Source organism: Martes martes (genome assembly GCF_963455335.1).
Source record: "Martes martes genome assembly, chromosome: 8".
Lineage (NCBI taxonomy): Eukaryota > Metazoa > Chordata > Mammalia > Carnivora > Mustelidae > Martes > Martes martes.
This window is the reverse complement of record NC_137895.1, coordinates 55,352,700-55,630,366: the sequence shown is the minus strand read 5'-3', so window position 1 is coordinate 55,630,366 and position 277,667 is coordinate 55,352,700. Positions and strand designations below refer to the sequence as shown.

The following is a 277,667-nucleotide window of genomic DNA, read 5'->3' as shown; positions in this document are numbered from 1 at the left end:
AAAGGACTTTCTCCTATGTTATACTTGCAGTCTGTCTTGCTGGGCACTGTCAGCATCTCCTGAGCCCCATTGTGCTACGATTTGTCCTCAAGCCTCCCTTGCCCCCCTGCTTCTGGCTCTCTCCACTCTGCTGGGTGCCAGGAAGAGCTCACAGTTCTGCTTTAAAGACACTGCACTCGTGCCTGCTGGGTAGGCTTCTTCCTCTGCCTCCTTAAAAGGCTCAAGGGCATGTGGGTTTTCCCTTTTTTGTCTGGAGTGTTTAAAACACGGGGCTCCTCTCACAAGGGAAGAGGCACTGCCGGATTTCATTTTGTATTTTGACACCTACGTGACGGCCTTTGGGGAGAAGGCTTGGCCATCTTTCTTTTTTTTTTTCCCCCCTCTCTTTCTTCCTTCCTTTTCCAATGCTCTTCTCCTTATGTGGCAGTTGCAGCCTAGGACTGCCCTGGCTTGACATTTGAGGGGAATTTTGTATATATATTTATTTATTTATTTTTCCATAAATCCTATACTTTCTTTCCTTGTAGTACTGGCAGGTATGGTCTTCATTCCATTGAGGTGGTGCGATCCAAAACTCTGTTTGGGCCTGGGATGGCCTTTTGGCCTGTTTGGTTCTGGACTATCCAAGTCTACCTGGTGTAGGCCAAGTTGTCATTTTAGCCTGCTAACTTGGTTCCCTGTTGGGTTTGGGGCTGTAAAGTGCTTAGCAGGCATTGCTTTCCTTCTCAGCATGGGGGCACTGAGGCATGGAATCAGTTCTGTTGAACCACAGGACATTTTTCCTGCTCAAATATGTGTTTTTCCTCAGAGTCAAAAATGGCCTGCAAGCCAAGTTCACTGTCCAACTCCAGCCCGACCCCCAGCCCAGGGGTATTTGGGGGACCTGTCCCAGCTCACTAGGGGAATAAGTCTGTCCACTTGGACCCCAGGGCTTGCTTTAAGAAGTCAACCGATTTGGGGTGCCTGGGTGGCTCAGTTGGTTAAGCGACTGCCTTCAGCTCAGGTCATGATCCTGGAGTCCCGGGATCAAGTCCCACATCGGGCTCCCTGCTCAGCAGGGAACCTGCTTCCCCCTCCCCCTCTGCCTGCCTCTCCGCCTACTCATGATCTCTTTCTCTCTCTGTGTCAAATAAATAAATAAAATCTTCAAAAAAAAAAAAAAAGTCAACTGATTTACCACTTAGTCACTTCTAGAGTTGGGCTGAGTATCTCTCTGCCGTCCTGAACAGTTTCTAAGTCACAACTATCAGTACAGCTGACCCTTGAACAATGCAAGGGGTAAGGGTGCCAACACCCCACAAAGTCAAAGATCCACATAGAACTTTTGACTCCCCCAGAACTTAACTACTAATAGCCTACAGTTGACTGGAAACCTTATCATTAACATAAACAGTCAACACATATTTTGTATGTCATATGTATTATTTTCTCTATTCTTGCAATATAGTAAGCTAGATAAAAGGAAATTGTTATTAAGAAAATTTTAAGAAAAATACAGGGTCGAGGCACCTGGGTGGCACAGTTGGTTGAGTACCTAACTCTTGGTTTTGGCTCAGGTCGTGACCTCAGGGTCATGGGATACAATCCTGCGTTGGGCTCTGAGCTCAGCATGGAGTCTGCTTGTAACTCTCTCTCCCTCTCCCTCAGCCCCTCCCCCGACACTCTAATATATTTTTAAAAAGTACTTTAAAAATACAGTGTTGTGCTGTATGTATTGGAGAAGCTATGTGTAAGTAGACTTTTGCACTTCAAACCTGTGTTGTCCAAGAGTCAACTGCAATCTCAATTTGATACGGACATCTCCAAGCTGCCTATAAACTTACCAAAAGAGCACTTCCAGCTCCATGGGTCTTCCAATCATACATTGTTGAGGCCTCTACTATGCATGCTCTGGTCAGGGCCATTCTAGCCTACACTAGGTCTTTTTCAGTGGTGTGCTGGAAATTAGGTCTGGCAGGGCATGGTCGGGGGAGGAATCCCTGATTTGTAGCATTTACTGATTTCTATGGTGTCAGTACTCCAAGCGTTGCCAATTAAAAGCGACCAACTGGATGTCACTCAATGTGGAGTTGAGAAGAGATGCACACAATTGGCTTTCCTCCAGGGAGCCAGTCATAAGCCAGCTGCAGCAAAACACTGTTTCATGTTTTTAAAAAGGCACCCTCTGGGTGGAGGAATTAAGAAAGGTACTCCTTTAGGGCAAATTTTAAAAAGGCACCTCTCTGGGCAGATCTGTGCCACAGGTGCCCTGGTGAGGAGACAGCAGGTGTCCTCTCCACCGCACATGGCCTATTGCAGGAAATGTGAGCCAGATTTTAGGTCCATTCACCTCCTCAACTGGGTGCCTTTGTGCAGTGCACAATTGGCACAACCTTACATGGCAGTCTTGGCTCTGATTCATGACTACTCTATAGTTAAGTAAAATGGATGGAATAAGGGAAAAGAGTACCAAGTTACCTAGCAGCCTGAAAACCCGCTTTATGCAGATTATAGGATTATTACCAGTTAGAACACTAATTATTCTTAAAATTAGCTTAATTAACAGAAGGCTATTATTGCTAAAAATGGCTTCCAACTATAACAGTCCAGGGATAGACATAATGATGAAGCTACAAAGACTTCAGAAATGTGATACCTACAACCCTCCATGTTTAAATTCCAGCTCATTAAATAAAATAATTATCTTCAGTGATTTAAATTCTAACAATAGACAAACCCAGGCATATGTGACTATTTTAAATTTAATATAGTTCTTTACTAATTAAGAAGCAGTTGCTCATAATTCCTATTTAGCCTGCCAATTACTCTGTGAAAGTTATCTTCCCCTTTTTTAAAGATGAGAAACAGGCTAAGAGGTAAATGATTTCAAGGTGACTCAGAAAATGACCCCAAGACCAGTTCTTCTGCTTAAATCTCACTCTTTTTACCACTCAGTGCTAACATGGACATTACTTCAATATTGTAAAACAGACCATTTGAGATGTCTCTGGTGAAGATATTTTATTTTTCATAAAAATATAATTGTACAATGCTCTTCAGAGAAAGAAAAATTCCCTCAACACCCCCAAATACCATGTGGATTAATAATCTTCCTCTCTTTTAAAACTAAATATGTAATTGATAATATGCAACTGATTTCTGGTGAAATATAGTATTTATGTTTTTAAATTTTCTTTGCCTTTATTTTAACTAAAGCTAGCTCCAGTTTAAACCTATGCTTTTTGCAATGAGCCAAATCAAGTCTATCATAATTCAAAGGTGATGAAGTAAAATGCTAAACGGTGATGCTGATAAATACTGTCAATTAGCTGGTACACGGTGATATGAATTTACTGCAGTAAGACAGATTCTGATTTAGATGCAACAGACAGCTTTTAGATAAAATAGGAAAAAAATTTTTAAGAATGTCAGCTATATTCTAAAACTTGACCTGGTCAAATTTATTCCCTATTATGTTCAGTTGTTCTACTATGTGGCAGGTCTATGCTAAGTTAATGACAGAATATGACTGGTCTGAATACACAAATATGTATTTTCCCCTTACCTTCCTTTCTTTGGAGGGCAAAAAAGAACGAAAAAGAACACATTACTCTCTTTACTCAGGGAGCACAGAGAATAGCACTGATGCCGGAGGCACAGAGCTTACCGATTCTCTCACCCTCTGTTCTCTCTCAGCCTGGGTGCTGTCATTACAGAGAGGGAGAGATGCTATGGTTTCAGTATGCTGCTTCTTAACTGGAATGGGAAAAGAAATGCTCCAGCTGTTTTAATCAGTGACATTTATTAACATGCTTCAAGTGGCCAAAGCGTGCAGCCAGCACAATACCCAAAGCAATCAAAACATTCCTTTTTAAGACCAAGAACTTTCTCTTGGTATGATCTACTTTAAAATACCAAAAAGATCGGTTTAGGAATAAACTCAGTAAGCTGTAATTTACTGTCATCCAAAATTACACATCCTCTACCTGAGGACAAAGTCACTGCTCTTATAAAGATACTGGGGGTGAGGGTGGAGGGTAGCTCAAGTGACCTTGTAATTTAACGTACAACCAGAGAAGAAATACTTCAAGCACAATGGAGACATTCCATTGAAGAGCCACATTCATTTTGGAATGTTTGCTTTGAAAACAACTCTTCTGGGGAATTCAAAAGGTACTGAACAAAGCAACACAGAGTAAATCTTGGGCTGTTTTGCTAAATAAAAATATACACTTGAGTAGACCAGATGGCAAAAACATACCCATTACAATCTGAACACTATATTTTAAACACTTAAATTCTGAAGGTCTGAATATTAACAATCTTTAATCTATCTATATTTGTGATCCTAAAAAGACATTAAATACTCTTAAACCCCCAGTCCTCCAAAACACAGAGAGACCCAACAGGCTGGGCTAGTGGTATATCAGTAGTCACACAGGACTAGACTAGATCTGAGTTTGCAATCTACACACCAGAGATCTTCAGGAACTCAGGCTAAAGGGAAGCACTTCATTCAAACGTGTGGCCTAAGAGAAGGGGGGAAAGTACCTTGTAATCTGACACTATGTGGTCCATCTCTTGTTCCACCCCACAGTCTAGACGATGATGCCTCCTCTTAGACTGCCATTTCATAACAAAACATACTGTTTAGAAGCCAGATATTTGCTTCATTAGAGCTAAGAACAATTATAATTTAGCAGCAACAGAGAACACAGTTCCTGATTTAACTATGGGAAAGAGGAGAGAGTGATAAAGTGTCTCAGTGGGGAAAATGAAAGATTCCTAGTCTACTTGCAAGTAGAATATGATGAGCTTGATTCCTCAACCATCACTCTGGTAGTCAGGAAGAAAGTAAATGGAGCTGTGACGGGAACTGGAAAGAACCATTCTGGCCTTGTGCCTCTCCCGCCTGGCCCACCAGCCGCCTGCTGTGCACAACTCCAGCTCAGGGCTTCACTCCAGAGCGGAGGCGCCGTCAGGGCCGAACCAGATGCACACCCACAGTGTGTTTCTTCCTGGCTCAGAACATTTTCCTATGGAAACTCATGTCAGGGAAGAAACTAAGTGTTCTGGTTATGCCTACAGCCATTAGATCTACTAACAATTTCTCCCTCGGTTTGTTCCAGATCTCTTGAGGCAGAAACTTGATCTCAGCAGCTAATTTCATCCCATTTTCTTTAGGAAAATTCTCCGAGTTAGTTGACTACACAAGGCAATGTGTGTGAACATTAACTCCTACCCTCCCCACATACATATACAGACATACGATAGAAACACATACATATATACGTACATACGTACATATTCTAGGTTGTCAAGAGGATGTCTGCTGCTGAAATGCCTAAAAGGTTACTTCTTGCTTAAAAATAAAATTTGACTAATTATTCTCCAAGTATGGACTAGGCCCTAGCAAACTTTTATAAATATAGTTTGAGAAGACAGCAACAAAAGTTTTAAACAGATGCTGTCTTGGGGGCTTTCCTGATCGATTTTGTTAACATGTACATTATCTAAAACAGGCATATCATTATGGATTATAAAAATAGAAATGTATATATTTGTTAATACATATTCACAGCTTATGCTGGAATGGCTCACAGGAGAAATCATGGTTCATGCAGAAAATAAACATTACTCAAGTAAATAGAAACAAATAAGATTAGGTCCATAAAGGCTGAGAACTTGGTAATCAGCCCATTTGGTTTCTCTTTGTAGGGCAATCAAAAACATAAAAGAAGGTGACACACCTACACATACATACATATACAATGACATGAAATACATGGAAAGAATATAAATTAACCAATAAAGCAATGTAGAGTTAAGGTGCAAAAATACAATCTTCACCCACTTCTCTCTACTCCTGTGTTTTCAAACATTGCAACATGTTCAATGCCATGGGTGGCAAGGGCAACCAGAACACGTCTGAATGTTTATAAATTTTCTAAGTGTTGAAAGTTAAAGCAAAATCCTTTGGGATCTATGATCACACATTTTGGTAGAAATTGCAGATTTAAGAGATGACTACTGAGCAGTAGGTAGTAAATGGAGCCAAGAAGTACAATCTTGTCCATTCATCCTCCATAGGATAAAGTATTGGCTTCAATCAGTGACTCGTCATTTTATAAAATCTTCACCCTGAAAGATAAAGTTACCAATGTAAGAATGCTTGCAAGTCAATGAAGCTTGGTTAATCTGTTTTAAAATACATTTTGTTTGTTTAGTATCTATGGAGAAAGGCTTTTTAAAAATATGTATTGAAAGGAAACTGAGCTGATCTGGTTTTTTTTTCCATTAATTCAATTTAGATTAAGGCAAATGTTACCTCATCTAAGAAAAGCTATCAAAAAGCAAACCCTTCAATTTTATAAAAATATTTTAAAAGAGGGGCATCTGGGTGGCTTAGTTGGTTGGGTGGCCGACTCTTAGTTTGGCTCAAGTGGTGATCTCAGGGTCCTGAGATTGAGCCCTGCATCAGGCTCTGCACTGAATGCAGGGTCTGCTTGTCCCTCTTCCTCCCTCCTATCCTTCTCCCCGTTCTCTCTCTCAGAAAAAAAAAAAATCTTTAAAAAATTTTTAAAAGATAAAAAGTTTATAACATACTCTTGTAACTGTTACAAGTGCTCCCAAAGCAGTCCAATGACAAAGAAACCAATCCATTACATCCTCATTACAAAATCTTCCTGGTCTCTTCAACAAATAGTGCTGGAACTACTGGATATTCGCATGCAAAAGATTTAAACTGGACCTCTACCTCACACCATATAGAAAATAAAATCAAAATGGATCAATGAGCTAAAATATAAAAGCTAAAACCATAAAACTCTTAGAAGAAAACATAGGGGTAAGTCTTCATGACCTTGGATTTAGCAATAGATTGTTACACATGACAAAGCATGAACAACAAAAGAAAAAAACAGATAAACTGGACTTCAACAAAATTTTGATGTTTTGTGCATTCTTTTTTTTTTTTTTAAAGAATTTTATTTATTTATTTTGTGAGAGAGACAGAGTGAGAGAGAGCATGAGAGGGGAGGTCAGAGGGAGAAGCAGACTCCCCATGGAGCTGGGAGCCCGATGTGGGACTCGATCCCAGGACTCTGGGACCATGACCTGAGCCGAAGGCAGTTGCTTAACCCACTGAGCCACCCAGGTGCCCGTTTTGTGCATTCTTAATAGGACACTATCAAGAATGTTAAAAGACAACCTACACAATGGGAGAAATATCTGCAAAATATTTCTGATAAAGGTCTAGAACCCAGAATATATAAAGAACTCTTACAACTCAACAACAATATGAAAAACAACTCAATCAAAATGTGGGCAAGGGACTTAAGACATTTCTTCAGAGAAGATATACAAATGGCCACGAAGCACACAAAGAGATGCTCAGCACCATTAGTCTTCAGGGAAATGCAAAGCAATACCACAATCAGATATTACTTCACATCTTAGGAAGGCTATAGTTTTTAAAAATGGAAAATAAAAGGCACAGGCAAGATGTAGAGAAATGGAAAGCTTCCTACCTTACTGGTGGGAATGCAGCATATTTCAGCTACTGTGGAAAAGTTAGTGGTTCCTCTAAAAGTTAAATGTGGAATTACCATATGACCCAGCAATTCTACTTCTAGGTGTATAACCCAAAGAATTGTAAACAAGTACTCAAACACATACTTGTATGCTCATGTTTCAAAGCATACTGTTCATAATAGCCAAAAGGGAGAATCAAATGTCAATAGATCAATGGATACATCAATTATTATATACATACACACTGGAATATTATATAGCCACAAAATGTAAAAAGTACGAGTAGAAGCTATAATGTGGATGAAGCTTGAAAACATCATGCTAGCTGAAAGAAGCCAGACACAGAAAATCACATGCTGTATGTTTCCATTTACATGAAATTTACCCAGAATAGGTAACTCCATAGAGACAGAAGGCAAATTCACAGTGCCAAAGGTGGGAGGAATGGAATAAGAACAAGTAACTGTTTAATGAATTCGGGATTTTCTTTGGGGGTGATAAAATGTTTTGTAACTACATAGAAGTGGTGGCAGTACAACACTGTGAATGTACCAAATGCCTCTGAATTATTATTTTTAAATGTTTTTTGTTATGTAAATTTCACCATAATTAAAAAAAAAAATCCTACAGTGATGGGCTACTGTACTAGATAGAGTTTGGACTAGGTGAAGACAGGTTTTCCCATTAGAGCTATGTGACCTTGGGTGCTTTATCCAACTCCTCTGCTTTTTTTTTTTTTTTTTTAAGATTTTATTTGAGAGAGAGAGAATGAGAGGGGGAAGGTCAGAGAAGAAGAAGACACCCTGCTGACCAGGGAGCCCAATGTGGGACTCGATCCTGGTACTCCAGGATCATAACCTGAGTTGAAGGCAGTAGCTCAACCAACTGAGCCACCCAGGCGCCCTCCTCTGCTATTTCTTCATCTCTAAAATAAAAAGTATAATTCCTTAACACAAACATTGGAGGAAAAACAAGATAAATATAAGTGAAAGTGTTTTGTAAGCTGTAAATCAAAATACAAATAAAAGGCATTATTATTAACAATAACTAGAATGGTATACTCCCATTTATGGGCTAAGTTTACTTTAAAATTCTTCCATACACTTAGCAGTTGCTCTTCATAGATCCCATGTAAAATTCACTTCAGTATTTAGAATCTAACACTATTTCACTTGCTTATTAGTGTATTACAAATGACATAAACATTTTATTTAATGACATACCAAGGAAAGAGGTCAATGGAAACCGTACCTTAAGATGCTCCTCTAAATATAAACTCTCCCCCTCATTGTACTCACAGGAATTGCTATTAGCGTCTGTCTTTCCAGCTTTTGTGTGCCTGCTTGAGTTCTGCTGAGATTTGCTTTGCTCTTCTCCAGTGAGTAGGGCCTTGATTTCAGAAGGGATTTTTCCTTGGTCCATTGCCATGCACCACTGCTTGTACTGAAATATGTAAAATATATTTAAGTAAAATTTTACTAGTCAGAGTTCAGGAACCACTGGTGGAAATCCTAGATGTAGTAACTTCCATAACTAGAGGTCAAACTGGCTGCTGGGAATCCTGCCCTCCACCGTATTTCCTATTTTCTACGGAGGTCATGTATAAGGCTTGCCATCTTTCAAAAGAGGGTAGGCAACCGCTGATGATTCTTGTTGTGATACACTGAAGTAATGTTCAGATTTGGAAGGCCCCTCTAGTGAAAAGAACATCTCCCCACATTGTGCCACTAATTAGGATCCTTCTCTTTTTGCTATCACATTATCATTTCCATTCCTAAAATAAATAATTCTGTAATTTCTGTTCTCTTTCATAAACATTCACTGAATGTCTACTTTCTACTGAAATGTATACTATGGACTTTGGGGGTATATAAAGATTAGTCAGTTCAAAGGCTATGCCTTCAAGTGGTTTACAGTGCAGAGCGTGAGAAATAATTTACAGCGTAAGTCAAATTCAATATACATATATCTTTTAAATCTACTGAATAGTATATATCTGGATTCTTTTCAGGCCCCAACCTTATGTCTTGCCTTTTAAAATGATGAGGTAGTAGCCTGTCCCAGTTTTGTAATGATCACAGTAGCATTCTCTCTTCTCCAACCTGTCACCTCCTCCCTTGAGGTCATAGTAACGAGATTTCCATTCTCTTTAACATTTCTACAGCCATCACCCAAAGTCTTAATGAATGAATGAAACATGATGAATAAATATGAAATACAAATGGTATACAATGCATATTGTTACATACTGCTATATTGCCTTTTCCACTTAGCAAAATATTGTGAATGCCTTTCTACAGCAGTAAATATATATGTGCATCGTGATTTTTTTTAATGGGTGCAATGTAGTCCAATATCTGAATGTTGGACTACTTTGCAGCCATTAAAAAATCTCCTATTGTTGTACATTTGGGTTATTTTCCATTTTTTTCTTTCATGAACAGTCCCTCAGCGAAATAGTCATGTACATTCTGATTCCTCCAGCACTGTGCGAAAATGCTTATTTGCCTACATCCTGGCTAACAGATTTCTTTCCCATATTTGTCAAATGGATACATGAAAATTGGTATCTTCATACTTTAATTTGCTAAGCTTAGGTTGATTTTTCATGTGTTTATTGGTAGACTTTCTCACCATTTCCAGTTCCTCTCTGAGGGCACATATGGCTCTTTCCCGACTGGATACCAACTCTTCCAAATACTGGTATCTTAGTTTTTTCCTAGCTCGGCATTCTCTTGCACTCTGCCGGCTCCTCTCAAGTTTTGCCTTCAAGTCGATTTTGGCTGGCTTCCGACCACGTTTGCCGGGCTTCTTTACTTTCCCTCCAACCACCTTCAGCAACAGAGAAAAGAAACCATTTTGTTCCTCTCAGTTCTGTTTCTAGGAAAGTGACTATGGCTGCATATTATTAGTAAGGAAAACATTTACAAGTAATTAATAAATGAAACCTATGAAACTTAGAAAGCATAATCCCATGAGATGCCTTAGGAGCCTTTGCTTCCTGTTTCTTTTTTTTTCCTCTGATACTCTTGGTAACATGAGTGTGAGAGAAGAAATACTCTAAGTTTTCATTATTTCTTCAATAACAAACTTTAAGTAGTTTAACAGTAAACTTTATGAACCATATATAGCTGGATACTAAATCCAAAAGACTGCCACTAAATACTTTGTTTCCATGGAATTTTTATTGACTTGAGAAAACAGTAAGTAAAAAAAAATCAATATTTAAAATTCTAAGTTCAATGTGATCTCGACATTAAAAAACAACACATAGAAGAGACGATATTTGTTAAAACACCAATGGGGGGGGCGCCTGTGTGGCTAAATTGTTAAGCATTTGCCCGTGGCTCAGGTCATGATCCTAGAGTCTTGGGATGGAGCCCCCACACTGTGCTCCCTGCTCGGTGGGAAGCCTGCTTCTCTGAGCAGAGAGTTAGATGTGGGATTTGACCCCTGGACCCTGAAATCATGACCTGAGCCTAAGGCAGACACTTAACCAACTGAACCACCCAAGTGCCCTATGTTTGTTTGTATATATATATATATATATATTCATTCACTTATTTACTTATAAATATGTATCCTAAGCAATTTGGCTATGACTTCCCTCTTCAAGTTTATCGAGTCCAAAGGAACACACGGGAAGTCCCTGACATCTTCAGGATAATTCTCTCCTGCCTTTAGAAGCCTATAATTATAACCCTAGACTGTCTCAGGAGATTTCTACCTGCTCCCACTTAGTCATATGACATCTTTTCAATATCTCTGTTACTCATTTTCCTGCATAGGCACAATTTTTTGGTGACAGACAAAGTAATTTAATCTTCCTTGTTTAGCTTTGGAACCTCCCCAAGTTCTTATACAACACATTAACTATGAGCTAAATGTGATGAATTTTTAAATACATCAACCTGAACTTGAACATCAAATAAATTTTCTTGAAAGCAATTACCTTGAAAGGGGTTACATTTATTACAATGAACAAGCTTTTCGGTAAAGTGCTTTTAGAACTAGTTTCTTAGAAGCTACAACACAGTCTGCCTCAGGTTATCTACTTTATCTGACGAGGTTCTGAATGACGCCTAGTTCTTTCTGAAAATTACCCTCAGGGAATAAAAATGTCACAACTTCAGTATTCTGAAAGGAATATTGCTGAGGCTTTAAAAGGCAATTGTTAAAGAGAAGATGCAAAACTCAAACACTGACAAATCATTGCAATAAAGTAGCAACTTTATCAGGTAATGAAACTCAAATTCAATATTCACGTGGCTATAAAAACTCTCCTTAGTTTGTTTGAAAATCACTATTACTATCAGACACCAACAACGTCCAGTTGTTGGTGTCTGATAGTAATGACCTATAAAGACCTATAAAGACCTATAAAGATCAGGTCATTACTAAGTATAATGGTTAGGTGGAAAACCAAACTGTACACATGAATCAGCCACATTTACCAGATGCTGGGTGGTAACATGACGGACGGTCAACCACGACAGCACGCGTTTTTACAGGGTGGCTCTGAAATGAGGCTGAATACTCCAGGGCTCTGGGGAAAAAACCTTCCTTTCCACTACTGTGGTAAAGCTAGCTGCTTCAGTACTACTCCCAAATTAGTTTCAACTTTTCAAAACCAGGTCTTTTAGGGGTGCCTGGGTGGCTCAGTCGATTTAGTGTTCAACTCTTGATTTCAGCTCAGGTCATGATCTCAGGGTCCTGGGATTGAGCTCTGCATGCGCTCTGCGCTCAGCAAGGAGTCTGCTTCTCTCTCTCTCTCCCTTTGCCACTCCCTCTCGCCCCCCACCCCCAAGCACTCTCTCTCTTAAAAAAAAAAAATACAGGTCTCTTAAAGCTTTTTATACTATGCATTATCATGTTTTTATTCCAATAATATAGGAATACAGGAAACTGTAGTTTTAATGAAATATTCTGAAATCATCTTACATTGAAATAAAGTATATTTGCTATTACTATAGTTTTTAAAAAGGAACATATTTACAGCATAAATTCAGGTCTATAGCAAAATAAATGGTAAACACATCTATTCTCTACATAGTGAACTCAATCATCAATAACACAACACTGAACTCAATCATCAATAACACAACACTGTAATCTAATACCTCATATATTTGTTTTTAATTAATTCAGGAGAGGCTGCCTTTGAGAAACCAGAAAGAGGACACAGTGTACTTTAGAGACTTGACTGATTTTGTAAACCTCACACAGTCATAAAAACCCAACCACAGTTATAACCCTTTGTTTAGTTTTCATGGTAGTAATATTATTTTATTCCTTTCTTTTTTAATTAGAAAGGCATAGTGAATAAATCCAGGGTTCCTGTATTTTATGTCCCCTCCTGTAAAATTACATTAAAACCACATAACCACCACTTCCCTAGTTTGATTTTCCTCAGTAGTAGACTGAATTTTTGGCTTTGGATGCCAGCTAAAATCTGATTAGTGAACCAGTTTTCAAGACTCAGGTACATTAAAGGATTACTAGGAATCTTTTTTTTTTTTTTCAAAGATTTTATTTATTCATTTGTCACAGAGAGATATTACAAGTAGGCAGAGAGACAGGCAGAGAGAAAGGGGGAAACAGGCTCCCCACTGAGCAGAGAGCCTGATGCAGGGCTTGATCCCAGGATCCTGAGATCATGACCTGAGCTGAAGGCAGAGGCTTAACCCACTGAGCCACCCAGGTGCCCTGGATTACTGGGAATCTTAAGCGTAAGAGCATTTTGTAAAGAAAAAGGTATTATACAGGGGCACATGGGTGGCTCAGTTGGTTAAGTGCCCAACTCTTGATCTGAGCTCAGGTCATGATCTCATAGTTGTGGGATCAAGCCCCACATTAGGCTCCATGCTCAGCACAGAGTCTGCTTGAGATTCTCTCTCTGCCCCTCCACCCACTCATATACTCTCTTACTCAAAATGCATAAAATCTTTTTTTAAAAAAGGAGGGGCGCCTGGGTGGCTCAGTGGGTTAAAGCCTCTGCCTTCGGCTCGGGTCATGATCCCAGAGTCCTGGGGTCGAGCCCTGCATCGGGCTCTCTGCTCTGCAGGGAGCCTGCTTCCTCCTCTCGCTCTGCCTGCCTCTCTACCTACTTGTGATCTCTGTCAAATAAATAAATAAAATCTTAAAAAAAAAAAAAGGAAAAGAAAAAGGTATTATACAAATGTGGATTGGTATACTAGTTGCCTTAACAACTTAATTTCATATATTTCATAAGCCATAATGATTAGGGGATGGTTAGGAGAAATTAATAGAAGGAACCAGAAACTAAAACTGAAATCAACCTCATGAATTCCTCCCAAATGTCTCTGGGCCAGAAATCATCCTTGTCAATGTTTCATAAAGTTTTCACAAACTCAGTGACTACCACAGTGTCCCCTTGCTCTATCGTATTTCTTTTGTAAGGAAGTGTATTAATGTGGCTAAGTAAATGTACTGATTTTTATGCTCCAACACAAATGCCAAAGAAAACTATGAAAGTAATATAAAATTTAGCTTTTTCTATTCTAGTTTTATTTCTATCCACATATTAGCCACATGAAATTTTAAATAGCTATCTTTAAAACAGTGGTATCTTTATCTACTACCCCTTTTACTTCTCCCCCACCCCCAAACACATTTGTGAGCCAGAAATAGAAAGCCCCAGGGGAAACACTTAGAAAGCTTGTATCCCTAGCCCTCACCATGAACAAACTTACTAGCCACTGATTTTTCTTACTCTCCACAGAAAATTTACACAAAGGAGGATAGCAGAGATGTTAAATTTCAGTAGGGCTTTTGCAATACCAAGTTTGTCTTCATTATATGTTAAAAAGGTTCAAGTCTATTTATTATAAGCAAGTAAGAGTGAAGATCCTACTTTTCTGTTAACTACTTGGTTTTTTGTTGTTGTTGTTGTTGTTGTTGTTGTTGTTGTTTTAATATTTTCTCCATTCAGACAAGCTAAAACTGGATGTTATTTTTAGAAAGTAAGCACTAGGGACTGTCATATAATTCTATCTCAGTATACAGCAATTATTACTTAATAAATACAGCAGATAAAAAACCAAAAGATGTTCCTAAATAATGACTGGCTCAAAGAAGAGATCACAAGGGGCACCTGGGTGGCTCAGTGGGTTAAAGCCTCTGCCTTCGGCTCAGGTCATGATCCCAGGGTCCTGGGATAGAGCCCCACATCAGGCTCTCTGCTCAGCAGGGAGCCTGCTTCCCCCTCTCTCTCTCTGCCTGCCACATCTGTCTACTTGTGATCTCTGTCAAATAAATAAATAAAAATCTTAAAAAAAAAAAAAAGAAGAGATCACAAGGGAAATGAGAAAACTACTTTGAAGTGAATGAAAAGGAAAACCCAACACACCAAAATGTGATGCAATCCAACTAACGCAGTGCTCAAAGGGAGCTCTAAATGCCTAAACTAAAAAAGAATTGAAATCCGTAACCTAACTTTCCACCTTAAGAAACTAGAAAAAGAGCAAGTTAACCCCAAAGCAAGCTGATGGAAGGAAATAACAAATATCGGAGCAGCCATAAACAAAATAGAGGATGGCAAAACAATAGAGAAAATCAATGAAACCAAAAGTTGGTTCTTCAAAAAGATCAGCAAAATCAACAAAACTTGGGCTAAACTGGTCAAGAGAAAACATTCAAAAATACTAAAATCAAGGGGTGCTTGGGTGGCTCAGGCAGTTAAGTGTCTGCCTTTGGCTTGGGTCATGGTCCCAGGGTCCTGGGATTAGGCCCTGAATCTGGGTCCCTGCTCAGCAGGGACCCTTCTGATCCCCCTGCTTGTGCTCTCTCTCTCGAATAAACAAATAAAAGTTAAAAAAAATACCAAAATACTAAAATCAGGACAGATTTTAGTAGACTTCATCCCTACCAACTTTACAGAAATAAAAATGGTTACATGGGATAGCATGAATAATTATAGGCCCAAATCCAGATAACCTAGAAGAAATGGACAAATTCCTAGAAAGATACAAAGTAGCAAAAACGACTTGAGAGGAAAAAATAGAAAATCTGAAAAGACCTATAACAAATAAAGAGATTCAATTAGTAATCGGAAAATCTCCCACAAGAAAAGACCAGGTCCAAGTGACTTCACTGGTGAATTCTACCAAACATTTAAAGAACTAACACTAATTCTTTATAAACTCTTCCAAAAAACCAGAAAAGAACATTTCCCATTATTATTAGCCTGATACCAAAAGTGAGACTTGTACACTGAAGACCACAAAACAGCATTATAAGAAACTAATGATCTAATAAAAAGAAAGACATCCCATGTTAATGGAGTGAAAGACTTTATATTGTTAAGATGACAATACTCCCCAAATTGACCTACAGATTCAACATGATCCCTATCAAAATCCCACCTGGGGGCACCTGGCTGGCTCATTTGGTACAGCATTTGACTCTCGATCTCGCAGTCCTGAGTTTGAGCCCCATGCTGGGTGTAGAGATTACTTTTAAAAAATCTCCAGCTGCCTTTTTGCAGAAATTGACAAGATAATTAAAAAAATTCATATGGAAATGCAGGGACCCAAAACAGCCAATCTTGAAAAACAACAAAAGTGGAATGGCTTATGCTTTCTGATTTCAAAATTTATTAGAAAGCTACAATAATTAAGATAGTGTGGCAATGGCACAGGGGTAAACATACATATCAATGAAAAAGAACTGAGAATCCAAAAATAACCCCTTATGTTTATGATCAATTGATTTTCAGTAAAGTGCCACAGCAATAGAGAAATGGGAAAAGAATAGTCTTTTCAATAAATGGTGCTGGAACAACTGGGATCTACAAGCAAAAGAATTAAGCTGGACTCCTACAACACGACATATATAAAAATTAACTCAAAATAAACCAAAGCCCTAAACTTGTAGAGGAAAACAGAAATAAATTTGTGCCCTTGGATTAGGCCATGAATTCTTAGATATGACATCACAAGTATATACAACAAAAGAAAAAATAAACTGGACTTCAAAATTAAAAATTTTATGCTTAAAAAAACACCATTGGGGCGACTGGGTGACTCAGTGGGACAGGCCTCTGCCTTTGGCTCAGGTCATGATCTCAGGGTCCTGGGATAGAGCCCCGCATCAGGCTCTCTGCTCAGCAGGGAGCCTGCTTCTCCCTCTCTCTCTCTGCCTGCCTCTCTGCCTACTTGTGATCTCTCTGTCAAATAAGTAAATAAAATCTTTAAAACAAACAAACAAAAAAACACCATTAAGGTCAACCCATAGAATGGGAGAAAATATTTGTAAATCAAACATATGATAAGGGACTTGTATCCAGAATATATAAAGAACTTTGACAATTCAACAGAAAAGACAAAAAATCCTATTAAAGTACGGGCAAAGTATATGAATAGACATTTCTCCAAAGAAAATACATAAATGACCAATAAACATATGAAAAAACATTCAACATCATTATTCATTTTGGAAATGTGAATCAAAACCAAGAAGTAACACTTTATACTCACTAGGATGGCTATATAATAAAAACAGCCAATAATGTGAAGATGTGGAGAAATGGAACTCTCATACATTGCTGGGCAGGGGATATAAAATTGTGGCCATTCCCCAAAATATTAAACACAGAATTACCATATGACCCAGCAATTCTACTCCTAGGTAATCGCAAAAAGAAATGAAAATATATGTCCACTTAAGAACTTGTACAATGGATGTTCACAGCACTGTATTTCATGATAGCTAAAAAGAGGGAACAACCCAAATGTCCATCAACTGATGAGTAGATAGCAAAATGTAGTGTGTTTATACAATGGAACATTATTCAGGCATTAAAAGGAATGAAGCACTGATACATGGTTCAACATAGATGAACACTGAAAACATTATACCAAGTAAAAGAAGCCAAACACAAATGGCCACACACTGTACGATTCCATTCATATAAAATGCCCAGAAGAGGCAAATTTATGGAGGTTAAAAAGTAGATTATTGATGTTAAAATTAATATACTTTTGTTTTGTTTTTTTTGACAGAGAGCACCAGTAGGCAGAGAGGCAGGCAGAGAGAGAGAGGGGGAAGCAGGCTCCCCGCCAAAGCAGAGAGCCCGATGCAAGACTCGATCCTACAACCCCAGGATCAGGACCTGAGCCAAAGGCAGCAGCTTAACCCACTGAGCCACCCAGGCGCCCTATACTTTGCTTTTTAGAGCTCTTTTAGGTTTACAAAAAATTAAGCAGAAAAGTACAGAGTTCCCATATATCCCCTTTTCCTCCACCCTTCCAGCGTCCTCTATTATTAACATCTTGCATTAGTGTAGTACATTCATTACAATTGATGAACCAATGTTATTAATAAATCCAAAGTCTACATTAGGGTTCACTCTTTGTGTTATACAGTTCTATGGGTTTGACAAATGCACATATCATGTATCCACCAGTACAGTATCCTACAGAATATTTTTGCTGCCCTAAAAATCCCATGTTCCACCTATTCCTCCCTCCCTCGCTCCCAAAATGTTGGCAACCACCGGCCTTTTTACCACCTCTATAGTTTTACTACTTTTATGGGACCCTGGCATCATGACCGGAGCCAAAGGCAGACACTAAACTGAGCCACTCAGGAGCCCCAACAAGTTCAACTTTCATAGAAAGAGGAGTTATGTGCTCTGTAGGGCCTTGTTAAAATGAGGAAGGCTCCAGTGTCCAGATTAAATACTATTCCAGAGACCCTTGGGTCATTTTACTTCTAGCTTTTCAGGAGCTAACAACAAAGCACTTAAATTCAAGGCTAATGGATACCTGGGTGGCTCAGTCTGCTGAGCATCTGCCTTTGGCTCAGGTCATGATCCCAGGGTTCTGGTATCGAGACCCACAAAGGGCTCCTTGCTCAATGGGGAGCCTGCTTCTCCCTCTGCCTATCACTCCCCCCAGCTTGTGCTTTCCCTCTGGCATATAAATAAAATCTTTAAAAACATATTTTAAAAAATTCAAGGCTAAATCAAGGTGTGTAGGGAGAGAGCACTCACTATGGGACAAGGTCTTGAGCTGGGCACTCTACATGTTATCTCATGTTATTTCACACCATTTCAGGTAAGGGAAACAGCACTATGCTCATCTTTTTCAGGTAAAGAGGGGAAAATTAATTCCTTTATTTGACAACCATTTATTAAACACCACCATACCCCAAACAGCATGAAACTCCAAGAATATTAATGTAAGAAGAAACTGTAAGGAATATGGACTGATGAAACACAGCAGACATGAAATAAACAATAACATCATAAGGGGCAGGATATTAGTGTATACTGGAGTGGAGGGAGGCATGTATATACACACCAGAGATGCATAGTAGTCTTTTTATTTTATAGATGACAAAATTTTAGTCCAGAGAATTTCAGTATCAGAGCGGGATCTAGAACCTAAGACCCTTGATTTGCATCTCACCATCAAGTACGACTGTTTCCCCCAAATTTCATGGTAGGACTCACTGCCTTGATCATATCATGCCCTGAAAAGGCTCTAAAACCGACAGGTGCTTTATATGCACTTCAGTATTAATGCTACCTAGTCATTCATTTACTCCAGCTCACTGTGACCTCAGGCACCTGATGGAGGATGGTGGTGAGGAGGTTAACTAATAAGATTTTTCATTTTATGCTTCCTTGAAATTTCCCTCTACTATTGTGGCTCTCCATGCCCACCAACTGAAGTCATGCCAATCTATTCCTTAAAATTCTGATTTACCTTTCCTCTCTACTCTTACTACCCGTATCAGTCTGAGCCCCACTCACAGGTTATTACAATAGTTTCTCAGTGGGTCTTCCTACCATCTCTCCTTTTCCATTCCCACTTTTCCAGCTAAACTCTCCTGCAAAGAGGGGCCAAGTTAACCTTTCTTTTCAGCTTATAAAAATAACTTTGCTGTATTTCCACTCATTGTAAAAAAGTGGTATCTAATCATTATACAAAGAATAAACTTTAATGGCCCTGTGGCCACGTTACCCTCCAGCACAAGAGAAGACCTCTGGCTCAGCACTGCTTCCTAGGTCACCGTCTCCCGCCTATCAGTTTGCTATTGGCTGCTGTGACAATTACCACAAACCTGGTGGTGATTAAAACAACACAAATGTATTCTTTCTGTTCTGGAGGCCGGAAGTTCGGCAGGGTTGCATTCCCTTCGGAAACTGTAGGGGAGAGAATCCATCCTTTGCCTCTTCCAGCGTCTAGTAGCTCTCAGCATGCCTTGATCTTTGGCCCTATCAGTCGAACCTCTACCTCTGTGGTCTCACTGCCTCCATACCTGCCTGCCAAATCTCCCTTGGCCTCAGTCTCATGAGGACACTTGTCATTGGATTGAGGGCCCACCCAGATAATCTAGGATAAATTCTTCCTCTCAAAATCATTAACTTAATCGCCCCCCCTTTTTTTTTTTTTGCCAAATAAGGTAAACTGTTAACATATAAGGTGATATTCACAGGTTCCAGGGATTAGGACATCAATGCATCTTTTTAGGGGCCACCATTCAGCCCACTGCATCCAGGCTCCTGCTCACCAAGCCAGTCTTCTCTTTCTTACTCCTAACAGGGGCATTGTATGAAGTCATACCTCCTCAGGACCTCACCCCATCCCCTGCATTCCCACCTAATCTTCACCATTTCTCTAAATGTTCCCTCCATCTCCCCAACATCTGCAATAGCAAATGTTATGCTTTCTTTGGTTAGGGTCAGCTCTAGCCCTCTTCCTCTGAAGCTCTCCCTGACAATTACCCTCTTCCCATATCATTTTTCTTCTCCTAATGCCTGGAACATACAGTGAACACACTGAATTTATACATTACATTGTTTTTTTCTAGTGGCCTCACAGATTTAAGTTGTATCTCCTCCAAGTAACGTGAGCTCCTCATGCACCAAAGCCGTGTTTTCTACTTCCATAACCTCAACCATAACCAGGCCGTATGTAGCCCGGAGCCAGGCATTTGGGAGGCATTTATTAAATGACTGATTGAATAAATAAATGCAAAGAAAAATTAAGAATATTCTGAAACAGACTTAAGTTGATATCACTACTATGACTGCCAACTTATAGAAGTTGTAAAAAAAAAAAAAAAAGCTCCCTCATAAGGGATACAAAATCTGAAAAACCAGTTAAGAACTCTTAACTATTTTACCACCTTTTTTGCACTTATTTACATCCTAATGCTCTAATTCCTAAGGCAACTCATAAAAGTTTCAAGCTGTTAAGTCTAACAGAATTATCGCATTTACACATTTACCCGCAGGGGTAGGGAGCAACAGCTCCAGCTAAAAACAAAATAGAGCAGGAGGGCTTGTTTTGCTCTTTTCAAAAACATGAAGTGAAAAGTTACCTCCAACTGTTTAAAGAAAAATAAGATAGATATGAATGTTCCCAGCTAGTGCTCTTTACTACTTTAAAGAAAAAACAAGTAGCTGCATTTTCATTTGGTGTTAAGACTCCCAAAACTTCCTTCACAGCTGTGGGTTAGGCCTTTTATTTACCAGATCTTCAGAAAGAAAGTCTAATCACATCTTCCTGCTGCTAACCTTTCTGCCAGTTCTTCTAGTCCACGGAAGGAGAAAGCAGATAAAGTAGGCCTCTCTGAACTGCGAGTTAACTCCTGCCTCTCCTCTTCCAACACCTATGCCCGCTCCAGCCCCCAGCTATGTCTGGGAAGCTATCCTACATATACCTGAGCGGTGCCTGAAACTGTTAAAAACCGACTAAGAGTGGTCTATAACTAACTGTCTTTGCTTCATTCCTGCCCACCTCTTTCTCAACCACCACATTCTGGCTTCTACCCTATCACTCCAGGGAAAATTCTCTTGTTAGGTTCATAAACAATCTCCTATTTTCCAAGTCCAGAAGATACTTTTTCACTGTTTACTTGACCCTTTTTTTTTGTAGCATCTCATATCGTAGACTAAGACCGTTCTTTAAAATTCTCTGCTCCCTTCGATAAATGGCATAATAGCCCTTTTTGTTCTCGTTCTCCTGTATCACTAACCTCTCCATTTCCGTTTATGTTGCTGAGTCCTGTTCTTCAGCCCCTTCGGATCATTTTATTGTTTTCTAGGGTTTTGTCTCTTTAGCTCTCTTTTCTGTCCACACTCTTCACCCCTAAAGGATTTTATGCATGCTCCATCAACTACAACCACTGTAATAATCTCAATATGGTCTTCAGCTCAGGCCTTTCTCATGAGCAATTAACCGAGCTGGTGCAGCGTCAGAAAGCACTAGCATTTATTGAGAACCCATGATGTACTAAGTTCTTTTGATATGGGTTCACATATTACAGCTAACTCTTGAACAACATGAGGGTAATGGGCGCCAACCCCCAAGCAGTCAAATATCCGTCTGTAACTTTTCACTCCCCCCAAAACTTGACTACTACTGGCCTACTGTTGAAGCTTTACCAATCACATAGTCAATTGTTGCATATTTTGTATACGTGTTATATATTGTAATCCTAGAGTCAAGATAGAGAAGAGAAAATGTTATTAAGAAAATCATAAGGATGAGAAAACATATTTACAGTGCTGTACTATATTTATTTTTTAAAAATTCATGTATAAGTGGGTTGGTGCAGTTCAAACCTGCATTGCTCAATGGTCAACTGATTTTTTTTTTTTTTTTTAAGTAAGTTCTATGCCCAACATGGGGCCTGAATTCATGACCTGAGATCAAGAGTCACATGCTCTACTGACTGAGCCAGCCAGATGCCCCAAGGGTCAACCGTTACTACCTTTAATTCTCACAATAACTCATTAGAGTTTTATTAACCCATCCAATGAAGAAATTTAGTTTGGAAGAGATGAAAGACAGCTTGAAAGTGGTAGAAAGGAGATCTGAACTTTGGTTATATGCCAAAATCCATGTTCTTTACTAACTGGACCACCTGCTTCTAGTCTTATCCACGTTCCTACATCTTTACCCTAATCCATTCTCCATATAGCCATTAGCATTTTTTCCTTCAAAGACGCACATCCGATATTGTCATGTCTGCTTTAAAATCCTTCAGTGGCTCTCCAACATGTATGGCCTTGGTTTTCAAACTTTGGTAAGCATATTCCCCACTCAGTTGGGGAGTCTAATTCAAATTCAAATTCAAATTCCCAAGCCCCATTCCCAAGATTCTGGGTCAGCAGGTGTTTCCTCTATTCCACACTTTGAAAAATACAGACCATGGGGCACCTGGGTGGCTCAGTGGGTTAAAGCCTCTGCCTTCGGCTCAGGTCATGATCCCAGGGTCCTGGGACCGAGCCCCACATCAAGCCCCACATCGGGCTCTCTGCTCAGCAGGGAGCCTGCTTCCCCCCGCCCCCCCGCCTACTTGTGATGTCTCTCTGTCAAATACATAAATAAAATTAAAAAAAAAAAAAAAGAAAAATACAGACCAAAATTTGGGAGCTTAACTTGCCAGGCATATCGTGATCTGGCCCCGGCTTACTTTTCCATCCTCATCTCTGCCATGCCTCTACTGGCACTTTAAGCTCTAGCTCAGGGGTCAGCAACCTACAGCCCTGCTGGCCAAGCCTGTTGCCAGTTTTGGTAAACAGAAGTTTTATTAGAACACAGCCACACCCAGTCATTAAGTCTTGCCTATGGTTACTTTGTGCTAAACTGGCAGGGTTGAGTAATAGCAACAGAGATCAAAATGGCCGGCAAATAATTATTATCTGGCCCTTTACTGAAAATTTGCCAATTCCTGATCTAACTTGTAGCATAATACTTATTAATCAGTGCAGTATGCTTTAGTGCAAGATCTTCCTTCTTTTCCACTTTCTGGAGAACTCCTATTCTTCCTCACAGATTCACTCCTACTGTGTGAACCAGTGTCTGACATGCTTAGAGAGGCACCCGTTCTTCCTGCTCCAAAAGCACTTTGCCTCCATTGCCCTTATTTTTTACCTCACTCTATTGTAATGACTATTCTATATGTCTGCCGAGCTCACTAAAATGTAAGCTCCCAAGAATAGTTATAAACTTTTCCACCTTTCTCTGTCTAGCATAATGCATGTACATATTAGGTGACCAACAAATATTTAAGGAATTAATGAATGATTACACTTTCCTGAAAACCTTAAAAGAACTAATCATTCTGAATAAGAATATGTAAACTTAGATTTCAACTGGTTTCTGTATTATTGAAATTACTCCTTAGCGGTAAACTATTTTGTGAGGTGCCCTATGTAAAATATGCATGTAACCTAGACAGGAAAGGAAGGCACATTAAATCTGTCACAGATTTGTTTAGTAGAGGAGCTGGCTCTTCTGTTTTGGTCTTGTGGATAGCACTGATGAAGAGGAGGACAGGAAAAACATAAAATGTCTGGGTTTTGTGGCACTGTTCAAGACAGGTAAGGGGCCAAAGGACAGATCTGGGAGTGTCAAAGACATTTTTGGGCCAAGTTAAAATTTTTGTGAGAACCAATGCTACTCAGAAAAACGGAATCGAACAGAAGATCCTATCTTCTTACGTAAGAGGTAAGGAAGGTGTGAGAAACCTTATTTTCAGATAATCGTGTGTAATACAGGTAGACAGGAAGTCTATGAAGAAAAACAGTGTCCACATTACCATACTGTGGCCAGCGTCTGGGCCAATCTCCTGTCAGTCACTCAACTGAAACTTGATGCCCTATAATGCCAGGCAATACAGTATGGCAGTCTTTTACCAGCTTAGTCTGTGGCAGGAACACGTCTGGTCAAGGATATTTCAATTTATATCAGTCATTGATTCAATAAACAAAAAAGTCAAATATAAAATAAAAAAATAAGAACCTTCTGCCTATGATCAAAGCCTCTGAAAATAACACACTTTCATTTTCTTTGTAACTGCATGCAACAGGTGAGGAAGAAGCAGCTTTCATAACAATAAGCACTTCTTCCTAGCGGTGAACATGCAGGTAGGCTCACGAGACTCCCTTTATCACACAATCGGACAGTTAAATACACAGCTTAAGTTAATTTCTTCTTTTTTTTTTAAAGATTTTATTTATTTATTTGACAGAGAGAGAGATCACAAGTAGGCAGAGAGGCAGGCAGAGAGAGAGAGAAGGAACCGGGCTCCCTGCCGAACAGAGAGCCCGATGCGGGGCTCAACCCCAAGACCCTGAGATCATGACCTGAGCCAAAGGCAGAGGCTTAACCCACTGAGCCACCCAGGCACCCTTAAGTTCATTTCATGCTTCATCCCATTGCCCCATCCCATCTGGGGACACAGGAGCAAAGGGAAGTGTAAGTATAAACATGGCTGCAAATGTTAGGAATAACACACAATTAATAATTACTAAAATGAGCATCTCAGGTACCTAAGGACCAAAGAAGTCACTCTTAGTAACAACAGTTACTAGTAATTATAGTAACTAGTAACAATAACATTTTTTGTGTGTGTTTACTATGTGTTAGACTCTGTACTCAATGCTTTATAGTAATGCATTATCCCTAATCCTCAACAAAGCCTGTGAAAACGATATTAACCATTTAGAAGATAAAATGGAAACTCAGAAAGGTTAATGAACTCAGCCAAGATTTTTCTTTCCCAATTAGTAGAGATCTACTCAGTCAGTGTTTGAGCTCTGCTGCTTAGCACTTTCCCAAGCCCCCACTTTTAGGTGCCCATCTACCTCTTGCTTTATTTTTGCCATTTGCCATTGACTGTATATATTCTGCCTGGGTGGCTCAATGGAGCACACTGATTCATAAAGCCCAGGCACATCAGGGCAATCTTCTCTCTCTTTTTTTTTTTTTAAAGATTTTATTTATTTATTTGACAGAGAGGGATCACAAGTAGGCAGAGAGGCAGGCAGAGATAGAGAGAGGAGGAAGCAGGCTCCCCACCAAGCAGAGAGCCTGATGGCAGGACTCCCTCCCAGGACCCCGAGATCATGACCCGTGCTGAAGACAGAGGCTTAACCCACTGAGCCACCCAGGGGCCCTCAGGGCAATCTTCTTAATGCCACTCTGTTCCAACCCAATCACTATTAGTGAGTATTCGATGCTGTATCAGGCACATTGCTAGATGGTAGAAAGGTAAAGTTGCACTCCCATTCAAATCTGTCCTACTCTGACTTCAGAAAGGTAGGTGACAGAATGTGGAGAGCTCCTGGCAAACTCATTCATTACCACTGCTGAAAAGAACTCAGAAGGGGCGCCCAGACAGTTAAGCATCTACCTTCAACTCAGGTCCTGATCTCCAGGCACTGGGATCAAGCCCCGCCCCTTGTGGGGCTCCCTACTTAGCAGGAAGTCTGCTCCTCTCTGCAACCCGCCCCTCTCTTATGCTCTCTCTGTCAAATAAACAATAAAATCTTTTTAAAAAATTATTTTAAAAAACCCAACTCAGAATACAGAATCTTTATATGGGGAAGTCCTCACATCATCATCACCTGTTTCCCTGACCTGTTGATTCAAATATTGTCTCTCTACAACTGCTACTCCTGCCCTTTTCATCCTCTTCCTATTCCCCTGGCTTTGCTGTCAGCCAGTTTGTCAGCCTTTATGCTCTCTGATCATACTTTATGCACAACCACCACAATTCCAAGCCCCAACTCTCACCTCCCCTTATACAGGACAAAATGGAACCTGAGACTCTATTGCCGATACATAATGTGAGGAGAAAATGTGTTTTGTGTGTATGTATGTCTATGCTAGGAGGACAATATAATTCTGTGGGACTGTAACAACTAGAGTACAGAGAAAGGCCAGGCTGGGAGCTGCCAAAAACTTCAGGGCTGCTTCATACTGCCTGACTGCTGGAAGAGCAGTCTGATCTTGCTGTACATGGCATTTAAATATTACTCATCCACAACTACGACGTGTATTCAAAGTGAAAGTAGTGTATTCACAGAGGCACTATCCATCCACAGACATGTGGAGTAGATTTTCTTTTCCATAATCATTAAAGATTTAAGAAACTGCTGGTTTCTAAAAACAATGAATTAAAAAGAATGAGAACTGAGTTCATTTTGCTTTCTACCCCCCAGATTTAACTTCACTCTTTTAGGGAAAACAATAAAATTTTATACCCTCCACTACAGTTTGCTAGTTTTAGAAATAGCTCCTATGTGATTTTATAGCTAAGTAAAATAACTCCAAATCCTACGTATTTTTCTTGGACTTGAGACTAGTGAAGACTTTGAGAAAGTTATTAAATGTTTCAAAAGTCTGAAAAGGAAACTAAAAATCTTATAGAGTATGCTGTGAGAGCCTCAAATTAAGGAAATTAAAAAACAATGTTATTTTAGCATCTTAAAGTGCCATAACATTATTCTGAAAAAGGTAAGGGATACCGTATTCAGATTTACTTTCAAAATTAATACTGAGCAATCAAGCTAGCAAGACTTTCATGGAAAAATTATTTTCTGATGTTTCTGGGAAACTTTCAGAACTCCCCCTTTCTGTCTTGGAAACACCACTTCCTGTTAGGGTTTGCTACTTCACAAGCAAACTGTTTCTCCAGGTGAGTCTCAATTCCAAAGTACTGTGATGGGCTTTCCCTTCTGTCTACCACTTTGCTCAGAGCCTTCTGTGAGAACAGGAACAGGAGATAATGTAGAATAACCCAAGAGGCATGGAGATTCTAGAAATTTTTTCACTCTAAGGATGAGTGAAACAAAAAAGTGACAGCAGCAGAGTATTACTGGTTTGGTGGAGGGTGAAAGGGCACCCAAACGAAGGAAAAAGCTAGCATGAGCAGTATGCCAGAAACTGTGGAAAATAAGACCTCTGAAAGGCATAGAGAAGGAATTTCTACTTCAAAACTGCCAAAGTCTATTAGTCTGACTCCTTAAAAAAAAAAAAAGTCAATTTCCTAAACATTCTAAAACATCAATAAGCTGACCATCCCTATCTTCATGAGCTAAAACTAGACAACATTAATGTGGATAGACATAAAGACAGAAATAGGTTATACATAAACTATATGAATTAGCCAATTATGAACAATGTCTGTTAGAATCATAGGGATAACTGATTTGGATGGCAAAAGTGGTAGGATATTAAGATAGATTAACAAGAAGGAATTCACTACTTCTCTTAGAGAAGGCTTTCTACAGGAGGTTAGATTCTGGACGAATAGCAACAGGAGCTTAGCAGAGTGTTCCAACCAACCACAGGAAAATATCTCAGAGGGGGAGTGAACTGATTATATGAATGGGGCATTGAGTGAGGGAGCCTGAGAGAAGAAAGGGGAACCTTCAAGGGGAATAGGGCTGGTTCAGGGTGCCCCAATTAAGGTCTTCAAACTGGAGAAAGTCTGGGAGGGGGGCAGGGGAAGGCAAAAACAAAAAGCACCGTGGTTTCTTCACTTATTTCGCTAGGCAAGTTAAGGACTAGGCTTTGCACTACCTGGAAAAGCTGACAAACAGGCTTGTCCTGGGAGTGAAAAATTTCCAGAGAGAGCCCTTTCCAGAAAGACGCAGCCCCCTGTTCCCTGAATTCCTGGCTGGGCACCATGGGGTAATAACTGGAGGCGCAGGGATGTCTATGGCAGGTGTTTGCTGGGTGTTGGCGTGGCTACCAGGCTGAGGTTCAGCGGCGGGTCTAGCACTTAGCGACAAGCAGGCGGCGGCGGCGGCAGCTGCGCGTGCAAACCACAGGACTTACCTTACTGTCATCCATCTCGGCGGACAGGCCGGCCTGGCCAGGCGCTCCCTCCCACTACCCTCCCCCGGCTCAGCCGGCCTGGCCCGGCCCGGCCCCCGCCCCGGGGGAAGAAGGGGATATGGTTCTGACTGTCTCCTCCTTTCGCCTAATAGTTCGATTCCCTGATGCCACAGTCACGGGGACGAGGGACCAGATCAGGAATGACAGAGCGGACCCTGGAGGCGGCCCCAAACGCCTCCTTTCGCCGCCGCCGCCTCCTCCTCCCCCTCCATGACAGTCTCGGGGTGTGTTTACAGACGCCCTGGAGAGCGGCCCGGACGGGAGGGTGGGCGGGAGCACTGCGCGCGGAATGGCCTTTTCGGTTGCCGTATTCGGGGAGCATTCTGGGGATTGTAGTTTTCCCTAACGCACTGTCTGCAGGGCTGACTAGAAAGAAAACTACAATGTCCACATACCCTCAGCAAGGCGTCTGTTTTCCTCCTGCCGGCGAGCGCTGCGGGGGAGGAGCCAGTCAGGAGGCCTGACTACGTTTCCAGCTGTGTGCCGTCTTGGACTTCCAGCGCTCTGGGCACTGGTGGGATGACTTTGGGGCCCCACAGAAGCCCGCCCCAAGGAGGAGCCCTGGGAGCAGCCCTCCTCCGGGAAACCGAGGAAACCCTGAAGATTCTTTATTACACACACAGACCAAAGGGAAAAAAAAAGTAAGAAAGAAAAGAAAACTAAGAATGTACAGTGCTGCAGCTGTTTTGAGAAACAATTGGGTAGTTCTCAGAATATTAGACGTAAAGTTACCTTATCGCCAACAATTCCAAAGCAATGAAAACACACTTCCGTGTGAAAACCTGTACAAGGATGTTCTATCCTAGAAGCATTATTCATAATAGTCAAAAAGTGGAAACAACCCAAATGTCCATCAGTGGATGAATGGATAGAATAAATGTGGTATGTATGTACAGAGGAATGTTACTGGGCCATAAAAAGGAATGAAGTACTGATGCTACAGAGTGGATGAGCCTTGACAACATACAAAATTAAGGGCCTCATTTTGTAGATTCCATTTATAATGGAAGGTCCAGAACAGGTAATTGAAAGAAAAAAGTTAACAAGTGGTTGACAGGGGCTACGGTTGGGAGCAATGGGGAAGTGAGACAGGAATGGGGAGGGATTGTTAATGGGCCCTGGTTTTCTTTTTTTGAGGTGCTGAAAATGTTAAAAAATTAAGGGTGCCTGGCTGGCTAAGTGGGTAGAACATGGGACTCTTGATCTGGAGTTAAGAGTTAAAGATATATTTGCAGCCAAATACGGTTAATACATTAACTGAGAATTTTAAAAGAAATAGTGAATCTCAGGGCACCTGGGTGGCTTGGTTGGTTAAGCATCTGCCTTCAGAGTGGGTCATGATCCCAGAGTCCTGGGATCAAGTCTCACCTCGGGCTCCCTACCTCAATAGGGAGTCTACTCTCTCTACCCTTCCCCACCTGCTCATGATCTCTCTTTCTCTCTACTTCTCTCTCTCGAAAATAAATTTTTAAAAATCTTTAAAAAATGAAAAAAAATAAGTGAATTTTATAGTATGTGACTTATATCAATAAAACCATTAAAAAAATAAGATGGTCTTTGCATACTGCTGGTTTTTTGTTGTTTTAGCCTAAATTAAACCATTGAGCATTTGCTAAAGGTTCATTAATATTCCTTAATGTTATTCTGGAGGACTCTTTGACCCAGTCCTTTTCAAAGACTATTAAAACCCTTCCGGAATTCAATGGAGGTAGAGTTGCCGGATTTAGCAGTAAATATACAGAACACTCACAGTTGGTTTTAGGATAAACAAATAACTTGTTAGTAAAAGTATGTCCCATACAATATTTAAGACACACTTTTTTTTTTTAAGATTTTATTTATTTATTTGACAGACAGATCACAAGTAGGCAGAGAGGCAGGCAGAGAGAGAAGGGAGGAAGCAGGCTCCCCGCCAAGCAGAGAGCCCAACTCGGGGCTCGATCCCCGGACGCTGGGATCATGACCTGAGCCGAAGGCAGCGGCTTCAACCCACTGAGCCACCCAGGTGCCCCTAAGACACACTTTTACTATAAAAAAAGTATATGTTGTTTAACTGAAAATCAAATTTAACTGGGTGCCTTCTATTTTATCTTTTAACTCCAAATTGAGGAAGGGTAATAGGGGCATACCTTGTTTTGCTGTACTTCACTTTATTGTGCTTTTTACAAATGGAAGGTTTGTGGCAACCCTGCCTTGAGCAGGTCTATTGATGCCATTTCCCAACAGCATTTTCTCTGTGTCTCTGTGTCACATTTTAGTAATTCTCACAATATATATACACATATATATTTATATTTTTTTGTTTTTTTTATATATATATTTATTTAAGATTTATTTATTTGAGAGAGAGAAAGGGAGCAGCAAGGAGGGGCAGAGAGAAAAGGGGAGGGAGAGAAGCAGACCCCCTCCACTGAGCACGGAGTCTGTGGTGGGGCTTGCTCTCATGACCCTTAGATCATGACTTGAGCTGAAATCAAGAGTCAGTCCCTTAACCAACTGAGCCACGCAGGTGCCCCAAGTCTCACCGTATTTCAAACTTTTTCATCATTATTATGTTTGGTACAGTGATCTGTGATTAGTGATTATGACTCGTTGAAAGCTCAGATGATTGTTAACATTTTTTAGGCATAAAGATTTTCTCATTAAGGATGTATACTTTTTTTTAAAGAAATAATGCTATTGCACACTTAATAGACTGTAATATGGTGTAAACATAACTTTTACATGCACTTGGAAACCAAAAAATTCATTTGACTTGTTTTATTGTAGTGGTCTGAGAACGGAACCCACAGTATCTCCGAGGTATGCCTGTAACAGGAAAGTTGAATCATCTCCGACTGATCTGTATAATGCTTTAGAGGAACTAAAGCAGGTCACTTCCTCCAAGTAAAAGCCACGTAGCCAGGTCTTGTGGCTGGTAATGGGTCTGGCATGCTGGGGTTTCAGCAGTTAGGCCCACCCAGGGGCACACCTGTAACCCCAAAACTGCATTCACAGAGGTCTCAGGGACACCTAGCCACATCCTTTCTGATGATCAGAGGAGCAAAAGTGTGTGCTCATGGGAGCTCTCTTCCTCTGCCTCCTCTAATACCCTTCTTGTTCTACACCTCCAGGGGCTGCTTTCCTCCCCCTTCTAGCTTCTTTCTACTGTGTCCAGCCTGGCGTCAGTTCTGCTTCCCTAGCTATGCCCTGGTCAGTAAGTCCTCTTCTCTGAGGTGGAACTGCTTTTCCCCTGGGTTAATCCTCTACCACTCTCCCTTTCTGCATCCCAGCTGACAAAAGCACATCTCTATAATGGCACTTATCCACTCCATCCTTCCACAGAGGCTGTGTGAGCGGTTTGCAGACTCAGTCACCAGCCCCCCAGGAAGGAGAACTGAGACCTTTTGAACCAAGTAGTAGAAATCTAAAAACATGCAAGAAAGAATGTTCACCAGTTTCAGGAGAGAGGTTTTCTTAAGGGAGGGAGGGAGGGGCTTGGGGTGAAGAGTGGTTAGGTGTATATTTAATTTTTATTTATTTATTTTTTTACATCTTTAAAATTTTATATTTAATTTTTAAAGAGATGAAGCAAATATGCTAACTTTGGAAATGGAGTTGTATTATTGTCTTTGTATTTCTGTACATTTGAAATATTATATAACTAAAACAGAAATTCATTTTTTAATTTAAAAAAAATTTATTTTTTTTTTTTTTGAGAGAGAGAGTGCAGAACAAGAGAGAGAGAGAGAGGATGAGCAGGGAGAGGGGCAGAGGGAGAAGCAGACTCCCCACTGGATCCCAGGGTGCCAGGATCCTGACCTGAGCCAAAACAGACTGAGCCACCCAGGTACCCCTTAAAATAGAAATTTAAATTTAAGAATTATAAATATGCTCCCTTTAAGAAGTGTGAAACTACTTTTAAGTATTTTTTAGATTTCATTTGTAAAAATAAACCTTAATCACATCATAAAATAAGACTTTGTTAAGGACAGAGGATCTTATGAAGAAGTATTGTGTAGTCGTATGTTAAACATTTGCTGAGAAGTACCCAGAACTGGTAAAGAGGTGAGGAAGAACAAGAGAGAGCATTAGTTTCTGTAAGTATAAATCCTTGAGGACTTTATAATCCAAGAAGAAGAAATTGACACATACAGGAGACTATGGACAATCACCAAACAAGGCATCTGGTGAAAATGATGCAGACCAAACTTAATACCCATGTGCTAGATTGTTCAGAGTGGGTAGGGAGTGCCAAGCATCACACTGATCCCTGGAAAGGTAAAGTGAACACAGCAAACATACTTTTTTATTTGTAAGGAGTAGGCGGAAGTTTAGAAAAAGAATATTTTCTCAGGGTGCTGAGCCCGCTTTATATTCATCATCTTCAATCTTTTCCTCCTTCTCAAAAGGAAACTCCCAGGCATGCAATTCCTTCTAAAAGTGCATATAATTTTCTCCTCCCTCCACTCCTTTATCCTCCCTCCCCAACACACACAAACACGTTTCATATTCTCCCAGACACCCCACGTAGAGACAGTGTTGCCCTATGATGCATCGAGCCTCTGCTGCTATCGTGGAGTTTCTTGTTATGAATTCCTAAGCAGCATGGCACACACCCACTCCCACTAGGTCTGCATGCCTTCCATGCCCTCATGTCTCTCTCCTGTTCCCCTTACCACTAGGGCTGAAAGAGCACAGGTGTCTAAACACAGCCAAGATGATCATGTTACTCCCCAGGCCACATGGGTCTGCTTGGCACATATCCCCTGGGGAACATCAGAGAGAAAGGAAGCTCATTAAAATAACTTGTTAGGCTCCAGCTGGCTTCCCACTAAGTTTGACACACGAGTCTAAGAATTTAAAAATTACCCAGCCCTTTCCAAACTTTCCTTGGAAATGAAAATCGTTTCCCTCAGTCCTGACCCAGAGATTTTGGTTAGACCCATCTCCCATCTCGAACTAGCAATAATGAAAAACAAAGCCTACCAAGAAAGAAAACAAACGTGACCATGAAATCTACCATGGTAACTTCTGACCCACCCTAACACACACCATACATTTGGGGAAGAATGTACCCCCAGGTCAGCCCAAAAGTGACCTATTGTGACTTCTCTGTGTCTGCCTTGAGTTTTCTGAGAGCTGATCATCTGTGGCCAAGTGAGTGATAAAGATTTTAAAACGCAGCGCGGTAGTACAGTGAGTTTGTGGGTAGCTCAAATTATGACACACAGGCTGAGAGAGGATGGGAGGATAGCTATTCGAAGGGAAAAACAAACCCCTGATTGAAGAGAGGTAGGGGGTGGCATGCGATTAAGTGAAGAAGGCAAGGGAACAAAAAATTAACCTTGTTACAGAAACCACAAACAAGGGGCACAGTACGATATTCTACATTCCGGAATGCCATGGCTACGTTGATATGTAAATCTGGCGCGGGAACAACAGAGTATTATTACGGCTGATATGGTAATCCGCAGAGGTACAGAGAGAAAGTGGGCGGGTCATGTGAAATTCATGAAATGCTTGAGGTGAACTCACTGCTCAAGTATTAGTCCTGTTTTGTGTGCGAATTTTTTTTTTCCTCCAACTTATTTTATAGATAAGTATTCCTCTGTACTGTTTGTTTCTGAAAAATTTAGCTTCTTTTCATGAGGCTATCAGATATTCCATTGCAGAAGTTTCTTTCTGTTCTTCGGGCGTTTTGCAGAATGCCTCCCCTCCTTTGGCCTACACGGACAAATATGCCTGTATTTGCATACAGCACAGTACCTCTTGACTCTGCATTGGCTACAGACCTTAGGGGCAAGAGCCTAAAGGAACATTTTAAGAGTGAGCACATAACATAATTCAGCCTCCAGCTTGTCAGCAGGAGCAAAATAAATAAATAAGGCCAGAGAAGGACTGAAACAAGTCTGTCAAAAAGGAAGGGAGGAAAAAAAGCCCTAATCAGCATAAAAATAAGGAAGAGAAAATGAACCTCAGGGAACCAAAACCTTCCGTGTTCAAACTTTCCCATACTCCTTCCCCTTCAGCAACATAGAGAACGTCTCTCCAACCCAACAACAGCTTTTCTTAATGTTGTCCTAACCTCCATTTCTACTTAAATGCTGTGGCTATTCCTAAGCCAAGTGTATACCTCATCCAGTAGGAAAGAACCAAGTGTACCCTTATTTGAGGAAATAATAGGATGAGTATTTGGCCCGTAAGCAACTGTTTAAAACTGAACCACTCTTCGTGAGAGGTGGCTTGCAAAGCATCACTCTTAGTTATTTACACTTTAGTATGAATGTGTTTCTTTCTTTTCTCTCTCCCATGTTACTTAAAGGTTAGTTTAACATGGGGTTGAGCAGTGGGAGAAAAGAGAAATACATGGTTTTGAAGGATAGGTGTTATAAGAGGGGGAGAGATCTGGGTAAAGTTTGAGCATTGAAAAAGCAACAAATGGCTAAGGAGGGTTGGGGTAGGAGGAGATAGGAGAGCCATAAACAACGAAGAACTGACCAGGTACCTTCTTTCACAGTTCTCCGGAGGGCTTACCAAACCGACATACATAAGACAGGCACGTTTTATTCTATTGACTCAGACCTGTAAAAGTTTAAATTTACTATGGCACATGTTACGGAGTAAGTAAAAAAAAAAACTCAGCCTGCATTTAAAGCTTAGAACCCATTTTTTTTAAAAAGCAACTTTCTGCCATCAAAGTTCACTTTTGAGGTTCTTGTTTTCAGTGTAAGCTTTGGTAAACCTAGAGTTGTTTGCTGAATGGACATTTGACAGGGCTGTCTTAGGGATCTTGCATTTTTAAGGAACAAAAGGTGATTCCTGGGTTATCCAGGAGGAAGTGTGGTTTTGATACTTGGATATGTAAAGAGAGGAACCGGCAGGAATTACCTCTTGTTTCCTGGGGTGTGTGTGTGTGTGTGTGTGTGTGTGTGTGTGTGTGTGTGTTTTAAGATTTTATTTATCTGAGAGAGAGGGAGAGCACGGACCAGGATGGGGAGAGGGGCAGAGTGAGAGAGAGAAGCAGACTCCCAGCTGAGCAGAGAGCCCCACATGGGGCGTGATCCCAGGACCACGAGATCATGACCTGAGCCAAAGCAAAGACGCTTAAGCAACTGAGCCACCCAGCCACCCCACCTCTGCTTTTATGAATAGCCTTAACTGCTCCAAATTTTGCTTTAATCTTCTCCATTTGTAAGGTAAAAAGCCCCACAACCTAAAATCTATTTTTGGGACCCTATCAGACCTACTGATGACCCTAAAGATATTTTCAAAAAAGCACAAACAGTATTTATGAGTATGTAAGTGTTAGCAATATTTTGGGCATCTACTTAGGTGCTATCTATTGGTAATGTAAATACCTTTGACTCTTTCTTTCTATTATCTTTTAATATTATAGATGTTCTGATTTTTGTTTAGTATCACATATCTTCATTTATCTTTTGATTCATTTACAGATTTAGGTTAAGTTTTGTAAAGCGTATTTTCCATCCCTTTGACTTGAAAGGCTTCTCTCATTTACATAAGAAGACTTCAATTCCAGGATATAGCTTTAAACCTTTTTGTTTATACATAGAATTGTTTTCAAAGACATTTAAGTCTGAAGGTGGTTAATGTCAGTCTTCTTGGGGGGTCATTATTCAATGTTACCTGATTTGGTATGGTACCTGATAGTTTGTGTGATAACATATAATACCAGTGGTAGTAATAGCACTTGACAGTTTCCAAAAATGTCTGTGTGAATATTGTCTCATAGGAGTGAAAATATTGCCACATGGAATCCAATCAGTCATGCCAACAGTATCTCTGTCATCAACAGCAGCCCTTTGGTGGAATGGCATGGTTGTTCTAGTAAGGTTATCCTGAAAAGTTAGATAGCATCGTTCTGCTAAGCAGCCATTTCTGTCCTTGTCATTCATAAATGCGTCCAGATCATTTAAAGATTCCTTTCTGTGCTGTGTGAAATAGTCCTTTTAAAACACGTATTCTAGGGCGCCTGGGTGGCTCAGAGGGTTAAGCCTCTGCCTTCAGCTCAGGTCACGGTCCTGGGGTCAAGTCCCACATCGAGCTCTGTGCTCGACGGGAGCCTGCTTCTTTCTCTCCCTCTGCCTGCCATTTCCTCTGTTTGTATTCTCTCTCTCTCTGTCAAATAAATAAATAAAATCTTTGAAAAAAAATAAAAATAAAATACATATTCTAGGGACACCTGGGTGGCTCAGTTGATTAAGTGTCTGCCTTTGGCTCAGGTCATGATCCCTGGAGTCTGCTTCTTGCTCTACTCCTCCTCCCACTCAGTTCTCTCAATCTCTCTCTCAAATAAAATAAATAAAAATCTTTAAAAAAATAAAATAAAATATGTATTCTAGGGGCATTGGGCTGGCTCAGTTAGAAGAGTGTGTGAATCTTGATCTCAGCGTCATGAGTTTGAGCCCCACATTGGACGTAGAGATGACTTAAACAAACAAACTAATTAATAAACAAACTTTAAAAGAGGTATTCTGGGGTGCCTGGGTGGCTCAGTGGTTTAAGCCTCTGCCTTCGGCTCAGGTCATGATCTCAGGGTCCTGGGATCGAGCCCCGCATCGGGCTCTCTGCTCAGCAGGAGCCTGCTTCCCCCTCTCTCTCTGTCTGCCTCTCTGTCTAGCTCTGATTTCTCTCTGTCAAATAAATGAAATCTTTAAAAAAAATAAAAAATAAAAAAACAAAAGAGGTATTCTAAGTTTATCTCAGCCAAGTTTCACAGGACACCTTTGATCCTCATATTGTAAACAAGTCTGTGTTGACACTACCCTCCCTGTAGATTCACACCATGCTTATTTCTCAGTCTTTACCTATCCAAGAGGAAAGTCTTTCCCCATGCCTGACTTCTGAGCAGCTTTGGATGCCATCACCTCTCCTTCCAGAGGCAAGACATCAGTAACATCCCATGTGTGAGGATGTATGTGTGTGGAGGAACCGTAGTTTTGCTTGTTTGTTTGTTCGTTCATGTTTTAATCTGAATGAAATCATTATTCTGTTTTCATTTCTGTTCTATACTTGGTGCTGCCTGACGTGTTCTGGGACTTTCTACTAGAAGTTTTGGGGCACAGAACCATATAACCGCAGGGATCTATGGGAACTTTGCATAGGCATATACATATTTTCTACACAAATACTAAGCTCTTTATTCCTTTTATTTTTTTCCCTTTACATTAGATTTTTTAAAAAAGATTTTATTTATTTATTTGACAGATAGAGAGAATCACAAGCAGGCAGAGAGGCAAGCAGAGAGAGAAGGAAGCAGACTCCCTCCTGAGCAGAGAGCCCGGTGTGGGGCTCCATCCCAGAACTCTGAGATCATGACCTGAGCCGAAGGCAGAGGCTTATCCCACTGAGCCACCCAGGTGCCCCTCCCTTTACATTAGACAAGGTAGTATTATCAGAACAGAGAGGTTATACAGTTAGCTATTCTCATTCCTCATTTTAGGAATGTAAACTTTTTTTTAAAGATTTTATTTATTTATTTGAGAGAGATACAGATAGTGAGAGGGAGCAGGAGCAGAGAGGAGAGAAAATCAGGCTTTCCCCGGCGTCAGGAGCCCGATACAGGGCTGGATCCCAAGACCTTGATATCATGACCTGAGCTAAAAGGCAGAGACGCCTAACGACTGAGCTACCCAGGCACCCTAGGAATATAAAAGTCTTAAGAGTTTGGTGCTCCAGCCTCTCCCGACACCCCTGGTGCCCTGTAATGAGACTCAGAACACGGAACACCCTCCTTCCACTTTTTACCAGGAGTATATCCATGTCTTTGCAAATTTTATAGATTTACTTTACATTTAAGCTGTGACCTCTACGTAGTTTCCTAAACTGGAATAGAGAGTCATTGTGCCTTAAGTGATGCTGCCTTCCCCAAATAAGCTTCTCGAGTTGCACTGCGGACAGTTCAAGATGGCCTTGCACTAGCTGAGGTTCTGGGTGGGGCAAGACAGCTAGTGCAAGGCCATCTTGATGCTGTAGTGCGTTTGGACCTTTGTTGTCAACCTGGACTCTTACCCTCTCCTTGGCACTTCGCCCTTTCCCTCCCCCGCCCCACATGGTTCTTGTGCTGTGTTGTTTTTGCCCTTCTATATTTGCAGACAGCAGGTCCTGGAAGGGGATTATCCTTTCCCTAATCCTGAAAGATTTTCTCCAGTTTGTTTTGCTGGAAAACTTCAGGCTTTCCGTTTTCCTTAGATAACCTCCTTTCCCACTCAGCATGGACTTTGTTGATCTGCTCAGTCCTGGCTGCTGCAGGTGAGGCCCAAATCCATGCTTGCTCCCTTCCTGCCGGCTCATACGCTTCCAGAGGGCAAGGTCTCACTTCCTGTGGGGTGGTAACCCCTATCTTCCTGACCCCTTCCCCCACCAACACTGTATGTAGGATGCCCCAGGGGAAGGTAGGAGTACTAGGTACCCTTGCCCAGTGTTCTGTCCTACAGTTGTGTTTCCTCCCCATTTCCAATGTCTTCTCTCATTCACACTTTGGTCCCTTGTTTCTACTCTAAATCAAGATGGACTTCTGTCCTGGCCACTGATGGATGCAGCACTTGACAGCTCCCCCAGCTTTGCCATCCCTCTGGCTCAGGAAGAGCTCCTCTGCCAGTTTCTCCAGGTCCCTGCAGGGCAGCTCAGTTCCCAGCCAACCCAAGTGCTAAGACACCCGACCAGGGCTCTTCTCTTGTTTCCACAGGTGCTACTCCTAAGCTTGGAGGAGGCAGTTTGTTGTGGAGGAGGCTGGTGATGGAATTAGACCCCCTGCGGCATTCTTCAAGAGGGCTGCCTCCCCAGAGTTCCCTCTTCAACGTTTCCAGCAAACAGGTGGTTGCTCCATTGGAGGTGAATTCCTGGATATTTTTACCCAACACCCCCTAAACAAAATGACAATGTTATTGGACATGTCATACAACCAGGCATATGAGTAATGCCCCCATTAATCAGTTTGCCAAAGAAAACAGGTTGCTATCTAAGCTTGTTTGGAGAGATGCTAGTTATGTGAAGGAAGAAAAACTCAGGCATCCGCTTAAAAGTACACTGTCAAGATTAAAATGATATATCCTCAGTGACTTGTATGTCTAAGCTAACCTTGCTCTCTGCAAGACTGCACCAACAGTATGGTTGACAAGCAATTGTTACAAGAATCTCACCATGATGGCTTGGGTGGTGCCTGCTCCAGCGGGACTGAGGTAGAGATAAGAGGGAATCCAAGAGAGATACAACTTTGCTAGATTGGTCACTATGCTATTAAGAAGCGTCAATTACAAACAAGTCCTTCAGCTGTAGCGTGATTAATTCATTTTTTAACCCATCTATTCATTTATAAATGTACTGGACAGCTCCTTCTCACCATATGCTAGGTCCACAAAGATTAACGAAACAGGGTTAATCTACCCTCCGGAAGCTTACATCCTAAAGGGGGATTCATTTGCATGCTTCTTTAAGTATGTAAATGGATAATTGCATGGCAGTGTGTTAAGTGTGATGATAAAGATACACCATAAAATACAGAGAGGATCCAGGGGAAGACTTTGCTGACGGTGACTTTCTGAGCCAGGTCTCAAAGGATGAGTACAAGTGGTTCAAGCAGGCAAGAAAAGAAACATTTGCAAAGCATACTAGTGTAAAATAACAATGGGAGACTGCAAACAATTTGGTTTCCGTCTAACGTAGGCAGTCTCAGGAGATGGGAAGAACAGCGTCCAGATCTAGGGCCAAAGAAGTAGGCAGGAGAGAGATGATGAAGCATGTTGAATGTTATGCTTAGGAGAGGGGACTCAATTTGAGGGCACATGGGAATCCCTGAGAGTTTAAGTAGAAGAGTAATAATTAAATCTTGGGGAACTTAGCTCTTTCACATGTGGCTGGCATTTTATGTTATTTTACATTTTATGTTATTTTAAAACGTTTTATTATACCATATCATGCCATACTTGTAGTCTATGCTATATGATGGCATGGTCTACGGCATATAGAATTTAATATTATAGTATAAGGGCCCGACTGTTACTAAGCTCTTACTGAATATGTCATGGCTAAATGAAGACTTGAACATCAGAAGTCTCTCCCCTTGGTCAGATGTTGGTGGTCCTGGCAGAGCCATAGGCCCAACCTTCTGACTTGAAAGGCTTTTTGTATCATGCACAAGCAACAGGTTGGGATGTCTCCATAGGTATAGTGTGGTAACCACATGACAATGCCTAATATATGTTCCAGAGATTATTTTAACCCCTCCATCACCCAGAATTTTAATTCAGTTTATTGTAATATCTCTGGGAAAAGGACAGTAAGTTTTAACATGTTAGTAAGTCACAGAATTCACTCCAGAGAAGCCTTCTATTTCCAATTTTGCTGAACTACATCCATCTTGCAAGGTGAGTGATACCTGTAATGGATGTTCAGAAGACAGACTAAAAATTCCCAGTGCCCTTCAGTTCCCCAGGCTGTGCCTATAACAAGTATGAACAAGAACTGATGGGTGGGCAGATAGATAGAGGGGACGATAGATAAGAGAGACTGAATTTAGAATCTTACATTTAATCAACAGAGTTGAAAATATATTAAGAAAGGTGACAAAATAAAGGAAAACTCAATGTTCTCCACAGCAATTTTCCTTGACCAGATGAAATTTCTCTTTTTCATTTGTGAAAGTAAAAAAAAAAAGATAGCCTATTATTTCAAAAGGAGTATGTGTCCCTGATAAAGCATTCAAGCAGTGAAGAAGGTTATAAGGTCAAAGGTGAAAACCTCTACTCCATCTCTCTGACTCACCCTCCAGAGTCAACCACTGTATATCCTTCCACAAAGTTTGCAAGTACTACAAAAAGGATAGGTATCTCCCTTTAATTCTTATACAAATGGAATTACATCAAATACGTTGTGCATATTTCAATGAACAATATGCATTGTGTTTCCTCCCCATTATTCTATACCACTATATAGGAGACACGATCCTCTTCCGTGTTTTCTTTCCCTTCAGAATTTATTTCCTGTGCCGGTTTCTATTTTCACTAGTTAGACCATGCAGAAATACCCAATCTGAGTATAGATCTTTCTGTTGCCTTGTGAATTCATCTGTAGGGCAGATTTCTAGAGGAAGAGCCTCTAGGTCAAGTATATGTGTACTTGATTTTGGCAGAAATTGCCAAGTTTTCTTCCAAAACGGCAATGAAATGGATTCTTCTACCAGTAGTGCCCATCTCCCCACTCGCCAGCATGTTTTGTTATCCAACACTTAAGCCTTTGCTAACTTGATATGTTAAAACATGCTATCTTAGCGCTATGTTAATTTGTTGTATTGAGTTGGCAGTGAGGTTGGGTCTTCTTCATATGTGTGTACTTTTGTATTCCTTTTATGGGGACTACCAGTTCACGTTTTTGCTCATTCTTTTTTTTTTTTTTAATATTTTATTTATTTGACAGAGAGAAATCACAACTAGGCAGAGAGGCAGGCAGAGAGAGAGGAGGAAGCAGGCTCCCTGCGGAGCAGAGAGCCAGATGTGGGGCTCGATCCCAGGACCCTGAGACCATGACCCGAGCCAAAGGCAGAGGCTTTAACCCACTGAGCCACCCAGGCGCCCCTTTGCTCATTCTTTTATGGGTGATGGCTCTTTTCCTTATAGATTTCTAAAAACTCTCTCTCTATTAAAGGAATTGGTACTGCTATTACGCACGTTAACCATTTTTCCATCCAGATTGTTGTTCGTCTTTGACTTTGTTGATTGTGATGTTTATATTCAGAAGATTCCATTTTTAAGTATCATATTTATTGACCTTTTCTTTATGACTTCTGGATTTTATGTCATACTTAGAAAAAGCCATCTCTGTGACAAGATTATTATAAAAGTTCATTGTTTTATTCTAGTACTTTTATGGTTTCATTTTTATATTTGAGTCTTTTGTCCACCTGAGATTTATTTTAGATGTTCAGAGAAAAGTACAGCTCTACTTATATTTTTCTTAAAAACTAACCACTTGAGGGCACCTGGGTGGCTCAGTCGTTAAGCATCTGCCTTAGGCTCAGGTCATGATCCCAGGGTCCTGGTCCTTGCTCAGCGGGGAGCCTGCTTCTCCTCTCCTTCTGCTGCTCCCCCCACTTGTTTCCTCTCTCTCTTTCTTTCTCTCAAACAAATAAATAAAATCTCTTTAAAAATTTTTAAAACTAAATAAGTAAAAAACTAACCACTTTTCCCAACACCATTTATGGAATATTTTCCCTATTGATTTGGAATGCTCCTTTTATCATAAACCTAATTTTGTTTGCACTTGGGTCCATTTCTAGACCATTTACCTCTTTCCATTGATCTGCCCATTATAGCCATTTATCAATGGTTTTAGTAATAGCTTTAGAATATGTTTAAAAAACCTAATGATTTTAAGGCAGTGCAAATACTCTGTATGATGTTATAATGACTGATACATGTCATTACACATTTGTTAAAGCTCATAGACTGTACAACACCAAGAGGGAACCCTGAGCTAAAGTATGGCAGTTAGGTGATTATGATGTGTCAAATATGTTCATTCTTGATGAAAAATGAACGTTTTGGTGAGTGACGGTAGTGGGAGAAGCAATAAATGTGTGAGGGGTGGGGATTTTTGGGAAATCTCTTCACCTTCCTCTCACTTTTGTTGTAAACCTAAAACTGCACTAGAAAAAAGGAAGTCATTTAAAAACTTAAGTTAAAATTTAAAAATTCTAACAGAATGAATTTCCTTTCATCCCTCTATTTTCATGTTTCTATTTCCAGATGATCTACACTCAAGTGCCAATAAGAAATGTAACTGTATGCTCTCTACTGAGTAATGATGTCTGGTAAGATAATCTAATGACTCTTAGTAGCCCGTATGATTTTTACTGTTGTTTTCATTTTGAATATTGCAGTATAAAAAACATTGATGCATATTTATTTTTCTTTCTTGATCGTAAATAATGTATTTTTTTCTTATATAAATAAACTTCTGGCTGAAACTACTTGACAATGTCCAGGTGTTTACTCAGCCACCATACTGAGCCCTCCAAAATCCATGACATCAGGCAGTACCTATTGAAAAGTGGGCCACACAAGGTCTGTGCTAGAATGTGGATAAAGAAAGCTCCTGTTCATCATTCTTCTCACCCCACAATCCCAATAACTGTAGGGTCCCCAAATCAGCCTCTGTTCCCTATCTTCTCCTCATCCATACCAGGATATCTCCCTTCTAAATACTTAGAGATGCAACTTTTCAGTCTTGGAAGAAGAGAGATTTACCAAAAAGCATCAAGGCAACATCGAAAAACTGAGCAACTGCAGTCACTATGGTCGAATTCTGTCCCTTATGTGGTTTACCATAGGCTACATCCTCCCTGTTGAAGGCCACAGACATTCTGAAGGTCTCTTGAAACACCTGTGAGTTACACATAGGGGGTTCAGAAAAATAAGCTAGAAAGTTCAGAAATTACAGCCAGAAGGAAATGACAAATAGCATGTTGGCAAGCTCTGTCTTTCCTCCTCATCATTTCCACCACCCCTCTGCCCGCCCCCCTCAAGGAGACCTGAAAATTCAAAGCTAGAGATCACCTCTACAAGACCTGCCAAGAGAATTTCTCAGGTTTCCAAATTCTAAGTCCCATTCACCTTGAAGCTTCAGGTGGGTACTATTTTATTTTATTTTGTTTTTTTTTTTTTAAGATTTTATTTACTATTTATTTGACAGAGAGAGAGGGAGAGATCACAAGTAGGCAGAGAGACAGGCAGAGAGAGAGGGGGAAGCAGGCTCCCCGCAGAGCAGAGAGCCCAATGCGGGGCTCGATCCCAGGACCCTGAGATCATGACCTGAGCCGAAGGCAGAGGCTTAACCCACTGAGCCACCCAGGCACCCCAAGGTGGGTTCTATTTTAACCACCATTCACACAAGAGCTAGGGAAGCACAGTAGACTGTTTTGATAGACTGCCTCATGAAACAAAATAAGAAGTGGCTTTGACAGGTTTATATGACCATGAGGACAGCCCAAAGCCAATTGCCTGTGAAGTCAGGAGCTCTCCCTCTGATGACCTTCTACCTGGATGCCTTAGATAGCATTCCTGAACAGGGCTGGAAATTGGACTAAATGATCTTTGAGTTGGGGTGTGTATGAGCCATGGAGAGCTTCCCCAAGGAGATGGCCTCTGAGTCAAATCTAGAATGGAATTCAAGTAGGCACAAAAGGGAGAAGAGAAGAAGAGAGAATGGCATCCCAGATAGAGGGAAGAGTATAAGCAAAGGCATGGATATGTGATACGGAATAGCAGAAGCTGCCCAAAATTCGGTATTTGGGGACATCTGGGTTGTTCTGTTGGTTAAGCATCTGCCTTCAGCTCAGGTCATGATCCCGGAGTCCTGGGATTGAGCCCCGAATTGCATCAGGCTTCCTGCTTATTAGGGAGTCGGCTTCTCCTTCTCTCTGCTCCTCCCCCCTCCCACCCGCCATGCTCGTGCTCTTTCTCTCTCTCTGTAACAAATAAATAACATCTTAAAAAAAAAACAATTCAGTACTTTTAAAAATTTTTTATTTTATTTTTTCAGTGTAATAATTCAGTACTTTACTTTTGGAGCATTGAATGCCAGGTAAGGAATGGCCAGAATGATTTTGGAGAAATAAGGACAGGTCCTGGGGGTCCTGGTATGCTATCATCAAAAACTTGGGTTTTATTTTAAAAACGTTTGAAGTGTTTAAACAGATGAATGATATATGGTAACTGGAATAGCCCCATATGTAAATATCACAACGATGACCTTACCTGAAAAATACAAGACAATTTTGAAATTAGCCTAATTAATGAAAGTTGATGGGATTCTTGTTGCTTATATGTTAGAGGATCATCATACCTACTCTAAGATTAACAAAAATAAGTTTTTTAAAAAATACATTTATTTATTTATTTATTTATTTGACAGAGAGAGAGAGAGAGAGAGAGAAAGACAGAGAGATCAGAAGTTGGCAGAGAGGCAGGCAAAGAGAGAGTGGGGGAAGCAGAGGCCCCCCACCCCCAGCCCTTCCCCTGAGCCCTCCCTCCTGCTGCTGAGCAGAGAGCCCAATGGAGGGCTCAATCCCAGGACCCTGAGATCATGACCTGAGCCAAAGGCAGAGGCTTAACCCATTGAGCCACCCAGGCACCCCCAAAAGAAGTTTTTATCTAGCTTCTTAAACTGGGTTTTGGCAGAGCTGGACTTACATAATGGATCACCCTGGTAGCCTTGCAGAAAAATGTTTTAAGGGTACTGAGACTGGAGGTAGGGAAATAATTTAAAGCAATTACTGGAGTTGTCTAGGTAAGCAATGACCGAGGCTGAACTAAGGAATTAGGTAGAGACATCTGTTGAAGACCCAATCAGCAGATTTGCTTGAAGAGATGGTGTCACATAATAAGGCAGCAATGAGAATGTACCCTCTGGGGCACCTGGGGTGCTCAGGCAGTTAAGCCTCCAGACTCTTGATTTTGGTTCAGGTCATGATCTCACGGTCATGATCTCGGACATGCGATTGAGCCCTGCTTTTGGCTCTGTGCTCAATGGGGAGTCTGCTTGAGATACTCTCTCCCCCTCCTCTGCCCCCCTAAAATAATAAAAAATAAATAAATATTAAAAAAAAAAAAAAGAAAACGCACCTCTCAGAAAGAATCAAAATTGACTGAGAAGCCCAGCTTCTGTGCTCTGAAGTTCGTCACTGATTCCTGCTGAGGTCATGCTTCTAGGCAGGCTGTTTATTACTATGGGAGGGATACTATGGCAGGCCCACTCCTGGGAAATGTGCAACTTTTCTGTAAGCCATTTTAGCTCCAGATGTTCCATCAACTTTGCTGAACTTTCTTAGAACTGAACTGCAGTCTAAGATTCTTCCACTTAACCAAACTTCCAACCTTCTTTCTCAAACCCCTTCCTCCTCCCCTGTCTCCTTCCTTCCTTCTTCCCCCCTCCTTCCTTTCCCTTTCCCTCCCTCCCTCCCTCTCTCCTTCCTCCTTCCTTCTTCCCTTCCTCCCTTCTTTCTTCCATGATTCATAAGGGTCAAACCTGCATTATATTTGATGGCTCTCCCAGAGAACCTGGACTAAACTTACAGTGAGTAAGCTTTGGGGCTCTGGAATTGCAATAACCTGGGAATGAATCTGGCCCTACCATTGCCAGATATGTGAGTTCAAGTGAGTGGTCTGTTAAATCATGATAACTGTTGCAGTGCCTGGGTGGCTCAGTCCATTAAGCATCTGCCTTCACCTCAGGTCATGGTCCCAGAGTCCTGGGATTAAGCCTCACTTTGGGCTCCCTGCTCAGCGGGGACCCTGCTTCTCCCTCTCCCTATGATGCTCTGCCTACTTGTGCTCTCTCTCTCTGTCAAATAAATAAATGAAATCTTAAAAAAATCATGATAACTTGTGAAGATTAAATTAGTCAGGCTTGAAAAGTACATAGCACAGTATCTGGCACATAGCAAAAACCTAATAATTCTTAGCCATTCTTATTATTAAAGATAGGGGAGGAAGGAGAGGAAGAATTCAGGGCTAATTCTTAGTTTTCTGGCTATTTATAATATATAAAGTGATCACAATATTTCACTCAAGATAATTCTCTTTTTGCATACAACAGACAATCCTTTTGAGGACAAAAGAAATTAGGAAATCTTTCCTTTCCTCCCTTCTCTTAAATTTCTTGCCTCCTCCGGCTTTCATGGTTAATGGAAGATAAATCATTAAATGATACATCAAAATGGACATAAAAAAGGCTCCTCTGCTCTAAAGTCGAGAGGGTGGCCTTTCATCACCTTCCCCTGGGCACACCAGTTCCCGATAAGATACGAGCTGTGAGAATATTCTTCTGCCCTGTGGAGGACAGGCCCGTTCTAGAGCTCTTTCATGTAGCAAGGGAGAAAAATTATCCACCTTTCTTGAGGATCTAAAAAAATGAGGTGGGAGAATTCCAAATTAAATGCTTCTTATAGAGTTTTATTTAGAACAATTTAGCTTTGGGGCACCTGGGTGGCTCAGTTGGTTAAGCATCTGCCTTCGGCTCGGGTCATGATCCCAGGATCCTGGAATATGGAGTTAAAACTAAAAAATAAGTAAATAAATAAAAATAAAAATAAATTTTAAAGAGGAATGGAAAAGGAAAATGTAAACTCCTGAACAAAATTTTAAGAAATTTCTGGTATAAACCTGGGGTGGGGAAAATCTAGCTGAGCAGTGTTTACGTGAAAAACACCATGGGTTTTATGTTAACCACTAGCTCCATGGAGCCAACTGCAGTTTTGGCTTATAAAGAAATGAGTGTAATCTTCGGCTGCAGAGTAGAAGTACAATATCCGAATGGCGGAAAACTTCAGTTTCCTCATCTGTAAAATTAGGAGCTGGTTTAGATGACTTCCACGTCCCACACAGCTCTATTCTTTTATGAATATAGGTAGGACTATAATTTTCAAGTTCCAAACTTGAGTTCCTCCATTTTCAGGAAATGGCCATAGACAAGACTTACAGGCTTGATGAAAATAGATAATCCATTTCTCTGGTTATCTTTATAGCTTGAATCATCTTGGGGTGGGGGGCGGGGAGAATCTTTTTGTGTGAAGTGACCCAGAAAGAGCTCCCAAAATGAGTGTGGCAGTGGAAACAACTTGCGTACGTAGGTTTCACATCACGTCAAGCCTTACACAGAACTATTTTTCTTGAGGTGGCAAGCTCGAGCAACCAGTTTTTCCTGAAGTTTGCCTGATAAATGTTTATGACGAGCTGTACTGTCATTCTTCTATCTTGCCATAGCCTTGGAGGGCCCCTCCCAGGCTGACCAGCTGCCAATTGACTTTGGTAATCAAGGATTTCAGAAGCAGAGATCAAGGTCAATATGGGGTAACGGCAGAAAGGATTAGAGAGCCCTCGCACACAGGGGCCACTTCCGAGGCTCCACAGTACGAGCGCTGAGCGAGGGCAGGGATCTGACTTTTGGCCACAACATAATAGGTAGTCTGAGATGGTTTTGTGGGTAACCACTGTGTTCCCCCACTCCACCCCTGCTGCTACCATTCTCTTCTGAAACCCTAATCTGGCATTTTCAAGCATTTCCATCATTTTTTGAGAAAAAGGCAGCAGAGCAGACCCATCATGGGGAAAGCAAAGCTTTAATAAAAATAGCATTCCAAATATTTCAGCTGGGATCTCTTTGTCTAGCTAAAAGAGATTTAGAGAGTGACTGAGGGAGCCTGTATCTCCTTCTTGTTCTGCAATTAACCAGGTGTATGCCCTTGGGCATGCCTCTCCATAACCTTGGGCCCTGTTTCCTTACTTGTAAATGGGGAGGAACCCTGTATAGCTACTTCCAAGAGCGTAGGCTTATGGATGACCCCTGAACTAGGACGAGGCTGTATCCTGAGCAGGAAAGGAATTGTGTGTAGGCTTGGAGGTGATGTCTGTGAAGCCAACTAAAAAGGACCTAGAACTTTAAAAGGAAGTATCCAAGAAGCAATAAGCAAGACCTGAAATCACAGGATTCCAGGTTCTAGTCTCATTTCAGTCCCTCCCAGGTACTGGCTGAGTTGCTCTATGTCTCACTTTCTTAATTCCGTCAGGCAGAAGAGGTCACAGAGGGTGGGGCTCTGGCCAATGCATCGTGCTCTCCATGTTCTGGAAAAAGGACAGAGGTAGCACAGAGGTCGGAAGAGGAGTTTCCACTGAAAACTGAACATAATTGACTCTCCCCTTCTCTTTCCAGATGGGAAGGGACAGGAGACCCACAGAGCTGTGACATCGCTGGCCTCAGTACCTTCATTCCCTCAGCAGTAGAGCCACCAACTTGGGCAAGGAAATTAAGATCTTGCACAAGAAAGGGTAAGTCCAAGAGCTGCTAAATTAAATGGGCTTTTGGAAATTGACAGGGGTGGGGGGTAGGGGTGGAGGGGAGGGAAGGGGTGCGGATCCACAGACATTTATGTTTCCAGGGGAGAGGTCTTCCTTTTTTTTATTGTGGTACAAGATACATAATCTAAATTTGACCATAGTGATTGACTTTAAGCATACCTTCCAGCAGAGATGAGTTATTTTGATGACTCCAGTTCTCTCCCTATAGTGAGGTCAATTGTATTACATTCCTTGTTGCAGAGTTCCCGATTATTCTGCAGGTCGGATTGCAGGCCCTCCTCAGTTAGGCTGGGTTGGCTCCTGCAAGAGGGAAACACCCCCAAATACCAGTAACAGGTCAGGAAATTATTCAGTGGTCATTTCTCCTTGATAGGCGTGAGATCTCATTTGTGGCTGTGTCCCTTTAATTCTTTTATCTCTCTGCCTTGGCCCTAATAACTTGTCCAGACCCGTGGCTTGCTTGCCCTTGGACCTGCTTTCTTTCGTTATGCTGCATTTTTGTTCTCTGCCAGCTCCTGGCTTATTCTATGAAAAACCAATTTTGCGACCTGACTTGTCTGCCCCCCTGCAGACAAGTGGTCCTGCATAGCTCATTTGTCAGGTGTGATGGACAACTTCTGCTCTCTACCTGAGCTCCAGTCCCACATCTCTGACTGTCTGCTGGTCATTTCCTCTGGAATGTGCCAGTTGTTTGTTTTGCCAACCAGACTGCAATGTGTTCAAAACCAATCTCCTTTTTTGCCACAAATCAGCTGTTTTATAACCTCTCATTCCAAGAATCCATTGAGTCATTGAGACCAGAAGTAAAGTCCTCTTTGACTTAACCTTCTTTCATGGCCTCAGCCATTCCTTCCCTAAGAACCATCAGATTTTCCTTCAAACATTGGTCATTGTTTCTGTCCTTCCCCTCCTTCCCCCCAACGCCCATTTTTAGGTCTTTGCCACCTCTGCTATTGTCTGGTGCTTAAACCCACTCTTTCCCCAGTTCAATCTCTTGTGCCAAGCCTACAGCTATCTTTATTCAACAATAAATGTCTGTTTAAAACTCTGAAGTTCTTCACTTGTGCTATCGTATAACCTTCTTGCCCTTTTCAGGATATTAGAGTTTACCCTAATTTGATCCCATTCTAGACAAACTTTCTGCCAGGCAGCTATATTGTAATGGAAAGTTTAAAGGACTTGGAATTAGTGGGCCTGTTTTCAAATGCCAGCTCTGTACTCAGCAGGACCCCCTTGGGCAATAACTCACTGACTCTTGGAACCTTGGATCCCCATTTGCAAAATGGGGATAATAATGCTTATGTCATAGGGAACTTTATGGGGATTTAATGAGATAATATCGTGGAAGTGAGTTAGTATTGTGCTTAGAGCCCACATTTGAGCTGACTCCCTTGGTTTGAATCCAGGCCTTTCCACTCAAGAACTATGTGACCTGGAGCAAGTTCCTTAACCTCTCTGGGCTTCATCTTCTTTGTTTGTAAAATGGAGATATTAACACTGTGTATGTTATAGGTCTGTAGTGATGGTTAAGTTGAGATAATACACGTATATTGCGTAACACAGTGCCTGGCCCATTATAAACTCTAGTAGGTATAAGCTATTATTATTATGTGCAAGAGATCTAGTACAGTGCTGGACACCTAATCAGCACTTAATAAATGTTTGCGAACTTTGTTGATGAGTTCATCATAGCCATCTGATCTCATTTCCCACGAAATTTTGCTATGCGCATTCTTGCCATCCTTCCTCTGGACAAACTGACCACCTTGGCTTTCCATGAATACATCTTCCACTTTTCTTGCCTTTGGTTAGAGTATTTCTCTTTTCTAGAATTTCTTTTTTCTAGAATTTCTCTTCCCTGACTATCCAAATTCTTCCCATTCTTTAAGGTCAATCCTATAACTTGCCTCTATAAAACTTTCCCTTATTACTTCTGTATCCATCATTCCTCACGTTTCTGAACCAGTTACCCCTGATTTAGCATATGGTATGCTTAGATACTATTTTCTGTATATTTGTTTTGTGTCTTCAGCTAGTTTGGAAAATATCCCTCAGTCTAGCATTGTTTTGGGACACCCAGTAAATATAGTGAATATTTAATCTATTAGAATACTGTATCAACTCAGCCCATCCTTTGAGATCACATTCCTTGATTATATTTAGGGTAGAATTTGGAGAAAGGGACACACACTTTGTTGTCCGAAGGTGAGGAAAGATCCAGGGTTTTGAACCAATTTTTCAGACCTAGAGTCTCTTATCAGTAGAGTGCAAATGAGAGTGGGTAGAATGGAGGTGGCTATTACAGAGATAAGAAGTTCCTACTACATGAGAAAGGGCTGTGGTCTCTGGGCCAAAGTGTTGAAGAAATGCTTAAGCATGGGGTCTCTGCAGGTGAGGGGCCAGAGGCAGATGAAGAGGTGACTAAGACAAGAAAGTGTCTCCATTCAAATCTGGTTCTTGCTGTGATAGGCTTTGCCTTTAACTAGTTTCTCAAGCTTCTTACACCTTACACAACATTTGCCCTATTGAGAAACTGGTTTTACATGAAACTTCCCATGGCTTGAAGCAAGTATCCATGACGGTGTTTGCATACCATTGGGGTTTTACCCCTCCCAAATGTGCCAATAAAGATGAAGTGACATTCAGATGACATGGTATGGAGGACATCACTGGAGCCTCCAAAACTAAGAATGTTTGAACTATGCAAAAGGTTCATACCAGGATTTCACAATTACAGAGAAGGCCAAGGAAGACTAGTGCAGAATGCGAGGTAAAGAATGCTGTCTTTGCCCTAGTTCTCACGGAGACTTCTCTGAGGACTGCAGCCTGTGTTGCTCTCCTGGTTGCTGGACCCCTATAGTATATATTGTCTTGACCATGCAGTCCAGTCTTGTATTATACATTGTCTTCTGAAAATTGCTTTATGAGTTGTGTCCCCCCAGCTAGTTTTAAGTTTCCTTTTTTTTTTTCTTTTTTAGTTGTAAGTTTCTTGAGAATACAGACTATCTCTACATGTCCTTGCTGACACCCAAAACTCAGTTTTGGGCACAGTAAGATTCTCAACAATAAGTGTTGATGGATTTGCTTTTGAAAATGTAAACTCGGGGCGCCTGGGTGGCTCAGTGGGTTAAAAGCCTCTGCCTTCAGCTCAGGTCATGATCCCAGGGTCCTGGGATCGAGCCCCACATCGGGCTCTCTGCTCAGCAGGGAGCCTGCTTCCCCCCCTCTCTCTGCCTGCCTCTCTGCCTACTTGTGATCTCTGTCTGTCAAATAAATAAATAAATAAAATCTTAAAAAAAAAAAAAGAAAATGTAAACTCATAAAAAAGCAGCTCCACTAAGAAGAACTTGTTTCTTTTTTTAAGTGGTGGGTCTTGGGAGTCCCCTTATCATTTGTAGTGTGGTCCTCAGTGGCAGCCTCCTTTCAGAAGTCAGGGAATCAAGACGTATAGGAGGACACAGAGTCCCATGGCTTTCCCACATAATAGAAAGACATTCTGCCTGGTGCCGGAGATCCCTTTCTGATTCTCCATTCCCCTCCGAAGCACGGACGCCCTACAGTAAGAATATGAGGGACCTTGGGAGATTATCTGACTCAGCTCCCGCATTTTGCAGATGAGGAAACTGGGACTCAGGGAAGTGCAGCTGAGGGCAGTGGGAAGAGAATGAATGGGTGTTGACTCAGGTAGAATGGGACTGTAATCCCAGTTCTGCCACTTTCTAGCCTGCATTGTGGAAGAGTCTCTTCACATCTTGAAGCCTCAATTCCTTTATCTTTGAAGTGTGAATAACAATGCCTACCTACTGGGATTGTGAGAATTAATTGAGACAATACATGTAAATGCAGCATTGGGCAATAAGAGATGTTTAATACTTGTTGGCTCTCTCTCCTTGCTTTCTCTTGAGTGTCCTGCCCAAAGCTAAAGTGCTAACCTCAAGCTTTTTTCAAGCTAAATATTTTTCCGATTCCATACTAAGGCTAGCCTCCTATCTGCTGGAAAATTAGGACCAATGATTAAAAATTTAAAAAAAATTATCTTCACTGAGCATTTGGACCAACTTATTTGGAACACATTTATATGTGTTGGAGGTGAAAGAGTTTAAAAGACAGGAATACTGAATTTCAGAGAGAAACTCAAAAGTATTGAGGTTTTACCCATTTTTCAGCTATAAGCGTCTTGAGTTCCTGGTACTCTTAAAATAGTACTGATGGCCTTTTACCCTCCCCACCCCCCCAAAATTCCATTCTCTGATATATTTACATGCTTTGCCTTGCAACCTGATATTTTTCACCTGTTTTTCTTGAGACATACTCTGCTGTCCATTAATCATCAATTGGAGCTAAAATGAAAACACGGCTGTTGAGGTTCTGGTAAAGAAAAAAGAAATGTAGGGAGTGCCTGGGTGGCTCAGTCAGTTGAACACCCAACTCTTGGTTTTGGCTTACGTTGTGATCTCAGGATCCTGAAATCGAGCCTCATGTTGGGCTCTGCAGTCAGTGGGGAGTCTGCTTGAAGATTTTCTCTCTCTGCCCCTCCCCCTGCACGTATTCTTTCTCTCTCTCTCAAATAAATAAATAAATCTTAAAAAAAAAAAAAAGAAAGAAGAAATGTATTGGTAAGAATCATGGTGGACTTGTGAGGTGGTTTGGTCCCAGAAATGGAATGGATACTCATCTCATGTATAAAATTTAATACTTGATGGTAAACCTTTCTTTCCCATGCTGGAGAAGGTTTATGAGGATCACCATTTCTTTTAAAAATTTTAGTTAATATTCACTGTATTTGGCTGCAAATATATCTTTAAGCATTGAGCAGATTCAGGATTAGACCAGAAGAAAAACTGCAGCATGAATTGCCTCCTAATTGTGACTATTACAATTATTAATTTTTTAAAAATTTTATTTATTTATTTGAGAGAGAGAGACAGAGACAGACAGAGAATGTGCAAGGGGGTGAAGGAAGAAGGAGAAGCAGACCCCCATCGAGCAGGGAGCCCGACACAGGGCTCCATCCCAGGACCCTGACACCATAACATGAGCCAAAGGTAGATGCCTTACTGACTGAGCCACCCAGGCGCCCCACAATTATCAAATTGTGATGGATGTTTCATCAGTTAGTGAATCAATTGGGTCCTACAAGGCAGAGGGACAAAGCAGAAGAGAAGTCCTTGAAGTTTTCTTTGTGGAAGGTGTGATAAGCAGAATAATGATCCCTCAAAGTCCCATCCTGAGAACCCATGAATGTTAGGCTACATAGCAAGGAGACGGCAGGCAGGAATTAAAGTTGTAAAGGAAATTAAAGTTGTTAATTAGTGGATCTTAATTCTGGATCATCCAGGTGGGCCCACTGTAATTCTTAAAAGGGGAGAGAGAGGACAGAGGAGAACCAGAAAGAGGGTTGGTGATGTAAGAAGAACCCAACCCACCATTGGTGGCTTTGAAGATGGAAGAAGGGGCTATAAGCCAAGGAATGCAGGCAGCCTGTAGAAGCTGGAAAGGATGAGGACATGGATTTTCCCCTAGAGCCTCCAGAGGGGAACACAGCCCTGCTTATACGTTGACTTTAGCCCAGTGAGATCTATTTTAGTTGTCTAAGTTCCAGAAGTATAAGATGATACATTTGTGTGGTTTTCAGCTATTAAGCATGTGGCAATTTGTTTAGAGCAACCATAGAAAACTAATACAGTGTGTTTCCCCAGAAGTGGACAGCCTGTCTTGCCCCAAAGATGCTGCTGGACATTCAATGATTTCACATGATCATAGGTAACAAAGTTTCCAAAGAAACTGAGACAGGGAGAGGCAGAAGACCAATTTAAGGGAGCAAAGTGACCAGCAGTTAAAAGAGAGTGCTTCTTGTGTTTGGCACCATAAGGGATGGATAAGAAATATAAATATAACTCATAACCTCCAGGAGAGACAGAATTAATAGCCATTCTTATTATGTATATCACATCTTATAAATCTTTTATAAATGGCTACACTTACAGAGTCTTGTGTAATTCTCCTATCAATCCTATGAGATGGAAATTGGCATTATTCTGTTTTGTAAATAGAAGAACTGAAGTTTAGAGTCCTAGTTTTCTTGAAATCAGACAGTAGTAAGTGGCGGAGGTGGAAAGCACACAGATCCGGCCCCAGAGTCTCCGCCCTTCACTACTTTCATATCTATCTTGCCTGGAGAGCTGCTCAGCCAGGAAGTCAACCCATGTAGGGGCTGTGTACTGGGTAGGGTAATTCCTACTAATAAATAGAGGTTGTGGGGACAGGTGCCGATAATACTTGGTGGTGGGCATCTATCCTCCAGATGTCTGCTTTTCATGCATCTTCCTAGAATGTATACCTATTGTTGAAAACATCACTGGCCAGTGGTTGTTTCTTGTCAACATTTTTAATTCACTGTCCATCATAAACCTAAACATGACATGTCTAAAATGTAGCTCAACCCACTTCGCCCAATCCAATCAGAACTCCAACCTTGACTTTGCTATTTTAAAAAAAATTTTTTTCTTAAGATTTTATTTATTTGAGAGAGAGAGAGACAGTGAGAGAGAGCATGAGTGAGGAGAAGGTCAAAGGGAGAAGGAGACTCCCCGTGGAGCTGGGAGCACAATGTGGGACTCAATCCCAGGACTCCGGGATCATGACTTGAGCTGAAGGCAGTCACCCAACCAACTGAGCCACCCAGGCGCCCCGACTTTGCTATTTCTTTTAAGAATGTCAATATTGGAGCACCTGGGTGGCTCAGTGAGTTAAAGCCTCTGCTTTGGCGCAGGTCGTGATCCCAGGGTCCTGGGATCGAGCCCCACATCAGGCTCTCTGCTCAGCAGGGAGCCTGCTTCCTCCTCCTCCTCTCTCTCTCTCTCTGCCTCCCTCTCTGCCTGCTTGTGATCTCTATGAAATTAAAAAAAAAAAAAAAAAAGAATGTCATTATTGGGGCGCCTGGGTGGCTCAGTCAGTTAAGCATCTGACTCTTGATTTCGGCTCAGGTCTTGATCTCAGGTTCGGGAGTTCAAGCCCCACATTGGGTTCCATGCTGGGTGTGGAGCCTGTTTAAATAAAAAGAACGTCATTATTAACCCAGTCATCTATGCGCAACAGCTATATAAACAGTAATAGCTAACACTTCCTGAGAACACATTCCAGTTATTGTGCTAAGCATCTTAGACGTCATCCATTTAATCCTCTCAACAACCCTATGAGGAAGGTACACTTATTAACCCCACTTTATAGATGTGGAAATGGAAGCTTATGTAAATTGCCGAAGGTGACAGCTCAGCGTCATCTTTCTCGTTACTCATCTCCACCCTCCATAGCTCATGAATCACCAAATCCTCTCAATTCTCTCTCTGTACTGTTTGTTGCATTTATTGATTTTGTTCCATGTCTGTTGCCACTGCACCAGTCTTAGCCCTTTTTGACTTAGGTCTGACTTGTTGCCAGTGTCCAATATGGTCTCTTTTGTTCCATGATTCCCTTCCTTAGATCTTTCTTTGGTCAGACTAAGCCACTTAACGTCCACTTTTATCTCATCCATTTTCAAGCTCAAACCTTCAAACTGGAGGATAGATATCCAAATACCCCCAGAGGCCATCCTTAGTGTGACAGTAGCAATCATTTCTTGAAAAATTAAATAACTTCATTAGATTATAATTAAAAGGAAAAAATGTTACAGCCTTCCGTTGGAATTTTAGGATAAGACCCATCATAAAGATAAGCAAACATTGTACCCAATAAATGTGTTGCTCAAACTTCATTTGTTCCAGCATTAGGGAGCTCTTATGGGCCATCTGACCATCCTAAATATATAATTACTTTTTTTAGAGGCAAGCCTTTGTATAAAAAAAGCAGTTTTGTAAATGTGCTTACTGTTTTCTAATATGTGCATGCGTATTTATACATGTCATTATTAGTATTTAAATAACAAATGTACACGGTGATAGAAAAACTAAATCTGGGGCACCTGGGTGGCTCAGTCGTTAAGCGTCTGCCTTGGGCTCAGGTCATGATCCCAGGGTCCTGGGATTGAGCCCCACATTGGCCTCTCTGCTCAGCAGGGAGCCTGCCTCTCTCTCTTCAACTCCCCCTGCTTGTGTCTCTCTCCCTGTCAAATAAATCAATTAAAAAAAAAAAAAAGAAAAACTGGATCAAAATACCACCAAAGGATATAACAATAAAAAAACTTCTCTCTCTCCCAAGATTGAGTAAGGTGATTCATACTTTCTTATTTACCCATTTCTGTAGTTTACAGACTTTTAGCAATGCACAGGTATGGCTTTAGAACAGAAAATAAATCTAATAAAGCATAATTTTAAAAAGGAACCACATTTTCCATCCTTCCCTGCTACTTATAATATAAAAGCTAAATTCTCTAGCTGAGGCCCTATGTAATCTGGCCCCAAACTGCTTTCCAGGCTTATTATATACTATTCAATACAAATGTTCTGCTTCAGTTAAACTACTTTAAACACATTTTCCCTGCTGTGTCTCCTACTGTGTGTTTTCTCTTCCTGGAATGAGCTTCCCCATTCTCTTTTAATATCCCAATTCAATCTATTGTTCAAGATCTAAGTGAGTTCTGCATACAGTCTTTCCTAAGGGGGAAGGAATCAGTGTGTAGTCTGCAGTCACCATGTGGGCTGCACACATATTTGGTGCTTTCTGTGGTATCCATTTGAACCTCACAACAGCTCTTGACAGTTGGCATTAATTACCTTCTTTTTACAGATGAGGAAACTGAGTTTCCTTCAAGTCATATGGCCAGTATACGCAGAGCTGAAATTTGTAGCTGGCTAACTGTTCCCCAGCTCAGAGAACTCTGATTTGTTCCAACTTTCATACCTCATATCTGTGTAAGTTTGACCAATAATCACAGAAGTACATTTTAAGACAGTGGCATTGCTTATACTATTATTTTGAACTACTTATATTTTGCATTTTTGTCTTCTCAACAAAACCTCCTGTGAGAAAACTTGGGTGTGAGTTCTCACTTGCCATTTGCTAGGTATGTGTGTTTGAGTCAACTTCTTAACCTTTCTCAGACTCAAGTCTGAGAAGTCTGTTTTTGTTTGTTTGTTTGTTTGTTTTTAAGATTTTATGTATTCATTTGAGACAGAGAGAACATGAGCAGAGGAAGAAGCAGGCTCCCGGCTGAGCCAGAAGCCTGATGCAGGGCTCGATCCCAGGACCCTGGGATCATGACCTGAGCCGGAGGCAGACACTGAACCATCCGAGCTATGCAGGCACCCCAATACCTAACTGTTATGGTCATGAGAGTTAAAATCCCAATATATATATATCTTGTAGAGAAGAGCTGATTTTTGTACATTTGACAACATGGTGATATTAATTTTCAAATTCCATTTAATTTCTAGTTTCTTCATAGTAGTGGTTTGAGATATTCCTAAGATGTGGTGTCCTAAGGAGGACTAGAACTTTTTCTTCAATACAAAGACTGGCTTTACACAAATAAATAAATCAACTTACACATGAATGGGTTGGGGGGGGGGGCACAAGGAGAGGGAGAGAGAATCTCAAGCAGGCCCACACCCAGGGCAGGAGCCTGAAATCATGCCATGAGCTGAAATCAAAAGAGTCTGACGCTTAAATGACTGAGCCACCCAGGCGCCCCTATACAAATTTTAAAAGCATTTTTCAATTAAAACAGCATTTTGCTATTTGGTCAGAATATCCTGTCCTGCTGTTTAGCTTAGCTAACACTGAATAAGAGGTTCAGTTACTGGTTAAAGATTGTTCCTAAATGTAAATGTTTACATTTATAAACATGAATATTGTCATTGAATGTTGTCTTTTTTAGTCCAGAAAGTCACTGTGAATTTTAAAACAGAACATATTGAGTCCTGTATTTACTCAGAAAATGGGAACGCCATTAAAAATCGCTGGCCTTCAAAAACAAACATCATTTTTAAAATTATTATTCTTTATATCAGAGAAAAAGGACATCACTATATTTATTCCAATTATTTTTCTTTAGGACCAGATGAAAAGAAGCAAAATTTACAAATACTTTCTAGCCTTTTATTTATTTACTTACTCCCCACTACCACCATTATCTTTTCCTGGTTATAAAAGCATTATTCAGCCTTTGAAAATAAGTACATCTGATGTTAGAAATGATAATTCCTTTATTCGTAAAATCGTACTTCACAGTTATTAAAAAGATTTGTCAAAACAGCCCTGACAAAACCCCCGAATGTGTGCTCTACATAATTTGAAAATAAAGTTTGGCCTGTAAGTAGCAGAAGTCCATCTGCAACTTTCCCAAGCTTGCAACAGAGAAATTCTCACTTCTCAGGGCACTCCTCTAATACCTGCTTATGATAAATTGTTTGATTAAACAAAATGAACAGTCTGGTTATGAAATCATTAGGATCTTTTAGGGTGTAAGTGTCTTACATCTGTCTGTAGTGAGGTATGATCCTTTTTTCCTTAACAGTCAAGCTTCTTGAAAGAGTAGTTTCTATTCCACTGTTTCTATTTTGTTCCTTCTCGTTTCCTCTTCTACTCACTGCCATCTCGCCTTTGCAAGACTGTCTTCAGGAAAACTGCCGTGTCCATTGGTCACATTGTTGCTAAATCAGAGAAAAACTTTTTAGACCTTACTACCAGGGCTTCTCTGAACATGAACTCAGTGGCGTTCTTTCCGGGCTTGACAGTCTTATTGTTGTTGTTGTTGTTGAAGATTTTATTTATTTATTTGACAGAGAGAGATCACAAGTAGGCAGAGAGGTAGGCAGAGAGAGAGAGGAGGAAGCAGGCTCCCTGCCAAGCAGAGAGCCCGATGTGGGACTTGATCTCAGGACCCTAAGATTATGACCTGAGCCGAAGGCAGAGGCTTAACCCACTAAGTCACCCAGGCGCCCTTGACAGTCTTTTCTTGACTTTTTGTAAAGGCTAATATGTCCACTGCTTTTCTAGTTTATCCTTCTTAGCCTCCCTAAGAGCTTCTTAAAACATCAGTAATTCCCTTGATTCCCAAATTTTTTTCTCTTGCTCTTGCTCTCCCTGCATGACCTCATCCATTGGCCATGACTAAACTAAAATGTGGCTAATGAATTCCAAATCTTTCTCTCTTGCCCAGTCATGGCCTCTAAGCTTCAGACTCCTGAATACAACAGTCTATTCCTCTTGAGGTTCCATAGGCACCTTGAACTCAACATTCTTAAAATTCAGTCTGTCTTTCCCCTGGTGATGTAAATAAGTAGCACTATTATCCACCCATTTGCTAGAGTCAGAAACCTAAGAGTCATCCTTAATACTGCCTTTCCCCTTAACAGTTCAGATCTAACTGGTGACGGGTTCTTTTGATTCTAGTTTTATAACATCTCTTGGATGTGCCTTCTCTCCATTTATATTTAATTCTCTAACTTGCATAAGTGTCTCTCATCTTGCCTTATGTCTTCCCTACCCAACCGTTCTTTACACAGCAAAGGCCCACCTGATCTTGTCATTTCTCCTGCTTAAAATCTTCCAGTGGCTTCCTCCCCGCTTGCCTTGAAAGAAGTCCAAGCCCTTTGGCATAGCTTATACAGCCCCTCTGATCTTGTTTCTGCTTAGATGTGGAGGCCATGTTATTCAGATCGTAGCTCTCCCACTTACTGTGTGATTGAACAAATTCACTGTAAAATGGAGGTAATAGTAATTGTGAGGATGGAATGAGATCATTTGCAAGAAGTGCCAGCTATTAAGTTACAATTAACATCCTTATTTGTAGCTTTGGAAAATAGTACTATCATTTCCTAAGACAAATTCTTAAAGGAGGGTTATGGGGTATGCCTTTTTAGACTCTGGAAAGCATATTGTCAAACTGCTCTGCGGAATAGTTACATTAATTTATACTCTCACCAGCCGCATTCAGTAGGCTTATTTCACCACACTCTTGACCTAATCTTGGGATTACCCACTTAAAAAACCTTTGGCGAACTGATAATGAAAAGTCACCTAGCTTTTATAACTCATTATGTCTATTTACATATTTCTTACAGAAAGATTGGATACACACTGATAACACAGTGTTACTACTATTTACTCTTTCTTGGTTTTATGTCTTCATTTGACATTGAGGTTTTTTCCTTTCACTTTCAGAACTGGGATTTTATGTTTTTGAACTCCTTTACTTCTTTCCTTCCATTTCCTTAGTAATGAGCATGTGTTGGCTTAATTTAATTGAATGAAATTGAGCACTTAATTCCTATTAAGACTTTTAAGTATACTATATTTGGTCCAGTGTTTTTGTCTTTTTAAAATGAAGAGCACAGAGATTTGTCCTGAGAGTTGGAAGACCTGTTTCTAATCCCAGTTTAGTCCCTGAATAGCTGTGCATCCTTGGGCAAGCCACTTCACCTCTCTGGACCTTCGCTTTCTTTTATGTAACTTGAGTGGGATGGTACTATCTTAGGTATCTTCTAGTTCTCAGATCACATAGATAAAATATTTCTTTCACGAGGTTTCTTTGAAGGCAAATTCTTGGAATATTCCCTTCTACTCTACCACAAATAGTACTCTTTTCCAATACAGTGCCATCTCTTTGAGGCAAAACTTGCTGCTTTACAGAACTGTGATTCATTTCTATAGTGCCATGAGCACCAGGAACAATAGCAGCCACTACCATCCAAAAGTCACAGCCAAGACTTAAATGTGAAGTAGGTCTTATTTGTTGTGTGTGTGTGAGAGCGCGCGAAAGAGAGAGAGAGAGACAGTCCTTTGAAAATCTGTTGAAAGCTAGGGACCTATTCACAGGAAAACCCACATAAGGATATATGCACAAAATTTTGGGGGCCTCCTAGATCCTTGGAAGTCCATCCATATACTTCCTAGGAATACATGAATCCTAGGGCAAGAACATTTGATTGGGGACATTAAAGGGATCCCTGGAGATGAATTAAATGATCAAAAATGCTTCCTTCCTATTGGAGAAGGGAGCTGCCAGATTAAATAAATATTTATAGAATACTATTCAAACTCTCCTTTTAAAACTGAACTATTATGATTACTTACAAATACCCTCTTCATAAATCCAATCATGTACTAACTGGCTTACATCTTTTAGGCTAGAATGCGAACTGCTTGCCATGCATTTCAAGGTCCTACATAGTCTGGCTCTTCCCTGACCTCCTTTTACACTTTTGAGCCCCACAGGCCTTTCTTTTGCTCTGGAAACACACCAACTCCCTCCAAGTCACTCTGCTTCTACTGAAGTTTCAGAATGACTGCTTTCTTCTACCCAGACCACTTCTCTGTTTGCCATCCTTAAGGATGAGTTCAAATGTCCTTTCCTTATGAATGCCTTCCTCAGCCACCTTGGCCCCTACCCTCGATGATTTGGTATCACATCGTCCAACTTTCTCCCCACATAGTCAGTTTTCTCACAGTCCTGAATTTTGTTTTTATTTGCTTATTGCCTTCTCTCCCCACTAGAATGTTCCATGAGGGAAGGGTCCTTGCTTTTCTTGTTTATAACTGAACTCCCAGAGCCAGGCACAGTGCCTGGCACATGCTGATAGTAGGCACTCAATAACTAATAGCTGAATGAATAAGCTTTAGCCACAGGTGGATTAAAAACTTACCAGGGTTTAAATGTGAAAGATTAAGGCACTCCTCTCCCATATTGAACTCTGACTGAAAACAAGACTGAACTGCACACTTAACATGTACTGAAATGAAAATAGCTCCTTTCTACATTGTCTGATTATAAGCCACGGAGCCCCTGCTTTGCTGGTGTCCTAAGTATATGAGCTTTTTATCTGCCTTTGGGGAATCTAGCACTCACTCACCCCTTTAAACACGCCAGAAGCAATTTTAGGTTCAACTGGTCTCTGCCTGTAAAAAACCATGCTAGGATTTTTGATAGGGGTTGTGTTCTAAATCTGTAGATCAATAGGAGAAGGGAGGAAAAAACACAATGGGAATTAATCAGAGAGGGAGACAAATGATGAGATTCTTAACTATGGGAAAGATACTGAGGGCTGCTGGAGGGGAGGTGGGTAGGGGGATGGGGTAACTGGGTGATGGGCATTAGGGAGGACCCATGATGTGATGAGCACTGAGTGTTACATGCAACTGATGAATCACTGAACTCTACATCTGAAACTAATGATGTTCTATATGTTGGCTAATTGAATTTAAATAAAAAAGTAAATCTATAGATCAATGTGGGAAGAACAATACTTATTTTACTGGTTCTTCCAGTCCATGAATATAGTGAGTGGCTCCAATTAATTAGGCCTTCTTTAACTTCACCAGCATTTTATATTTTTCAGCATACAGATCCTAGTCATGGTTTGTTAGAGTTATACTCAGAGATTTCATCTTCTTTGGAGCAATTTTAAGTGACATTTAGTTTTTGTTTCCACATGTTTGTTGTTAGCATATATAGAAGCTTTTTTAGTAGAACAGAATTGTGCTCTTTAATGAAGTAAACTTGTTCAACATTAACCTGTTGGACTAATAACCAGCTATTTATCCTAACATTCAAGAACCTTATAATGTGCCTCTAAATCTCTTAAATTTAGCCTAGTTCTTAACTGCTACACACCAATCTCTACTGCTGTTGAAGGGTCTTCTCCTCCCTCACCTGAATACACCTCATTCATTCTACCTTTGTTCATGCCATTTCCCCTCTAGAATAGACTTCCCACTGAGCCCTTTTAACCCAAACTAATCTTAATTCTTCTTCAAGGATGAGGTCAAAGTTCCTCCGAAGATGCCTGCCCTGACAATCCCAGCCTATATTGCTCCTTTTTTCTGCTGGACTCTTTTAACCAATACTATGTGCCCCTCAATTACTAATTTAGTTTTTAGTTAGTTTTAATCTACATCCCATTTCCCTTACTGGATGCTATATACCGGGGAGGCTCCTATTACTAGCTATCATTGTACCACATGAAAAACACATTAAGAAAGTGAGAGAAGTTTCAGGATGTGCAGTACGTAAAGGGTATTCCATACATTCTTGCTGAGTCTTTCATCCAGGCAAGATCTGTACTCTTCACCTGTAGGACAAGGATTCTCTTTTCTTTCCTTCCCCCACATTCCAACTCCTTCAACTAAGCAGACTTGAGATGCAGATCATTTTGAACTATCCCTTTCAAAATGTTCTAAAAACAGCACGTCTATGATTAGTAGATTTTTGGAGGTTTACTTGAAGAGCACAGGTAGTCCCATTAAAGCTGCAGTAACATCTCCTGGCCACCAGAGGACGGGGAGCCCTGGGAGAGATTGCTTCCTCCCAGCCCAAGTCTTAGAGGTCAAAGGCAGAAGCAGAAGGTGGACTCTGCATCTGTGGCCTTCAGGCTTAATTTACTGCCCCACTTGGGCTCATCAGTCTCTCATCTCCAGATGGGCTCCTTTTCCTCCTCTGAAAGATGAGATTCCCAGAGGCTTACCCCAATACTAACCTTAAGTGATTATCAGTAGGAACCAATGCACTATATTTGCAGGATTTAAAGGCAGAAAAGGAATACAGAGATGTTTTATCTTTCTAACCCACCCCAAACCTGACTCTCAGTTCTTTGGCCAGTTTAAAAAAAAAAAAAAAAAAAGTCCCCCAGGCAGTGTCCAAATGGACGTTCCACAACAAAGATGCCTTTAGGGACTGATGTCCCAACTAGGGCATTGCAAATGGAGTATTTTAGGAGCTAGATTATTCCTACACATAAATTCTGGCCCATGAAGCAGTTCACTCGCAGTGTGCTTTTCCGTCGTTAATCACATCTTTGTTATGCGATATTCACGTGAGTACTTCTCAGTAGAAGCAGCTTCATGCTCAAATGCTCAAAGAACACTAGAATAAAGCTCCGATTGTCCTATTCACGGATTCCAAGTCCTGGTTTGTCACCACCTCAGGTCTCTCATTTTCCAAAGAGTGTAATGCAATCTTCAAAACAGCTATTTTGATTAATCCACATAGAAAATGCACGAAATGCGTAGAATTCAAGCAATAGGGGTTTGCACCTCTCAAGAGGCAGAGAATCTCTGGTCTGATTTAAAAACGATTCTGTGCTGCCCGGTGTAGAAATCATTTTAGAAGGGAATTTCATGCCGCTCGTACTCATTGAATTCGTGAACGTAAATAAGTAAACATCGACAAAGTAAAATAATGAAAGTTAGGAACAGTCGTGTGGGGTCTTTCAACGACAAACACGTGTAGATCGCTGAGTGCCTGACAACACTAGTGATTTTTCTTGAAGTACCTGCAACGTCCCTTTCACAAGGACGGCAGTGCCCTCCCTTTGGGATTCATCAGACTTTTTGAGGGAGTGCTTGCAATTCTCTCAAATCATTGTTTGCATTTATTCACGCGGTGAGGCAGCTGGAAAGAGCGCAGCCAGGGGTAAAGGGCTCCCCGTCTCGGTCCGGGGTGGGCCGCACCCTGAAATACCTGTTGGGACGCAGACTCGGGCCCGGGGTCGGGGCTGGCGGGCGAGCGGGCGCGGAAGGAGGAGGCCGCGGGGCCGCCTCCTCGGGCTGCCCCGGCTCCTCCCAGCGGCGCCTGCGGAACCTGCCTGCGAGTCGCCGAACTCCGGAACGGAACGTGACCCGACCCCTCCCCGCGCGGCCGAAGCCAAGGCGCGGAGTCGCGCTGCGGACCCGGGCGGCCGCGGGATGGGCGGGCGGGCGCGCGGCCCCGCCCGGCGCCCACCGCCCTGCCCTCGCCTGTCTCCTCCTTTCCCCCGGGCTCCGCTGAGTTCATTCACTGGGATTGGTTTCAAGTGACGCCATCTCTTTATTTTTAAACCAATGACCTCATCCGCGCTTGAAGTTTCCTGACCAGCGACTCTTTCTCTTTCCCCCCAACCCCCCACCCCACCCCCCCGCCTTTCCCCCTCTGTCTGTGTATCACTGTTTGGGGGGCTTTAATCAGTTTTTAAACGATTATTATCACTTCTCCCTCCCCCCCTCCGCTTTCCCCACGCGGCCCCCCACCTTCACCTCCCCAAGTTCTTCACCCCTTTCAACATTGTTTTTTCAAGGCTGACGGGGGGGGGGTGGAAGAGAAAGAGTGAAGAAAAGTTGCAAACGTCTCCTCTCTTTCTAAGCTTCCCGCCCCCACCCACCCCTCAGAGAAGGAGAAGATAATATAGTGAAAAGAAGAGGAGGAGGAGAGCGCGACGGGACGGACGCGAGCAGGAGCGCAGCCGCCCTCCCGGCTCCGCGGCGGCGCCTCGAAAGCCGGGCAGGCGAGGGGGGCCGGAGGGGAGACGCCGTGACAACTTTCATTTCCCCCGGAGGGAGTCGGGAGGTCGGCGGCCCCAAAAGTAAGTGGCCTCCGGCCGGCCGCGCGGACCGTGCGGACGGGAGGGTGCGGGGCTCAGGACGCCCGCCCGCGCCGGCAGCATGGACGCTCCGCCGCGCGCTTGGACTCCCGCTGCCCGGCACTGCGCTCTCGCCCCGCGGGCTCTGCCTTCCCGGGCGTCCGGGCCACCTTTCCGGGAGGCGGGGTGGGGGCGACCGCGGCTCGGGGCCGCACGGGCGTTTTTTTGGGGGGGGGGGAGTGTAGGCCTTGCAGGGGGCCGGGCCGAGCGGGAAGGGGGCGGGCGGCCGGACGCGGGGTCTCGGTCGGTGCGCCCCCGGCCGTGCCGCGGCGAGCGGGCTGGGCCGGCGGATCCCGCTGCAAGGAGCCACCGCCGTGGGACGCGGTACCTTCGCGGGCGAAGCTGCTCACTTCCAGGCGCGACTGTTACACAACACGCCTGCCAAGTGGGGCCCCGGCCTGACTGTTCCCATTATCCCAAATTCGCCTTTGGTGTAAGCAGCGAGGCCACCTGGGTGGTGACGGTGCTGCGTTCTTAAACCCTAGCGACCAACCAAAAACTCAGTTTTCATGCTGGGGCCCGAGTCACGGTGTTGGGGGGCCCAGCGCTCCCGTGACTTCTTTATTTACACTAGCGTTAAAACGTGAGAAATAAAAAAGCCCAAAGGGGCAGCTGAGGATCTGTTTATCATGTGTGGTTTCGTGTAATAAAACACCAGAGAGGAAAATATTTATGCAGAATTGAAGCTTTCAGATAATGGGTTAATTTCCCAAAACAAACAAACAAAACTCCGGTGATTAACTCGAGAAAATATGAGTAGATCTGAAAATGAATGGATACTGCAAAATCCTAAAGGAGTTTGTTAAACGCCAGCTGCAAAGATTCTAGGGTCCTGGTGTTTCAAATTGTTTGGAGAAAGCACACCTCTAACCAGCCCGTGGTGAATTAAGTAGAGGGGGAAAAACCTGTTGCATAATCTCATTTGCCAGTGGGGTTTGCTGTACCGTCCCCTTGAAACAAGGGGAAGTGAGTTAAGATGCAGGGTTTTAAAACTCTCTGAAGTTTTTATTTACCCACTGCTCTGGCTGCCACTTTTGCTTTAAAAGATTATAAGTAAATACTCCGCTCTTACAAGTCAACCAAACCTATCAAACCTGTTTAGAAAATGACCAGGTATGTTTCTTTTCTTTCTTCCGGGGTGTGTATGTGTGTGTGTTTGAGAAATGTACCATCCATGAAAGACCTAACTGGGGAACTTAGGCTGCCTCTTTATGCCACTCATTTTGTGGGGCTCATTGAGAGTGCACATAGATGACAACTCTTTCCTCAAAGGTTGTATACTATTTCAAACTCCATGAAGAAGAGAGATTTTAAGTTAAAGTGAATTTAAAAAAAAAAAAGAATTCTTACCAGTTTAGTTACTTTTAGTTATTTACTTTTCCTTGAGAATCGTGTATATTGGTGGACACACAGCTTGGGAGGCCATAATTAATTCATACTTGTGGAGCTCTCTTATTTAGTAAAGGCAGAAAGCTGGAGAAGTCAATTGAAAAACTACGAATTTGTGGCTTTGTGTAGGTATTTTCATCAGAATGTGACTGTGCACCATGAAAAGTTTTTGGTTTTTATGTAAAAGTTGTAGGATTTACTGGGTCTGAGGACTGCATAGAAGGTTGCTGTTAAAAAAAAAAAAGGGGGGGGGCAGTTAACATTGAACGTCTCATATAAAAACATGGGCCAAATTCACCAGCCCGAAAGTTCGTTTTTGGGTAAAATAATGCATAGTTACCAAAGTTCCACATGGGGGAAAATTAAAAATGGTTTATTAATTCTGCTGGTAATATGGTGAATAGTGTATGAAGGAAAGTGAGTTCAATTGCTATAGCCCTACATTCATATGTAAAATAATTGAATCACTATAAAGTAAAAATAATTGTGTAAAATTGAGGATTAGGGGTCTCTCTGGCCAAAAACTTAATGGCAGTAACTGAAAAGAGGGCAAAAGAGAAGATCCTGTTAACCCAGTTCTTTTCCTTTTTCTTACGCATTTTAAAACTTACTTGTAGAAGTGAGGCTGAGATCAGGTCTGAGATGGGCGCGGAGTTTAGTCTGGGGACCAGGAGAGGGGCCAGGGTTAATGCTATTTTCTGTAATGCTTGTATCTGGAATTTGATTCTGTAGAGGTTTTGGTCTATGAGATTATATACTGATGAAACTGACTTACAAAGCTGTCCAATATTAATGTTTTCATATTTTCAAGCAATCACAGTACCCTACTAAATGTATTTTGCTAGAATTACCAGTGCAGTTTTCCCCAGAAACCTAACTTTTCCTGGATTATCTAAAAAAGTGAGATTTCCTACCCTGTGTTATTTGGACTAAAATTTTCACTGAACGTTTAATTGTTTTTAAAATGCTTTGCATTCTCAAGCAAATGCTATTTTAAGTTGAAGTAAATTAATATAGAGTAAGTTGATTTGGATCAGAATTCCAAGAAAAGGGAGGAAAGAAATCAGGGCAAACAGAAACCAGATTTTATGACAGACTTCAACAGATTGAAAAAAAAAAAACTAGTTAAAAGACTCCCTAGGAAAAACCACAGTTGATGCTTGATTGGCTTTTTAAAAATTGCATCAAAATCAAAACCAAGACAGATATCCACCATCATGAAAGAAAATATTACTAATGTTGGCTTAAGCAAAAACATAATTAAGAAAGTAAGTGTTGCCCAAAGCCACGTGATATATTTCAAAGCCGATGTCAATTTTTTTTTTTTTAAATTTTCTTGTGTTGTGGATAATCTCGTATTTTTGTATTAGCTCAGATGATCAAGGGTTGGCTATGTGAAGGGATGAGGTTCATAAAGATTGGCTGTATTTAAAGAAGCAAGCTCAGGCTTTAAGAATAGGCCATTCTCATACACTGAGAGAGTTTGAAATTTAATCAAATGAATACAGAAGTGGCTCAAAAGGAAGGCTCTAAGGCAGATTACTATGGACAGGTATAAAGAAAAGCTTGCCAGGGGTATGATCAATAAAGAAGGAAATGGGATACATCTTGGCATGAAAGAAAAAAGGGATAAAGGGAAAAAAAGTACTCTTCAGTACTTCAGCAACAAGAAGTTGCTGTACTTCACCCAACAAGTACTTCACCCAACAAGAAGGGGGTAATGAAACGTCTCCTCCTTGACTGGGATTAGATACCACATTATAGGTATTATCAAAAAGTCATGAGATTTTTCATGACAAAAGTTTAATCTTGGGAGAAGGGATGGTTAAAGTAAATTATGAGCATAAGTTATATGAGAATGTAGAACTTGAAATTGCCAAATATAAAATAGAGACCCACTGTAATTTCAACTGAGTTATTAGAAAGAGAGGGATAGGTTATATAAAATTGGAACTATTGACTAAAATTGACTATTGACTGATATAAATCAGTCAAGTGAAACATTTATTAATGATATGCTATTTATATATACCAAAGTGGATAGCAAAAACTGGAGACATGAACTCATGACTTTAATAAGGAGAGAAGGATTTTAAGAATTTTAAGCAAAGTCTATACATTTGTAAAGATAAAAATTATTAGACAGCTGGGAATGGCCAAATTCATGGTATAATAGAGATAAAGATTGGTGCATTGGGGGAGGTAATGGGGAGTTAATCTTCATAGAGATAACAGAATTTGACCTTGGCCATAAAGGATGGTTAATGTGTATGGAGGAAAGGAAGCAGGGGGGAAGGTCATTTATCCATCTCTTCATTCAGCAAATTTATTTGGAGCCTTTACTGTATGTAGGCGCTGTTCTAGGAACTGGGCATATAGTGGAAAATAAAGTTTTTGTCCTTATGGGCCTTACATTCTAGTGAGAGAAGATGGAGGGATAGTAAACAAGTAAACTACATGAAAAATCTGATGACAAATGAGATGTCTAATGAAGATAATGGGCAGGGTCAAGGAAATTATATAGAGCTAGTTAGGGTCCCACTTACTCTGTTTTGTGTGTAATATTCTAATGAATGTAAATGATACAAATATTTATTTATTTATTTATTTATTTATTTATTTATTTATTTTATTAGAGCACAGAGGGAGAGTGAGAGGGAGAAGCAGACTCCTCACCAAGCAGAGATCTGGATCTGGGGCTTGATTCTCCTGGGGTCATGATCTGAGCCCAAGACAGACACTTAACTAACTGAGCCACCCAGATGCCCCTATACTGTTTTTCTACAAATAGTAGAAATTTGAAGCAAAATATCAGTTCCGAAATGGGGAAGTCTGGACTCACTGTAGTTATCTGACCACTAGGTTTTGTTACTGTTGAGAAGATGTTCTTCATTGTGTCAACCAAATTTTTTTAGTGACTATTACATGTTTTTAGACACATTTATGAAGTACTTCTCAAACATTCTGTAAGAAATACGTTTTAAATGAAAAGATATATAGGTGAAATTGAAGTAAAGGATTCTAAAAAGGATTTATATTACTTGTATATTAGATATGCTCTACGATTCATTCTGACGTACTTGGGATAATCATATGGAAAAGAAAACAGTTTTCAGAGGAGGTGGGAAATTCTTTAGCATTCCCTTGGTCTCCTTCTAAACTAAATATTCAGAGAAGAATTGTAGATATAGACGCTAGGGGTCTGGTGTGTGAGAGGGACAATAGAACTCAGATTTGTTTTAGTGACTGCATGAGGGGTGGGTCAGACTGCAGGTTACAGAGAAAAGATGCACTATAAATTGTAATGGTAAACGACAAGGTCATTAATATTAAGTAATTTCCATTCTTCCCCTTAAAATCAATGGGGAAAGACATGTGTAGAGAGCTATATGCTGCTTATTGTTTGCATTGTATAAATTTAAAAAATATACCACTCGTATCCTGGGTGGTGCCTAGTAGAGTCATCTTTTGATAAATGTTTGCTGAACAAATTGAATAAATTCTCAAAACTGTCACTTTTGACCATGGTTCCATTACATCTCTAGCTTAGAGCATTGTTTTTTAAGCTTGAGTTGAAACCTGCAAGGGATTGCCTTATAGTCTTGGCCTTCTGACTTGTTTGAGCAGTGTTGCTCACTCTAGAACCTGGAACCTGACCTCTGCTTCAGCTTGTCCTGATGCTGTGGCAGACCTGACCTCATCTTTTCCGAAGTGGTGGGTGATTGTCTCCTATCAGCTCTCTCTTCCTGAGTAACTGAGCTGTGCCTTCTTCTGGTCACCTCTCAGAACACTGAAGTGTTGCTAGTCTGGCTTATTTTATAGTGGGTTTCTTTTGTTATTTTTGTTTGTTGTTTGGTTGGGAGAGAAGCACATTTCCTCAGGAAGATAGTTGTTGACTTTGTTTTGTAGATTGTACATGGTATATAAAGCATGATATTATTTCCTTTTCCTTCCTAGCTTTAGCTTAAAATCTTGTGTTCACTTGAAAATGAACCGGTAAATGATTTTTTTTGATGATACGAACCAACTAAAAACTAGTTTTTAAAACTAGTTTTAAAACTAGTTTAAAACTAGTTTAAAAACTAGACTTTTTTTCTGGAGACGCTCAGGAAACATGAAGTGTGTATTGGATGATATATAAGAATGATATATATGATGATATATAAAATATATATATATGTATACATATACATACACATACATATATATATATAAAAGAATTATAACCATTAAGTTTTTATTCATGTTAATGGTATTGTGGTTATGTTAAAAAATTCTCATCTGTTAAACATATGGAAGTATTTATAGGCAGTATTTATAGGCAAAATGAAATGCTCTCTAATATATGTATTTCAGGATAGGCACAAACATACACACAAATGGGAAGCAAATAAAATCTTTTAAAAAAGATTTTATTTATTTATTTGACAGAGAAATAGCACAAGTAGACAGAGTGGCAGGCAGAGGGAGAGGGAGAAACAGGCTCTCTGCTGAGCAGGGAGCCTAATGTGGGGCTCCATCCCAGGAGCCCTGTGATCATGACTTGAGCAGCCGCTTAACCAACTGAACCACCCAGGTGCCCCATTATTGGCAGATTTTTGATAATTGTTGGAGCTAGGTGATGGGTACATTGGGGTTTGTTATTATTGTCTGTATTTTTATCTATATTTGGAAATACCCATAATTGGAATATATATTGCCAATTATAACTGTAGAGGAAGACATTTAATACAATAAACTTTTGTGGTTGGACATTTGAGCTAATTGACTAATCAAAAATCTCCCCTTCACATTTTCTATAAGTTTTGCTTTTAGTAATGGATTTTTAAAAATAAGGAGAAATTTGGTCATTAGATGTATTTAAAACTCAACTTTGAGACTTGTAATAATAACATACTTGTAGTGTATAAATTGCTTTGACATATTTTTTCTTTTATCCTCAGAACAAGATATGAGTTATCCATTTTACAGATGAGGAAACTAAGAACTTAGAGAGACTAAGTAATTTATCCAGATCCCAAAGCAAGTAAGAAGTGGTGCTAGACCTGGAGCCAAGATCTTCTGATTCATTTTCAGGTGCTTATTTTATTATATATACATTCTTACAAGTGCTCTTTTTTGTGGTATTATAAACCACTGGTTTTGAAACATTTTGGTGTCAGGACACCTTGTACTCCTAAAATGTTATCAGAGACCCCAAAGATCTTTTGTTTATGTGGACTGTATCAACATTCAACATATTAGAAATGAACACTGAGAAATATTTAAAATGTTTATTTATTTAAAAATAGCAAACTCGGGACGCCTGGGTGGCTCACTCGGTTAAACCGCGGCCTTCGGCTCCTGTCATGATCCCAGGGTCCTGGGATTGAGTCCCGCATCGGCTCCTTGCTCAGCAGGGAGCCTGCTTCTCTCTTCGCCTCTGCCTGTTTGTGTGCTCTCTCTCTTCTCTCCGACAAATAAATAAATAAAAAAAAAACAAAAACAAACTCATTAAAGGTTAATATAGGTAACATAGTTTCATGAAAAAGATAGCCCAAAGCAAAAAATAGAGTGATAAGTGTGACATTTGCATTTTGCCACTTTCTTTACTGTATTGCTTAATAGAAAACAGTTGGATTTCCATAACTGTTTTTGTATTCCAATCTTTTGTGATAGTTTGGTTTGAATTATATGGGGAAAGCCATCTGTACACAGATACATAGTAGAAAAAGGGTAGACTGTTTTAATAGCTTTCATAATTGAGTATCCTTTGTCACATCAAAACTCATCAAGTGGTAGATCCTTAAAAGTTAGTTGCAGTGTTGAATCTGAAACCATACCAGTCATTTTTTAAATATTCTGTAACATTAAAATTCTATTGGTCCATCTTGAACTTTGAATGGATCTTTGACCTGTGTGTGATTTTGTAACATCATATGTTGGTTATTTGAAAAATAATGGTTGACTGAGTTACACAGATCTTTCAAATGTTGACACATTTGATTACACAATATTTAACAAATCACATTCATTAATGTGACTGTTATTCTCCTCAAAATGCTTTTGAGAATTGGGAAGTGGTCAAGATTTTGCTGTTGAGTTCAAGTTTTCCAAAATTCTAATCTTTTCTTGAAAGCTCAGATTTTATCATCGGCAACAGATATTGTCAATTTTTTCCTTGAAGTGTTAGGCTCACTTTATTCGTTTTAGAGAAAATGCGTGCCAGATACCTCAGTCTGAATAGTGTTGTCTGCCAGTCATTCTTTTAAGCAAAAATGGTATTCTATGAAAAAAGTATACAGTTTAGTTTTTAACTCCAACTATTGTATAAATTATTTTCCTTAAGACTGCTATTAAATATGCAGCACAGGTGTTTTTTGTGTACCTCCCATTTCCTTACACAGAATATGAAAAAGACCAAGTTCTCAAGAGAGAGGTGAAATAAAATTAATAACTCTTAATGTTTTATCAAGGACATTGTAAAGTGAAACTGGCTTTTTTTTTTTTTAAATGACTGATGCAGTGAAGAATATGCTTATTACAAGTACAGTTTCATACTTCTGCCTTGATTCACGCTAAAGCATCAGCACTTTTGCTCATCTTTGCTTTTGTACCATCAGAGCAGATATCAACATAGTTCTTTCAGGATAAATCATGACACTCAAAAAAGTTACTTAACACTTTGAGTAATTCAACAGCATTCTTATTTGTTGCAACCATTCACATAAAAGAAGACCTACTTTGATTAGTTGGCATGGATACTGGAATAGTGAAAACAAAACAGTAAGTCTACCCATGTCTATGGATTTTTGTACTTATAAAGCCAAAGTACAGTCCTTAAGGTGAGATACTAACTTCTAACTCATGTAACTACTCGTAACTATTAATTTGATGAGATACTGCATCATTTCTAAGTGGCACTGCTGTGATTTCTTTTACGGACTTTCCATCCAGCAGACATTCAGCAGTGTTAACCATACCAAGCTTCATCAGTTTCTCAGCTGTTGTGTGCACTGTTCCAACCAGTGCAGTGTGGTTATTTACCCTGGATAATGCCTCAGTGGCTTATTTATAATATGTAAAGTCTTTTGCTTTTAAAGAGGTCGTCTCCTCGGTGTTTAAAACATTTGATTTCTTTTCCTTTAAATACTAAGTGAATTCATTGGATGATAATGAAGTTGTGGAAATTATAGCAGATATTAGCAAAGATTGCTTTTGCTAGGAACTTGGAAGTACTGAGAACACAACTTATTTCTGAAAATGTATATATTTATGCCTTAAACTTACTGCCTTAGAAAATTCTGAAAAACACTAGTTTTTTTCTAAAATAAACTAGTTTCACTAGTTGTCAGCATGATACATTATCACACACCATGTATCCTCTAGATTTGCTGTTGTACATTCATGAGAGAATGAGAGCAAAAAAGGCAGATAACATCTTCGTATTACTAAACATAGTTTTGCCAGTGGATCCCCTGAAAGGCTTTCAGGGACCTCCCATCTGGGGTCTCTGGGTCACACTTCTGTAATGCTGACATAGACTAGCACCATGTCCTAACATATTTTTAGAGAAATCTGACATAGACATCTATATAAATTAAGTAATGTTCCCATCTTAACTGACTAATTTATCAGGAAGAAGGAAATATCCTAGTGTGTGCGATGAGCCATGTGACCCAGAGACCATAATGGGTGGAAGGTCATGTAATATCAGAAAGTGGTTGGATAAAGGATAGACAGAAGGCAGGAGCTGGTAAAAAGCACTCTGCAACTGAACAAAAAAATGAGCATTTGTTCTCCCCGTTTTTCTTTTTTTAAACTAGAAAAGCAAAGAGCCCACATGTATGCACATACATAGATATCTGTTCATACTCATTTAGATCTGTGCTCAAAATTAGGAGGACTTGCTCATTTTCTTCTCGAATGGCGATAGAAGAGATATTTTTTATAATTGAGAGGAGAATGGGTGCTCATGGCACTTGTTTGTTCCTTCCAACCAGGGAGGCTGTTGACCTTTTTTTCCCCCCTAACGAAGCTGAGGAATGACAGAAGACAAATAAGGTTAGAAAGAAGAAGTTATGAAACGAGAGTGAGTGGTGTAGACATTGGTGATCATGGGAACAGCAGCAGGCAGGACTGGGCTGTGGACAGAGTGGAGAGATAAGCCCTGGAGGGCAGAGAGGACCGGGGTGTGGGTGGGGATGAAGTGAGTTCTCCCGTGTGCTGGGTGCAGGGAGAATGGGGCCTGGGGAAGTACAGAGCTGGGTGTAGCAGGAGTCATGGAGATGACCGTATATTTGAAAGATTTCCATCAGAATGTGGTTAAAGTAACTATTTAAATCACTGCACTGGGTAGTCTGACTCTTAGTGTCTTACCAACATTTAAATTTTATTATTATAACCTATTGTAGTCCATTGTAGTAGGAGAAAATAGCAACGCCATGAGTTTAGTGTAGTGCCCGTAAGTACCTCAGGTTTGGCTGTGAGCATCAGTATATGAAAATATTGAGAGGGCCAGATTCAAGAGTGAAATTGTAATACTTTAGTTTCTACTAACAGGAGACAGAAGAATTTAGTTCCAATAGATATCATTTATCAGTTTGTTGTATATGTGGTACTTGTCACAAAAAGGATTTGAGATGGTGGGAGGAAGGATCAAATTCAGTGATGAAGAACAAATATGATTTAAAAAAATTTTTTTTTGGAGATTTTTATTTATTTATTTGACAGAGATCACAAGTAGGCAGAGAGGCAAGCAGAGAGAGAGGGGGAAGCAGGCTCCCCACTGAGCAGAGAGCCCGATATGGGGCTCGATCCCAGGACCCTGGGATCATGACCTGAGCTGAAGGCAGAGGCTTTAACTCCTGAGCCACCCAGGCGCTTCACAAATATGATTCTAAATCATGTTTTTTTCCCTTATGTTTTTCCTATTGATGACATTTTAATAGTTATATAGTTGAGGTACTGTACAATAATTAAATTGGTCTCTGTTACCTATTCAGGAGAAATATAATCGTGTCACCTCTTAGTTACATGTAGTGTAAGAGTATTTAACAAGAAAGTGGACAAGATTAAAGAGAAGATAGGAAAATGTTTCCTAGTCACATTGCTAGCTGAGTAGTATCTTTTTTTTTTTTTCCTAAGATTTTATTTATTTATTTGACAGAGAGAAATCACAAGTAGAGAGGCAGGCAGAGAAAGAGGAGGAAGCAGGCTTCTTGCTGAGAAGAGAGCCCGATGCGGGGCTTGATCCCAGGACCCTGAGATCATGACCTGAGCCGAAGGCAGAGGCTTAACCCACTGAGCCACCCAGGTGCCCCTAGCTGAGTAGTATCTTTAATAAAGATCTTGATGACATAGAAGGTTAAAGCTAAAATGAGGTTTTTATTTTTGGGCAGTTACTTATATTCTGCCCCAAATTTCCACTGAAAGTGGAAAATGAAATACATTTTTATTTTTATAGAGGAACATGTATATACATGTGTGTAGTCTATAATCAGAACACTCTCGTACAGTGTCCCAAGAAAATGCAAGTTATCCTACTAGGAGGCTTAATTTTAAATGCTATGGTTAGAAACCTGGTAGAACATCCCCTTTTGCTTGTTGGGTGTTTGTTCTTGTTTGTTAATATTATTGCACCACATATTTGTCTTGGGTAAAATTAAAGGACAACTAAAGGAAAGTGATTCCCTTCATGCTTTGTGACAACTAAATTCTACTTGAAGGAGGCAGAACCTTTGAGTTTTCAAGTGCCTTTAAATGGGATTCTACTTGTGTTTCAGCGAGAGCAGTGGTCTGCTTCCTCATATAAAACTCTGTCAAGATTATATGAATTTGGACATACAGTGAGTTGAAAATCCTATTCCCAACTCTAGCAAATTGCAGAGCAATTACACTGCTTATAAAAGAGGCTGTTAAAATGTTAACCTAAAAAGTTTTCATCTTCTATCCAACAAAAATCTTACAGAACGATCCCACTGCATTTTATTTGTGGTTTATCAGTGTTGGGAGACCAGGGAGATTAACATTGTTAACTGTGGCATTTAAGGGACCAAAGGCACCTACGCTTTGGGGTGTATTTTTAAGAACAAAATGCATGTATGTATACAAATTTAACAGTTGCTTTAAACAGCTTAAGGGTAGCTTAGAGGCATCTGATTTCATTACCATAGAATATCCAAATATCAGAAACTTTTTCCTCTCCTGAAACCCTCTTAAGTATGTAATTAAAGCAATTGTTTTCATTTTTCCTTATGTGAGTGACTAAGAGCCTTGTTAATGTAAATATTCAGGAAGTTTGATTTTATAACCAACAATAAAAATCATGTACAATGGAAAACCCCTTCTTCTCTTGTCTACAGTCCAACTGAAAGACAAACTCAAGCGTTTTTTTCCCTGGCAGATGAATGACCTGCGTTGAAGGATCTTAGATGCTGTCATTGGCTGTCTCATTATAGAATGTAATTAATGATGTTAGTTTAAAGAGATACGGTATTTTTTGGGAGGGTGGGGGAATTTCCAAGTACAAATGTTAGCCAGTGTGGTATTCACTTGCCAGGAAAAAGTAGTTTTATACAAGTTTTTAGTAAAAGTTATGAAATCATTGGAGATTTTTTACTATGGAAGTGACCTTTCATTCATTCATTAAAAATAAGCACTTTGGCTTCTGAGTCTGGTAGGCTTTTTTTTTTTTTTTTTGGACAGAAGATCCATTCTTTTTGCCAGTGGTCATCAATATGTCATTGTTATCAGTGTGAACGAGTATTTACTGAGTGATTTGTAAGAGTGAGGTATTAGAAGGAATGCAAGGAAATATAGCATGCACTTAGTCAACAAGGAGTTTGCATTTGGCACCATCTCTTTATTTTCCATTCTTTGTAATTTAGACAAATCACCATAAAAGACTCCTTATTTTTCTCCCTGGGCGTTCTTCAACTGGGGGTCCAATATACCAGTCTCCACTTTCCTAGGCTGGGGAATAAAGTCACAGAAGTGGAGGCCAGTCTGCTTGAGGTCCTCTCCTGGCCATTTCTTCCCTTCTGTGATCACAGACACAGGGGATCTGGGGAGAGAAAGACTGTGTCCTGGGACACTTCTTGGCTTCCTTAGAATGTGAAAGGTAGGGAGGGACACAGTAAGAAAAAGTGAGAGATCTATTGTCTTTTTTTTTTTTTTTCTTTTTTCCTATTGTGGTCAAAACAACATAAAATGCCATTTTAACTAGTAGTGTTAAGTATGTTCTCTTTGTTGTAAAACCTATCTTTAGAATTTTTTCATCTTGCAGATCTGAAACTCTTTGCTCATTAACCAGCAAATCCCCGTTTCTCCCTGCCCCCAGCCCCTGGTAACCATTCTATAGTCTGTTTCTATGATTTTGATTATTTTAGATACTTCATGTAAGAGGAATCCTATAGTGTTTGTCTTTTTGTGACTTACTTTGCTTAGCATAATGTCTTCAGGTTTCATCCATGTTCTGGCCTGTGACAAGATTTCCTTCCTTTTGAAAGCTGATTAATATTGTATTATCATTTTATGTATAGCCACGCTTTGTTTATTCATTTGTTGATGGACATTTGAGTTGCTTTTAGTCATTATGAATAATGCTGCTATGAACATGGGCATACAATTCTTAGAGACCCTGCTTTCAGTTCCATTAGATATATATCCACAAGTTGATTGTTGTATCATTTAGTACTGTTTTTTTTTTTGTTTTTGTTTTTGTTTTTTTGAGGAGCTACTGTGCTGTTTTGCATAATGGTTGGCATCATTTTATAATCCCACCAAGAGTGCATAAGGTTCTGAGCATCTTTTATATACTTGTTGGCCATTTGTATATGCTCTCTGGAGAAATGTTTAAGTCCTTCGCCCGTTTTTAATTGTGTTATTTGATTTTTTTTTTTTAAATAAAATGCCATTTTGTTTTTAAGATACGGATTGGCAACTTAAAACTTCTCACAGATCAGGTGTGATCACACAGGGATACAAAAATGGAAGGAGTGGAGTATAGGAACTGCAAGTAGCCTCTCCCATCTCTAGCTCTTAACAGTACAGCTTGCTTAGTTGAGGGCTTTGTATTTCAAAGAGAATCTGAGGCCTCAGACTCATTCTCCAGCTCTTCTTCCTCATTACCTATTAAACCATGGGAATAGACAAGATGATAACTGAGGTGTTAAATTTCTTAATTTTGAGAGTATTGCCTTTTACCACCTGACCTCAAGCAGCTAACATTTCTTTCCATCCTCAGTAATACCTTAGAGTGAGAAGTCTTTGTTGATGACTAGTAAGAAGCACTCCACAAAAGCTTTGTCAGATCTTTGGTTTATTAACTTTTACAAACTTTACTCCTTTTGCTCTTCATACTGGTGGTATGACCCTCAAACCCTGAGCCTAAAGATTAGTTCTTTAACTACTGTTCTACACAGTCCTTCAGTGGGTATGTTGTACTTTGCCCTGGAGATATACGGCACTTGTTGTTTTTTAAAAACCTACTCACATGAGGAAATAGAAGCCAAAGTTCACTGGACAGCGTATTTGTTGTTTTAAATTCACAGAGCAAACAGAACACCCAGTCCAAGTTCAGTGAATTTTTTATTTCTGTAAAACCAGCTTTTTTTGGGTTAAATGCCAGCTTTAGAGAATTACCAACTGATTTGTTTATTCTTTGTGACTTTCATAATGATAGTATGGTAGTAGTTAAAATAAGTAATAGGATTATGGTGGTTGAGGTTGAAGGATACTGTGGGCTGTGCTATAATATGCTTAGAATTACTTGTAGATTTCAGTGCTTGATATTTTCAATTTTTTGCATCTTGTGGATGCTACTTGGCAGGTGACCAGTCTTCTGGGAGCTCATCTTAGTTATATGGAGTTACATGTTATCACCATATGGTGCTGGGACTTAGAATGCTCTAATGCTAATAGCACTCTATGAGGTAGTAAGAGCAAGAAGTAAAATCCAGTAAACCAAATACAAATGGGTGAGGAATGTGCATGGTGACCCAGAAAGAGGGAGGAGTTCATAGTGCTTGCAATAGAACTCAAGATCTCCAGTCCGGCATTGCCTTTGTGCTTGGCTATCCATGGCATCTGCGTTGCTTTCTGGTATGTTGTCAGGTCTTTTTTTTTTTTTTTTTTTTTTAAGATTTTATTTATTTTTTTGACAGAGATCACAAGTAGGCAGAGAGCAGACAGAGGGGGCAGGGGAGAGCAGGCTCCCTGCAGAGCAGGGAGACTGATGCGGGCTTGATCCCAGGACCCTAGGATCATGACCTGAGCCGAAGGCAGAGGCTTTAACCCACTGAGCCACCCAGGTGCCCCTGTTGTCAGGTCTTGATGGAACATTACCCATCTCTTCTTTTGCCAAGATACCGAATAGAGCTGAGTTTGTGAATAGGGGAGGTAATGCAGAAGACTAAGGTAACTTCAGAGAGCGGCAGTGTGGACAGTATGGGAAGCTGCCAAAATGTGCAGAGCCACCCTAGGTCATTCTTAACCTAGACTCTACAGAACTCAAGAATTGAAAGTGCATTTGATAACATTATGACAGTTTCATTGCAAAAGATTATCTAGGCCCTGTGGGGCTTCTCATCACCCAGCTCTGATTATGGTTGATCATTTAGTTGTGAAAAAACACAACCCCCAGAGAACAGGTAAAGTGAAAAGATAAAACTAACTTATTGTTGGTAATTAGTAGGCCAGAATTCGTTAATGTCATCGTTATCAAAAGGATATAAGATTTCCGCTCCAAATGATAACATTTCATAAATTTATAATATATATACAGCTATCAGATGTTTTCATTATTTATCCATTTATTTATGTTACATGGGAAAAATAACATTTTCATACTATAATTTATCATTTGTTATAGGAGTTCTCTTCCCTTTTAGATGCTTCAGAATCCACATTTTTTTTTTTAAAGATTTTATTTATTCATTTGACAGAGTTCACAAGTAGGTAGAGAGGCAGGCAGAGAGAGAGGGAGAAGCAGGCTTCCTGCCGAGCAGAGAGCCCGACGTGGGGCTCCATTTCAGGACCTTGAGATCATGACCTGAGCTGAAAGCAGAGGCTTAACCCACTGAGCCACCCAGGCACCCCCAGAATCCACATTTTAAACATTAGAGTGGTACATATTGCTCTAAGACTGATTTGGTCACCATTTCTCTTATCTGTTTTGTATATGGTGGGGAAAGATTTGCAAGGAAATGTGACTGAAGCGATCCTTCAATTTTGGCTAGGTAGTAACTTTTAGAATAGCATTAGACTTCATTGTCCATATACCTTTTTATCAGAGTAACTTAAAATTCGATCATGATTTGTGTGATGATATGCGAGCTTCTTCTAATTAAATAGGAAATATATACATAAGTATTTTGATAGTATTAAAAATCAATATAATTCACCACATTACCTGTAAAAATAGGAAAATCATATGACTCTCAGTGTATTCAGGTGAAACATTTGTTAAAATCCAATATCTGTTCATGATACAAAGCTCTTTACAAACAAAAATGGGGACTTCCTAAATATGATACCAAGTTCTGGTGAGGATGGAAAGCAAATGGAATTTTCATGTGTTGCTGGTGGGAGTGCAAAACGGTACAATTGCTTTGGAAAATAGTTTGGCATTGTCTTATAAAGATAAGTGTGCACTTCTCATATGACTCACCAGCCTTACTCTTAGGTATTTACTTAAAAACGCAAACTTATGTCCTTGCATAGACTTGTATTCAAATGGTTATGCAGCTTTATGTGTAATCACCAATAACTAGAAAGAACCCAAATTTCCTACAACTGGTGAATGAATATACAAAGTGTGGTACATCCCTACAAACTATTGATGTATGTCACAACACAGAAAAATTTTGAAGGCATTATACTGAGTGAAAGAAGCCATTCTCAAAAAGTTATACACCCTGTGATTCAATTTAAGTCCTGTTCTAGAAGGGCAAAACTGTAGGTATGGAGAACAAGTGAGTGGTTGCCAGGCTTTGAGGGTGGGGGAAGGAGTTGATTACAAAGGAGTGGCATGAGGGAATTTTTGGGGGGTGATGGAACTGTTCTGTATCATGGTTGTAGGATGGTTACATTTGGTCAAGACTCCTAGAACTGTACACCAGAAAATATGAATTTTAATTCATGTAAATTAAAAATAATACTTCGTTAAAGGTAAGTTCAGTAATATTCCTAGATACCACATCTATATACAAAATATATATTCCTGTATAATGGTAATAACCAGAAGATGAAGCTCTGAAAAGATGACATTTATAGTATCATCAAAAAACTCAAATACTTGGAACTAAATAAATCCAGTGAAAGATGTCTAAAATCATTACACAAGCTGGTTCTAAAATTTATATGGAAATACAAACAGCAAGAATAGTCGAGGTAATAATATCAAAGAGAAACAAAATTGTAGGATTTACGCTATTGGATATGCAGTGTGGAATTAACAGGTCAGTGGATAGAGACCAGAACAGACCCATAAAAGTATATGTGTGTGTATGCAATAAATATATATAAGTATGTATATTTATGTGTGCATACACACATGCGCGCACGCACACACATACACACACTTAATTTATAATTAAGGTGGCATTAAACAGCAGTGTGGAAAGAAAAATCTTTTGAGTAAATGATCCTGGGTCAATTGCATAGCCTATCCAGATCAGAAAAAAATAGTTTTGACACCTACTTCACATCATACATAAAAATAGATTTCAGGTCAATTGTAGATATAAATGTGAAAGTTCTTGAAGATGGTCAACATATTAGTCGTCAAAAGAATGCTGGATTAAAACCACGGCAAATTACCGCTAGACACTGACCTGGATAACTAAAATTTAAAAGCAAACAACAAGAAAAACTTGCAAATATCAAGTATGAACAAAGATGTAGAGCAACTAGTATTCTCGAACACTGATGGTAGAATTGTTAATTGGTATAACTACTTTGGAAGTTTGGTAGTATTTTTTTTTTTTAAAGATTTTTATTTATTTATTTGACAGATCACAAGTAGGTAGAGAGGCAGGCAGAGAGAGAAGGGAGGAAGCAGGCTCCCTGCTAAGCAGAGAGCCCGATGTGGGGCTCGATCCCAGGATCCTGGGATCATGACCTGAGCCGAAGGCAGCGCCTTTAACCCACTGAGCCACCCAGGCGCCCCTGGAAGTTTGGTAGTATTATAGTAAAGCTGTTCATACCTCTGATCCAGTGAATCCACTCCTAAGTGCATAGAAATGTGTCCTTCTGTTCACCAGAAGTCACCTACAAGAATGTTTATAGTGCCATTTGTAACAGCTCCAAACTGGAAACAGCCTAGGTGTCAGTAGAATGGATAGGTATACTGTATAGCAGTGACCAGGAAAAACTATTGCTATTTACAGCATGGACTCAAATATAGTGTTGAGCAGAAGAGTTTAGACAGGCAAAAAGAGGCAAAACGAATCTGTGGTTTAAGAAGGAGGGATAGCAGTGATCTTTATAGGGAAGGAGATTAATTGATGGGACAGTAGATGAGGCCAACTTCTGGAGTCTTCTATTCCTTGATCAGGTAGCTAGTTAACATGAATATGCTAACTTTGTTAAGAGTTCTTTTGGGGCACCTGGGAGGCTCAGTGGGTTAAAGGCTCTGCCTTCGGCTCAGGTCATGATCCCAGGGTCCTGGGATCGAGCCCCACATCAGGCTCTCTGCTAGGCAGGGAGCCTGCTTCCCTTTCTCTTTGCCTCTCTCTGCCTACTTGTGATCTCTCTCTCTGTCAAATAAATAAAATCTTTAAAAAACAAAAAACAAAAGAATTCTTTGGTTGTACATTCATATTTGTATGCTTTTTAGTATTCATGTTGTACTTGAATTTTAAAAAGTTTATTAAGAGATTTTTTTCTTTTTTATTATTATAGTTTACTAAAGCCCACAGTTGACACTAGGGTTCACTTCTTGTGCTGTACATCCTGTGGGTTTTCACAAATGTATAAGTGACGTTTACCTACCGTTATAGTACCCTACAAAACCGTTTCATTGGCCTAGAAATCATCTGTGTGCCACTGATTCTTCCTACTCTCCCTCCCCACGAGCCCCTGCAGCCTGACCTTTTTACTGCCCTCACAGTTTAGCCTTCTCCAGAATGCCATAGACCTGGGATCGTACAGTGCATAGACATCACATTGCCTTCTTTTGCCTAGTAATATGCATCTAAGTTTCCCCCATGGCTTTCTGTAGCATGATAACTCACTTCTTTTTACCACTAGTATTCCATTTTATGTATGTACCAGAGTTGGTTTATCCATTCACCTACTGAAGGCTTCTTGGTTGCTTTAAAGCTAAATAAAACTGCTATAAACGTCCATGGGCAGGTTTTTGTGTGGACATATTCTCCTCTATTTTTGGAAAATACCAAGGAATGTGATTGCTGGATCAAAGAGTATGTTCAATTTTAGAAGAAACTGCCAAACTCTCTTCCAAAGTGGCTGTACCATTTTGCATTCCTAGCAGCAATGAATGAGAGTTCCATTGTTCCACATCCTTGCCAGCATTTGGTGCTGTCAGTGTTCCAGATTTTGGCTATTCTAAGAGGTGTGTAGAGGTATCTCATTTTTGTTTTAATTTGCATTTTCCTGATATGGCATTGAGCATCTTTTCATATGCTTATTTGAATAAGCATTTGTATACCTTCTTTGCTTATGTATATACATAAGCATGTGTATACCTTACTTGATGAGGTATCTTTTCAGCTATTAAGAGAGATTTTGAGGTAACTAGGAGAGAATGGCATCCAGATTGCATTATTTTTTCACTAGGAAACTTTATATGATCAGTGTTGGAGGAGAGAAAATTATTCCAATCTACAAATAAATAAATAGTTTTATAAATACATACAGAGAACAGTTTTAAATTCTTTCCTAACTAAATCAACACATGCCTGAGCTGCTAAGGCTTTAATTGCTTTTGTTACTAGGGAGAACCCCATTCTTGATATGTCCCTGTTGTTTTGTTGGTTTTTGTTTCACAAAATATGTTTTTGAAATAAGTCACAAGGATGAAAAGTACAGCATAGGGAATAGAGTCAATAATATTTTAATAATAATGTATGGTGAAAGATGGTGACTGCACTTATTGTGGTAAATACTGAGTAATATACAGAATTGTCAAATCATGTACACTTGAACCTAATGTAACCTTGTATGTTGACTATACTTCAATTAAAAAAAACTTTAAAAAAATATATTTGTGGAAACCATTCTACATCCATCCATGCGGACAGACATCTTTCTTTTCTTTCTTTTTTTTTTTTTTTAAAGATTTTATTTATTTTTTTGACAGAGATCACAAGTAGGCAGAGAGGCAGGCAGAGAAAGAGAGAGGAGGAAGCAGGCTCCCTGCTGAGCAGAGAGCCCGATGTGGGGCTCAATCCCAGGACCCTGAGATCATGACCTGAGCCAGAGGCAGAGGCTTAACCCACTGAGCCACCCAGGTGCCCCAGACATCTTTCTTTTTAGAAAACAGTCATAAGGAATAATACTACATTGACATAATAATATTTTTAGCCCATTTATTCCCTGGCATTAAGATTATTTCTGTTTCTGACTTTTTACAGTTATAAAAATGTTTTTCATTGAACAGTATTTCACATAGAATATACTTGGGCAAATATTACATGGGACAAATTATTGGAAGTAGAATTTTTGTACCTTAGGGCATGTATTTTTAAACTTTTTTGGAAATAATTTTAAACATGCAGAAAAGAAAAAATCAACATTTACTATTAACAGTTTGCTCCCTTTGCTTTATCATCTGCTCTCTTCATGTATATACATGATATATTTTTTGCACTTGAGAATAAGTTGACACATCATGGCCGTTTATCCCCAACCACTTCAGTGGGTCTCCAAAGAGCCAGCAGAGCTGTCAACTCCAGTAAACCTAACGTTGATGTAATACCCCTGTCCTTTCTATCATTTGTATTCTAGTCTTCTCAGTTGATTCAGTAAGATTCTTCACAGCATTTTTTTCCTTCTAGTACAGGATCCAGTTGAAGATCAGATACTGCATTTACTTGTCATGTATCTTTTTAATTTCCTTTTATTTGGTATAATTCCTTGGCCTTTCTTTTTCTTTTTTTTAATAACAACTTTATTGAGATATCCATTCACATTCCATACATTTACCCTTTAAAAAAATTGAGGTCTAATTCACAACTATAAAATTCATTTTTTTAAAGTAAAAAATCAGTGTTTTTTAGTATACCCATGGAACTATGCAAGCATCACAACTATCTAACTCCAGAACATCTTCATCCCCCCAAATGCTGGACACATTAACTGTCATTCCCCTATCGTTGTCCACCCCCCACCCCCCACCCCCCACATCAGCCCAGGCAGCCTCTGGCAACCACTGATCTTTCTGTCTCTCTAAACTTGCCTGTTTTGGGCATTTCATGTATACGGATTCATATAATACATAGCCTTTTATGTCTGGCTTCTTTGACTTAGGATAATGTTTTCAGAATTTGTCCATGTCATAGCAGGTATTAATATTCATTTTTTTATGGCTGAATAATGCTCCATCGTGTGGATATATACCATGTTTTGCATAGCCATTAATCATATAAATGCTGTTGGGAACATTCTTGTACAGGTTTTTTGTGCCTGTTTTCAATACTGCCTTATCTAAATTCTGATCTAGGCTTCATATGTTATAGCAGTCAGCAGAACTTTCTTGGTCATTGTTTCCTGTCAGGGTTTGTAATGGGTCATGAGTAATCAGACACAGTTGTTGGGAAGACATGGCAGTTTTGTTGTTCTGAAGTGGTCTGTTGACTAAAAATTATGAGGATCATAACGTCGAGGCAGCTAACTTCTGTCTACAACTATTCCAGGTTGTCTAGCTATTGAGCACTTAGAGCTTTGCCTACCTTACTGGACCTTCCAGTAAGAGGGACTAATTTTACTAAGACTTCCTCTTTTACTTTTCCTGCTTGCGCTTTGTAGGAGATGCTGATGGGCAGAAATGTCAGTGTAATCTTGTCAGAAAACTGTCAGAGTTGTAAAGCGGTCCTTTCCTTTCATGCTTCTCTTTATGTTTGTATTTGTGATGGGGCAGGGGGCTGCGTGTACCTGGGACCTGAAGGAAGAGGATCTGTCTGCCCTCTCCCCTACCCTTTCCCTCTGCTAAGTCAGTGCTGCAAACTGTCTGCCTCTTGAAAGCAGCCAGCCTTGGGGTCCAGATGAAAAGAAGTTGCTTCCAGAGTTTGTAAGCATGTGCTGGCTAGTCATGTCCCCACTCCCTCCAAATTTCTCTTGGCCAGAAGTGATTTGTGAATACATAGAGATTGTAGAGCACCTGGGGAGTTGGGGTAGGGGAGCTCCCAGAGTAAATATAGGTTGGTGAGATTTATCATCTCCTTATAGACTTTCAGACATCACCACTAGAAAACCTTTCTCTTCTCCCACTCTTGGAGCACCCTGTATATAGAACTTTATAGGTATCTGGTGTGCAAACTTTTTTTTTCTAGGGTATTGTGTCATCCAAAGATGCCTGGACAAAAAGGTTTGCATAAACCAGGTGTTCAGAACTGTTATATAAGTGAATGAGCCACACGTTAGACCCAGTACTCAAGGGAGAGAGTCGAATGAGCGCTTTCAAGTATGGTGTTTCTTCTGTTGTGTGTTAATAAGGGATATTATGAATAAAAACTTTTGAATCTGGTTGAATGCTACCATTTCTTTTTCCTTTCCATTTTTTTTTTTTTTAAAGTAACTGCTGGCACACCCCTGAAGAGGGTGGGGATGTCCTTTATTTCATGTAATAGGGATGTTTGGCTGGAGGCCCAAATCTTGGTTTCCATCATCAGTTTATCAAATGAAGTTTTACAGGATTGGATCAGAGGGAGGGATTACAAAAGATTGTATGCCCTGTGATTTGCCCTTAGTAATGGGAAATTCCTGGGTGGAGATAATTATTTAACTCGTATTCATTCACAGGTGAACATTGAACTCTGTCTTGTCTCATTTCAACCTTGAAAAATCTTTTCTTGATACATCTAAAAAACAGTGAAGGAAGATTGAAAACTAGATTGCTTCGACCATAAACTGTTTTATTAAGCCAGAACAGAGTTCTGTGCCCCAGCATATCCTTGTGGACTTTTGTTGGGTGTCATAAGTGAGTTGTGGTCTGTCATTATTTTTGGAATTATAGAAGCTATGACATTGAGAACTTGATCTGTGACCTGATATGTTCAGAATCCCAGACTTTGAGCAGATATTAGAACACATATACTTCAAGATGTAAGTGAGATGGATTTCAGTATAATGTGTGTCACCCAGTTTCTCCTTTTCTCCTTAAACTCTGCCTTCCAAATGACCTGTCTTTTGTGACCCTTCCTTGGGAGGCAGTAAAGAATCCACCTCTGTCTACTTGTGTAAAAAAATACTGATGCCTGGGTCCCACTCCCCAGAGATTCTGACTTATTGGTCTGAGATACCTGAGGCTATTTAAGAGTTCCCCAGGTGATTTTAATGTGCAGCCAAGGTTCAGAACTACTGTGTTAGCCAGAATGCTCCTCCATTAATCCTGTATTGAGTTATTCCCTTTTTAGCAAGTGTTACAATTTATAAAATACGATTCTTCTGCATAATCACTGTGTTTTTATGGTGACCCAGTGAAGCAGACAAGCTTCTGCTTTCAGAGTTCCTTATTCTTCATGAATGTTCAATGGAGCTTGTTGTCTCATCATTTTGTTTGCTACTTCTTACATGGCTATTTCTTCTTTTTTCAAAATATTTCATTTTTAAATCTCTAAACCCAGTGGGGGGTTCAGACCCACAACCTTGAGATCAAGAGTCACAGGTGCCCGTCACGTGTTATTTCTCTGCAAATTGTGGTGAGGCCATCTCTACTCAAAGCCACACATCCTAGGTGTTTAAAAGGGTATGTTTTTTCCCTCATCTTTCGAAATCTGTTGCTTTCTGTGCCTTTCAGGAGCCTATTAAAATTTGCAAAATGTTCCAAAACCCTGTAGAGTTGTGGAAAGCACTACTCTGTAGGAGCTCTGGTTTCTTTTCCAACATAACGAATTGTGTGACTTTGGGCAAGTACTTAACATTTTATAAAAGGAATATTATTGACCCATCAGAAGGCATGCACTGGGAGTGAATGGAATGCCCGCTGCAGCTTTGAGAGTTGAATTCTCTCAGGCTGATAGCCTGTTCCTCCCATTATTGGCAGTTCCCATTGCCATTTTCAGTTCAAACACAGCCTTCATACCTTTTGTCCTCTAGTTGAGAGAGAGGCGGAGAATCAGTAGGTCTTGACAACTGATAGAGTGTGAACATTGAGAGAACCATGTGTATTGTTAGGGCCATGTTTTTCAAACTTGCCTGATCTGAAGAATCTTCTGGGACATTTATTAAATGTCACAGTATCCACTTGAGAACTTGAGTATCCATCTCCAGGGATGGAGCCTGGGTGATCATTTCTATCATATTTTAAATCAAATTCCTTGAGTGATCCTTGGAGTTAGATGAAACTGAGAGGTTGCTCTATAGGAAATTAAATGTAGTAGGTGGTCAGTAAATGAACACATCTATTCCACTAAACTATTTTTCTTCCTTGAGTTTTACATTTAGCTGTGTTCCACAACCCCAGAATTCAGAAGGACAAACACTATTTGCAAGAGGAAAAACTGAACATTTGCATTTTGCATAGAGGGGCTTTTAGTCTTTGATTGTTAGTGTTCTGTGATGCTTAACTATATTGATAACAAATGGTGGTAGGTTTCTTTTATACCTAGTTGAGAATCTGTGCAGTGAGATAAAACACTGGAGCCTTGTAAGCATTATTGTTGGGGTTTGTGCAATGGACTACCTTCTATATGATAGTGAAACTAGGTATTTTGGTATTTAAGTCATTGAGTTCTTAATGGACAATACTGTGGTCTGCTTTATACTAAACTTCACTTGTGGCAAACTTATTTTATTTATAATGATTGTGCTTTCAGTTTTAATTTTGACTATATGGTCTTTGATACTGCAGGTTATTTTTGGAAAAGGGACATTGCCCTGTACTAAATTGTATATATTTATATTGCTTTGTATGGAATACAAATGAATGCTTCACACCTTGAAGCAGGACTGTCATAGTGATATGTAATTCATTCTTTTTATTTTTAATTTTTTTAAAAAGATTTTATTTATTAACTTGACAGAGACACAGTGAGAGAGGGAACACAAACAAGGGGAGTAAGAGGGGGAGAAGCAGGCTCCCTGCTGAGCAGGGAGCCCGATTTGGGACTTGATCCCAAGACCCTGGGATCATGACTTGAGCCGAAGGGGCATCCAATCCCCTAAATTTTTAAAAATCTGTAATTTTTTTTTCCACACTGCTAAGTCACTGTTGGATGAATCCCATGATTCTGTGTTAAAACTTACTTTGGGAATGCCTGGGTGTCTCAGGTTGTTAAGCCTCTGCCTTCAGCCCTCTCCCACTCCCTCTGCTTGTGTTCCCTCTCTTGCTGTCTCTCTCTCTCTCTCTGTCAAATAAATAAAATTAAAAAAAAAACTTTGATTAATGATTCATACAAAATAATTACTTTCTTCCTTTGAACAACATGAGCATGACATGAGTTACCAGTGATTAAAATATATATGCCTTAGATTTTTTTGTTGCAAAATATAATACATCTTTTATATGTGCATATATGTGTGTGTATAAAATGGAAATGTTAGAAATTACTGAAAGGGGCGCCTGGGTGGCTCAGTGGGTTAAAGCCTCTGCCTTTGGCTCAGGTCGCGATCTCGGGGTCCTGGGATCGAGGCCCGCATCGGGCTCTCCGCTCAGCGGGGAGGCTGCTTCCCTTCCTCTCTCTCTGCCTGCCTGTCTACTGGTGATCTCTGTCAAATAAATAAAATCTTAAAAAAAAAAAAAAAAGAAATTACTGAAAAATATGTAGGAGGAAGTCACCCATAATGGCAACATTCAGCATCTACCTCTGTTTGCATTCTGCTTTACTTATTTTGGCCTTTTAACAGGACTAATCTTCTGTTTTATGAACAGTGATCTAACTAGTAAAACTTGAACGTGTACATACTGCTCCTTTTGCTTGATATTGGTTCATTGGAAGCAGGGACAGAACAGGGTATTGAGAGATTTCTGGATGTTTATATTGTAGAATAACTTGGTAATGTAGTCTAAACACCCATTTTCATGGGCAGCTTCAGGCAGGAAGTCAGTTATTTAATAAGAGTATATCTTGTGCCAGGTATACTGCCTTGGATTCAGACCATCACCAATTCCTTGGCTCTTTCCTTTCCTGTCAGATTTTATAGTCCCCACTCTAGCAAAGCCTGACCTTAGACAATGAAAACTGTATAGGTTGTAACTAGTCAGTCTCCTTGCTTTCATTTTCTCCTTATTTCAATCATAGACAATTACCGGTGGAATTCTTCCAGCAGTGTTCTCATGTTCTGTTCATAAAGCTCACAGTGGCTTAGGTGGCTTTAGACTTTCAGGAACCCATACTGGCTGGCCCCTTCGCTTCACCAACTAGTTCTGTTACTTGCTGTTACTGTCTGTGCTCTAGCCGGGGAAATCTGCACACAGTTTATTCCTCTACTTTTTTTTTTTTTTTTAAGATTTTATTAATTTATTTGACAGAGAGAGAGAAAGACCACAAGTAGGCAGAGAGGCAGGCAGAGAGAGAGTGGGGGAAGCAGGCTCCCTACCGAACAGAGAGCCCGATGTGGGGCTCAATCCCAGGACCCCGAGATCATGACCTGAGCTGAAGGCAGAGGCTTAACCCACTGAGCCACCCAGGCGCCCCATCCCTCTACTTTTGCTCATGCGTATTCTTCATTTAGAATTTTCTTCCCTCTTCTCTCTGGCAGTTCATGTTCCTGTTTTCCTTCAAAATCCTTCTTCTTTGACTTGCCATACACCTGCTAGCACGTTGTCCTTTTATATTTGGGCAGATGTCATTTTTCAGCTAAGTATTATCAGGGGCTTTCCGTCCATTCTGTTTTCTTTCCTCCACGGTACTCCATATTGTTTTAGAAACCTGGGTTAATTCAACTTAAACCAATACAGACACAGGTATTTTTCAGAGCGGGAAATTGAGATGTCAATAAGAAAGTGTCCCCTGCTTACCTGTTGTACATGGCACGCCTGAACCTGGCTGACATCAAACCAGAATGTAGTACGACCCAAAAGGCGACAGAAAAACCTTAAGAAAAAAAAAAAGACCCAGAGAGCCAATAGGAACACCATTCTCTTTCATTCTTGAGCAATTGTTTTTAGGAAATCTTTTTTTTTTTTTTTTTTTGACTCATGGGTATTTATTTAACTCTACGGATTATAATCTATTACTATTTATTTTGCTATTCAGATTGTTTGGGAAATCCTTTTTAAAATATGAGCTAATAGAACTGGGAGCTGAGATAGGGACCTGTAGTTACTTAGTTTTCCACTCTACCTTTTCTTCTCTTTGAAGGTCCTCGGGATGGGCTTGGGCTCAGCCGAGAAGAGAATTAGTGGCCCCTGAGGACAGTGGTACAGAGAGAACGGCAGCATGGGGACTCTGTGGGCACAGGCAGCAGTCCGACTCGGGGCGAAGACCGCTTTGTCCACGTGTGCAGAGCTTACCTTCTCCTGTAAAAATCTGAGCACTAGATGACAGTTCAGATCTTGTTCATTTTCTGAGCAATCTGGTGTGGAAAAATTGAGAATTTGTGTCTTCCTCTGAGGTTTAGAGAGGGTTTTACGTGTAGCATCTAGATCAGCAGGTGGGCACTTGAGAGCTGGTGAGAGTGGAGGATCCTAGGTTAGTCATCTCAGTATAGCCATGTGTGAAATACTCAACTGGAGAATGCTTCTCTCTCGCCTCTGAAATAAAACTATTTATTTTATGGTGACAGATACAAGATATTCAGGGTTGATTGCACACCAGAGTCCGTGGAGCAGTCTGGAGCAGTGGCCATGCCCCTTATAATAGCAGCCCTTACTGAGGGCCCTGGCACTTCTCCCCCCCAAAACAGAGAGCGGATTCATGATAAGGGCTTAGCTGGAGAAGAGTCTTGGTTATCATCATGAAAGGAGAGATGAAATGAAGGGGAGAGGGAGAGATAGGGAACAGCAGAGCCTCTAAGAACAAATGGGGGAGGAACTGCAGTTAGAGGATGGGATGGAGCCAAATTACAGGGAGAAGGTAGAGAAAAAGGCAGAGTGGGAAAAGTAACTCTAGGATGAAGACAGGGAGGATTGTGATTCTTATCGTGGCTGCTCGGTCCCCTGGCTGTCCTGTGGCACTGCAATTCTTCGCCTAGGTCCTGGCCTTGCCACCTGCTTTGCCCCATGGTGCGGCTTCCTGACATCATTAGCTCCCTGGGCCCTGAAGGGGAAGTGTGAGGACAGATGCAGTGACTTAAGTGAGCACAGCCTAGGAGCCCGGTGGGAACAGGGCTGCTGCCCCATCTTTCTTCGCCCTTGGCCTCCCTCCCTTTTTATTTTACCTGGTGGAGTCACAAGCCCCAGAGGGGGCTCCTTCGTGCCATGGGGCTGGCTGAGAAGTGGAAGTCATTGTCTTGGAGCAAACCTTGGAAATCCCTCACCGCAGAAGAAATTATCTGGAACAGTTGCCCTACCGCTTGCCCAGGAGGTACCTGTTTGGATTTGTGTTGTGGGACATAAGCTGTAACTCCTTAACATGATGGCTGTCCTGTGGGGGCACCTCACTGAGGCCCGTTGACCGTGGTACAATCACATCCTTAGCGAAGTGGTCCTTAGGTGTTATGCAATGACAGGAGTCCTTCCTTCGCAGGTGGGGAAACCACAGGTGTGAGGATGTCACGTGACTCTTGGGGTGCCCTGTTAGTGTCTTTTTAGAGGAGCTGAAATTAGGAACAAGGTCTCCTAAATCCTCTCCTGAGTCTTCTGGTCCACGGTTGTTGTTTTTAAAAACAATACATCATAAAACCTTACTTGTTTCTAAATTCCCAGATTTGTTTTTGGCGTGAAGGGGCAAAGAAAATGAGCAGGCCTCGGATGGAGGTGATTGGCACAGAGGGAAAGAAGCCTGTCGTGGAGGTTTTTGTGGTTGTAGAGTTACGCAGCCCCTGCTTTTGCTGGTAGTGGAGCTGAGCAAGGGGCCTGCAGCTACCCCCAGGCCTGGCTGCTGGCCCAAGTGGGAGGCCCCAGAGTTATTTTTAGCCTCAGGGCCTTGGGAGCAGGTGTGGTCCAGGCTTGAAGGCCACGCCTGGAATGTGTTTGAGTCTTGTTGTGCGTGTCTGATTAGGAGCTCAGAATAGTGACCAGGCTGCCGTATATACTTGGTTAAAAGAATCTGTGCTTTTCCAGGGAGAGGAATGAGAGTCGTTCTGGGTTTCATTTGTGAGGCATCAAGCGGGTTTATTTTGGAAACTATAAATTGAAATACATTTTTAAGAGTGTCAAGGAAATATTAATTTTAAAAAGAAAACTAGCTATAAATTCTTTGTGTACAGAAGAAACCTCTTGTGTTAAGAGTCCTACCCCAGCTGCCCTACTGAAAGTCCAGGTTTATAGTCCTAAGTGTGTGATTTAAAATTTAATTTTTCCTGCCTCCCTCCCCCCAACATTGTTATTGAAAATAATTCTTTGTAAGTTCTTTTGTGAAGCAGATGCAGCTTTTACAACTTGAGGGTAAACATCAGTTTTCCTGTATTGTGTTTGCTCATCTTTTTACCTTGTTCCAACCCACGCTTTTCTTAAACAGTCTTAATAAGGAGCAACATACAGGACTGCTGTGTGGCTACGAGTCTGTGTCTCATCCTTTTTCTGAGACTTTTTTTACTTCCCAAGACTGTGGAAAAGAATATAGTAAGTATTACCTTTAAATACCCAGCGAAACTATTGTGACATTTTGAATGTACCCATCCTATGTGCGTGAATGTGTGTAGCTATTGGAGGTTCTACTTTACCTCCTGTTTTGTGACTTGATTTTATTCTCTTCATGTATCATGACCATCTTTCATTGTCAAGAGGTACGCTTTTACGCCGTGATTTACAAATGCTGCATGGTACTGTGTTGCAGGATTTATTACGATCTGTAAGTTACTTACTTCCCTTCTGTTGCACAGGTAGGCTTTTCCCAGTATTTCTCATGTGTCTTTTAACTGAAAGGTGAAGCAGTTTCTCGGAAGTCACTTTGAAAACATCCGTATAAGCCGTTTTGAAATTATCTTTGGGAGAATATAGTTTGGCATTCTGGTTTTATTTATTTTAGTATGAAGAGATTTAAAGTAGGTAACATTCCAGAATATTTTACAAACGGGCTTGAGTGGGAGTGATGGAAGGTTTGGTATTGATGGTTTCTGATTGTTCTCTGTTGCTTGTTCCTACAGCCTTCTGATCTTCTTTGGAAAAATTAAATTATATCCTCTCTTCCACTGGACTGTGTTCCAAATTGTCCGTATGTCTTCCCTGGTCATAATATCATTAGTAATTTCACGCTTTGTGAGCAAAGTACACCTTTCTTTCATGTAGTGGAATTTTGTTGTATTGGGGGTAGAGTGGGTAAAAGTGGCACATGGATAAAGGTTATAAGCTTACCTTAGTGTTACCAGCCCCTGGAGTACAGTAATCTAATTTACAGAGTCCTTGTGATTAAGTATTTGATACACTGTCTGACAGGGAGAACTCCTTGGACGTATTTAACATTTTTAAATTTAAAGATCCCTTAAACTGCTCCCTTCTTGTTCAGATGTGTTCAAGCACACATCTTGTTTAACCTGTCTTTGACATTTGACTATGTTCTATGCTACATTTGCTACCTTCTGCATTCTGTGCTATAAAACCAAGATTCCATTATTAGGTACAACACATTTGTAGAGTTTGAAGAATTATATTAAATTGATATTAATAGTACTCTTTCTTATTACGGTCTTTTCATACAGAACCTTCTTTTTATTCATTTGCCAAGGAATGCACTAATACAGGAACCTCAGCTTCTCCCTCTGTAGTTTTAAGAACAAACTATACTGAATTTGTGTGTGTGCATTTCACACTGAAGTTAAATGTTTGAGTGTCTGGAAATGCTTCATTTTGGAAAGAGAGAACTGTCATTCTGAAAAAGGGTGGAGCACCTGCCATGTCCTCCATTAGCACTCGCCCGGTTCCGCATTACCTTGGCCAGCGCTGTCTTCCCTGGGATCAGTCCTCTGATGTAGAGAGCTGCAGTCTTGCCGGTGTCCACATGGCTCTCTCCCCTCCTCCTGAATTGTACTTACCCGTCATCTCTGACTACTCGGTTTAAAACTGCAGCTACCCACCGCAGCTCTCCATGTTCCTTCCCTGCTTTGCTTTTGCTCCATAGCACTTGCCACCATCTGTCTCTATAGCCTGTTGTGTTGTTGCTGTTTGTTGTGTTGCCCGTTGCTGAATTAGAAGCCCTGGAGAAAAGGAGTCCTCACCTAGCGCGTTTTTGCTGCATTTCTCCGGCAGTGTCACTTACTGGGGGCCCAATAACTCTTTGTTAGTTGAGTGAATGCATTACAATAGGCCTGACAGGTGCCCAAGGAGACCAAGATGTATATGTTAGTCCCCATCTGACCTCTGTTTGGTTTGGTCTGAATCTTTCCTCTCCTGCCTCCAGCCCACCTTTATTGCAAATACCTTTCTAGAATATTGTCTCTTGACTCTCAGTTTACACCAGCCACTGGCCACTTTTTCTCTTACCCACAGACTCCAAGGATCCTTCCATTCCCGTTCCCTTAAGACCACCTCCTATCCAGGCTCCTCCCCTAGGTAGTGGAGTCCTTAGTTGAACTAAGGTGCCTGGAGAAAGCATTGCATGTTAGAGGGGTAAGTCAGGGAGCTCTGGGTGCAAGGAGTAGGTCTGGAATAGGCAGGTGGGGTGGTGGAAGGAGGGGAGGAGGAGGGGAACTCTGGTGGATCAGGGGAGGCCAAGCTAGTGAGACAGACATGTGAGCATAAACAGGAAGCAGTGCTGTGAAGGCTCCGGGTGAGCCAGCACCAAGAGTGCAGCACTCCTCCTGAGCAGAAAGTTGGTGAGGCCGTCTCTCTGACCCGGACTGTACCTGGGCCAGCCTGTGTCTGAAGCAAAGACAGTATATTTAGTCCCTGAAGCACGGCTGCTTCTCCAGCCTTCATCCATGGGTCCCTGAGGAAGCCTCCGATAGGATAGGACTGGGTTCTCTCAGCAGTGCTCTCAGTTGGGGGGAGAGGGCTGGGTTTTATGGTGCTAACAAGTGCTGTCTGCATGTCCAGTGCTGTCTGGACACTTGTGCGTCAAGTTGTCTATCCCATTATTGCCACCACTTGCCAAAATGTGTCCTCTGTGTTGGGGTAAGAAAATACGGTCAAGACGTTAATAGGCAACTGAAAATACATTAAGTTCATATAGTCTTCTTGGCTTTGGGAGGGTGATTTTGTTTTTTGTTTTTTGGGGTTTTTTTTGTTTTTTGGTTTGGTTTTTTATTGAATGTGTTTTACCAAATACCAGACTTCAGAATTTTTGTTAGGGTTTACCCACAGTGTATGAGGCAAAATTGCTTTAATCAGTGTAGACGGTCAGAGTCAAAGATTTCTTGCTTGTTTCCAGACATGATAGCCTGCTTTTTTCCCTTTTGATTTGGTCAGTTTTCTCTTATTGAAAATCTATGTTTAAGGCTCTGCCGAAAGGCTGTTTAGTGTATCTTGTTGTCTAGTTCTTTAGTTTTATGGGAGGAAAAAAAATTTTAAGACTGGGTTGTAGTTTAATAAAAGCAAACTTCTTACCCGATTATATCCTATCCATAAATTCTCTGAGAATTTGAACTTGAGCTCACGCCCAACCAAATAAAGCTCAGTCACTCTCCTTGCTGAGCAGGCAGTTTAAGCACCCCATAGCCATAGGATCCTTTTCCTTCTGAGAATTTCTTTGTGAAGGAAGTGTTTAAAATGGCAGTGTGCCTGTCTGAGAGGCAGCCGCTGCATCGCCATGGGTCCCACCTATCAGGCCAGCAGGCACCCCTTACCCGCCCACTGCAGCCCTGGCCGCAGGGCCTGGTGACAGATGAGCTGTTGCCATTGGCAGAAAATAACCCATGGGTAGGTAGAAGGGGGATCTTATGTGTGGGAGAGGTTCTCACCTTTTTTCTGGCGGGATATACGAAGTGTCAGTGTGACTGACCTGGAAGCCAGGATCTTGCCTGGGCAGTTGAAAAAAGTAACACCTCCTCTGAGAATAGGAGGGAGATGCTCAATGGAATCGTTTAAAAACAACCATTAAGAAATTTTCTATTTGGGCACTAGCTTTAAGGCTATGTTATGAGTAGGAAAGAAAATCAAAAGAAAAAGATTTTTCCTTATAGCTAATTGCTTTAGAGGCCAATAGTAGTTTTTGTATAGTCAGACTGTACTTTTTTTTTTAAAAAAGATTTTATTTATTTATTTATTTGTCGGGGGGGGGTGGTGGAGAGAGAGAGCGAGCGCACAAATAGGCATAGAGGCAGGCAGAGGGAGAGGGAGAAGCAGGCTCCCCGCTGAGCAGAGAGCCTGATGTGGGACTTGATTCCAGGACCCTGGGATCATGACCTGAGCCAAAGGCAGTGGATTAACCCACTGAGCCACCCATGTGTCCCCGTATGTTGTTCTTTTAATGAAAACAAATTCCACTTGCTCATCTTATCATTAGAATAGTGTTCAGCTTAAGGTCCTCTGACATAACGAATTCAGTGGTATATTTCATTTCATTGATACCCTGCAGAGTAGAGTGAATTTCAGTAAATAAAACTCCACTGATTTCCATGATAAAATCATAGAAAAATTTCCATAGGTAACCAAATGAAATCTAAAACATGAAATAAATTATGCATAAACTTAAAAATTGTATATTAAAGGGAAAGATTCCCATATAATTTATGTTAATATTAAACATTAAAATCTAAAATTGTTTGGTAAATACAAAATATACCAAAATTAGCATTTCTTAAGGGGATTTGCCCATTTTGTTCACTGGCCTGTATAGTCATTTTGTTATACTAAAATGTTTCCACAGCTTATCTCTTTCCCTTCATAAATAAAGTTATTTATTTATTTATTTTCGAAAGATTTTATTTATTTGAGAGAGAGAGCATGAGAGGGGAGAAGGTCAGAGGGAGAAGCAGACTCCCCATGGAGCTGGGAGCCTGATGGAGGACTCTATCCTGGGACTCTGGGATCATGACATGAGCCAAAGGCAGATGCTCAACCAACTGAGCTACCTAGGCGCCCTGGTTTTTTAAAACGTTTATTTCTGAAAGTCGGAAACTTTGCAAATACTTGTTTAGTGGCCCTGGTTAAGGTTACTAGTCTTTGGTCTGAAAAATACTGATTTCTTGACTTCTTTTTAGAGAAATAGAAAACTTCACTATATGCATAGAAAAGGGTTCTTTAGTTGTCTTTTTTCTTTTCTTTTCTTTTATTTATTTTTAGTGTTCAAGAATTCTTTGTGCACCACACCCAGTGCTCCATGCAATACGTGCCCTCCATAATACCTACCATCAGGCTCACCCCCCTCCCAAAACCCTCAGTTTGTTTCTCAGAGTTCACAGTCTCTCATGGTTTGTCTCCCCCTCCAATTTCCCCCAACTCACTTCTCCTCTCTATCTCCCAATGTCTTCCGTGTTATTCCTTATACTGCACAAATAAGCGAAACCATATGATAATTGACCCTCTCTGCTTGACTTATTTCACTCAGCATAATCTCTTCCAGTCCCGTCCATGTTGATACAAAAGTTGGGTATTCATTCTTTCTAATGGTGGTGTAATATTCCATTGTATATATGGACCATATCTTCTTTATCCATTCGTCCTTTGAAGGGCATCTTGGTTCTTTCCACAGTTTGACGACTGTGGCCATTGCTGCTATGAACATTGGGGTACAAATGGCCCTTCTTTTCACTCCATCTGTATCTTTGGGGTAAAGACCCAGTAGTGCAATTGCAGGGTAATAGGGTAGCTCTATTTTTAATTTCTTGAGGAATCTCCACACTGTTTTCCAAAGTGGCTGCACCAGCTTGCATTCCCACCAACAGTGTTAAGAGAGTTCCCCTTTCTCCACATCCTCTCCAACACTTGTTGCTTACTGTCTTTTGATTTTGGCCAGTCTGACTGGTGTCAGTGTGGTTTTGATTAGAATCTCCCTGATGGCTAATGATGATGAACATTTTTTCATGTATCTGTTAGCCTTTTGTATGTCTTTTTTGGAGAAGTGTCTGCTTATGTCTTCTGCCCATTTTTTTACGTGATTATCTGTTTTGTGTGTGTTGAGTTTGAGGAGTTCTTTATAGATCTTGGATATCAGCCCTTTGTCTGTAGTGTGATTTGCGAATATCTTCTTCCATTCCGTGGGTTGCCTCTTTGTTTTGTTGGCTGTTTCCTTTGCTGTGCAGAAACTTTTGATCTTGATGAAGTCCCAAAAGTTCATTTTTGCTTTTGTTTCCTTTGCCTTTGGAGACATGTCTTGAAAGAAGTTGCTGTGGCCGATGTCGAAGAAGTTACTTCTTAATTTCTCCTCTAGGATTTTGATAGATTCCTGCCTCACATTGAGGTCTTTTGTCCATTTCGAGTTTATCTTTGTTGTCTTCTGAAGGGCCTACTGCCACCCAGATTTCCTTGATGGTAGATTGGGGGATCCCGTCAATCTCCTCAGAAAAGTCTTCCAGCTGCTCCGGCCACCTCTCCCATCTCCTGGGTGTCCTGTGGTGGGGGGTGGGGCGGGGCATGCAGGGCTCCTCACCGTGGTCCCCAGATAGCCAAGAGGGCAATGAGAAAAAATCACACTATAGTGTTTTAAGTGAAAGAAGAAAGCAGGATGCACAACAAGTGTATATACTGTGTAACCAGTTGAACAAAGGGGAAAAGGAGAAAGACTACATATTTGTATCTTGTTCTGTATTCATTAAACAAAAATCTTTGGATGAAATCAGAAGAAATTATTCACCGTGGTTTCCACTGCAGGGCAGGGGGAGGACCTGGGTAGATGGGACCAGGGTAGAAGAAGGATTTTCAGTGCTTTCCTCTTTTTCACTTAATGTATTTGTTGTTGTTTCAGTATCGTGGCAAATTTTAATAGCTTTGTTGATGTAACAAACATACAATAAACTGTACATATTCGTGGTATGTATACATTTTATACCTTTTTTTGCACCAGTGAATTTGTTATCTATTAAAAATGGATAGAAAAGGGGCTCCTGGCTGGCTCAGTCAGTGGAGTGTGTGATTCTTCTTCTTCTTTTTTTTTTTTTTTTAAGATTTTTATTTATTTATTTGACAGAGACACAGAGAGGGAACATGAGCAGGGGGAGTGGGAGAGGGAGAAGCAGGTGTCCTGCTGAGCAGAGAGCCCGATGCGGGGCTTGATCCCAGGACGCTGGCATCATGACCTGAGCCAAAGGCAGACGTTTAACAACCGAGTCACCCAGGCATCTCTGGAGAGTGTGATTCTTGATCTTGGGGTGATGAGTTTGAGCCCCACATTGGATGTGGAGATTCCTTTTGTCTTTTGAGATTTTATTTTTTTAAGTAAAGAAAACAGTTAAAACTTTAAAAATTGTTTAAGTAAATTGATAAATAGTAATGCTGGATGTGCTCTTACGGTTCAGTCTAAGAATGTTTATTCCTTTTGACTTCTTGTAGAAATTTTGGGTAAGATTAGCTTCGTGGTTTTGCCAACAATAGAAATGTTCTCTTATCATCTTTTAATCTTTTAATGATGCAAAAGTTTTCAAAAACAAAACTGTTACAGACATGTTTCCGATCTCAGGGTATTAACATTCTTCAGAATAAACAGTGAATGCCCAGAAATTTTAAAATTAGAGTTGTAGCCTAGGATGAGGACTTAACCAAAATTCTGTAGCTTTAAATAAATAAGGTTTAAGGCTATTGTTCTCCTACTCCCCTCACCCCCTTGGCAGGGCTCTGCCTCTCTCATAATTGATTTGGGACTACGGAACATCAGAGTTTGGGCATAAAGGTATAACAGGAGGCCTCCAGCTGGCCTCAGTATGACATGAAGGGCTGTAACTTTATCCTCATTTCACATCCAGTGCTTTGCTTCAATTGCATCCTTGCATTACGGTCACCTTGCCCAGATCTTTTCTTGGTCAGGGCAAGGGACTTTTTGTATCTGGAAGTCCTGACTCTGGTTCTCTGGGTAAGGATGTCCGTTTTCTGCCCAGTAGAACTTTGCTGTAGCCTATCTTTGGTTTCGGTGATTTGGGCTTAGGAGATTTGGCTGAAGGGAAGCAAAGATGAGAACTTTCTAATTCAACTTTGCATGTTTGCTGTCTTCTCCCTCCCTTTGTCCCTTGATCTGCTAACCCAGATAACTGCTTTGTCCCATCCGGATTTTATCATGGAGAGGAGCCAATCAGACTCGGATACCCAGGGCCATTGTTGGAATCAACTTGCTCCTATTCTCAGATTTCCACTTTCTGTGCCACCAGGGCACCCTCATGGACAAGTTGAGCCATTCTTTCTCAGTCCAGTTTCATTATGGGAATGGGTACTTAGGGAAAACAGGGTAACTCAGTAGTGGGAGCCCTGGTTTGGGGATCAGACAATCTGAGTACAGGACCTCACTCTGCTGTGAACTGTCCCTGAGCCGTGGGGACTCGGTTCGAAGCTGCATCCTTGGAGGCGCTCTGCCAGAGTATCTTCGTTGGGTCACTGTACAGATTCTTTGTTTTAGTTTCTTCAGTTGAAGATAGAGATGATTTTTGTACCTCGTTGCCAGTCAGCTATACTAAAAATACATTAATATAATGAAGACAAGAAATGGCCAAGCGCTGTATTCTGTGGTGCTGACTTGTAAGGTGCGGGGGCGGGAGAGAGGATTTCTCAGGGGCCTTCTAACTCCGTGTTTGTCTGGCTCTGATAGAGAGGGAGGGCATGGTTTGGGTGAGGCTGGATTATACAGGAGGGCGGAATTGCCTCTGTGTTTATCTGCTGAATGAGGTCTTGTAGATTCCGGATGCAAGGCAGCTCTGGCCACCATCGGGATCTTTAGAGCGGTTTCCCTCCTTTTTCTACATAAGTAGTTGCGTTTTTACTGCCTTTAGATAACTTTGATAATTTAGTCCTCCCAACAGACTTTGTGAGGAGACAAGGCCTGTATTATAGCTACATTTTATAGATGAGGAGCACGTGGGCTGGAGATGTTACATGATTTTCCAGAGTTAAGTAACAAGTGGCAGGCCACTCCTCTTAGTATCCTCCCTGTATTTCTCCCTGCTTCAGCTCCTCATCTGTAAGTCTGACATTAGGGGGACAGGATCCAGTGATGTTTGAGGGCTTTACTATCCTGATCGGAAATCCGTTAACTAGATATTTATTCAGTATCTTAAATCATTTGTGGAGGCTTTTCCTTACAACAGCGAGAATTGAGTATCTTCTCTGCAAAGCACTATGGAGATAGGAGATAAAACCTCTGCCATTGCATAGTTTCCCTTGTAGAAGGCGAATGCCAGCAGTGGGCTTCTAGTGAGATGTAGGAGAGGGTGGCTTGTGAGCGGAGATGGCCAGGGAGCTAGGAATCTGACAATGCTGAAGGTCAGGGTGAGATCCGAGCTCTGGGCACAAAACTGCCACCAGTGTCCGTGAGGAGGTGGTCAGTTGTGGGAGTTTGGCAAGAAAAGGAAAGCACTGGGTCAGGTACTAAGGGTTCTGCGTGTTTGCTGTGTGGTTGTTGACCTGGTGCCCCAGGTTAAGATGTGAGAGTTTCTAAGGCCGAGAGTCAGTGATTGACTGAAGAATGAGGTGCAAGAAAATGAGGAATAAGCCTATGAAGGGTCAAGGAACTGGGGCGATGGACTGACCAGGGCCATAGCTGTGAGACTGCCTTGGTTGGAGCTGGGTACATCCCAGGCCCCCAGCAGTGAGCTCAGCAGTTGGTATTACAGGAATATCGGCCATTTTTGCTCCTTCTCTTCCTTAAAAGGCAGCTGAAATGGATGGAAAGTTTTCCTAAGGGCCATTTACAGGGGCTGCTGTGGTGCCTGGTGCATGTGTGTGTGAGAGTGTACGTGTGTTCACATGCCGTTCTCAGGCCATTAGAAAAGATTTTTTTTGTCTTAATAGTGTGGGCTTGCTTACCTGGTTGTATTGTAGACTGTTGTTCTGTGCTCTTTTCAAGAAATAAGCAAATAAAATGGAGGAACCCCATTTGGAAAAAAATGTTGCTTTTTATAGCCCTGTCAGTCTCATACTACAAGCATGTAGTTCTGGGCCCCAGGTCACTATAATTCATGACTATGTCTTCTCTTGTCTTCTTTGAGTTTTTATGTTTTGATGTAAAAGTGAATTATCATCAGTAGGTTTTTCGAAGCCATGCCCGTTTGTTCTTTTTGTTTGTTGAAGTGAAACAGTGCATCAAGTATGGAATTAGATTAATGGAGTAAATATTATGAATCATATGCTCTCGCTAATCTGATGCTCTTTCTTTTTTTTTGACCCTGCGTTTTGTTTTCTGTCTGTCTTTCTCTCTTCATGTAGGATTTTCAGCCCAGTGTAAAGCTGTTGGAGCGAGGAGCAAAGGTAAAGAATGATGTAATGCACTGGCCGCCCCAGAGCATCTTTTGTTGTGGATGGTTATTCCAGTCATCTCTTTATGAATCAAATGTGAGGGGCTGCTTTGTGGAGAGTGCTTTGCAAGAGCACATCAACGGGGAAAGAGAAAGGGACATTCACTTGGAGGGCTCTTGCTGAAAATGGGTTTAACTCTCCTTTTGCCAGTCACCACCAGCCTGACCTCATACATTTGTAGGACAATGGAGTGGCTGAGCCTTTGAGCACACCACCATTACATCATCGTGGCAAATTAAAGAAGGAGGTGGGAAGAGAAGACTTATTGTTGTCATGGCCCATGAGATGACTGGAACTCAAATTGTTACTGAGAGGTTGGTGGCTCTGCTGGAAAGTGGAACAGAGAAAGTGCTGCTAATTGATAGCCGGCCATTTGTGGAGTACAATACATCCCACATTTTGGAAGCCATTAATATCAACTGCTCCAAGCTTATGAAGCGAAGGTTGCAACAGGACAAAGTGTTAATTACAGAGCTCATCCAGCATTCGGCAAAACAGAAGGTAAGTGCTTTCTTTCTTTCTTTTTAAAACAGACACCCTGAATGAGGAAGAATTTTAAAACAAAGTCTCGCTTTTAAGGGGAAAAGTAATTTGAGGAAGTTTTGGCTGCTTTTTAAACTTTGGTACCTTAGGGATACCTCAAAGTAATTTACTAACCACACAGTCACATTTAAGAATATTTCTAAACTATACAGAAAAGATAATTTGTTTTAATTTGGTCAAGTGCTGTGTTTTCCTATTAATGGTTTGCTAAACTTAAAAAAAAATCTTAAACACTAGTAAGTAGTAACAGTTGATACCGTGATATTAATTATTAGTAACTTAATATATGATAATTTATAGTACATGTATCAATAATTACTAAATATATTATTCTGTGTTATCTACAAATTTACTGAAAGGAAATCATTCTTTTCAAGTGCCTTGGGAAGAAAATGGAAACTAGTTATATTAGAAGTGCTGTTTATTTGTGGGGAGGGAAGGTACCATTGTTCAGGATTAGGGATATAATTTATCTTCAAGGAAGGTTATTTTTGGGATTCCAAAATGTCATCCTTGTGATAGGTAAAGCTATTTCTTTTCTTCAGAAATAAAAATGAGTTCATGTTTTAATTTTACTAAACAGCTGATTTGTTATGTAGAAACCTTTAAAAATGTTTCTTTAATTGAAGGATTGGTGGTTTATTTTGCATATTATTTTGTTTTATGAGTTTTAGCCTTTTATAGCATTTAAGGATTTTAAACCAAGGAGATTCGAGCACACCTACACAGAAATAGCATCAGTTTTGCTCTTAAAAGTTGATCTGTACAAGTGTTTAAACCGTTTGTATGCTAGGCTTATCCAGTCCGTTGACAGTGTGTCCTTTTTACTAGGTTATCACCTGAAAGCGGTGGGTGGGGCTGCTACTGGCCTCCAGGATTACTTTTGCAGCTTCCTTCCTAACAGCCTCACATTTGCCCTCCAGGTTGATATTGACTGTGGTCAGAGGGTTGTAGTTTACGACCAGAGCTCCCAAGATGTTGCCTCTCTGTCTTCAGACTGCTTTCTCACTGTACTTCTGGGTAAACTGGAGAAGAGCTTCAGCTCCGTTCACCTGCTTGCTGGTAAGGCTTGTGGCAGACTTGAGTGGACTTTGTATCTTGCAGAGCGCTCCCGGTAAGCAGCGTTTCACAGGGAGCTCCGAGTACAGTAGGTCATCGCAGCTTCGAGTATCCTGGGAAGTGGACTTATTTATAGCTTCTGATGGACACACCTGTTCTGTTTCGTTTCAGGACTACCATTCTTCCACAGTAGTCTGTGTGTTTGTCACTTAGCTCACATGCCTCTTCATTTGGGATTTATTTGTTAGCTAGAAATGTCACATAGATCTGTGTGCTGCTTCTCGCGGGGATTTTTCCATTCATCTGGGATCTACAGACACGAAACACTCTACCTCTCAGCTCCTGCTCTTGGTTTCCCACCCCCTATGGCAAGAACCAGACCAATGTTATGGTGTCAAATTCTTATTAAACAGAGTTACGGGGACTCCAGCAGATCAGCTCACCATTCTCAGATGTATTATGAGCAGTGACGGGGAGAATGTGTATAAACTATTTCTTCTAGTGATTAGGGAGACAGTTTAAAAACTCACTTAATTGTGTATTATCATTTTGTTTTTACAACTGAAAAAGATCTCTGTTTGCAAAGACTAAGCAAATGATTTTATAAAGTACCTGGGAAGAACTATTTTAAGAGCAAGTTCCATTTCACTGAATTCCAAAGCAGTGTTCATCCTTTGCTCACAGGTGGGGAGTACAGTGTGACAATGCACAGTGACCTTTAACACAAAGCTGCTGTGTGCTGCAGATTCTGCTACCATGGAAGGCAAGAGGGCTTTTAAAAATGTGATCTAAGAAAACAAAATATAGTCGATACTATCATTTTCACACCTCAGCCTTTTGTTGCAAGGAGGGTACCGTGAACTTGATGTCATTGGCAGTTGATTTTAGAAGTGTAAACGTTTCAGTTTTCAGAGAATCGGATTAATCAGGTGTTGGTGTGTTAACACTTCATCTCTGTGAAGGTTCAGATAAGATTTCTGAGTCTCCAGTTCTAGCTAATCAACTTTTGCTTCAGGTCTCAGAAAGCAGGCTTGGTTTCCTGTCTCTTTCTGATCATCTGCTGCCACACCTTTTGTTCACGCTCTGATGCTTCCTGGTCTTTCTGTTAGCATCCTGGGGAAAGCCAACACACCTAGAAGTTTTTGGAGTTCTGTGACTGAGAATTAGAGTATCAGGCTTGGTTTCTTGTTGATAGGCGCGCTCTTTTCCTGGGATTGTGCTGTGGTGAACACAACTTTTACTGGAGTTCCACTAAACTGATCTGGTGAGTTTAAGAACTCCTTTCGTGCTTCTTGTAGGCACAGTGAGGACTTTACCTTGGCATGCTATTAATAGGACCAGGATTTTTCTTAAAGAGGATCCACCAAGATGTGCTTCACGGCAAAGTGATTGTCCCACCTCCCTCTTGTTTGAGACACTTTCCCTGTGGGGGACTCTGACTCGACATGGACAGCCTGGCCGAGCAGACACTCCCACAGGAGTGAGCTCCTGCTGAGTTTCTAGCACAGGGGGTTTAGTTCCTTGAATACTCTTTCCCCGCTTTAACGAAGAGCACTCCTTAGTTCCCTGGGAAGGTTCTTACCAGCCTTGCGTTAGTTTGGGAGGAGCACTCCTTGGACAAGGAGGAGAAAGCTTTCAGTCTGATCGGCTAGATTGGGCTGGCAGTGGATTGACACGTGGAGTGACACATGGAGTCAGAACACCCTGACATTCCCATGTCGTACAGGAAGTGCTGCCTGGGTTGCCTGGTTCTGAATGAGAGTCGATCTTGGCAGCACCAAGAACCACACTGAATGTACTGATGGCACCATATCCTGGTCCACACCCCAGAATCCTGTGTATCTTTTAGTTTAGGAGGTGGGTTCAGGCTAAACTGAATTGCCTTGTTTGGGAGTTTCTGAGCAGCCAGATCTCTTACGATACCTAAGTGAGGGTTCTGGGTGGTTGAAAGCCTCCCAGCCACCCAGAAGCCCCTGACCAACTGGAAATTCCCTGGGTTAGCGAGTCTGCTCCTCGGAGTAGACAGAAGAGTGGTAAGTGGAAGAGAATGCCAGGGAAGCTCCCCTGTCCTTTCTTGGCAGCCTGTTTTGTTGTCAAGGTCCAGCTGCTCGGGATGTTCAGGGTTGTGGACATAATGACGGATGCTTCTTCAGTATTTTGTGGGGGCAGGAAATAACTGGAAAAGCCCACAGGCTTCTCACGGTGCTACAGACAGTGTCAGGGTAACTGGAGACTGCTTCCCCTGCCAACTGCCCCTGTTGCTTTCAGCAGTTGGAGATGGTGGTCAGCCTCATAACAGAGAGATGCGGTGATTTCTTCGAGGTGCTTTCTCCATCGATTTAGAGCTGTCAGCTACTCTGAGATTATTTGGGAAGAAAGTATCAGATGTGAGATGGTTTTTATGGCCATTAGATATGGAAGTAAAGAATTGTGGTCCAAATTCCATTTCCATTCTCAGGGCCACCTTGCCTGGGAGAAAATGGCTTTAGAGAAGGGGAACAAAAAGGCATCCTCAGGGAACTGATAGAATAAGTGATTATTTATTTTATTTTTTAAAAAAAAGATTTATTTATTTATTTATTTATTTGACAGAGATCACAAGTAGGCAGAGAGGCAGGCAGAGAGAGAGGGGAAAGCAAGCTCCCTGCTGAGCAGAGAGCCCAGTGTGGGGCTCGATCCCAGGACCCTGGGAGCATGACCTGAGCCGAAGGCAGAGAGAGGCTTAACCCACTGAGCCACCCAGGTGCCCCAGGAGAAGTGTTTTAATGAGCTGTCTCCCTCCAACAAGTGGTGACCCACACCTACCCATAGGACCTAGTTATTGGGACATAAAGAAATGCAAGATTACTGAAGGAAGCTCTACTGGAATGGTCTTAATTCCTTAATATGGGACAGGTCCTGTTTGGGGATGGGGCTATCCTATTAAACTTGTTTTTTGTTTTGTTTTGTTTTGTTTTTTTAAAGATTGTATATATTTATTTATTTGACAGAGAGAGCACAAGCAGGGAGAGTGGTAGGCAGAAAGAGAGGGAGAAGCAGGCTCCCCACTGAGCAAGGAGCCCGATGCAGGGCTCAATCCCAGGACCCTGGGATCATGCCCCAAGCCAAAGGGAGACGCTTAACCGACTGAGCCACCCAGGCATCTCTTAAACTTGTTTCTACCAGGTGAAAGGGGTTCTCTTAAGTCACTTGGGCAGCTGATTATTGGGGAGACCATTTTACAAGGGTTCAAGTCCTGAAACTTGGACCCTGGTTCTGCAATGAACTCTGCCTGTACTGGCCTCATCTGCAGGCCTCCTCAGCCTGGCACCTTGACCCTTGCCTGACCATTTTTCCCCTCTTCTAAGCCAGTCAGTATTCCCAAGATTAATTTGGTAGCCATATACTATATTTCATTATTATCTTAAAATATTATTTAAATCTTATATTATCATTTTTCATTTATTAGCCTAACTCCCCTACTAGATTCTCTTTTTCCACCTGAGGTTTGTGTCGTTTTCATCTTTGTGTTCCCCCACAAGGCCCAGAACTTCTTAAGTTCTCAGTAAATATTTGATATATAAATTAGCTTACATGTAGGTTTGTCCCATTTATATTTCATGTGATTTATTCTATTAGTGTAGAATATAAGTGATTGTATTAAACAGTGATGGAACTAATCTGAAAGTGTAGTGAAAACTTGAGATTGTTTTGAAATAAATGATTTACAAAGTATATTCATTCAGAGCAAACATATAGCTGTTATGGGAAAAGTATCTAATATGAAAATGTTTCCATCTATTTAAGTAGATTTAAACATGATTTTAAAAGCTAATAAAAATACCATCATGAAATAGTGTGTATCTTTATTTGATCCTTAAATAATGAGTGTTGATAAAAAGCTAATAGCTCTAGAGATCCCGCTCTACTCATAGGAAGATATAAGTCTGTGAATCCATATAAACTGAGAATGGTTGTGATAATTTCTATAAATTCTTAAAGGTGAATATAAATTGACTGTTCTGTTTAGCCATTAGGAAGTCTCCTAATAATCAAGCTGAGCCAAAGCATAGCATTGTTCTACCCCCATGAGTAAAGGGTTTAATTACCAGTAGCAGCCTCATCTGAATAAGAAAGAATGAATTTCAATTCCTTTGGGACGTTCTCCATCATCATTGTTGTATAGGTGATGACAAAACCATCTTTTCCATTTTTTTTCAGTTGTGAAATCCGTTATTTAATAAGCAGTTTAAAAATGCGTGTATGCTCCCACAGCCATCTGTGAAAACAAGGCGAAGAATTTGAATGAATGGAGTGATGGAATGGGTGTCATAAACATTTGTTTCACAAAAATGACCGTCATGGAGGGTCCTGGTTGTGAGGATTAGCTTAGATGATGCCTGTGGAGTCTCTGTAGTGGCTGTCTTCCCTTAAAAGCTGTTATCCTTCTGAGTTAGAAAACAAATAGTTGCCACCATTGACTTACTGATCAACTTTTTTGGTCTTGGTAATGGTCAGAAAACTTGTTCTCTTTAAAAAATAATCTTGTTTCTTGGCCTCATTCACCGTATATCATTTTATTCTACTTGCCTTTGTCTATTGTGTTCCCCCCCCCTTTTTTTTAAGTTTTTTTAATTTATTTGACAGAGAGAGATCACTAGTAGGCAGGCAGAGGGGCGGGGTGGGGGGGAGGGAAGCAGGCTCCCTGCTGAGCAGAGATTCTGATGTGGGGCTCTATCCCAGGACCCTGAGATCATGACCTGAGCTGAAGGCAGAGGCTTAACCCACTGAGCCACCCAGGTGCCACGTCTGTTGTATTTCTCAGGGCACCAGCCTGATCATAAATCTAGAAGAGAAAAGGAAAAATACCGAACTTGGACTTTAATTTCTAGCAAACACAGAGAAAAGAGAATAGATGGGTTGTTCATAATAATAAAGATCAACCTAAAGATGAGAAATGCTGTTATTTCCTTCTCTTTCCTCACTGCTGTGATTCTGAGTAAAAGCAAAAGGGACCCACACAGTAATTAACTCTGCAGCACTCATTTCTGTCCTCTGATGAGACACAGGATAACCAACCCTACAGCAAAACAGCACATGTGAATCACAGACTCCAGTCCTTCCATTTACAGACAAGGAAAATAACCCAGCCCTGAGTGACTCTCCCAAGCTCACTCCGACCACGGGCCCAAGGCCCATATCAGCAGTAATTCCAGAGTCTTGTGGAATTTCATCAGGAGGCTGGACTGAAGGCTCTTTTCGTGGTAGCCCTTTCTCGGACTCTTTGTGGATTTCAGAGTCCTTTTCTTACTTCCACATTTTATGGAATGAAGCAGTGTATGAAAATATACTGTTTATAAAACTTCTTTAAATCATTACATTATTTTAGCCAGGGTGATCACCACATAAAAGTCTAACTCCGCTGTTCTATGCTGAAGGGTAGTTCTGAATAATGATAGAAGATACCATTTATTAAGCATTTACTGTTAGGTACAATGTCAGTAAAATGCTAAGGGCTTTTACAAACATTTTGTCTCGGAAGACAGCTAAGGTCTTAGGTTAATGTTTGCAGTGGCTAAAGGCCAAGTACACATTTCTTTGTTTTGTGTTAGATTCTCTAGTCTCATTAGAACCAGGAGGGAGTAAAAATATATTTGACTGTACACTTTTTCAGTGTAACAGAGACCTAGATTCAGTCAGTAGATCTGTATAATAAAGATATGGCTTTGGTTTAGTGGACTCACTAAAGGAAAGTAGGGTAGAGCCCTGTCTTGCTGGTGACAGGTTTTACGGTGCGTGCTATTGTTACCATTAGTTCTGTGACCCAGTTTGGCATTTCTTCTGTCTTTTTGTCTAGAGAAGGGGCTCTTCAGTCATCCCATTTTAAATCCTGCAGTAGTTGGTAAAGGAGATGGAAATGGATGGGTTTCAGTAAAAGTACTAAGTTGCCTCGGAGTTGCTGTTCTTGGGTTTAAAAAGCTGCAGAGACTGAAAGCCCCCGAAAGCAGACCAAACAACCGGTGCCGTCTTGCTCGCTGGCGGCTGTGCGCCCAAGCCCCAGCTAGCGTGAGGCCCCACTGCCTGGATCGTCTCTCTCTGGCCACTGCCTGCCAGTGTGGTGAGCCGGTTTATGTCACTGCCCCTGGCTCCCGGTGTGGAAGTCACAGCTGTGGCTGGGTCTTTTTTAAAGACGGCCCGCAGGCCAGATTGCAGATATTTCCTTGTTTCCTCATCCTGATCGTCTGCATGAGGCAGGTGACGGCAGCCTCGATGACCGCAGTGGCCTTAGCCTTGCCCCGGTCGTGTCACCTGTGGCTCTGGAGAAGCCCCAGGCCCAGGACTTCTTTCATCCAGTCCACCTCTCAGGACTTCGTGGGCACTTTTGTGGTTGGGCCCTGGGCTGAGCCACCAGAAAAGCAAAAGGCTGGGCCTTGCCCTCGAGAACCTAGCCACCAATTTGGGGAAACATGTCTGACGTGGACGTCACGGTGTGATGGGTTGTCATCTGCAGAGGTTGGGAGGATTCGGTTACGGCTCTGGGATTCTAACCGAACCTTGGAGGATGAGTACGATTTGGAGGGGATGGGCCTGGGCATTTAGACTGGGGGAGAAACACGATTCAGAATGTCAGGACTGAACTTTGATTTTAGGGGGCAGTGTGGGGAGTAGAGTGGATTTATTTGCAAAGGGGAAAAGTGGCCATTGAGAAGAAATGAAGTCAAATTATACAAGCCCTTTAAACCAGAAGGACAAATCTGTGAGCTGTCAAGGATTGGACTGCAGCCCCTGCCGCCTCCCAGTCCCCAGGTATGTCTGCTGAGTTCTCAGGGTGTCTGCTCTCCTCCTCTCCTGCCAGCAGCCGAGTCAAGCCAAGAGCATCTCCCCTACTCCGGGTGCCCCAGGAGCCTCTTCACTGCACTTCTCCTACCTTCTGCTTTGCCACCTACAATCCATTACTCACTCTGGAGCCAAAGTGGTATTTTTATTTTATATTTTAATGTAATCCAGATTCTATAACTCCCTGGCCTAATACGCGTCATTGCTTTTCGGATAAATTCCCGAATCCTTCAGACTCACAAGGCCCTATAATGGCTGGCTTCTGCCTACCTCTCCAGCCTCAGTTCATTTCACTTCCGTGGGCCTCCTCCTGGTTGCTACAGACCTGCGGCAGCAGTGTCCTGGGCCTTCACAGAGGCCCTCTCCTTGTGTCCTCCACTCACTCACCCTTTGTCTCCTACTGGATTCAGTGTCATCACCAGGCCTTCCATAGCTACCAGGCAAAGTCGGTTTTCTTTGTTACACACACTCCTTTGACCACCTACCTCTAATTAGTTAATTCATCTAATTATTTGGTTAACGTTTGTCCACTACACTGTCCATTCCAGAGAGGGCCTCTGTTTGGGTCACCACTCCATTACCTGTGTCCTGCTCACGGTAGGTGCTCATTAAGTGTCTCGTTGAACCTACAGATGATTCCAGTGGTCTCGAGTTGTTTGGTTACTAAACAGGTAGCCCTTTTTCCTGCCTGCTTTATGAGGTCTCCAGGGAGGCTGTGCAGTTGGCCAAAGAGGACTGCGGATAGAGAGGAATACACAGAAGTAGTCTATGGGAAAGCCTGCTACGGGCTTAGACCAGAAAGCTTTGAGCTTCACGTAGAAAGGCCCGAAAGAGGAGTTGTATGGTGATTCATGGACAGTGTACAAGTTAGTCAAATCTGATTTTTAGGAGTCATTCCCCAGCGACCAGACTAATAGCCCTTTTTCCTCTGACTCATAGTTCTCTCTTGATAAATAACCTCATTTCACTGATGATCACTCTAGACCTGTCCGGCAGCCCCTTCATCCTCATCTGCGTCCTAATTGTAATTGGTCTGATCAGCTTCCTGAGGAATGTGCCCAGATTCCCTGAGCCCTGGGGGTATTACTGGGCTCTCCAGGTCATATGGACTTCTGAGCCACTTAGGGACATCTGAAAACATTTTCTCTCTCCACCTTTCATGTGAAGTCCTCAGCACACTTAAGATTGGGTGTGGCAGGAGCTCAGTGAGGATTCAGTGCTGCTTTTCTATGACCAAAGTAGCACTCACAGATTCTACTTTTTTTCCTTTAGTAGCAGAAAAATGTTTTTCTTGTCTCGTGCTGCCTCTCTCACCCTGAGAGTCTTCTAGGGCATTGTGGTCTAGGAATAGGAAGCAGACTCTGGGCCCCCACCCATGCCAACCTAGTTTTGGACTTTGAATGGAATCAGGAAATCCTTTTGAATACCAAAAATATACAAGACTTGTGTCTGTCAACAGCTATTCATTGTAACAAGGAAGGATTCAGTAAACATTTATTGAATTTCAGTTATGTGCCAAGCACTGTGCTAAATGCTGAGGGGAGTACAAAGGAGTGTGAGACCCAATTCTTACCCACAAGCAGTTCACAATGTATTCTAGCTGGAGAAATAGAGGTCACAAAACACACACACAAAGATAATTCACAGTTACCAAGTCAGTGGCAAGTACTCAGTGCTGGATGGTTGCCATAAATTTTATGGAAGTTCTAAGTTGGCAAGATCATATATAGGTAGACTGGTCAGGAAAGTTTTTTTTTATTTTTATTATTTTTTTTAAGCTTATTTATTTATTTTAGAGAGAGAGAGTGTGCATGCAAGCAGGGGGCGGGGCAGAGGGAGAAGGGAGAGTGAGAATCCTCAAGCAGATTCCCCACAGGGCATGGAGCTGGATATGGGGCTCGATCCCGGGACGCTGAGATCGTGGCATGAGCCGAAATCAAGAGTCAGTTGCTTGAGCAACTGAGCCACACAGGTGCCCTGGAAAGACTTTTTTTTTTTTTTTTTTTTTTTTTTTAAATGCAACAGAAGAGTATTGAAACTGTCAGAGTAACTCAGTAAGGGAAGATAGTATTGTGAAATTTGTTTCTGGGACCTGGCCCCCAGCACTGACCTGTGACCCCTGGCCAGTTCTCCAGAGCTCTGGGTGTCTGTGGCTGCCACTGGTGTCATCTTGTGTTTAAAAGGTTTTGATGTAAAATGTATTTTATTGGTTATGGTAAAAAAAATCTTTGGAATATCCTTCTGTAGAAGAGGTATGACTTGTGCTTGCCTGTGGTTTGGGAGGAAATAATAAAATGGATTGGAGGAGAGATTAAATTGCCCAAGTCCCAAGATTGGAAAGCACAGTGTGTTAGGAAAACAGAAGACCAGTTTTCCTTTTCCATGGAAGGCGGTGGCATGGAAAATCAGGTTCGACTATGGATTGGAATTAGATTAGCAAGGGTCTTGAATGTCTGGCTCACAATTTTGTATTTTATTCTGTGGGTATTGAGAGCAGAGACCACATCAAAACTTTATTTTATGATGCTTAATCTGGCAGCAGAGGACATGAGTGGGGAGAAGGACAAGTGGATCAGAGAGAGGTGTTACTGAGTTTATCTAAGAGTGGGGGATAAAGGTCCTGGAGCAGAGGGCGGCAGAAGAATGGGAAGGCAGGGCAGATAGAAGGGACATAAAGGAAATCAGTGTGGGGCGCCTGGGTGGCTCAGTTGATTGAGCATCTGCCTTTGGTTTGCGTCATGATCCCACAGTCCAGGATTGAGCCCTACATTGGGCTCCCTGCTCAGCGGGGAGTCTGCTTCTCCCTCTGCCCCTCCCCCTGCTTGTGCTCTTTCTCTCTCAAATAAATAAATAAAATCTTTAAACAAGGGAAAAAGAAAAAAAGGAAAGTCAGTGTGTTTGGCACAGCAACTGAATGTTGCGAGGCTGAACTGAGAAGATGGGGTGGCCATGGGTGGGGATGTGGAAGGAAAGAGAGGGACATGTTGGCTTTGGCTTTATTTTAAATGTTAGTCTTTCAGGGAAGATGATCAAAGGGAGTTGAAAGTGTTAGGTTGGATTTTGGGACATCAAATGGGACAAGCTTGGAAATCTTTGATTTTCAGGTGAAATGAGCAAATGTGGTCTCTTTAATAACCTCTCCTTCCATGCTGAAGGCAGTAGGGTCCTCCTAAGTCTTTTCTTCTCAGGAAGTCCCTGGACACTGCTTGCTTGGCCCTGTTGTTAGATTTTAACGTCTCTGCAGGACCAGTAGGGGCTGCCCCTGTGAATCTGGCTCCCCTCTTACAGATCTCGTTGTGGATTCTGGCCATATTCCTTTCGTTTGGTTCTTCTGGTTGCACTGTTTAGAATAATCTTTGTTTGAGGGCTTTTATTAGGGGTCCTAGCTGTGTTCTCTGGGTGTTTTAAGAGGAGGAGTTTCTGGGTGTAGCTCTGTATTGCCAACTGCCAAGATCAGTAAAATAGCTATCACCCTACATCTTCTGAGAATTCTTTACTAAACAACACTTCTGGCTTTTGCTAACTGATGCGGATAAAGTTATCTTGAGGGATAACAAGATCTAGACATTCTGAATCACAAGAAATTGCATTATTATAATATGTGGTGGTTTTTTTTATGCTAGTACTTTGAAACTTTAAAAGCTGTTTTGTTGTCTAGGTGATAACTGTATTAATCCACAAACTAGATTAGATAGAATTTCTCATCCCCTGACTGCACCAGGCGAGAGAGTCGTTAGTACAGAGTGAGCTATTTTGGAGATGTCATTTACGGGGCATGTTTTATGAGACCGGGGCTACTTGTCTGGCTTCCTGCATAGTCTCTGCAGAAGTGCTGCCTGTCCACTGCCTCTCCACTGGTCGCTACAGAGCAGATTGAATAGGACCTTGCAGTTTATGCCTTCTGTTATTAGGGATTTTTTTCATCAGCACTGTTCAGTGGAGATTGGCTGAGAAAGACAAAGATGGAACGTTGCTAAAGTTGTTGAGAAAAATCTGCCATGCTCTCTACCTTCCCAGAGATGGTCTGTCAAACGTGTGGCCCAGCTTCGAGACCAGCCTGTCCTACTGTTACTTTTGTCCATTTGCTTCCACCCGGGGCGCGACATTATGGTGCCTTCATTTTTGCTTCATTTTCTTTAGCTAGTTTCAACTCTCCATGTGCAGTCCGCTGACCTGGAAGCATTATAACCACACTTGAGCTTTTTGTGAGCAGCTAGAGACAGAGTTGCCCGAATCAGTCACTTCATTGTGAGTGAAATGTCCATCTGTTGTGAAATAATGTCTCAACAATTGAAATACAGTGTCAGCAATTTAGTGTTTAATATTAGGATTGTCTCCTAATAGCACAGTAGCAGGTATTATTTTCAGGATGGAGAGAACTCTTCTCTGCAGGTGGGGTGTACTTAAATCCTTCACATGCACTCTGGGAGAGGTAAGTGAATGGCTTGTATTATGTCATGAAAAGGGAGTCTTTGTCTTACAAAGGTTAAACTACACCGAGAACTCTATTTAAAAAGTATGAAACCATATAAACTATGTGAAAATGATTTACTATGAAAAATTAATTTGCATTGACTCTTTAGAAGTACGTCTCTCATAAAATTGAGCTTGGTACAAATACTACCTCTGTATAGAGCTGTGGAATACCCCCACCGTGTGGGAGGGATGAGCCCTTAGCTCCTCTTCCCACTCTGCGCGGCTCTGGGGGGTGGAGGGAGCTCTGAGGACCAGCCACCTGTTGGAGAGGTCCTGTGTCTCTCCCTGCAGGGAGCTGTCTCTAAAGGAAAGGAAGATGGCATGTATCTCTAGTTTGACTAAAAGACTAGGGAACCCACTTTTAGAATTTGAGACTTGAGCCTTTATTTCACATCACTAAGCTGTAGTAAAATGCTACTTTTGTTTATTACAAATATTCCTTTCTAAGAAAAATCACCATGATTTGTAACTGGTTGCAAGGGTCAGAGAGAAAAGAGCGACTGATTGGGATTGTTTAGTAGAATTGTTACATGTATTTTACTTGGCAGGTTTTTTCCCCCAAAATTAAATGGTGGTTCACATTGGCTTTTACAGAAAATGGTATTTGTGATTAGAATTGTGAAGCTCGTGCTCTGAAAGAAGTTTTTCTTGGCTGAATGAAAATAAAATACTATATAAGTTATGAATGTCTTTATACTAAACATTTTTCTGTTCAAAGTAATATATATGTTTGTATTTATAAATGTGCGTTCTATTGGTTGGATTTGTGGAAGACTAACAGAGATTGTACTTTGTCTGCCTGTCTGTCCAAATCTGTGGAGGCCAGAGGGGTCTGCATACCTCCCTGCCCGTCCCCTTGTCCGAATTTCTCTGCGGGCCAGGCATGTCTGCACACACGTCTTCCTCTTGGAAACAAATGCTTCAGCCTAAGGGGGAGAGTGGTTACCACCATTCCTAGATTCAGGTCTGTCTTTGGGAAGCTCGTCTGGGTTACATGACTATGTTTTCTCCATTCTCAGATGGTAAAGACCATAAAATCTAGGGAGAGGAGAAACGTGGTGCAATTGGATAGTGAGTTAAATCCTTGACCAACCTTAAAAGTATTTAAAAAGATTTTCAGCACAGGTGGATAGTGAACTGATGCTGTGTGTTCTTGTCATGCGGTCTAACACGGAGTCTGGGGGATAGGGGAGGGTTATGACAGGGCAGAGAAGATGACAGTTCTGTATCTGTCAGCCATTTGTAACAGAAAATTTGCACAGATGAATTATACTTTTCTTTTTGTTAGGTCTGGTTTGTAAGAGGGAGAAGGACATTTTAGACATATTTCAAAACTGAGTGGCTGATGAGGCCACAGATAGTTTTTCAAGAGTTCGGGGAAATCAGGCAGTGTCTCATCTGTTGTTAATTAATGAAATGAAACTGGGGTCACTAGAGTACAACAATGAATGAAAGGTCAGTGAATGGAAAAAACTGTCAATGAAGGAGGGTGTTAGCAGAGTGGAACATTGTCTTAGATAAAGATCAGGGAAAATGTACTCTTTGGCTGAGGTAGTGTTTTCTGGAAGTGACTAGCAGCCATAGTTTGGGACATTTCAGTCCAGACTGAGCACTAAATGAGTGCTCTGATTTCAACAAAATCTGTTAAATATTTTAAGGCTCTTCGGGTTTGTGCCTGAGATCAGTTGAAAAGATATGTAAAAAAGAAGTTTCTCTTTATTTTCTAATGTGTTCTACAGTGTGTTATTGCTGTTTTGTTTGGCTTTTTGGTTTTGTTTTGAGGTTAAAACAGGTTTCTTGCTTTCATGTGTTTCTGTTCTCTCAGAATTTTCTAGAGCCACGCTCATGTTTGAGAGTCCCCACCCCACCTCCCAAGGTAAACTGATTTAGGATCATGGTAGTAATTAGTGATAAAGCTGACCTCAAACAGCCCAGGCTGGCCGATGCTGGTGATTGTTGCCAAATTGTATCCCCTCTGAGAGCTGCATTATGGAGGATGGCCTGGAAGTCCTCAGGATAGCTTCAGCTTCCCCACCATCTTGCACACTGTGATCATGAACAAACCAGTGACTGTTTCTGTCTTAACTAGTTCAGCTGTCAGCTCTGTTCTTGGTTACGTGTGAAATGAGAGCATTGAGAGTCTCTTGTGTCTCTAGTCATGTCAGACCGCTTGCCCTTTTTTCTCCCTCATTGAAGCTTTTGAACCATATATGGCTTTGGGGAAGTGAGACTTTGCCATCAGTTTGGGAGAGGCCCATGGCCGTTTTTAGCCTGGTATTGAGACCTAGGTCACCAGGTCCACCATGCAGGGCCCTAAAGAAATCAGCAAGGCTGTCCCTGCATCCTAAGAGTTAATCCTGTAGTATTTGGAGAAGATCTGTAGCACAACGATTGACAGTACGGTCTCTAGGGCCAGGCTGCTGGGGCTCATATCCTAGTTCTACCAGTTGTTACCTTGTGTCTTTTTGAACCTCTGTTTTCCTATCCATAGAATGGGAATAGTAATAGTAGCTGCCTCCTAGTTATAAAGATTGAATAACTACTTGTAAGTGTTTTGAGCAATGTTTGTCACTTAGTAAATGTTAGGTAATTCTTTGATTACTTGTATTATTTGTATGTCTGATTACTTATAAATTTAAAATGGAATTCAAATGGAGTTTCCTTGGATTGTCTCTCTTTTTCTCTAAGAGGGTTTACTGAAATATGGTTCTGTTGGATTTAAATGAGACGCCAGTCCATGAAGTGTTTTGGAGCCAGGATAGGGGAAAAAATGTGAGAACAGTTCCCTATAGAAACGCCAGAACCACAGAAGTTAGGAGAAGCTAACATTTAAACTTGGGGTGCCTGGGTGGCTCAGTGGGTTAAAGCCTCTGCCTTCGGCTCAGGTTGTGATACCAGGAACCTGGGATCGAGCCCCGCAGAGCCCCGCATCGGGCTCTCTGCTCAGCAGGGAGCCTGCTTCCCCCTCTCTCTCTGCCTTGCCTCTCTGCCTTCTTGTAATCTGTCTGTCGAATAAATAAATAAAATCTAAAAAAAAAATAACTCATTAAATTGTAATCCAAAGAAGTTGATTAATAACTATTAATTTATCAAATAATAAATTGATAAAATAATTTATTGATAAATTAGTTTATTAATAGAATAATCAAAATATATTAAATTGTAATCAAAATAGAGCCTATCAGTTATTATGGTGGGTAGGTGTGAGATGGGCAAAGAATGGTAAGACCCTTTAACACTTACTGTTATAAGAAATACTTGGAAAAAAACCATACCTCACCTTGAATATAACTATTGTGCAACTAGACTGAGAAGGTACAGAACACTAATAGGAACAAAATTACAAATCCTAATCAGTGACCCTCATATACATAGGCCATTGAGGCTGACCCCTTCTTGAGGTTGCCCGTGGGTTATGTCATGAGTGTAGGAGTTCTGCAAGTACTCCGTCTCCATACTTGCACTGGCCCTAGGCTAGCATTTCTTTAAGTGCAAGTTGTCCTAGCTATTAATAGATTTTAGGGGGTGAAATGGCAGAGGACACTCCATGGTCAAGCAAGTTTCCCAAACTTATTTGAGTTAAATTAAACTCATTTTTTTGGAGATACCTTTTGGAGCCTTTAATAATGCTAGTGTGTGCTGTGACTCTCCCAGGGACAGGGGGTGCGGCACTTCTCTGACTATTTGGGCCAGCGTCCCCTCTGTCTGCTCCCTGCAGGACCCCAGTGCTGGGGAGCACACTTTAGGAAATGCACCCTGAGAAGCACTGCTTTTTTTCCCTTTGTGTCTCTGGTGAATCCTAACAAGACGTAGCTGAATAATTAGCTGCAGATGGAGGGTGGAAGAAGGCCCCCCAGGTGAGGCTGGGTCCCACCGTATCTGAGCTCAGCTCCGCCGCAGGCTTGATCGTGGGGCTTGTCTGTGGTTTGCCGAGTGTGTGTGCATAGGGCATGGCAGTGGCAGTGTTATTCCTGGATGGGAGAACAGCGCCGGAGTGTGAAATCACAGCGGCTTCTGTGTGGGTGGAGGTCATGCTTGGAAATGGCAGGCGGTGAAGCCACGAACCTGTACAGGGACACACCCTGAGGTCCATGTCTGCCACCTGAAGGAGTTGGGGGGTTCTGTAATGGAACTACCTGCTTTTGCCATTGGGTTATCTTAAGCACCTCGGTAAGTGCACTGCTGGCGATAAAGAGCCGTGCACTTAGGTAGGAGGCTAGGGATGCAGACTTCAGCATTTTGCAGGTGGCAGACTTGTCACCGACTTCCTACCACCCTCACTTGCTTCAGTGTGGAGCCATTGACAACAGACACAGGAGTCCAGATGACCACCGGGGACAGTAAGGGATGACATCTCCCAGCTCCCCGTGCATGTGCAGGTTTCGAGGGCATGTTTTGTATTAGCTTCTGCAAGTGGGCTGAAGACTAGCAGACTGTAACTCAAGGATCCGGAGATAAATATTAAAAGAGATTTTAGTATCTTGTTTAAGGCTTGATTAAAGAGGTAAAAGTGAGGGTTTCCTTGTCCCTTAATAACATGTTAATTTTTTTAATTAAATAGTACTAAAAATATACAAGTATTTCCTGTGATCCAAATCTCTTTGCTTCCTGACTTTGAACTTAGCAAGTAGTGAGGGTTTGGCTGCAGAGGATTTCTCTGAAAATTTCTCAGAATCTTTAGGTTCTGGGTCTGGATGTGGATAGCAAGGAATATTTAGATTGGAGAACCCAGGGAAGACCTTGCTCATTTTTTCTTTCCCAGAGGAGGTGAATGTGTCTCCTGTGGGTGGACAGAGTGCTCTCCGTTACGAAACACAAGATTGTGTCTTAATGAAGGTCATAGAGCAGATCATTCATTGTAAGGACTGGACTAGGAAAAACAGGATTCTCCTGGGTCTGGGAATCTTGGCATGAGTCCTTCATGTCCCCTAAGCAATTAGGGTCTGTCACCACTTCTTCATAGTGTTTAGCAAAATGAACCGTGGAGCCCAGGAATCCATGGTGATTATGGGAACCTTGATTTACTGTCCAGGAATTTCAAGGGCTTGCTGTGGAGAATATTTGCAAGAAAAGGGGTGTGTATGTTGTGATACCTTTGAAATGAAACAACCTGTATAGTAGGAAGATTTTAAGTTAATTCTAGGAAGAATTTTTAACTTGATCACTTTTATTTTGAAGAAATAACATCTGGCTTCAGTTCACTTTTTTTTTTTTAATATCCTCATTTTGCTCCTGTGAATATTTGTCTTGGCTCGGTTATTTGCTACTTATTTTAAATTCTCTTTAAGTTCCACAGAAAAGCATTCCTCTGGGGGGTGGGGAGCAGGGAGGAAATATAGGATATGTAATGTTGGAGATCGAGAGAAGGAGAGGAGTCCTAAGTGTCCTCAGGGCCGCACCCCCTTTCGTGGCCCCAGAAGCCAAGGCTCCGTGCCGGGCTGTGTGCCATACCTAGCGGCTGGTACCTGCGGATGGGAGTGCGTGTGCAGTGGTGCCCACCTGCATCTGTGGAATTTGCTTTTCTCTCTTTTTTTTTTTTTTTTTAAGATTTTGATTTTATTTATTCATTTGTCAGAGAGCGCGAGAGCATGAACGGGGTGAGGGGGGCGGGGAAGAGGCAGAGGGAGAAGAAGACTCCCCGATGAGCAGGGAGCCCAATGCAGGTCTCGAACCCAGATCACGACCTGAGCCAAAGGCAGACATTTAAGTGAGTGAGCCAGCTGGGCGCCCCTGGTTTTAAGCCGTTTTGTTTGAGCAGTTCCCCTGACGGCTGATTTTTATGTTTGTATATGGCATAATTCTATGATGTTTATTCTTAGGTGGGTTTGCGGAGTTCTCCCGTTGTTTCCCTGGCCTCTGTGAAGGAAAATCTGCTCTAGTCCCTACCTGCATTTCTCAGCCTTGCCTACCTGTTGCCAACATCGGGCCAACCCGAATTCTTCCCAATCTTTATCTCGGCTGCCAGCGAGATGTCCTCAACAAGGTGGGTGCTTTGAAAACCTCCTTCACTACAGGGTTTCTTGTTAGCAGCTGGAGAAACTGTGATTGCCTGTTCGCTGTCATTTGAAGCACCTGCTGCTTCCAGAAAGGAAGTACCCCGTGCTCAGTGTGGCTCCCTGTGAGCGGCTGGTTGGTTGGGTTATGTTCTAGAAGGCTGTTTTGTTTGATGTTACTGATTGCCACAAGAAGCCTAATCTGTTATCGTATTGGCTTATTTCTCGAAGGTCCTGGGATAGGACAGGATTTTTCAGAAGTTTAGCTTTATTTTCTTAAGGTATTCATTTTCTCTGTTGTAGTAATTGGGCATACTCAGGAAGGCTTAGACTTACTAGATTTCACATTTAGGCATGTATTTACTGAGGCACACTAGAAAGGAACCGGGCTTAGGCTTGGATTGAAGAAGGACCTCTGGCCGGAGGTATGGGGGTTGGGAATAAGATGGTGAGGCCAGGGCTAAGGGCACGCATTTCAGGCTCCCCTGTCAGAGGCTTGCTGGAGCAGTTTCATTGAGAAAGAAGAGGGAAGAGCATGGATTCTCACTGCTGAACATGGTGTGCCTAACACAGGAACCTGTATTGGTACCACTGAGTGTCTGAAGGTACAAGTGTTAGTAGTCGTAGAACTGAGCTCTGTCTGCCTCCATAGCTCATATGCTCTTAACCAGTAGTGCTGGGAGCCAGTGTTCTCACTGCCAAGAATAGTGGTTTTTCTCTAAGACCTCTTTTTACACTCTTTTTCTATTACAGTGTAATAGAAAAAGCAAAATGTTGATTGACCTGTTGGTGATTTACAGGTACAACTTTCCTGTAGGAGGGGGATAACTTAACATTTTCTCCCTGGGTAGCTGAAAGAATTGGGCCGACCCTGAAACTAACTTCCGCATTGGCTTGCGTTAGCATGTGAAAAGCAGAAATACCCTATTGTTGGGCTGCAATGAGGCATTCTTTCATTTCTCTTTTGTTTTTAAAACTCCTGCCTCTCTAAAATTTTGCCTCAACACTTGTTAGTATGTCTGCTTTTACTGGGAGATATTTGAAATTTGATAGTTTGTACTTGTATTGAGCCTTTTCTGGTGGGGTCACAGTTCCTTTGAACATATGATTAATATTAATTCTCAGAGATAAACAGACTGTGTCACAGAAGCAAAATTAATTTCCTAGAGTCACATGCATCCCAGGGGCAAAGCTGAAGATGCTTTAGTTAATCCTCAATTCAGAAAATGAAATAAAATTCCTAGCTAAGAATCTTGCTCAGAATTAACCCCCAGTTAAAAAAAAAAGTAACCAGTCGGCAGGTGATTTTACAAATAATTGCATTATAGATCATTTTGTTCCTTTTGACATGACATTAAATGGCCCATTCTTGCTATGTACTGTTTCCAGGTTTAACAACTGTGTCATTTAATAACTCTGAGCACCTGCAAGGTGAGAGCAGTTAAACTGGACCCTGGAGTCGAGGATAGGGAAAAGCGTGTTTTTTTTCCTCCTTTAATTGACTTCTCAGTGTATACTGAACAGGATACGTCCACAGATGCATTGGGAGGAGGTGGTCATAGGGGGAGGAGTGGATTTATGGAAGTTCATGGGGAAAACAACCTGGGCAAGGAGTTTCTGTGGAAGACTGTCAGGAAACTTCTTGAAAACAGATGTGTAGACTAGAGGATGGTGAGAGGTCAGCATGCTTTGAAAGTGGTGAGTAGAAGCTCATATTGGCCTGTGGATTCATTGTTGAGAAGAATCAGAGTGCTTAATGGGATTTTAGTGGTCATATAGTGAGTCTTTCTTTGATAAATGAGGAAGCCGATATTACAGAAATATTAGATGAATTATGCAACATCACTCAGCGGATGAATTTGGGACCAGATGTGCCTCTCTTTCAGGATAGCTTGAACTGATCTTCCTGCTCAGCTCTGTGATTTAAACTTCCCTGAGGCTTCCCTGAGGTTCTACCCCCCCCCCCCCCACCAACGTCGGGAACAGTGTGCTGTCAGTGTGCTGCTTGTTCATTCCCTCGTTTAACATGCAGAATTGGTTTTCCTGTGCTCCCTGGTCTTCCGCAGGCACTGGGATGGCTGCTGTTTCTCTGTTGTTTTCTTACCAGAGTTAGCCTAGACACAGAAAACTGCCTTTCCATATGGCCTAGGAAGACAACAGATCAAAGTTATCAATAAAAATACACCACACAGTGTGCAGTTTGGTCAGACAAGACCTATTCATTCCACAGTGATGCAGAAGACGGGATGACTGACTGTAGACCCACTGGCAGGGCAGCACGGCCTCATGGTGGAGAGCCGGCCTTGGAGCTGGCCAGTCCAGGGTCCTAGGGCTCCGCCTCACCAGCCGCATCAGGTTACCTGAGCTGCTGAATCTGGGCTTCCTCACCTACGAACTGCCATGATCCTGCCTTCTAGTGTTCATGTCAGGTTCCAATGAAGTGATGCGTGCCAAGCACCAAGGACAGTTCCTGGTCTGTAGGGACCCTGGTTACTGTCAGCAAGAGGCCCAGCATACAAGCTGCTAGTTACAGTGGGTGTGGTTGGTTGAGGAAGGCGATGGAGGAGATAGGACTTAAGGTCAGTTTTGAAGGCAAAAGGAGTGGCAAATGCAAAATTACTTACTGAATTGACTTCAAAAAGAAAAATTACAGTTCCATTATCTAGAATTGTGATGCCTGTGGTTATTTAATGTGCCGTCTCTCCTCAGTCTAGCTGAGCATGGGAAACTTGATCAAATAGAGCAGTTTTATCTATCTCTCTCTTTATATCAATATGTATGTTGATATATGTTAGTGTCCCATATACTACTCCACAGTCTGCATCAACAGATTATAGAACCCTACTTAGAAACCAGTCCAACTACAGGACAAAGTTTATTTCATGGTTTAGGTGACAGAAAGTTTTAAAGGGAAAGAATTGTGAGTGGAAATCGTAATTAATAATAAAATAATAAAATAAAGATTTGTTTTTTGACTAGAAAATGCCATTTCTGGAAGTTTTCTTAATTGTATATTGAAGCCAGAATCCATTTTTTAAATTCTCAAGGGACAGTCTCTTCTACTTTGCAGATGAACCCTTTTTATATCCAGCCTGCTGTATTCAGTATAACTGCCCTACTTAAGGCCAATGAGAAGAAGATAGTTTGAAAAATGTACATGACTTGTTTGGGGGGGCAACTTTTTGAGACATAATTCATATACTGTATGATATAGAAGTTATTTTTTATTGAGATGTAATTGACATATATAAGGTTTCAAGTATACAACATGATTTGCTATTTGCCTATACTGTAAAACCACAGTAAGTCTAGTTAACATCTGTCACCACACAGTTATACTTTTTTCTTGTGATGAGAATTTTTAAGATCTACTCTCAGCAACTTTCAGATATACAGTAGACAATTATGAACTATAGCTGCTATACTGTAGTTATTTATTACTGGAAGTCTGTCCCTTCTGACCACCTTCACCCCACCCCCATATATGTTCTCTGTATCTATGAGTAGATTAGATTCTTTTCGACTCCACATGTGCTATCGGTGTTTGTCTTTCTCTGACTTACTTCACTGAGGATAATGTCTTCAAGGTTCATCCGTGTTGTTGCCAATGGCAAGATCTCATTCTTTTTTAATGGATGAGGAACGCTGCATTGTGCACGTACATACCACGTCTTTATAGGTTCATCGGTCGACGGGCCACTTAGGTTGCTTCCATGTCTTGACTGTTGTGAATAATGATGCAGTGAACATGGGCGCGCAGAGATCTCATCAAGTCAGCGTTTTCAGTTCCTGCAGATATCCACTCAGAAGTGGAATTGTTGGATCCTATAGTAGTTTTATTTCTGATATTTTCAGGAACCTCCATACCATTTTCCATAGTATCTATGCCAATTTACATTCTCACAAGCTGTTTATAAAATAAGATAAAGTAAGGGAACTAACATTTAATGAGACTCTTACATTATGTGCCTGTTATTTTGTCCTCAGATAGCTTTACAAAAAACAGACATCATTAACCCTATCTTACAGGTGAGGAAACTAAAGCTGAGTGAGGTTAGGTAACCAATCCAAGATCATGCAGGTCATGAATGGTAGCATGCTAGGTGGTGCTCTGGTTTTTCTGGGCCAGTCCCCATATACTTTTAATTATTCCTGCCACGCTGAGTTCATCCATGCCATTGGAGGGAAGGCCAAGCATACAGGTATGTGTGCTGCCAGAAAGGTAAATTTGGTTAGTGGAAATTTATACAGATTTGCTTCTGATTGTTTCACCTTTTTCAGTGTCATAGGAAACAAGATCATCTATCAGCTGAGAATGAGGATTTTCATTTGAAGAAAAAGGGAAGTGGGTGGGATGGTGTCTAGGAGAGAGGGAAAGTGGAGGGACTAGGGAATAAAATGACTGCTGAGGAGCATGAGTCAGAAGTGAGACTGAGCAGCCTTGTTGAGCGTTTCTCCCTGGCTGCACTCAGCTGTGTGGGTGCAGATGCAGGCCAGGTGGGGAGTGAGATTTACCCAGGGCTGCAGAATCGCCAAGTGAGTGTGAAGAAGCCATAGTGGGACAAAGGAGGGTAGAAGCAGGGAAGTGGTTTATAATGACTGACCACAGAATTTCACTCGAGCAAGGCAGGAAGGCAGACATCATGAGGATAAAGGACGGAAAGAAAGGAGGTGGGATCAGCAGCATGTGGATCCTGGGGAATTGAAGGATTCCAAGAGTAGTGGTATAAGAGACAGCAAGCCGGAAGGACGGGAGGAAGAGTCCAAGAGTGGGGTGTGTGAGGTCGAGATTCGGGCTGGGTGCTGGTTGTTGGTAATGACCAAGACCAGACCGGGTCTCAGTGAGTGGTCAAGGTGAGAAGTTCAAAGAACTGAGAGGCCAAGGTATCAGAAGGATAGTTGAAGGGCAGGAAAGATGATTTTGTCAGTAGAAGGCACGTGTTAGCAGACTTAGCACAAAGTTGAGCTAAATATTAAATAGCATAACGAGTGCCCACTGGAAGCTTACAGACTGTGATGTTTAATTATGGGACAGAGTAATATTCAGTTGTGTGTGTTTTATATACATACTAAAAATGGAATGAATTTCATAAATACCTCTTTATAACACAGTAAGAAGTCATTGACATTCGTCTGTGAATAAAAGCAATTATTATTCTGTAAAACAGCCCATTCTTCATAATTATAGTTCCATCCTGGTTCCACTGACATTGACTAAGATGCCCTCTCAGCCACGTGTATGTACATTTGTAAAAATAATCAGGAGAGCAGGTTACTAGTGTGTATAACTGCCTGAAACTCAGGGCCTCAGAGGTCCAGCGCCATCGCAGCCGAGAGCCCCAGCTGGTGCCACCCTGTGGAGGGCAGAAGGCGCTTGACCTAGGAGCAGCTGCTTCTCCCACTGGAACCACGTGCTCACTGGGAGGCACTGTGTGTGTTCTTGGACCTGTTTAGGCCAGTGGCCTTGTTGTTATCATTGTGCACAGTAATTAAAATATTACATACACTCATGAAATATGAATGAGGGAAGGAAGAGAGATGTTTTTCTATGACCTAAGGTAAATGTTTTGGGAAGATTTAGAAAAAACAGATTGCTTTATGTTTTTTCTGTCTAAACTAGGGCAGAAGGCAACTGTAAAATACCCAGGGGTCATACTCCAGGATTCTGTACTGATGTTGTTCTACAAGTTTTTGCTCTTCTTCAAAGAAATGGAAACTCTAAGTAGTAGATGCATTTGGTTGTGATTTGCTTAAGAACGCCAATCAGCTAACTCCTACCAAAAAACAAACAAACAAAAACACAGTTCTGCACCAGAAATTAGTGAATTCATGTATTTATTTGTTTTAAATGAAAATGAAATGTTTCAAGGGTAATGTATCATTTTTAATGATTTCCTCTTTTAACTTTTTCACTGATGTGTACCTGCCAATCCAGATTATGTATTGTATTTAATTTAGCAGCCAGATCATATTTAAATTTTACGTGGTAACATTTTAGGATTTTTTTGTTTGCCTCTTTGATTTTAAAATTGGCCATGTTTAATTTATCAAGTCCTATCTTATAACTGATAATTGATTTGATTTTTTTTTTTGCCGTAAAATGTTTATAAATCAAGTTATATTTATCATTGAGATCATTTCCTTTTTTCTCATTTCATGTTTATTTTACCATCACTGAGTTTTAATACAGTAATGTCTGGTTGCCCTTTCCCTCTTTTGCCAGTTGTTTAAAGTAAAACTGCTGAGGTACCGGACTGGCTCAGAAGAGCATGCGACTCTTGATCTCAGGGTCATGAGTTCAAGCCCCACATTGGGTATAGACATTACTGCCCCACCCAAAAACCTTTTTAAAAAAAAAGCACTACTTAAATGCATCTATTATGGTGTATTGTTTTATAAGTGAAAAATACTTTTTTGAACTACAACAGCTTTGTGAGCTTGGATTATCGAAAGGTGTCCTTTTCATGTGTCTGCTGTGTCCAGAGTCAAGGGGTTGCTGCGCTGGGGGTGTGGCAGCTGTGAGCTGCCAGTCACACCGGCAGCTCGTCCTCACTGCGCAGCAGTAGACGCTGGTGTCAACGTGGCCCCGGAGGCCAGCACCATGATGCCTGGGGCTGCAGTGGCCAGGACAGTAAGGGAAAGCAGAGGGTGACAGAAACACCTCCTCGGGTGCCCTGAGTCGCTTGGAAAGCCTCCTCACAGAAGCTCACAGCCAGAGTGGTGCCCTTTAACTTTCTAATTTATTAGTGATAGTTGAAAAGGGCATAAAGAATGAAGTTAAACTTTATATTGCTTCATTTAGTTAAAAAGAATGTGTGTATGTAGGCTAGTCACCTTGTTGCTCCATCCAACTTGCATGAGAGCATAGCGACTCAGGACGGATTCTGGAGACAAATGTACTTGGATATGAATCTTGACTCTAGATCACTTGCTATCTGTGTGACTTGGCAAACATGCAGCCTTTCCAAACCTCAGTTCCCCCATTTTTAAAATGAGGATAATAATAGTACTCATGGCAGAGGGTGGTTGTGAGGATTAAGTGAGACCGTCTATATATTTGTTAAGTTTTTAATTCCAGCATCGTTAACATGCAGCATTCTGTTACTTCCAGCTGTGTGCTGTAGTGACTCAGCACTTCCCTTTGTCAGTCACCGGGCTCCTCAGGACAAGTGCACCTCTTCATCCCTATCACCTATTTCCCTCATCCCCCACTCACTCCCCTCTGGTAACCACAGGGTGTGCTCTGGAGTTAAGAGTTTGTTTCTTGCTTTGTCTCTTTTTCTTCCCTTGTTTGTTTTGTAGATTCCACATAGAAGTTGAAATCATATGGCATTTATCTTTCTCTGACTTACATCATTTAGCATTATGTGCTAAGCTAGCTCCATCCGTATCATTGCAAATGGCAAGATTTCATTCTTTTTTATGACCAAATAGTATTTGTGTGTGTGTGTGTGTGTGTGTGTGTGTGTGTGACATCTTCTTTATCCTTTCATCTATCCATGGACACTTGGGCTACTTCCGTAATTTGGCTATTGTAATTAATGCTGCTACAACATAGGATGAATGTATGCCTTTGAATTAGTGTTCTGGTATTATTTGGGTAAATACCCAGTAATGCAATTACTGGATCATAGTTCTAGTTTTAACTTTGTGAGGAGACTCCATACTGTTTTCCAGAATGGCTGCCCCAGTTAGCATTCTCACCAGCAGTGTAGGAGGGCTCCGCATTCTCCACATCCTCAAGAGATTGTCTATTTAAATGTTCAGCACAGTACTTGGAAATAGTAGGGATTCATTAACTGTTAAATATTATTCTGGTAGATATTTTAATAATATGTATTATGTACCATAATATAATTATATTATTAATAAGCCTCTAGCAAAGGTGCTCAACAAATATTTTTTGATTGAATTTAGGCTCAGTGGCCATTTCTATAAACTGTAGGTTATGAAGCTACTTGTCAAAAGCATACATTGTTACACTCTTTCTATGGGGAAATCAAATTTGACAGTCACTATAGATTTGTAACATGTTTTGTCCATAGGGAGAACTGCCTGTTATCTTCTGAAACTTCTAGGTCTTCATTACTGAATTGGGTAGAAAGTGATGTTACTACCTCCTTTCACTTTTAGTAAGTCTGTAGTCCTGTTGGTGGATAGGAGAAGGGCCTATAAAATGATTCATTTAAGGACCATTGGCAAGAAAGGCTTGAAAGGCTCCTTAACTCCAGAGGGACCCATTGCCATTTTACATGGGAGATACTGCGGTTGATCAAGTGGCAGTAATCTCAGCATGGAAAAACAAATGTGACCTTTGCTACACGTACAAAAGTTGAAAAGTTGTAGTAAACACCATTAAGATCTTCACAACCTGATTGTGAACCTACCAGAAGCACATGAAAGCATGAGAAGACTGGGGCACTGTGCCAGGGTCAGTCGGTCACTCCAGGAAACTCACCTGGTTCCCAAAACTGTTTCTTGACATGATTGTCTCAGAGGGTTGCATACATGGCTTGGATTTATTAAGTCTACCTTTGTGTAAATACACTTATTGTGCCTTATGTGGTAAATGAAGAGGTTTAGGGAATTGGCATATTTCAGGAGAGAAAATAGGAAGAAAATGACCAACTGTCTTTCAGGTAGTTGGAAAACATTTGTAGAGGAGGTACCATTCCAAGAAATGACCAGAGTTGCTTAAAAGAGAATTATTTCAGGCTTAGAACATTTTGAACTACAGGAAGTGGAGTTGTGGGGGCTTGCCTGGGAAATAGTGGACAGGGTGTTGGTTGAGCAAACACGTATTGAGTGCCACTGTGTACCTGGTGCTGAAGGTAGGAAAACAAGTGCGAGTCAGTCCCAGATCTCGCTACCTCACTCCTTGCTAGGAGAGGCCAGCATTAGCTGCTCAGAACAGCAGTGCACTCTGAACAAAGCGCTTCGGAAGGGCAGAGAGTGCAATGGTGAGTTATGCATCAGTGGAAGGAGTGCACAGTAAGGTTAACTTCATCAAATCCAGAAAAGTGGATGAGAGTGACCAGGAAGAGAGGAGCAGGGCCTCCAAAGCACGGGAGTGGCGTGAACGGCAGCATGGAAGGGTGGGTGCACATGTGACGTTGGGGGATTTGGACAGGAGCAGGCAGTGACACGGTGACATTGAAGTGTGGGCAAAGCACTTAGCCCATGTTTGATTATAAGAAAGATTACTCTGGTTTTTGCTCATGGTTTAGAGATGAAACACCACAAACTTCCAGGAGCTCCCTGGTGGCTCATTTGTTGTTGTGGCTGCCCGCTGGCTGAGGAGCAGCAGGGAACAGAGAGGAGAGGACAAATGGGAGGTGGATACCAAAAGGATCTGGCAACCATCTGGATGGGGGTCGTGAAGGAAAACAGATGACTTGATCATATTTTCTAGCTCAGGTGTCTGGGTAGATGGTATTACCATAAACCAACTTCTGGTGACAGAGAGGAAATGGGACTTGGGGGCCCAGAGAGATAATGTGTTGAGTTTCTGACATTTTGAGTTTGAAGGGCCTGAGGAACATGCAAACAGAGATACCCAGTAGGTAGTTGGAAAGACGGGTTGGAAATTACAGAGAATGTGTATTTAAAAGTTGTCAACGTGTAGAACTGATAATTAAAGCAATGGCAATAGATTCAGTCTTTTAAGAGAGTATTCAGAGTGACAAGACTGCCTAGGACTTTATCTTTGAGAACAACCAGTATGTTCCATTTGGGAAGAAAATGTTCTTATTGTGTATACCTATACTCTGTAAAGTCATAGTAAACTGTCCTGGTTTTATTTTGTATTCTTCCACTTCTTTCTCAGTAATGAAGATAAGAGAGTTGATTATATTAATGATGTGTGATCTTCAAGCATACTATTTTATTTTAAAGATTTACTTATTTGAGAGAAATGGAGTTGCGTGTGCACGCAAGAGAATTGGGGGACAGGCAGAGGGAGAGAATCTCAAGCAGACTCCCTGATGATCGTGGACCCCAACACCGGGCTCGATCTCATGACCCACAAGATCATGACTTCAGCTGAAACCAAGTGTCAGACGCTCAGTCTCTGAGCCAGCCATGTATCCCTTTAAGCATGCTATTTTAAACAGCCTTTCTTTGCCCTTAAAAACAATTCTGCTTTAAACTAAAGTGTCTAAATGTCACTGTGCTCGGTTTTTGGATTTCACTGATTGAATTAACGCTGATTTCAAGGAAACCAGTAATTCCTATCATTAAACTTCACTCTTCCAAAATGATTGCGCTGGTGTGTTGATCGCTTTAATTGTTCTCTCCCTCCACAGGAGCTGATGCAACAGAATGGGATTAGTTACGTGTTAAATGCCAGCAATACCTGTCCTAAGCCCGACTTTATCCCTGAGTCTCATTTCCTGCGAGTGCCTGTGAATGACAGCTTTTGTGAGAAAATTTTGCCGTGGTTGGACAAATCAGTCGACTTCATTGGTAAGTAGCTCCAGTAGTATTACAAGTCCTCTGGGTTATGTATAGTCTCATATACAGGTGTACCCCTTCCTTCCCTTTTTCGTCTTTAGAGGAAAGGAGCCTATTTCAGAGATTCCGTAAGTCTAGGAACAACACATGCTGCTGCTTATCTTACTCAGTGGCCAAGGTGACATGTGTGCCATGCTGTTGCTGAGGGACTGCCTTGTGACATTCTGGCTTCCTGAACACCAGGAGGTTAATCCTGATGAGATCTGTGATTATGTTGGCAAGTGTTTGAAAATCAGTTAAACTTCTGGGATTAAACTTTAGCCATTTTTTCAGATCCCATAAATGACTCTTGGAAGCTTTGGTGGCATTCCTTAAACTGGTTTCACCTCGCTGCTATGTTCTCCCCAGAGAAAAGTCAAATCCTGTGAAAACAAATCCCATCTTTATGTCACGAGACTTGTAAGCCTTAGTCCAAGTGCCAATAATTTCAAGTAGTAGGAGATCTAAAAAAACTCCCTGATCCCGTCCTGTGTTGTGTTCTGCTTGTGGGCCTGTCAGTCCTGGTGCTTGGTGACATTTTGGTGCCTCAGGATCAGATCTGGTCTGGGAAACTGGTGATGTGTATTTGAAATGCAGTTTTAGTGACAAGTGGCTGAACAGGGGAGATCTACTGTTTGCTCTCGACCAGCACGAGGAGCCCCTTTGTTCCTGATGTTCCATGTGAGAAGTTCGTGATGTTTTCTTCCTCTAGTCACATAAGCTTGAGCACTCCGCATTAAATACTCTGAATTTGTTACTGTAATTAAGAAAAGAACTGGTTCCCTTTAAAATCTGAAATTATGTACATTAAGCCTCTCAACTATACCTTTCATCTGAGAGGAATTTCTAGATAATGCTTTTGGAACTTTGAGTAATTCCAAAACAGTTCTCCTTTTTTTTTTTCCCTTCAAGATTCCAGATTGCCAAGTTTTCATCTTTAACTAGGATGCATTCTTTGAAATGTCAGAAGATAAATGGCTTAGATAATTCACTTTATAATATTCACAAATGAAACTCCCAAATGAATCAGCCCCACCGCTGTATTTCTAGGAAGTATTCAGTATATCCTTGTTTTTGCTTATTTAGAAGGTAACACTTAAAGTTAATGTTCCTATTGATTGTCATGTCAATCCAGAGACATTTGGCTCTAATCTCAGCTAAAAGTGCAGTTTCAGGACCTATTTAGAAGAGACCTCATCTCAGTGTTCGAGCTTTAGGAGGGTTAGCAGAAAAGAGAAAATGAGTAACTTTGCCCCAGCTTGCTTGTTTCTTTCCTGGTAGACCTTGGGGTCATCCTGCCACTTAGTTTAGACAGAAGGAATTTACCATGTTCCAGCTTGGTTAAGCACACCCAAATACGTATTCTAACTTATTAGTAATATCTGAAAATATTTATACTTCCCAGTATTTCACTTGCTCAGCCCTATTTACTAGGGCCATTGCTCCCCGCGCCCCCAGCCCGGTAATTCAGTGTGAACCTTCGAAGTCCTGCACACGGTCACAGTGGTTGCTGGCCTCCACCGTGCTCTCTGCCTTGGTCAGTTCTGGCAGGGTGCACAGTGGGAAAACTGCCCCCTTACCAGGGCTGAGTGACTTACAGGATTGTGGGGGTTTTGTCTCTTTATTATTGAGGTAAATTTCAACAAATTTCTGGGTTTGTTGGGAGGACTCAAGTGTTCATGGAGTTTTGTCTTTATTTTTAGTTCCCATGGGCAGCAGTGAGCTGGGGTTGCCTGGGACTGTGGGACACTCTCAAGGTGTCCGGTCCCGGCTGGCTGCTCCTCTGGCGCTCTCCCTCCTCACCCTGCCCTCGGCTTCCGCCCTGCATCCTGAGTTTGCATGGGCCCTACAGGGAGGTGACTCAGGGCATGTACTTTGGAGCCAAATTGTATTTGGGTCCTGCCTTCCCTGGTTACTAGTTAAGTGACTGGTGTAAGCTTCTCAGCTTCCTGAACTGGAAATGGAAGATAGTATATGTACTTAGAGGGGAGTTGTGATGATTAAAGTAAGTAACAGACGGAGAATACCTTGTCCTCATAACTGGTCTTACTAAATAGCAGTTTTACAAATGATCCTCTGAGAAGTTCTTTCAGTTTTTTTTTCTTAGAGCTGTCCTCTGTAAGCGCAATGATTGCTTCTTTATTTTTAGCCTTTATAAGTCTCATCCTCACTGGCTCCCCTTTACCCATTTGTTATCCTCTCTGCCCTTTTTTGACCTCGATTTTTATTCTTGAGCTCCTGTAGTGACAGCATGCTTTTCTTCTTTCCAGTTGTCACCGTCCATGCTTTTGCTGCCCCCCGTTCAGCAACCTTCAGTCTTTAGCCTGACATTCCCAGCCCTCCAGCCCCTACTCCCCACCTTTGAAACCTTCTTTCTAGCAACCCTCTGCTGCACCCACCCCGCCCCATGGCGCATGTGCAGTGGCCCTGGTGGACTGTTGGCTGAGTGGCCTATTGGGTCCTCCTGCATGGCCACCCAGCACACCTTTTCCTTCTCTCTGCCAGGTCCCTGTGTGTGTGACTTCCTTTAAGACTCCCTTTAGGACTCATTTCTGTCAAGAGCCGAACCCCAATCCAGTGTAATACTTTTCAGTTAGAATTTTTTTTTAAGATTTATGTATTTATTAGAGCATGTGCATGCACAGGGTGGGGAGGGGCACAGCAAAGGGAGAGAGAGAGAATCCTAAGCAGACTCCCCGCTGAGCCCATGGGGCTTGATCCCATGACCCTGAGATGACGACCTGAGCTGAAATCAAGAGTCAGATGCTTAACCGACTGAGAGCCACATAGGTACCCCTCAGTTAGATTTCTAAAATACATCCTCAGAAGTGTCATGATTGTAAAAACAATGTAAGTACAATGCAGAATATTTGAAAAACAGAGAAAAGGAAAGCTATAACCTCAACATCCTAACACATCTGTTATCATCATTTTATTTCCTTCCAACTCTTTTCACATTTTCTATAAAGATTGCTTTTTAAGGTATGTATGAGTCAGCTAGCCAGTATTTACTGGGTGCACAATATATGCCCAGTGTGAAGCCCTCTGAGGTAATTAGAAGCAAGATCCTTCTAGGTTCTTATAGTCTTGTTTTGAGATTACTGTTTCAGATAATTGAGAGAATATTGTCACGAGTGGCTCAGTCGTTAAGCATCTGACTCTTGATTTCGGCTCAGGTCATGATCTCAGGGTTGTGAGATCGAGCCCCATGTCAGGCTCCACACTGAGCATGGAGCCTGCTTAAGATTCTGTCTCCCTCCCCCACCCCCGACCTCCCCTCCAGCTCTCCACCTCCCTACTTGAGTATACATACACTTTCTAACTAGCTAAATAAATAAAATTAAAAAATTAAAATCCAGCCTACTTCCAATAAGAATTTAAAGCAGCTTACAGTATGAGACTAGGATAAAAAAACACACACATTACACACATACACATTAAAATAGGATCAAAGGGCAAGAACCAAGTAATATGGGGCTAGAAAAGTACAATAAAATCTGAATTACAGTTCCCTATTGAAATTGAGTGAAAGACTCAGCTTTGAGCTTCTTAGCAGCCTAGGCAAAAGTGGAAATACTAAGATTAGTATAGGCTGAGGACTGTGTAGTTGAGACAAGGGAGAGAACAGTAGAGGCCCAGGAAGGCATGGGACTTGATGTACATGGGTTTATATATTATCATGTTGTATAGTACGTATTTCTTTGTCTCAAGAATTTATATCCATTTGTTACTGTTTCATTATGTTTGATTTCACTATCTAGAGAAAAGCTGATTATTCATATACTATCCGAAAGTCCTATGTGTTTTGTACATCATGAATAATCACATACATTAGGAGTTTGTAATGTCTATAACAGAAGTGGGGAGACTGGAGAGGCCTTATATTACTATTTAGCTGCCAGAGCAGAGTCCCAGGAGATCTGTGAATTACAAGAATTTTGACATAAGGTTTGGTAACTTTTGGTGGTGTCAGCTAACACAAGAGCGAAAAGGGGAGAATCGAGCTCCACGACCGCGGCTCATAGGTAAGCGCGCGTGTCATTGTTCCGAAGTGAGGCAGTCCTAGTGCTGGCTGACATGTTAGCAGGTTCCAGGCAGCCTAGGCAACTTCACTTACTCCCACAGGTAGCTTCTGAAGCCCCTCAACAGGGAGAGATGGCAGCACCGTTGGGCTGAATGTTCTTGGTTCTAAGTGTCCAAAAGTCCCACCTACCCTGTTGTAGGGAGCAGACATGATGCAGTCAGGAACTCCTGGATATCCAGGAAAGGTTCAAGTTCCCTTGGTCCTCGTTAAAGGGAAAACCTGATTCATAGCATACACATGGTTTTCTTCTTAAATTCAGCAAATAAAGTTGAGCCACTTTATGACATACAGAAAAGTCTAAACTATAGGAAGATAGGTTCTATGGGTCAGGATTTTAAAAGTACCCTGAACGGGCATCTTTTTGCATTCTGATGCGATATGGTGATAGTCTTCTCCCTCCCCACCCTCCTGATTCTTAAATTAGTAATGTGTGTCACATGTTTGAAATGAGAAAATATTTTTAAAAATATTATACCTCTTATATGTAGCAAAACATTATACTGAAGTACAATGTTATATGTCAGTTATATCTCAAAACTGGAAAAAAGTGTAGTATCTCTTACCTAACTAGAAAGAAGTTGGAGTGTCAGACAACATGGGTAAAGTTATTTTCTTTACGCTTCTCTGCATTCTGAAATTTTCCACACTAAAGAAGTAGAATCATGTCATCATAATGTAGGATATATAGCCAGGGAAAGTTATTCTATTAAAAATAATGTAAAAAACCCATTGGGAAAGGTACCGAGTAAGAGGCGAGCTTGAGTTAGGGAACTCAGTGCTTACTAACACGTCTAGCCCTTTGCTGTCCTGTATGTAAATGGTGAAGTGATCTTCCTTTTATCTCCCTAAGAAACTATTGAAAGGAACAATATGTAAGTAGATGAGATTTACTTGGAGTTATTAGATGAAAGGAAGTACCTGGCAGCAAGATCTCACCGTTGACTATAGTTGTGCTTAGTGACCCTTTTTGAATTTGACTCCTGCAGAGAAAGCCAAGGCCTCCAACGGGCGCGTCCTGGTGCACTGCTTAGCCGGCATCTCCCGCTCGGCCACCATCGCCATCGCCTACATCATGAAGAGGATGGACATGTCCTTAGATGAAGCTTACAGGTGAGGGCCAGAATGCGTCTTGTGCGACAGGCTTTTCATTTGACCTGAAGTGTGAAGGGAGAGGAGGGCGTGTAACCAAATTAAAGCAAATCAGGACTATTTTAGTTACATGCCGTACAGGTGACTGGATTTTTAAATGGTTTTTCAAAGACCAGAGAAGAATGCACTTGTATAAGTTAGTATGAATTCCACCCAAACTCGTGTTGGGTTCATCTTCAGCTACTTTCTAATTTCTAGGAACAGTAAATCTAAACAGAACACCATCCTATTAAGTGAGTTTATATCTTTTCCTAACTGGGGAAGTATATCTGAGGAAAAAAAACTCCAGCAGATTACCCATTACAGAATTCCTCCTCCTGCTTCCAGCTTTGTGCCTCCATCACTGTGAGGAAAAAGCCCGAGAGCAAGTAATTGTCAAAATATGTTTACTGAGTCCAATGTCCTGCATTCTAGAGTTGCCGAGAGTCTGCGTTTTCACTGGATCGCTCTCCCCACCCTTGGGCCAAGTGGAGGGCAGGCAAGTGGCAAGTGCGCACAGGACCGGGGTTTGTGCCCTGGGTCAATCGGGGGCCCCTGTGCGCTTAGCGGGTAGAGGTGGGGAGTTTCCGTGTGATAGAGAGCCAGTACATAGGGTGGCAGGAAGCAGGACTGTTGTAACAATTGGACTTTTTTCTCACATTGGAAGATCTGGAAAGAAACGTACTACCCGAGCAGCTTCTCATTCGAGGAGCGAGCCTGGAGGAGAAGGGTCCTACCTTCGTTTCCATCAGTTCCCTCGTCCCCCAGTCAGGCTGTTTTCCCCACAGGGCTTCTGGCACCATTTCGGAAGCAGAAGGAAAGGCACTCTTCTGTCACGTTACCAAGTCTTAAACGAGGACCCTACGTTTATATTTGTTACGGTGGGGCCAGTTGTTTCTGACCTCAATTTGCTTTAGGTTACTTGATTTCCAAGGAGTTTGTGATTTTCCTCTATCTGTATTCAAATACAAATCCTCAGTGTGGTTTCACTCCTGCATCTTTGGCAGGGTGTCTGTGAAGGTCAGTAGCCAATGAATTCGTCTAAGAGTCTGTTTCCACAATTAAACATAAAAGCTATTTATTACTAGTTTTTACCCCTTGATGATTCTTTTTAACACAGTGGTTATAAAAATGGACCCAGACATTAGGCCTGGTTTTGAATCCCAGCTGTGTGATTCTGGGCAAGTCACTTACGGACTTTGTGTCCCTATATGATGGGATAACATACCCCCTGACATGGGTAGTTTTGGGGACTGAATGAGATAATACTCTGTCTAATGCAGTAGCCCAGTGCTTAGCACACAGAGCTGCCTGAGAGCTGATGACTCTGTCATGCTGAAGACAGAAGGAACTCGAGTGTGTGCATTGATGCTTTGGTCACCTGATAACTGCTTTTCTTGTCATTAATTAAAACATACAATGTCCTGAGGAAGTGACTGGGGGGACTTTGAGAAGGCACGATACAGGGAAAGCTGGAGAGTGGCTGTCACTCTACTTCTGATGGCGGCGGCCCCAGCGCTGGGGTTGGGGTGGTTAGGACAGAATCTTCGCTTGTCAGTTGCATTGGAAACTCTGGGTCCTTGAAAATAAGAAGGCTGAAACTAGAGCTTTGGGGGCCTGTCCCCTGTCTTTCTAGCATGCTCCAGGGACATGTATGTCTCCCTGAACTTTCATACCAGTCATCTTCCCATAGGTATCTTGGAGGCTCTAATAATTCCCTTTTACTTAATATTCTATTTTCTAGCTATTTTAAAGATAAAGTGCAGCTGCAAAATTTACAATTTTTGTGCCTTTGCTCTCTTCACAGATTTGTGAAAGAAAAAAGACCTACTATATCTCCAAACTTTAATTTTCTGGGCCAGCTCCTAGACTATGAGAAGAAGATCAAGAACCAGTCGGGTGCATCAGGGCCAAAGAGCAAACTCAAGCTGCTGCACCTGGAGAAGCCCCATGAAGCTGTCCCTGCGGGCTCCGAGGGTGCTCAGAAGCACGAGCTGGGCCTCAGCCCACCCTGTGCCAACTGTGCTCCCTCTGAGGCGGTGGGACAGCGGCCCGCACATCCCACTGGCGCGCCCAGCCCGCAGCCCTCGCTGCTGGAGGACGGCCCCCTGGTGCAGGCACTCAGCGGCCTCCACCTGCCCTCCAGCAAGCGAGAGGACAGCAGTAAGCTCAAGCGCTCCTTCTCTCTGGACATCAAATCCCTTTCGTACTCCGCCAGCGTGGCGGCGTCCTTGCACGGTTTCCCGTCCTCAGAAGAGGCTCTGGAATACTACAAGCCTTCTGTGAGTCTGGAGGGGGCCACCAAGCTCTGCCAGTTCTCTCCGGTGGAGGAGGTGTCGGAGCAGACCCCCGAGAGCAGCCCGGACAAGGAGGAAGCCAGCCTCCCCGAGAAGCCTCAGCCGGCCAGGCCCCCCGAGGGCCCGGGGAAGCGGCTGCACACGGGAAGAACCAGCGCGGGGGGCGCTGCCCCGCGGCCCCTCTTCTCCCCGCTGCAGCGGAGCGGGAGCGTGGAGGACAACCGCCCCGCCAGCTTCCTCTTCGGCCTGTCCGCCAGCCAGCAGCACCTCGCCAAGTCCGCCGCCGGCCTGGGCCTCAAGGGCTGGCACTCTGACATCTTGGCTCCCCACACCTCTGCCCCTTCCCTGACCGGCAGCTGGTATTTCGGCCCGGAGCCCCCTCGCTTCTGCTCAGCCTCAGCCGTCTATGGGGGCAGCGGTGGCTACTCGGCCTACAGCTGCAGCCAGCTGCCCACCTGCGGTGACCCACTCTACTCCGTGCGCCGGCGGCAGAAGCCCAGCGACAGGGCTGACTCCCGGCGGAGCTGGCACGAGGAGAGCCCGTTCGAAAAGCAGCTGAAGCGCAGAAGCTGCCAGATGGAATTCGGCGAGAGCATCATGTCGGAGAACAGGTCTCGGGAAGAACTGGGCAAAGTGGGCAGCCAGTCCAGCTTTTCGGGCAGCATGGAAATCATTGAGGTCTCCTGAGAAGGAAGACCCTGTGGGCTTCTATGGACAGTACTTTCTTGTTCACAAAAATATTCCCTGTAAATCTGAAATATATATATGTACATACATATATATTTTTGGAAAATGGAGCTATGGTGTAAAAGCAAATGATGGATCAACACAGCTGCTCTCTCAGCGTCCGTACTTGAGCAGCTGCGCTTTCTCAACAAGAGTGGACGGGCAGATGCTAGATGTCTTCCCCGCCAGATGAGAAATTGTACGCAGCGCATTGCACATCCTCTTGTTCCTACTGAGTCCCAGGTTGGGTGGTGGAGGATGACATGCCCTCCCATGTTCGTGTTGTGCTAACAAGAGCTCTCGAATGCTAGCCCCTGTCCGGCCCCCTCCGTAGTGCACCTTAGCGCTGAGACTGAGCCAGCTCGTGGGTTGGGTGGGTAGACCCCATCAGGGACAGAACCTCACCGTAAACGCAAGAGAAACGAGCCCATCCAAAGCGGACTCGCACACCCAAGCTCACGTGGCAGCCGAGTGCCGCGAGCCTCATTTTGCTGCACACACACCATTAGGGGCCTTGCCAAGGTCGACTTCAGAGCAAACCCAGTACCTCAGACTGAAAGTCGGGGCTTTCACCACTACCGAGTCCGGTAGCCTATCTTCTAGGCATTGTGAATAGGTAGGTAGCTAGTCACACTTTACAGGCCAATTCAGACTGTCTCTCCACAAATTTCCAATTGGGCCTGGATGGTGGTAGTTAATTTTTTCTTCTCGGCTTGATGAAGAGAAGGGGGACTGTCTAGGATTCAATTGAACAGCCAGGGACCTGGCCTCGTAATGATTTAAGGTAGGTCGGGAGGCTAAACGAGTCTTCCTCCCTCCGTGTGAATCAAAGAATTGTTCCAAATGGGGTTGTTAATCCTTTAAATAAAGAACTTGGTTGAAGCCAGCTGTGAATTTATTTGGGTTGGTAGAACAGCAGCACCTTCAAGTTCTTGGCCAAAGTAGATTTTTTTCCATTTCGGTTTCTTTGCACAGATAGGTTTTTGTAAAAAACCTAACAGGTAGACTTTTACAGGAAACTATCAGGAGGGAGAAAAGCTCTGGAAAGATTAAAGAATTAAAATTGCTAAGGAGAGCCAGGAAACTCATTTTTCTCAATAGTTTTGTTCCCCTGAGCCTGTGATGAAGGAGATAGTTCTGTAATTTCCTCACACTTCCCGATTTACTAATAGGGCTGAGAGGCTAGTTCAATGAGGAAGGTTCTGAATAAAACAGTGTAGGAAGGTGAGGGGAAGGTGGCTGGCTTTTGTTGTGAGCAGAGTGGGAAGCCACAGTCAAACTATTCTCAGAAAGTATCCCCGGCATTTTTTTTTTTTTTTTTTTTTTTTTAGTAGAAAGGACATATCAAAATGGAGTGGGACCAAGGTGGTCTCTCAGTCTTTGACCTACAATCACTGTATGGACTCAATCCTGGCAGCTGAAAATAGAGGAGTTAATTGGAACAAGTACACAAGTGATTAGTACATACCTGCTTTTAAACTTCCCGGCTTGAGTCTTGTCAGCTACAGTATGGTCCTCTTTTGAAGCCTTAATTCACGTCAGCAGCTTTTGGGGGGGGGGATGGGGGTGTTGTCATTTTTCTTTACTGTAAGTGTAGCTAGTTGCTGACTCATATCTCAGGTTTTTCTGTGTTTGAGAAATGGATAGTCCTTCGACTAGGATGTGACTTCATGTTTCCTATGATGACTGCTGAAACCAGCACAGAATGAATGATGTGATTCAGAACGGACTTGCTCATGATGATTCCAAGCAGCACGTAACAGAACCGCTTGCTCATGCACGGGTAACGTGCTGTGATCCGGGTGTAAAATGAAGGCAGAAAGAGAGGACACTGCATAGGGAGCTCAGTGTTCCTGTAAGGAAAAAGTTCTGTTAAATGATGTTAGTTTTTCACATACATTTAAATCTGGGGTGTAATCAGACATTCTCAAGGAGTAATTTTTGAGGTGTTCTGTATACACCAAGCATGGAAGAGCTCACTTGTTCTCCAGAGTCTGGTCATAACTGTGGAACATTTTTAAGAAATGAAAGCAAGAGCTCCAGTGTTAAGTCTGTCCCAGGAGGGTTGTGGAGGGGACTTCCATCGTTTGGGGTTTCTCCTGGCCGTGGTCCCCTTCCTTCCCATGACTGCGAGGTAATCCTGCCCTACAGCCTTCGGTCTCAACTGCGTATGTCAGATACACAGTTCTCTGGCAGGAGACTGCAGGGCCACGGGGTGAGCCCTGCCACTGCTTGGGGAGGCTGGCTGCTCTCTGCCATAGGGGCTCGTAGGGCACGCCCTGGAGTCTGCCAGCAGGACACTGAACGGTGATTTCTAAAGAGCAAAACTAGACTTGTGTGTGAGAAAGGCTGGACTGTGGTTGACATTTGTAAAGTGAGGTGGAAAGACTGTATAAATGTTTAATATGAATATAGTGTTCTTTTGGAGTAAGATGCTGTTGAATGGTTAAATTGTGCATTTCTCATTTTGATGTTCATGTATGTTAATATGAAATAAAATCAAAACTGGTACCTGTTTATACATAAATGAGAAAAGGACCTCTCCTTGCAGCTTTTGGTGGGAAGAACAATATCCGAGTTGCAGAAGGAGGCAGTGGTGGGACCTGTCCCGCTGTTCCCACAGCGAAGGCGACTTAGATCAAAATAAAGTGGTGAGGGCACCAGATACAGTATGTGTGCCATCCTTCCCACGAAACACCAGCTCCTTGGCTGATGGTTCCACGTTGGCCTTTGTTTTTCAATGCCTGTACCAATGCACACTACAGTGGGGAGCCCTAGACACTTGGTAAATATTTGCTGACTGACTGAACCGAGAATAAGTATAGGGAGGAAGAAGACCAGATGCACATTCATGGCACATTCTAACGGTATATGTAAATGGTTTTATAATTCTTACAGGAAAAATGGGGAATAGTCATTAAAGATCCGTTCTCCATCTTTGCCATGAACATCTTCAGGACCCCTCTGCTTATAAAGGACACTGCACAGGACAATTTAGGATACTAGTAGCTTAGTCTTATCAAAGGAATAAAGCATTTTACTACCTCCATAAATATGCTTCATAATAAAGCATATTACCTTGGAATAAGAATCACAGGTGATGTCACTTAAGTTGGTTGGGACAGGCTTCTGAGATGAAGTTAAATTTAAGAAAATTTAAAAGCAAGAGGGATGGTATTGGGTGAGCCAAGACTAAGAGCGGCCTTGGCCTGGACCTGGCAAAGAACCAGAGGCAGACACAGGACGGAAGAGCAAAGGGAGTGGGAGCACGTCTGCCTCCAGAGAGGAAGGCAGTGTGTGCGAGCAGGTGTTCAGGGAGAGGCTTCAGATGAGAAGGTGCAGATCTTGGGAGCTCCTGAAGGCCAAGCCTCTTACGATTTAAGTACACAGATCTGGGGACTTCTTAGAGGCCAGTAAGAACAGGCTAGTATGGGAGGACTGGTTTGAGTTTGACAAGGAATATCAGACCAGGGCTCAGGCTTAGGGGAAACAAGGAAGATAGAGATGGCAAGGCAAGGGTGTACATACGGGGACTAGCTGACAAACTTTTCACGTCAAAGCCGTCACTGCCATTTTTAATACCATCTGGTTTTGTTTTCTGACACCACGCAGAATCATTTTAGACCTAGTAACATTTGTACAGGTGCTTTTCTCTGAACATTACTGTCCTGCATCTATAAATGGAAGAGGGAAGTGAGTTATTTCTAGCATTCTGTGGGGCCCATGCATCCTTGTACAGCGTAATTATATTCAGTTTTATCTTCAAAGTCTTGCAAAATCAACTGGAAAATTACCTCACTGTCTTGGAAAATGTTTACACGTCAGTCCTGTTGTTGCAGTTTATATGCACAGGCAACAAAGTGGGTTTACGTAAAAACCAGTTTCACCCCTTTAGTTCTAGCTCAGTCAAATCCATGGAAATAATGTCCCACGGGAAATGTGGGCTGTGACCTCGAGGGAACAGTGTCCCAGGCAAAGAGGGTAGCTCACAGAGGGTGAGTTCAGCTGTGCTCTGGGTTCTCTCTGCTAGAGGGAATTCCGACACTTTCAAAGGCTGAAATTGAGGCACTTGGTTCACCAAAGCTTTGAGCGTGAATCCTGCTCACTATATCATAAAAATAAAAGGTGGCAGTAGGAAGATGCCTTGATTGGTGAAGAGAACAGAGTCCCTAGTAAATTCCATCAGGCCTCAGAGTGGCACAGATGACCCTGCCCAAGACCCTGACAGGAATGGACACACACCAGCACACCACAGGAGCTACTGGTAGACTAGGAAGCAACTGGGTTTAGTTGCCAACAATTTTGATTTTTTTGGTTTAAGGCATGTGAATAAGGAAGTTATCCGGTCACCCTTCCCCTCTAGAGTTGGGCCATTTGAATGGAAGCGACACGCTTTGCGTGTGTGCAAGAAATTCAGTGCTGCTTACCACACGTTAGTGAACAGCAGTGACCTCGGGGGTGCTATGCAGCTCTTAACTGAGGAAGCAAAGGGCAGGGGAAAGAGCAGCAAATTCTTTCTCTTGGCACGAAGAACAATTTACACCTATGACATCCCCCAGGAAGAAGAATGGTCACTTCACTCTACCCTTTGATCTTTAATAGCAACATTTTAAGCAGTTTCCTACTGAGTACTATATATCTGGGTTTAGCTGAGGTACAAACAAATTGGGAAGACCAAATTTCTCTCACCCTAGAATATTAATCAAGGCTTGCTCCCAGCTTCCATTCCTGAAGATTCCTGGTTTTGCCTTGGGACTTGCTAAGGGAACAGCCACAGCTGAGTCAATTCTACAAATCCACAGAAGCAGGGGCCTCATGTCAGTCCCCCAGCACCGTTAGTGTATGTAACCTTGGAAACTGCATGTTTGGGACACCTGTAACATACCCTCCTTATATGTCGGTGGGAAAAGCGAAGGAGATTATAACAAACAAAAAGCCCACCTTGTTCCCTGAGCGCACTCCTGGATCTCGGGGTATGGAATCCTTATCATTCATTTCATCCAGTGCCGACCCTGCAGAGATATAAATTCTGTTCCTAAGGACAGAACTTCAAGGGCAACAAAGACGTGACAGTTGTCAAATTACATAGGTTCTCATGAGATCTACACTCTCACACGCTGTAAACTGGCATGCACACATGACACGGGGTGAAGGCCAGCTCCTACCAACATGTACTACAACAAGTCAAACAAGGACACTGCAGTTTATAGGGGCATGTTTGACAGTGTTCATACATACAGAGGCAGAGGTCGATAGATTAGCAAAACAGATGCTCAAAAGAAAGGAGTCACTGGATATTTTCTAATAAACAAAAAGAAGGAAACAAGCTCCGTTGGGAGTTCAGAATGTGAAGTCACTTCCAAAACACACTGCTCAGAGACAACAGGTAAAGATGTGGCTAGAGTATCAGTCACGGAAGTGGAATCCTGGAGCTGGAAGGGGCCCGAGAGCCTGTCCAGCCCGGCTCACACCGCAGGGAAGTGGAAACAGGCTCAGGGAAATGAAGGTATCTGCCAAAGGTCAAGCTGGACACTAGGAGTGACAGACACAGAATCAGGAGCAGGGGCATTGAAGGACTGACCTTGCGCACTTCATTACGGGTGCTACTAAGAGCCCCAGTCGAGCTGTTTCTGGTGCAAGTGAAGTCACCAGGCAGGCAGTCAGGAAAGAAGGTGGCAGTGTGGTCTGAGACAGCCAGGACAGCTGCAGCCTGCGAGCAACCGGCTGGAACTGGCATCCACCTCTCGCTAGGACCCACGCCAGCTTCCCCTCTTGAAGCTTCATCCTCCTGCTGACGACTTAACAGGAGAAGCCCGATTCATACCTGGCCCGCAATTTGGAAGAACTGAAGGCAGAGTTCTGTGGGAGCTGGAGGGGCCATGAACCTGGCTGCTGGGCCCAGCACAGGGCAGCTGTCCTTGAACCGGAGCGTGAGATGCAGCGGGGGCCTGATGTCGGCAACCTCTGGCGAGGGAGCAGGGCTACTGCTTTCTGTCCACTTCCAAATCTCATGCAGGTGGCTCCCATGGCCAACTCTACCCAGAAACAAACAGAGATTGTGGAAAACAGTTCAGCACAGCCAAGTTGACAACACTGCAAAACCACCCCCCACACCATAAACACTCACTAGAATTCTCTAAAAAAATACTGAATTTGCCTATTGTTCTTCTCTGCTTCTACCCAGTAATGAGGAGCCTCAGTACTTAGGACCCAAATGCAAGTTATTATTATCATTTCATCTAACTTAAAAAAAATTTTTTTTTCCCCAGTAAGCTCTATTCCCTCTACACATGGGGCCTGAGCTCACAGTCCTGAGACCAGGAGTCGCACGCTGTACCGACCAGGCCAACCAGGCACCCCCGTCTAACTTCTTTGTAAGAAGAATTGGGTTTTGAGGTGGGTGGCAAGCCGGCTGGCTGGCTGAGAATATTCTCATGCCGTGGTTGGTCCACCCTCCTGCCACACTCTCACCATGAACTGTTAAAACACAGCGAGTGAGCTCTGTCCTCAGTGGGCATGGTCTGCATCTCATTTTATTTGCTCTGTGCTTTAATTTATGAATTACACTACGTGTGGTGACGGTAACAGCACCCGACCCCCGAGCTGCTCTTACAGCTCTTCGTCCTCGGAAAGCTGCAAGCACGCCCGTGTTCAGAGCGGGGATCTGCGATCTGCACACTCCAGGAACTCAGAAAAACACGATGGTGATGGCTTAAAAAAGCCACTTCCTGCCAGTCTTGGCAAAGGGCAATAGAAGTATTCCTTGTATTATTTCTTCAAAACTCAATTTCTGCTGGTTTGAAATTAAAGAAAGGAAAAAACAGTAATGAGCACGGGTAGCACCTAGCCTAGCTACATGGATATTAAAATATATTGTGAAATTATATTAAAATAGTATAGAAAAGTGAAGAACCACATGAAATGGGGGGAGAAAGATGAGTGGATGAGAACAGAGCTCAGAACTAGCTCCTCAATCACATGGAAATGTGGGACATGACAGAAGGGGTACTGTGCCTCAGCGGGGGGAGGACACATTCACTAAACATCGCCACCCTCCCCTCCATGACATTTCCTAAAATAACCTTAGCTATTAATAGGTTTCTAAGAAACAAAACATCTTTCCGGATTTGTACCCTCGAATAAATTCCTCTAGAAATGGTTTAAGATGCAGTAAAATCCTGACCATCAAAAGGCATTAGAAACACAAACTTCCTTCACCAGTGTGGCCCAACAGAGGTTCAAGGGAGAGTTCCTCCCTCCCCAGCTCGCGGCTTCCGAGCCCCCCACAACTCCCTCACGCCACTTTATCTCCTGAGGCTGGACACCTCTAGGCTGCCTTCCTAATGGGGAGAGGAAGGCATCAGTCCCCAGGCAGGCAGACACGGGAAGTCTCCCCCTGAAAGAGGGGGATGCCGCCTTGGCCTCTTCCCTGGGCTCTGGTGTCCATCTGCTCTTTCCAGCTCAGAGGGATGAATACTCTTGATATTCTTTGGTTGTTCCTTCGAAAATCCTGGAAGCTGTTTTCTTTTTTCCTGTGTCTGAATTAATTTTTTTTTTTCCTTTAGCTTCGAATGCTCAAGTTTCTTTGTTATCCAGTTATTTTAGGTCCTACGTTTTATTCTGGGTTCTAAGAATCTTATAAAATAGTATCTATTTAAAATCCGAGATTAGAATCAGATCACGTTTACCAGAGATATGCTAAAAGGATCAACTTTAAGGTTATAAAGCTACCAAAGACTGTTTTTGACATCTCAAAACACTTTCAGAAGTTTAGAGGATTTAATAAGGGGAGCGAGGCGAGTCCTGACAGGATGTCCTGGCCCAGAGGCTTCCCCATATTCCCAGCTCCTGGTCGCAACGTGCCTGCCTCCACCTGGTCGTCCATTCTGTTTCTTTGCATCTTTAGCCTTTTCTTCCCTGGGGACAGCTCTGAGGTGCAAACTCCTGCACTAAGTACTTCTGCGGTTACTCAGGTGGCTTCCTTTCCTAAACTTCCACAGAAGTTCAGCAGCACTGTGAGTTTCCTCTCTGAAGAAAAGGAGGGCCGGGACCCCAGAGGCCTGTTTGTAGTCAGGGCACAATGTCAGACAGAGCAAGTGGGCTCGACACACGCCTGCTGCAGGCATCTCAAAGTGTGACCACGCCAGAGGTTTACCAGGCTAGTAAAATCAGTGTGGGTTAAAACCTTGTCACAGAAACTGGAGTCTCGCCAGTGCTGATGTAATGTGAGGAAACCTAAACCACGTGTGCATTAAGGAAACCAGTTATCAGTGGGAGATGAGCCCAATGAGGGTGTTCAAAGGAAGTCCTCAGTCTCCAATGACGACACACAAGGGACACCATAACCCAGCACACAACAAAAATACCAGTGTTCCGCTGCGGCAGGAACAGGGTGCCCCAGATAAAGACCTGACATGATGTCAACAGGGCAGGAACAGTAACAACACCGAGACTTGGATTAAATTAGTTCTTTATGTTTACAATTTATAACCTGGAAAGCCTACTGAGTAAAATTTCATGAAGGCTTTGAGGACACAGAGCTTCTTAAAACATTTCTCCCCTTCTTTCCATATTTTCACTCCGCAAGCTAGACTTGACAATATACACTCTCAATTAAAAAAAGAAAATCTAAACAAAATAAAAAGAATTCCCGACACAGAGTTCTGCAAGAAATTTCTAATAATTCAGATACTCCAAATTCGGTTAGCACCGAGAATGAGTTTGGTTCGTTTTGCCAAGGGGAAAACGCATCAAGGAAAGGGGTAGGTGGCGCAGGATCAGATTTTCAGGCCAGCCAGACCGCTACACACCCCTTCCCAGAGTCCCAGAGCCTCCATGCGGCTTTAGGATCCAGTCAGTTCCTGGGTCTCGGGCCCCAGGGGCAGTGCCTGGCTCTGTCCCCTGAGAGCAAGCACCCAGCCGGCCGGAGTGGAGCAGCAGCCCTAGAGCTTGAGCTCCCGCTCTGGTTTCATGCTGAAGGGCTCCAAGCGCTCGCTCTCTGGCAGCAAGCTGTTGAGCCGCTCCATCAGGGGCACCGTCTGGTCAATGCCCATCTGGATGCGGCGGAGGATGGCTGACATCTCGTTGACTTTCTGGATCTGCTCCGCGTATTTGGCATATCTCTTCTGGCGCTCCTGCATGAAGCTGAAGAGCGTCTCCACAGACAAATCCATCTGCAGAGGGAGAAAAGAAGGAAACGCATTAAACCTAGTTGAACCAAGTCCTCTCCAGGGGACCAGGTATCCAGCAGGAGTCCCTGCTCCCCCTAACCTCCCCCTAACCACCCCTCTGTCACCTGCTGCCCCATGGTCACCTCTGCAGGGGGCTCCAAGACACTTGCGGAGACCCTCAGATTTTTTTTCTCTATCTCTACATAAAGGATCCTGGGCTTGGAAATTAGACCAGAATTTGAATGTGGCTCTGCCACAGGGGTTGGTAATACTTACCTTTTTTGCACATCTCCAAAAAACAGGGAACTCGGGGTGCCTGGGTCACTCAGGTGGCAGATGGTTAAGCGTCTGCCTTCAGTTCAGGTCATGATCCTGGGGTCCTAGAATCCAGCCTCGGGCTCCCTGCTCAGTGGGGAGAGTCTGCTTCTCCCTCTCCTGCTGCTGCTCCTCCTGCTCATGCTCTAATAAATTTTTTTTTATTTTTAAGATTTTATTTATTTGACAGAGAGAGAGACACAGTGAGAGAGGGAACACAAGCCAGGGGAGAGGGAGAAGCAGGCTTCCCACTGAGCAGGGAGTCCGACTTGGGGCTTGATCCCTGGACCCCAGGATCATGACCTGAGCTAAAGGCAGAGACTTAATGACTAAGCTACCCAGGCTCCCCTCAAATAAATAAAATCTTAAAAAAATAACAAACCAGGGAAATGATTCCCCAACTGTGAGGATGGAGTGAGAGCACACATCCAGCACAGGACCTGGCATGGCTCAGAGGAGCTTCACAACACAGGTGTCATTCCTTGAATGGCTGCGGGCTGGCAGCCCCTGGGGACAAGTGCAGGGAAAGGGCTGGCTTTCTCTGACAGCCAAGGCGCAAGTCCACACCATACACTACACTGCTGTGAGGCAAACCACTCCATGCACTCTCTCTCCTGGTTAAACAAATGTTAGGCTCTGTGCTCCCCTTTTGTGACTATTTTCTTCCCCTGGGGAAATTTTTTGGAAACTATCACCTGGATAAAAATAAGGGGAGGGAACTTCCAGCCTGTCAGGTGCCTACACCCACCCCTCCTGTGTAGAGAAGAAACAAACTACCAAGACTCCAATTTCTACCCTTAAATTGAGTTCAAATGCTACATCAGCCCCCATTCCAGGAGCACGACCCTACCCAACCCCCCAGCCCCAAGCAAAGTGCAGGCGCCCAATACATGCTACCAGAGCCTCTGGAAATGGTGTGATAAAAACCAAATCATGGGGCTCCTGGTGGCTCAGCTAAGCACCCATTCTTGGTTTCAGCTCAGGTCATGATCTCAAGGTTGTGAGATCGAACCCTGCACTGGGCTTTGTGCCGGGCTTGGAGCCTGCTTGAGATTCTCATTCTTTCTCTCCCTCTGCCCCTCCCCTCCCTCTAACAAAACAAAACAAAACAAAACACCAAATGAAACAAACAGGAGGAAACCAAAGCCAGCCCCACGAAAAATAACCAGTTCTATTTTTATACTGTGTTTGTGTGTGTGTGTGTTGGGGGGGCGGTGAGGAGAAGGACGGTGAGTAAGGGAGGTGTTAGAAGAACTTCATGCTTGTTTGTTCTATGCTGGTTCTTTCGTCACTTGTTTTGAAATGCTCAGGGGACAAAAAAAAAAAAAAAAAAAAAAAAAACAGCTTGTGGGAGAAGAGCAAGGGAGGGAAACCACCACCTCCCAATACTGTGGAAGCAGTTTATACCTTCAGATGGTTCTCTGCAATGCTGTTCAGTCATTCCAGCACTTTCAGGTAGTGGGCCAGTAAATTATAGCATTCCTAAGAATCAACCACTAGGCCTTTTCAGAATGGCAATTCAGGCCAGCACCTAGAAACACTCCACCTTCCAACAGACAGTGGTGACGTGGGAGCTTGCCGGACTCCTCATAAGAACCAGCAGAGCTCACTGAATCGCCTGCTCCAGCATTCGGCACCATCTTGAGTTATCCCATTTCACTTGACTCGGGCGCTTCCGTGCTCCCCACACCCAACTCTACCAGACCAGACAAATACCTGTGAAGTTTATGTGAAATGTCCTCCAAGACTCTAACTTGTCTTGTCTTAGGTCCTTGGCAATCAACCACTTCCCTCCTGATTTATACTTGACCAGACAGTGGCATTTGTTCAAATGACATATACTTGCCCACACATTTCCACATCCGACTGGGGCCCATGTCTGATGTATCCAGAGCTTTTGTCCAAGCCACCCCATGTTTAGTGCCTGGGTGAGCACACATAATTAGAGCACGCTGTTGACACACATGGACAGTATGTCTCTTGAGAGTCAATTCCCTGACAGTCCATGGAGGAAAAAACCACAGAGGAGGAAACCTCAAGCTGAGTGACCTGTGACGTCTCACGGCGACAGAAGCAAAACTAGAACAGAGACCTCCTCAGTCTAGCATCTTCCTTTCAGCTGTATTCCCCGAGCAAGAGAGCATACCATTATTGGGCATGACATTCTAGTTGGTCCATAGCATGGCATTAAAGCACATCGAATTGCATGATGGAGACATTGCCTTTTAAACCTTTTCCCCTTCTGACTGCTGCCAGGAAAGTCTCGCGTGGGTGCAAGTAAGACTTTAAAATCTGGGGAAGTGTAACATAACTAGTGATGCCTATTTCTCACATCCTTGCCCTTTGCTCTCTTGAGTCACCACCGCAGCTGCTCCCTAACACCTTCTTCTGCTTGCACCCGTGTGCGCACAGACTTTCCCCTACACACCCGACTTTAAGGCAGTAAGGCAGCATCTAATGCAATTCTGAATCTTACCATTTTGACTATCTGGAACATATCCTTATTCACCCTTCTTATTTCTATTTTTGGTGCAAAGATTCTACTGAGGAAGAAGATATATAATATAGACAGTCAACAGACCTATGCTGGTACTACAGTGTGCCATCTGCAAGGTCCTGGGGACACAGATACTGAGAACCACACTACCTGTACCCCACATAGCTTACTGTACGTTAACATGACTTTTGTTTTCCACTGTCTTTGTTAATGTTATCTTGTTTCTTCCAGAAAATAGGCCCAGAAAGGAAAATAATGCAAATAACTTTGTTTCAGGAACTTTCAGAAAAACCATGTAAGTGAAAAAAACTACTAGATTTTCCAACAGACAGAGAATGACTGCTTATTTTCCACAACCCTTGCCTCAAAACCCACGCCTTGCTATGACCACATGACTAAGTTCTAGTCAGTGGTACATACACATGGAAGTCTCTCAGGGCAGCTTCTGGTATCTTCCTTAAAACTCAGCTGGCATACACCCTGCTCCTTCATCCCTTCCCTCACTCTGCTCCTGTAGGAATGCAGATGCAGCCCCCTTAGACCATGAGAATAAGTAAGGTCACATCCTAGGGTTGGTAGAGCAGTGAGCTAGAAGACTAGGTCTATGAGGACTTTTATGGCTGACAGTAGTACCAGGCCTGTGAGAGAAAAAGAAACTTCCATTCTGTATAAACCACTGTGATTATGGACCTCTGTAACACCACTTGAATTTAATCTTCTCCTGGTAGAAATGAATGAGATAAATTCCCTGCTGTCAAGGAACTCACTGTTTATTCTGAAATTCATACCTCATTATGTTGCCCTACATATGCATATACTGTCTCTGATGGCAGGAGACTTCAAAGGACAAGTAAAACAGAAGGTGAAATTATTTGTCAGTGTACTACAGGCTTTACTAAGACATCACTTATCTGTAGAATGTGCTCAAACTTGTTCCAAATACCTTATTTGGACAGTATGGCCTATTTGCTCATCTGGGCAGTCCACTGTTAGAAACATCCAAAATATTAGCAAATCAAACCCAGCAATGATACATCATAACCAAGTGAGGTTTATCTCAAAGATGCAAGCCTTTTCAGCATCTAAAAAACAAAGTAATTTGCCATGTCAACAGAATAAAGGTTAAAAATTATATAATCATGCAGAAAAAGCATTCGACAAATTCATTTATGAAAAATTTTGAAAATCTGAAAACTTCCTCAACCTAATAAAAGGCATTTATGAAAAAGCTACAGCTAACATCACAGTGGTAAAGGATACTTTTCTCTCTAATCGGGAACAAGGCAAGGATGTCCACTCTCATCTCTTCTATTCAACACTGTACTAGAAGTCTTAGCCAATGCAATAAATCAATATAAGGAACTAGAGAGGCACAGGAACTAGAGAGGAATATATAAAAGGGTCTCATCTGTAGATGATATGACCATGTATTTGGAAAAATCTTAAGGACTCTAGCAAAAACTAATAAAACTAACAAGTGAGTTTATTAGCAAGGTTGCAAGATACATGGCCAATATACAAAAACTGATTATATTTCTATATACTTGCAATGAATAACTAGACAATATAATTTAAAAACACTATTTATAATTGCATCGAACAATTACTTAGGGGAAAATTCAACAAAATATCTACAAGATCTATACACTGATAATACAAAACTCTGCTGTGAAAAATTAAAGGTGATCTCAGAAAATGGTAAGTGTACCATGTTCATGGATTGGAAGATTCAATATCATTAAGATGTCAATTCTTGCCAAGAGTCAACTGCACTCTGAATCAAAATTCTAGAAGGAATTTCTCACAGGGATTCGATAAACTGATTCCAGGTACATAAAATGGCCAAAAGAATTTGAAAAACCCCCAAAGTTTGAAGACTTACAGTACTTGATTTCAAGACAGTATAAAGCTACAATAATCAGGATAGCGTGATATTAGCACAGAGACAAACACACAGATCAATGAAGCTGAATGGAGAGTACAGAAATAGGTCTAAACATATGTGGTCAACTATTTTTTTTTTAAACAAAGGTTCCAAGATAATTCAGTGGGGAAAGTAAAGTTTTTCAATAATTTGTGTTAGAACAACTAGATATCTATATGGAAAAAAACAAATCTGGACCCCTACACTTAAAGCCATACACAAAAATTACCATGAAATGGATCACAGTCCTAAACATAATAGCTAAAACTATAAAACCTCTAAAAAGAAAACAGGAGAATAACCTTTGCCATCTGGAGTAGGCAAAGAATCTTCATCAAAACTTAAAACTTTTCTTAGATACCATGAGGAAAATGAAAAGTCAAGCCACAGACCGAATGAAAATATTTACAATACATATATCTGATAATAGACATCCAGAATAAGTAAAGAATTATTACAACCCAATATTAAGAAAAAAATCCAGGGGCACCTGGGTGGCTTAGTTGGTTGACCATCTGACTCTTGATTTCTGCTCAGGTCATGATCTCAGGGTTTGAGATCGAGCCCTGCCTTGTCAGGCTTGGCACTCAGTGGGGAGTCTGAGATCCTCTCTCCCTCTGCCACTCCCCACTCCTGCCCTATGCTCACTCTCTTAAAAAATAAATCTTTGGAAAAAGAAAGAAAGAAAAAAAATTCAAATTTGGGATATTTTTAAGAGTACTGCCCTGGGGCTTCTGTCTCACTAAAACACTAACTGAGGGCGCCTGGGTGGCTCAGTCAGTTAAGCGGCTGTCTTCACCTCAGGTCATGATCCCAGGGGTCCTGGGATCAAGCCCCACATCAGGCTCCCTGCTCATCAGAGAGCCTGCTTCTCCCTTTCCCTCTGCCTGCTGGTCTGCCTACTTGTGCTCTCTATTTCTCTGTCAAATAAATAAATAAAATCTTTAAAACAAAAATAAATAAAACACTAAGTGATTTTCTAAGGGGAAAAAACAGGTTTTAAGATATTTAAAAGGAGAATTAAGACCCCCTCCAGGAAAGTAAGCCTCCAACTGATTATTTGAATATGAACTGAGTTTATTAAAAAGAAAGGTAGGGGAGAAGGGGTCAGTGAAGAATCCTCCAGGAGATCATCTGGACATGGAATCTGACCCTCTTAGGACAAAGAATTCAAAGTATATACAACTTGTCTGTATATACAACAAAGTATATAAAACTTGTCTGAGGACTGCACCTATGGGCACTATTAAGTAAACTGGACTACAGTTCAAGGGAAAAATTGGGGTGCCCTGCGGTCTAGGTTGAGCATGCAACTCTTGATCTCAGGGTTGTGAGTTTAAGCCCCACATTGGATGTAGAGATTACTTAAAATCTTAAAAAACAAAACAAAACAAACAAAAAAAAAAACAGGAACAAAAAGAGTGGCTAACCAAACAGTTGTGTCAATAGAACTCCCTTGCTGAAGTTCTGACAGTGTGGCAGGGAAAAAATTCTAGTCAGTTCTTAAATCACTCTGGAGGCTTCTAGCTCATGTCCAAGACTATCCTAAATCCCATTCCTTGTCTCTAAATATTTACTGCTGCCAAATGAGAAGTGGCTATTCATAACACTGCACATCAAACCTCAGCGAGACCTGTTTCATGGAAACTCCTGTCTTGACTGAGCTGGAGTGGCAGACTCCATTGCTTTCAGACCCACTGGTTTAAATTCTCAGTACTCCACTTCCCAAAGGTTTAGCCAGAGCTTTTTACCTCAGCTGTGAACTTACTGTTCAGACCCTCCAAACGACCAATGTAGATATCTGAAGGCATTCCTAAGCTCAAACTGAGTGAGAGTCACTCTGAGAGGACCAGCCTTCTATGGAAGCAACACAATAAACAAAAAATTAAGGTGAGGTTGAGTAATCATTCTAGATTCATAACAAACTACATACAGCTTTCAGATGAAGATAGTGGTGTCAGAACTGGGTCAAAATCCCGGGCCACAGCAACTTCTTTCAAGATATGCCTCCAAAGGCAAAGGAAATAAAAGTGAAGATGAACTTTTGGGACTTCATCAAGATCAAAAGCTTCTGCACAGCAAAGTAAACAGTCAACATAACAAAGAGGCAACTCACGGAATGGGAGAAGATATTCACAAATGACACTACAAAGGGCTGATATCCAAGATCTATAAAGAACTCCTCAAACTCAACACTCAGAAAAAACAGATAATCACGTCAAAGAATGGGCAGAAGACATGAACAGACACTTCTCCAAAGAAGACATACAAATGGCTAATAGACACATGAAAAAATGTTCATCATCATTAGCCATCAGGGACATTCAAATCAAAACCACATTGAGATACCACCTTATACCAGTTAGAATGGCCAAAATCAACAAGACAGGAAACAACAAGTGTTGGAGAAGATGTGGAGAAAGGGGAACCCTCTTACACTATTGGTGGGAATGCAAGTTGGTGCAGCCACTTTGGAAAACAGTGTGGAGATTCCTCAAGAAATTAAAAATAGAGCTACCCTATGACCCTGCAATTGCACTACTGGGTCTTTACCCCAAAGATACAGATGGAGTCAAAAGAAGGGCCATTTGTACCCTAATGTTCATAGCAGCAATGGCCACAGTTGCCAAACCGTAAAGAACCAAGATGCCCTTCAATGGATGAATGGATAAAGAAGGTGGTGCACATATACTATCAAGTATTATACCTCCATCAGAAAGGATGAATACCCAACCTTTGTATCCACATGGACAGGACTGGAAGAGATTATGCTGAGTGAAGTAAGTCAAGCAGAGAGTCAAGTATCATATGGTTTCACTTACTTGTGGAGCATAAGGAATAACACAGAGGACATGGGGAGATGGAGAGGAGAAGTGAGTTGGGGGAAATTGGAGGGGGAGACAAACCATGAGAGACTGTGGACTCTGAGAAACAAACTGAGGGTTTTGGAGGGGAAGTGTTGGGGTGATGGGTGAGCCTGGTGGTGGCTATTAAGGAGGGCACATATTGCATGGAGCACTGCGTGTGGTATATAAACAATGAATTTTGTAACACTGAAAATAAAATGGGAAAAAAAAGAGCTTACCAATAATAAAATAACTCCTGAATAAATATAAAATAAAGCATGGACAAAAAAAAAAAATCTTGGTTCTGCATATGACTGATTACCTTTGTAACTTTTTTTTTCTTTTAAAGTAATCTCCATGCCCACCATGGGGCTTCAACTCATAAGCCCAAGATCAAGAGTCTCAGGCTCTACTGAGCCAGCCAGGCACCCCTATCTTTGTGATTGAACCAGTCACTTAACCTGTTTGAGCCTTAGCTTCCTCACCCTTAAATTGGGCATAATGACAGTACCTATTTCAGAAGGCTGATGTGAAGAATAATGAGATAACTTGTACAAAAAGCCTATAATAGCCCCCAGAAAAACAGAGCACCATAAATTATAACATATATGTGAATTGAAATAGAAACTGTGTCTAAAAACCCCTTTTCATGACATATGGAAAAACAGGGTAAGCAATTTAGTAAAGGGGCGCCTGGGTGGCTCAGTGGGTTAACCCTCTGCCTTCAGCTCAGGTCATGATCCCAGGGTCCTGGGATCGAGCCCTGCATCGGGCTCTCTGCTCAGCAGGGAGCCTGATTCCCCCTCTCTCTTTGCCTGCCTCTCTGCCTACTTGTGATTTCTGTCAAATAAATAAATCTTTATTTAAAAAAAAAAGATTAAAAAAAAAGAAATTTAGTAAATAAGGGCAGGAAAAAAATATTTTGAGGTATCCAATAGACACAATATATCTTGTTGTAACAGTGGGAGAACTTACTGTTCCGCCTCATCACTCTCGTACATTAACTATCTTCAAGGCTTACACAATCACTCAGATGACAATTTACCATTGTGTTTTTTGCTGACTTGTTTTATTTTTGTTCCAAACTCTTGCTACTGAAAAACTTAAAACAGAGTCACATTACTCATCTTGTAGTTTTCTGACAGAAATATTTCACACTATATAATAACTAAAATCATTATTTACCTAAAAGTCCTTCCGTGTGTTTTTGATTTATATGTTCAGCCATGAGAATGAGTAACTCCTACCACTGTTTATGGTAAAATAAAAGGTATAATAAAAAAAAATAGGTGTATATGCATCTCTATATATTTAAAAAAAATATTTTGAGGGGCACCTGGGTGGCTCAGTGCGTTAAAGCCTCTGCCTTCGGCTCAGGTCATGATCCCAGGGTCCTGGGATCGAGCCCCGCATCGGGCTCTCTGCTCCGCGGGGAGCCTGCTTCATCCTCTCTCTCTGCCTGCCTCTCTGCTTACTTGTGATCTCCGTCTGTCAAATAAATAAATAAAATATTAAAAAAATTTTTTTTGAAAGCAAGCAGGAGAGCTTTAAAAAATGAAATCTTCTCCAACAGGAGTCCATTCCTTCAAAAATTTTGTTACATAAAAGTTCCTGATGGGGTTCCCTGGCCTGCTCATTTGGACTGTGCAACTCTTGGTCCTGGGTTATGGTTTCGAGCCCCACACTGGGTGTAGAAAAAATAAAATCTTTAAAAAAATTTCCTGATAAAATAAGCTTTGATCCTGGTTTTGCACAGGTCAGTCATCTTATGTAAAATATCGAGATGCTCAATGTAACTTCCTTTTCAAAGTAGGGGTAATCTTTTCAAAGTAGTGGTACATACTAAAAAGGCCTATAGTTTTAAGTTAGATGTATAATACAGTAAGAGCTTCAAAAGATACTGTACATCTTCTAAATTCTTAAAATCTTAATTGTAGATTATGTGCAAGAAGATCAAAAGTAGTTTAATGACTTTTTCACAGATCAGAAGAAAAGTTAGTGAATTGTGTACCACAGTTAACAAAATTCAAGTTTATATGATCAATAGACTCTTGTTTTCCCAGCTTTTAGTGACTTAAGTTTAAAAAAAAAAAAAAGTTTTAAAAGACTGCTTAAGGGTGGCCTGGATGGCTCAGTCAGTTAAGTGTCTGCCTTCAGCTCAGGTCATGATCGCAGGGTCCTGGGATGGAGACTTACATCAGCTCCCTGCTCAGTGAGGAGCCTGCTTCTTTCTTTCATTCCCACTTGTGCTCTCTCTTGCTATCTCTGTCTCTCAAATAAATAAAATAAAATCTTTAAAATATAAAGACTGCTTAAGAACTCAATGAGACATTAAAAAAAGTCATGTGTCTTTCCCACCCTTTAAAAGTACAGTTCAGTTTTTAAGGTAATGATGTCTCTCAGTTAACTTACATGTCAAGGTCAGCTTTTATTTGGTCTCAATAAATAGTTCACTTTCTTTGTGTTCATTCTACATTTAAGTTCCTGCTTCCCAAGGAGATCAATTTAGGACTATGGGGTTGGAAGCAGAGGCCATGAAGGGCTGAGGCAGCTAACCAAGGGCTGGTTGCCCCTCATCCCACATTCCAAATCTAGCCCCAGCTTTGTTCTTCCTTTGGACAGACATCCTTCTTTGGAAATGCTTCAGTGTTTTACAAAAAACTTCACCTTTCTATAAATTCTAAGTACCAAAACTACCAATCCCCCTGATTAGAGAGCGTTAGCATAGCCATATAAATCAGTACTGTTCCAAGGGCAGAATTTGCTGTTGCAAATTCATTTCTCCAAAGATAAACACATGGCCAAGAAGTACATGAAAAGATGTTCAACATCATTAGTCATCAGGGAATTGGAAATCAAAACCACAAAGAGATACTACTTCACACTCACTAAGATGGCGAAAATAAAATGGCAGACAATAGTGAGGATATGGAGAAGCTAAAACCCTCGGGCACTGCCAGGGGGGATGTAAAATGGTACACTGCTTCAAAAACAGTTTGGCAGTTTCTCCAAAAGTTCAATACAGAAGTACCAGAGACTCCAGCAATTTCACTCCTAGGTAAATGCCCAAGGCAACTACAACAGATGTGCATGCAAAAACTCGCACACAAAGGTTCACGGCAACATTGTTCAGACAAAAAGCAGAAATAACCCACATGTCCATCCGTGGATGAATGGATACACAAAATGTATATCCCTACAGTGGAATAGGATTGAGCCACAAAAAGGCAGGCAATACTTATCTAAGCGACAAGAGATGAGCCTCGAAAACAGTGCGTTAAGTGAAAAAAGCCAGACATAAAAGGCCACATATCTTACGATTCCGTGTATGAGATGTCCAGAACAGACAATCAGTAAAGACAGAAGGCAGACTAGCTGTTGGCAGGAAATAGGAGAATGAGGGATGGGGAGGGACCACTAGCTTACATGGGTGATGAAAATATTCTGAAATTAGACAGTGGCTTTACGTGAACAACTTTGTGAACATACTAATGACCACTGAACTGCACCACTACAATAGGGTGAGAGGTACCTTTAAGTCGAGCTCTCAGCAATCTCCCAGAACCTTCCTTGTTTGTTCTTAAACTGACCCCTTAATGGCACATTATTAATCTCGCTCCTGACTAGAGGCACCTTCTTCTTTTAATTTAAATAAAATTTAAATTTAAGTTTTTATTTAAATTCCAGTTAGTTAACATACAGTGTTACATTAGTTTCAGGCTTACAATATAGTGATTCAGCACTTACGTACAACATGGGGTGCTCACCCCAAGTGCCCTCCTTAGTCCCCATCACCCATTTAACCCATCCCTCCCACATCCCCTCTGATTACCATCAGTTTGTTCTCGATGTTAGGAGTTTGTTTCTTGCTTTGCCTTTTTCTCATCCCTGTCTTTACTCTTTTGTTTCGTTATTTAAATTCTACATGAGTGAAATCCCATGGTATTTGTCTTTCTCTGACTTATTTCACTTAACATAATACTCTCTAGCTCCATCCATGTTGTTGCAAATGGCATTTCATTGTTTTATTATGGCTGAGTAATATTCCATTATATATATACACCACATCTTCTTTATCCATTCATCAGTTGATGGACACTTGGGCTGTTTCCATAATTTGGCTGGTGTAGATAATGTTGCTATAAACGTCAGGGTGCATGTATCCCTATGAATTAATATCTTCACATTCTTTGGTAAATAACTAGCAGTGCGATTGCTAAGTCATAGCATAGCTCTGTTTTTCACTTTCTGAGGAACCTCCATGCCATTTTTCAGAGTGGCTGCCCCAGCCTGCATTCTCCTAACAGTGGAGGCACTTTCTTCTTAAGATCTTTCTTTTAATCTCAGGTCCTGGTGCTAGGGCTTAGTTGTTCTAGCTTTCGTCCATCAGTTACCACCTGATTTTGTCTTTGCCTCTCATGAGTAGCCGTCTCCACTTCAAAGAATTGAGTCGAGTGCCCCTTGCCACCAGTTTGGCCTGTTCTGACCAACCCTCCATCTTCTATCCCTACCACATCTTCACCACTTGTCCTCTACTGGGGATTCAGATTATGAAGGTTAGTGTGTGCTAGGCTGCCACAAAAACTTTTCTGGGCCAACTATGTGTTTTCTTGGATTTCTGACCCTCCTCCTGATCACCATTCCCACAGAGGATTCGGGAGCTCTCTGGGGCAATCTTCTCTCGGATGCCTCCCTCTTGCACAATGGACACAATGGGAAGATGTTTTCATTAATTACACCATGGCCTAAATGGCACCAATTACCACAAATTGGACACTTTAAAGCAATCCTGTTTCTGAACACAACAGTTCGCAGTGACAGCTTATAAAAGTAAACTTTCGCCATTTACTCTCATGCCATACCTTTGATCCGTAAATCAGACAAGAGAAACTCCTCTTTGGCAAATCTCAATCTACAAGATCTACCAAAATCAAAACCTGAAATGAAAATGAGCCCTTAGTGGGAAGCCCACATAGCAGGGACTGCCCGAGCCAGGCTGGGTTCCACATCTCCCGCTCACTGTCAACCACACCAAGGAATGATGGTTGGCCAGTGACATTTTCTTTTCCGCAATTAGTTCTACCTTGTCAAGTGAATTAAACTATGTGAAAACTGTAACTTGAAAGTTTTTCAAGTCACCATTTCCACCCATAAAGAACCCCCAAATCTGTTTATGTCAAAGTCAAATCCAACATCCCTAAGTCCGTTAGGAATAGGAACCTGCTCAGGTGAGCCTATGCTTGCAATTAGGAGCGTATCAGTCAAAATTGTGCACAGTTTCTACTTCCTTCTGGAATTACGTAAACCTTCCCGGGGTCCTTATTAGTCTGCCATTTCCTATTGCGAAAGGAACAAACAATGGGCAGACTGTCACCAATGTTTTCATTAATTACAACACAGGCTGAACAGCATTGATTACCACATAATGGACATTTTGAAGTGACCCTGTTTCCTTTTTTCAAACAATGTATCTAAATGTCTCCTAAAAGAAACACGTTTTATTTGGGCCTTTAAGAGAATTAAGACATGTCAGGACCTCAGGAATTTGAAGTGCATCACTTTGTTCCAATAGTATTTTATAAAGCGACCAAATTCCCCTAATGCCTTCTTACCCTCTGCGTTAGGCCTAGGAGGGTAGGTAGGAGAGAAATCTCAAAGCCTTTAGGCAGTTTCCAACGGTAAGCAGGAGAAAGTCTGGCTGATTACCCCTTCCCTTCCCATCCCTCAGAAAAGGGCTAGTGAGGGCCTCTGAAAGGCAGCAAGTGAAGAAAAAAAAGATCAGGGTAAAAATAAAAGTTCAGGGCAGAAATCCCGCTTCTCCCTCCCCTTGGGAAAGCCTTCCCTGTAGGCTACACGAGATAGTAGTTCGGGCACACAGACACACTGCCTCCTGGAGAAGTCTCTGTTCTGCTTCCTCTCTAGTTAGAGTCGCTTCCTGCAGTCCCAGAGTGGGAGTGGGTGGAGCATGAAGCCCCTCAGCACAGGTCTCATTTCCAGCTTCCCTGCTTGTACCTCCCCCTGTCATCTCTATTACCTGTACCCCCAGATCCCAGGAAAAGGCCTTCTTCTCAAAAGAGAAAGTGTGGAAAGTTAGCCGCAAGAAGGCAGAGTGGCATTTTAAATTTGTAAATATGGGGTCTTCAGGGTTTTGTTTTGTTTTTTAAAGTGTGGCTGCACCTTGTCAGGATTGCTTTTGAAATGTAAAAGTATATAACGAAATTATGAATACTTTAAAGGAATCCTGGGTTAGGGAAAGTGTATGAGCACTGCACATGAACAATGAGAGGTGGTGGGAAGTCAAGGTATTAGACAAGGAATGGAAGAGAAAGAAAGTAGAACAGTAGAAAAAGCATGGATCTTAGATCTGGGTTTGAGTCCCAGCTCTACCATTTCACAGCTGGGTCACCCTGAACGGTTTAACTTTCAGGTCTTTGAACCTCAGTTTCTTTTTCTGTCCAAGGTAGATGACAGGGCACATAAAATGCCCCTTCCACACCCGGTACACGGTCCGCATGTAAAAAGTGACAGCTGCATTGTTAGGACTACTATTACTACTATGTCAAGAAAGAATCTGGGGAAGTTGTGCTGGTAGATGGAGCGGGTGGATGGTGAAGAAAATCTGGGAGCCATGTCACTAACCCCGACTCCCCTTCCCAGTGTCCAGGACTAAAGGAAAATAAAGGTAAGTTTGTATAAACCTAAGTGACACAGGTAAGTCTGTATAAACCTAAGTGACACAGTCAATATTTAAAAGCTGAGCTGAGGGGACTAAAACAATGTCAAATTGGGTCATGTGCTAATTTCATGTACGCACCCCAACCGTCCATGAACACAGTCCCTTTTTTGATTCAGAGTAGAGAACAGACCTTCCGGTGGTGTGGAAATAAATATTTTACTGTCAAAATTCTCTACCCAATACCTGAAGAAAGAATGTGAGAATACGAACGTACTAAATTGGCACAGCTCAGCAGATGCCACGGGGCGTGTCCCTAAACACTATGCTGAATGACTTCCGGGACAGGTGAGGGCCACAGCATTACCCATGCAGAAGGCCGAGGTGACAGCTCAGCTTAATACACACATTCATCCAGCAGACACCACCTGAGCACGAGCACGAGGGGAGGAATGAGGCAGGAGAGCCCTTCTGACCAGGGGAAACCAGGAGTGCTGCATGCACAGGCCATTGGCATATACTGATGGAATTGCCAGATCCACTCGGTGGGGATGGGGAGCGGACTCTAGCAGAAGGGAAGACGGGAGAAGACACAGAGCAACAGTAGAGATCAGAGGGCAGTGGGAATGTGGTGGACGTGGGAAAATACGATTGGGATTGCTCTGAGATGGAAAGGCAGAGGAGGGAGTGCTCACTGGGAGACTCTAGGTCTTGGCAAGGATGAAGAGAGGATGGCTGACAGGCCTTAGGGTTAAGGAGAGATCATTCCTGATATTGTGCCACTCACACTCATACTTCTACAGAGTTGCATCACTTCCTGGTTTTGCTGCATTTGAGATAAGGGTCTTTCACTCCCTAAAATAATCCTTTCATTTACATAGCTCCCGTGGTCCTGGTGGTCCTGCGGAGTACCTTCCTGTTCATGATCCCACCTGCCCTAGGTTGCAGGGTGGGGTCACTGTAACTTTCTATGGGAGCAATTTCTAGTGGTTTGATGTGACCTTGGACAAGCAGCAGGCTCTCTAGTCATGTGTAGCATGAACTGTGGGTAATGCCAGGATAGCATCTAAAGGCTTACGATATTAAAATATAGTTTGTCGGGGCACCCAGGTATCTCAGTCAGTTAAGCATCCAACTCTTGATTTCAGTTCAGGTCATGATCTCAAGGTCATGAGACTGAGCCCCAGTTGGGCTCTGTGCTGTGGGGAGTCTACTTCTCTCCCTCTCCCTCCCTCTGGCCCTAACCCTTGGTCACACTTGTGCTCGCTCTCAAACATAAATAAACAAATCTTTAAAATATAGTTTATCAATATGGGCAGAAAAAAGTTAACTGTTGCCTCAAGCTCTAAGAACACATCCTGGAAACATCCTTTGGGAATCGTTGAAAGATTTAGTATAGATTTAGAATTTAGTAAAGATTTAGAATCACTGAAAGAATTAGTGATATTTTAAAAATATGGATCTGCAAGTATTCTTCCAACTAACAACAGATGATAGCCAGTAAGTCTCCAATTCAGAACATCCAGGTAAGTATGACAGCAGGTTGTTAATAAGGACAAGAATTTTGGGTATTGTCTAAAAATTTGATAAATTTTAGGTATAGACAGAGTTTTGAGGAAGAGTCTCCTGGCTCACTCTGTACTAGCTAGGAGATCTTATCTTACAAGTTCCTTTCTAGAAAGATGTTCATGGCCCACCCTACCTATAATTTCCATACCACTGACATTTCAAATCCCTTTTCTTGCCTTATATTTTCATTCTCAGCACTTATCTTACACACTTTTTAAAAAAACATTTTTTTACCTTTATTGTCTGTTTCCCCAGACACATAAGGTTCTATGAGGAAAGAATTCTATTTTGTTCAGTGATATATCGTCAACACCTAAAACAGAGCCTGGCAAAGAGCTGAATGAGTTCATAAGTGAAGCAGACATGTAAAGGCACATGCATACAAAGTTCTGAAAGGGATGTTCTTATCTCAGTGAGTCAAAATTCTGCACCCAGGGAGACAGAACCCTAATAAGACTCATACATCACAGGGGAAAAAAAAAGAGTGGAGGTATTCCAAGTTGGGGGGAAAAAATGTATGTTCAAAATAGACATATGTAAAGTACAGAAAATAGAACAAAGCAGGCTAAAAACAAATACCACCAATCATCGCATCATTAACGGGCAACCACAACTAACGATCATGTTTCCTTTGAATCTTTCTTTAAAAAGATACTTAACATAGCTGAAATCATATTGACTGTATAATGCTGTGTTCTGATTTTTCACTTAATGTGAAAAGCTGAAGTGTTCTCATAGTATCAACTGGTTTTCACTGACAGGACTTATATCAAGTGAAATTTATCATAAAATTTTGCTCTTCTGAATCTCAAAGTTGGGCTACAGCTGCATTTTAGGAATATAAGCTGAAAGATGATACAGATGTTCAAAGTATAGCTCAAAATGTAATATAGCCCCGGGCATGCATATAAACGATCTTTCCCAGCCTCCTTTGGAGTTAGCTGCGGCCAGGTGGTTGAGTTCCAGCCACAATGATGTGTGATACTTACAGAATCTTCCCATCTGTGTTATTCCATTTTCTTTCCTCTTCTGCCAACCTGGGGCTATCAGGACATGGTCTTTGGTTAGGTATGGTGGAGCCATAAGATGGGAGGAGCCTAAATCCCTGAACTCAAGAGAGGAGAGTCACCAGCTACTATCCAGAATCATCCAGAAACAGAACTAGATTTCTGTTGCATTTGAGCCATTACAAATTTCTTCATCTATTTATAGCTGCAATCTAGCCTACCCTACCCTACCTAACACAACCTTCAAACCTTTATTTTCCCTAAGAATAAAGAAGCTTCTCAGGCACTATGATAAAGACGGTGAAGTAATTGAAGAATGTATTATGTTCTTCATTTAAGAAACATTTATTAAATGTTTACCACATGCCAGGCATTGTTTCAAGCATTGCAGCAACATTTGCATTTGCTAAAATTCCTTATTTTTCTTCACTGAAAGATATAGATACAGGACAGGAAATAGCTTTTCCCAGCCCTACTTCCAGTTTTCTAGCCCATATGCCCTTATTGCTGCTTACCCTCTAGCTTACAGACTGCAGCTACTCTTGAATTCCACAAGCAGCTAAAGGGGCCTCTACCACTGTCCACTCCGGCAGACTGGAAATGACCTACGACGGGATGGAGAGGGACAGGGGCTCTAGTAGCTGGCTCATGCGGCTAGTACTAGAAAAGCTGGCAGCTCCAGCTGTCTAGGGGCATGTCTAGGGCAAGCAAACTAGGGGGGAAAATAGGGCTGCTGTTCACACATGCTCATATGTCAGTATCCAGAATTAGAATGGAGTTAAATCTTGGAGCAGTCAAAGAACTAGGTTTTGCCCCTGCCTCGCCAAAAAATACAAGCCTACATTTCCAAAGGCAAGTAATAAACTAGATTGGGCCTTCTTCCAGGATTTCAGCCTTTTGGCAGGACAGTGTTGGTGTAAAGGAAGTGTGGGGCCAGGCCCAAGGAAGTACTGTACGGTGTACCTTACAGCCAGACAAACCAGAGTAAGCCCAATCCCCCATCTGCATTTCCTGCCACCCGAGGGACCAGTTGTATTTCTTACCAAAAAGAAAGGTTGCCCAAAGGACAGGAATGGGGGAGAACTATAATTATATTGTAAGGTCTCAACCTGAAATTTACAACAAAGTAACTTGTAAAATAGAAAGGCAACACAAAATTTTCTTTTAAAAACCCCAGTACATTAGCAAAAAGAAGCCCAACATCTTAATGATCTTGTCAAAATTTGTAGTTTTAAGTAAACACTCCCAATCCATTTTATAATTTGAGGTCAAGCAAACAGAAAACAGTGTGAGGGTATGTTTAAAAGCAGCAACAGGAATCTAACAAGGCTGAAATTTAAAGGAGATTCAGTTCAAGGTGTAAAGAACAGCCTCACCCGGCCAGTGATCCACATGAAGGAGCTCACAATGAATGCTAATGCCTCCTCAGATACCGATTCTTGGTGTAACACTGTAAGTGACTCATTTAACTTTGACCAATCTCTTTCCCAGCCCCATGGGAGGAAGCATGGTACAGGAAGTCAGGGCAAATACTTGGAAAACTGCTCCAGCTAGGTCTTAAAGATTCCAGTACTGCCAACAGAAAGAACCCCCTGCCCAGCTCTATGTGCTGGCCCATGCCTGGGAGCTCACTTCTTCAAACACCAGTTGAGTGTCTATTGCATGAAAAAGGAATAACTAAAATAAAAATGAAAGATTCCAAAGAAGTAGAATGTAAGTAGTATGGTAATATAGGAAAGAGAGCTGGTGATCTTCTATCATATCTTAGCATTTTAGCTAGAATAAAAATCTTGTGCAAATCCCAAAGAAACTCAAGGACGTTGTTTTCTTTATCCGTGCAATGAAACGGTTGCATCAGAGAAACTGGAGGGTCTCATTGTAATCTCATGTAATCACGTGGCTTCCTCAGAACCAAAACTCTTTCTTACACCTGTTCATCTGAACCTCCATTCAATGCTTTGTATTGGTTTATGCTAGCCAGAATAGTATGCTTATCAGCACATCTAAAAATGAAAACCACAGACTACCAGAATCACACCATGAATTTAGTCTCAAGGCCTTTGAGCCAGCACACAGTAACAGTAACGAAATAAACCTAGTGCTTTCATCTTAGTTCACAAGTATTCCAATCTAGGAACATACTTACCCACTGACAGCAACTACAGCAAGGCAGAAACATGATCCAGGTCAGTGACAAGAGTTGCTCCAAATGTCTTAACTACGTCTTCCTGGGACTGTGTATTTGCCACCTGTCCTCTCCCAAATCCCCTGCCCCTGGGGAAGGCACCCTCACTAGGAAGATGTATGTTCCTTTCACTTTTCAGATAACCCAAATTTCAATGGCTGATGTGACCTAAAACTGAAAATATCTGCCTGCCAACTTGAACCTTAACTAGAAAGAATGTGATATCACAGGAAAAAAAAAATCACTGAAATGACAAGAATCATGTGTCCGCTGCCTAGAAGCCAAGGACTAATCATTCACTGCCATCTAGTTTCACGTTTCTCACGACCCGTGTTCCCAGGCACTGGCTTGTTACTCACAAAGCGTAATAAACAATTAACTACAAAAAATTACACATATCACATATCCGTAGCATGAAAGAAATACAGGGCTTGAGAGAAACCAGAGAAACCAAAACTTGAGTTTTGCCTCTACTTAGTTTTTTATTACACTTGGGTTGTTGAAAGTACAGCTTAAAAGAAGCCAATATTCAGACTGCTACTTGTATCAAGAAACTACATATAGGCCAATTCATAGCATTAGGGTTAGGCTTTTCTCCTTAGCCATTATTTATGTTAAAAACAACTGACAAGAGCCAACACTATGGTGTTTACCATATGGAAACAAAGTCCTAAGTACTTCCCAGAGAGTAACTCATTTACGCTTACTAAAATCTTTCTGAGGCGGATACCGTTCTTACTCTATTTAACAGAAGAAGAAACTGAGGCTCAGAAGAACTGAGTTACTTGTTCAAGGTCACAAAGCTAGTCAGAAGCAGTGCCAGGATTTGAACTGAGGCAACGAGGCTCTGGAGCTTACATGCAGAACTGCTATGCAGAAGCACCCACACATATAAGACATACATGTTATCCCTTCCTTAGCTGAGCCCTCCGTGCTTCCCAGTGCTCAAAACTGTACTCCTACCCAATGGTCACTCTCAACGAATGACTCCTCTCCTCAGAGAGAATATCTACACTCCTCGGGGGTGGCAGATCTATGCCAGTTACCCTCTTTTTATAAACTTGTCCAATTCTCCTTGTTCTCTCAAAACAAATGCCGTAGGGTTCTAAATCCCACTCTTTCTTGCTGCCTCAGGGATGCTACTCTAAGACCCTTTCTATATTTCATCTTCGATCTCTTCTCTTCTGTCTCTTCCCTGTCAACCTGTGAACATGTTCAAGCATACCACCTGCAAAACAAAACAAAACAAAACACCAAACCCTCCTTTGATCTTCATCCACTTTTAATTCCATAATTTTGGCCACTACCTCACTCCACGACCCTGGATTACTTGCTTACCCTCTCTACTAGGCTTCAATTTCTGCATGTAAATAATGAGGGCACTGGACCAGAAGGTCTCTAAAGTCCTTTGAATTCCAATGTTCCATGGTTCTTAATGCAGAGTAGAATTTTTTGAACAAGTTTAGTTTCTTCACTGTCCCCTGAAGCCTCAAAGTTAATTTTCTTCTAAGACTGCCAAGGTGTTTCTGTAGCCAGCAGTGCCCCCGCCCCTCTCCCACTCATTTGCCCTTTGACTTTCCTTTAAGAGTTAGCTTCAGCCTCACCTGCTCCAGGACATCCTGATCTTTAACTCTTACAGCACCTCAGTTAGGGAGCACAATGGAGCACTCTCCATTAATAGTGCCGTATCTTTCACGTATCTTTCCTGCGTCATCTTTGTTCCCTCACTTAGACTAAGCTCTCAGCTAGCAGGCACTCTGTCACATTTTTCTGTAACTCCTCACACTGAGTAGGTCTGCAACAGTTGCTCAGTGATGCTGGTCAGCTGACTGAGGGGTCCCCCAGGAGCCACTAAGGAAACTGGTGGTCAGTGTGAATTACAAGGCTCTCTGGGAAGGAAGACTACCTCGAGCTACTCCTCTCAGACACATGGATTTGTAAAACCCAGATTTTAATTCAAGAGCATCATCCAAATTTAGGAACAGGAAAGCTTAGTTAACTCCCTGATTTTTTTTTTTATCTGAATCAGAACAGTAACAGCCATGTTTCCCTTTGATCCAAACTTAAAGTGACTGCAGGCCTGTAACTTTATGAGTCTCTGGCTGATCCAGGTTCTACACTTCCACTAATACATATTCTCCAAGGTTATTAAGTTCCTTACTTTTCAACACATACAGCATTATGTTACTTCCTCATGCTTGCAACCAAATTTCCAGGAAACATCTGGAAAATTATTAAAGAGTTGGTGTTATATCAAAACTACATCCTCTGCTTTATTCATTTGGAAGTGACTAATTTCAACCCTGAGGTTAGAAGTGAGTACAGATGGATGTGTATGTTTTAGGAGTCTGCTAGCACTTACCAACAGAGATGCCAAGTCACTAATGAAAACCCTAAACAGTGTTCACTCCTTCACCTTCAGAGAACTACCGAGCTACCACATACTGCGAGTTGTGTTCTCTGTTCTGTAACAATCCTGGGTAACTACTGACCACTCAAAGTGAACCCCAAAGTTTCTCAAACAATTTTAAACTCAGTTTGTTTTAAATGAATGCTCTAGAACACTGGTTCTCAACCCTGGTTACATGTTAGAATCACCTAGAGCACCTTCATAAATACCAAGGCCTAGCTCCCTCCCTTCCCTACTCACCGCCCTTCAAAGATTTGTGTCTAACTGGTTTAGAGTGAGACCTACACATCAGCTACTTCTTAAAAGCACTTTGGCTATACTGATAAATTAAGGTATTATTATTTTAGGTATGACAACAGAATTACGGCTGGGTTTTGGAAAAGGCTTTCTTAGTGGAAAAACTGGTAAAATTCAAATAAGGTCTCCGCTTAGTTGATAGTGTGGTACTGCTATTAATTTCCCAATTTTGATCATTGTACTAAGGGTCTGTAAAATGCTCACTTTAGAGGAAGCTGTGTGAGGGGTATAGAGGAACTCTCTAAATTATTTTTATGACTTTTCTCTAAGTATGAAACTAATAAAGATTTTGAAAAGTTTTTTAAAGAGTCCTTTACCTTTAAAGATAAATACTTTGGGGTGTCTGGGTGGCTCAGTTGGTTAAGCCTAAGTGTCCAACTCTTGATTTGGCTTAGGTCATGATCTCACTGTCATGAGATTGAGCCCCGCACGGAACCTGCTTAAGATTCTCTCTCTCCCTCTCCTCCGCGCCCCCATGCTGCCTGTACTTTCTCTCTCTTAAGAAAGATACATATTTAAGTATTTATGAATGAAATTATATGCCTGAGATTTACTGCAAAATAGATCAGTTGGAGAGGTGGCAGGGAGTGAGTGGGGGTATAAACAAAATAGGACCTTACACAAATTGATGCCTGCAGTGAGCAGCCGAGCAATGAGTATGGGAAGGTTCCCAATATTTGTCTACTTCACTGTGTGTGTGCATAAAATTTTCCATCCTAAATACTGGAGGCAGAAATTCCCAGGTGATTCTAACACACATTCAGGGCCAAGAAATACTGCTTGAGAGTCTTGGAAATGAGGTATAATGAGGAGCTCTACCTAGTATGACAATCTACAAAATACCCGGCTCTTTGATGTTGAGCTAGTCGTTTAGTCTTTCTGTCTTACACTTTCCTAAACTACAAAACAACAGAAATAGACTAAAGGACCTTTCAAAAAGATGAGAACCATTATGACATAGATTTACTGTTCTAAAATCTTCTACGAGTTAACATCATAGTTAATTTCTAGCACAATAATAAAAAATGGGAAGGTCTTGTGTCTGCAAAAGCAGTTCCCAAAGAATGTTCTTAAAAAACACTTCTTCTATAAGAAATTGCCTAGGATAAGGGTTCTGGGATCAAATAAGTTTGAAAAACACCAGTTTTATTTCCTGTAAGATTCCTAAGAACTTTTAATAAGATTAACACACATCGTGACTTTCCAAGGGTGGTGATGGAATATGCAAAAAGTCTGACCTTCTTCACATGGTACTAGTTCTGTAGAATTGATTTTGGAAAACAGTGCTCTAGACAAGTGGTTCCCAAATCTCAGGTAATGGAGAATGGATTTGGTATCATTTGGTAAGCTTATTAAAATAATGATTCATAGACCACATCCTAGAACTACTGGCAGGAAAGGAAAACTCAGTCTTTTTTTTTTTTTTTTAAAGATTTTATTTATTTATTTGACACAGAGAGAGAGAGAGATCACAAGTAGGCAGAGAGGCAGGCAGAGAGAGTGGGGGAAGCAGGCTCCCCACTGAGCAGAGAGCCCGATGCGGGGCTCGATCTCAGGACCCTGAGATCATGACCTGAGCCGAAGGCAGAGGCTTAACCCCCTGAGCCACTCAGGCGCCCTGGAAAACTCAGTCTTTAAACAAGTGAAAAACTCAAGAGATTCTGATACACAGTCACATTTGAGATTTAAATTTCTATAAATCATAATACAGTAAAATAAGCTTATAATATTTAAAAGGCCATAATAATGCCAACCACTACGAAAATATGAAATGACAATTTGGAATCCTCCCCCAAATAAAAGAAGTTAAGCCATGAGAGAAGCATATATGTATATATTTTATGAAAGGTAAGTAGTAAAATATTGGAGGTGTTGGCAAATTCAAATCAATATACCCAGTGACAACTCTGTAATTATCTTAAGGATTTACTACATTTATTACTAATTGTTAATGAAAATTTGCAGTAATTCTCAACTCTCTGTGTATTTCCTCCTATCTGTCTTCTTCTCAAGACTGAGTCAATGACCAGGACTATTTTGTTAAATAACTCCAGGAGTTGCCATTAACATATAACAGAGCTCCTGACCTTTTCTTTATATGATACTACTTCGAGGTATCAGGAATCTCAATCCAATCTCTTCTTTCCTGAAAACTTCGGAAAATGTTTGTACTACACCTTAGTGCTCACAGAGCTGTGCCATGCAGCAGCCCAGTCAATGATATATTTCAGTGTTTAACAGAAGTACCTTATTATTCTCAATAATTACTAAACATCTGTACCATGCACTTTAGTTTTCTAAGTACTTTCACAGGAATTATCTTGCTCCTTCCCTCACAAAAACCTTGTGGATTGAATAGGCCTAAATGATTCCATTCAACCAATAAAAATCACTGAGCATTTCATAGGTTCATACTCTGAAAAAGTAACTGAAAGAGATATCAAGGCTCCTGCTCTCAAACAACTGATACCCTATTGGAAAACAAAATATAAATGACATACAGGAAACAGCTAAAGTCAATTCAAAGATAAAATGTTGGCTAGAGTGGATTAGAATGGCAGGATTTTACATACTAATAGTAGCTAACACTTACTGAGCAATTTAATCTTCGTTCAACCCTTGGGATAGGTTACCACTCTTTTTCAGATGAGAAATCTAGGACCAGGAGAACTTAAGTAACTTAACCAAGCAAGTAAGTGGTGAACCAGGATTCAAATTCCAGATTTGTCCAGCTCCACGGACTACTCCTTTTCATCATTACATTTAATGCTAGGAAAGACAATCTATCTAAAGCAACGGGGACAAATGTCAAGACTAAATCAGAAAATGACCATTTCCCATAAAGCTTGGATCACTGGCTCTACTGTCCAGTACAGAGTTGTGAGTCGGAGGAAATCACAATAATGAGCCGGTGATGTTATTTTCCCACAGTACATTACCTCTTTGATTCGTTTAACCAAAGCATTCTGATCAAAGGCAACGGCCTCTGCACACTGATGAAGATGATCCTGATATCGGAGGCAGAGCTGTAACACCTGCTGAGAATCCAGTTTCTCCAATTTGGTATTTGTTGGGGAAGTCTGGCCACTCAATAGCCCTTCAAACAGAAAATAAAAAATGAAATGAAATGGAAGTTACTATTAATAAATTTGTTTTATAAGTAACTTAATAAGGTCACTGAAGATGGGGTAGGAGACTAAAATTTAATCTTGCATCTTTTGTTACATGCTAATGACAGTCATAGAAACCATCACTGAGGGAGCATCTCTTATATACCAAGCACTAGGCAAAGTGTTTCATATGCATTATTTTCATAATCACAATTGCCCTAGAAAGTAAGGTATTATTAATCCCATTTCATAGATAAACTCAAGACACACAGAGATGAAGATTAAAAAAAAAAAAAAGTCACATAGCATAGTATAGTCATAGTAAGTGGTTTCTCTAGAATATAGCTCCTGACCATTAGAAACTATTTCAATGTATCAGGAATATAAATCCCTACTTGAATGAAAACTTTGGAAGATGTTTTAATACATCTTTTAATAATACAATGATCATCTGACTTTAAAACAAAGGCTGCAGCCAGAGACAAAGAAAGGCATTACATAATAATAAAGGGATCAATCCGTTAAGAGGCTATAACAATTACAAATATTGATGCACCCAACACTGGAGCACCTAAATACATGAAACAAATACTAACAGATATAAAGGAAGAAACTGAACAGTAGGGGACTTTAATATCACACTTATATCAATGGATAAATCAGACAGAATTAGATAAATTAGACAGAAAATCAATAAGGAAACAATGGCTTTGAACAACACATTACATCAGATGGACCTAACAAACATTCCATCCAAAGATGGCTGAATATGCATTCTTTTTTCTTTTTCTTGAAGATTTATTTATTGATTGATTGAGAGAGAGAGAACACAAGCAGGAGGGAGGGGCAGAGGGAGAGGGACAAGCAGACACCACGCTGAGCAAGGAGCCTGACACAGGACTTGATTCCAGGACCCTGGGATCATGACTTGAGCTGAAGGCAGACGCTTAACCAATTGAGCCACCCAGGCGCCCCAGAATACACATTCTTTTTAGGGGTATATGAAACATTCTCCAGGACAGACCACACATTAGGCTGCAAGACAAGTCTTAATAAATCTAAGAAGACTGAAATAATATCCAGCATCTTTTCCAATTACAATGCCTTGAAACTAGAAATCAATTACATGGAAAAAAAAAATGGAGGGACACCTGGTAGCTTGGTCTGTTAAAAGTCTGCCTTCAGCTCAAGTCATGATCCCTGGGTACTACGATCAAGTCCTGAATCAGGCTCCTTGCTCAGCAGGGAACCTGCTTTTCCCTCTGCCTGCTGCTCCCCCTGCTCGTGCATTCTGTCTCTGACAAATGAATAAAACCTTAAAAAAAAAAAACTATTAAAAAAAAGAACTAGAAAAAATACAAACACATGGAGGCTAAACAACATGCCACTAAATAGCCAATGAGTCAATAAATAAATCAAAGAGGAAGTAAAAAAATACATGGAGACAAATAAAATGAAATGGTCCAAAATCTTTGTGACACAGCAAAAGCAGTTCTAAGACAGAAGCTCTTAGTGATACAGGCCTACTTCAAAACACAAGACAAATCTCAAATAAAAAATCTAACCTGACACTTAAGAAACTAGAAAAAAAAAGAATGACAAAGCCCAAAGTTAGTAAAAGGAAGCAAATAATAAAGATAAGAGTGGAAATAAATTGAGACTAAAAAACAAGACAAGATCAATGAAGCCAAGAGCTGGTTCTTTAAAAAGATAAATAAAATTGATAAACATCTGGCCAGACTCATCAAGGAAAAAAAAAAGAGAGAGAGAAGACTCAAAATCAGAAATGGAGGAGAAGAAATAATAACTGACATCACAGGATACAAAGAATTATAAGAGACTACTATGAAAACTTATATGCCAACAAATTGGAAAACCTAGAAGAAATGGATAAATTCCTAGAAACATACCATCTTCCAAAACCGAGTAAGGAAGAATAGAAAATTTGAACAAACCAATTACTAGTTATAAAATTGAATCAGTAATAAAAACAACAACAACAATAACAAACTCCTTTCAAACCAAAGTCCAGGACCAGATGGCTTCACAGATGAATTATAGCAAGCATTTTAAAAAGAGTGAAAGACTATTCTTCTCAAACTATTTCAAAAAACAGAAGAGGAAGGAAAACTTATAAATTCATTCTTCCAGGCCAGCATTACCATTACCAAAACCAAAGACAGTATAAAAAAACAAAAACACAGGCCAATATCCCTGATGAACACAGATGCAAAAATCCTCAACAAAATATGAGCAAACCGAATTCAACAAGACATTGAAAGATCACTGACCACAATCAAGTGAGATTTATTCCACACATGCAAGGGTGGTTCAGTACTCAGAAATCAGTGAATGTTATACATCATATCAACAAAAGAAAAGACAGAAACCATACAATCATCTCAACAGATTCAGAAACAGCATTTGACAAATACAGTATCTGTTGATGATTAAAAACTCTCAATAAAGTGGGTTTATAGCAACATACCTCAGCATAATAAAGTATGAAACACAGTTCACATAACACTCAATGGTAAAAACCTGAAAGCTTTTCCTCTAAATTCAGGAACAAGACAAGAATGTCCACTCTCACCACTTTTATTAAACATAGTACTAGAAGTCCTAGCTTCAGCAATCCGACAAGGGAAAGAAAAGCATCTAAATTGGTAAGAAAGAAGTAAAACTGTCATTATTTGCAGAAGACATGATGCTATACATAGAAAACCCTAAACACTCCACCAAAAACCTTAGAATTAATAAATGAGGGGCGTTTGGGTGGCTCAATTAAGTGTCTGCTCTCAGTTCAGGTCATGATCCCAGGGTCCTGGGATTGAGCCCCATGTCAGGGAGGGAGCAGGGAGCCTACTTCTCCATCTTCCCTTCTCCCTGCTCACACTTGCTCTCTCAAATAAATAAAATTTTAAAGCACTAATAAATGAATCCAATAAAGCTTCAGGATATAAAAACTAATATACATAAACCTGTTGTACCTCTACATACTAAATACAAAGTAGCAGGAACAGAAATTTTAAAAATCCCATTTAAAATTGCACCCAAGGGGTGCCTGGGTGGCTCAGTCAGTTAACTGTCTGCCTTCAGCTCAGGTCATGATTCCAGGTTCCTGGGATCAAACCCCACATCAGGCTCCCGGTTCAGCAGCGGAGTCTGCTTCTCTCTCTTTCTGCCTCTCCCCCTGCTCATGCTCTCTCTCTCTCAAATAAATAAATAAATAAATAAAATCTTAAAAAAAAAAATTGCACCCAAAAGAATAAAATACCTAGGTATAAATTTAAACAAGGAGGTGAAAGACCTAAACTCTGAAAACTATAAGATACTGATGAAATAAACTGAATATGGAACTAATGGAAAAATATACTATGTGCATGGATTAGTTTCATTAAAATGTCCATACTTCCCAAAGCAATCCACAGATTCAGTGCAATCCCTATAAAAATACCAATAGCTGAGGAATTTGAGAGGCAGGGTGGGAAGTTTGGGGGGTACAGAAGGAAAAAATGAAACAAGATGGGATTAGGAGGGAGACAAACCATAAGAGACTCAATCTCACAAAACAAACTGAGGGTTGCTGGGGGGGTGGTGGGGTAGGGAGAGGGTGGTTGGGTTATGGACATTGGGGAGGGTATGTGCTATGGCGAGTGCTGTGAAATGTATAAGCCTGATGATTCACATACCAGTACCCCTGGGGCAAATAATACATTATATGTTAATAAAAATAATTTTAAAAATACCAATAGCATTTTTCATGAAACTGGAACAAATAATCCTAAAATTATATAGGAACCACAAAAGACCTGGAATAGCCAAAGCAATCTTGAAAAAGAAGAACAAATCATAACCCCACACTTCAAGATATAATACAAAGCTATAATAATCAAAATGGTATGGTACTAGCACAAAAACAGACCAATGGAACAGAACACACTTAAATGGTCAATTAATCTACAACAAAGGAGCCAAGAATGTACAATGGGGAAAAGACAGTCTTTTCAATAAATGGTGCTGGGAAAACTGGACAGCTACATGCAAAAGAATGAAGCTGGACCACTGTCTTAACACCATACACAAAAGTAAACTCAAAATGAATTCAAGACCTAAGCGTGCAACCTGAAACCATAAAAGAAAACATAGTTATCTCTTGGACTTTAGTTTTACAACATACTTATGGATATTTCTTCTTGGGCAAGGGAAACAAAATCAAAAATAAACTACTGAGACTATATGAAAATTAAAAAGCTTTTACACAGCAAAAACCAAAAACCATCAACCAAACAAAAAGGCAACCGAGTGAATGGGAGAAGATATTTACCAAAGATAGAGCTGAGAAGGTGCTAATACCCAAAATACACAAAGACCCAAAATACATAAAGAACTTAGACAACACCAGAAAAACCCAACCAATCTGATTTAAAAATGGGTAGAGGACCTGAACAGGTATTTTCCCAAAGACCTAAGGATGGCTCATGGACACATGGAAAAGATGCTCAACATCATTAATCATCAGAGAAATGCAAATCAAAACCACAATGAGATAATCCCCCACAACAGTCAGAATGACTAGTATTAAAAAGACAAGAAACATCAAGTGTTGGCAAGGATGTGGAGAAAAGGGAACTCTCAGCATCGTGGTGGGAATGTAAATAGGTGAAACCATTGCATAAAACAGTTTGGAGGTTCCTCAAAAAATTAAAAATAGAAATACCATATGACCCAGTAATTCCACTACTGAAAATTTACCCAAAGAAAATGAAAACACTAATTTAAAAAGATATATGTACCTTTATGTTTATCATAGCATCATTCATAATAGCCAAATTATAGAGGCAGCCTACATGTCCATCAATAGATAAATGGATAAAGAATATACGCAGATCTAGAAGACACAAAGACACACACACAGAGGAATATTTGTCCTAAAAAAGAATGAAATCTTGCCATTTGTGATAACACGGATGGATCTATAGAGTATAATGGTAAGTGATGTAATTCAGACAGAGGAAGACAACATATGATTTCACTTACATATGGAATCTCTTAAATACAGAGAACTGGTGGCTGCCAGAGGGGACATGGGTGGGGGGATGGGTGAACTAGATGAAGAGATTGAGAAGTACACATTTCCAGTTATAAAATAAGTCATGGAGATCAAAAGTAGAGAATAGGGAATATAGTCAATAATATTGTAATAATGTTGTAGGGTGACAAATGTTGACTACACTTCTGCTGAGCTTTGAGTAATGTATAGAATTGTGGAATCACTATGTTGTACATCTGAAACTAATACATTGTATGTCAACTATACTTAAACTTTTTAAAATGGTTGTTTGAAAAACTGAGACACAGAAATAAAATGCAAAGGAACCTGTTAGGAGGAGATGCAAAAATGAAAAAAATTAAAGTGAATAGAATGTCAGTGTACACACCAGAAACTCCTGTTCTTTATGCTTTCTTTCAACATCAGTTTTGTTGCATAACTATTAAATTCCTTACATGTTATAGGACATTTTATTTTCAAAGCCTTTCATAGAAACTTTCCTTATTTTTCTTTAAGGTGTAGCAGGTAGTTCAGGGTAATTATTAGCATTTATGTAAGAAAAACTCAATTAAAAAAGAAAAAGAAAGAAAGAAAGAAAGAAAGAAAGAAATTAAAAACGCTAAATGACTTGTCCATAGTCACACAGCAAAGTCTTGACTAAAACTCAAGCATACCAACTTTTGGTCAGGCACTTTCTGCCAAACCAAAGGTTCACAAACTTTTTGGTATTAGGAGTCCTTTACCTTTTCAAAAATTACTGAGGACCCCGAAAAGCTTTTGTTTATGTGGTTTATAACAATATGCACCTATTAAAAATTAAAACTGAGAAAATTCTGGAATATTTATTATTTTAAAATAACAATAATAATCTCATTACTTTTTTTTTTAAGATTTTATTTATTTATTTGACAGATAGAGATCACAAGTAGGCAGAGAGGCAGGCAGAGAGAGAGGAGGAAGCAGGCTCCCTGTTGAGCAGAGAGCCCGATGCGGATCTCGATCCCAGGATCCTGGGATCATGACCTGAGCCAATAGCAGAGGCTTTAACCCACTGAGCCACCCAGGTTCCCATCTCATTACATTTTAACATAAATAACATATTTAAAAGCAGTAACTATAGTTTCCAAAACAAAAAAGTGAGAAGAGTGGCACTGGCTTAAATTTTATAAGTTTTTTCAATGTCTGGCTTAACAGAAAACAGTTGGACTCTCATATCTGCTTCTGCATTTATTATGTTGCTTTTACAACGTGTAGCTTCTGGAAAACTCCATCGTACATTTCTAAGAGCATGACAGTAATTGGCAAATGTCTTCATATTATTGAGAAAATAGTTTTATCCTCAGGGAATCCCTAGCAGGATCCTGAGGATTTCAGAGATTGCCCCACCACACTTTGAGAACCACACTGTTTCGTACCAGAGCCAATGATACAGCATAAGGTATGCCAAAATAAATATGGCAATGGGGCACATGCTGGGCATGATCAGGATAAACCCACCCACATCGAAGCTCATCTTCCCTCCTCATTCCTGCCTCTTATCACTGATGTCAAACCTTCACGGATTTCTGAGGTACTAGAACTTAAACCAGTCTTCTCCCCACCCCCACCCCATACTTCAACAGGCTGTATAATGGGCTACCTAGTTGTGCTACCCCAGAGAATCCTGGGAAATGCCAGTCAGTGTTCTCAGATCTTCATCTCACCTCTCGGTGCTGGGTTGAACTTGAGGCACTGCTCTGTTCCCCCACATTCCACTGCCAGTACTAGGTCCCTCAGCGGCTCTAACTGCTGATCCTTACACAGCACAACACCAGTTTCTCCAGCTGAACCTGCCTCCACACAGTAGCTTTTGGTGAAGCTATCTGTGGAAACAGGGATTTATTTTTTAATTGAAACTTTTATTGAGCTCCTATATAGGATCTTGTGTATACCTTTACTCAACTTCCCCGAAAAGTAACATCTTGCAAACCTACAATACAACATCACAACCAGAATATTGACAGTGATACAATCCACTGATCTTATTCAGATGTGCTCATTTTATTTGCACTCCCGTGTGTGTTTGTGTGTGTGTGTATGTGTGCATTCATGAGCACGCACACCTGTGTACAGTAGTAGTCAACTGAAGTCCAGAAGCAGATGATACTCTTGACACACTGTCAAAAGGTCAATAGTAGCCTAACAGTATATACCAATGCCTACATGATTCGCCTCACTTCATCTCATCACGTAGGCATTTTATCATCTCGTGTCATCACAAGAAGGGTGAGTACAGGACAGTAAGGCATTTTGAGACAGAGAGCACATATTCACATAACTTTTATTACTGTATAGTGTTATAAGTGTTCTGTTTTATTATTAGTTTTATTAATCTTACTGTGCCTAATTTATTGGTTAAGCATTATAACAGGTATGTACCTACAGGAAAAAACCTAGTGTATATAAGGTTCAGTACTGTTCAGCTACAGGCATCCACTGGGGGTCTTGGAATGTATCCCGCCCAGATGAGGATGTCTACTAAATTTAGTTCTATATAATTTTTCCACATGTGTATGTTCATGTATGCACCACCACAGTCAGACCCTGAGCTGTTCCATCACCAAAGATTTGTGTTGCTTTTTAGAACCACATCCACCTCTCTCTCATTTCCCTCCCAATCCCTAATCCCTGGCAACTACTAATCTGTTCACCATTTTTAAAATTCTGTCATTTCAAAAATTTCTTATAAATGGGATAAAATAATATGTAACCTTTGGGGACTGACTTTTTTCACCCAACATAATACACGAGAGATTCATCAAAGTTGCTGTGTGTTTCAGTAGTTTGTTCCTTCTTATTTCTGAGCAGTATTCCATGGTATATATGTACCAGAGTTTGTTTAACCATCCACCTACTGAAGAACATTTGGGTAGTTTCCAGTTTGGGGGCCATTAAAAACAGAGCTGCTATGAATAGTGGTGCACAGGTCTTTGTATAAACAAATTTTCATTTCTCTGGGATAAATGCCCCAAGACCGCAATTGCTGGGTTGCATGTTAATCATATGTTTTGTTTTATAAGAAAATGCTGAACAGTTTTCTGGACTGCCTGAGATCAAGAAAATGGGGGACTTTTTAGATGACTAAAATCTCTGAACAAAATTATCAAGGACTAATTACCAGGGACTAAAACTGACAAAGATACAGTCCCAAAAACAGATTTGAAGAAGAAGGTACCAAAAGCTTTTTGTCATCAATCCCAGAAGTAGGAACAGAGTGAGAAGAGGCCATGGAAAGAAGAATTAATGATTTTGTGCTATCACTGTTGGGCCAGGATAATGCAAGGGCCAAATGGAAATACTGATAAATTCAACAGTATAAAAATCAAGATTCCTCACGGCAAAAAACACTGTACGTTTAAAAAAAACAAAAACAAAAACAAAAGAACACCCCTGGGAAAAAATGTCTGCAACTCATATCACATAGAGCAAACTTCCTATAACACAAAGAACTCCTAGAAACTGGCAATTTATAAATCAGCAAAAGAAAGATGGGCAAAGGATGTGAATAGTCATTTCACAGAAAAGGAACTATCAATGCCTCAGCTATAAGAAAAGATGTACAACCTTATTCATCATAAGCATAAGAGAAATCAAAACTTCACTGTAAGGCCATTTTTCACCTTTCACATTGGTAAAAACCAGAAGTATGATAAAATCTCTATGGGTGGAACTATGAAGAAACAGGCATTGCTGATTAGCGTGTAAGTCATGAACACCCCCATTGATGGCAATTTGAGATGGATATTAAAATTACAAATCTTTAAAGCCCTTGATGCAGCAATTTCACCACTAGGAATTTACACATAAATTAGCACACATGCTAAATTTTGTATAAGATATACCTCAAATTATTTGTTACAGTGGTGACTGTCATAGTAAAAGATGAGCAAACACTCAATGTCCATCAATAGGGAGCTTGTTAATTAAATCAAGGTATATCCACAAATATATGACCATGGAAAACAACAAAGGAGCTCTGTATATTTTCACACAGAAAAGTCTCCATATAATATTAGGTAATACCTCCTTTGGCAGCCTAGGCTGCCATCCAGACTGAGGAAGACCCGAAAAGTTGGGGATCATGTGATCCACGGCCATGGCCACATGGGCAAGCAGCGGAAGCACCCAGAAGGCTGGGGTAAACAGACATCACTCAGGTTACTTTGGGAAACTTGGTATGAGGTCTTACCACTTAGGAATGAGAGCTTCTGCCCAACTGTCAACCTTGATGAATTGTGGACCTTGATCAGTGAGCAGACATGGGTAAAGTGGACAAAAACAAGCCTGGAGCTGCTCCTATCACTGATGTGGTACGATTCAGTCTTCTACAAAGTTCTGGGGAAGGGGAAGCTCTCAAAGCAGCATGTCAATGTGAAAGTCAAAGTCTTCAGCAGCATTGCTAAAAAGAAGATGAGGGAGGGTGCTGTGTCCTGGTAGCTTAAAGCCACAGAGAGGGAGGTTCATAAAATGTTAACAAGTGCTTTAAAAAACAAAACAAAACAAGATATTAGGGCACCTGGGTGGCTCAGTGGGTTAAGCCTCTGCCTTAGGCTCAGGTCATGATCTCAGGGTCCTGGGATTGAGCCCCGCACTGGGCTCTCTGCTCAGCGGGGAGCCTGCTTCCCCTCTCTCTCTCTCTCTGCCTGCCTCTCCATCTACTTGTGATCTCTCTCTCTGTCAAATAAATAAATATTTTTTTAAAAAAACAAGATATTAATAAAAGAAGGTGTATAGGATACTGTATTGAGTAAACTATCATGTGTAAAAAATGCATTTTCCTTCCAAAAACTTTTAAGTAAATAAACTCATTTTAACAAAAGGTGACCAAGGGCTTTCTCATCATCTGTAAGTAACATCTTACTTACAGGGCAGTTCTCCCCTCTTTCCTTGTCTCGACTATCCCCAACTACATAAGCCAAAACCAGTTCCTTATCTTCCATTTTCACCAAGGTTTATATGGCTGAATATACCTTAAAGCAGTAACTTCTTCAAGGCAATTAAAAGCCTCATAACAAAACTGTAAACTGGTAGAAGGTAGAGACCATAGTTTACCTATCTTTTTACCTCTACCATACAGCACCTGGTACGTAAAGTGTTCTCAGTTTAGGTTAGGAGGATGCATTCTACTGTTGAGATTCCAAGCAAAGAGTGAGCTGAGGAAGAGTCAGGGAGAAAAAGCTTTCTCGGGTCCCTACTCTGTGTTCTCCACATATACTTAAGAAAGAGACCTGGTCTCAATCTGAATCTGCTCTTCTAAAGAGAATGAGGAAGATTCCCAGTGCTTGAGGAGACCACTGGGAGCTTGCGTACAAGAACAGGGAAAAGTCAGAGCCAGCCCAAGCTTCCAGAAGGCTGAAGCAGAGAAGCCACAACCCACTGTAGCTCATAAAACAAAACCCTTACCCTTCCTCTTTAAAAAAGAAAAAAAAAATGGGAAAAGGGATTTTTAAAAAGCTGCTGAGTCTAGAAGGCACACTAACATGGTTCAAATTGGGTTGCAGCCAACTTCAAAGACAAAGAAATTATACTTTAAATTACCCTCATAAATTACAATTGTACCCCTCCCAATCATCCAGAAACCACCCCAGGTAGATGAGTCTATTATCATAATGTGCTTTTTTTCAACTCACATGAGTCTCTGAAAATTAACCACAAATCTTGCTCCAGATCTCAGGAGGAGCAAGACAGGAGGGGAAAAAAAAAAAGAAAAAAAGATGACAAGCCACTTTTCTACTCCTGAAGCTACAAAGCTGTGGCAACAGAGGCCAATTCTGGAGGCAGTAAAGTAAAGATTTCCTGTCACTTTCAAGTGTCAAGGAACCCATTTCCCTCATTTTGATGACAAAACCACTCCTACTATCTACTGATGGAAGTAGGAGGGAGAACAGAAAACTGGGTATATTTAGAGATGGTAAATTTCATCATTTGTAGGAGACCACAAACTGCCAGCCCTTCAAACTGTTTTTATTCTGAATACACATTTAAGTTTTTTTTTAAAGACTGTGGATGTTTTCAGTGAGGTAAATACTCTCCTGTTCTCTCAATCCCCACCACTTCCCACTGCCTTATGGCCAGCCCGCTGCCCTCATTTACATTAGCTGCCTGACCTCTGAGAGCCTCTAGGGTTGCACCTATGTTTTAATTGTTACTTGCCAACTCTAATAAGAACCTAAGCCCTGGGCGCCTGGGTGGCTCAGATGGTTAAGCGTCTGCCTTCAGCTCGGGTCATGATCCCAGGGTCCTGGGATTGAGTCCCACATCAGGCTCCCTGCTCAGCAGGGAGTCTGCTTCTCACTCCCTCTCTTTTCCCCCTGCCTGTGTGTTCTCTCTATCAAATAAATAAATAAAAATAAAATCTTTTAAAAAAAACAGTGTAAAAAAAGAAAAAAAGAACCTAAGCCCTTAAGTAATAGAGATATCATCTTGAAGTATTTTGTATAGTTTTATAAACGTTCTCTACGGTCAAGATTTTTTTTAACTTTTTATTATATAAAATTTCAAACATATAAAAAGAAATTTATATATACATATATAAATTTTTCCCCATCTAGATTCAACAAGTAACATTTTATTCTACTTCACCTTTTTCTGTTTTCTTTTCCTGAGCTATTAAAAAATTAGAGCTATTATAACACTTCAGTCCTAATACTCTATTCTTCCACATATTTAGGATTAGCTTTTCATGTAAAATTTCTAAACTATGTCTTCCTTACTGTGTAAGAGAACAGGCTCATTACCCTCAGTTTCCTAATTCTTCTTTAGCTTTGAAACAGTGATGCACACAAAGTATTTACGGAGTTAAAAACCTCATCTAATAAATTCCATATTTACCAGCGGTAAATACTAGAGGAATTTCTTAAGACCCTATTAGATCCTAGTTGAAACTACTCTGTTTATACAGGAATGGCGAGTGGGCTCCACAGAATGAGTGAGGACCAAGACTAATTATTACACAGATCCAGCAAACTGCCATCTGCACCTCCCTCTTTGTGCAAAGTGTTGAGTGGAAAAATCATCAGGGTAAAAGATTTGGGAAATATTTTGCTGAGCAATCTTTTTCTTTTTGAAATATCAGGTAGGAAAAATGCATTTTTCTTAAAGTATAGAACAGAACCATATGGGTATTAATCTAGGCTATTAACAAACTGAATTCCTTTACTTTTAAAGGCTTAGCTCCTTCCAAGACTAAAAATGAATATTATGAGTAGTGAGGACTCTATTTGAGAAACAGTATAATAAGCTCCATTTCCTGCTACAGAATCCTAAAATCTGCACATAAGTAATCTATGACCAATGTTACTGTGAAGGTATAATTGAGCAACAGTTTATAAAAAAAGAAATTCTCCCCCAAACCAGTAAGATGTTTTTTTAAAAAAGATTTTATTTATTTATTTGGGAGAAACAAGAGAAATCACCAGCAGGGGGAAGGGGTAGAGGGAGAAGCAGACTCCCTGCTGAGCAGGAAGCCTAATGCGGAACTTGATCCCAGGACCTGGGATCATGACCTGAGCCAAAGACAGATGCTTAACCAACTGAACCACCCAGGCACCCCCAATAAGGTTTTTTGTTCTGTTGATCATGGTCTATTTTCAAAGACAGAAGCACATAAGCCATGTGTATTTCTTAATATAAACTCTAGTTCTCAGGGCACCTGTGTGGCTCAGTCGGTTAAGCATCTGCCTTCGGCTCAGGTCACCTTCCCGGGGTCCTGAGATCATACCCAACGTCAGGCTTCCTGCTCAGTGGGCAGCCTGCTTCTCCCTCTCCCTCTGCCCTTCCCCCTGCTTGTACTCTCTTGTACTCTCTGTCAAATAAACAAATAAAATCTTAAAATAGTTAAATAAAATAAACTCCAGTTCTCAAAAGTTCTCTTCTTTTAAAAAGAGGAAAAGTCTAAAAATATCAGCCCAACTTGGACAGGATCTTAGGATGTAGACTGGTAATCAATTCCTTTGGGGTATCCAGAAAAAGAGTGCCCTCCATGACTGGTTCCCTTAGGAACTTTTACCTCCATTCAGATATATGTCAGAGGAGCACCAATCTCACCCAGGAGAAGAAGCCATCCAGATAGGCTATCATCATAGTTTTGGTGTAACCATGAGGTGTTAGAGACCACCAGTGCAGACAAGCCCACAATAATATGCCAACTCACCACAATGTTTGGTGTGAAGAGAAACAACCTCCTAACCATTTCCAACAAGTATCAGAGGGCCAATGAAGAACTTTCTCATTAAGTTCACTATAGACTGAATGTTGTATCCCCCAAATTCATTTGTAGAGACTTAATCCCTAATGTGATGGTAGGAGGAGGCAGGGCCTTTAGGAGGTAATTAGGACAAGAGGATGGAGCCCCCATGAATGGGATTAGTGCCCTTATAAGAGACCTCAAAGGGCTTATTTGCCCTTTCTACCATGTAAGGGCACAAAAAAAAGATGGCCATCTATGAACAAGGAAACAGGCCCTTACCAGACACTAAATCTGCCAGCATCCTGACTTTGGATTTCCCAGCCTCTAGAACTGTGATAATTAAATATCTAAGACAGGGAGCTTAGTCCCTGAAAAAAGCCAAATTCAGCCCTATTATTACTGGCTGTGTGATTTGGATGGTTTATTTATCTGAGCTTTAGTTTTCTCATCTATAAAGCTGGAATAATAATCATCTCCCTTTACAGTTTGCCAATCATACAGTAGGATCTTGATAAATATATGTTCCCTTTACTCTTGCCTTTCTTAAGACTCAGAGAAGTAGAGGGGCACCAGGCTTCAGGGGAACTTGTGGTAGGTTATAGAAAGCAGTTTATCCATTTAGGCCACTTGTCTATGACTAATGACTTTGATTTATGGTACCAAAGATACAAAAGTAGAGGATGTTATAACCAAAGCAGATACAACTTCTCCAAAGGTGATCAGTACCTACAGATGACACACCTCAATGTCTTCCAGAAATTCTGTCCACTATTAAGAATGTAACTTAGCTTTTCATAATCTTCTCCACGTTCTCCTCCCAAACAATGAGGTAAAATGTTCAACTCATCGTTCTTCCACATTTTCCAGGTTCAAAGTCTTGTTCTCTGGTTAAATTTCGGCCAGGGAAAGGAGGCAGCATGATATAATGAAAAAAGTATGAGCTTTGGAGTCGGGTAGACCTGGGAATTTGAATCCAGAGTCAGCCATTTACTACCTATGTGATGTAAAAGTAGGATTTTAACTTCCTTGAACTCAAACAGTTTATCCATAAATTTAATACTATCTAGTTAAAAGAGTACTATGATAATTATATGAAGTTATGTGAAGCATAGCATCTGGCACAGAACATGTTAATTTCTTCACTGTCCCCATCTCCAACTACCAGCTGTTGCCATAGTTAAATAAGCAGGCTGCAAAATCTGCCTGAATAACTGGCCAACCCTACCACACTACAAGTACTTGCTAGCACCTCCTTCTGTATACCAGCACTGTGGGAAATCATAAAGAAGTCATCCTCTTCCTCAAGCAGATTACCAGAAGCAGCAGGAGTTAAATACAATGCCAATGCGAATAAAAGCTAAAATTAAAAAGGAAGGAAAAGTCTCAAAACCCTATTCATAAATGGGCAGATGATGCAGTAGACACTTCTCCAAAGAAAATATACAAATGTCACTTGGCACATTAAAGATGCCCAACATCACTCATTAGGGGAATTGCAAAACAGAACCACAATGAGATACCACTAAACCACGAGGATGGCTATTACTCAAACAATAGAAAATAACAAGTATTGGTGAGGACATGGAGAAATTGGAATGCCTGTACACTGGTGATGAGAATATAAACGGTGTTGAAATGAGAACAAAGGACTTAGAATATTACACCAACTTAGTTGATAAAGCAGTGGCAGGGTTTGATAGGACTGATTTCAATTTTGGAAGAAATTTTACTTTAAAATGTTTTTAGCCTTGGGGCGCCTGGGTGGCTCAGTGGGTTAAGTTTCTGCCTTCGGCTCAGGTTATGATCTCAGGGTCCTGGGATCAAGCCCTGCATCAGGCTCTCTGCTCAGCAGGGAGCCTGCTTCCCCAACCCCCCTGCCTGCCTCTCTGCCTACTTGTGATCTCTGTCTGTCAAATAAACAAATAAAATCTTTTTTTTTTTTTAAGATTTTATTTGTTTATTTGACAGACAGAGATCACAAGTTGGCAAAGAGGCAGGCAGAGAGAGAGAGAGAGAGGAGGAAGCAGGCTCTCTGCCGAGCAGAGAACCCAACATGGGACTCGATCCCAGGACCCTGAGACCATGACCTGAGCCAAAGGCAGAGGCTTTAACCCACTGAGCCACCCAGGCACCCCTATATCAATAAAATCTTTTTAAATAAATAAGAGATAAAATGCTATCAGCCTTACAAGCTATAAATTATTTGTGAAAGGAAGAGTAAGTCAATGCAGAAAACTATACTGTTTTGTTTTAAGATTTTATTTGAGAGGGAGAGTCAGAGGGTGAAGCAGACTCCCAGCTGAGCAGAGAGCCCAATGTGGGACTCGATCCCAGGACCCCGAGATCATGACCTGAGTTGAAGGCAGACACTCAACAGACCGAGCCACCCAAACACCTCTATACTGTTTTCTTATTTTAAAGAAATGGCCACAGCCACCCCAATCTTCAGCAACCACTACCCTAATCAGTCAGCAGCCATTAACAACAAGGCAAGAACCTCCATCAGCAAAAAGATTATGACTTGCTGAAAGCTCAGATAGTTAGCATTTCTTAGCAATAATTTTTATTAAGGTATGTACATGGTTTCTTTTAGGCTTAATGCTTTGGACACTTAATAAACTATAGTACAGTGTAAACATAACTTTTATATGCCCTCAGAAATAAAAAATTTCACTTGACTCACTTTACTGCAATATTCAGTTTATTGCAGTGGTCCGGAACAAAATCCACAATATCTTCGAGGTATGCCTGTATGTAGCAAAACCGTCCTTCAAAAGTGTGGAAGAAATTAAGACATTCCCAGATAAAAGCTGAGGGAGTTCATTACCACTGACCTGTCCTTCAAGAAATGCTAAAGACAGTCCTCTAGATAGAAAGGAAAGGATACGGGGCACCTGCCTTCAGCTCAGGTCATGGTCCCAGGGTCCTGGGATGGAGCCCCGAATCAGGCTCCCTTGCCCAGCGGGGAGCCTGCTTCTCCCTCTCCCTCTGCTCTGTCAAGTAAATAAATAAAATATTTTTAAAAAAAGAAATGAAAGGACAGTTGAAGGTAACTTTGAGCTGAATGAATAAAGAAAGATCTCAGTAAAGGTAAATATGGGCAGTTATAAAGGCTAGCATTATTGTAACAATTGTAACTCCTTTTTTTGTTTCCTACCTGATTTAAGAGATTAATACATTTTTAGAAATTATTAGCTTATGTTTTTGGACAATGTTGAAAATGTAATGTTGTGGGGCGCCTGGGTGGTTCAGTGGGTTAAAGCTTCTGCCTTCGGCTCAGGTCTCAGGGTCCTGGGATTGAGCCCTGCATTGGGCTCTCTGCTCAGTAGGGAGCCTGCTTCCCCCTCTCTCTCTGCCTGCCTCTCTGCCTACTTGTGATCTGTCAAATAAATAAACAAAATCTTTTAAAAAAAAATGTAATGTTGTGGTATCACCATTTGAAAGGGGTGAACATGAAGCTGTGAAGGAGCAGAGTTTTTCATGTTACTGATGTTAAGCTGACATGAATTCAAGTTAGAGTGTTATACTTTAGCGTTAAATATAATACCCATGGTGATTTCCAATAGTTATAGAATATAAAAAAGAAAATGAGAAAGAAATGTAAACATTTCACTACAAAAAAATGAATTCAACCCCCAAAAAAAGACAAAATGCAGTAAATGAAGGACAAAAAAGGCTATATGGAATAAACAAAACAGGAGCAAAATAACAGAAGTCTCTCCTCCTTAGTAACTACTTTAAATGTAAACAGAATAAACTGTTTTATCAAAAGGCAGGAACTGGCACTAGGAATTTGTAAAAAGTATGACCTAACTATATGATATCTACAAAAGACTCACTTTATCCAAAGACATAAATAGGCTGAAAGTGAAAGGATGGTAAAAGGTATTCCATTCATATAGTAACCAAAAGAGAGCAGGAATGGTTATACGAATTCAGAGAAAATAGACTTTAAATCAAAAAAGATTACAACAGGAGGCAAAGAAAAACATTATATACTAATAAAAAGTTCAATACAACAAGAAGGCATAACAATTTTAAGACATTTACACACCTCATCACAGACCATCAAAATATATTAGGCAAAATGGACAGAACTGGAGAAATAGATAGTTCTACAATGGTAGGTGGAGACTTCAACACCCCATTCTCAATACAGAACAACCAGACAAAAGATAACAAGGAAACAGAGAACTTGAACAACACAGTAAACCAACTAGATCTAACAGCCATACACAGAATGTTCTACCCAACAAAAGAACTTATATTCTTTGCAAGTATACATGGGATACTTCCCAGGATAGGCCATTTGTTAAGCCATAAATTCTCAATACATTTTAGAAGATAAATATCATAAAAAAATACCTTCTCTAACAACAAAAGAATGAAGTTAGAAATCAATATCAGAAAAAAGTGAAAAATATGGGGCGCCTGGGTAGCTCAGCAAATTAAGTGTCTGCCTTTGGCTCAGGTCATGATCCCAGGGTCCTGGGATCTAGCCCCACATCAGGCTCTCTGCTCAGCAGGGAGCCTGCTTCTCCCTCTCTCTCTGCCTGCCTCTCTGCCTACTTCTGCCTACTTGTGATTTCTCTGTCAAATAAATAAACAAATAAATCTTAAAAAAAGAAAAAACAAAACTGAAAAATAGAGAAGCCTGTGAAAATTAAAAAACACACTCTTAAGCAACCAATGGATCAAAGAAAAAAAATTACAGGGGAAATCTAAAAATACTTAGAGATGAATGAAACCTAAAATACAATATACCAAAACTTAAAGGACGCCACAAAGCATTGCTAAGTGCAAAATCTATAACTCTAAACACTTACACTTTTAAAAAAGGCTCTTAAATCAACAAGCTAACATTATAACTTAAGTAACTAGAAAAAGAAGAACGAACCAAACACAAAGCTAGCGGAAGGAAGGAAACAGTAATAATTATAACAAAGATAAATGAAATCTCTTAGAGAACAGAAATACAGAGAAAATAGACAAAACCAAAAGCTGACTCTTTAAAAATAACAACAAAGTCACAATACTTTAGATAGATGAAATTAAGAAAAAATGAGAGAAGACTCAATGAAATCAGAAACAAAAGTAGGGATACTACTACTGCATCTACAGAAATAAAAAATATTAGAAGAGAGTAGTATGAGCAATTTCACATCAACAAATTGGATAGCCTAGATGAAATAGATAAGTTCATGGAACAAAAACTACCAAGACTATCAATGAAGAAATAGAAAATCAGAATACACCTCTAATTAGTAAGGAAACTGAATCAGTAATTTAAAAAAATCTCCAAACAACAAAAAAAGTCTTGGACCTGATGGCTTCACGGTGAATTTTACAAAATACTTAAAGAAGAACTAACACCAGTTCTCAAAATTTCCCCCCAAATTGAGGAGGAACACTCCAACTCATTTTATAAGGCCATCATATCCTAATAGAAAAGTCAAAAACATTACAAGAAAACTTCTGACTATTATCACATGAACAGTGATGCAAAAAGCCTTCAGAAAATGCTAGCAAGCAGAATTCAATGGCATATTAAAAGGATTATACGTGGGGTGGCTGGATGGCTCAGGTTAAAGCCTCTGCCTTAGGCTCAGGTCATGAACCCAGGGCTCTGGGATAGAGCTCTGCCTTGGGCTCTCTGCTCAGCAAGGAGCCTACTCCCCCCCCCCCACCCCGTCTGACTCTCTGCCTACTTGTGATCTCTGTCATATAAATAAATAAAATCTTTAAAATAAAAAAAAGGGGGGGGCACCTGGGTGGCTCAGTAGGTTAAAGCCTCTGCCTTTGGCTCAGGTCATGATCCCGGAGTCTTGGGATGGAGCCCCACATCGGACTCTGCTCGGCGGGGAGCCTGCTTCCTCCTCTCTCTCTGCCTGCCTTTCTGCCTACTTGTGATCTCTGTCTCTCAAGTGAATAAATAAAATCTTTAAAAATAAAATAAAATAAAATAAAGGATTTTATGTCATGACCAAGTAGGATTTATTCCCAGAATGCAAAAATGGTTCAACATAGGAAACTGATTGGTGTAATACACAACATTAACAGAACAAAAGATAAAAGCTACCTGATAACCTCAATTGATACAGAAAAGGCATATGACAAAATTCAACACCCTTTTATGATAAAAACACCCAACAAACTAGGAATAGAAGGAAACTAATAAAAGTCATACATGAAAAACCAGAAAAAAAACATTTAATGGTGAAAGACTGAAAGCTTCTCTTCTACGATCAGGAACAAGGCAAGGATGCCCACTTTCACCATTTCTAGTCAACACAGTATTGGAAGTTCTAGCCAGAGCAATGAGGCAGAAAAAAGTAATACACAACATCCAGACTGGAATGGAAGAAATAAAATTGTCTCTATTTGCAGATGATATGATCTTATATGTAGAAAATCCTAGATTACAGGGATGCCTGGGTGGCTCAGTGGGTTAAGCCACTGCCTTCGGCTCAGGTCATGATCCCGGGGTCCTGGGATCGAGTCCCACATCGGGTTCTCTGCTCCATGGGGAGCCTGCTTCCTCCTCCTCTCTCTCTGCCTGCCTCTCTGCCTACTTATGACCTCTGTCTGTCAGATAAATAAATAAAATATATAAAAAAAAAAAAGAAAAGAAAATCCTAGATTACACACAAAAAATTTTAGAATAAATGAATTCAGCAAAGTAGCAGAATACAGTTAATGCACAAAAATGTTATGATGAAAACTCTGAAACACTACTGAAAAAAATGAGGAAGCTAAAAATAAATGAAAAGACAGCTCATGTTTCATGAATTGGAAGACTTAATACTGGGATTTTTAAGTTTTATTTTTTTATTCAAGTATAATTAACGAAGTATTTTATTAGTTTCAGGTAAATTCAAAAATTCTATACATTTCTCAGTGCACAACAAGAAAAGTGTCCTCTTAATCCCCTTTATCACCCATCCACCCATTCACCTCCCCTCTGGCAACCACCAGTTTGTTCCCTGTATTTAAGAGTCTGCTTTTTGTCTATTTTTGTTTCTTAAATTCCTTAAATTCTGTATGAGTAAAATCATACGCTATTTGTCTTTATTTCTCTTAGCATTATAACTCCTAAGGTCCAACCATGTTGTGGAAAATGATGAAATTTCATTATTTTTTATGACTAATATTAATATGTGTGTGTGTGTGTCATCTACAAATGGACACCTATGAATGGACACTTCCATACTGAGCTATTGTAAATAATGCCGCAATAAATATAGGGGTGCATATATCTGTTCAAATTAGTGTTTTTGATTTCTCTGGATAAAAACCCAGTGGTGGAATTACTACATCATATGATAGCTCTATTCTTATTTTTTTGAGGCACCTCCATACTGTTTTCCACAGCGGCTGTACCAATTTGTATTCCCACCATGGTGCACAAGTGTTCCCTTTCCTTCACATCCTAGCAAATAGTTGTTATTTCTTGTGTTTTTTATTTTAGCTATTCTGACAGCTGTAAAATATCTCATTGTGCTTTAAAAAAAAATCATTCATTCATTCAGAGAGCAGGGAGAGGGGCAGGGGGAGAGGGAGACAGAGAAACTCAAGCAGACTCTGGAGCCTGAGTCAGATGCTTAACTGACTGAGCCACCCATAGTCCTTTTAATTTGCATTTCTCTGATGACTAGTGATATCGAGCAGCTTTACAATTGTCTGTTGGCCATGTGTTCATCTTCATTGGAAAAATGTCTAAGCACTCTGCCTATTTTTTATTGGAGTATTTAGTTTTCTGGTATTGAGTTCATAATACCATCTAAAGTAATCTACAGATTGACTACAACCTCTATAAAAATTTCAACATTTTTTGCAGAAATAGAAAACCCATCCTAACATTTATATGGAATCTCAAAAGACTTCCAATATCCAAAACAATCCTAAAAAAGAAAGACAAAGCTAGAGGACTCACACCTCCTGATTTTAAAACTTACTGCAAAGCCACAGTAATCAAAACAATATGGTACTGGCATAATGACAGACATCTAGATCAACAGACTAGAACAGAGCCCAGAAATAAAGGCTCACATACATGGTCAAACAATTTTGTACAAGGGTGCCAAGACCATGCAATAAGGGAAAGGACAGTCCTTTCAACAAACGGTGCTGAGAAAACTAGATATCTGCAAGCAAAATAATTAAGTTGAACTCTTACCTAACACCACATACAAAAATTAACTCAAATTACATCAAAGACCTAAACCTATAAAACTCTTAAAAGAAAACATAGGGCAACGGTTCATGACATTGGGTTTGACAATGATTTCTTTGATAGGACACCAAACATAGGAGAGCAAAAGAAAAAAACCAGACAAATTGGACTTCATGAAAATTTTAAAAGTTTGTACACCAAAAGCACTATCAAGAGTAAAAAAGCAGCCCACAAAATGGGAGAAAATATCTTCAAAGAGCATGTATTTGATACAGGATTAATACTCAGAATAGATAGAAAACTCCTAAAATCCATTGTAAAAAGATAGAAACAACCCAATTTAAAAATCGTCAAAAGACTTGAACAGACATTTCTCCAAAAAAGGATATACAAATGGCCAATTAAGATATGAAACGATAACCAGCATCACTAGTCATAAGGGAAATGTAAATCGAAACAACAATATTCCACCTCACACTCATTAGGATATGGCTACTATAAATTTTAAAAAAAAAATAACCCAAAACAAAAAACAAAACAAAAAAGCAAAAACAACCCAGAAAATAACAAGTGTGGAATGTTGGGTACCCCAATAATGGGTCCGTGATTAAAGGAGCAAGACTGATACAAAGCTAAGGTCAAGTAAAGCTTTATTTCGCACCAAGCATCAAGAATCAAACCGACCGTCAAACCGACCCGTCCGGGCCACCCCTTACAGAGAGGGTGACCCCTCCCTGCCTTACAGACTAGCTTTTATAGAGCATTGGCCACACACAGGTGGCCAATGAGATTGCAATACACAGAGAAAGCTGCACAGTCATGCTAGGTCACACATGGGTGGCCAATTGAATTACAATTCACCCCATAGTAGCTATTTCAGCTAGCCTATCACCTTAGTCAGAATTGGTGCCCAAAAGGCGGGGCCCACACTCCTTGGTAGCTACGGAGACAGTATGGGCGCTTTACTGATTGGATGTCTCCACCTGACCCCGACTTATCCCTGCATTCGGGCTGTTATCTCCACCTGACCTGCCCTGCCCTTGTATTTGGGCTTCCTTACCTGGGACTGGTTTCCCAGATTTGGACTTGGACTTGCTTTTAAGTAAGTTCCCCTGGCGGGGCAGGGTCAGTTTAAGTTTTACTGCATAAACAACAAAATGGCTGTTCAACCGAGGTGGGGCCACTCTGGCTAAATAGGCCCTTACATGGAGCTCTTGTGCATTGCTGATAGGAATGTAAAATGGTACAGTCACTGTGGAAAAGAGCAGGGCAGTTCCTCAAAAAAATTAAATACGGAATTACCATATGATTACCAACAGTTCCACTTCTAGGTACACATCCTAAAGAACTGAAAGCAGGCTCTCCAAGAGATATTTGTACATTCACATTCACAGTAGTTAAGGCATGGAAACAATCTAAGCAACCAACAACAGTTGAATAGATAAGTAAAATGTAGTAAATACAATTTATATTATTCAGTGGGAATTAAAAGCAGGAAATTCTGACATTTGCTACAACATGGATGAACTTTGAGAAGGAAGGTATGCTAAGTGAAATAAGGCAGACAGAAAAGGGCAAATGCTGTATGATTCCACTTACATGAGGTACACAGAATAGTCAAATTCATGGAGGAAAAAAGGTAGAATAATGGTTGCCAGGTGCTGAGGGGAGGGGGAATAGGAAGTTACTGTTTAAGGGGTATAATAGAGTTTCATTTAGGAATGATGGAAAACGATAGTGGTAATGTCACACAACAATGTGAAATACTTAATGCCACCAAATCACACTCTCAAAAAGGGTTAGACTGGTAAATTTTATGCTATGTATATTTTATCACAATAAAAAGTCAAGTAGATAAATTTCAATACTCTTCTAATAAAGTAGCCTCCCCACCCCCCCAAAAAAGGTGGTCAGTAGGGAACAAAATCTAAAATACAAATAGATAAACCAAGGGAAAAACAAGTCTTATTTCCTGCTCTGAAAACTGAGTGAGTTGAACCATGTTTTCTTTCAAATCTAAACTTTGAAAATTTCATGTTTCTATGAGGAAGAAGATAAAGAAGTATTCTATACTGCTAGACTAGGGTTTGGGCTTGGTTTTTCTGTTTTTTGTTTTTTTAATTACAGGACCAAAACTAATTTAGAATTATTTGCATAAAGGAACATTTAAATTCAGAAGACCCTTATTCTGAGTAAGAGAATAAAAGAAATGCATTCGTAGTTCAGAAGTCACACTTTTCAACATCTCTCTGTGAATGAACACAGAAAGCTCACACGGTCTCATTTGTCTAGTACGAATAGCAGCCCAGAAAAATGGAGCACCTGAGTCCTCCCTGCGACCTGGCAGCTAGTGTTTACCACACCCTGGTGTTCTCCACTTACTGAAATATCAACACCCCCAAACTACACCTTTCCAGACAAAATGAGGATGTTTGTTTGGAGCACCAAATGATCCTTCCCTTTCTAAAAGATTTTTTTCTGAGGAACTAAAGTGTTTAGTTTTTTTTTAATTGGCATTGTATACCTAATGCTACTTAGAGTTGTTTGAAGTATACACAACTTCCTAAAAATACAGACTTTGCAAGGCACACCAACACTGACGATAAAAGAGGGGAGGCTATCTTTAGAGTCAACAGCAAATCCCATTGGGGAGCTGAAATTTTTCTTTTTCAGATTTTCAGAAAGACAAATCACAGATTCACTATAAATAAAAACAAAGGAAGTTTTAGCAAAGGACATAACCAAAAAGAAATCTGAAATATTAATGCCATGACTTTGCTGCTCTTTAGAGTCCCCCTTCTTGTAAGTGTTAACTCATGGCTTCCTTGAAGGATTACATACCCTGCACTCCAATGGATAATGGGAAATACAGATAATGTATGGATAATGGATAATGTTCATAATGGAGAAAACACCCTGATCAGATGGAAAGTTCTCACCTGTTAACAGCTTAAAATGTTGAGACATTTCTGTTGATTGATAACAACTGATAACTAAGAACAAGACAGATTTTAGAATAAAAAAATAAAATCTGACTTTCCACACATGAAGTCTACTAATAAAACAATCTCAACTTCTACTCCACTTATATACAATTAGCAGGAAATAGGGAATATTCCTTCGATATATATATATAGAGAGAGAGTTAAGACCTATCTAGAGAAAGTTAAGGAGCTACAATCAAGCAAAATGTCACATATGAGAGCCCATTTGCCTGTTATACAAAGAAGCCGAAGAACCAAGGGCCTTTCTCCCACCTGCCCTGCAGCTAGAATACAAGCACAAGGCAGAATTTATGCATCAATTTATGCATCCACGCCCAACTCTAAGCAGGGAGCAAATGTTGCAAAACAGGGACCTTCTACAAGGTTCACTACCTGGTGACAGCAGTTTCTGGAAAAATTGGTTCTAAGGCAGCAACAGAAGGAGAACCAATGGCAAAGGTCAGTCTACACCACCAGCCAGCACTGTTTGTGGTACAGGGCGTGTCAAGTGTTTGGTCATGACAGCAGTAGTGACTTCACTGGGTTAAGTTCTGTAGCATGATTGTGGCCATTATGCTTAGGCAGGTGACCCAAAAATCTGATTCTAGAGCTCTTTGATTCTGTCCGCTATTCACTATGCTTCTAATAAATTCTTTGTATGCTTAAATCAGCCATCAGATCTGACTGATACACTTAACCACAATTTTTCTATCAGTGAAAAAGGGGTAATACTATATACCTTGAAGATAGCAGAGAGAACTAAATGAGGTAATATATGTTTGTCAAGCTTTTAAAAGAAAAAAAGTGATTCAGCCAGCAAAATTGAGTTTATTAGGGAATAACAGAGGAACTGCAATTTGGGTCAAGCAAACTATGGTGAACTGTGGGCAAGTCTGGGCAAAAAAGGAGGACAGCATCTTTTTATAGAGAAAAGTTGTGAGGGGTCGTTTTGAACAAAAATTCATTGGGGTAAAAATGAGAGTTCAAAGTGGAGGCATCTTCTCATTGGCTGCAGGTGGTTGAGGAGGTGGAGGCTTCCCATTGGCTGCAGGCGAAGGCAGCTTGCCTGATTCAGAGGAAACCTTCCTTCTTCCTGGGGACTATGCAAGTTGTAACCAGTGGTACATGCATGAGAGCCCACCCTCTATGATCTCCAGACTCCAATTTTGAGTAGTTTTCCTTGACACATTTTCACATGTTAAAGCCCTTTGTAAACAATAAGCCACATATTGTTACAATTTACTAAAATTTAACTCTCTGTCAAGTGCTACATAAAGCATTTTATTTCAGGAGTAAGAAACACAACAGCTAACATTAATGATGACATTTTCTTAGCCAAGCACTGTGCTAACCATGTTACCTATTTTGTCTTGTCAGGATGACTTTAAAAGGCAGGTTTTATTATCCCCTATACAAAGTAAGCAGAGTAATAGTAACAATAATCGTGATAGCACATCACATGAGGGAAATATGTACTGGAGTTACCAGAAGAAAAACTGTAAATTAATGATTTTTGGTGACAGAAACATTACTATAATTTAAGAGAGATAATACAGTAGCCAAACCATGAGCGCTCTAGTTGCCAACTCTTGAAATTCTAGTGTCCATAATTTGACAACTTATTTGAGGGATTAATTTAAAATATTATTTTCCTCTTAACTTATGCTTAAGACAGTTTTGCTTATTTGAGACTTGATTATACTTTGGAATCAAAATGTTTTCAGTAGCAGCATAGCTCATTTATAACTAAATCTCACTTTTTATAAAGGGTTGTGTCTCTGGAATATACTCGGTTGAAGGCTCATTTTTGGCACTCACCATAGCATCCTTTTTGGTATTATCAACATTCCTGCTCTCCCCTCAGTTACCTGGTAAGGTCCTTGAGGGAAGGAATCATGTAATTTTGTCTCTGAAAGACCCAAGGCACATAAGTACCTTATTGCTATATACAAAGTGTATATAGCAAACAGATGTTTGCTGTTTCGTATGTAGTACTGAGGAACGCTCATATCTGGGTGAGTTCTACAGCACACGATAGGTGCCCCCTTGGGCCTTGGCTTAGGATCTAACTTCTGAAGGTTTAAGTGCTCAGTTACTCCATTCCATTTCCCCTAAGCAAAGTCCTGATGTAAATTTATTTCTCACCAGAGCAAGAGACATTCTGTTCATATCTCTCCAAAGAAATGAACTCATTCCTGTCTCTAAAGTAAACTTACGTCACCCATATTTGAAGATATGGGCTCTTCTTATGCAAGTAGTGAATGAGGTTTTATCTGCAAATCGCTTGACTGCAGCCTTTTGAAAATTTGGCAAAGGCAGTTTTATATGGAACTACAGATAAAAGTGATACCGAAGGTCAACAAAACCAAGGATTAAACTTTGTTCCTTTCCCCTAGCAACTACATAAAAATACACACACAATATATCCCGTCATCACCAAGTCAAAACTTGATTTATCTAGGGTAATTAAATCATATATTCAGCAAGTCCACTCCTTGGTTCTCTGACCTTTGGTCTGAAGTTCACAGAGATAACATATCTAAATCCCAGTGTGACCATAAACACAAAGATCTCTATCACAGGGCTGACTGAGAGAACAGGTTTCCACATTCCAAGTCCATCAAGCATGTGCCTTTGTTGTAGAAGATATTCGAGCAATAAAAATTCAAACTTTTCCCATTATCCCTAAAGCATACAGCTGTGAAAACATCCTCCTTTATGGAACATATCAGTTGATAATATTCTGAAAAAAAATTATGTGATCATTTGTTACTCTTTTCTCATTCTGTGCTTCAGTTTCCCCAGAAACAGGAAGGAGCCCCATAGGCACTAGGGAGCGATGGGCAATCAGGGGAAGAAAATCTTTGGTGTGGCCAAACCAAAGCAAGAGGAACTGGGATGATGAAAGAGAAGCAAGCAGAGGCAATGTACCTCCAAAAGTAACACAACACACCACCAATATGATACACTAACTGAGATACCCCAAGACATGAACATCTTTTGAACAGAAATACATCTGTTTTTATTTTGAAATTAATATAAGTTAGACAGATGGGCAAATTGGTTAAATGCTAAGGTTTCAGAATTAGACCTGAGTTTAAACGCTGGCTCTGCTTTCAACAGCTATGTGACAGGAAAGGTCTTTAAACGACTCTGAGCTTTATCAGCTAAAAGAAAAATGCCTACCCTAAAAGGTTACACAAGGATTAAAGGAGATAATATATGTTGACACTTCCATGCAAAAAAAGAGAGACAAATGGGAAGAACAAGGTTGTTGCTGTTAGCAGAAAAGTGGGATTGTGTATACAAAAAAATCACTGCTTACATGCAATTTCTAATAAATAGTAATAAAATGAGAAGTATATTCTATAAACACTCCATAACTTTTCTGCCCACTACATATAAAAATATGTGTAAAGTTTTCTATCTTGTCCGTGTTCACATATGTCATTTTACTATAAAGATGAGTTGTACCTTGGAAAAAAGCGAAGACTAAAAGTAGGCCAAACATATGTTTATTTTCATGTTAATTATAGAAGAAGCTAACAAATGAACATGTAAAGGTAAAATATTCCCAGAATTATTTTTAGGGAGCCCTTCATTAAAAGAACAAATTAAATAGCAAATCAAAGTTACAGGAAATCTTTGGATTCAAGTGCAAGAACCACACTCAACTATCAAAGCTGCCCGATAAAGGTGCAAATTGCCTTGTACGGCAATGAACAGTGTGGGGTTAGATAGTAAACAAGTCAAGGACAGAAGTCTATTTTGATGAAATAGTCTATAAAATACAGCTCAGGGACTTTGAAACTAGAGTGATAGAACATTAAAAATTCCTTCCAGGGGCATCTGAATGGCTCAGCTGATTAAGCATCTGCCTTTGCCTTAGGTCATGATCTCAGGGTCCTGGGATCCAGTCCTGCATCAGGCTCCCTGCTCCGCGGGGAGACTGTTTCTCCCTTCCCTTGCTCTTGTACTCTCTCTTTCTTTCTCTCTCTCTCTCCCTCCCTCCCAAGTAAATAAATAAAATTTTTAAAAAATAAAAAATAAATAAAAATTTCTTCCAATTTTGAGATTCTGTAATCTTTGAACACTATAATGTACAACCAACTCTCTAGTGTCCACAGTAGGATAAAGTTCACCTCTAACATGGTCCCTAATAAGAGAAGGGTCTAGCACATAAAAAAGTGCTCAACATCACTTGGCATCAGGGAAATACAAATCAAAACCACAGTGGGATACCACCTTACACCAGTTAGAATGGCTAAAATTAACAAGTCAGGAAATGACAGGTGTTGGCGAGGATGCGGAGAAAGGGGAACCCTCCTACACCTTGGTGGGGCTGCAAGCTGGGGCAGCCACTCTGGAAAGCAGCATGGAGGTTCCTCAAAAAGTTGAAAATAGAGCTACCCTATGATCCAGCAATCGCACTACTGGGTATTTACCCTAAAGATACAAACGCAGTGATCCAAAGGGGCCTGTGCACCCAAATGTTTATAGCAGCAATATCCACAACAGCCAAACTATGGAAAGAATCTAGATGTCCATTAAGAGAAGAATGGATAAAGAAGATGTGCTGTGTGTATACACACACACACACACACACACACACACACACACACACACCGGAATACTATGCAGCCATCAAAAGAAATGAAATCTTGCCATTTGCAACGACGTGGATGGAACTAGAAGGTATTATGCTGAGTGAAATAAGTCAACCAGAGAAAGACAATTATCATACGATCTCTCTGATATGAGGAATTTGAGAGGCAGGGCAGGGTGTTGGGGAGCAGGGAAGGAAAAAATGAAACAAGATGGGATTGGGAGGGAGACAAACCGTAAGAGACTCAATCTCACAAAACAAACTGAGGGTTGCAAGGGATAGGGAGAGTGTGGTTGGGTTATGGACACTGGAGAGGATATGCGATATGGTGAGTGCTGTGACATATGTAAGCCTCACAATTTACAGACCTGTATCCCTGGGACAAATAATACATTAAATGTTAATAAAAATAATTAATAAAAAATAAAAATAAAATAAAAAAAGAGAAGGGTCTAGCAATTGAGGTAAGGCACATTTGTCACTCAATTCAAATATGAAAGAAGTTAAATTAATAGATCTTGTGACCTCCCCCTGCCCCCAAAACATGTCCTGTTCTCCTCCATTTTGACTATTTTCCCCCTAGATGCCTTGCTTATAATCTATTCAATCTAATTCCATAAATATTTACTGACTCCTAGAAATATATCTCAAAGAAACAAACTGTAACTCAGAAGATCTATATACCAAGAATGTGTACAACAGGATTATTTTAATATAAAAAATGTCCTCTTGGGGCGCATGGGTGGCTCAGTTGTTAAGCATCTGCCTTCCAGTCAGGTCATGATCCCAGGGTCCTGGGATCAAGCCCTGCATCGGGCTCCCTGCTTGGCGGGAAGCCTGCTTCTCTCCCCTCCCCCTGCTTCTGCTCCCTGTCTTGCTGTGTCTCTCTGTCAAATGAATACATAAAAAATCTTAAAAAAAAAAATGTCCTCCAAGGGGAGAATAATTAAGCTATAACACATTTACAAAAAAATAAATGTTACGCAGCTATTAAATGGTGTTTTCAAATAATATTCAGTGACATGGGAAATACAATTTTAAATGAAATTGTGATATAAAATGACAAATTCAGCATGATTCTAAATGAAGAGTGGATGTGTATCTTATATGTTTACACCAAAAGGAAATATATAGTAAAATGTTACAAAGCTATATCTAAGTGGTGGAATTTTTAGTTTTCTTTTTTTGTAACTCTGTCCTCCAAATTATCTAAAATAATATTTTCATTTTATAATTGTAAAAAAGAAATATTATTTTATTTTTTGGGTTTTTTCCCACATGCTTAGCATTTTTCCAGGTTTATTGAGAGATAACTGAGATATATGACTATATATGTTTAAGGCATAGTGAAATGATTATCACAACATGTTCAGTTAGCATGCATTTTCTCTTTGTGATAAGAATTCTCAGGAATTACTTTCTTAACAACTTTCCTACGGATCATACAGCAATGTTATAGTCATCACACTGCGCATTATATCCTTAGTATTTATTTATCTTTTAACTGGTACTTTAAAAACTAAATATTTAAGAAAATATTTAAAAAAATTTTTTTAAGTTATATTATAGTTATCTTGGATCTGTAACTCTGAAAGCAACAATTCCTTTAAAGGAGGAAGCCCAGTATAAAAAAATAAGTTTGCATCTGACCTAATGTTTGAGATCGTTGCTATGCACTGTGCTGTCTTTAAATTAATCAGTAAACAAGGAACAGCTGGGACAATATCAGTTTTATTGAGGATGTGGAACAACAGGAACTCCCATGCATAGCAAGAAAGGATATAAATCAGCATAATCACTTTGAAGAATAATTTGACAGTATCTAGTAAAGCTGAAAATATCTGTCCCCTACTGAATAGCAATTTATTCCTAGTTAAATACCCGAAAGAAAACTGTGAAACATGTGCACAAGGAGACATGTACAAGTATGCCCACTAAAAAAACTGTTTAAGAGTGAGAAAATTTGAAATAACTCAAACCTTAACAGGACAGCGGAAAAATAAACTGTGAAATACTCATTCAATGGCATACAATACAGCAGTGAAAATGATGTTTATATCAATATGGGTAAACCTCAAAAGTATAAACCAAAAAGAAAAAGAAGAAAGAAGAAAGAGAAGGAGCAGGAAGAGAAGGAGGAAGGAAGAAGAAAGAAGGGAAGTTATTAAAGTATATATAAAGGATACATACAACAGAATTCCACACATATAAAGTCAAAACACTTAAAAAATATTAAATACTGCTCAGGGTTATATAAAGATGTAGTAGAAGGCAAAGCCATGAAAAAAAAAATGCCTGGACATGATGAACACCAGTCAGATCATTTATTCCCTGCAGAGTGGAAGGGAGAGGGAATATTAGGGAAGGTCATAAAGGGCAGTGAGGGGGCTTTAAGTTATTTGAAATGTTTTTCTTCTGGGGGCAAAAAAAAATCTGAAGCAAATATGGAAAAATATTAAAGTCTGACAAAGTTGGTAAACGAAGACTCAGGTATTTGATATTTTTGCTATATGCTGAGATACTCCAAATTGGAAAAAAAAACAACACCAAAACTTTAGGTAGCAGCAGGCAATCTCTATTGAGGGCAAGGCTCTCTATCCACAGCAGTAATTCTTAAACTCTTTTAAGTCTGAGACCCCTTGGCAAACGTGATGGAAGCTACGGTTCTGCTTCCCACAGAGGTTTATGACACCACCACAAATCCATCCTGGGCTACCTTAGCAGCCATTCAGGGAAACATATACTTTTTTTTTTTTTTAAGATTTTATTTATTTATTTGACAGAGAGAAAGAGCGAGCCAGAGAACACAAGCGGAGGAAAGAGCAGAAGGGGCAGGAGAAGCAGGCGCCCCGCTGAGCAGGGAGCCTGACTCAGGGCTCAATCCCAGAACCCTGGGACCATGATCCGAGGCAAAGGCAGATGCTTAACCAACTGAACCATCCAGGCATCCCGAAAACATACACTCTTTAGCCACGTGGTGCCAAGGTAATTTCGACTCATGCTGAGTTAGCAAAACTAGACAATTAGGGAGGGAGTGACACGCTGGCTAACTGCTCAGAAAGACAGCCAGTGACAAAAACAAGACTTCCACTGAAGAAAGCAACAGAGTGTTTGACAACTAATGAGAAGCCTAAAAACCCAGTGATAATGCGTGCAACTGAATGTCTTTAAAACTAACTCAAAAGGTTTGAGAAGCATTAAAAGGATTGTTCTTATATTCAATTAATTGAGCTTTGGTGCAAAACCAAAGTTTCAAGTTAAGCAGTAACTGATAATGATAGAGGAGGGAGATTTTTACTCATATTTCTCAAAACTTTTCTCTGTTTGCACTCCTTGTTTAATAACATTTAATTTGGTTAATTTGTATGCTAATATTTGGCTAAGTTTTACGCTTAACTTTTCTAATAAAGCACTGTATTATTTTTGGAAAGTCCAGATGAATGGAAAAATATGTCACTTTAAGTAGTGACTCTGATCTAAAGCTAAGGAAAATGGCTGTTGACATCACGAAACGTATAATGAAAGCAACAGCTGACAATACCTAAATTGCCAACTAAGTAGTAGGACGACACAATATTTTTTAAAGGTGAGGCTTAAAAACTCAAACCTATAAAGAGACAGTACTGTAATTCAATATGCATATGGAAGTCTTTAACTGATTTAATTATCCCAGATGAGTTTTCCCCCGCCGGAAATTCTAGATCTGTGATGTATATAAAACTGTCCCAGAAATACCGACATTGTGAGCCTAACAATGCTGTGTGAAATCTCCAGTTTCTCTGTTACCACCTTTCATCACCTCCATGTCTTCCATCTTTATATCCCAATCCAAATCTTGTCCCTCTGTCCTGATCTCTCCCCCTACTTTATCTCCTACACTTGCTTCTACCCCTGGGGACATATTTGCTGCCTCACAGAAAAAGAGGAGGCACCTGCAGAACTGGGGATCCAGAGGACCAATAATGGGTTAGTTAAGGAAGACAACGCTGTCTCACTCCTTTCTCTCCTCGCAATGTCCTTCCCTGCCATCCATCTTTCTAATAATGTTTTTTATGAAATCTATTCTGAATGAAGTCTATACTGTATTATAAATAGCACAGCTTCCTAAGACTATCTAAGAACTTAATGTAAAACAAACAATAACAAAGAAATTGTGCTGCTTTATAACCTGTACAGCACATACTAGTTTTAGTTCTGCCCTGGGGTGGGGAGGGGATTTGGAAGATAGGGGCCTGTCTGGCTGTCCCAAAGACTGGGGGCTCTACTGGTATTCAGGGGAAAGGGATGCTAATTATCCTCCAAAACACAGGGCAGTCCTACACAATGAAGACTGGCCCACCCAAAATGCCAGTATCCCCCCCAAACCCACTCTCCTACTTTGTTATGAAACACGGGACCACATTCACTAAGCAGGTAACTCCAGCTTATTTCAATAGATATTTAGCTAATTTTGACATTTCCTGGCTTTTAAGAATATGTAAAATTGGCCTTTAGATTGTCTAAATTCCCAATGCCACACAGAATTCTGGGAAGGGGAAGGCTGGTGGTGGCATACACTGCATACACTGCCATGGCTTTATTACCTCCCAGTGCTTGGAAACCCTAATTAAAATAACTATGTTTTGAGTTTGATATCATTATGTCTTAGGAACTTCTCCACTTATACTTGATGCAGCACTCTGATGAGCCAAAACAGCTACAGGGGCCATTTTTCCCTGAAAATGAGTCAAGGCAGTTACACAACCCTCCACAGGGACCAGCTCACAACAGCCTCAGATGGAGTGCGGGAGGAGATGGGTAAACATCTCTCCCCTTCATCAGTTCGTGTTCCAGCTCAGATTCCTCTTGACAAAACAAACATGGCTTTTATAGCAGAGCAATTCTTTTGTAGCAAGCAACTCGTTCTCACATTCCTTCTCTAGCTTATTTTCCCCCATAATTCTTTACCCTTTGCCTGTAGTCCCTCCTCCCCACTATGTTGTACTATTTGTAAGGAAAAAAAAAATTTAAGAGTTACTTCTTGCCAAGTGTGACATCAACTCATTCTTATTTAGTGATGTCCAGCGAGAACTTGCTCTCCCAAAACGTTTGCTCATTCTGAACCAACAACATTACTAACTGCAGTTTGTTTTTCCTGTCACTTGTTTTTGATGCATTAGCGTATCTTCTGAAATAAGTAACGTTGCCCTTCATTCCTACCACCCAAGGTATTACACATGTATACAAAGATCTTTCCAAATACCTTCAGGAGGACTATGTATTGCCTCCGTTGCTGGAAAGGAAAAATGTAACATAATGAGAGAAATTAGTAATTTCAACCTCTCTGAAGAAGTACCTCTGCTTTCACTAACAAGAAGGAGTTATCAATATTATAGAAAACGCAAGCCCACAATTCTACTCTAGGTGTAGAAATTTTGTTATTTAGGAAGGAAAAAAAAAGGAAGAAAAATGAATGACTCTTAAAATAGTATGACAGATATATTATACTACTTCACGTTTAACATCACTTTGGTAAAGCACTACTTGATGAGTAATTTTGGAAAGCCAATGATTTTATTCCATACATAAAATAAGCTGAAATTCAGATTTTCAGTTAGCTTATTGGAAAATTTGGTGCTGGTATTCTTCATATGTGTCCAACTATGATGGAACAACTGAACTATGTCAGGTACTAATCCTCCCTCATGAAGTCTTCTTTAAAGCCCTTTCCGTTCCATTCCTCTGTTAATTAAAAGGCACAAATGGAAAAAATATTATTCCCTATTCACCTTCTTTCAGGCAACATTAGCAGCAAACTGACCTTAATGATCAGAATGCAGAAGTTAATTCCCAGCGTGAGCTGGTCCTAGGCATGGATAAGGATTCTAATTCCAGTATTTGTCGTCTGGGGATGGCACTGAGATACCTAATCACATACCAAAGTTGTGTGATGATTCTAACATTTTCTTGGTTCATTTTCTAGGATGTCACGACATTTGGGGGTTTCCAGTGCTAGCTTAGAGAAGTTGGCTTAGATCCAAAGCACCCAGACACACTTTTAGAGGGGTTACTCATGGCTCAGAAGTCTTTAGGTAGCTTTGGTTAAGGGGTTCCAAAGTCCTCAGAGATACAAGGTATCAAATAAACTACGAGAGGAACAAGAAAGCATATACCTTCTTAGGGAATTACGACTATTTAAGAAAAAGAAGCGCAAAAAATCTAGAGAGAAAAATAGGGAAGTCGTGTTTGGGGCTTCTGGGGTGTGTACACGTGCATGCATGTGTGTGCATGTGTTAAGTCAGCCTGAAAAAGACAAAGGAAAAGGCCTTGAAAGTTGTAATTACAGAAAATTGCTCAGGTGACTTCATCCCACCCACATGCTTTTGATTTTCAAAAAGTATGACGAGCACTTTTTAAGTTAGTGTTCCGGAAAGGCTGCAGCTGTTCAGCACAGATTTCACATGCTCACTTAAGAACATTATTTTATCAACATAAAGGTTAATGGCTTCTAAATGAGGGTAGCAATTTCCAACATGAGTACCATATTATTATTATTATTATTATTATTATTATTAGCAATCACTCTGTTTAAAGATACAGGCCCAGAAGGATGAACTGGTCCTCAGCATGTTTGGTAAAATAATACTATGGAGATCCATAATCCCCTCAACTCCCACCCAAGATTGTCAGCGTGCCTTTTAGAAAACATTCCATCTGTATTTGAGCACATCAGCATAGAGGCATTTGCCATGACTACAATACTGCATTGAATGGACCCACAGCAAATCAAGTCAGGAGAACAGAGCAAACTTTGATAAACACCTGCCTCTTCTACTTCATACATACTACACTCCCCACCTCACTCCAACCCCAGCACCACCTTCTTAAGGGTTCTCCTCCATGACAAAAGAGGCACTAGAATGGTGCAAGGCCAGGGAATGTTCAGTGTGCAGCACCAAAACGATTTCAACTACCCACTATGGTTGTGGAGGGTCAATTTAAAAAATTAACTTCCTGTGAAAATTAATAAAATCATATATAACTTAAAATGGAATCAGGGTGCCTGACTGGCTCAATCATTAGAGCATATGACTCCTGATCTCAGGGTCGTGAGTTCGAGTCCCAGGTTGGGCAAAGAAGTTATAATAAAAAAATAGTAAAATAAAATCACATGGAATCAGAAGGCCAGAAGAGGGATCTATCACACCCTACCATTGTCAATTGCAGGTCCCAACAGAAGAGACATACCTTGCAACCCCAATAGGAAGAAAACTACTACCCTGGCAGGAGGAAGAGACATTTTTCTCCTTGGCCCCCCCAGTTATAACAGTTATGAGACTGTCATAACTCAGCCAATGAAAAGCTGCAACACTTCAAACTCCCAGTTTACTCCAATGGACTTTTTGTTTATAACAGGCCTCCCCACTCCCGTTTCCATTATAAAAGAGCAGTCCTCTCCCCTGTTTTCCTGGCTTGCCTCAGGTTTTGCTATAGCTTGCTTGTCCCAAATGGCAATTCTTTAATATTCTTGAATAAAAACATTTTTGCTGATAAAATAACCTACAGTTTTATTTTTAAGGTTAACACTCTCTTCTCAATTCTGCCATTTTTCTGCTCCTCCCAGCAAGCAGCCCTACAGCTCTTTTCCCTTTCCTTTATTTCCTGCACCCAATCTGTCAAGTCCTGTCATTTCTTCCTTGAAAATGTGTCAAATTTGTTCCTCCTTCCAAAGTCCCCACACCAATCCAGATTTTCATCAGCTTATCACTTGAAAATTACAGCAGCCTCCTAACTGGTGTACCCATCTCTGGCTACTGTCATACCAGTCAGAACCCTGTAGCATCTTACTTGTGATCCTCTCAAGGGAAAATCTTGAAAATTCTGGAGTTTGCAAAAGACAAGGCTGATGGAGACACATAATAGTCTAGAAATATTTTAAAAGGGAGCAAACTCAAAAGGCATAAAGTTGGAACCAAAGGATGGAAATGTTACAGTTCTGTAACTTACACATTTTGTTATCTCCCTATCCCTCCCTTTTTGGGGGGAAAAATGATTTAGAGAGAGACAGAGAGAGAGAATAAGTGGGAGGGGCAGAGGGAGAGAGAATCTCAAGCCGACTCCATGCTGAGGGTGGAGCTGACATGGGATCACATGACCTAAGCCAAAACCAACAGTAGGATGCTTAACCGACTGAGCCACCCAGGTGCCCCCTCCTTTTTTCCAAGCAAGTACAGTTGAGCCTTGAACAACATGGGTTTGAATTGAGTCCACTTACAAGAAAAATTTCTTCAGTATAGTGCAGTACTGTAGATGTATTTTCCTTTCCTTATGATTTGAATGACATCTTCTTTTCTCTAGCTTACTTTATTGTAAGGATACAATATATATTACATATACAAAACAGGTATACAAAATAGGAGGTCCAAACACAAACTAAGTGTTAATTGACTGTTTATGTTCTTAGTAAGGCTTCTGGTCAACAGTGGGCTATTAGTAAACTTGTGGGGAAGCTAAAAGTTATATGCAAGATTTTGACTGTGCGGGGGGCTAGCAGCCCTAACACCTGCCTTGCTCAAGGGTTAACTGTACTTCTTTCTACATCTAAGCTTTTGGCACCACTTCTGATTTTCCACAATTCGTTAAAGATGACAGTCCAGGAGCCTGGGTGGCTCAGTGGGTTAAGCCTCTGCCTTCAGCTCAGGTCATGATCTCAGGGTCCTGGGATCAAGCCCCACATCGGGCTCTCTGCTCGGCAGGGAGCCTGCTTCCCCCCTCTCTCTGCTTGCCTGTCTGCCTACTTGTGATCTCTCTCTCTCTGTCAAATAAATAAATAAAATCTTAAAAAAAAAAAAAAAGATGACAGTCCAGTAATTTCATCTACAAGTTCTTTTAGTTCTGTGGTGGGAGGGATGGGGACAGGGTGAAGGGACACAGTGGGGGTGAGGAGACAAGCACCAGAAAACAACGCATGCTGATCAGCTAGTTGCACTTAAAATGTCTGCCATCTGGGATTTTAGCCGCTCCTTTGTTCTATCACTTCCAATTAATTATCTTTCTTCTTGACATATAATATGGAAACAGAAGAGGTGTTAAATACTTCTGCTCTGTCATACATGACCTCATCTGGCACAAGAAGCTGACTACATCTACTTACTGCTGCTTTATTCTGAACATAACTTTTTGTATTTCTGGTGATCCTTCCTGTCCCTCACCTCAGAAGCCTCTGTTGATCCTGGTTTTTATATATCCTGACACTATTCATCCAAGTCCCTACCACTCTCTTATACCTATCTTTGGTTACATTTGCTTCATTTTACACTTAGGATACATATGTTTAAAACAAGAACATTTGGAAGGTTCTTTGCCCTAGCACAGTGAAGATTTCAAATATCTTACCTTCTTCTTCCTCCTCCTCATGATTTGTGTAAAGATGTATCACATCAATTTAGAGAAAGTAAAAAAGATGAAGAAGATGACAAGGGAGATCCCAGTGGGATGAACCATTACTCTACAAGAGCAAAGATTTTGTATGTTCTAGATATTGCCCAACTGAACAATGCCCACAGTACACAGTAGCCAAGTCAATATTTGTTGAACAGATGAACAACCAAAATGCAAAGGATGATAAGATTTTAGCAGGCCACAATGGAGGAGACAGATTTCAGACAGAAAGGCGCAAGCAAAGACTTGGAGGTGGTAAAGCACAAGAAGAAGTCCATTGTGGCCTAGAGCTCAAGACACATGCAAGCAGTGGGTGGTGAGGATGTAATGACCTCTTCAGATCTTCAGGTCAAGCTGAGGAGCAAATCAGGCAGACAATATGGAGCATCCAAACATTCCAAGCAGGAATCAGGTAATTTAAGGCAGACGTAAGAAAAATTCTGGCAGGGCGCCTAGGTGGCTCAGTTGGTTTGGTGACTACGCCTTTGCTCAGGTCATGATCCCAGAGTCCTGGGACTGAGTCTCATGGCCAGCTTGCTGCTCAGCAGGGAGTCTGCTTCTCCCTCTAACCTTCCCCCTCTCAAGCTCTTTCTCAAATAAATAAATAAACAAACAAACAAATAAAATCTTTTTTGAAAAAAAAGATTCTGTCAGAGGTGTGCAAAAGTAATTAAAAAGAATTAAAGATGTTCATTAAAATGGATTTATTTGTACAGGCTTAGAAAAAAACTGGCTAGAGATAGTTAATATCTTTGTACACACTTTCTATTTAACAACATGTGTCCTGTCCCCATGTTGAAAGGAATTAAGACTCAGTGAGTATTACTAAAGCAGAAGAAGGGATAAAACAGAGTCAAAATAAAGACGGTATAGAACTGTAGCTTCTTGCCAGAATTTACTTCAAGTTGGAGGAGGATTGGCTTCACCTTGCTTAAGGAATGGCTTAGTTGTTTAACCAAAGGGAGTTAGGCTCATAGCTGGGAACATTTTTTTCATTTCCATCTAACGCTTTTAATGTGTGGGGCCACCTTGATATTCAGTTTCAATCTCTTCCAGTATATTGGCAGGAAATGGAAAGAACAGCAGAAAGATAAAGCCTATCTGGCCAGAGTGTTAATATTAGCCTTCCTCTGGTATTCGGACCAGACTTCTAAACGACTCTTACCTCTTTTTCTATGTACCCCTTAAAAATCTGGTTTCCCTTCCATAATTTTTCATGCTTTGTCTTATTTTTCCTCACTGCACTACTATGGAACATTGCCTGATACAATGGTTTTACTAATATGCTTATCTACTACAATTTGAAGTAAACAACAGATGCCATGATGAAACTTACTTTATCTTCTTTATTGACATATTTATTTTGTTTTTAGATATTAACTATTCCTGGCTAGCAGTTCCTCTTTGCTGATTTCATGCAATCTAAATTAGCAGCAGCCATGACACTGTTATCCTATTTAGGTTTAGGACAGGTCTTAAAATAGAATTTTTACTCACTTCAATGGTGTGATTTTTAATCTCTCTGGTTGCTGCCACTATATGTTTGGGACTGTGGTCCACAACATGGTTTAAAGTCTCAGAAAAAACACTTCAACATTTTAATGGTAGTAATAATATACATAGTGGTAATATGCATGATACCACAATAGATACTATATTAATGGCATATATAATAAAACATAGTGCTGATGAAAAAATACCTAAAGGAGTCTCAATAAATCTTACAATACTGAACATTACCTCTCAGTAATTACATAAAGATGACAATCTCTTTATCCCCGAAAATACTAAATAAAAATTAGAAGATTAAAAAAATATTCTTAACACATGGCAAGAGTTGACTATGATGTGGCATGAGCTCTCCTTTGGCTCTCTGATCTGTTAAACATTTTTCAATGACTCACTCATTGTATGTTAATCATGAGAGTCCAAAAGAAGCCTCAACAAGCTAGAAACACAGACTACATCTAATACTGAACTATGGATGATTGTAAAGTCTTCCACTGGAGGTCCAAAAAAATTATCTGGAGAAACAGGATGTGTGAAAAAGTCTTTAGGGTGTTCTCTTTCTTCAGATTTTATTTAAATTCAAGTTAGTTAACATATAGTGTAATATTAGTTTCAGGGGTAGAATTTACGGATTCATCAGTTATATACAACAGTCCCTGCTCATGACATCATGTGCCCTCCTTAATGCCCATCACCCAGTTACCCCGCCCCACCCACCTCTTCTCCATCAACCCTCAGTTTGTTCCGTATAGTTAAGGGTCTCTTACGGTTTGCCTCCCTCTCTGTTATTATCTTTTTACTTTTCCTTCCCTTCCCCTATAGCAGCAATGTTCACAATAGCCAAAATATGCAAAGAGCCCAGATGTCCACTGATTGATAAATGAGTAAAGAAGATGCAGTATATCTGTGAGGGATACACACACACACACGTGTGTGTGTGTTTGTGTGTGTAATGGAATATTACTCAGCCATCAAAAAGAATGAAATCTTGTCATTTGCAATGACATGGATGGTTATGCTTATGCTGAGCGAAATAACTCAGTCACAGAAAGACAAATACCATATGATTTCACTCATATATGGAATTTAAGAAACAAGACTTCAGGGTTTTAGATCATTTAATATAACTCAATTGCTTGCAGCTGCCAAAAAAAGCAACTTCAAACTTGAGCTGCATTCAAAGAAACAGAGAATGCTAAGCAAGGCTGAAGATCTGACTCATATCTAGAATATTCTTTTCAGTGCTAGGGGCCACACTCTAAAAGGGCAAAATGGAGTACATTTAAGTTTTAGATCAGAGGGCTGGGTGACACTAAATGATGTTACATAAGGGACTGTAGCTCTTACCCAAGGGACTGTTCCACAGCTTTTAAAAGAGTACATATTACTTTCATGATCAGAATAAAAGATGCTTTCATTTTGAAGAAAACATATGTAAATAATTCCCAGTGTTAAAGAGGATATTATAAAACTGATTATGTTCAGACACTGCTGGCTTTACTACAAATTTGTTTATTAAATCTTTTGGAAACAATCCTGCCATACATTGTTACAGTCACAGAACTGTGTTATGGTGGCTTTATAGACAAACTCTGGTAGATTTGTAAGACAGAATACTGATCAGCAATAAAAAGAAACGAACTACTAATACAACCACATGGGTGTATCTCAAATGCAGTGTGCTAAGTGAAAAAAGCCAGACTCAGAAGGCTACATACCTTATCATTCCTTTTAAATGACATTCTGGAAAAGGCAAAACTATACAGACAGAAAATGGATCAATGATACAGACTGAGATGAGGAGAGGAACTAACTTGTGTACAAAAGGACATAGGAAGAGTTTCTGGGAACAATGGAACTATTTTATGTCTTGACTTTTACGGTTCTTACGCCACTGTACAGATATCTACACTCACAGAACTATACATTAAAATGGGTAAATTTTACTATATTTAAATTGTATCTTAATTCTTAAAAAAGAAAAAGGGAAAAAAGAGGCATCTTGAAACCACCCACAGAATAGAAATACATACAAAAAAGACACGAATTATCTTTTAAAATTAAGGAGAAATAAAGGCTTTTTCAGACCAAAAAAACTGAAAGTATTCATTACAAACAGATACATACTATAAGAATTGTTAAAGGAGTTCTTCAGGCAAAAGGAATATGATATCAAATAGAAGCTTGGATCTATATAAAGAAATGAAGACCTCAAGAAACAGATGAAATAATGTAAATATAAAATACCCCTTTTTATTATTTTTAGTAGTTCTAAATAATTGTCTAAAGCAGGGGTCAACAAAGTATGGCTCAAGGACGAAAATCTCACCCACTTCCTGTTTTTGTAAGTAAAGTTACATTGGAACACAGTAACACTCATTCTTTTATGTATTGTCTATGGCTGCTTTCACACCACAAGGACAGAGTTGAGTAGTTGAGACAAAGACCAGATGGCCTATAACACCTAAAATACTTGCTATCAGGCCCTTTACAGAAAAAGTTTGCCACCCTGTTCTAAAGCAAAAATAGCAATGTATTGTGGGTTTGTAGCATATGTAAAAGAAAAATGTATAAAAACAATAGCATAAAATATGACAAGGAAACTGGAGTATAAACCTTCCTGTGATTTGAAATGGTGATTAACTAAAGATGTGTATTAGAAATGCTAGGGCAACCACAAAAAAAAGTTTTTAAAGATTTAAATAATAAGTCAATAGTGGAGATAAAAATTAGCTATCTAATAAAATTACCTGGATAAAAAATAGACTATCTTGGAGATGTGCAAGTGGAGGAGGGCCAAAAACTCCACCAGCACAAGGCTGTGGTCATGGCTGGCACAAGTTTATAGCTCATAAAGAGATTCAATCAGTGCTAAAGAAGGCAGAAAAAGAGGAGTTAAAGGAATAAAGAACAGATGGAACAAATGAAAAACAGCAAGCTGGAATTCCGAGTTTAATCCAACCACACTGAAACTGCATTGAACGTAAGAAGACTAAAGGTATCACTTAAAAGACAGATTTTAAACATGAATAAAAAAGCAAGACTCAATTATATGGTGGCTATAAGAAACCCACTTTAAAATATAAACATATACCTAGATTAAAAGCAAATGGATGGGTCAGGTATAACTTCTTGCTATAGCCAAGTGAGGCTGTCAACAAATCCTCTCCACAAAAAGCAACTATAAAGCTAGACAAAATTCATAAAGACCATTATGAGGTTTGAAAAATTAACCAAAGGGACACATAATCTGAGAAGCATTTATGCCTAAAAACAGATAAACTTGGATAAGATGGTGAGAATCTGTGGCATTTGGACCTAAGGCTTCTTCCATCCTTCTTGTCTTGGTTGAAGCTGATGTGCCAGAATGGGGCAGGTTATGAGAATTAGCAGCTTTTCGGTGGCAGTAGGAAGAAGCTCACTTGATTTGGAGCAATGGGTAAAACCCATGCCCATCAGTGGGTGTCAGTGGACTAGGCTATCTTGGAGATGCGCAAGTGGAGGAGGGCCAAAAACTCCACCAGCACAAGGCTGTGATCACGGCTGGCACAAGTTTATTCCTGGTTGAGGCTGTTTGCATTTACAGCAAAGACCCAAGAGGTTTCAACCAGTCACACACTCTTGGCTGACCTGAGGCTATGTGGATGCCAAAAGGAGAGGTAAAAGGGCCCAGCAAAATGTAAAAGATGGAAGAGAAATGAAAATAGCCTGAACACTGAATGTTTTACATACTCACACACAGATCCACTGAGTACCTATTACTTGACACTTAGATGTCATAAACCTTACATCCAGTAAGGTTTATGACATCTAAGTGTCAAGTAATAGGTACTCAGTGGATCTGTGGTTGAGTATAACCTCTGTTTAATCAATCACTGGTTGACTAATAAGCCATGTACACATGGAGACAATGCCTGGAGAAGCAGGCTTAAAGATAAAAAGTTAAAAAAAATCAGCAGAGACATCAATGGCTACAAATCACAAGGAAGAGAGATTCTATTGGTGTAGTAAACATGCTACTAAAAACAAAAAAAAGAACAAAAAAGTAATAACAAATGTTAATGAGCTTGACTGGTGATTATTGGGTTTTTTTTTTTTTAAGATTTTATTATTTATTCATTTAAGACAGAGAGATACAGAGAGAGAGAATGTGAGCAGGGAGACAGGCAGAGGGAAGGGGAGAAGCAGGCTCCCCGCTAAGTAGGGAGCCTGATGTGGGACTCGATCCCAGGTCCCTGGGATCATGACCTGAGCCCAAGGCAGATGCCTAACGACTGAGCCACCCAGGTGCCCTTGACTGGTGATTATTGCACACTGAATGCGTCTATCAAATAACCAAACTGTACATCTTAAATATATATGATTTTTAACTGTCAAGTATTTCTCATTAACAACGAACAACAAGAAAAATCTTGGGGAGACCAGAATCCAGAGCTGATATGTTATGCTTTCTAGAATGTCCAGTTCTCAACAAAAAATTACAAGATATACCCAAAAAAACAGGAAATTGTGATTCATAGTCAAGAAAAAAAGCGACCAACAGAAACTGAGTACCCCAGGAGTATTGGCTATATTAAACAAAAATTTCAAAGCATTTATTATGTATAAGTTCACAGGACCAAAGAAAATCATAATGAAAGAAAAAAGGTATGGCAACAATGAATTTACAAATAGAGATTCTCCACAAAGAGAGAGAAATCCTGGAGTTGACAAGTATAAAAACTAAAAGGAAAAATTCACTGGAGCACTTCTACAGCAGTTTTTAGATGGCAGGAGAAAGAATCAATGAACCTGAAAATACAAGTTATCCAGTCTTATTAACAAATGAAGAAGATTGAAAAAAAATTAACAGAGCTTCAGAGATCTGTGTAATAACATCTTAGATACCAAAATATACACAATAGAAATCCCAGAAAAAGAGAAGAGAGAAGCTCATTAAATTTGAAGAAAATAGGGGCGCCTGGGTGGCTCAGAGGGTTAAAGCCTCTGCCTTCAGCTCAGGTCATGATCCCAGGGTCTTGGGATGGAGCCCCGCATCGGGCTCTCTGCTTGGCAGGGAGCCTGCTTCCTCCTCTCTCTCTCTGCCTGCTTCTCTGCCTACTTGTGATCTCTGTCGAGTAAATAAATAAAATCTTAAAAAAATTTTTTTTGAAGAAAATATTAATACACATTCAAGAAACTCAACGAAGTGCAATTAAGAATACAAAGAGACTGACACCTAGATATAGAACAAGGCTGTTCAGGACCAGAGTCAAAGAGAAAACCTTGAAAACAGCAAGAGAAAAGCGACTTAATCTGATACAGTGGAGGACAGAAGAGAGTTGAATGACATACACAAAGCACTGGGAAAATAAATTTTGTCAACCAAGAAATCCATATCTAGTAAATTTATCCTTCAAAAATGAAGATTAAGATATTCTCAGATAACAAAAAACTGAGAAAATTCATTGCTAATGGATCTATAACACAAGAAATACTCAGGGAAGTCTCTTTAGCCTGAAAGAAGATGACACTCGATGATGACTAGGAGCCACAAGAAGAAATGAGGATCACTAAAAATGTTTAAAGTATGTGGTTAACATAAAATAGTCTATAAATATGTTTTTACTCATTTCTTCTCTTCCTTGAAAGACAAACATTTAATGTGGGTTTTTTTTTAAAGATTTCATGTATTAATTTGAGAGAGAAACAGTGTGTGAGCACAAGTGGGGTAAGGGTCAGAGAGGGAGGGTGTCTGGAGTGGGGCTCAATTCCTGGACCCTGAGATCATGACCTGAGCCAAAGGCAGATGCTTAACTGAGCCACCCAGGCACCCTAACACAGACATTTCTAAAGCAATAACTATGACACTATATTTTGGGTTTATAACATATATAAATACATTTTAATATACTTATAATAGATACTTAATAATAGCATTATTATCATATATAATAGTAGCACAAAGGAGGGAGAAAAAAACAGAGCAAAGCTTATATATTTTACCAGAATTAAGTTAGCATTAATTGAAGTAGATGTCTATAAATTAAAATACACATTATAATCCCTAGAGCAATTACTAAGAAAACAACTACAAAAAATACATAGTTAGAAAAAAATCAGAAGAATTAAAACAGTGTATTAAAAATATTTACTTAATACAAAAGGCGGCAGTTAAGGAGGAAACAGGAACAAAACAGACAAGAATAGAATGTTTGTAAAAGAAATAGCAAAAAGGCAAATACAAGTCCAAAAGGCAGAGTGTCAGACTGGATAAAACAGCAAGATCCAACTACATGCTTTCTATAAGAGACACATCTTAGATTCAAAGACACAAGTGGGTTGAAAGTAAAAGGATGAAAAAAGATGTATACTATATAGAGAACTATAAGAAAGAGTAGTTATATTAGTGTCGGATAAAATACACTTGAAGACAAAAATATTAGAGACAAAGGATATTTTGTTAATGATAACAAAATGGAGTGACTACATCAGTAAGACATAATAATTATCAATGTATATACACCCAACAATACAGCCTCAAAACAGATGAAGAAAAAACTTCTGAAAGGAACAGTAGACAATTTAACAATAACAGGTGAATAATTCAGTACCTCACTCTCAACAATTGATAAAACTAAACAGAAAATCAGTAAGGGTATAGAAGACTTGACCACTATCAATGAACTTGACATAACCAACATACACAAAACACACCAGCCAAAGACTGCAGAGTACACAATCTTTAGAACTGCAGATGGCTTGCACCTTTCATAAAAATTAACTCAAAACAGGGAGCCTAACTGACTCGGTAGGCAGAGTATGCTACTCTTGATTTTGGGATTGTGAGTTCAAGCCCCATATTGGGCGTAGACTTACTTTATTTTTTTATTTTTATTTTTTTTAGGTGATTTTCATTATTTTTGAGTAATCTCTACACCCAACATGGGGCTCAAACTCACAACCCTGAGATCAAGAGTACCATGCTCCACTGACTGAGCCAGCCAGGCACCCTGAGAGGGCTTACTTTAAAAAAATAAATAAATAAATATATAAATAATTTTTTAACATTTTATTTCTTGGGGTGCCTGGGTGGCTCAGTGGGTTAAGCTTCTGCCTTCGGCTCAGGTCATGATGTCGGGGTCCTGGGATCGAGCCCCACATCAGGCTCTCTGCTCAGCGGGGAGCCTGCTTCCCCTTCTCTCTCTACCTGCCTGCCTCTCTGCCTACTTGTGATCTCTCTATGTCAAATAAATAAATAAAATCTTAAAAAAAATTTTATTTCTTTATTTTTGCAAGAGAGAGAGATAAGATAGAGAGCACAAGTGTGGGGAGGCACCGAGAGAGAGAAGCAGATGGCCCACTGAGCAGGGAGCCTGATGCAGGAATCCATCCCAGGACTCTGGGATCATGACCTGAGCCAAAGGCAGACACTTAACCGACTGAGCCACCCAGAGGCCCAAGATAAAAAAATTTTTTAATTAAAAATAAAAATAAATAAAATTAATTCAAAATGGATCAAAGACTTATTGTAAAACACGAAACTATAAAACTCCTAGACAGTAACAAGAGAAATGACCCTAGGTGATCCTGGGTTTTTTATGATTTTTGATATCATCAAAAGCACAATCCAAGAAAGAAAAAAAATGGGACTTCATTTAAAAAGTTAGATTTTATTAAAATTTAAAACTTCTATTTTGTGAAAGACACTGCTAAGAGAATGAAAAAACAAGCCACAGAATATCTACAAGAACATATCTGATAAAGAACTGATATCCATGTGGTACTGGGGTGGCTCAGTCAGCTAAGCAATTGCCTTCGTTCCACTCAGGTCATTATTTCAGAGTCCTAGAATTGAGTCCCACATCACTGGGCTTCCTGCTCAGTGGGGAGTCTGCTTCTCCCTCTTCCTCTGTCCCTCCCCCCGCTCATGTGTCCGCTCTCTCAAATAAATAAAATCTTAAAAAAAAAAAAAAAGGAACTAGTATCCAAAATATACAAAGAACTCTTAAAAGTTAGCAATATAAAAGAAACTTAATTAGAAAATGAGCAAAAGATCTCAATAGATATCTCACCAAAGATGAAATGCAGATAGCAAATAACCATATGAAAAGATGTTTAACATCATTAGGGAATTACAAATTAAAGCAATATCACTACAAACTTATTAGAGTGGCTAACATCCAAAACAATGACATCACCAAATGTTGGCAAGAATGCAGACAAACAGAAACACTCATTCATTGCTGATGGGAATGCAAAATGGTATAGCCTCTTTGAAGACAGACTGGAAATTTCTTACAAAAATAAACATACTCTTGCCATATGATCAGCAATCATACTCCTTGTATTTATCCAAATGAATTAAAAACTTAATGTCCCCACAAAAACCTGCACAGAAATGTTTAAAGCAGCTTTATTTTAACTGCCAGAACTTGGAAGCAACTAAGATGTCTTTCAACAGGTAAACAGATTTGAAAAAAACCTGTGGTACATCCAGACAATGTAATATTAATATTATTCAGCAGTTAAAAGAAATAGCTATCAAGTCACAAAAAGATATGGAAAAACCTTAAATATATATTTTAAATGAAAGCAGTCAATCTAAACAGGCTATACACTGTAGGATTCCAACTACATGATATTCTGAAAAGAAGAAACTATGAACATAGTAAAAATATCAGTGGTTACCAAGGGTTCAGGGAGTAGGGAGAGAGGAATGAAAGGTGCAGCACAGGAGATTTTTAAGGCAATGTATGATACATTGAATGATATGATATTCTGTATGATAACAGATGAATGGCAGATACAAACATTTGGCAAAACTTGCAGAATGTACTACAAAGAGTAAACCCTAGTGTAAACTATGGACCTTAGTTAACAATAATGTGTCAGATTTGACCCATTCAATTTTTCTATAAACCTAAAACTGCTCTAAAAAAAAAATCTATTAATTTTTTTAAGACGTCCACATGGCACATTTTCCAGGACAGACCATATACCAAGCCATAAATCAAGTCTCAATTAATGGGATTTAAATAATACAAAGTATATCCTCTGATGACAATGGAATTAAATTATAAATCGACAACAGAAATCTGGGAAATCCCAAAATATTTGGAACCTAAACAACATAATTCTAAATCACGTGGATGGTGAAAGAAGGAATCAAAATGGAAACTAGAAAGTGTTTTAAACTGAATAAAAGTAAAAATAAAAGTGCTTATCAAAATTTAGGAGATACAGCTAAAGCAGTGCTTAGAAGAAAATCTCTTGCTTTCAAATGCCTACTTCATGAAAAAAAAAGAAATGTGATGTCAATAAACTAAACTTACACTTCAAGAAACTAGAAATAGAAGTGTAAATTAACAGGGGCGCCTGGGTGGCTCAGTGGGTTAAAGCCTCTGCCTTTGGCTCGGGTCATGATCCCAGGGTCCTGGGATCGAGCCCCGCATCGGGCTCTCTGCTCTGTGGAGAGCCTGCTTTCTCCTCTCTCTCTGCCTGCCTCTCTGCCTACTTGTGATCTCTGTCAAATAAATAAATAAAATCTTTAAAAAAAAAAAAAAAAGAAGTGTAAATTAACAAACTGAGCAAAAGAAAGGAAAATAAAAATTAGAGCAGAAAGCAATGAAATAGAAAAACAAAAGAGAAAATCAATGATGCCAAAATTTGGTTCACTAAATAGATCAACAAAACTGACATATCTGGAGCCAGACTGATTAAGAAAAAAGGAGAGAGGACTCAAATGATCAATTTCTAATTCCATCAGGAAAGGAAAAGTGACATCACTATTGACCTCACAGAAATGTAGAAGATTAAAAGGAAATATTATGAAAAAAATCACACTGACAATTAGATACCTTACCCTAAATAAAATAAATTCCCAGAGAGACAAAAATTACCAAAACGGACTCAAGAAGAAATAGAAAATGTGAATAGACAAGACCTACACCAAGTAAAGAAAAAAATCTCAGTTCCAATGGCTTCACTGTGAATTATATCAAATATTAAAATAAAAAATAATACAAAAGTCTTACAGAAAAGAGAGGAAGAACTACTTCCCAACTGATTTTATAAATCCAGTATTACCATCATACCAAAGGTTATCTAACGAAAAACCAAACAAAAACTACAAACTAATCTCAGTCTGTGATAGGTCAAAAAGGTCTGAATATCCAGATGTATACATGCAGACTTTTCTTTTAATGTAAACATTTAGAGTACAGGAATATATATGTATATTTTTTTAAAGTATGTTTTAATGAGGATTTTTAAAATTTTCAATATTATATGTATATATAGTAGACCCTTGAACAAATCAGAGGTTAGAAACATCAACCCCTCCCCACTCACTGACCACCAAAAAAAATCTACATGTAACTTTTGACTCCTCAAAAACTTAACTAGTAGTAGTCTACTGTTGACACTGGTGTTGTTCAAGGGTCAACTGTATAAAATTCATGCACTGATTTTTAAAACCTAATTATATTCAACACTTCTACAAACATGAGGTGTTTCTCTATGGCCCACAGGGTAATCTACGTAGAGATAATGAAGTATTTAAGAAGGCCCATAGTCTGAACTGTAATAAAGTATTTTTTATCAAAATACAGGGTATGGGTTTGTGGTAAAGCCCTGGAAAGCCTCACTAGATTACTGTGAACATCCTGAAAAAGGGGGGTAGGATATTAAATAACAGTTTGAAGAGCTGAAGTTTAAGCCGCCTTTTAAAGGCCAGGACACTGGAATGTAACACTGTATGTCAACTATACTTCAATTTTTAAAAATTAAAATAAAAAAAATGTAACTGTGTGTTCACTATACTTCAATTTTTGGGGAAAAAAAAAAAAAAAGAGAGAGAGAGAGAGAGAGAGAAAGACCAGGACACTGGGGAAATCTATCTATTAGCTAAAATATAGAAAGAGGTGTTAAAATCCAGGGTCCTCAGAAGTTCTACTTCCCTGTTTTCAAGGGAACTCATTGTTGCCTTAAGCTGTCCTGGCAAAGGTCTATCCTAAAAATGATACAGGGTAGGAGATTCTTAAACTTTTCTTCTAACATCTGAACCTCTCAGTAGAAGGCTTACCTAAATATGCAATTGTAATCTTTTGTAAGATGACATTATATTTTTAAACTTATTTTTTAAAAAACATTTTATTTTTGGGACTCCTGGGTGGCTCAGTCGGTTAAGCCACTGCCTTCAGCTCAGGTCATGATTCCAGGGACCTGGGATCAAGTCCGGCATCGGGCTCCTTGCTCGGCAAGGAGCCTCCTTCTTTCTCCGCCTCTGCCTGCCACTCTGCCCGCTTGTGTGCTCACTCTCTCTCTCTCTCTGACAAATAAATAAAATCTTAAAAAAAAAAAGTTTTATTTTTAAGTGATCTGTACACCCAACACAGGGCTTGAACTCACAACCCTGAGATCAAGAGTCACATGCTCTACTGACTGAGCCAGCCAGATATCCTAAACTTTTTATTTTTAAAATAATTTAAGAAAAGTTGTATAAAATATAGGATCCCTATATGCCCTTCACCAGCTTCCCCTAACATTAACAGTACCTAACCATGGTACAATTATCAAAACTGGGAAATTGACATTGGTACGATACAATCAACTAAACTATACACCTTATCATAAGTTGCAATTTTTCCACTAATGTCATTTTCTATTCTAAAACTCAGTTCAGGACTCCACATTGCGTGACTCCTTCATTTCCTCCAATCTATGACAATTCTTCAGTCATTGCTTATCTTCCATGATTTTGACTCTTGTGAAAAAACAGAGGTCAGCTGTTTTATAGAATATATAATATTTTTTACTGATTTCATAATGTGATATCATCAAGAATCATTTATCGAAGATTTACTACATGCCAGGCACTGTGCTAAGCCCTCTACCCGTATTATTTCTTTTAAACAGAAGTATTTTAAAGAACTTTAAGGCAGAAGCATTCTAAAATTAAAGAACAATCATCTTTAATTTACCCTTCAAGTGTTAGTGCTTTGTAAATTACAAGGCATTATAAAACATATTATTTTCACCCACCCCAATATCCTTTAGTGTCCCCTACCCCCTAAAAAAAAAAAATTAAGTCCAAGTTTATAAGACTTAAAGCCCTTAAACTTAGGACCTTTCTGAATCTTCAGGGCCCATATTCTCCTACCCCGAAACCTTGGCTCATTACTTTCTTCACTTGTACGGGCCCCTCCCTTTTCACCTCTAAATATGCTTTCATGAGGACACCTAATCACAGTGCCAAGAGCTACTGATCCTCTGAAATCCCATAGAATTTAATGCCTGTAGTGCTGATTTGGTTCATACACACTATCCTGAGCTGTGGGTACATGTTTTTGTAGATTCTTGTCTCCCAAACGAGACTTTTTTGAGAGAGAAGACTCATGGCTTCTCTCCCCTGTGACATGTACTGTAGACTACCTTAATGTTTAATAACATTTACTGAATACCTATCAAGTGCCAAGCCTTGTGCGCTAGGTCCTGAGAAATCAGAGATGACTAAAACATAATCCCAACTCTTGAGAATTTTTGGTGTAACAAATAGTTCTTTGAGTACAGTGATACATTAAAAATAGAGTTTTCTCTCCAAAAAATTAAGGTCACTAAAAGTTTCTTGTAGCAATAATTTTTTTTTCCTTTGCTGCCTTGATAAACACTAAAATAACTAATTATAGATTACTCATGGGTTACAAAATTTGACATATTTTCCAACTAGCTTGTGCTTGAAGCAAGCTGTGACTTGGTTTTATGAGAAATCCAGATGCTACAGAGTAAACTTAATTAACCGAAGGCCTTTGCAAATACTGCCACAGGTTGCCGCAGCGGCTAGCAGCTTGCTAATTGTTACAGTCTAGTGACATCTAGTGGCAAAAGTGTTGTTAGAGACAGCACTGCCCTAAGTTCCACTGCATTAAAGGGAGGCCATCTTAGGAAAAAAAGAAAGGCAAAATATGAAAATGAACTATAATATTTATTAGCATTAAGGTATGTTTTAATGTCTCTTTGGGCTATGTAACTATTTAGTCCTCTTATCAGGATTTATCTTTTTTTCCCTTCCCTTGAGGCTCGTAAACATTAATACTGATAAAAGATTTACTGAAATAAAAAACACTAATACTTTAACTGTAAGTTAGAGAAAAGTCCTCAGTTAAAAAGACTAAATGAAGAACAAACCAATCCCAATTGTGATATGCCTGCTCCAAAAATCTTGCCACTCAAAACCCCATTTTTGTTTATACGTATTTGCTTACTGAGACTTTCATATGTGGGTAAACACGCTTAGAAGTGTGTTTAGAATCTTTGTTAATGATTTTCATTAGATCATATGAGGCAAGTAATTATCTATTCAAAGTCATTCTTTAAAATAACTCTGGGGGCACCTGGGTGGCTCAGTCAGTTAAGCATCTGCCTTCTGCTCAGGTCATGATCCCAGGGTCCTGGGATCAAGACCCACATCAGGGTCCCCTCAGAGGGCAGCCTACTTCTCCCTCTCCTCCCCACTCATGTTCTCTGTCACTATTTCTGCCTCTTTCTCTCAAATAAATAAAATCTTTTTTAAAAATTAAAAATAATAATACTTTGCTTTCACTGGCTTTCTGTGAAACTAAATTTTGATGGGAAAAATATTTAAACATTATCAAAACCCAGTGACTTTTAACAAATTCTTTTACAAATAATGAATTCTCAATGAGTCCAAAATTTAATGTACAGGCATTAAATGTGAATCAGTTTTAACAATGGAGTTCATCCAAAAATAGCAAAAACATAATGACATATTCCAAAATACTCTTACGATAACGTATCTCTTAAAAATATCTAAAATCATTAGCTGAATGATCTAACACTTCTGTAATCTCAAGTAGTATTTAAGTTAAAAAACATCTAGCTCATTGCTTTTCAGCCTTTTGGTTAAGATCAAGTGCAGAAACATCTAGCTCAGTGTTTTCCAAAGCGAATCACCTGGAATGCTAGTTTAACATAGGCAGGCTTTCTGAGTTTGGGGCCCTAAATTCAGCATTTTTTTAAAAGTTTCTCCACGTGTCTTTTTATGCATAACAGAGCTTTGGAAGTCATCACTATCAAGAGCACAAATATAAATTCTTCTAAGTTGTTCTAATCAACCATTCCTGCCTCTCAGAATAAGTTATTCCACCTTTTAGATTCTCTAAAGCCTTATGTTTTATTACCATTAATAATATTATTAATATTATTAGCACTTACCATGTTGAATCACAATTATCTGTTAAGAATACGGTCCCCTCACTGGACTGTCAGCTCTTCATAGGAAGGAATATGCTTTTTTTCTTTTATATCTCTAGCCTAAAAATGTCTGATACAGTAAGAGCTCAATGAATTTGGTTAAATGAATAAATATATGGAACATCACAGTTCTCTATAAAAAATATGTCACCTTCCCTTTTGCCCAGAACAGAAAAATTAATCTTTCCAATAATCAGTTAAAATTTGGAGGGGGATGAGATAGAATTTTTTTAAATTCTGGGAACACCTTTAAATTCTTGGCGTTCCTAAGTAAACATTTCAGTCTCAAATGTTAACACTTAAAAATAGAAATTTTACATTTGATTTTTAGGAAAAATAGAAAAATTGGAGATGACTAACAGAATTTTCTACTATGCAACTATGGAATATTTCTAGGCTGTTATTTAGCAGAAACTACTGACAAACCAGAGCCTTAAAAATAAATATATACATCTATCTTTATTGTCATATTCCAAGAGTAATCGGAATCGGCTAGCTTATCCAGGAAATGATATTGCTTAGAAAGATATATCTTTGTATTAGTTAAAGTAAACTGTGTACATCTTGTTTAAATTCATAGTATAACACAAATTAAAAGTTTAAAGGAACAAAAAAGAATATACAAACTAATAATTATTCTAAGAAGTTAAGGTCTAATACAGCTTAAAATTAAAACCAGAATTTAACCTGCATACCTATAGGTATCTAGAGTAATAAAAGAAAATCAAAGCAGCACATCCCAGGTATAAATTTGGTTAAGAATCCTTTTGGGGGCACCTGGCTGGCTCAGTGGATTAAGCCTCTGCCTTTGTCTCGGGTCATGGTCTCAGGGTCCTGGGATTGATCCTGGGATCAAGCCCCACATCTGGCGTTCTGCTCAGCAGGGAGCCTGCTTCTCCCATTCCCACTCCTTCCTCTCTGCCTACTTGTAATCTCTCTCTCTCTGTCAAATAATAAATTAAAAAAAAAAAAAAAAAAGAATCCTTTTGGCTTCTTTTAATCATAACTTTTGGTTTCCAGGGAAGAACTTTTAAGTCACGAATCTACTCCCTGACCCTATCTTCTCTATCCCTCAAGGCCAGCTCAAACGTCACATCTTCTTGTGAAGCCTGCCCCAAATTCCCAGGGCAAATGAATGATTCTCTTCTCTATGCATACCTAATCTTTTGGGCATGCGGCCACTATTTTCATACTACATTATTTTAAGTTACTTACCTGTCTAGATTACTCACAAAATCATAAGCTCCTTAAGGGCAGCAACTGTGTCTTATATTCTTTGTAGCTCCATTATCTGGAACACTGGCAAGCACCTGGCAGGTATTATCAGTAGAGGTGACCCTTGAACAGCGCACATGTGAACTGTGCAGGTCTACTTAAGATTTAGATTTGTTTCAATAAATACAGAACTGTGAATATATTTTCTCTTTCTTATGAATTTCTTAATAACATTTTCTTTCCTCTAGCTTACTTTTTAAAAGGATTTTATTTATTTGAGACTGAGAGCACATGTGGCCGAGAGAGAAGAAGCACAAGTCAGGGGAGGAAATGAGGGAGAGGGAGGAGTAGAGGGAGAGGGTGAAGCAAACTCCCGTTGAGCAGGGAGCCTGATACGGAGCTCAATCCTAGGACTCCGGGATCATCACCTGAGCTGAAGACAGATGGTTAACTGACTGAGCCACCCAGGGGCCCCTCTAGCTTAGTTTTTTGTAAGAATACACTATATAACATAAACATAACATTTTGTAAGAATATACATGTAACATAAAAATACATGTTAATTGATAGTTTATGTTCTTAGTAGGTCTTCTGGTCAACAGAACACTATTAGGGAAAGAACAATGCTATTAATAGTTACATTTTGGCGGAGGGAGTTAAAAGTTATACACAGATTTTCAACTGTGGGGAGGTCCATGCCTCTGACACCTACACTGTTCAAAAGTCAATTATACACTGCAGAAATGAATGACCAACATAGTAATCAAAAGCTGTTGGCCTAAGGTCCTTAAGTAAAGCAGAAGTGGTAATGGACAGAAAAAGAAAGATTACAAAGCACTTTTTTTTTTTTTTTTTTAGAATTTCTGCTTCTGCTCATGAAGGATTAGTTGCTCCTATGCCTTCCAGTCATAAACAACTAGAAACCAAACCAAAAATATGAAACACTTTTTTCAGATATTGTATCACAGGCAGTGTAGGGCTTTGATCCCTGACAGAAGGAAAACAAGCAAGTCCTATCATTTCCCCAGATTATTAGTGAAAAAGCAGTCTCCAAGATGCAGACCGGGTCGGGATATATCCATAAAGAGCCCGGTGGACTCAGTGCGTTGAAGAGAGAATGTGGAGTTGAGAGAGACTAAGGGACCAGAGTTTATATAACAGAAACTGAGAAAGGAGAGCGTTCAATAAAAGAGCCCTCCGGGTAACTGCACAAGGCACCCTCGAGTCTCCGGCTGCACACTAAGCTGTAGGAGGTAAAATTCCCCAAGGCTGGAGAAAGAACTACAGGAAAGCAGTAGGCCAAACCATTTCTGAAATTCACACAGGGCTGGGTCCAAATTTCCACCTGCCAGAGTGGAGGGACTTCAAATACATGGGCAACAGGTTAAGCACTCAGAAGGCTACTGCCTTAGTAGAAAAGCTAGCTAACCTTGACTAAGGCTGTTCTGGATAAGCCACAACAAAAACATAAAGGCAAATTCAGAAAGAGTCAAATTGATTACAAGTAACTTTATGCCTAATAAAGTCCAATATACTTTAAAGGAACAAAGCAAAATCTAATACCCAGAAACACAAAATATAAAATGCTTGGCATACAATAAAAAAATTTCTAGGTATGCAAAAAAGTAGGAAAATATGACCTGTAATACAGAGAAATTTCCATTCAATAAAAAACAGATCCAGAAATGATGGACCATCAGTCAAGAGTTAAAATATTATTATAAATAGACTCTTTATGTTCAAAAAGTAGAGGAGAACATGAGCATAATACGCAAAGCAATGAAGACTTTTTTAAAAGGAGGGGAGGTACATCTAAAGCTGAAAAAATACAATTATCTGTAATTAAAATTCATTGGATAGAATTCAGAACAGTATTTCAGACGTGACAGAAAAAAAAAGGCCACTAAACCTGGAAGCACATCAATAAAATTATCTGAAGTAAGGACATGAAGGAGAGAGACAAAAAAATAAATGAATAAATAAAAATTGAAAGGTGTATCAGTGATCAGTGACCTGTGAGACAACATCAAGTAGTTGAACATAGAAAATGGAGTCCCACAAAAACAAGGGGTGGGGGCAGAAAAATACTGGAAGAAATAATAGCCAAAATATTTGATAAAGATTATAAACCTACAGATCAAAGAACGTTTAGAACACATCAATGTGAACTTAGAATTTCCAATATATACAGATAAACAAATACAGACAAGTATAAATATGTGTATTACGTATATACACACATATATATACTTCCTTGCGAAATCCACCAAGAAGGTCTAAGAGTGATTTTTAAATACCACTCTCCACTAAAAGAACCAGGGCTCCTGGTGAAATGCCTGATTCTAGGGCTGGAGCCAAGGAAGAATAGGAAAAATCTGGAATATTAATTTGTACCAGGAAGTAAAAACATGTTCAAAGAATAATGAGAATATGTCAAAAGGACACAGTAAGCTACAACCAACAATGTTCCAACTGGCTAAATTTGGAGAATTTTTTTTTTCAAAATTTTATTTTTTCAAGTAATCTTTTTTTTTTTTTTTTTTTTTTTTTAAAGATTTTATTTATTTATTTGACAGAGATCACAAATAGGCAGAGAAGCGGGCAGAGAGAGAGGAGGAAGCAGGCTCCCCGCTGAGCAGAGAGCCCGATGTGGGGCTCGATCCCAGGACCCTGGGATCATAACCTGAGCCGAAGGCAGAGGCTTTAACCCACTGAGCCACCCAGGCGCCCCTCAAGTAATCTTTATACCCAATGTGGGGCTTGAACCCACAACACCAGGACCGAGAGCTGCGCACTCCACCAACTGAGCTAGCCAGGAACCCCTAAATTTGGAGCATTTTGAGATTAAAAATAATTAAGATTATAATTCATCAAATAAAACAAGAATTTGCCATTCCACATGGACTTGAATAAATACATGAATAAATAAATGGAGAGGCAAGAAAGTGCTTTCTGGTGGCGCAATACAGAAGGAAGGATAAAGGTAGAAAAATCACTACTTGGCAACTGTCTCTGTGTCATTAATTCAAACAAGAAACAGCAATGGATATTATAACCAGTGAAGGAAAAAGTGTGTTGAGAAAAGAGATTTCAGAGAGTCCCACAATATCTCCTCAAAAACTTACCAAAAGGGGCACCTGGGTGGCTCAGTGGGTTAATCCTCTGCTTTGGGGTCAGGTCATGATCTCAGGGTCCTGGAATTGAGCCCCACACTGGGCTCTCTGCTCAGCAGGGAGCCTGCTTCCCCCTCCTTCTGCCTGCCTCTCTGCCTACTTGTGATCTCTCTGTCAAATAAATAAATAAAATCTTAAAAAATTAAAATTAAAAAAAAAACTTACCAAAAAAGAGGCAAAAATTTGATAATGAAATTGGGCAAAGATTTATCTTCATATAAAGAAAGACAGAAAGGATTTATTTCCAGGTGATCTGCACTGCAAGAAATGCTACAAGAAGGTCTTTGGACTAAAAATAAGTGACATCAAAGAGAAACCTGAATCTACAGAAAGGAATTAAGAATTCCAGAAATGGTAAATATGTGGGGAGACATAACACTCTATATACGGTTTTTTCTTCTCTTAATTTCTTTAAAAGATATGTGATTGTTTAAAAAAATATATATTGTTCAATATATAATTATTTAACATGATACAATAATATATGTTTTGTATACAGTAAACATATTTTATATGAATATATAAATTATACATTTATATATAAGTAATATCTATAAATAGCACATGGGATTCCTAGCATATGGAGATGCACTAATACGACAACTATAGCACCAAGTAGTGGGATAAATGGAACCACACCATTGAAAGGTTCTTATGTTTTATAAGAATTGGTGCAATATCATCTCCATGTAAACTATGATGTTAAAGATGTGTATAATGGGGTGCCTGGCTCACTCAGTTGGTGGAGTGTGTGACTCTTGATCTCAGGGTTGTGAGTTCAAGCCCCACACTGGGTGCAGAGATACCTCAAAAATAAAATCTTTAAAAAAAAAAGATGTATATTATAATTCCTAGAGCAACCACTAAAAAAAAAAAATAATGCAAAAGAATGCAATTGAGAAAGATAACAGAGGGAACACCTGGGTGGCTCAGTTGGTTAAGTGTCTGCCTTTGGCTCAGGTCATAATCCCAGGGTCCTGGGATTGAGTCCCCACATAGGGCTCCTTGCTCAGCAGGGAGCCTGCTTCTCCCTCTGCCTGTCCCCCCCCGCCCCGCTTGTTCTTTCTCGCTCTCTGACAAATAAATTTTTAAAAACATTGTATTTTTTAAAGCTAACAGAGGAATTAAAATGGAATACTAAAAAAATTCAGTTGATTCAAAAAAGTCAGGAAAGGGGAGAAACCAAAAGCAGACCACACAAATAGAAAATGAAGAACAGGGGCACTTGGGTGTCTCAGTCAATTAGGTGTCTGCCTTCGGCTCAGGTCATGATCCCAGGGTCCTGGCAACAAGCCCTGTGGCAGGCTCCCTGCTCAGCAAGGGTCTGCTTCTCCCTCTCCCTCTGTGCTCTCTCTCAAGTAAATAAATAAAATCTTAAGAAAGAAGAAGAAAATGAAGAACAAATGGTAGACCTAAATCCAACTAGATCAATTTACACCCTAATTAAAAGACAGACTGCAGGCAACCCCTTTGGATCCCCTTCCTCCTTGGGAGCTTTGTACTATCACTCGATAAACCTTGGTTTGCTGTACCCCTACCCACCAAAGGCAGACTGCAGGCACAGGTACAGAAGTAAGGCTCACTATGTAAACCGTCTACAAGAGATGCACTTTATTTCTATTTTTTAACTAATTAATTTATTTGCTAGAGAGAGAAAGTGTGCACCAGCAGGGGGAGTGGCAGGCAGAGGGAGAAGTAGAGCAAGGAGCTCCATGCTGGACTTGATCCCAGGACCCTGAGATCATGACCTGAGCCTAAGGCAGACACTTAACCAAATGAGCCACTCAGGCGTCCCAAGAGATGCACTTTAAAGATAAAACAGATAAAAATAGGAAAAGATATATACTATGCACATAATAAGTGTGAGAAAACTGGAATGGCTGTATTAACATAAAACAAGACAGACTTCAAGACGAAGATAATGCCATAGATAGAAGGATAAATTCATAATAACAAAATAATAAACATCAATGTATGCAAGCTTAATAAGAAACCTCCAAAAGACTGGGAAATAAAAGGTATAGACAAACACAATCACAGTGGAGCTTTTAACACCTTTCTTTAAGTGGTAGAACTCATTAAATACCGTCAACCACACCTTAATGTAAAACACTACACCCAACAACTGCACAACACATTCTTTTCAAGTGTACATGAATGTGTCTCATTCACTTAATAAAATAAGGTCCTATAAATGCTTGGTGAATGAAAGGAACCAATATATACACAGGTGGCAGCTGGGGAGTACTGAATTTAAAATAACACTTGGTTGTACTGACCAGTCTATAGTTGGAGAAACGGACAAGAAGCTGAAGCCAGGGTGCGCCTGAGTGGCTCAGTTGGTTAAGCGGCTGACCCTTGATTTTGGCTCAGGTCATGATCTCAGGGTCTTAGGCTCTGCACTTACCACAGCCTGCTTATCCCTCTCTTTCTGCCCCTCCCCCGACTCATGTTCTTTCTCTAATAAATAAATAAAATCTTAAAAAAAAAAAGTGGAGCTGATGTTGTAGACTTAGAATCATCTAGATGTCTATATTTCAAAATAAAGCGCTTAGAACTATAGTTCTTCAAATGAGTACTAGGCAACTGTGCAAAGAGCAGAGGCTAGCAAGTGAGTCCAAAAAACCAGAACACAATGTTGGGGGTGGATGATAAAGCTATAGGTTTAATAAGTGGAACAGAAACTTAACTATGGAAAAGAAGAAAAGAACATAGACTGAGAAAAACTTTAAGCATGAAGAAAGACCACTTCAAAACAACCCTCCAAAACAAATGTTAACGAAACAATACATGTGAGAGCCAGACCACAGAACCTCAAGATTGGAAAAGGTAGAAAGGACATGGTGACAGTGTGTAGTGGTCATACGGTCTGTAAATCTGGCAACAGAAATAAGAAGTGAAAGCATTGTAGCAGGAGGGGTAATGGAGTCAAAAGAAGGTATTTTCGTGTTTTCCATTTAAAAGATGGTAAGATGGTGGGGGTGCCTTGGTGGCTCAGTTGGTTGAGCCTCTGACTCTCGATTTTGGCTCAGGTCATGATCTCAGGGTCATGAGAGGGAGCTTCGCATCAGGGCTCCAGGGTGGAGTCCAAGTCGTCTTGAGATCATCTCTCTCCCTCTGCCTCTGCCCCTCCCTCTGCTCACGCACTGGCTCACTCTCTCAATAAATCAAATCTTAAAAAAAAAAAAAAAAAAAAAGATGGGAAGATCTATGTATAGGCACAAGAGGAAAGAGGCTCACTAAGCTAGATGCTAAAGACATGGAAAGTACTGGCAAACGGAGAAAAAAGTGAACTGGAAAGACAGTAAATTTCAGAGAGGCACAGACATATCTGTTCTGAGATTTGATGGAAAGAAACAAGAATGGAGGCATGCACAGATGCACTGGAAAAAAGTGAGGCTGCTCTTGCAAAATGGCTCTGCCTTCTCAGTTGGTTTAAAGGGATCATTCTGCCTAGTACTTCCAGCTCTTCTGAGTAAGGCTAACACTCTGCTGGTTAACAGCCATGTTTAATAGGTTAACTGAAGAGGCTACTACATACAAATAATCTACAAGGTAATCGGGAATACAGCATCAATTTTTCAAATATGGTATTTGGGGAGGGGGGGAAGAGACTCTCAGGATCAACCCTAGCTTAGGGGTCACCTTTACACCAATCAGAGAAGACCAAGCTCTAAAATCCATTCTCTCTTCCCCTCCTTTGGCATTCCATTTCCAAAACAGAGATAAGGTCTGACAGCTGGAAAAGACGTGGTCTCACGAACACTAAAAACTCTCCACCTTTATTTTATTTGTCCGGCTAAGAGATAAGTGGGTGAGAAAGATGTATATAAACTGATCACTTGAAATGTAGCTCTCTTGTGTTCTCCTTACTACCCTTTTCCATTGATTCATTCCTTCCCAGCTCCAGCCCCATGCACTAATTCTCAATGTTCCATGTGATTTGAGATCCTTCACTGTGTCCATGAGATTCTGCTCCACCAAGAAAAGCCCCAGACTATTTTTTTCACTGTCAAATCTATTTCACATACATCATGTTCTTAACAATCAGACACAGAACTCCCAACAAAACTGCTTAGCATCAGTATCTACACTGTCTATGTCTGACTTTCTGTGCGGGTAACAAGGACAGTTTCTTCCTTGGGCAGCTCAATCTTAGGTTATGTCCAAAGTCAGTTACAAAAATGGTAAGTCAGTTGTAGAGAAGGTCATATACACACACGTGTATGTGTACATATATTCATCATTACAAGTGAATAGCAAAATTATATAACTTTTATACATAAAATATCAATTTCGCATTTCTCTTGTGAATAGTTCATTTCCATAGATTGACAAAGTCATGCGATTCATTAAAAAAATGTAAGTGGTTGAATTTTAAGTAAGAGATTTATAGGGCTTGTTTAACCCTGGGAATCTAATTATCATCAAATCTACATTTTGCTTTTGTGTTCTGTTGTGGCCATTTATTGTTCTTTGTAATTTTATAGTTTTTCATTTTCTAGTAAATGCTTTACACTTCAAAATAAATTGCTAATTCAGAGACTGCTATGAAAAATAGAAATTTTTTTGGCTTAAATAGAAAGAGGAACAGATATTTGGCACCAGTATAGAGCATAACTTATATGCTGGTATATTAATCCAAAAGGGTGAAGACCAAGGAAAGAATCTGCTTGCTCATTAAAAATGCAAACATTATCTCAGTCATACGAATAGCCCCTAAACTCCCCCAGCTACTGCCTCTGCAGATCACCCACCAACATTAGCACTACATCACATGACATTATGGAACAATAGTGAACTGTGGAATACTTGAATATATTGTTTTGAAAGAATAAACTGTCATTAACTTGAATAAAAAGCTTTCTGAAATCAGACCTGGGGGGTACAGCCCTCACTGTGTGGCCTTTTTACTACTTTGAGAAATAGCCTCATCCTGAAAGCAGGAAAGGGTGAAAAAAAGAGATTAGAGTATAAAGGCAACAGTGATGAGTGGCCCCTCCAGCGGCCCAGCAGGCAGACATCAGGGCTCTAAATTACCAGGCAGAACAATGTCAAAGCAGGAGGCTCTGTCACAAATGTTGCACCTACAAATCCAAACAACCCCACACCTACCACCCTATTTTCTTTTACAGCCTAGTGATCTTTATAACTGGCTTCCCTAGAATCAGAAACAGTCTTATTCTAGGTACAAAACAGTGCAAAACTCGATGTCCTGATGCCATCCTGAGATGAGCTATCCCTTCTAGCCAGGTGACCTGAGGTAATGCATTCACGCTTTCCAGTCCTCAATGTTTTAATCTATAAAATGGGAAGAATAATAACATCACGCAGAGGTAGAGGAGGGAGGGGAGGGGCCAACCCCTACTATTATCATAATTATACTTATTATTTTCACCAAACTGTCCCCTCTGCCTGTCTTTTCTAATCACGAAGAGGGTTCCTCTTCACCAGTGAAACACCAGCACTCACTTAAATGCTTGCTGGCTTTTTTTTGTTCCCTGTGGTCTGGCCCCTGCCACATGCTGCCACTTCCCTTTCATGCCACCCTCGGAAAGTAATTTCTCCATTAGCTAAATTCCAAATGGCCTCTTCCCTGCAACGTGCCCCTCAGGTGCCTTCCTCTCTCACACACCTATTCTCAATGTTCTCAACTACCAACATTCAAGAGGGGGAAAACAAAGCCAGGACAACAGAGCCAATGGGAGCCAAGACCCAATTTAAATCCAGGTGTCAAGGCCACCAAGTCCAACTGCATTGCATTAACTACACTGTGATAATTATTCACAGTTAGGGTTCCTGGTGACGATTTTAAATCTGAGGTTAGTTTCCCTGAACACCAAGCCTTCTAGATGCTTCCTCTACTAGTCAATTCATTACCATAAAATAAGAATTGTATTTCCAATGCTTAGAAAAGAAACACTATCCAAGGAAATTATTAAATATATCTCAAAATGCCAGGAGGTTTTTGGGTTTTTGCTTGTTTTTAGCATTTCCCTAAAGTGAGGACAAATATTGGCCACATAAGGGTCTCATCCAGGACCTGAAGACTTTGGGGGGACACAGTTAACAGAGAGAAGAGGCATGAGTCTGGGTGCTTGTGGGCAGTCCTACGTCCATGTCCGGAAGGCCTAGAGTACAGAATACAAGTGTCCACTTCTAAGTTTCTACAAGTAAATTAAATCTGATTGTCTTTTAATCTGATTGTACAAAGACACGTGGAGATGGAAATTTCATTAATGTTGGCTTCCCTGGAGAATCACATTATCCCTCAAAATAATGAAAACTATTAAGATGGGGAACAGGATGTAACGTGTTGTTTCAGGTAAGAACCAAAGAGTTTCCCAAAGTCTAACACTGAGACCTGTGGGAAAACATTGAAAGCTTGGATTTCCTCACCCGTAAAGCAGATGAGCTGCTGAGAAGAATGAGATGCTATATGGCATCTATAAAGCACTGTTTGTTTTTATTTTTGTTTTTTTAGGTATAGTGCAGAATAGTGTAGCAAGTATTTGACATCAGTTCAAGTTCAACCTATCTGCCAACTGTCTGATCTGACATAAATCATTCAAACACATTTAACAACGAAAGGATTACAGGGGATGGCATGTGTGTGTGTGTGTGTGTGTGTGTGTGTGTGTATGGAGGGAGTATCTTCTCATACATATAGCTATATAAATTTAAGAAGTTTTATATTGTACCAGGTTAAGTAAACCAGGGCCTTATGTTCACTTATATTTCCTAATCTTTTGGAGGAAAAGAGAGACAGAAAGAGGGATTCTTACAGTAGAAAGCCCATTTAGTTAATAGAAAATCATTGCCATTACTTGATGGATATGAAAATCAAATAAATATAAAATTAAAATATATAATGAAATTATCAGGTGAATAATAAAATTCATATTAAAAGGTAACTCTGGGTGGCAAAACTGGTTGAGCACCTGACTCTTGATTTTGGCTCAGGCCATGATCTCAGGATCAAGCCCCGCATCCAGCTCCTCACTCCTCTGGAAGTCTGCTTGTCTCTCTCTCCCTCTGCCCACCACCCCCCACCCTGCCCCACACGGCTCATGCATGCTCACTCACACTCTTTCAATAAACAAATCTTTTAAAAATTCAAATAAAAAAGGTAACTCTACCTCAGTATACACTAATCAATATATGCTAATCCTCTCATATACACCCTTTCCTCTCATACAAAATGGTTGTCAGGATTAATTGTATCAAGGATAATAGAGGTTTTCTCCATGGATCTGAAGTAGTCAAGCCATAGTCCAGACCACAAATAAGACGAAAATCTTTTCGTAGAAATGTAACAGGTAAAGGCTAGCTCCAACACCATTCATTCATTCACTTACTCAGTCCCTATTTTATACCAGGCTCTATTCCAAGTCCTATGATTCAACAGTGAACAAAACACAGAAAATTCTTACCATCATAAAGCTCACATTCTAAAAGGGAAACACAGACACTACACAAACAAGTAAGCTACACAGCAGATCAATGATGATTATTAGAGAAAAACAGCCAAAAGGGTTTCAATTCTAAATAGGGCAGCCAAGGAAGTCTTCACCAAAAAGATGCCATTTAAGTAAAGACCTAAAGGCGATGAGGAAGGCACATGGCCATCTGGGGAGAGTAGTGTGGCTATGTGAATCTTTCCAGCAGGTCCAGATAAGACAAACCCAAGTTCTTACCTTTCAAAAGCGGCTGGAAGGTTGGAATCTCTTGCAACTTGATGACATCGGGATCGTTGCTGACATTCCGTGAGGGCTGGGAGCCTGGAGCTACAACCACAATATCGTCCATCTTGGCTCTATGCTTTGCTGGAGAAGGGGTCACTAAAAGTAAAGTTACACTGTTCAGGAATTGCATGTTAGTTATCCCCCTCTGCCTCGCCAAAGCTTTTTTTAGTATAGTCATTAAAAAGAATATTTTTACACACACAAAAAATGCTAACTGTAGTTAACCTGTAGTGGGGGCTGGAAAGGGCAGATGAATCATAGGGGAACCTCTATTTTCTACTAAAAAAAAAAAACCCTCAAACATTACAGGAACCTACATGTACAAAATTGCTTTTATCATTAAAAATATCTTATTTTTCAGCACCCAAAAATATAGGTATGTTGCATTTTTATCATTTTTATTTCTTTGATCCTACTGACATTGTCCTTATTTTACCAATGAGAAAATGAGGGTACAAAATTAGGCTGTGACCCGCCCAAAGTCAAGAGTGCTAGAGAAAGAGGAAAGGAATTGGAAGTCTACGGGTTATTGGTATACGTGGCCCATGCCTGTGAAACTGAGGTTGCAAGCTGTCTAGCTGCCTTATCACAGCAAGCCAGGTATATTTAATAGATACTATCTATGGGGGAAAAAGTCCTGGTTCTCAACTCTGCACGATGGGTCTATTCCTGAGGCACCAGCCCCCTCACCCTTATGGTTACAGGCATTAGTCCAAGAAGGGCAGAAATAAATAGTAGGTTCATTCTATGCTGAGGCCAAATTCAGAAATTTGTGGGACTGCTAGACAGGCAGGTCAATTTCAGGTCCCTTGAGAGAAAATAAAGTATTTGTAGGGAACTGCTTCAAACCACCAACAACTTCCTGGACAAAATATCCTCCTCTTCTCAAATATGTTCCTGATTAGGGCAAGAATAAACCTTTAAAGCAGTTCACCCTCTAGAAGGTAATATTCGAAACTTCATCATAGTCTTGTCTCAAAGGCTGATGCTGGGATGTCACAGAACTGGCCCAACACCTGGAGACCAGAGCCTCCTGTGGCTTGGCATTCACTCTTGTAGAATCTCTGCTACTTTTACTGCTCTTCAAGAAGTACCTCTTAACCTCTTTTGGTAATTTCCCTAACATGTCACAAATCCCAAGCCAGAAATCTTTTCTGCTACAAATTGAGTGATTTCTTCTTCCCCAAATCCCAAGGAAAACAGACTTCACTGGGTTCTAGCTAACCTCTATCACCTTGCCTATAAAATGGGACAGTAAAGATTAAACGTAGATGCACATAAACCACTCAGCACAGGGGAATCAGCAAATTCTAATCTATGCCACTGGTTAGTAGGCTACAGTACTAGAATTCATGCTGGTGATCAGTAGGTGAGCAAGCATATTAAAAAGATGCCACACTTCCTCCCCTCAAATATGCTTCTGGATATAGAGGCAAAGGATTAACAATTATTACTGTATTTTCTGTACCAGATAAAATATTCTGGGCCTTCCAAGGAAATAGAAGGATGTAGCAAAGCTAGTAGATGCTGCTCACCATTAAAAGCTGTCCCAATCTAGCCCCCCAAATGAGGGTCTGAATTAGTCTTGAAGGACACACTTCAGTGTGGAATAACCCTAGATCTGTCAGTTTCTAGACTTCTGAATTACAGATCCTACCACGAAGAGAACAGTTCTATGTATTTAAAGACAGATGTGGATCCTAAGATTATCGAGCACCTCTCACTCTCCATCTGTAAAAAGGGGTTTAAAATTTCATAATATATACAAATACTGAATCATCAGATCCTACACCTGAAAGTAATAGGTTATATTTAGGCTCCAGATTAATCCAATTTGGATTAGCAACTCAAGTGTATCCAGAGCAGTCCCAGCTGTCCTACGGTTGTGGCTAACAAAACAAAAGGAAACAAAAAAAGCATATGATCCTCAATTAAGCATCAGCTGTTTTATTCATTGAGTGCTTACCATATTCCTAGCACAATAATCCTCCCATTCCTATCTGAAACGCTGGGAGAAATCTTAGAAATTCGTACGGGGGGGAAAAAAACAAAGCTGGCTGACTCCTATAATATTAATGTTAGAAAGGGAGTTGAGACACCTTCTCAATGGAAAATGCAATTTCTGGAGATGTTTGCACCCAAGGGTTTAAAGCGATTGAACCTGTCACGCATCCCTTCTGAAAAGGAACCTCTAAGACCCGCTTTAAGAAGGAACATGTTCTTGGGGGTCCTGTCCATGATCCATGCACGGTGCGAGCCAAATCTCACGGTGTCTGTCGTAAGTACTAACGCCAAGAATTAATTAGGTCGTCCTGTAAAGAGGAGGCGGAGCTGGGAGAAACAGCTGCTTTGAAAATAAGTAACAGGCATCGGCGCACACGCTGGTTTAGCTTGCAGCCACAGGCACTCACTCCCATCACGGGAAATGACGGCTAGGACAGACGGTGACTTTTTTCTCTTTTTTCAAGAAAAAGGCATGGTGAGGGCTCTCTGTGCGTTCCTGTCCGCGGTCCCAGTCCCCACTAGGCTGGGAGGCAGCCCCCTCCGCAAGCAGACAGGGCCGGCTGGAGGAGGGTGGAAGTTAGGACACCGACCTGAGGAGTTCAGATCGTTGGGTCGGCTCTCGACCTCGGAGCTCTGCTCACTGCCCATGGTGCCGGCAGCGGTGGCAGCGGAGAACGGCGGGCCAGGCGGTCACCGCTCCGGCGGCGGGACGACCGGGCAGGGGCCGGGGACAGGGACAGAGATGCTACACCGAGTGTGGGCACCGCGGCAGGGCCGACCTGTGGAGACTGCGCGCCGGGCCCACGCAGGTGCGCGGGCGGCGGGGGAGGGGAGGCCCTATTTGGGGAACAGACGGGCAAGGAAGCGCAGCTCGGCTGCACGAAGCTCGCCGGCTTTCTTCGGGGGACCCTAAAGGGAGGAGGTGAAGAACGCCCAGCTTCACCCGCGCAGGCGGCCGGCGGGCGGCGCCGCTTTCACTCACTCGCTCGTGCGCCGCAAGCTCGCTCCTTCCGGGACGCGGATTGGCGGCGCCGGCTGCGCGCGGCCGTCAGTTCCGGGTTGGAGAGCCCGCCACGCCCCGGCCCGAGGGAGGGCGGGTAGGGTGACTAGGGCGCGCAGCATTAAAGGGCCAGACCGTCTTAAAACCAGAATCGCCCAAAAGAGTAAGTCCTTTCGAGTTAGTAATGTGTCCCCTTTAAGCATCACCCATTTGTTGGCACTTTATTGTTAGAACTTTATAAAACGGAGGGGGGCGGGGGGTAATGGGGTTGTTTTGTTTTGTGGAGATATAATTGACTTAACATTTTATTAGCTTCAGGTGTACAACCTAATGAATCAGTATTCGTAAATATTGCAGAATTTTATCTTATTTTTTATTTTTAAAAAAGATTTTATTTATTTGACAGAGAGAGAAATCGCAAGTAGGCAGAGAGGCAGGCAGAGAGAGAGAGGGGGGAAGCAGGCTCTCCACTAAGCAGAGAGCCGGATGTGGGGCTCGATCCTAGGACCCTGAGATCATGACCTGAGCCTAAGGCAGAGGCTTAACCCTACTGAGCCACCCAGGCGCCCATATTGCAGAATTTTAAACCCTATTTACAGAAGGAGAAAGAGGTGCTAGATAGGTCTAGAATCCCCAACTCTCTGCATGCAAAGCTTCTGTTTCAGCTCCAGAACCTAGGAGTATGGCAGTGGGCAGCATACAAAAAATATAGACGGGGCTGGAAGGGAGAGAAAATGAAGAAATAGAAAATGCCTATTCACATGTTAGGGTGTGTGTGGGCCCTCAGAGGAAAATGGATGCCCCAGAGCACTTTCTGGGGACCTTTACAATTATCCACAAGCCATTCCGAAACCAGCAAAGGTGAGGATAGAATATACACAAAATAAAATGGAAAATTCCAGTTTGGGCAGATCAAGGGTGGAGTCCTAGCAATGCAGTGCCGCCGAGGAGCTGGGTGTCTCTGGGATTCTCAGAACTTTGCAACTCATTTTATATTATTTCCCTCATGAAATTTCAAGCAAATGGCCTAACATAAATGTCCTATTTATAAATATAATCTCAGAAGGAATGCCAAGTGAACTGTATGGTTAAGTCCCTTCTACTCTATAATATCATAGACATTTTGCCTATGTTACCTTATTTACTCTTCAAAGCAACCCTGAGGCCCCCAAACAGGTAATTTACTCATGGTCACCAGGTAGTCAATGGTGGAAATGGGATTTAGGATTGTCTGATTTCAAACTCATGCCCTTTCCTTTACTCACCATTGCAAAGCTATGAGAAAATTACAAATGAGTGTAAATTCTGTATTTGGTGGGAATATGAAGAAAGAACCAAAAACTGCCTGAGAGATCATGTAGGCTCCTAAGAGGTGGTGTTTGACTATAGTCTTGAGGCTTGCATAAACCACCAGGCTGATGGGACCATTCCTTCTTGGAGAGCCCCTGGCTCCTCTCCCAGGGCTGCCATCTTTGGGGGTGGGCAAGAGAGGAGGGAAAAGGGGATTACAACACATGTTCTGTTTCTTGTTCCCCCTTTTCCACCTCAAAGTAAATTTATCTTGTGTTCCATGCCCTAATCCATACTGATGTGATGGTGTTTTTATATGCTTTCTGTTGGATGAACATTTTATTCTAAACTAAATATTGTAAACATTCTTGACTGGAGAACGAACAAATACATCATCCTATTCTCTCCTGGCCTACAAGGTCTTTGCTGAGAAATCTGCTCATCACCTTATAGGGGTTCCCTTACATGAAAGAAAATTTATTTCTCTTTCTGCTTTAAAAATTACCTTTGTCTTTGATTTTGGAAAGTTTTAATTATAACATGTCTTGGAAAAGATTGTTTTGGATTGAACTTTCAGGTTGACCTATTATTAGCCTCAAAATCTTGGATATCTGAATTTTTCCCCAGGTTTGGGAGGTTCTCAGCCATTATTTCTTTACGTAAGCTTTCTTCTCCTTTCTTCCTCTTTTCTCTTTCTGTGACTCCAGTGGTATGTACATTGTTCCTCTTGATGGGGCCCAGTAAGTACCATAGGGACTTTCTTCATTCCTTTTCATTCTTTTTAATTTTTTGCTCCTCTCATTAGGTGATTTTAATTGACCTGTCTTCTAGTTCATGGACTCCTTCTTCTGTTTGGTCAACTAATCTCTTGCAGCTCGGTATTAAAATTTTTGATTCAATCATTGTATTTTTCAGCTTCAGGATTTGTTTTTTTGTTTGTTTTGTTTTCTGTATCATAGTTGAGATTCTCATTTTGTTCTTGTATTATTGCTCTGATACTATTAAATTATCTGTTCATATTCTCTTGGTCTCAGCATCTTTATAACAGTCATTTTGAATTCTTTGTTGGACAGTTCCTGGCTCTCCATTTCTTGGGACTGGAAGTTTATTGTATTCCTTTGCTAGAGTCATGTATCTCTGATTCTTCATGATCCCTGCAGCCTTGGATAGGTGTCTACACATCTAAAGAAGCAGTCTTTATGAACTTTATGGACCGACTTTGATAGGGGAAGACTTTCATCTGTGGGTGGGGGCTTGCTAAGAGCATGCCGTGATCCTGGGTCTAGTGGTGCACAACACCAAGTGTCAGGGTGTGTGGCAGCTCTGGAAGGAAGGAAGAGAGCATGATGTCTCTTTGGCTTAGGCCACTGGGGTCTACAGCACTGAAGACCATGTGGTGAGCATTGCAGGGGGTCTGCAGTGTCTACAAGGGCTGTTGGGGTCCTCAGGCAGCACCTTTCAGTCCAGCAGCTAGGAACCTTGGGCTGGTAGCTGAAGGGGCCTGTGATAGTGTGTGGTGATATACACTTTGCTGTGGGGGGCCAGCGGCAGACATACATGGAGTGGTGGAAGCCAGTGCAGGCAGCAAGGCCAGTGTCAACTCCATGCTCACTGGCAGCTGCAGGGACTTTGGCTGTCAGCATGCACTAAAGCACAGCTGCTAGATCTTGTCAGGTACATGGCAATGGAGACCAATGACCAAGGGAAGGGCTAGGGCTAAGCAGGTGCACAGCTAGAGGGTCCAGCTGCAGGTAAGCACAGTGATGCAGGCCCACAAGCAGCTGCAAGGGCCCTAACCATCACTGTGCTCTCCTGTGGTTGCAGTCTCCCTTTGGGCATGGACACTCCAGTGGAGGCTGGTTACAGGTATCAGGCAGATGGTGTGCAAGTGTACAGCTGGAGGGACTAGCCCTGAGTGCACACACACAGTGGAGATCAGCCATGGGGTTCTAGGCTGGTGTCTTGCACTTGCACAGCTGCAGAAGCCTAGGCTGGCTGCCACTGTGGTTTCTGGCCTGGGCTGAGGGTAGAAGGGAGTAGGGAGGGACTCAGGTGGCTGATGTCAGTGAACATGAATGCCTATGAGACAAAAGCTGGTAAGATCTGCAAGGGGTCCATGGCAATTGTGCTTGCTATTGGTGTCTTTAGGGGTAAAAGCTGCTTGGCTTGGCTGCAGAGCGGGTCACTGTGAACCATAATTGCTCCCATTGCATGGCACCAAGGAAGACCTTGTTCCTAGCAGTGTCTATATGTCTGTTTGTCTCAGCTTTACCAGTGGGGTGAGACTGAGGCAGAACCTTTGTGCACTCTCCTGAACATCTGGAGAAGCTAGTCACCCACTCTGCTCTCCCTATCCTGGCAAGGAGAGTTCCTTCTAGCTGGGAGGTTTCCTCTTGATGCTGAGCAATACTGGTTTGGAGGATGGGATGACACAGTCAAAATGAAGCTATCTTCCTCCTCCTCATGTTTGATTATTCTCAAGGGTTTTGTTGTTGTTGTTGTTGTACTGTATTGCTGATGTTTCTTAAGTGGCCTCCAGAACTCTCCCAGAGCTATTTTTGTTTGTGGATAACTGTCTAATTGTTGATCTTTTTGTGGGGATGGAGGCTGAGATCTCCCATATCACCATTTTTTTTTCCACTGAGAAGATAAATAAAATGTGGTATATCCATATAATAGAATATTATTTGCCACCAAGGAAGGATGTACTAAAACATGCTACAACAGGGATAAACCTTAAAAACATTATTCTATTGGAGAAGAGCCCATCACAAAAGATGATCTATTATAGATTCCATTTATATGAAATATCCAGAAGAGGCACTATAGAACACAAAAATAGATTAGTGGTTGCTTAAAGCTGAGGAGGAGGGGTGTGGAGGGGGAAAGAGGGAGTAACTGTTGTGGGTATAGGGGTTTCTTTCTGGGAGTGGTAAAAATGTTCAAAATTTATTGTGGTAATGATTATACAACCATTGCAAATATATTAAAAATGACTGAATTGTACATTTTTTTTAAAGATTTTATTTATCAGAGAGAGAGAATGTGAGCACAAGCAGGGAGGAGGGGCAGAAGGAGAGGGAGAAGCAGACTCCCCACTGAGCAGGAATGGGGCTCCCCATTCCAGGACCCTGAGATCATGACCTGAGCTAATGGCTAAAGGCAGATGCTTAACCAACTGAGCCATCCAGGTGCCCCTGAATTGTACAATTTAATTAGGTGAATTGTATGGTATGTGAACTATATGTCAGTAAAGCTGTTATCAGAGAAGGATATAGAAATACAAAATGATGTCATTCCTTGAGTCAACATTTACTGGTAGTCTGTAACGTGCCAGATATTTGCTAGAGGCTAGAAATGAATGATCCAACAAGACCTAGTCCCTATCCTCAGAAAGCTAACAGTCTGGTAGTGAGAAGATTAACTGGGCATTTATAATTAAGGATTCTGCTGCAGGGGCTTTAGAGGTAGAAGACATAGAAATGATTCCTTATAGCACCTTTAAAGTCATTTCCACATGAACATGTGACTTTTATATACTATTGAACCATCTTTTTGGGTTTATAAAGCACTTTCATAATGATGAGGGAAACAAAAGCAAGAGAAATGTAGCTTAACTTAAATCTCCTTACAGCTGGCAGCCCACTGATAGATACCTGAAACATGCAGAGGAAACCATGGCTGCCTTAATATTTATGTTTTATTAAAGACTAAAAGTAACCTTATCTTATCAGCAGCTAGCACCTCCAGGTCCTGAAGTCTTTGCTTCCAAATTCCTTAGAGACTTATGCTATCCCTAACCCCCCATTAACTTAAAAAAAAAAAAAAAGATATATATAGTCAGTCACTCCTTACAATCCCAGTGCAGCTCTTTCTGCCTATGGGCCCTGTCCCTGTGCTATAATAAAATTACCTTTTTGCACCAAAAAGTTCTCAAGAATTCTTTCTTGGCTGTTCGCTCACAAACCCAAAAACTTCCAAATTTCATCAATAATATTGACCCTGTCTGACAGGCCTATAGTAGATTACACTTTCTTGATTTTACATGGAGGTTTAGGAATTTATTCTTGATCACAAGCTAATAAGTCATGAAAGCAGGAATCAAATTTTCTTCAACTTATTATGCATCTCTCCATTCCAGACTAGCTCCTCTCCCCGTTTCTCTATATTGCCTGGCACTCCAGCCACCCAGTCTCCTACACCTTAAATCTGCTTACCCCTACTACCACAACCAACCAGTCACAAGCCTGAAGAACCTCTCTCCTTAATTTCTCTTCTAACCTCCACACCCTGTTCAGGGTCTCCTTACTTCTCCCATTTCTTGGAAAGCAGAAGGCCTCTGGCTTCACCTCCTTCAGTCCATCCTACATGTGGCTGGCAGACAGAATTTTTAGAATATTAATAAAGTCTCTGGACCTGCCACTGCCCTATAAAAACCTTCAATAACTTCCCATCGCTTCAAGATAAAGTTTAAAATTTGGCATATGAGAACCTTCTTGTTCTGATCCCCGACTTTCTCTATTCCTCTGGAAACTTCATGCCAGTCAGGATAAAATTCCCTGAATATTCACACCATTTTCTCTGTCTAGAACATTCAGCCTTCTTCTCTCCCTCTAGCTAACTGAACTTCAGCCTTCAAGGTTAATTTGTGCTGCAAACTCAAGTCCACACAAAACCTACACTGGTTGTTTATAGCAGCTTTATTCACCATTGCCAAAACTTGGAAGCAACCAAGATGTCTTTCAGTATGTGAATGGATAAACATACTAGTACATCCAGACAATGGAATATTATTCAGTGCTAAAAAAAAAAAAAAAAAAAAAAGTTAATAAGCCATGAGAAGACATGGAGGAAACCTAAATGCATCTTACTAAGTGAAAGAAGCCAATCTGAAAAGGCTACATACTGTATGATTCCAACCACATGACATCTGGAAAAGGTAAAACTATGGCAATAAAAAGAACAATGATTGCCAGGGGTTGTGGTGGGGGAGGGATGAATGGGTTGAGCACAGAGGACAGTTAGGGCAATGAAAATACTTTGGGGGGGGTGGCACGTGGGTGGCTCAGATAGTTAAGTGTCTGCCTTCGGCTCAGTTCATGATCTCCAGGTCCTTGGATCGAGCCCAAGCCGCACTGAACCCTGCATCCTGGCTCAGCTCTGCTTCTCCCTGCTGCTGAGACTTGCTCTCTCTATCTTTATTTCCCTCTGTCTCTTTCTCTCTCCAATGAATAAATAAAATCTAAAAAAATAAAGAAAATACTTTGTATGATCCTGTAGCGGCGGACATACATCATTACACATTTCCCCAAATCCAGAGTGTAATACACTAAAAGCAAACATAAGGTAAACTGTGGACTTTATGTAATTCTGATGTGTCAGTGGAGGGTCAGTTGCAAGAAATGTACCTCTCTGGTGGAGGATATTGTTAATGGGAAAGGCTGTGCATGTATGGGGGCAAGAAGTATATGGGAACCTTCCTCTCAATTTTACTGTGAATCTAAAACTGCTCTAAAAATAAAGTCTTACAAAAAAAAAGTTAAATTTTTCATTTCCTCCCAGAAGTCCAGATTATACATCCCTGTTTTGATCTTCCATAGTATCTTCTATCATTATATTTATTCTTTACACAATAAATAAAATCTTCCCACTATAAGCATCTTGGAGGTAGCTCAAGTGTCTTATGGATCTTTAATTTCCCCTGCATGTGTTTAATACATGTTTTCTGAATAAAGTGTTTTAAAAAAGTGTTTAAAAAACACTTAAAAAAGTGTTTAAAAAAGTGTTTTAAAAAAATCTGCCTCCACCTAAATGGGACTCCTAAGGTATCAAGAGAAGAGAATCAAGAATCTTTTCAGGCCATGAGATGAAAAGAGATTTAATTCTAACTTAAACACCTAGTTCATACCAGTAGAAAATTTTTCTTTAATCATTATTTTCATCAGTGTCCTCTGTTCATGGTCATAACTGAAAAACCAATATGTCTCTACAAGGATAAGAGGTTCATTGTTTAAAACCCTAAATCTGAAACTTCTAAGAGAACGAAACATCTGCTTAGTGACTAGGGGGGACTGTCCTATGAAGGGCTACAAAGCGGGCGCCTGGGTGACTCAGTGGGTTAAAGCCGCTGCCTTCGGCTCAGGTCATGATCCCAGGGTCCTGGGATCGAGGCCTGCATCAGGCTCTCTGCTCAGCGGGGAGCCTGTTTCCCTTCCTCTCTCTCTGCCTGCCTCTCTGTCTACTTGTGACCTCTGTCTGTCAAATAAATAAATAATCTTAAAAAAAAAAGGGGGGGGCGCCTGGGTGGCTCAGTGGGTTAAAGCCGCTGCCTTCGGCTCAGGTCATGATCCCTGCGTCCTGGGGATCGAGCCCCGGGCTCTCTGCTCAGCAGGGAGCCTGCTTCCTCCCTTCTCTCTCTGCCTGCCTCTATGCCTACTTGTGATCTGTCTGTCAAATAAATAAATAAAATCTTAAAAAAAAAAAAAAGGGCTACAAAGCAATGTGAACTTTCCCTACTATACCCTCAAGTATATCCTCTGCAAAGATAAAATGTATTGTTTACATCAGTTTTTTGCTGCAATGGGAAAATTACTCCAATGGAAAATCACTGAAGTTTACTTTGGTAACTTTTTATTTTTATTTTTATTTTTTTTTTTAAACAATTAAAACTGGTTTTCAGCAAATACCCTGAGGATAGAATCGTTGGTGCTAAGTGAGTTCTGAATCAAGCCAAAGGTAATCCTGAGAATGGGGCTTTTCCAGGGAGCTGCCAGCAAGGTCAAATACGATAATTCTCCGCGGATCAGAGTTTTGGGGGCTTTTCCAACTTGTTCTTTCCCCCTTCCAAAGCTGCTAGGATGACGCTTTTCAAAGTACTTTGATTTTAAGAAGGTTTGTTTTCTTTTTTTTTTTTTTTTAATATTTTTATTTATTTATTTGGCAGACAGAGATCACAAGTAGGCAGAGAGGCAGGCAGAGAGAGAAGGAGGGGAAGCAGGCTCCTTGCTGAGCAGAGAGCCCGATGCGGGGCTCGATCCCAAGACCCTGGGATCATGACCTGAGCTGAAGGCAGAGGCTTAACCCACTGAGCCACCCAGGCGCCCCTTGGTAACTTTTTAAAAAAAGATTTTATTTATTTGACAAAGAGCTAGAGAGCACAAGCAGGGAGAACAGCAGAGGGAGAGGAAGAAGAGGGCTCCCTGCTGAGCAGGGAGTCTGATGAGGGGTGGATCCTACGCCCCTGAGATCATGACTTGAGCAGAAGGCTCAGAAGCCTAACCAGCTGAGCCACCCAGGAGCCCTTGGTAAGGGTTTAAAACCAAGTATTTGCAACATTGTTGTAATTCAAGAGCAGGTCACCCTCTGGATACAACTGGTAGAGTTCTGTTTCATACAAAGGACCTTTGTTCACGTGTATTCTTATTCAACATATGCCTCCTAACAGCTATTGGTTAAAACCAGAATGGCTGTGTCAGGTCTAGAATAGTAAGTTACAATGGCTTAATGCTTTAAGTTTGCAAGCTCTTCACACCGACCAGGTAGAGATGTCTAAGGTTTGAATCTTCGGCAAGTTAATTAACAGTGGTTTGGTAAAGTTGCATCTGTTTGCACTTACACCGAGGTCGCAGTGAGTGAGCATGGATTTAGAAACATAACTTCTACAACCAATGCCCTAGCAGTTCCCTTCCATTCGTTCACTCAACAAATACATTTTAGTTAAATATTTATTGAGCACCTATCACATACCAGGTACTGTGCTATATGTCAGGGGATATGTTTTAGTAACTATAGCAGGCACCATTGTTTTCATTATTATCTATACCTATAAACAGTAAATCCGGGCGGAATCCGGATGCCTTAGCCGAGGCCTGACTTGCAGTATATTTAACTGGAGAACTGCCAACTCTAATTGAGGACCCTCCATGCCTGAAATGATCGAAACAATTCCCATAATCAGGCCCCAGACAGAAAGCCCTGCGAACTCCGAAGTGGAGAAACTGCGCTCAGAGGTGGCTCTGGGAAAGGGAACTAGACCAGGACACAGCGGGGACAGGCAGCCTGCAGTGCACACGTTTTGTCCTGTTTGACTTTCCTCTGGTGAGATCGCGCGTTCGGTGGCCTCCGGAACGGGCTGGGGCCAGCTGCAGACCTGCAGACACGCCCGCGGGTCGCGCCCACGCTCCCCACCCCCCTCTCCGCTAGACGCAGCTGCAGGGCAGGGGTTGACGGGCAGCTACCGCCTCAGTCCCGAGCTCAGCGCGATCGCCGGGTGTCTGGAGCCACCGCAAGGAGGGGCTCCCGGGGGACCGCGCTCCGAGTGGCCGGGAAGCAGCTCCGGGTTGCAGGGCAGGACTGTGCCCTCCCCACCTCCCTCCCCCAGCCAACTTTCGGCCGCAGCAACGGAAGCAGGAACTGGCTAAGCACACAAGCCGCGGCCGGGCAGGAGCTGCGGAGCATCACTGTCGCCCTCGCCGAAACCCGCGCGGACCTGCTGCTCTCTGCCCTCAGCGCGGGGGGCTGTCCTCACCCGGGTAGGACACAGGGACCCCAGGAGCTTGTAGCTGCCAGGTAACGGCGTCGCCGCCTTCCCCTCCAGGCGGACCGCCACCGCTGAGAGCGAGCCCCCTCCTTTCCAGGCGCTCGGCTCTAGCTCTCCGGGAGCGCCAAGACTCGGGCTGGGGTGAGGAAGGGCTGGCGGGAGTGACCGTGGGGCTGTGGACCCGCAGAGGGGACTCTCCAGTCTCGCGCAGCAGCACCTGTCATAAATGGTACTGGCTCCGCGTCGTCATCAGGAGAGGCAGAAGAATGCTCAGTAAGGGGACATGCATTTCCTCAAAGGGAGGGGAAGGAAATGATTCCCAGTATTTGGCACAGATGTGTAGAAGTGCGTTGTAGTGACGATAGTAAGCAGGCGTTAAATACAGGTGCCTCCTCTCGCTCCCACCTGTATCCATTTCCCCCTATCTTTCAATAGAATTCAATTTGGCTGTGGACCTTTAAGGCCTAAGGAAAAATGATTAGAAGAATTACATTACCTAATAGTTGTTGAGCATCTTTATTGAGAGAAACTCTTCAGGACTTCTGGCAGTCCAGGCGTTAAAAAGGTGCCGCCTACAGAAAGCGCAGCTCCTACCGGATCCCCTCGCATAGTTCCGGCTTCTGGGCAAGAACTCCAGGAGAGAATCCGTCAGAATCCATTCAAAGTGAAGTATTGGGCTGGTTTTCCTCTTTCGTTCCTGTTTGGTTTTCTCGAGGGCTAGAAAAGAGATCTGGGAAATATGACAGCCTAAAAAGATAACTTGTGTCAGGATTTTTAACCTGGAGAAGCCATGGATAGTATTCAGAAAGTCTGAGAACTTCAGTGGGAACATTTGGGATTTTAGTAGCCTCTAACTGAAATGTAACATGTCCTCTAAGAGGCAAGTAGTCAAAAGCCATGGTAGAGTTAGAGGCAGCTGTAATTTGCCATCAGCAGGAATCCCAGGTGTTTTCATATCATATTACTTATTATCCAAATCTCCATATCATGGACATTCAACAATCCTTTAAAATTACAGCAGTTATTAGGGGCGCCTGGCTGGTTGAGTCTGTCGGACCTCTGACCCTCGATTTCAGCTCAGGTCATGATCTCAAGGTTATAAGATCAAGCCCACTGGGGCTCCAAACTCAGCGTGGAGTCTGCTTGTCCCTTTCTCTCTGCTCTTCCCCCAACTTGAACTCTCTCTCTCTCTCTCTCTCTAAAATAAATACATAAATAAAATCTTCAACATTATGGCAGTTATTAGATATACCACTTGTTATTCAATAGGTTAATAAAGAAGCACAAATATCCCACAATTGTTTCTATTTTGACTGAAAATGGGACTAATTTTTAAAATTTTTTAAATTTTTTTTATTTTTTTATTAACATATAATGTATTTTTAGCCCCAGGGGTACAGGTCTGTGAATCACCAGGTTTATACTTCACAGCACTCACAATAGCACATACCTTCCCCAATGTCCATAACCCAACCACCCTCTCCCTACCCCCCTACCCCCGGCAACCCTCAGTTTGTTTTGTGAGATTGAGTCTTATGGTCTGTCTCCCTCCCGATCCCATCTTTTTTCATTTTTTCCTTCCCTACTCCCCAAGCCCCCCACTTTGACTCTCAACTTCCTCATATCAGGGAGATCATATGATTATTGTCCTTCTCTGATTGACTTATTTCGCTAAACATAATACCCTCTAGTTCCATCCATGTCGTCACAAATGGCAAGATTTCATTTCTTTTGATGGCTGCATAGTATTCCATTGTATATATATATATATATATATATATATATATATATATATCTCACATATTCTTTATCCATTCATCTGTTGATGGACATCTAGGTCCTTTCCATAGTTTGGCTATTGTATACATTGCTGCTATAATCATTCAGGTGCGTGTGCCCCTTTGGATTACTACATTTGTATCTTTAGGGTAAATACACAGTAGTGCGATTGGTGGGTCGTAGGGTAGCTCTATTTTCAACTTTTTGAGGAACCTCCATGCTGTTTTCCAGAGTGGTTGCACCAGCTTGCATTCCCACCAACAGCATAGGAGGGTTCCCCTTTCTCCGCATCCACGCCAGCATCTGACATTTCCTGACTTGTTAATTTTAGCCATTCTGACTGCTGTGAGGTGGTATCTCATTGTGGTTTTGATTTGTATTTCCCTGATGTTGAGTGATGTCTGTTGGCCATCTGGATGTCTTCTTTGCAGAAAAGTCTGTTCATGTCTTCTGCCCATTTCTTGATTGGATTATTTGTTCTTTGGGTGTTGAGTTCGTTAAGTTCTTTATAGATTTTGGATACTAGCCCTTTATCTGATATGTTGTTTGCAAATATCTTCCCCCATTCTGTCAGTTGTCTTTTGGTTTTGGTAACTGTTTCCTTTGCTGTGCAACTAATTTTTTCTTTTAAGATTTTATTTATTTGAGAGAGAGCATCTTGGGGGGGAGAAGGGAGTGGGAGAGACAGGCTCCCCAATGTGGGGCTCAATCCTAGGATCCTGGGATCATGACCTGAGCTGATGGGAGCCTCCGAAGCAACTGAGGCATCCAGGCACCCCTGAAAATGTTATGCATTTTTCATTTTTCATATAAATGTTATGAATTTTTCATATAAATGAAATTTTTATCTCATAAGGATTGGGACTCTATCTCATCAGGATTTTTGTAAGGATTAAGTGACATGACACATGTAAAGTGCTTAGCATAGAGATTGACAGGTGAGAAATATAAATGTAACTTATTATTTGACTGTTTATAAAAGCTGGACACAATAGCAAGGAAGGCATTGGGCTTGTACTGTTACTGTATATGGATAATATATGTATGTTTGTTTCACTTTTTAACTATTTTTTTAACTAATGTCTGTTTGTTTATATTAGAGATCACTCTAATTCTTTTTTTAATTTTATTTTCAAGTTATCTCTACACCCAATGTCAAGCTCAAACTTACAACCCCAAGAGCGAGAGTTGCATGCTTCCCCAACTGAGCCAGTGAGCTGCCCCCGATATTGGGGATCACTCTTTGTGTTGCACAGTTATATGGGTTTTGACAAATGTAAAGACCTGTAACAACCTTTACAGTATCATATAGAATAGCCTCACTATTCTAAAAATCCCCTGTGCTCCACCCGTTCATCCCTCCCTGCCTCTGCCTGGTAACCACTAACATTTTTACTGTTGATATAGTTCTACCTTTTCCAGAATGTCGTATAGTTGACAAGGAGTCATACATTTCAGTCTGGCTTTTTTCACTTAGCGATATGCAATCATGTTTCCTCTGTGTCCTTTTATGGCTTGGTAGCTCAATTTTTTTTACTACTGAATAATATTCTACTGTATGGATATATAACATTTTGTTTATCCATTCATCTATTGTAGGAACATCTCAGTTGTTTCCAGTTTTGGGCAAAGATGTGTAAAGTTAACTATAAACATTTGTATGTAGATTTTTGTAGGATTTGGTATTGTCGGTTTTCTGGATTTTTGTCATTCTAATAGGTGTATAGTGGTGTCTCATTCTTGTTTTTAATTTGCAGCTTCCTAATGCCTATGATGTTGAGCATCTTTTCATATGCCTATTTGTCATCTATCTCCTTTGGTCTGTTTTTGATACTTTGCCCACTTTTAATCAGGTTATTTTCTGAGTTTTAAGAGTTCCTTGTACATTCTAGCTACTAGTCCTTTACCAGATAGGTGTTTGCAAGTATTTCTCCCAGTCTGAGTCTTATCTTTTTATTATCCTAGTGTCTTGGGCAGAGCAGATGTTTTCATTTTAATGAAATCCAACCTATCAATTTTTTTCTTTAATGGATTGTGCTTTATGTATTGTATCTAAAAACTCATTGCTTAATCTAAGTTCACTAAGATTTTCTCCTATGTTATATCCTAGGAGGTTTTGGGGTTTTTTTAGATTTTATTTTTAAGTAATCTCTATACTCAACACGAGGCTCAAACTCATAACCCTAATATCAAGAGGCACATACTCTACCTAGTCAGCCAGGTGCCCCTCTATGAGTTTTGCATTTTATATTTAGGTCTATGATCCATTTTGAGTTGATTTTTATAAATGATGGAAGGTTTGTGTCTGGATTTTTTTTTTCATATGGATTATTCCAGCACCATTTTTGAGACGGCTCTCCTTTCTCCATTGAATTGCTTTGCTCTTCTGTTAGAGATCAGTTGACTGAATTTGTGTGGATCTATTTCTGGGCTTATTATCCTATTCTGTTGTTCTGTTTTTTTATTCTTTTGGCAGAACCACACCATCTTGATTACTGTAACTTTATACTAAGTATTGAAGTTAGGTAGTGTGAGTTCTCCAACTTTGTTCTTCAGTATTGTGTTGGCCATTCTGGGCTTTTCTGGATTCTCATGTAAACTTTAAAATCAAAAATTTAAGTCACTCCCAGGTGGCTCAGTTGGTTAACTGTTTTACTCTTGATTTCAGCTCAGGTCATGATCTCAGGGTCATGAGACTGAGCCCTGTGTCCAGCTCTGTGCTCAGCAGGGAACCTGCTTGCAATTATCTCTCTCCTTCTCCCTCTACCCGCTCCCCCAACATGTGCTCTCTCTCTCTCAAATAAATAAATCTTTTTTTTTTTAAATCAAAACTTTAAAATTGTTGAGATCCACAGAATAACTTGCTGGGAATTTTATTGGGATTGCAGTGAATCTATAGATCATGTTGGGAAGAATGGATATCTTAATGCTGATGAACATGGAACATTTCTCCGATTATTTGGATTTTTTTTTTTCTATTCTACATCAGGGTTTTGTAGGCACATCTTAAAAATGACTTTAATAACTATATTTCATATAACTGGCTTCCTTTGTAATCATATATATTTCCAATTTGCCTTTCAAAACATGTTTCTCAGAAAAGATCCTAAGCTTCTGAGCTTTACCGGACTATTGAAGGGTTTGGATTCATGACCAAAAAAGAAGCAAGAGAAGAAGGAGAAGAAGGAGGGGGGTGAAGGAAGAAGAAGAAGATTCAAGAAGTAGATTTTTTTTTTTTTTTAAGAGGGAGAATGTATGTGTGTGTATGAGCAGGAGAGGCGGGGAAGAGGGAGGAGAGAGAGAATCCCAAGCAGGCTCTATGGAGCCTGACATGAGGCTCAGTCTCACAACTATGAGATCATTACCTGAGTGGAAAAAAGAATTGGTTCCTTAACCAACTGAGGCACCCAGACATGCCAAAGGATCAGTGATTCTGCTCTAGACTATCATTCAGTGAGCAATTTGTATTCTGGAAATGAATGAGTTCCCCCTACTGACCAGCTAACTATCAGAATTAAATTATTAGAATTACCTGTCTCTGATTTGATATCTAAGGAGAGGTGGCAACAAGAAAGGCAGCCCCAGTTTCCTCATTTATAATGGAGGAAGATAAGAGCTTCTTTTGCAGAGCTAGAATAAGGATTAAATAGGACAATATATTTATATTTCACAGCACTTTGCCTACCACCTAGTAGGTGATATAAAAATGCAAGTTGTTATTAGCAAGAAAGAAACCATGCTCAAGTGTATGATCACTGCTTTATCAGTGACTAGAAATTTTGTGTCCTCTCCCCTCCTGGTTAGAAGAAGCAAGAAGAGAAAGGATTCTAGAACTTGGGGGCAGGCCTTCTGTTTATACCTCTTCCATCATAGACACTGCTCAGCTTTTAAGCATTGATGGGATAGTATATGTGTTTGTGCTAATTAATTCTTTACCAAGTTTTTGCCCCTAAGATTTATTTATTTATTTTAGAGAGAGAGAGTGCACAGGGGGCAGGGGCAGAGGGTTAGGGAGAGAATATCTCAAGCAGACTCCCTGCTGAGTGTTGAGCCTGACTCAGGGCTTGATCCCATGACCTTGAGATCTTGACCTGAGCTGAAATCAAGAGTTAGACGATCAACCAACTGAGCCACCCAAGTGCCCCTCTTTACCAGGTTTTCTTAAAAATTTAATTTAATTTAATTTGTTTTCAGTGTTCCAAGATTCATTGTTTATGCACCACACCCAGTGCTCCATGCAGTACATGCCCTCTTTAATACCCACCACCAGGCTCACCTAACCCCCCACCCCTCTCCCCTCCAAAACCCTCAGTTTGTTTCTCAGAGTCCACAGTCTCTCATGGTTTGTCTTCCAGGGTTTTTTTTTTTTTTTTAAAGATTTTATTTATTTGACACAGAGAGAGAGAGATCACAAGTAGGCAGAGAGTAAGGCAGAGACAGAGGGGGAAACAGGCTCTCTGCTCAGCACAGAGCCAGATGCGGGGCTTGATCCCAGGACCCTGAGATCATGACCTGAGCTGAAGGCAGAGGCTTAACCCAGTGAGCCACCCAGGAGCCCCTGTCTTCCAGGTTTTTAATGAAAGATTGTCTTGATCTGTTAAAAGTGAAAAAAAATGCTTGTTTATTTCTGTTTTATACATTGTTTACATTGTTTACATTGACTAGAAGGAAATGAACTGTATCTTTGCTAGATTTATTAAAAGAAACAAAACTCATTGCTGATGTTCTATTTTTATTCTAGAGAGAAATTCCATGATCTGTACAATCTTCTTGAAGCAAACTCAGACCAGAGGAAGAATTGTCCTTGACCTTTGAAGACTAAGACTAAACTGAAATTTAAAATGTTCTTTAGGGACGAATGGAGCTTGACTTACACTTGTGTAATAATTTGTTTCCTGACACTAAGGCTGTCCACCAGTCAGAACTGCCCTACCAAGAGTCTAGAAGATGTTGTCATTGACATCCAGTCATCTCTTTCTAAGGGAATTAGAGGCAATGAACCCATACATACATTAACTCAGGAAGACTGCATTAATTCTTGCTGTTCAACAAAAAACATAACAGGTAAGTAATGGTCTCTTGGCAGCTCTTTGTTCCAAGTGTTTTGTGACACAAGTAGCTGGTTGATGTGGCTACATAAATTATACTAGTGATTTTCAGTGGGGTAGAAATGTGAGTAACAAAATCACTGGGAGAATGTTCCACAAGCATGTCCTCCCTTCCCTTAAGCTGAGGCAAAGTTTCTGATGAGTGTGTGTGTCTATCGCCCAGGTGTTTGGTTAGAAAAAAGGCTGAAAACCACTGGTGTTATGTTGTAGTAGGTATCTAAGATGTTTCCAATGTCTTAGAAACAAAAATCCTTAAGGGACATGGGAAGCTGTTTGGTCTAACAGCTTCACATGACACAGAAGGAAACTGAGGCCCATAGGTTTGAACCATACATTTGCATATTTGAAGTGTCAGACCTATGACTTGAAAAAGAAACAGTGAAACAGTGATCATTTCTCAGGTGTTTACGATCCTGTTTGAACTCCCTAAATGAAAAATAAATGAACAAACAACAACAACAAAAACCACACACAATTTATTGAGCTCCAAGGTCTTTCTAGGTGTTGGAGACAAAACAATGAAAAAGATGGACGAGGTCTCACCATCAAGGACCCTAGAAAAGCTAGTGGACACTGGACTGATGGTTCTTAACCTCGCTTATTAGCCAACCAAACCATATGTTTTCTGTTATGTCTTTAGTTTCTTTTCTTTCTATAATGGGTGTAGTATAGAAAGAAATATATCCATATAATCTTTGTTCTTGATTCCTGGCACAGAGCTCCTAAAAACCTCGCAATTTCCTGAAGAGGAGCTTCTTTTGTTCTTCATTCTAAGCCCCTTTCGACCACACCTGGGTTTGTGCTAATGAGGTGACTCTTAGTGGCTCCCTAGATAGCTTCAGGATGGGTATGGGTCACCAGAGAGACCAAGCTTTGTTTAGAAGTTTGGAACTTTCAGCCCCATACCCCCCTCCAAGTAAAAAAAGAGAGGCTGGAGATTGAATTCAGTCACCAGTGAACCCATGTAATTGAATTCAGTCATCAATGAACCCACGTATTGAAATCTTCATAAAAATCCTGAAACCATAGTTTTAGGCAGCTTCCAAGTTGGCAAACACATCCATGTGTCCGGGAGGGTGGTGCCCTCCAGCTTCCCGGGACAGAAGCTCCTGCAGTCAGGACCCTTCTGGACCTTGCCCTTTGTACCCTTCATCTGGCTGTTCATTTCTGTCTTTTTGATAAAATGTCATAGTAAGTGTAGCTTTTTCCTGAATTCTGTGAGTAGTTCTAATAAATTATCAACTCCGAGGTCGCGTGTGGTGGGAACCTGAATTTATAGCCACACTGGGCAGAAGCGTGAGTAACCTCGGACCTGATACTTTTTATTATTATTATTATTAGAGAGAGAAAGAGAGAGCACGCACAAGCCAGGGGATGGACAGAAGAAGAGGGAGAAACAGATTCCTCGCTGAGTAGGAGGCCCACATAGAGCTCAATCCTAGGACTCCAAGATTGTGACCTGAGCCTAAGTCAGACCCTTAACCAACTGAGCCTCCCACACGTCCCCCACCCCTTCCCACCCCCCGCCAAAGGACCTGATACTTTTTACTGGCATCTAAGTGAGGACAGTCTTATGGGACTGAACCCTTTAACCTATGGAGTCTGATGGTAACTCCAGGTAGTTAGTGTAAGAATTGAATTGAATTATAAGACACTCAGTTGGTGTCAGAGAATTGGGGAATTATTGTGGAAAAAATACCACGTATTTGATGTCAGGAGGATAAAAAAAAAAAAAACAACCCTTCAGTGGTCTTCTCAAACTCGGCAGTGTGCCTTTGAACATTCTTTATAGACCGATTTATGGAAATTACAGAGATTTAATTTAAATTTCCAGTTTTTCTTTACATGTTATCAACACTTATATGAAATAGAAAATCATCTGCAAACAGGACTGAATGGCCTGTGGGTGTCTGCTGGAACACAGGACACCTTGGGTTGCTTTTAGTTCCATAGGGGGGGTTTTAGTAAGAAATGGGGGTTTGCTGCTTTATTGTACAAGCAAATTTACTGTTACTGCTTTACTGTAAGCAGAGGTAATTGTGGGTCGCATTTAACGGATTTCAGATTTTTTCCTCATTTATTGAGCAATGGTCTTTAGCTGCTTAGGATTCAAAAAAGCACTTTGACAATTTGCTGGTAGCCACAGACTCTAGAAAAATGCTCATAAGGACAAAGGACATAAGATTTTGCATACAACTTGGGGGGCTTATGGACCTTCCCCTTTACCTATGTGGTCCCCCAAAAATGGTATTGCAATATTATCCCATTGCTGAGAAAGGAAAAGCTAAAGTATATCTCTTATTGCCTGGGTAGTGGAGAGTGGACATGATCAGACCCCCACAGAAGCTCACTGAGTCTTATTTCCAAATGTGGAAATCAAGGTTGGTCCTAACCATTGCCTGATTTGAAGACGTGGTGCTGATGGCTAGGTTACACAGGGTTTCTTTCCCCAGCTTTACTGAGATATATTGGGCATGTAACATTGTGTCAACTAAAGATATAGAGTGCGATGATTTGATGCAAGTATGTATTACAAAATGATTACCAGAACAAGGTTAGTTAACACATGGTTATGTGTGTGCATATGCATGTGTGTGTATGGTGAGAAAGAGCATGCATTTTTAATAATTAGCCTACATGCCTCTTAACCTTCATCCTGACCAGGGGTATAGTGATCCCTCAGGGGTCATAGGCCAAGAAGTGAGACTGTACTAGATTGAGGCCAAAGCCAACTCTAGGCCATGATGAATAGAAAGAATAACTTCTATTGGGCAGAAGAAGAGAAAAAGAAGCCAGAAATAAAAGCTAAGACTGAAAAGCTGGAAAGGAAGGAAAATGGAAAAGCAGAAATAAGGAAGAGTAGAAATGTAAAGAAAAAAAAATCAAAAGAAGAATGATACTGATAAAAGTAAAAAAATAGACTCTGTATTCCATATGCTACTCAGATTCTTTGTGGAAGGAGGCATGAGAGATTGATGCTGACTTTAGTGATTCTACCCAAGAAATCCAGACTCATGGCTTCAGAGGTGTCTGAGATAGGTGTCTGCCTTTGGGATACAAGAGATATAAGAAATCATTAGGTTAGATCCATTTCTTAAGTCCCAACTCAGTTGTGGGTTGTGTAAAGATTGGGAAGTCAGTATTTCTGTGGATGTTTCAATGGATATTGTAGCAAATGGAAGTCTTATCTAAAGAATTAAATGTACTATTTTTTAAAAAAGAATTAAATGTACTATTTAAAATTGGTTTCGCCAGAATTACCTTAATTCTGACGTTTAAACCCAAGGTCTTTACAAATTGCTTTATGTGACTAAGGAAGAGGAAATGAGTCAGCGGTCAGCCAGCAAGTGAACACTGTGAACGAAGGTGTTTGTGTTGGATTGCAGAATAAATCTTTGCCTGCTCTTTAAAATATCCTGTTTCAGTATAATGCTTAGGAAGCCTTTCATTGCAGGAGACAAAGCATGTAACTTGATGATCTTCGACACTCGAAAAACTGCTAGACAACCCAACTGCTACCTTTTTTTCTGTCCCAGTGAGGAAGCTTGTCCGCTGAAACCAGCAAAGGGACTTATGAGTTACAGGATAATTAGAGGTAAGAATAACATTGTTCTCTATCTTGGTGATCGGAATTATTTAAGGATATGGTTCATGTGACAGATTTTCTACAAGAGTCTAAGTGAAACTGCCAAAAGTGGTCATAAATAGGCACACTGGAAAATTCTCATGATTTAAAGTTCATTTTATCAAATCAAACATCTTTTTTCCAATGAAAGATCTCCAAATGATAATATTTTATGTTGTGTAGCTTTTGTTTTTACCTTCCTGAGATAAAGGGCACACAGACCTTTCATGACAGTGTTTTGAAACACCTCTTGAGAACAATGTAAACAACACTGAAATAAGGTCTCCAGGGCCCAGAGAGACTGTTTTCAAAGAGTTAATTAAGACCTATGTGAGTGCAAAATTCCAGTATGTTTGTCTTTAAGTTCTGATCATTTCATAATAACAATGGCTGAAATCCAACACACTGGATTTTATTATCCAGACCTGGAGGGAAGTTCATTCAAGAAGTATTTACTGAGCAGCCACCATGGGCCAAATTCTGTACAAGGCATTGGAAATATGGTCTCCATACTAAACATATTGTTCAGAATACAGAAAATAAACAACTACAAATAATAGAATTATTCAGATATGTCTTGGTGAGATTTTGCCTTGTTAGTTTTTCAGGACGAAATGCTTTCAGTATCAAGTTCCCTTTGATTTAAGTTTTAGAAAAAGTTTTTGTCATGACACCCTTGGCTATAAATAATATTCTGTTTGTTCATTTACTCAATGAACAACAAATGTTGCTTAGCATCGTCTAGGTGCCAAACATTTATTCCACTCTAAGGACACAAAAATATAACACTAAAGAGGAAAAACAAGGTCCTTACCTTGAGCACTTATGTTTTAGGAGAGAGACAAGAACCATCATAAATAAGTAATCAAGAAAAATAGAGTCACAAGTGCTATGCGGATGAGCAAAGACAATGTGATAGATGATCACTGAGTGGACCGTCTTGATTAGATGATCAGAGGAAGCATCTGTGAACCCCATTGGTAACCCCTCCACTGAGATCTGAACAGGACGAAGTCAGATGTGAGATCTGGAAAGAACTTCAGGCAGAGGAAGTGGCCCGTTCCAGTATCCTAAGGCAGAATAGTTTTGGAGTGTTTGAAGAACAAACACTTCAGTCCCAGCTGGCTGACTCATAGTGAACCATACAAAGAGAGATATGCAAGAAGTCTGAAAAGCAGGGAGATCACCTAAAGCTTTGGAAGCCAGGGGAGGAAGTTCTTATTTTAGGTCTGCAATAGGAAGCCATTGGGAGATTTTGAGCAGGAATGTAGGGTGGTGTTTTCAAGGTGATATCTCAAAGCTCACTGGTACTGTTCTACTGGGGATTGACAAGCAGCAAGAGGGGGAGTGGGAAGACAGGGTGGGAGGGGCAGGCAAGATCCAAGTGAAAGACCATGGCACTGTGGACCAGAGAGATGGCAGAGGACATAAAGAGAAGTAAATATGTGCCCGTTTCAGAGGTAGAAGTGACAGGATTTGCTGATGGTGTGGGTTGGGGGGTGACGACAGGAAAGAGAGAAGCATTGGAGTTGAGTCTTAGCTGGACTGTCTACATGGATGTTGGCACCATCTACTGAGTTGGGGAAGGTTTGAGGGCGCTGGTTTTAGGGTTGGGAGGGGGAGTGTAAACAAGGGTTTCTCTCTCTCTCTCTCTCAAGATTTTATTTATTTATTTGAGAGAGAGAGAGAGAGAGAGAGAGAGAGAGAACAAGAGGAGGAGCAGAGGAAGAGAGACAAGCAGACTCTGTTCTGAGTGTGGAGCCCAACATGGGGCTCGATTTCAGGACCCTGAGAACATGACCTGAACCAAAATCAAGAGTCAGTTGCTTAAATGACTGAGCCACCCAGGCACCCCCTCAAAGGTTCTCTCTTGACTGTATTATGTGTGAGGTACTTTGGGGAATGAATTAGCCGGGGGGCTTGGACACAGACTCTGCCTTGTCCCTGGGTGAGCCTGTGTCTGAGTTTTGGTTAAGGAGCCAGATGTATCAAACATTCCTTTAAGCAGGAATGTAAAGCACAAATTATTTTTGTGAATTCTTCCTAAGTAGTGATATAAACCCAGGTATAAGAAAACTTGCATGAGGTACAAAGTTTCAGTTTTGCAAGATGAAGAAAGTTCTGGAGATGGGTGAGGGTGACAATTGCAGACAAGGTGAATATACTCAGTGTCGCTGAGCTGTATTCTTACAAAGAGTTAAAGTAGTACATTGTATGTACAGTAACATGAAATAATGTACAATGTAAAATCATGATCTTTAAAAACATAAGGCATAGAACAAATGAGGCTTCTCAAAACACTCAGGATCTTCCTTTACATGGACAGTGTCTTGTCCTGCCCCCTTCCAGAGTGGCTGCCCCTGATGTGTATGGCTCCTTCACTTCATGCCTGTATGTATGTATGTGTGTGTGTGTGTGTGTGTGTGCGTATATGTATGTATACGTATATATATATCACCTTGGCTAAAAAAACTGGGGCCTATGGGGCAGTGTTGATACTTCTTGCTGTTCCCCTTGATCACCTGGACCATTGCATTAGACAATCAGGAGTGGTATTAAGCCAGAGATGGATATCCCAGTCTTATTTTTCAAAGAGGTCGGGGCTCAAGACACTGATTGGAACATTTGTTCTCCTTCTGGAACTCCCATCATATGGAAGCCGGACCGTAACGTTCTGCCTCTCTTATCCCTTCTTACTACCTCTTCATTCTGTTTCTTCTTCCATTATCTGTGTGTTTCCCTATGTCTGTCTTCTATTTTGTCATTAAAACACAGTGTTTTTTTTTTTTTAAGACTTTATTCATTTATTTGACAGACAGAGATCACAAGTAGGCAGAGAAGCAGGCAGAGAGATAGAGAGGGAAGCAGGCTCCCCGCTGAGCAGAGAGCCTGATGCGGGGCTTGATCCCAGGACCCTGGGATCATGACCTGAGCCGAAGGCAGAGGCTTTAACCCACTGAGCCACCTAGGCACCCCTAAAGCACAGTGTTAAAGAAATTATAGGTAATTTACTCCAGTAATTCAACTTCCATAAAATCTAAAGACACAACAACAAAACAAGAAAAAGCTATTGATTTGAAGCTGTTTATTATATAATTAGTTTAAAGAGTGAAAAATAGAAGCAACATACATATCCAATTGCCAGAGAATTGTTGGGTGTAAAATATGATGGATCTACTTGAAAGAATGTGATGACAGATATTAAAAAATAAGTTTGAAGGAGGGGGCGCCTGGGTGGCTCAGTTGGTTAAGCGGCTGCCTTCGGCTCAGGTCATGATCCCAGCATCCTGGGATCGAGTCCCACATCGGGCTCCTTGCTCGGCAGGGAGCCTGCTTCTCCCTCTGCCTCTGCCTGCCACTCTGTCTGCCTGTGCTCGCTCGCTCTCTCTCTCTCTGACAAATAAATAAATAAAATCTTAAAAAAAAAAAAAAGTTTGAAGGGGACGCCTGTGTGGCTCAGTCGGTTAGGCATCTGCCTTCGGCTCAGGTCATGATCCTGGGATCGAGCCCACACTGGAATTCCTATTTAGTGGGGAGCCTGCTTCTCCCTCTCCTTCTGCTGTTCCCCCTGCTTGTGTTCTCTCTTTGTCAAATAAATAAGTAAAATTAAAAAAAAATAAGTTTAAGGCATATAAATAAACACAATTTCAGATAAAAACATGAAAAAAAATTTAACTTTAAGATATACAGAAATGTTAGTAGTCGTTGGGACATAATGACAAAAATTATAGTTGAATTTGTTTTATAATTTTCATATTACTCTGTAATATTGTTGCTTTTGTAATGCATGTGTAAAAGGGAGTGTGTGGTAAAGATTCTCTCCAGTGGAAATGGGAGAAAAGGGAACTTGGCATGAGTATAAACCTTTTCAGGGAGAATATGAAGGTAATAAATTGGAATTAGAATCAAACAGTGCCTGTGGAAGCCACCAGGGGGCGACCCCAGCCCAGAGCAGGTTGATTGATATCTCAGAGCAAAGTGGCACCAACCTTGGACATTAGAGTGTCGTTGACTTTTTAATCTACAGGATGTTTACAGATTAAGCTTGTAATTCTATTTACGAATCTGCCCATGTTGATGGATTAAGATTCCCTGTAAAAATAAACTATCTGCTTCCTGTTTAGAGTGAAATTAAGTAGATATCTGTTTGGTGGTTTGTTTCCTGATGAACTACATTTCCTATAACTGATTGGCTAATATTTAAAGACCAAAAGTTTGAAAGATGACAGCATACTCTGTTCATTCTATAAAACCATTGCAACTTGACATTATTCAATTTTCTTTCAGCTTCGTGGTATGTCCCATCTACCAAGGACTAGAAGGGGGGAATTCAGAGATAGAATAAATTGGGAGTTTGTTTGCTCAGCTGGTTTCCAAGGAATAGTCAGTCCCTAAGTTTTTTAGTTCGTAAAGTCCCTTGAGAGTGAAACTCAGAAGAGGGATTGAGGGCCCAGGGCTGTTTCCTCAGTCCCCTCTGGCTCATCTCTGTATGAGCGAGAAAAAGTACTACACCCCAATGGCAAACATCATTGGGTGAGGTGAACGGAGCAGGTGTTGAGGATCCCTGGGTGGTTCTAGGATCTTTGCCAATAGATGAATCTTATCAAGAAACGGGACTAGCCCTAGCCCTGCTTTCTTTATGGGCTTGCACTCTTGAGAAAGAAAGCAGCTTGTTTTGGTCATTTTTTGTCAATGGCTTTGTTTAAGTTCTGAGTTCCTACACATCACAGAGCATTGAGTTAACTAGTCTTTTTTTGGAACTTTAAAATGAGATATGTTGGGGCGCCTCGGTGGCTCAGTCAGTTAAGCCTCTGCCTTTGGCTTAGGTCATGACCGTGGGATCAAACCCCACGTTGGGCTTCCTGCTATCTGCTTCTCCCTCTCCCTATGCTGCTCCCCCTGCTCGTGCTCTTTCTCTCAAATGAATAAATAAGTAAAATCTTTTTAAAAAATTAAAAAGAAATGAACTATGTTGAGTCCTGTTCTTTTTTTTTTTTTTAAGATTTTATTTATTTATTTGACAGACAGAGATCACAAGCAGGCAGAGAGGCAGGCAGAGAGAGGAAGGGAAGCAGGCTCCCCGCTGAGCAGAGAGCCCGATGCGGGGCTCGATCCCAGGACCCTGAGATCATGCCTTAGCCGAAGGCAGAGGCTTTAACCCACTGAGCCACCCAGGCGCCCTGAGTCCTGTTCTTTTTAAAAAAATACCTAATACTACCTAAAAATATAGATGCTGTTTCTCTCATGGTGTTGTTGTGTCTGTCAATGTGGTATATCCTGCAACAGAAACTCTTTCCTTCAGCATTGTCGGAGGAGAGAGGCATTTCAATCCTCCAAATTCTATTTTGGAGTAAAGTACTATATCCTAGAGCAGGTGTCTACAAACATCATCTTTTGAGGGCAAAAGGATAAGTACTTTAGGCTTCCCAGGCCAGTATTTTAGGATTTATGGGCCATATACAATTTGTTGTTACTCACCTCCATCTTTGTAGTACGAAGTACTCACAGCCAATGTATAAACAAATGAGCACCATTACATACCAATAAAACTTTATTTGCGGACACTGAGACTTGAATTTTACGTAATTGTCATGTGTCACAAAGTAGTATCCTGTTTGGTTTTTGTCAACTGTTTAAAAATGTAGATCTTAGATCATAAGCCATACAAAGAGAAGTGGCAAGCCAGATTTGGCCCTCGGGTCATAATTTGCTGACCCTTCTCCTAGATGGACTAGTAAGTGACAGTTCTTTTTTAAGATTTTATTTATTTATGCTTATGTGGGCAGGCAGGGGGAGGGGCAGAGAGAGAGGGAAAGAGAATCTCGGGCAGTCTCCACACAGAGCCTGATGTGGGGCTCTATCTCATGACCCTGAGATCATAACCTGAGCCAAAGTCAAAAGTCAGCCGCTTAACCAACTGAGCCACCCAGGCGCCCTGGCAAGTGACAGTTCTGAAGGACCTCTTTGGAGTGTGAAGCTTACAGACCAAAGATATTACAAATCTCAAGTTGCCTCTGGATCTGTTTGTTAGCAGAGAGAAGAGTGGGGTCTGGTTCAGAAACCGGCATTGGGAGGAATTGAAGAAAAGGGGAAAGCAAACAGGGAAGAATGAACCGATGAACGCTAAGAAATTCCTTTTCTTCCTTCCTTGTGTTTGCTGCAGTTCAAATCTAAGTGAAATGACCGGCCAAGTAGCAGAGTGACACAGAGAAATTCGAATGATCATTCCCTGCCCCAATGGCTCCAAAAAGCCTTTTCCAGGTTGAGCTGTGATGAATGGCGTGTGAAACTAAGAGCACAATTCTAAAATTTCTCTTACCCCTGAGGAGGATCTGAGGCCGGTTCCTCCCCAGCAGCCCTCAGAACTGTGTGATTTTCTGCTCTTGATCTCAGCACTGTGGCCATCGTAATTTCAAATACTGTTCCGTTGTCCTCCGATTTAAGACATTGGCTCTGAAATGTTAATCTCTGAGAGTCAAAATTAAATCTCCCAGATCGCCTTCCTCCCCTGAGTGTGGTGCCAAGAGCTATTTTTTTTTTTTAAATTGGAAAATGTCATCAGCCTTCTGCTGATGCCTTGGCCTCTATGCCCTGGGAGGAGACCAGACCATCCCTCCCGGCCCACAGGAATCCTCCCTGTGTCAGGCAAATGTCCTGGGTTCTGCCTCTGCTCCTCTTTGCCCCAGGCCTCTATTACTGTTCTTGTCTGTGGGCCGCCCTTGCTGTGAAGTCTCTCCTTGGTGATTGCAGGTTTCCCAGGGGGCGTTCTCTCTGCCAGTTCCTGCGGTGTCGCCCTGTGCCGGCTCTCTTCCCTGGCCTCAGCCCCCTATGTGTCCCCACTTTCCTAAACCTCCCGAGCTCCTCTTAGCTCCTTTGTTCTGCTCCTCCCACCTCTTCCTTAATTTGCCTGGTCCTCCTCCACACACTTCTCCTCTGTCCTATCGCTCTAGAAATAAACCACAGCATCTGGTAGAGAGGCAGTGTCACCAGATTCGGATTTAGCAATTTGTATTTTTCCATTTTGCGCAAGTTTCTACGAAATGTCAAGTTTCAACAGTTTGGGGATTTACTGAACAAGCTGATATGTTTGTCTTTTTTTAACCTGCCTTAGCATGGAAATATTTAAGTCTCCTTTTATTTTTCTTTACATTTTTCAGATTTTCCAACTTCAGCCAGAATGAACTCGCCAAGCCCAGAGTTAACCCAAGAAGATTCTCTTAGCCATGGCCAGTCTTCACAGGGAATCACTCCCACCCCCACTCCTGTGACGGGGTATTCAAAGCCCACCGATAGCTTCTGGAGAGATGCGTTTTCTCAGAAGTTTGGATCCTCAGATCACTGGGAGAAACTATTCAAGATCGGTCAAGCAAGTACACTGTTCCCTGTTTATAAAGAAAAAGGCCATTCACAGAGTTCACAGTTTTCCTCAGAGCAAAAAATAGCTCGTCTCTTACCTGAACATGTGACAACGCTCCCTACGATGATGACCGTTGCTTCTCAGCGTATCACCTCTACCACACCAAAGCCTGCATTGCCCCCCCCCACCAATGCTCCCATGATACCTTCTGTGACTTCTGAACCAGAGATGGCCACCTCAGCTCCAGCCCTAGCCCTGGCCAAGTTGCAGCCCCCCACAACCCTCTTGTCTACCGTTTTAACCCATGCTGTGGTTATACCCAAAGCTAGCATAACTACAGCAGCCATTTCAAACGCCATCTCTGAGGCGCCCATAGATTGGAAAAGCCCCGCAGAAACGATGCCCTTTCAAGAAATTTCCAGCCTCACTTCAAACACAGAGGATGCCCAGAGTAACCCCATTACACTTTCTCTGTCAACGGTGGATTCGTATGCAGCTATGCTGCTTTTGTCAGATGTGGTTTCTTCTGTTCCAAATAAAACTGCTTCCCAGGAAAATGAGAAGGCCAGACCCGGTGGTTCCTCCCTGAACAGTGTTCCAGGAAGTCAACATGGCCTTCCATTTGAAAAATGGCTCCTCATCGGAACGCTGCTCTTTGGGGTTCTGTTCCTAGCCATAGGCCTTGTCCTTTTGGGTAGAATGTTCTCAGAATCCCTCCGCAGGAGACGTTATTCGAGACTGGATTATTTGATCAATGGGATCTATGTTGACATCTAAGGAGGAAACTAGATGTCTCTTAATTCACGTAGTTACTAGTAGCCCCAACGCAGTGACTTCCCACTGACTCACCCACCGTAGCAGGATTTCTGAAGTATCAAGAAGAAGGTAGATGCCCCCTACAATTTTCTTTTTGCTTGGTGTTTGAAGACAAGGGGAGAAAGGAAACTAATTAGGTAATTTGAGTGACTTAGCTCTAAAATATTTTGCTGAAAACAAAGCTCAACCTAAAGTAATAAAGTGTAATTGGCATATAAATTAAAAAATGACTGGCTTTTTGCAAGGAAAAGTGGTTAGGACTTTTGGGCTCCAGTTCATTAACATTTCTGGTTCCAGATAAAGCCAACTGTTTATGATATTAATTCTAATGGATTTACTTTCCTTTTTATATGAATTCCAATAAAAGTTATTCCAGATGTATTTCCTTCCAATTAAATATTTGAATAAATCTTTTGTTACTCAGTAATGTTCTTGTAAGTGACGCATTCAGCTGGATAACTTTCAATTTATTCCCACAGCAAAATGATTAAATGATGAAAATATGTGTTCTAAGTTAAAATGGCAAACTCCCCCCTCCCCTTTTCCCATCAGTGAGCAAAGAGGTTCCTTTGGGAGAATTCTAGCAGAAGATTAGCCTATGTGGAGACAGTGATAAGTCAATTCTGATAAATAGCCAAGTCTACTTTGGGTCCATTCTGGTTAAATATCCTGCCCCCCCTGCCCCCAAAAGTAATACAGGAATTTTCTAAACTTCACCAAGTTTAAAACATAACAACGATATTTAGAAATCCATATCAAAATTTCACCAACAGTCAATTTTGGCTTTATTTGGAATAACATGAAAAATAACATAACACCTAACATTATTGTTAAATGATTATGCTGCTGTAATTTTAAACATTTTAAACATTCATTTATTTGTAACTCCAGTGGAGTTAACACACAGTGTTTTTAACACACACAGTGTTATTAGTTTCTGGTGTACAACAAGTATGCTGTAATTTTTATTGATTAGTTATTGAAATGTCTGAGGCATGGCATTTAATAAAAAAGGTTTGCCGGATGAGTTACAGGTAGGTACCTAAGAATCCAGGAAACCGCCTGGGTCAGTTGGACACCTCAGTCTCTGGACTTCAGTTTGCTCATCTGCAAAACAAGAGATTGTCCCTTCCTAGAGTCCTGGGTTTTTAGATGAAAATGGAATTCAGAAGGGAACTTAACACAGTGCGCACTAGAGGGCAGTAGCTGGTTAGTAAGTACAGCAATGAAGACAAACGTAGGAAATGACAGAAACAGGCTTTTCTCCTGTTTCCTCCTTACCTCCTCCTTCTGCTGGACACACACACACACACACACACACACACACACACACCAGTTTACACTAAGCTCATAAAGCTCATTAACAGGAAAGCCGGTCTAGTGAAAATTCTACTTTTCATATATTTTCCAACTTAACAGCTTGACACAAATCTCCAAGGGGTTTACATAAGCTTTAAGTAGGTTGAATAAATAAAACTTTGAATCAATTTAACAAGTATTTATTGAATATCCACATGTAGGCCAGAATCAGATTAGTAACTAAATGCCTTGGAATTTTAAAATGTCTCCTCTCTTTGTTAACAGAATTGGTTAGTGGGAATCTGGCTTTCTGTGGGTGTTTAGAAACATTTTCTTCTGGCTCTTTCATAGCTCTCTGTCTACCTTATTGCACTGCATTCTTTCTGGCAAAGGAGAGACTTGAGCAGGAGCCCAGATGAGGGGTGCTTTGGGCCCCGACTCTGGGAGGGAGTCCGGGATGTGCATTGTGGGGGAACAGCTGGATGTAAGACATGCATCTAAGGAGGAAAGGGTAGCTCTTCTCATGCAGCTCTCCCTGCTTATAACGCCCTGCTGCTGGGTCAGTGAAGGGAGCCTGCTGATGCTTTCTTGCAAGTAACTTTAACAGTGACTAGCTTGGTCAACCTTTTAGACAAGGTGAACTGAATTATGAGCCCCCTCCTTTGGTTTGTGGGAAGGGAAGATGACAGCTAAGAAGGAACAAGAATATTAGGAAGGAAGCCCTGCTCAAAAATATCCTCTCCATATTTTACCAACAGGACATTTCCTGGGTCCAAAAGCTATTCTTTTTTTAAAAAATTATTTAAACTTTATTTTATTTTTTCAGTGTTCCAAGATTCATTGTTTATGCATCACACCCAGTGATCCATGCAATACGTGCCCTCCTCAATACCCACCACCAGGCTCACCCAACCTCCCACCCCACTCCCCTCCAAAACCCTCAGTTTGTTTCTCAGAGTCCACAGTCTCTCATGGTTTGTCTCCCCCTCCGACACTTCTCCTCTTCAACTCCCAATGTCCTCCGTGTTATTCCTTATGTTCCACAGGTAAGTGAGACCATATGATAATTGACCCTCTCTGCTTGACTTATTTCACTCAGCATAATCTACTCCAATCTCCTTTTATCCATGTTGATACAAAAGTTGGGTATTCATCCTTTCTGATGGGGGCATAATACTCCATTGTATATATGGACCATAGGGGATGTGGAGAAAGGGGAACCCCCTTACACTGTTGGTGGGAATGCAAGTTGGTGCAGTCACTTTGGAAAACAGTATGGAGACTCCTTAAGAAATTAAAAATAGAGCTTCCCTATGACCCTGCAATTGCACTACTGGGTATTTACCCCAAAGATACAGATGGAGTGAAAAGAAGGGCCATCTGTACCCCAATGTTTATAGCAGCAATGGCCACAGTCACCAAACTGTGGAAAGAGCTAAGGTGCCCTTCAACAGACGAATGGATAAAGAAGATGTGGTCCATACATACAATGGAATATCATGCCTCAAAAGCTATTCTTAAAACAGCTAATGATCTCTGAAGGGTAAA

At 40.9% G+C, this 277,667-nt stretch overlaps 4 protein-coding genes across 8 annotated transcripts; 2 read left to right on the top strand and 2 right to left on the bottom strand.

Moving 5' to 3' along the window:
- Positions 1–2,984: 2,984 nt before the first annotated feature.
- Positions 2,985–28,250, bottom strand: CREBL2 (cAMP responsive element binding protein like 2). Its single transcript, XM_080812319.1, has 4 exons — positions 28,122–28,250; positions 10,147–10,344; positions 8,811–8,955; positions 2,985–6,120 (listed from the first exon to the last, which is right to left on the bottom strand). The coding sequence occupies exons 1-4, from the start codon at positions 28,134–28,136 to the stop codon at positions 6,116–6,118; spliced, it is 363 nt and encodes a 120-aa protein (XP_080668445.1). The 5' UTR covers positions 28,137–28,250; the 3' UTR covers positions 2,985–6,115.
- A 37,879-nt stretch (positions 28,251–66,129) lies between these two features.
- Positions 66,130–145,466, top strand: DUSP16 (dual specificity phosphatase 16). 3 transcript variants are annotated; one of them, XM_080810019.1, is made up of 9 exons: positions 66,130–66,306; positions 72,696–72,828; positions 105,239–105,280; positions 105,510–105,829; positions 106,795–106,933; positions 124,042–124,205; positions 134,520–134,679; positions 139,777–139,900; positions 141,726–145,466. In XM_080810019.1, the coding sequence occupies exons 4-9, from the start codon at positions 105,602–105,604 to the stop codon at positions 142,900–142,902; spliced, it is 1,992 nt and encodes a 663-aa protein (XP_080666145.1). In that variant the 5' UTR covers positions 66,130–66,306; positions 72,696–72,828; positions 105,239–105,280; positions 105,510–105,601; the 3' UTR covers positions 142,903–145,466. The 3 variants fall into 3 exon arrangements, with proteins under 3 accessions (XP_080666145.1, XP_080666144.1, XP_080666146.1); XM_080810018.1 differs by having other exon boundaries at positions 105,239–105,829; XM_080810020.1 differs by lacking the exon at positions 72,696–72,828 and having other exon boundaries at positions 105,239–105,829.
- Positions 145,467–150,505: 5,039 nt separating this feature from the next.
- BORCS5 (BLOC-1 related complex subunit 5) lies at positions 150,506–246,358 on the bottom strand. Of its 2 annotated transcripts, none has more exons than XM_080811373.1 (4): positions 246,289–246,358; positions 243,255–243,398; positions 176,774–176,931; positions 150,506–152,114 (listed from the first exon to the last, which is right to left on the bottom strand). In XM_080811373.1, coding segments are annotated over exons 1-4 (534 nt in total). In that variant the 5' UTR covers positions 246,290–246,358; the 3' UTR covers positions 150,506–151,883. The 2 variants fall into 2 exon arrangements, with proteins under 2 accessions (XP_080667499.1, XP_080667498.1); XM_080811372.1 differs by having other exon boundaries at positions 245,897–246,339.
- A 9,274-nt stretch (positions 246,359–255,632) lies between these two features.
- On the top strand, positions 255,633–275,201 carry MANSC1 (MANSC domain containing 1). 2 transcript variants are annotated; one of them, XM_080812183.1, is made up of 4 exons: positions 255,633–256,164; positions 262,656–262,978; positions 266,477–266,617; positions 273,805–275,201. In XM_080812183.1, exons 2-4 carry the CDS (start codon positions 262,756–262,758, stop codon positions 274,779–274,781), a joined length of 1,341 nt encoding a protein of 446 aa, XP_080668309.1. In that variant the 5' UTR covers positions 255,633–256,164; positions 262,656–262,755; the 3' UTR covers positions 274,782–275,201. The 2 variants fall into 2 exon arrangements, with proteins under 2 accessions (XP_080668309.1, XP_080668310.1); XM_080812184.1 differs by having other exon boundaries at positions 255,995–256,127.
- The last annotated feature ends 2,466 nt before the right edge of the window (positions 275,202–277,667 follow it).

What these genes read in the sequence shown, in the direction of transcription:
- DUSP16 (XM_080810020.1), top strand. Translation starts at nt 105,602, where the DNA reads ATGGCCCATGAGATGACTGGAACTCAAATTGTTACTGAGAGGTTGGTG. An exon ending in AGCGAGATGTCCTCAACAAG is followed by an intron (nt 124,206 to 134,519) that starts GTGGGTGCTTTG and finishes CTCCCTCCACAG; the next exon opens with GAGCTGATGCAACAGAATGG. An exon ending in TCCTTAGATGAAGCTTACAG is followed by an intron (nt 139,901 to 141,725) that starts GTGAGGGCCAGA and finishes CTCTCTTCACAG; the next exon opens with ATTTGTGAAAGAAAAAAGAC.
- BORCS5 (XM_080811372.1), bottom strand. Translation starts at nt 245,954, where the DNA reads ATGGGCAGTGAGCAGAGCTCCGAGGTCGAGAGCCGACCCAACGATCTG. An exon ending in CAACGATCTGAACTCCTCAG is followed by an intron (nt 243,399 to 245,896) that starts GTCGGTGTCCTA and finishes CTTTACTTTTAG; the next exon opens with TGACCCCTTCTCCAGCAAAG. An exon ending in CTTCCAGCCGCTTTTGAAAG is followed by an intron (nt 176,932 to 243,254) that starts GTAAGAACTTGG and finishes TTCTGTTTGAAG; the next exon opens with GGCTATTGAGTGGCCAGACT.
- MANSC1 (XM_080812183.1), top strand. Translation starts at nt 262,756, where the DNA reads ATGTTCTTTAGGGACGAATGGAGCTTGACTTACACTTGTGTAATAATT. An exon ending in TTCAACAAAAAACATAACAG is followed by an intron (nt 262,979 to 266,476) that starts GTAAGTAATGGT and finishes CTTTCATTGCAG; the next exon opens with GAGACAAAGCATGTAACTTG. An exon ending in GAGTTACAGGATAATTAGAG is followed by an intron (nt 266,618 to 273,804) that starts GTAAGAATAACA and finishes TACATTTTTCAG; the next exon opens with ATTTTCCAACTTCAGCCAGA.
- CREBL2 (XM_080812319.1), bottom strand. An exon ending in TCAGAGAGGAACTGGAAATG is followed by an intron (nt 8,956 to 10,146) that starts GTGAGAAAGTCT and finishes TACATATTTCAG; the next exon opens with TACAAGCAGTGGTGCATGGC.